Source organism: Dendrobates tinctorius, unplaced genomic scaffold (genome assembly GCF_039654945.1).
Source record: "Dendrobates tinctorius isolate UK_male_01 unplaced genomic scaffold, ASM3965494v1 ptg000073l, whole genome shotgun sequence".
Lineage (NCBI taxonomy): Eukaryota > Metazoa > Chordata > Amphibia > Anura > Dendrobatidae > Dendrobates > Dendrobates tinctorius.
In genome coordinates this window covers 34107566-34395923 of record NW_027361741.1, presented here as the reverse complement: position 1 = coordinate 34395923, position 288358 = coordinate 34107566, and the positions used below count along the sequence as shown (strand labels likewise).

General features: G+C 46.3%; 3 protein-coding genes across 4 annotated transcripts; all 3 read left to right on the top strand.

The window, feature by feature from the left end:
- The first annotated feature begins 45321 nt into the window (after positions 1-45321).
- Positions 45322-86789, top strand: PXN (paxillin). The gene is made up of 11 exons (XM_073582734.1): positions 45322-45558; positions 64062-64276; positions 64368-64444; positions 64524-64663; positions 68376-68571; positions 68945-69080; positions 77136-77312; positions 77391-77564; positions 77644-77725; positions 82623-82771; positions 85365-86789. Exons 1-11 carry the CDS (start codon positions 45546-45548, stop codon positions 85629-85631), a joined length of 1626 nt encoding a protein of 541 aa, XP_073438835.1. The 5' UTR covers positions 45322-45545; the 3' UTR covers positions 85632-86789.
- A 38556-nt stretch (positions 86790-125345) lies between these two features.
- On the top strand, positions 125346-134453 carry RPLP0 (ribosomal protein lateral stalk subunit P0). Of its 2 annotated transcripts, none has more exons than XM_073582733.1 (8): positions 125346-125461; positions 131271-131377; positions 132980-133155; positions 133230-133317; positions 133428-133574; positions 133675-133860; positions 133952-134092; positions 134253-134453. In XM_073582733.1, the coding sequence occupies exons 2-8, from the start codon at positions 131324-131326 to the stop codon at positions 134403-134405; spliced, it is 945 nt and encodes a 314-aa protein (XP_073438834.1). In that variant the 5' UTR covers positions 125346-125461; positions 131271-131323; the 3' UTR covers positions 134406-134453. The 2 variants fall into 2 exon arrangements, with proteins under 2 accessions (XP_073438834.1, XP_073438833.1); XM_073582732.1 differs by lacking the exon at positions 125346-125461 and adding an exon at positions 126601-126751.
- A 15444-nt stretch (positions 134454-149897) lies between these two features.
- Positions 149898-285000, top strand: GCN1 (GCN1 activator of EIF2AK4). The gene is made up of 58 exons (XM_073582731.1): positions 149898-150029; positions 156760-156862; positions 157154-157217; positions 157322-157453; positions 157538-157646; positions 158728-158826; positions 159318-159452; positions 159535-159603; positions 159683-159791; positions 159862-159936; positions 160388-160516; positions 160920-160970; positions 163664-163762; positions 165157-165330; positions 189722-189874; positions 191075-191167; positions 191669-191744; positions 191836-191995; positions 192647-192836; positions 192918-193042; positions 204420-204598; positions 204900-204993; positions 209628-209741; positions 219725-219923; positions 220008-220157; positions 226809-226987; positions 227065-227145; positions 232907-233050; positions 233167-233294; positions 233542-233731; positions 234200-234270; positions 240437-240602; positions 240827-241021; positions 241111-241357; positions 241439-241560; positions 241647-241761; positions 241939-242118; positions 242215-242435; positions 242649-242717; positions 242805-242943; positions 243416-243612; positions 243713-243855; positions 243946-244063; positions 244156-244371; positions 244453-244617; positions 244818-244979; positions 250005-250097; positions 250194-250337; positions 251177-251446; positions 251530-251643; positions 251731-251961; positions 258355-258548; positions 258710-258824; positions 264959-265055; positions 265353-265501; positions 265632-265739; positions 282607-282825; positions 284066-285000. Exons 1-58 carry the CDS (start codon positions 149967-149969, stop codon positions 284189-284191), a joined length of 8052 nt encoding a protein of 2683 aa, XP_073438832.1. The 5' UTR covers positions 149898-149966; the 3' UTR covers positions 284192-285000.
- Positions 285001-288358: the final 3358 nt, after the last annotated feature.

Genomic DNA, 288358 nt, shown 5'->3' with positions numbered 1-288358 from the left:
CTATGCCCATGGACGGGATAGTACGTCGGCGCGATCAGCGGCGCCCACCTGGTGAGCGCCGCTGATCGCGGCCGGGTGTCAGCTGATTATCACAGCTGACACCCGGCACAATGTGTCAGGGGCGGTCACGGACCGCCCCCGACACGTTAACCCCTTGCACACCGCGATCAAACATGATCGCGGTGTACCGGGGGTTAAAGGGAAGCATCGGCAGGGAGGGGGCTCCCTCCATGCTTCCCTGAGCCCCCCACGGCAGCGCAATGTGCAGCGCTGCTGCGGGGGGGCTACTTTCCTCCAGGCCCCCGAATCCAAGATGGCGACGGGGGCCTGAGGAAGCCTTGTGCACTGCCTGTGACAGATTGCTGTCCCACCTGGGACTATATAATAAAGTAAAAAAAAAGTGTTAAAATAATTTAAAAAAAAATCGCCAAATAAATTAGAAAAAAAAAAAAAAAATATCCCCCCAATAAATCCATTTTTTGGAAATAATAAAAAAGAAAAAAACAATAAAAGTACACATATTAGGTATCGCCGCGTCCGTAATGACCCGCCCTATAAAACTGTCCCATTAGTTAACCCCTTTAGCGAACCCCTTAAAAAATAAAAATAAAAAACGAAGCAAAAAATAATGATTTATTATCATACTGCCAAACAAAAAGTGTAATAACGCGCAATCAAAAAGACGCATATAAATATCCATGGTACCACTGAAAACGTCATCTTGTCCCGCAAAAACGAGCCGCCACACAGCATCATCAGCGAAAAAATAAAAAAGTTATAGCTCGCAGAATAAAGCAATGCAAAAATAATTATTTTTTATATAAAATAGTTTTCATTGCATAAAACCGACAAAAACATAAAAAAACGACCTAAATGAGGTATCGCTGTAACCGTACTGACCCGAAGAATAAAACCGCTTTATCAATTTTACCGCACGCGGAACGGTGTAAACGCACCCCCCCAAAAGAAATTCATGAAACGCTGGTTTTTGTTCATTCTGCGTCCCAAAAATAGGAATAAAAAGCGATCAAAAAATGTCACGTGCCCGAAAATGGTACCAATAAAAACGTCAACTCGTCCCTCAAAAAATAAGACCTCACATGACTCGGTGGGTCAAAATACGGAAAAATTATAGCTCTCAATATGTGGTGATGCAAAAACTATTTTTACAATAAAAAGCGTCTTTTAGCGTGCGACAGCTGCCAAATATAAAAACCGCCATAAATAGTAAATCAAACCCCCCGTTATCACCCCCTTAGTTAGGGAAAAATAATAAAATTAAAAAAAAAGTATTTATCTCCATTTTCCCGTTAGGGCTCAGATTAGGGTTAGGGGTGTGTTGGGGTTAGGGTTGGAGTTATAATTGGGGGGGTTTCCACTGTTTGGGCACATCAGGGGCTCTCCAAATGCAACATGGCGTCTGATCTCAATTCCAGCCAATTCTGAGTTGAAAAAGTCAAATGGTGCTCCTTCCCTTCCAAGCTCTGCCATGCTCCCAAACAGTGTTTTACCCCCACTTGTAGGGTATCAGCCTACTCAGGACAAATTGCAAAACAATTTTTGGGGTCCAATTTCTCCTGTTACCCTTAGGAAAATAAAAAATTGGGGGCAAAAATATCATTTTTGTGGAAAAAAATGATTTTTTTATTTTCACGTCCGAGTGTTATAAACTTCTGTGAAGCACTTGGGGGTTCAAAGTGCTCACCACACATCTAGATAAGTTCCGTGGGGGGTCTAGTGTCCAAAATGGGGTCACTTGTGGGGAGTTTCAATAGTTTAGGTACATCAGGGGCTCTCCAAACGCACATGACACCCGCTGACCATTCCATCAAAGTCTGCATTCCAAAACGTCACTGCTTCCCTTCCGAGCCCCGACGTGTGTCCATACAGTAGTTTTCTCCCACATATGGGGTGTCAGCGTACTCAGGCCAAATTGGACAACAACTTTTGGGGGTCCAATTTCTCCTGTTACCCTTGGGAAAATGAAAAAATTGGGGACTAATTGATCATGTTTCTGGAAAAAATACGATTTTTTTATTTTCATGCCCTGGCATTATAAACTTCTGTGAAGCCCTTGGGGGTTCAAAGTGCTCACCTCACATCTAGATAAGTTCCTTAGTGGGTCTAGTTTTCAAAATGGGGTCATTTGTGGGGGGTTTCCACTGTTTAGGTACATTAGGGGCTCTCCAAAGGCAACATGACACCCGCAGACCATTCCATCAAAGTCTGCATTCCAAAACGTCACTACTTCCCTTCCGAGCCCCGACGTGTGCCCATACAGTAGTTTTCTCCCACATATGGGGTATCAGCATACTCAGGACAAATTGGACAACAACTTTTGGGGTCCAATTTCTCCTGGTACCCTTGGGAAAATAAAAAAATGGTGACTAAAAGATCATGTTTGTGGAAAAAATACAAATTTTTTATTTTCACGCCCGGGCGTTATAAACTTCTGTGAAGCACTGGGGGGTTCAAAGTGCTCACCACACATCTAGATAAGTTCCTTGGGGGGTCTAGTTTATAAAATGGTGTCATTTGTGGGGGGTTTCCACTGTTTTGGTACATTAGGGGCTCTCCAAAGGCAACATGACACCCGCAGACCATTCCATCAAAGTCTGCATTCCAAAACGTCACTACTTCCCTTCCGAGCCCCGACGTGTGCCCATACAGTAGTTTTCTCCCACATATGGGGTATCAGCATACTCAGGACAAATTGGACAACAACTTTTGGGGTCCAATTTCTCCTGGTACCCTTGGGAAAATAAAAAAATGGTGACTAATTGATCATGTTTGTGGAAAAAATACGAATTTTTTATTTTCACGCCCGGGCGTTATAAACTTCTGTGAAGCACTGGGGGGTTCAAAGTGCTCACCACACATCTAGATAAGTTCCTTGGGGGGTCTAGTTTACAAAATGGTGTCATTTGTGGGGGGTTTCCACTGTTTTGGTACATTAGGGGCTCTCCAAAGGCAACATGACACCCGCAGACCATTCCATCAAAGTCTGCATTCCAAAACGTCACTACTTCCCTTCCGAGCCCCGACGTGTGCCCATACAGTAGTTTTCTCCCACATATGGGGTATCAGCATACTCAGGACAAATTGGACAACAACTTTTGGGGTCCAATTTCTCCTGGTACCCTTGGGAAAATAAAAAAATGGTGACTAAAAGATCATGTTTGTGGAAAAAATACAAATTTTTTATTTTCACGCCCGGGCGTTATAAACTTCTGTGAAGCACTGGGGGGTTCAAAGTGCTCACCACACATCTAGATAAGTTCCTTGGGGGGTCTAGTTTATAAAATGGTGTCATTTGTGGGGGGTTTCCACTGTTTTGGTACATTAGGGGCTCTCCAAAGGCAACATGACACCCGCAGACCATTCCATCAAAGTCTGCATTCCAAAACGTCACTACTTCCCTTCCGAGCCCCGACGTGTGCCCATACAGTAGTTTTCTCCCACATATGGGGTATCAGCATACTCAGGACAAATTGGACAACAACTTTTGGGGTCCAATTTCTCCTGGTACCCTTGGGAAAATAAAAAAATGGTGACTAAAAGATCATGTTTGTGGAAAAAATACGAATTTTTTATTTTCACGCCCGGGCATTATAAACTTCTGTGAAGCACTGGGGGGTCAAAGTGCTCACCACACATCTAGATAAGTTCCTTAGGGGGTCTAGTTTCCAAAATGGTGTCATTTGTGGGGGTTTCCACTGTTTTGGTACATCAGGAGTTTTCCAAACGCGACATGGTGTCCGATCTCAATTCCAGCCAAAAACGTCAAATGGCGCTGCTTCCCTTCCGAGCTGCCATGCGCCCAAATAGTGGTTTACCCCCACATGTGGGGTATCAGCGTACTCAGGACAAATCGCACAATAACTTTTATGGTCCTGTTACCCTTGGAAAAATAAGAATTGAGGGTGAAAAGATCATTTTTGTGGAAAAAATATGATTTTTTAATTGTATGGCTTTATGTTATAAACTTCTGTGAAGCCCATGGGGGTTCAAAGTTCTCACCACACATCTAGATAAGTTCCTTAGGGGGTCTAGTTTCCAAAATGGTGTCATTTGTGGGGGGTTTCCACTGTTTTGATACATCAGGGGTTTTCCAAACGCGACATGGTGTCCGATCTCAATTCCAGCCAAAAACGTCAAATGGCGCTGCTTCCCTTCCGAGCTCTGCCATGCGCCCAAATAGTGGTTTACCCCCACATGTGGGGTATCAGCGTACTCAGGACAAATTGCACAATAACTTTTACGGTCCTGTTACTTTTGGAAAAATAAGAATTGAGGGTGAAAAGATCATTTTTGTGGAAAAAATATGATTTTTTAATTGTATGGCTTTATGTTATAAACTTCTGTGAAGCCTATGGGGGTTCAAAGTTCTCACCACACATCTAGATAAGTTCCTTAGGGGGTCTAGTTTCCAAAATGGTGTCATTTGTGGGGGGTTTCCACTGTTTTGGTACATCAGGGGTTTTCCAAACGCGACATGGTGTCCGATCTCAATTCCAGCCAAAAACGTCAAATGGCGCTGCTTCCCTTCCGAGCTCTGCCATGCTCCCAAATAGTGGTTTACCCCCACATGTGGGGTATCAGCGTACTCAGGACAAATTGCACAATAACTTTTAGGGTTCTGTTACCCTTGGGAAAATACAAATTGGGGTGAAAAGATCATTTTTGTGGAAAAAATATGATTTTTTAATTGTACCGCTGTACGTTATAAACTTCTGTAAAGCCCTTGTGGGTTCAAAGTTCTCACCACATATCTAGATAAGTTCCTTGGGGGGTCTAGTTTCCAAAATGGGGTCACTTGTAGGGGGTTTCCACTGTTTAGGTACATCAGGGACTCTCCAAACGTGACATGGCGTCCAATCTGAATTCCAGCCAATTTTGCATTGAAAAAGTCAAACGGCGCTCCTTCCATTCTGAGCTCTGCCATGCACCGAAACAGTGGTTCCCCCCCACATATCAGGTATCTGCGTACTCAGGACAAATTGCACAATAACTTTTGCAGTCCAATTTCTCCTGTTACCCTTGGTAAAATAAAAAAAATTGAACCTGAAGTATTTTTTTTATGAAAAAAAGTTAGATGTTCATTTTTTTTTAAATATTCAAAAAAATTCCTGTGACGCACCTAAAGGGTTAATAAACTTCTTGAATGTGGTTTTGAGCACTTTAAGGGGTGCAGTTTTTAGAATGGTGTCACTTTTGGGTATTTTCTATCATATAGACCCCTCAAAGTGGCTTCAAATGTGATGTGGTCCTAAAAATAAAATGGTGTTGTAAAAATGAGAAATCGCTGGTCAACTTTTAACCCTTGTAACTTCCTAACAAAAAAAAATGTTGGTTCCAAAATTGTGCTGATGTAAAGTAAACGTGGGAAATGTTAGTTATCAAGTTTTTTGTGTGCCGTATCTCTGTGATTTAAGGGCATAAAAATTCAAAGTTGGAAAATTGTGAAATTTTCAAAATTTTCGCCAAATTTCCGTTTTTCTCACAAATAAACGCAAGTTATTTGAATGAAATTTTACCACTAACATGAAGTACAATATGTCACGAGAAAACAATGCCAGAATCACCGGGATCCATGGAAGCGTTCCAGAGTTATGACCTCATAAAGGTACAGTGGTCAGAATTGTAAAAATTGGCCCGGTCATGAACGTGCAAACCACCCTTGGGGGGGTGAAGGGGTTAAGGAGGCTAACCCGAGCACATGAGGCGCATGCCTGAATATATTTTTTAATGTCCCAAGCCCTGTGCGGCCACCAATAAGACCCTGCGAGGAGTTTTGTGGTCTGCATGTAGCCACAGTGACCACCCGCCCTTGACGCGTGTGCCCACGCGAGAACCTTCGGCCAAAGGTGAGGGGGACAAAGGTCTTGCCCGGCGGCACAGAGTTTGGCCATTGCGGGGCCCCGTTATCCTGGGGAACAGCGTGTTGACAATTGTAACCGCAAATGGAGTTTTGTGCCGGACGCGCCTCGAGAACGGCGCGAGACACCTCCATGGGCTCTGGGAGTGGAGTCTCTGGCTGGGGTGGTTCCAGAGGCTCAAAAAAGTTGGGAGTTGAGGTAGCCTTCCGTTTGGATTAAGCACGCTCCAGGCCGCGCTCCGAAAAACGGAGATCAATGCGGGTGGAAATAGCAATCAGCTCTTCCAAACTTGCAGGAACCTCTCTGGTAGAGAGAGCATCCTTAACATGCTCCGCCAAACCTCTCCAAAACACAGGGATGAGGGCTTTGTCAGACCACTCCAGCTCGGAAGCCAGTGTCCGAAAACGAACGGCATACTGACTAACCGAGAGGGATCCCTGAATCAAACCAAGTAGCTGAAGAGAGGCGTCGTGTGTGACCCGTGGTCCCAGGAAGACCTGCTTAATAGCTGTTAAAAGCTGAGCAGCTGTCCGAACCTCTGGGTCACCACGCTCCCATAGTGGCGTAGCCCACTCCAACGCCTTGCCCGATAGAAGGGAAACAATAAACCCCACCTTGGCCCATTCCGTAGGGAATCGCGCAGCCAGTAACTCCAGCTGGATAGAGCACTGGTTGACGAAACCCCTACAGAAGGCGCCATCGCCAGAAAATTTATCGGGCAACGGGAGGCGGTTAACTGTCGGCACGAGGGAGGATGTGGACATACGTGAAACCGCATCTGCGATTGCCTATACAGCAGCTTCAGTGGATTTCACAGCTGAGATAGCACTCTCAAGAGTAGCCAACCGGCCCTCCAGCTGCTGGATATACTGTAAGATTTGCTGCTGTTCTGCCATCACTAGCCAGACCCTGGCGCTTTTATAATGTTAGGAACGGCGGAACGCACTAAAAAATAAATAATAAAGTGCGTTCGTCGCTCGGGGTCCACCGTGCAGTAGATGTTACACCACTGCTAGGTAATGACAGACGAGCAATATGGCGGTATAATGCGTACGAGTTAGACTTCAACTGAAGTGCGCAAAGCGGGCTCTGTTCACACACAGAGGGGCCACAACATAAACATACAAAAACACTGAGCCTGTTAGTATCACAGGCCTCAGGTAGATGCACACACGGTATCAGGTCACAGGAGCAGGATCTAAGACAGGAGCTGCGTCCGTCTAGACCTACCGTGTGTGCGGCGTCGCTACTGCGAGCGCCAAGAAGGGCTGCAACTGCAGCGCGGCGCAGGACACTGCCGCTGGACGACAAAGCTAGGAAGCAGGTGCAATGTCGGATGCTAGCGCAGAGGTGCGGTGTGCACAGCAGCCTAAGGCTTGCCACTGACTGGCCCTGACTGCTGAACTAATTCCCTATCCACATGCGTAATATCAGAGGGAAGGGGTTTCTTAATAAGTCAGTCACCAGAATAATACATCCGTCACCATTCACACATAGCAATTATAGTCTATACTAGAGCATGGCTGAACGGTCATGCGCGCTTTTTATAGCCGTGCGGGACCTTCCAGATCTCCGAGATGGACCAATGTGATCTGGAGCAGGACCTGGGCACATGACTCCCAATCTCCAATGGGAGATCGCCTCGTGAGCATGCCCAGTAGGAGCACAGAGGGACTTAGTCTCTGGAGCGGTCTGCTGCAAAGTAATCTTCTCTGCAGTAGAAAGACAGCAGGAGACCGCAGAATGTGAGGCTCTGGATTCCTGCAGAGCAGACGCAGAAACCTGATGCCTAACATGGAGGATGTTCATTCAGTTGTTTTAATTTTGTAGTAAAAAAGCAGATCACACGCATGGCACAAAACTAAAGTCAATTCAAATGGCAACTTTCTGGCTTTAAGAAACACTAAAATCAAGAGCAAAAAATGTGGTAGCCAGTAATGCTTACTTTTTTAAACCAAGCATAGGGAAAAAATTATGGAATCAGTCAATTTTGAGGAAAAAAATATGGAATCATGAAAAACAAACCAACAAAAAAACACTCCAACACATCACTAGTATTTTGTTGCACCACCTCTGGCTTTTATAACAGCTTGCAGTGTCTGAGGCATTGACTTAATGAGTGTCCAGCAGTACTCTTCATCAATCTGGCTCCAACTTTCTCTGATTGCTGTTGCCAGATCAGCTTTGCAGGTTGAAGCCTTGTCATGGACCATTTTCTTCAACTTCCACCAAAGATTTTCAATTGGTTTGAGATCCGGACTATTTGCAGGCCATGACATTGACTTGATGTGTCTTTTTTCAAGGAATGTTTGTACAGTTTTTGCTCTAAGGCAGGATGCATTACCATCTTGAAAAATGATTTCATCATCCCCAAACATCCTTTCAATTGATGGGATAAGAAAAGTGTCAAAAATATCAACATAAACTTGTGCATTTATTGAAGCTGTAATGACAGCCATCTCCACAGTGCCTTTACCTGACATGCAGCCCCATATCATCAATGATTGTGGAAATTTGCATGTTCTCTTCAGGCAGTCATCATTATAAATCTCATTGGAGCGGCACCAAACAAAAGTTCCAGCATCATCACCTTGCCCAATGCAGATTCGCGATTCACCACTCAATATGACTTTCATCCAGTCATCCACAGTCCACGATTGCTTTTCCTTAGCCCATTGTAACCTTGTTTTTTTCTGTTTAGGTGTTAATGATGGCTTTCGTTTAGCTTTTCTGTATGTATATCCCATTTCCTTTAGGCACTTTCTTACAGTTCAGTCACAGACGTTGACTCCAGTTTCCTCCCTTTCGTTCCTCATTTGTTTTGTTGTGCATTTCCTCTTTTGGAGACATATTGCTTTAAGTTTCTGGTCTTGACGCTTTGAGGTCTTCCTTGGTCTGCCAGTATGTTTGCCTTTAACAACCTTCCCATGTTGTTTGTATTTGGTCTAGATTTTAGACACAGCTGACTGTTAACAACCAACATCTTTTGCAACATTGCGTGATGATTTACCCTCTTTTAAGAGTTTGATAATCCTCTCCTTTGTTTCAATTGACATCTCTCATGTTGGAGCCATGATTCATGTCAGTCCACTTGGTGCAACAGCTCTCCAAGGTGTGCTCACTCCATTTTAGATGCAGACTAACGAGCAGTTCTAATTTGATACAGGTATTAGTTTTGAGAATGAAAATTTACAGGGTGATTCAATAATTTTTTCCCTATGCTTGGCTTAAAAAAGTAACCATTACTGACCACCACATTTTTTGTCATTGATTTCTTTTAGTGTTTCTTAAAGCCAGAAAGTTGCCATTTGAATTGACTTTAGTTTTGTGCCATATCTGTGATCTGCTTTTTTTTCCAACAAAATTAAACAACTGAATGAACATCCTCCAAGGCCGGTGATTCCATAATTTTTGCCAGGGGTTGTAGGTTTATTGAAGACAGATTCAGGTGGATTTGAATTTGTAGGTTAATGGACATAACCTAGTAGAGACCTTTCTATACCTAAATAGTATCTACTCTGAAAAAAAAAACCTTTAAACAATCCAACCACAATTTGTAGATTCATGGACTTAGGCACAGGTGCCATTTATGACCGTTTTTTCATCTGCTGAGGATAAGATTTTCGGTCAGAAATAGCCCCCTGTGTGTGAGACCCTGTTGTGGGTGGGCACCTTCCTGATATCTAATCCACACCGAAACCACAATAAAAATAGACATGTGCTGTGCGGCTTATGTATGTTACTAGAGATAGGCGGCCTCCTCCGGGCTAAAAATACAGCAAACAACTGAAAGCTAACTTGGGATGTGCCGGCACAGACTCATCTTTCGTTGCCTCTGAATGTGCTCGCTCTCTTCTTCCCTCTTCTCTATAATTACTATGTCTGCTAGATTTCTAAAGAACGTGGTGTCTGCCTAATAAAATGATCAACTGGATAACAAGCAGTGAACAAGAGAGAGCTTTCTATAATGTTTACCATGTCTATATGATTTTATATGTGGGAAATACAAAATGTACTGGGGCACCTGGGGCGGACACTCTGTCACTCGCCAAGTAAGACGTTTCCTGAACCCACGTCTCCCTCACTCCTCCGTCCCTGAAGTTCAGCTGTATACTTGGCACGTTGTCTATCAGACCTTGCAAGCACAGCGTGTCCGAATCTTGTGCACTTCGTATAAACCCTCAATAGTGAACACGTATTTCCGCAGAGGAATACAGAAAAAACATATTCTTATTTCCGAATTATCACATAAAGTGGAGAAAATAAGTATTTGATACACTGCCGATTTTGCAAAGAATGAAGAGGTCTGTAATTTTTATCATAAGTACATTTCACCTGTAAGAGACAGAATCTAAAAATTAAAAATCAGAAAATCACATTGTATGATTTTTACATAATTTGCATTTTTTTGCATTAAATAAGTATTTGACACAATAGAAAAGCAGAGCTTAATATTTGGTACAGAAACCTTTGCAATTACAGAGATCAGACATTTCCTGTAGTTCTTGACCATGTTTGAACACACTTCAGTAGGAATTTGGGCCCACTCCTCCATACAGATTTTCTCCAGATCTTTCAGTTTTCGGGGATGTTGCTGGGTTAACATAGAGTTTCAGCTCCTTCCAAGGATTTTCTATTGCGTTCAGATCTGGAGACTGGCTAGGCCACTCCAGGAACTTGAAATGCTTCTTATGGAGCCACTCCTTAGTTGCCCTGGATGTGCGTTTCTGGTCATTGTCATGCTGGAAAACACAGCCACGACACATCTTCAATGCTCTTACTAAGGGAAGGAGGTTGTTAGCCAAAATCTTGCAATACATGATTCAATCCATAATCCCTTCAATATGGTGCAGTTGTTCTGTTCCCTTTGCAGAAAAGCATCCCCAAAGTATGATGTTCCCCCCCACCATGCTTCACGGTTGGTACGTTGTTCTTGGGGTTGTACTCATCCTTCTTCTTCCTCCAACCACGGTGAGTGGAGTTGATACCAAAAAAATTCCCTACTCTGCATCATCCAGATGGCCATTGTTGAACTTCAAACGGGCCTGGACATGTGCTGGCGTGAGCAGGAGGACCTTGTGTGCCCTACAGGATTTTAATCCATGACAGTATATTGTGTTACGGTAATGTTTGAGACTGTGGTTGCTCGCTCCTTTATGGGGTACTGTAGCTGTCACCCCTATAGGAGCACTATGGTTTGCTCAGTTAATAGTGACTAAATTAGTTACCTGTGAGAAATTTGCCGCAGCCTTCTTCACACAATCGATGCACTACAAATGACCGTCTTTCCTATTTTTGATTCTCACAATGCCGGTCGGTATGATAACTCAGATGTCTTCAGTTAAGGTGCACCTGCCATGACAGATGCACTTTACAGTTTCTCCAAAAGGAACATACTTTCATTATGAGAAGCAGTTGAACGAGGTTTTTAGAAATCTGCTATTAGAAAGATCATAAAGAATCGTGCACAGCAAGACCTCATCATACCAACCACGCTTCTACTGCATGGATTCGGAGGGATCGCTTTCCACCATAAACACTGATGCAATAAAATGTGGGAGGATTAGAGATGGTTCAATGTAAATCAGATTAGGGGACTGCTTTCACGGATATCCATCTTTATATACGTCTCCATATAACATTTATGCTACATTATTCTATTAACTATTGAATTCCCATGGCACATACACAATTATTAGTGCAGTAAAAATGCATTTGTACTAGGACATGTAGCAGGTGTGTTTCTAAATGGTCTCTCTGCTCCGTCTTTATATTATTTAAAATAGGAATGGAATTTATGGACTATTTTAACATATCTTCCTAATATCAATATAAATGAATTAATTATAATTTTTTACTTTTTCAAAAATAGTTGTAAAAGTGTTATGCAAAGTATCTCTCTCAAACAATGAAGAAAACCGCCTGGCTAGTGCTACCTACCCCATTAATTAATGTACTATCTTTCACAAGCCTCGCAACATGATTTGGATTATTAACCAGACAGTTGTAATACTTAGTTAAAGGGCCAGACACTGACTTATAGGACAGTTATGTCCAATAGGTGGCACTAGTGAGGTAGTTTTTCTCTTCTGGAAGAGAGCTAATTTTCATGCGCTTTATTTCCCATGGATCATTTGTAATAAGATTCCAAACATTACTGGTTTCACTAATGAGGGACAATCCCACCGTAAAAAAATCATCATGTACAGTGGCAGTCACTGACAGCGACAGACCCCTATGTATGACATGTCTGACACCCACCCTGTTATGCCCCAATCACTTATACACACGCTAATACATTACAAGTGTGGCGCCCCCAGGAGGATGGTCGCCACAGTGGCATTGCCTTCCTCCAGGGAGGGTGATGTCATGCTTGGAAGCAAGGAAGGGTCTCTCTAGCAGTTAATCATTTACATGCAACACAGTTCCCACTCCAGGCCAGCAGAGGGAGCTCTGAACCAGGATTGGGGGAGGAGCACGCTCTGGGGGCCGGGAGGGGAAATAGTGTGAGGAGGGCAACGAGTGTAGACGTGTGGAGAGAAGCTGGGGGTTGAGCTGAGGCGAGAGAGCGTATGATCTGGAGCCTGGTCTCCACGGTTGTATGGATACTGAAGGTCCTGCAACAGAAACCAGAGGAATAGGAAGCTGTAAATGCTCTATTCCCAACTAAGACTCGGAGGCACAACAGCGATGGGTGAGCCAAGAGAGATAGAGGGCTACAGCTGTCTGCCATACGAGGTAGTTCTAAGAGAAGATAAGGAGGAACTTCAGTGTAACATAGTACTGGATGTGCCTCAAGCCAGCGCTAGGAAGGAGACTACACAACCCATCTGATAGAGTGATTCCTGAGTTGTTTCCAGGCTAGCCTGCTCCTGTGCCATCTGTAGCCAGGACCCTGGACTGCGTTTGCCAAGTAAAGGTAAAGAAACTGCACCCTGTGGAGTCCTTGCCTCCTTCCTGCAACATCCTCAGCACTGCTACACCTCTGTGCCAAACACTGCTACACCTCTGTGCCAAACACTGCACCCTCTTCCTAAACACTCCGCTACACTGCCCTGGGACCAACAGCCATACCTGTGGAGGGCTACACCATCATTGCTGCACTACACCATCTGTCCCAGAGGATCTGCTTGCAGCGTCGGCTTAACACCTCCCTTGCCGAACACCACAGGTGGCGTCACGAATCACTTCTAAACTTTATTCCCAACTCAACCCCTTTTACATGGGCGCCCAGGGCCACGGACCGGGTCACCGCTGCTGTGACATTCCCATCTGAGAGACCGGCCCGGTACCGAGTACCCCACCTCCCTGGGAGGGCGACCCACAAGTGCATTTATACAATGTACACACAGGTGCGGGAACATATATAAAATATGCGCATACACATAACACTTGCATATAGGCATAACACAAGCATGTACATCCATTTTGTGTGATGCCCTTGTTCATAATGATAAATGGAGAAGGTTAGCACTCCTTGGAGAAAATGTATGTATCGTGCTCAGAAGGAATTTCCAAAATGCAAAGCATTCATCCTTGGCACAGAAGATAAGGGAATGAACGAATGAATGAATGTCTTAAATTTTATTGATTAATTTGTCAACCAAAAGGTAGTACAGATAAAATAATTCTTTCCAATGTTTCGGCCTATCAAGGATAACTGTAAATCATACAATAATTAGAATCATCTGATCACATTCTCAGAATGATAATAAAAATGTATTACATAAGAACAGAAAAGTGACAGTCACTGTCTACAATGAAGGCTGTTCATGTGTATGCATGTTCATCTACTGTAAACACATTTAGATGAACATGCATATCTTTTCTGCAAGACAAGCTGTAGGTTTTTTTAGGTGCAATTTTGCCACACATATATGAAAGTTTTGGATTTATTTTTTATTTTATTTTTTTTACTCACTTATATAGCGCCATTAATTCCACAGCGCTGTACAAACATTATTATATGCTTTTTTATGGTTGGAATGATATTTTTACTATATTATATGGATTGTTACAATTTCTGAATATGTTGTTTACCGATTAGTGACATTTCTTAATGTATTAAAAAATTGATTATTGTAATTATTTTTATGCCATTATTTTTTAGGTATTTTATGGAGGGGAAAAAAAAACCATCTCAGGCTTTTACGTTTCTGCTTTTCTTTATCTATAACGTGCTGGTATAAACAGAAGTATATACCAGCATATGTCATCCGCTGACATGTGCCCCCCAACCCCTAACATGCTTGCGCTGGAAGCGCATCACTAATCCCACCCATCATCGCACGAGTCACCGATGGGTTGGCATGACAACCTAGGGACTGCAGGAGACTCCTGTGGTTGTCATTGCCGATTAGCTTTGAGAACCGCACAGCTTTTGGTGCTCATAGCAAGTGAACATTTCTCAAATTGCCAGAAAAAAAACTATCGATATCCCAGGTGAAAAGACGGAATAATTTAATAATGCTGTTCGAAAAAATTGAAGCCACTAGACCTGACTCTCTTGAAACATTTCTAGACGTGTGGGACCCATGGATCCAGGCACAAACTGATGGCGACTTCTCCAGAGTGATGTCACTATCCATATAAGATTGGACAAAGACAGTACTATCTGACGGTCATGACCTCCGTTCTATGTCTTTTACTAACTCTCGTCAACTTCACTCTCAAGTATACCAGCTAAGGTTCTAAACCTTCCATCCCCTATTCCTCTCCCCCTTGTTTATTATCATACAGTTGAGTTGAAATTTCTGTATATTTGCTATTTGCAACCAAAATCCTCAAGTCAAGGATTAAGCATTGCCTACACTTTGCATTTTATGTATTTCCCCCGCGAGGGGAACCTTGTACTTAATTTTTCATGTTACTCATGTATTAAAACATTTTATGCAATAAAACTGTTAAAACTAAAAAATGCACATGAAATGAACAAAAATATACTAAAAAAGACACTGCAGATTTGCAAAACTCCAAAAAAAGGGAGTAACTGAGGCGTCCTCTACTTAAAGAATGGAAGTTTTTAATCACCAGTAAAAGACACAGTGTGAACATACCCTTAATGTTCTGTCTTCAGTTCTAGAAGTCCTAAGTTTCAGTAATGGGGAAAAAATCTGCTAAAAGAAAAGGAAAAAACATCTACTGAGCATCAAAAATGCCTGGTGGGCCCTCTGCTGAAAGTCTTGTGTTGTCATCGGAGAAATTACCAACACCAAACACACCGAACCCTCCTGTATAATAAGGAACACAGGATGGGTACTGTAATGGCTGTGAGCCAATACATTGTATATAATGAACACATCATAAGCATTGGCACAGATTAGTTTCCTCCGTGCCCTAAGAACGTCACCTAAGAACACTTATGCAGCTGTTACCTATTGGAAGTCTACTATTTCCTATTCTAAGAACTACAAGTTTCAGGATGCATCTTGCCCAAATATCCATCTGTTTAGCTCCTTTTATAGAATATGTCACAATTTTATATCTCTAATACTGGTTTTCTGCACAGCACTGTGCCCCCAAGATTTGCGTCACTGCATTTTTCTCATAGGCTGGAGTCACACTTGCAAGAAACTCGCACGAGTCTCGTGTCTCAATACCCGGCACTGCCGCCGGCACTCAGGACTGGAGTGTGCAGTTGCATGTATTTCTATTCATTAGGGTGAGTGCACACAGTGCAGATTCATCTGCCGATTTGTCAGCGTGGATTTGCAGGTAAAACCGCAGGTAAAGTGACCTGCGGTTTTCCTGCGGATTTGCCAGCGGTTTTCCCCTGCGGTTTGACACCTGGACAATGGAACAGGTGTCAAACCGCTGCGGAATCCGCATAAAGAATTGACATGCTGCGGATTTAAAACCGCAGCAAATCCGCAAAGAAAAATCCGCACCATGTGCACTGCGGTTTCTAAAACCCATTGAATAACATTACACTGTACATTGCTTGCGGATCTGCAGCGGATCCGCAGAGGCAAATCCACTGTGGATCCGCAGCAGAATCTGCAGCGTGTGCACATACCCTTTTAAGTCCCTGACAGCGTCTTCTCCCACTTTTCAATTCATTCTAAAGGGTCCTATGCACCTTAACACTTCCTCTACCAATCCCTAATAAATTTTAAGCCCCCCCGATAGCATCTCAATGAATTGTGAGATGGAGGAGAACGCTCTCAGGGGCTTAGCATGCTCCTCCACCACCCAATTCATTTTACATCCATAGCTAATGTCTTCCTTCACCTCCCCCTGTTCGTAAGTCCATTATAAGTACCCCTTCCTCCCATCCCAATCCCCCACATCCCTCTTTGTCCTCCTCCCTTCCGCATCCCATCATTGTCCTCTCCCCCATCCCCGTCATTGCCCTCTTCACCACCTCCATCATTGCCCTCTACACCACCCCAATCATTGCCCTTCCCCATCACCTCCATCATTGTGTAACAAGGTGGCCCAGGGTGGTAGTCCCAGCCGAGTCAACTAATCCACAGTCAGTATACACCCTGGCACCTTGTACAGAAATAAGCAGGACAGACACAATCCCAGGCACAACTTGCAATCCAACAGGGAGAACAACTTTAATAACAGAGATGAATAAGGAACAAACATTGGCTTTCTGCTCTCTACCTAGCTTTGTCCACGGCCGTACCCACAACAGCCATGGCGGCCAAAAGAGGCCGTAGTCCTTAAGCCGCAATCTGTATGCTTGAAGTCCCTTCAGCGGGGCTCTTATGGAGTCCTGGGACCCGTGTTGCTGTCCTTAAGTCTGGGGCAACAGATTCTGTCACCTCGTGGGGTATGGCAATGTCCCGGTCGTTGCTGAGACCTGCCCAGGGCAAATGTGATCGGGTGACTGACTGGAAGCAGAAGCTTCCTGCCGCCTTTTCTGGCTGCTAGACCAGCCCACATGTTAACCCTTCCTGTCTCTGCCTCTAACATGTACAGGGCAACACAATACAGTTCAACAGTGATACCTTACAGACTAAAAGAGACATCACACAATCCATTAACACACGGGAAACAATGCAAACACAGCATATTACAATACATGTTAATAACAGTGTATAAATGGTACATAACATACAGGTAAACCACACATGCACTGCATAAAGTATGCAGGACCAGCACATGGGAGAGAGGAGAAGCAATGAGGTTCTCCGCCACCTCCTTACAATTGCACTGTCTACTACCTCCATCATTGTTCTCCCCCTCCACCCCATCATTACCCTTTCCACCACCTCCATCATTGCCTTCTCCTCACCACCCCGTCATTGCCCTTTCCACCACCTCCCTCATTGCCATCTCCCCCACCCTCATCATTGCCCTTTCCATCAGTTCTATCATTGCATTCTCCCTCACCACCCCATCATTGCCCTTTCCACCACCTCTATCATTGCTTTTTTCCCACCACCCCATTATTGCCCATCATTTCCTCCTCCCCAACCACCCTCATCATTGTCCTTTCCATCACCACCTCATTGCCTTCTCCCCCAGCACCCCCATCATTGCCCTTTCCACCACCTCTATCATTGCCTTCTCCCCACCCCATCATTGCCCTTTCCACCACCTCCATCATTGCCTTCTCCCATACCACCCCCATCATTGCCCTTTCCATCACCTCTATCATTGATTTCTTCCCCACCACCCCCATCATTGCCCATTCTACCACCTCCAGCATTTCTTCCTCCCCCACCACCCCATCATTGCCCTTTCCACACCACCATCATTGCCTGCGCCCCCACCACCCCCATCATTACACTACCTCCACCGTTGCCTTCTCCCCATCAACCCATCACCCCCCTTATTGCCTTTTCCACCACCTCCATCATTGCTTTCTCCCTCCACACACACATATACAGCACCACTTACCTCTCTGCACGTTCCCTCACAGCCACACACAAACACAACACACACACACCACTTACCTCTCCGCATGTTCCCTGCAGTTGCAGAATCTTAATCGCCGGCAGCTTTCTCTCTGAAACAGGCGCGCGCTGAATGCTGACGTCATCCAGCCGCGCTGCTGTGTCAGATACGATGCACGGCCAGCAAGCAGAATGGATCCCTGCAGCTCCGCTGCCATTTTCTCCTGTAGGCAGTGGAGCTTCAGGGATCGCTCACTGCCACCACCTCTATCATTGCTTTCTCACCCACCACCCATATTATAGCCCATTCCACCACCTCCATCATTTCCTCCACCTACCACCCCATCATTGTCCTTTCCACCACCACCATCATTGCCTTCTCCCCTACCACCCATCATCATTGCCCTTTCCACCACCTCCATCATTGCTTTCTTTCTCCACACACACTCACACACACATTGTTAGGGACGGCGGAACGCACCAAATATTAATAATAGGAGGTGCACTCGCCGCCCAGGGTCCACCGTGCGGTAGATGACAAGACTGCTGCTGGACAATAGCAGACTTGCTAGAAGGTGGAGCACTGCACTTGGGTTAGCGTCACCCGAGGAGCTAGGAGCGGCTCTGTTAGGGACACAGAGATGCCCAGGAGTAAACTAAAGAATAAACGCTGGGCCTGTTCTCAACACAGGTCCAGCCGGCATATGGCGTCGCAGCCGCGAACACCAATAGATGCTGCTGGTGATAACTGTAGCCGCTAAGCGACGGTGCCGGATAGCCGGACACCGACGGACGCTAGTGTAGGTGCGGTAAGCACAGTGGCACGTAGCTTGCCACAACCTGGAGCTGACTAAACCAACACTCTGTCACCATTCGTAATATCAGAGGGAAGGGGTTTCAAATAAGTCAGTCACCAGACACATGCATCCATCACCTTTCACACATAGTAAATATTAGTCTACACTAGCTCATGGCCGAGCCGCCATGCAGGCTTTTTATAGCCATGCGCTTCCGGGACCTTCCAGTACCCTGGGAAGGACCAATCAGATCCGACACAGGACCTGAACATGTGACCCCTGCTCTCCAATGAGAGGTCACCTTGCGGGCATGCCCAGTAGCATGGCATGAGGACTTAGCCTCTGGAGCGGTTCCCTACAGAGCAGGTTGCGCTACCATTGCTGCACCAGGGGTGGCAACAACATCCAGGCTCACAGAACGAGTCTGAGCAAGACGCCTGGCTCGCCGTGATTGCTGAGCAGGTCACTGAGCGGTTGGAGCGGAATGGGAGACTGCTGTATGTCTGGCTCTGGATTCTAACTGTGCAGTGTCAGGAATCCGACGCCTAACATTACCCCCCTCCTAAGCCCCCCCTCGCTGTGCTCAAAGGCCGCAATCAGGAGTGGAGCATGGATATTCTCCACCTGCTCCCAGGTCCGAGCCTCTGGTCCATGACTCTTCCAATCCACTAAATAAATTTTTTTGCCACGAACAATCCTGCGCCCCACGATGGCGTTAACCTCAAACTCGTCAGACGACAAGTCTGACGACCCGGCAGAAGACTCAGAAAACCGGGCCATGTGAACTGGTTTGAGGAGGGACACATGGAACACGTCCGAAATGGCTAAATGTGGAGGAAGAGCCAGGCGGTAGACCACCGAACTAATTCGCTCGAGGACCTTGAAAGGTCCTATGTATCACAGCGCAAACTTGGGGGACTCGACCCGCAGTTTGATATTTCGGGTAGAGAGCCACACCATGTCGCCAGGGGAGAAGTTTGGAGCGGGTAGCAGATGCGTGTCGGCGGACGCCCTCATCCTTTCTTTAGAGGCAAGGATAGCATCCTGAGTGCGATCCCAAATATCACGGGCCTCCACTGCCCAGTCTGCCACCCTGGAGTCAGCGGAGGACACTGGCATTGGGACAGGGACGCGTGGATGTTGGCCGTAGTTTAGGAGAAAGAGCGTCTGACCAGTGGAATCAGCCACTGCATTGTTTAAGGCAAATTCAGCCCATGGTAGCAAGGATGCCCAGTCATCCTGCCTGGCAGAAACAAAATGCCGTAGGTACGTGACCAAGGTTTGATTGGCTCTTTCAACCAAACCGTTCGTCTTGGGATGGTAAACGGAGGACAGATTGAGCTCGATGCTGAGTAGACTGCAGAGCTCCCTCCAGAACCGAGACGCGAACTGGGGACCTCGATCACTAACAATTTTGTCCGGCATGCCATGTAGGCGGAATACGTGCTTTATGAACAGTGTGGCAAGACCACGAGCGGAAGGCAAGCGTGCGAGTGGCACCAAATGCACCATTTTAGAAAAATGGTCGGTGACCACCCAGATGACTGTACTGCCACCGGACTTAGGCAAGCCAACCACGAAGTCCATGCCAACCATCTCCCAAGGTCTATCCGCCACTGGCAGAGGATATAATAGCCCCGCCGGCCTCTGTCTAGAGGGTCTGTTCCGTGCACACGAGACGCATGCCTGCACGTATTCCTTGACATCTCGAGCCATATGCGGCCACCAGTATGACCTAGCCAGGAGCTCTGTGGTCCGCTTATTGCCAAAGTTACCACCCACTCTAGAGGCGTGTGCCCAGGCGAGAACCTCCGGCCGTAGCTGAGGTGGCACCAAGGTCTTGCCCGGTGGCACGGACTCGATAGCAACTGGAGCCACGGTAGTAAAACTCTCCGGCGGGAGAATTAGCCGAGGCTCAGCCTCCCCTTCTTCCGCAGAAACCACCGAGCGGGAGAGAGCATCCGCACGGACATTCTTCTCCCCTGAGAGACAATGCAGGGTGAAGCGGAAGCAGGAAAAGAAGAGCGACCACCTCGCCTGACGAGAGTTCAAGCGTTGGGCCGTCTGTAAGTAGACCAAATTTTTATGGTCTGTATATACCTGGAAGGGAAACCGGGCTCCCTCCAGGAGATGTCTTCATTCGGAAAAGGCCAACTTCATGGCTAGCAGCTCCCTGTCACCGATGGAGTAATTCTTCTCCGCCGGTGAGAAGGTCTTTGAGAAGAAGAAGCAGGGATGCTTCCCACCTTGAGCATCCTTCTGGAAAAGGACTGCTCCTGCACCGACGGAAGAGGCGTCTACCTCTAGGATAAACGGCTTATCCACATCGGGACGATGTAAGATGGGAGCGCCAGCAAAGTGGGATTTTACAGACGAGAAGGCCTTGGAGACCTGTTCGGTCCAAGCATTAGGGTTAGCTCCTTTCTTCGTGAGAACAACCAAAGGAGCAACCAGTGTGGAAAAGTGAGGTATAAACTGGCGGTAATAATTAACGAACCCTAAAAAGCGCTGCACCGCTTTGAGTGAATGGGGTTCTTGCCAGTCCATTACCACTTGCAGTTTGGCCGGATCCATAGCCAACCCCTGGGCCAAGATGATGTAGCCCAGGAACTGCAAGGACTCCTGCTCAAACTGGCACTTTTCCAGCTTGGCGAAAAGGGAGTTCGCCCGTAGACTGTCAAAGACCCTGCAGATGTCTCTCCGGTGGGTGGTCAAATCTGGCGAAAAGATGAGGATGTCATTCAGATAGACCACCACCGAGGTAGAAAGCATGTCGCAGAAGACGTCGTTGACAAAATCCTGGAAGACAGCAGGCGCATTACAAAGGCCGAAGGGCATGACCAGATATTCATAGTGGCCATCCCTGGTATTAAAGGCTGTCTTCCACTCGTCTCCTTCGCGAATGCGGATCAGGTTGTATGCCCCCCGGAGATCTAGTTTCGTAAAGATCCGGGCCCCTCGCAACTTGTCAAATAGCTCAGAGATCAACGGGAGAGGGTATTTGTTTTTGACTGTTATGGCATTGAGACCTCTGTAGTCAATGCAGGGACGTAACTCTCCGCTCTTCTTCTGTACGAAGAAGAACCCTGCGCCAGCCGGCGACACCGACTTTCTGATAAAACCCCTAGCCAGGTTTTCCCGGATATATTGAGACATAGCCTCTGTCTCAGGGAGTGATAGTGGGTACACACAGCCTCTAGGAGGTTCAGTGCCTGGCATAAGGTCTATCAGGCAATCGTATGGACGGTGCGGCGGGAGTGTCTCCGCAGACTTTTTAGAGAAGACGTCCGCGTACTGGTGGTACGGCTTAGGAAGCGCGGAGAGATCCGCAGGCACTTCAGCGGAAGCTACCTGATCACTGCCTCTCAGTCACCTTCCCTCACAGTCCTTGCTCCAACCCAGTATATTCCCCGAAGCCCAATCAATATGAGGGGAGTGGCAGCGAAGCCAGGGAACTCCGAGAAGAACCTGGTCGATGCCATCTGGCAAAATGAGCAGGGACAGAATCTCACGATGTGAGGGTGAGATAGAAAGACCGAGTGGAGCTGTCTGGTGGGTCACCTGAGACAGTAAAGGTGCCCCGTTTACCACCCTGATGGTCAGAGGTTGTGGCAGTAACACCAGAGGGATAGCGTGTTTCTGGGCGAAGGTCGAGGACATAAAGTTCCCCTCGGCCCCAGAATCCACGGTAACCTCTGCCTCCCAGGAGGAGGACCCACTATCTAATGTGCCCCGGAAAACCGGTTTGGGTGAAAAGGGTTCCATTTTGGACTGACCACCACCTACGGCCACTGGACGTGGTCTTTTTTTGACTGCTGAGGACATGTGCTAGCCGAGTGACCAAACTGTCGGCACTGGTAACAACGTGCGGAGCTTCACATCGGACATGGCTTGGGGCCGGTGCGAGACATCTCCATAGATTCGGAGGATGAGAGCTCCTGTGCAGGATATCTCAGCGGCTTGGTGAAGGTGGGAGCCAAGTTAACCCTTCATCTGGATTGTGCACGTTCCAGCCCGCGCTCCGTAAACCGGAGATCAATGCGGGTGGAGACGGCAGTCAGTTCCTCCAAACTTGTGGGAACTTCTCTGGTAGCTAGAGCGTCTTTGACGTGCTCAGCTAACCCACTCCAGAACACTGGGACTAATGCTTTGTCCGGCCACTCTAATTCGGAAGCCAATGTCCGAAACTGGACGGCATAATGGCTGACCGAGAGCGACCCCTGTGTTAGGGATAGTAATTGGAGTGAGGTATCGTGCGTGATCCGTGGTCCCAAAAAGACCTGCTTCAGGGCCGTGAGGAACTGCGCACCACCCTTAACCACGGGATCATCACGTTCCCACAATGGTGTAGCCCACTGTAATGCCCTGCCAGACAGTAATGAGACAATAAATCCCACCTTAGCCCGCTCTGTAGGGAACCGTGCGGCCAGCAACTCAAGCTGAATAGAGCACTGGGTCACGAATCCCCTACAAGTGGCGCTGTCACCCAAAAACTTGTCGGGGAGCGGGAGGCGAGAGATTGTCGGCGTGGGCAAAAGTGCGGGCACACGTGTGACAGCCTCTGCGACTGTCTGGGCAGCAGCTAGCGCAGCATTCGCAGCTGAGTTGGCGCTCTCAATAGCCGCCAACCTGCTCTCCAGCTGCCGAATGTAGCGCTGCAGCTGCTGCAGATCTGCCATTTCCAGCAAGACCCTGGCGCTAGTGTAATGTTAGGGACGGCGGAACGCACCAAATATTAATAATAGGAGGTGTGTTCGCCGCCCGGGGTCCACCGTGCGTGCGGTAGATGACAAGATCGCTGCTGGACAATAGCAGACTTGCTAGAAGGCGGAGCACTGCACTCGGGTTAGCGTCACCCGAGGAGCTAGGAGCGGCTCTGTTAGGGACACAGAGACGCCCTGGAGTAAACTAAAGAATAAACGCTGGGCCTGTTCACAACACAGGTCCAGCCGGCATATGGCGTCGCAGCCGGGAACACCAATAGATGCTGTTACAGCAGCGCGGCGATAATTGTAGCCAATAAGCGACGGTGCTGGAGAGCCGGACACCGATGGACGCTAGTGTAGGTGCGGTAAGCACAGTGGCGCGTAGCTTGCCACAACCTGGAGCTGACTAAACCAACACTCTGTCACCATTCGTAATATCAGAGGGAAGGGGTTTCAAATAAGTCAGTCACCAGACACATGCATCCATCACCTTTCACACACAGTAAATATTAGTCTACACTAGCGCATGGCCGAGCCGCCATGCAGGCTTTTTATAGCCATGCGCTTCCAGGACCTTCCAGTACCCTGGGAAGGACCAATCAGATCCGACACAGGACCTGAACATGTGACCCCTGCTCTCCACTGAGAGGTCACCTTGCGGGCATGCCCAGTAGCACGGCATGAGGACTTAGCCTCTGGAGCGGTTCCCTGCAGAGCAGGTTGCGCTACCATTGCTGCACCAGGGGTGGCAGCAACATCCAGGCTCACAGAACGAGTCTGAGAAGGACACCTGGCTCGCCGTGATTGCTGAACAGGTCCCTGAGCGATCGGAGCGGAATGGGAGACCGCTGGATGTCTGGCTCTGGATTCCTGCTGTGCAGTGTCAGGAATCTGATGCCTAACACACATACAGATTCACTTACCTCTCTGCACGTTCCCTCGCAGCCACACACACAAACACACAACACACGCACGCACCACTTACCTCTCCGCATGTTCCCTGCAGTTGCAGAATCTTTGTCGCCGGCAGCTTTCTCTCTGAAACAGGCGTGCGCTGAATGCTGACGTCATCCAGCCGCACTGCTGTGTCAGACAGGATGCACGGTCAGCAAGCAGGATGGATCCCTGCAGCTCCGCTGCCATTTTCTCCTGTAGGCAGTGGAGCTGCAGGGATCGCTCACTGCCACCACCACTATCATTGCTTTCTCACCCACCACCCATATCATTGCCCATCCACCACCTCCATCATTTCCTCCTCCTCCTACCAACTCATCATTGCCCTTTCCACCACCACCATCAATGCCTTTTCCCCCACCGCCCCCATCATTGCCCTCTCCGCCACCTCCATCATTGCTTCCCCCCCACACACACATATAGCACCACTCACCTCTCTGCACCTTCCCCCGCAGCCACACACACACACACAACACACACACGCCACGCACCTCTCCGCATGTTCTCTGCAGTTGCAGAATCTTCGTCATTGGCAGCTTTCTCTCTGAAACAGGCGCTCGCTGAATGCTGACGTCATCCAGCCGCGCTGCTGTGTCAGACAGGATGCACGGCCAGCAAGCAGGATGAATCCCTGGATTTTCTCCTGTAGGCAGTGGAGCTGCAGGGATCGCTCACTGTTCGTGGCACATAAGGGCAATCTGGCCAGGGAGCCTCGGGGCCGGATAAACTGGCCAGATAAGCAGGCCAGGTTGCCCTCAGTGTCAGCCGCCCTGCAGGGCCCCCCTCCACCTCCGGGCCCCGATGCAACCGCACCGACTGCACATGTGGTATGTTCGCCCCTGATAAGATGTCTGCATGGGCAAACACATGGGAGATGAATTTTAATGTTGATACTGTAAATCTGTAAATGTAGAGTAATGCATTGCAACAGGAGTAATTGTACTGCTGCATGTACATTAAATGGGATTATTCTCTGGACTGCAGAACAGGAGAAGGATTTGGGTATTCTGGTTACAAGTAAACTGAGCAACAGTACTCAATGTCAGGAAAAGGAACCAAGATTTTAGGGTGATAAAAAAAAAAAATAAAACCCTGAGATACTAACGTATTGTTAACTCCTTTATCACCTTAGATGTATAGTTACGTCTATGGTCTGATCCCCTTGTTTGCTGCAGGTTGCGGCGCTGATTTCATCCGCTGACATGTGCCCCCCAACCCCTAACATGCTTGCGCTGGAAGCGAATCACTAATCCCACCCATCATCGCCCGTGTCACATGACGGCGTGTCGCCGATGGGTTGGCATGACAACCTAGGGTCTGCAGGAGACCCCTGTGGTTGTCATTGCCGATTAGCTTTGAGAACCGCACAGCTTTTGGTGCTCATAGCAAGTGAACATTTCTCAAATTGCCAGAAAAAAAACCTGCCTCCTCCAAGATGGCGCCGCTGACGCTTGCATAGTAGCATCTATTGGATTGCCGATAGATGCTATTGTGCAGGTGCCAACTTAGTGGAGACATTTTTTTTTTTTCTAGCAAGATTGTGCCGACGGCTCCTGTGCAGCAGCAGGTATCGGATCACCGAAAGCTACTACTGCACAGGCGCAGCTGGCGCCATTTTCAGACTGGGATTTTTTTAACCCCTTTCTGCCATCTGACGTACTATCCAGTCCATGTGACCTGAGACTTAATTCCCATGGACGGGATAGTACGTCATAGCGATCAGCGGCGCTCCCTCCGTGCTTCCCTGGACCCTCGGAACAGCTCGATGTGATCACACTGTTCCGGCTTCCTCAGTGCCTGCTGAGAGCAGGCGCTGAGAAAGCCTCTGCAGCGCCTGTCAGATCGCTGATCTTACACAGTGCTGTACAAAGTGTCAGATCGGCGATCTGACACTCTTATATTGTTCCCCCTGGGACAATATAATAAAGTAAAAAAAAAATGTAAAAAAATAATTAATAAAAAATTCCTAAATAAATTTAAAAAAAAAATAGACCCAATAAATTCTTTGTTGTAAATTAAAAAAAACAATAAAAATACATATATTTAGTATCGCCGCATCCGTAATGACCCGCCCTATAAAACTGTCTCACTAGTTAACTCCTTTAGTGAACCCCTTAAAAAAAAGCAAAAAACAAAAAACAATGCTTTATCATAATACCGCCGAACAAAAAGTGCAATAACGTGCGATCAAAAAGACTGATATAAATAACCATGGCACCGCTGAAAAAATCATCTTCTCCCGCAAAAAACGAACCACCATACAGCATCATCAGCGAAAAAATAAAAAAGTTATATATAGCTCACAGAATAAAGCGATGCAAAAATAATTATTTTTATATAAACTTGTTTTTATTGTATAAAAGCGCCAAGACATAAAAAAATTATATAAATGAGCTCTTGCTGTAATCGTACTGACCCGAAGAATAAATTCGCTGTAACAATTTTACCACACACAGGAACAGTGTAAATGCCCCCCCAAAAGAAATTCATGAAGTGCTGGTTTTTGTTCATTCTGCGTCCCAAAAATCGTAATTAAAAGCGATAAAAAAGTCACATGCCCGAAAATGGTACCAATAAAAACGTCAACTCGTCCCGCAAAAAATAAGACCTCACATGACTCTGTGGGTTAAAATACGGAAAAATTATAGCTCTCAAAATGTAGTGATGCAAAAACTATTTTTAAAATAAAAAGCGTCTTTTAGCGTGTGACAGCTGCCAATCATAAAAACCGCCATATATAGTAAATCAGACCCCCCGTTATCACCCCCTTAGTTATGGAAAAATAATAAAATAAAAAAAAAGTATTTATTTCCATTTTCCCATTACGGTTAGGGCTAGGGTTAGGGGTGAGTTGGAGTTAGGGTTGGAGTCTGAATTGGGGGGTTTCCACTGTTTAGGCACATCAGGGGCTATCCAAACGCAACATGGCATCTGATCTCAATTCCAGCCAATTTTGTGTTGAAAAAGTCAAATGGTGCTCCTTCCCTTCCAAGCTCTGCCATGCGCCCAAACAGTGGTTTATCCCCTCATATGGGATATCAGCATACTCAGGACATATTACACAACATCTTTAGGGGTTCAATTTCTCCTGTTACCCTTGAGAAAATAAAAAATTGGGGGCAAAAATATCATTTTTGTGGAAAAAAATAGGATTTTTTTTATTTTTGTGGCTCTACGTTATAAACTTCTGTGAAGCACGTGGGGGTTCAAAGTGCTTACCACACATCTAGATAAGTTCCTTGGGGAGTCTAGTTTCCAAAATGGGGTCACTTTTGCGGGGGTTTCCACTGTTTAAGCACATCAGGGGCTCTCCAAACGCGACATGGCGTCCGATCTCAATTCCAGCCAAAAAAGTAAAATGGCGCTGCTTCCCTTCCGAGCTCTGCCATGCGCACAAATAGTGGTTTACCCCCACATACAGTTGTGGCCAAAAGTATTGACACCCCTGCAATTTTGTCAGATCATACTCAGTTTCTTCCTGAAAATGATTGCAAACACAAATTCTTTGGTATTATTATCTTCGTTTAATTTGTCTTAAATGAAAAAACCACAAAAGAGAATGAAGCAAAAAGCAAAACATTGATCATTTCACACAAAACTCCAAAAATGGGCCAGACAAAAGTATTGGCACCCTCAGCCTAATACTTGGTTGCACAACCTTTAGCCAAAATAGCTGCAACCAACCGCTTCCGGTAACCATCAATGAGTTTCTTACAATGCTCTGCTGGAATTTTAGACCATTCTTCTTTGGCAAACTGCTCCTGATATTAGAAGGGTGCCTTCTCCAAACTGCCATTTTTAGATCTCTCCACAGGTGTTCTATGGGATTCAGGTCTGGAGTCATTGCTGGCCACCTTAGAAGTCTCCAGTGCTTTCTCTCAAACCATTTTCTAGTGCTTTTTGAAGTGTGTTTTGGGTCATTATCCTGCTGGAAGACCCATGACCTCTGAGGGAGACCCAGCTTTCTCACACTGGGCCCTACATTATGCTGCAAAATTTGTTGGTAGTCTTCAGACTTCATAATGCCATGCACACGGTCAAGCAGTCCAGTGCCAGAGGCAGCAAAGCAACCCCAAAACATCAGGGAACCTCTGCCATGTTTGACTGTAGGGACCATGTTTTTTTCTTTGAATGCCTCTTTTTTCTCCTGTAAACTCTATGTTGATGCCTTTGCCCAAAAAGCTCTATTTTTGTCTCATCTGACCAGAGAACATTCTTCCAAAACGTTTTAGGCTTTTTCAGGTAAGTGTTGGCAAACTCCAGCCTGGCTTTTTTATGTCTCGGGGTAAGAAATGGGGTCTTCCTGGGTCTCCTATCATACAGTCCCTTTTCATTCAGACGCCGACGGATAGTACGGGTTGACATTGTTGTACCCTCGGACTGCAGGGCAACTTGAACTTGTTTGGATGTTAGTCGAGGTTCTTTATCCAACATCTGCACAATCTTGCGTTGAAATCTCTTGTCAATTTTTCTTTTCCATCCACATCTAGGGAGGTTAGCCACAGTGCCATGGGCTTTAAACTTCTTGATGACACTGCGCACAGTAGACACAGGAACGTTCAGGTCTTTGGAGATGGACTTGTAGCCTTGAGATTGCTCATGCTTTCTCACAATTTGGTTTCTCAAGTCCTCAGACAGTTCTTAGGTCTTCTTTCTTTTCTCCATGCTCAATGTGGTACACACAAGGACACAGGACAGAGGTTGAGTCAACTTTAATCCATGTCAACTGGCTGCAAGTGTGATTTAGTTATTGCCAACACCTGTTAGGTGCCACAGGTAGGTAAGTTACAGGTGCTGTTAATTACACAAATTAGAGAAGCATCACATGATTTTTCGAACAGTGCCAATAATTTTGTCCACCCTCTTTTTTATGTTTGGTGTGGAATTATATCCAATTTGGCTTTAGGACAATTCTTTTTGTGTTTTTTCATTTAAGACAAATTAAATGAAGATAATAATAACAAAGTATTTGTGTTTGCAATCATTTTCAGGAAGAAACTGAGTATTATCTGACAAAATTGCAGGGGTGTCAATACTTTTGGCCACAACTGTATGGGGTATCAGCTTACTCAGGGCAAATTGCACAATAACTTTTGTGGTCCTGTTACCCTTGGAAAAATAAACATTGGGGGTGAAAAGATCATTTTTATGGAAAAAATAAGATTTTTTAATTGTACGGCTGTACATTATAAACTTCTGTGAAGCCCATGGGGGTTCAAAGTTCTCACCACATATCTAGATAAGTTCCTTGGGGGTCTAATTTCCATAATGGGCTCACTTTTGGGGGGTTTCCACTGTTTAGGCAAATCAGGGACTCTCCAAACGTGACATGGCGTCCGATCTGAATTCCAGACAATTTTGCATTGAAAAAGTCAAACGGCGCTCCTTCCCTTCTGAGCTCTGCCATGCACCGAAACAGTGGTTCCCCCCACATATCAGGTATCATCGTACTCAGGACAAATCGCACAATAACTTTTGCAGTCCATTTTCTCCTGTTACCCTTGGTAAAATAAAAAAAATTGGACCTATAGTAATTTTTTTGTGATGAAAAGTTAAATGTTCATTTGTTTTTAAACATTAAAAAAATTCCTGTGAAGCATTGAAGGGTTAATAAACTTCTTGAATGTGGTTTTGAGCACCTTGAGGGCTGCAGTTTTTAGAATGGTGTCACTTTTGGGTATTTTCTATCATATAGACCCCTCAAAGTGATTTCAAATGTGATGTGTCCCTAAAAAAAATGGTTTTGTAAAAATGAGAAATCATTGGTCAACTTTTAACCCTTATAACTTCCTAAAAAGAAAATTTGGTTCCAAAATTGTGCGGATGTAAAGTAAACATGTGGGAAATGTTACTTACTAAGTTTTTTGTGTACCATATCTCTGTGATTTAAGGGCATAAAACTTCAAAGTTGGAAAATTTCCATTTTTTTTTCTTCACAAATAAACACAAGTTATATGAATGAAATTTTACCAGTAACATGAAGTACAATATGTCACGAGAAAACAATGTCAGAATCAGTGGGATCCATGGAAGCGTTCCAGAGTTATTACCTCATAAAGAAAGGGACAGTGGTCAGAATTGTAAAAATTGGCCCGGTCATTAACGTGCAAAACGTCCTTGGGGGGTAAAGGGGTTAAAATTTATGTATACCATCAAAAACAATAATTAAATACACATTATAGATGCGATCATGCTGCAGCGCATGTGTCGCCGCCTGCCTACAGAAGCACAACATGAAGACTCCCCACAGGCCCGCCCTGAAGCACGAGCATATAATTAACTAAAAACTGAAAATAAAGATTAAACAACAACCACAAGACGAATTTCATCAACCCAGGTATCATTTTAATCAGTATAACGGCGCTGACCTGACAGTGTGTGTAGCAAAATCCTCCTGACGGGTTCCCTTTAAATAAAAAAAGAACCTATACAGGTGCATCTCACAAAATTAGAATATCATCAAAAAGTTAATTTATTTCAATTCTTCAATACAAAAAGTGAAACTCACATATTATATAGAGTCATTAGAAACAGAGTGATCTGTTTCAAGTGTTTATTTCTGTTAATGTTGATGATTATGGCTTACAGCCAATGAAAACCCAAAAGTCATTATCACAGTAAATTAGAGTACTTTGTAACACCAGCTTGAAAAAAAAAGATTTTAAAATCAGAAATGTTGGCCTACTGAAATGTATGTTCAGTAACAGTAGCGTAGCTACGGGGGGGGGGGGGGGGCAGAGCGGGCGCTCTGAGGGGGCCCACCCGGAGCAACGCTACTGTAACTGTATGGGCATGCGCAGCACGCCCGTACAGTTACATTCTGCCCCCCTGCCCATCATTGAGGGTCAGCTATATCGACATCTAGCCAATACAGCTGACCGCATCACCGCATTGATGAGAGAAGGAGCGATCGCTCCTTCTCCCATCATCCCCCTCTCAGCATCTGACAGCGGGCGTGCTGACGTCACTGCCTGACGCCCGCTGTCAGGAGATCAGTGGGAGAGCAGGGAGCAGCGCTGGAGCCGGGAGGAAGAGAGGTGAGTATTTTTTTTTTTATGGTGCTGCCTTACTATCAGTCTACCTATGGGGAAGGGGGGCGTTCTGCCTTACTATCAGTCTGCCTATGGGGTGGGGAGGTACTGCCTTAATTATCAGTCTGCCTATGTGGTGGGGGGTGCTGCCTTACTATCAGTCTGCCTATGGGGTGGTGGGGTGCTGCCTTACTATCAGTCTGCCTATGGGGTGGGGGGGGTGCTGCCTTACTATCAGTCTGCCTATGGGGTGGGGGGGTGCTGCCTTTATATCAGTCTGCCTATGGGGGGTGCTGCCTTACTATCAGTCTGCCTATGCAGGGGGGTGCTGCCTTACCTATAAGTCTGCCTATGGGGGGGTGCTGCCTTACCTATAAGTCTGCCTATGAAGGGTGCTGCCTGACCTATAAGTCTGCCTATGGGGGTGCTGCCTTACCTATCAGTCTACCTATATGGGGGGTGCTGCCTTACCTTACAGTCTGCCTATATGGGAGGTGCTGCCTTACCTTACAGTCTGCCTATATGGGAGGTGCTGCCTTACCTATCAGTCTGCCTATATGGGGGGGTGCTGCCTTACCTATCAGTCTGCCTATGGGGGGTGCTGCCTTACCTTACAGTCTGCCTATGGGGAGGTGCTGCCTTACCTTACTGTCTACCTATGGGGGGTGCTGCCTTACCTTACAGTCTGCCTATGGGGGTGCTGCCTTACCTTACAGTCTGCCTATGGGGGTGCTGCCTTACTATCAGTCTGCCTATGGGGTGGGGGGTACTGCCTTAATTATCAGTCTGCCTATGGGGTGGGAGGAGGCGTGCTGCCTTACTATCAGTCTGCCTATGAAGTGGGGGGGTGCTGCCTTACTTTCAGTCTGTCTATGGGGTGGGGGGGCGCTGCCTTACTATCAGTCTGCCTATCGAGTGAAGGGGTGCTGCCTTACTATCAGTCTGCCTATGGGGTGGGGGGTGCTGCGTTGCTATCAGTCTGCCTATGTGGTGGGGGGTGCTGCCTTACTATCAGTCTGCCTATGGGGTGGTGGGGTGCTGCCTTACTATCAGTCTGCCTATGTGGTGGGGGGTGCTGCCTTACTATCAGTCTGCCTATGGGGTGGTGGGGTGCTGCCTTACTATCAGTCTGCCTATGGGGTGGGGGGGTGCTGCCTTACCTATAAGTCTGCCTATGGGGGGGTGCTGCCTTACCTATAAGTCTGCCTATGGAGGGTGCTGCCTGACCTATAAGTCTGCCTATGGGGGGGTGCTGCCTTACCTTACAGTCTGCCTATATGGGAGGTGCTGCCTTACCTTACAGTCTGCCTATATGGGAGGTGCTGCCTTACCTATCAGTCTGCCTATATGGGGGGGGTGCTGCCTTACCTATCAGTCTGCCTATGGGGGGTGCTGCCTTACCTTACAGTCTGCCTATGGGGAGGTGCTGCCTTACCTTACTGTCTACCTATGGGGGGTGCTGCCTTACCTTACAGTCTGCCTATGGGGGTGCTGCCTTACTATCAGTCTGCCTATGGGGTGGGGGGTACTGCCTTAATTATCAGTCTGCCTATGGGGTGGGAGGAGGCGTGCTGCCTTACTATCAGTCTGCCTATGGGGTGGGGGGTACTGCCTTAATTATCAGTCTGCCTATGGGGTGGGAGGAGGCGTGCTGCCTTACTATCAGTCTGCCTATGAAGTGGGGGGGTGCTGCCTTACTTTCAGTCTGTCTATGGGGTGGGGGGTGCTGCCTTACTTTCAGTCTGCCTATGGGGTGGGGGGGCGCTGCCTTACTTTCAGTCTGCCTATGGGGTGGGGGGGCGCTGCCTTACTATCAGTCTGCCTATCGAGTGAAGGGGTGCTGCCTTACTATCAGTCTACCTATGGGGTGGGGGGTGCTGCCTTACTTTCAGTCTGCCTATGTGGTGGAGGGGGTGCTGCCTTACTATCAGTCTGCCTATGGGGTGGGGGGGTGCTGCCTTACTATCATTCTGCCTATGGGTGAGGGGGTGCTGCCTTACTATCAGTCTGCCTATGGGGTGGGGGGGTGCTGCCTTTATATCAGTCTGCCTATGGGGGGGTGCTGCCTTACTATCAGTCTGCCTATGCAGGGGGGTGCTGCCTTACCTATAAGTCTGCCTATGGGGGGGTGCTGCCTTACCTATAAGTCTGCCTATGAAGGGTGCTGCCTGACCTATAAGTCTGCCTATGGGGGGTGCTGCCTTACCTATCAGTCTACCTATATGGGGGGTGCTGCCTTACCTTACAGTCTGCCTATATGGGAGGTGCTGCCTTACCTTACAGTCTGCCTATATGGGAGGTGCTGCCTTACCTATCAGTCTGCCTATGGGGGGTGCTGCCTTACCTTACAGTCTGCCTATGGGGAGGTGCTGCCTTACCTTACTGTCTACCTATGGGGGGTGCTGCCTTACCTTACAGTCTGCCTATGGGGGTGCTGCCTTACCTTACAGTCTGCCTATGGGGGTGCTGCCTTACTATCAGTCTGCCTATGGGGTGGGGGGTACTGCCTTAATTATCAGTCTGCCTATGGGGTGGGAGGAGGCGTGCTGCCTTACTATCAGTCTGCCTATGAAGTGGGGGGGTGCTGCCTTACTTTCAGTCTGTCTATGGGGTGGGGGGGTGCTGCCTTACTTTCAGTCTGCCTATGGGGTGGGGGGGCGCTGCCTTACTATCAGTCTGCCTATCGAGTGAAGGGGTGCTGCCTTACTATCAGTCTGCCTATGGGGTGGGGGGTGCTGCGTTGCTATCAGTCTGCCTATGTGGTGGGGGGTGCTGCCTTACTATCAGTCTGCCTATGGGGTGGTGGGGTGCTGCCTTACTATCAGTCTGCCTATGTGGTGGGGGGGTGCTGCCTTACTATCAGTCTGCCTATGGGGTGGTGGGGTGCTGCCTTACTATCAGTCTGCCTATGGGGTGGGGGGTGCTGCCTTACCTATAAGTCTGCCTATGGGGGGGTGCTGCCTTACCTATAAGTCTGCCTATGGAGGGTGCTGCCTGACCTATAAGTCTGCCTATGGGGGGGTGCTGCCTTACCTATCAGTCTACCTATATGGGGGGTGCTGCCTTACCTTACAGTCTGCCTATATGGGAGGTGCTGCCTTACCTTACAGTCTGCCTATATGGGAGGTGCTGCCTTACCTATCAGTCTGCCTATATGGGGGGGTGCTGCTTTACCTATCAGTCTGCCTATGGGGGGTGCTGCCTTACCTTACAGTCTGCCTATGGGGAGGTGCTGCCTTACCTTACTGTCTACCTATGGGGGGTGCTGCCTTACCTTACAGTCTGCCTATGGGGGTGCTGCCTTACCTTACAGTCTGCCTATGGGGGTGCTGCCTTACTATCAGTCTGCCTATGGGGTGGGGGGTACTGCCTTAATTATCAGTCTGCCTATGGGGTGGGAGGAGGCGTGCTGCCTTACTATCAGTCTGCCTATGAAGTGGGGGGGTGCTGCCTTACTTTCAGTCTGTCTATGGGGTGGGGGGGTGCTGCCTTACTTTCAGTCTGCCTATGGGGTGGGGGGGCGCTGCCTTACTATCAGTCTGCCTATCGAGTGAAGGGGTGCTGCCTTACTATCAGTCTGCCTATGGGGTGGGGGGTGCTGCGTTGCTATCAGTCTGCCTATGTGGTGGGGGGTGCTGCCTTACTATCAGTCTGCCTATGGGGTGGTGGGGTGCTGCCTTACTATCAGTCTGCCTATGTGGTGGGGGGGTGCTGCCTTACTATCAGTCTGCCTATGGGGTGGTGGGGTGCTGCCTTACTATCAGTCTGCCTATGGGGTGGGGGGTGCTGCCTTACCTATAAGTCTGCCTATGGGGGGGTGCTGCCTTACCTATAAGTCTGCCTATGGAGGGTGCTGCCTGACCTATAAGTCTGCCTATGGGGGGGTGCTGCCTTACCTATCAGTCTACCTATATGGGGGGTGCTGCCTTACCTTACAGTCTGCCTATATGGGAGGTGCTGCCTTACCTTACAGTCTGCCTATATGGGAGGTGCTGCCTTACCTATCAGTCTGCCTATATGGGGGGGTGCTGCTTTACCTATCAGTCTGCCTATGGGGGGTGCTGCCTTACCTTACAGTCTGCCTATGGGGAGGTGCTGCCTTACCTTACTGTCTACCTATGGGGGGTGCTGCCTTACCTTACAGTCTGCCTATGGGGGTGCTGCCTTACCTTACAGTCTGCCTATGGGGGTGCTGCCTTACTATCAGTCTGCCTATGGGGTGGGGGGTACTGCCTTAATTATCAGTCTGCCTATGGGGTGGGAGGAGGCGTGCTGCCTTACTATCAGTCTGCCTATGAAGTGGGGGGGTGCTGCCTTACTTTCAGTCTGTCTATGGGGTGGGGGGTGCTGCCTTACTTTCAGTCTGCCTATGGGGTGGGGGGGCGCTGCCTTACTTTCAGTCTGCCTATGGGGTGGGGGGGCGCTGCCTTACTATCAGTCTGCCTATCGAGTGAAGGGGTGCTGCCTTACTATCAGTCTACCTATGGGGTGGGGGGTGCTGCCTTACTTTCAGTCTGCCTATGTGGTGGAGGGGGTGCTGCCTTACTATCAGTCTGCCTATGGGGTGGGGGGGTGCTGCCTTACTATCATTCTGCCTATGGGTGAGGGGGTGCTACCTTACTTTCAGTCTGCCTATGGAGTGGGGGGGTGCTGCCTTACTATCAGTCTGCCTATGGGGTGGGGGGTGCTGCGTTGCTATCAGTCTGCCTATGTGGTGGGGGGTGCTGCCTTACTATCAGTCTGCCTATGGGGTGGTGGGGTGCTGCCTTACTATCAGTCTGCCTATGGGGTGGGGGGGTGCTGCCTTACTATCAGTCTGCCTATGGGGTGGGGGGGTGCTGCCTTTATATCATTCATTCCTATGGGGGGGTGCTGCCTTACTATCAGTCTGCCTATGCAGGGGGGTGCTGCCTTACCTATAAGTCTGCCTATGGGGGGGTGCTGCCTTACCTATAAGTCTGCCTATGGAGGGTGCTGCCTGACCTATAAGTCTGCCTATGGGGGGGTGCTGCCTTACCTATCAGTCTACCTATATGGGGGGTGCTGCCTTACCTTACAGTCTGCCTATATGGGAGGTGCTGCCTCACCTTACAGTCTGCCTATATGGGAGGTGCTGCCTTACCTATCAGTCTGCCTATATGGGGGGGTGCTGCCTTACCTATCAGTCTGCCTATGGGGGGTGCTGCCTTACCTTACAGTCTGCCTATGGGGAGGTGCTGCCTTACCTTACTGTCTACCTATGGGGGGTGCTGCCTTACCTTACAGTCTGCCTATGGGGGTGCTGCCTTACCTTACAGTCTGCCTATGGGGGTGCTGCCTTACATTACAGTCTGCCTATTGGGGTGCTGCCTTATATTACAGTCTGCCTATGGGATGTTACTGCCTTACAGTACAATCTGCTTATGGGGGGCTGCATTATACTATAGAGTCTGCCTATGGAGTCTGCCTATGGGGGGGCTGCATTATACTATATTGAGGACTATCTGGTGTATTATGCTATATTGAGGCTATCCCGAGGGCCATCATACAGTGTGGAGATTACAGTGAGTGGCCATCATACAGTGTTGGAGCCATCAAAAAGTTTGGGGGATATTAAGGGGTCAGTATATATGCAGTGAGGGGGCATTACACTGTGTATAAGAGAGCATCATACTTTGTATAAGGGAGCTGTACAGGGGGGACTCTGGACATTATTAAATGTAAAGTGAGCACTTGTTGTTACAGGGGAACTCGGGTAACTGTGACTGTCAAAGGGGCACACACAGGGCATTATTACTTTCTAGGGGGCAAAATGTGGGCACTGTTTTCTAGGGCACTTGCACCCAGCAATCACTATATTGTAGAGAGTTGCTTTAAAATTTAGAGGGCACATAGTACCACACAGCAGGTGCAGTAATAAGGACACCTACTGGAGCAGTGGCTCAGCATTGGGGTATCAGTAGGATGAGGGGTTTGTGCAGGCTGGGGATACATGGTGATGGAGCTGGAATATGAGAAGTGAAACATGTCTTTCTTGTATTCTCTGTAGCCGAGTCCTGGCTGGAGAATTATCATTGTTGGTCTGGGCCAGATGGAGAAGACGTGAAAAGTGAACGATTCCATCAGAAAGAACGTCGGCGGTAAGTCACTATCTGTAACTCTGCTGTAATCACTTATATGTTCTGTAGGACTGGTACCTACCATTGACCATATGGCGTTAATATCAATATTAGTCATTATGTATAGATTATTTTCAGTAACATTGCAGTCATCTGCTGAGGTTCTCCTCTACTATTAGGGTGCGTCACTGAGTTGTAATCAAAGTTACCTGGTTGGGGGCCCACTCAGAAGTTTCGCCCCCCTGAACCAAAACCCTAGCTACGCTTCTGCACTCAATACTTGGTCAGGGCTCCTTTTGCATCAATGCGGCGTGGCATGAAGGCGATCAGTCTTTGGCACTGCTGAGGCGTTATGGAAGCCCAGGTTGCCACTTCTGGATTATTTGCATGGAAGTTGTACTTATTGAATTGAGGATTTATTATTTTTGTTAGCCTATTTATATACACTCTATTGGGAGTTTGTGCATGTTTATATGTTTTTAGGGATGTTTTTAAATGTTTTTATGTTTTTTACACTTTGTGTTCTCAGTAAAGCCTTTTTTCACTTGTTATATGTGTTATGTTCACTTTTATTTGCACTGTCTTTTCCTTTTTGTTCATTATATGTTTTCATGCACAACAGTTGCAGCCCTTACTATTATTTTGTGACTATTATGAGCGGTGCCCGCTAATTTGTCTTTTTCATACTCATGCTCAAACTCTGCTGTAAGTGTAAGCTGAGTGGCATTTTAATGTGATCCAATTCTCTTGCATGCAAGAATTGGATCACAGGTGCAGAAAAGATGAAGAACTTACCGTATTTTTCGGACTATAAGACGCACTTTTTCCCAAAAAAATTGTGACGAAAATAGGGGGTGCGTCTTATAGTCCGAATGCAGGCTTACTGGGAGGTTGCAGCAGTGGTGTAACAGCATAACCGGCAGCGGAAGAGGTGTGGCGATGCTGAGGCTCGGTGTTGGCAGTGCGGAGTGCACCTGAGCAGGGTCCCTTCCTAAGGATGCCGGCAGCAGAAATGTGGCAATGCTGCTGCCCGGTTTCCCTGCGGCCATCTTCCTAAAGCCGTGGGCCGCCGGAGGCAGAGTGTGTGCAGACTGAGATCTCTGCGGCCCTTGGCTTCAGGAAAATTGCCGCCAGAGGCCACGCGTGCGCAGATTGAGATCTCAGTGGCCATTTTCCTGAAGCCGAGGGCTGCCGAGATCTCAATCTGCGCACGTGTGGTCTCAGGAGGATGGCCGCCCAGTAACCGGTGATGCACTCGGCTCTGCTCGCCGTGGACACTGGGACACTGCTCCATGCTCTGCCTCACCGTCAACACCAGACCCACAGCGTTACGTCCTGAGACTGCAGCATTACCCCACTTCTGCCGCCGGCTTCCTGAGGGAGGGACCATGCCTCCTGTGACCCCGCTCTATCACCACCAGCCCTCAGGTTAAATACCTTAAATTTGGACAATAAGATGGACCCCATCTTATAAAAATCTTTTTTCTGCTATTTGGGGTGCGTCTTATGGTCCGGTGCGTCTTACAGTCCAAAAAATATGGTGTTTTTTCCATTGTGTCATTTGGCGTATATTGGACTGAACTGGAATGATATTTCAGTGCAGTATGAAATTTTGCAAGCACCCATAGACCTGTATGAGTGCGCGCGGTCCGATATACGCTGCCAATCACAGCGTGCAGTGATTTTTTTTCTAATGCCAACTCGGCATGAGAAAATAAGTGCTAGTCGGCACTGCTCCATAGCTACATAGTATAACATTGGAGCAAGTAGTATCTGATGAAACATCGGATAACACTAGTTCAAGATTGTTAAGAAAAGGCCATTCAAAAATTTGGGGGAGATTCACAAGGAGTCGAATGCTGTTGGCTTTAAGAGTCACCACACACACAGACGTATCCAGGACATGGGCTACAAGTGTTGCATTCCTTGTGTCTAGCCACTCATGACTAATAGACAACGCCAGAAGTGTCTTACCTGGACCAAGGAGAAAAAGAACTGGACTGTTGCTCAGTGGTCCAATGTGTTGTATTCAGATGAAAGTAAATTTTGCATTTTGTTTGGAAATCAAGGTCCCAGAGTCTGGAGGAGGAGTGGAGAGATAGCGCACAATCCAAGCTGCTTGAGGTCTAGTGTGAAGTTTCCACAATCAGTGATGGTTTGGGGATCCATGTCATCTGCTCGTGTAGGTCCACTGTGTTTTATCAAGACCAGCACAGCCGTCTACCAGGAAATTTTAGAGCGCTTCATGCTTCCCTCTACTGACAAGCTTTTTGGAGATGGAAATTTCACTCTCCAGCAGGACTTGGCACCTGTCCGCACTGCCAAAAGTACCAATACCTGGATTAAAACAACAGTATCACTGTGCTTGATTGGCCAGCAAACGCACTTGACCTTAACTCCATAGAGAATCTATGGGGTATTGTCCAGAGGAAGATGAGAGACACCAGACCCCACAATGCAGAAAAGCTGAAGGCTGCTATCAAAGCAACCTGGGCTTCCAAAACACATCAGCAGTGCCAAAGGCTGATCGCCTCCATGCCACGCTGCATTGATGCAGTAATTCATGCAAAAGGAGCCCTGACCAAGTATTGTGCATTTACTGAACATACATTTCATTAGGCCAACATTTCGGATTTTAAAATCATTTTTCAAGCTGGTGTTATAAAGTATTCTAATTTAGTGAGATAATGACTTTTGGGTTTTCATTGGCTGTAAGCCATAATCATCAACATCAACAAAAATAAACACTTGAGACAGATCACTCTGTTTCTAATGACTCTATATAATATGTGAGTTTCACTTTTTGTACTGAAGAACTGAAATAAATTAACTTTTTGAAGATTTTCTAATTTTGCGAGAAGAACCTGGCTGTGAGTCAGGTAACGGACTGGGGCTGAAATTCAGCCCTGGCATTTGAAATCATTCAGGCCCATGTTGTCCCTGTTCCCAAGCTCCAGATGGGGATATATTACTAATATTACCCTGGATGGAGGAAAGGAAGATTTACTACAAGACCAATATTTGAAATGATACCTGTGGCCTGCTGGGGTAAGTGATGGAGTCAGCAACTTTGTGTTCTGTCACAACTCTTAACAGTATGGGTGTCTTGCGAACACTGATTCTGCTAACAAAGGCAGCCCACGACCAGACAGGCCCTTCTGGAATTTGCCAGAATTACCAGAGGGCCAGTCCGGCCCTGCTGTTAGTGAACCCTTTTGGTGAGTTTTTGCTTTTGAAGATTTTCTGCACCCATTAAGATAGGTTACTTGCATTTTTTCCAAAAATAAGTAGTGTTACAAACTTGCCAAAAATGTATTGTGGGAATGTAGCATCAAGTGGAAAAAGCTCTAAAAACACTGAACATGTGAACAGCAAAGTGGTTTTACAATAGAAATGAACATGAGTCTTTCAAGCATTTTTTAAGCGATTTTCGACATTGGTCAAAGCTGACCTGCTCAAAAAAACTTCTTTAAAAGTCCATATGCACATAGTCTTACACATAACAACACTTACCAAGGCACATTGTAAGTATCCCATGTACTGGTGCCGTTTTACCATCTTCAATTTGGGAGGGTATCTTGTTATTTCATGCTCCAAATAAGCCTCGTTCAGCCCACTGTTTTTCTGTGCATATTCCATCAGTACTTTTCATGGATAAAAAATATACCGGTTATAGTCTGCGAGCATACAGAGGTCACTCTTGTATCCTTCAAGTGCTGGCTATTATTTTTTCTGTTTTATGACCAGGAGATGCACGGAATTTTTTTTTTTGGCATTTGAGAAAAACAAATGTAATACTGATAGTAACAACAGACACACGGACCAAAGGTAGGTGACAATTGTATTCAGCACACTGATGAAAAATTATCTATTTTTTTCTTGTATGACAAAAAACCCAGATATGTGAATGAGGCCTGAGACTGGAGAGCGTACAGAAACAGTTTTTAATGAAGGATTGTATTCAAAATAAGACAAGTAGAATCTTTTGTATATACTTTCCCTTCGTGAATTTTTGCAGGTTTGTGTAATTTTTTTTCCCCCTGCATCTACCTCATTTCTCATATATTACATACAGATGCTGCACAATATAAAAAGAAGTGAGACACATAGTCCAGTGAGAGCTCTGCACATCTGCTCACCACATGTGTGTATTTGCAGACATTATCCGGTTTGAGCAATCTCCTAATTACTGTTATTGGAACTCTTCTGAAACCTGATGAATATATTTTTGCCTACTTCGAGGTATACTGAAATGACATAATCAGAAATGAATTTGGACATCATAAAGATATTAACATGGATGTCTTCCTAAAGAGAGCTTTTCGCATGTATGTGTGGAGGAAGGTGGTGGGCATGTGTCAGCAGTTAAGGAGGTGTCCTCAAATTTGAAAGTTGTCCCCTATCCTATAAAGGATAGCTTTTTGATCACTGAGGTGCTTTTCGAGTGCTTTTCCAGAGCACAAAGGCTCTGGAAAAGTGCTATAGCTCCTCACCCCCAAAAGAAATCCAGCAAATTCTGCACTCCCAAATCTAAATGCCCCCTCCCTTCTGAGCCCCACAGTGTGCCTAAAACACATTTAGCATCCCCATATTTGTCAATTCTGTAGTGATGAGAACCCGCCTAATTTACGAGGTCTATGTCACCAGTTACATGAGCTGAGCATAACGTACGGGCATTGCAACATACGGGCACTACAATGTATGGGCACTACAATAGCAGATTTGCAATTGTCAGTCAGGAACATCCACTGTTGCTTGTTTCTGCAAAACACCCATGGAGTCAAAATTGTTGCTACATCTGTAGATAAATTCCCAGAGGGGTGTAATTTCCAAAATGGTGTCACTTCAGGGGGGATTCTACTCTTCTGGCACTTAGGGGCTCTGTATATGGAGTCTACAAACTATTCTACTATAATTTGTTCTGCAAGAGTCAAATAGCGCTGCGTTCCTCCTGAGTCTCTCTTACTGTACAGTCATATATGGGGTATTGCCACATTTAGCAGAAATTGTGTGACAAATTTTAGAACCATTTTTACCCATGTCACAGTGCGACAATGTAAAATCTGGGGCTAAAACAAAATTATTTTGGTAACAATTATTTCTTCATTTACGATATGATGCACTTTATTGATTCCCAATGGTATAATATTCTGTGACCCACCTGTGGTATCAATATGATCACTGTATCCTTAGATTAATTCATTGAGAGGTGTAGTTTGCAAAATGGGGGGGTTAATTTCTGCTGTTCTGGCACCTCAGGGGCTCTTTCAGTGAGTCATGGCACCCGCAAACCATAGTACAATCTGCACTACATTATGGCGCTCCTTCCCTTCTGAGCTTTCCACTATGACTGAAAAGTAGCTACCAATTACAGGTAGGGTGTTGGCACACTCAGGAGAAATTGCACAACAAACTGTGAGGTCCAGTTTTTCCTATTAGCCCTTAAAAAATGAAAACCTTGGCGCTAAAGCAACATTTTAGTGGTAAAAATGTAATTATTCTTTCTTCATCGCCCAATAGTATAAAACTCTGTGACACACCTGTAGTGTTAATATGATCACTGCACCCCTAGATGAATTCATTGAGAGGGGTAGTTTGTAAAATGACATCACTTATGGGGGGTTTCTGCTGTTCTGGCACCTATGGTGCTCCGCCACTGTGACATGGCACCCTCAAACCGTTCCAGCAAAATCTGAACTTCAATATGGTGCGCCTTCACTTCTGAGCTTTGCAATGTGCTTCTAAAGTTCTTAACAGCCACTTATAGGGCATTGATGTACTCAGAAGAAAATTTGTAACAAATTGCAAAGTTCATTTTCTTCTATTATCCCTTTTGAAAATTGAAAACATAGGGCTAAAGCAAAATTTTGGTGGAAAAAATTGTAATTTTCTATTGACTCTGCCCAATGTTATACAATTTTGTGAATCGCCTGAGGGTTAAAAATGATCAGTACGCCCCTAAATGAATTCTTCCAGAGGTGTAATTACCAAAATGATGTGGTCACTAGTGTGGGTTTCTGCTGTTTTGGCATGTCAGGAGCTCTTCAAATATGACATGGCAGTAGTTTCCTCCACATATGAGATATTGGCGTACTGAGGAGAAATCGCACAACAATTGTAGGGTCCATTTTCTCCTGTTACCCTTGTGAAAATGAAAAATTTGGGGCTAAAGCAATATTTTTTTGCGGGTAAAAATGTATTTTATCATTTTCACGACCCAACAATATAATTTTCTTTGAAGCATCTGTGGGTTCAAGGTGCTCGACACACGTCTAGATAAATTCCTTGAGGTGTGTAGTTTTGTGTAGTTTTCAAAATGACATCACTTGTGGGGGAGTTTCCACTGTTTAGGCACATCAGGGGCTCTGCAAACGTAACATTGCATCCGCTAACAATTCCAGCGAATTTTGCACTCAAAACGTCAAATGGTACTCCTTCCCTTCTGAGCCATGCTGTGCACCCAAACAGTAGTTTTTCACCAAACATGAGGTATAGTTGTGCTCAGGAGATTGCACAACACATTTTGGAGTCCAAAAATTGGTTTGGTACATTTTGTTGGAGAGATAAGAAATTGCTGAACAACTTTTAACCCTTCTAACAAAAAAAAAGTTTTAAAAATAATGCAGATGTAAAGTAAACATAGAATTTATTTATTAACTATTTGGTGTGGTATAACAATCTGGTTTAAAGGGAACCTGTCACCAGGTTTGGCCAATTAGAAATAAGGCCACCACCTTTCAGGCCTGATCTTAGAATGCTGTATAAGCACCCAACCCGACCTGCATGACAAGAAAAAGACCTTTTATTATACTCACCTGTGGAGCAGTCTGGTCCGAGGAGGGGGGGGGGTCTGGTTTTGGTCCAGCACCTCCCTTCTTTTTGTGATGCCGTCCTCCTACGTCATCCACACAGTGTTCCCCGGCTTCGCGCTCCTGTGCAGACATACTTCTTTGCCCTCACTAGGGCAGAGTAAAGTACTGCACTGCACATGCGCCGGTGATCTTTGACCCTTCCCAGCGCCTGCGCACTGCAGTACTATCCTCTGCCCTCATCAGGGTAGAGAAGTACACCTGAGCAGGTGCGCAATGTCGGGGAGACTGTGTGGATGAGGTAGGGACTTGTCATCGACACAAAACAAGGAGAACAGAATCAAAAGAAGAAAGGAGGCGCCGGACCAAGACCAGCAACACCCCTGGGACCAGACTGCCCTGCAGATCAGTATAATAAAAAGGTCTTTTTCTTGTCTTGCTGGTCAGGTTGGGGTCTTATATACGGTAGTTTGTAATTCTGTATATCTGGCCTTATACGTGGTGGCCTTACCTCATATCGGTCAAACCTGGAGACAAGTTGGCTTTAAGGGCATCAACATTCAATGTTTGAAAATTGCTAAATTTTTATATCAAATTTTTCATATTTTCACAAATAAACGCAAATCATATATAAGAGATTTTACCACTATCATGAAATACAATATGTCACGAAAAAACAATCTCAGGATCCATTCAGGCTGGGGGTGAAGGGGTAAAGAAAAGAAAATGAGAGCGATGTAATTGCCGTGTTCCCCCAATTATCAGTTCACCACACGGAAAATCCTAATACTGACAAAAAAATAAGAACGCTACGTGTCACAGAAAAGGGCGGCACAGACCGCATTTTTTATTAACAAATCTTTTTTTTCGTGCCAGTCAATGTTGGTATTCATGTAATCACGTCAGCAGGTCATTGTCATGGTCTATGAAGGCCGTAGTAAAAATGATCTATAAATATATATAATAAAATGGCTGAATCATGATTTTCCACAATTTCACCCTGCGTGGATTTTTTTTCCCGCTTTGCAGTATGGTAAATGGAGTCGTGCCACAAAAATCAATGAATAAAAGTGATGTCTCTTATGACAAGGGGATGAAAAAATGAAAACGCGTCCTAGACAGAAGGGATTAAAAATCTACAGTCATGAGGGCTGGACCTGCGAGCTTATTGCTCCAGGCATAGGTTGCTTAGACTTGTAGTCCTACTCTAAGGTGACTCCCTAGTCACAGTAAGGCCGGGATACTGCACACACAGGAGCGCGCAGAGCACAGCCCGCCCATAGGCGAGGGGGCGCGCACAGCTCCGTGGGGTGTGGCTCGTCAGGTCTCGGAGACGCGCACGCAGGGGGCGGAGGCGCGTTCTTGCGTTGAAGTCAGAAAGTTGTGTCCGACTCCCGGAGACTGCTCCGGCTGAGCGGCAACATGGACGACCTGGGTGAGTGATGGCGGAGGGACGCGGGCACATGTGTATTGCGGGCACTGCCGTGTGTCGAGTGGTCGGGCTTCTGTCACTGGGCTCCATGCCGTGTGTCTCAGAGCTCTCCTGGGCTCCCAGCTGAGTGGGCATGCTAGCCCTGGTGGCATGGAGCATGTGTGGCCCCCCTCTATACACGGGGGGGGGGGGCACTATCTTGTAGTTCATTGGAACTTTATTGGTGTGATCCCTCAGTATAGATGTCAGTGGGTGACATTACTTCTGACTTCTATGGAGCGCAAACGAAAGTGGCCCAAACCCCACCAATGTCCCACCAGCCTGGTCATCATGCCAGAGAGATCCTGCAGCATTGCACACCAATACTAATAATAATCTTTATATAGCGCCAACATATTACGCAGTGCTTTACAATTCAGCAGTTCATATATAACAGTCATAAGCAACAAAGATAACGAATACAATAATCGAAGCAAAGACAGTGACGCCCCTGCTCGCAAGAGCTTACAATCTACATTCCATGGAAGCTGACCGCAGCCACCGCTGACTGTAAGGCTGTGTGCACACGCTGCGGATCCGCAGCAGTTTCTGCTGCGGTGTACAGTACCATTATTCCCTATGGGAATAAAAAACCGCTGTGCAGATGCTGCAGAATTTTCCGTACGGTTTTTGCTGCGGTTAAAAAACCGCAGAAAGAATTGACATGTCAATTCTTTCTGCGGATTCCGCTGCGGTTTGCCATCTCCTCCATTGTGGAGATGAAAAACCGCAGGGCAAAACCGCAGGCTAATCCGCAGCTAACCGCAGGCCTTTTCACCTGCAGATTTACCTGCGGACTTTACAAAATCCGCGCGGCCAAATCCGCAGAGCATTCCGTAGCGTGTTCACATACCCTTACAAGTTGCTTGGCACTGGCTCTGCCACCAGGTGTTGCTTGGCACTGGCTCTGCCACCAGGTGTTGCTTGGCACTGGCTCTGCCACCAGGTGTTGCTTGGCACTGGCTCTGCCACCAGGTGTTGCTTGGCACTGGCTCTGTACCCTTGCATAAGACTTTTAGACCAGTTATTGACTCTTATGTTGGGCATTTGATGCCAGGCGAGCCGTTCTCTGTGCACAATGGAGGATTATGTATAGTGTATAACTGGCCGGCTATTGAGTTTGGAAGTTGCTGATGACTAAGTCACATTCTTGGTGTATGTTGCTGCGTGAAAGGTCTCGGCACATCCTGTATGTGACAGATTTGTTGGCATCACAAGTCCGCTACTTGGATGCTTGCTAACATGAAACTTTGCCTCATTCAGGAGCACAATGTATAGTGCTTCATCAATTTTCATTGGAGTTTTTTTTAAATGTGTATTTCTAGGGTTCTCTAACCCTTGTTAGTCGCCTGTTTACTTCTGACCGGGTGTAACGCCAAGACCCAAATACCCAATGACACTGGCAGCTGTTCTAAGTTATTGCTGTAACGCTAATTTATAGAATTCTCAGCTTATTACGCAAAATGGATTTTTTGGGGTGTGAAGCTTGTGACCCTGAAGAGATGGACCACGTAATATATACTTGCCATTGATTTAAATGGACAGCGTTTAATGCTGCATTTCTCTGCAGGAGTCTTGGCAGTCAGCATCTTTGGCAGTCTCATTGGGGAAGCTATTTTAATAAAAGGGTTTAATTCTTGTGGAACAACCACTTTAAGGAGGGATATGTGTGTAGTTCTGATCAAGGGACCTCTCCACTAATACATTTGCCCTAATTGACTATATATTTAATTTTGATGTTCCGCGTGTCATTTCCCATGTATCCAATTACAATGATGTGCACTGGACAGTAGTAAAGGTTCAGGGTTTTAACCGGTGTCCTGGGCCACAGAGAGTGTCAGCTGTAACAGGAGAAAGGGCTCCGTGTTATTTCAGGGATGGCTTGTATATTTCTTGGCCTTCCTCTCAGTGTTTGTTTTAAGTAAAGCATAATGTAGGCTTTTAATCTTGGCAGGATACGGCGCTGCTTTTAACCATGTCTGGTAGTAGTGTACTGTGCCGTCCCGCCATGTCTAATGTCAGTACAGCTGGCTTATGCTGCACATTCTACTTGATTCATTAATTCTGCTTATTTATTATGCCTTATACAGTGCCATTAATTCTGCAGCGCTTTACAGACATCACTTTCTCCATATTGGGGCTCACAATCTTAATTCCCTATCATTATGTCTTTGGAGTGTGGGAGGAAACCCAGGGAGAACATACAAACTCTTTGCAGATGATGTCTTTGAAGGGACTCGGGTTGAGCGAATATGTTCGGGTTTCCTCTTATTCGGCAAGCTGTAGCGCTTACCGAATAAGCTGCAGAGGAAGCCCAACAAACAGGCTATCCATGCATGTGCTGTGACTGACACAGCTGTGACACATGCAGCTGTGGAGCTGATCAGCCGGCGCGCCCCAGGAAGCCGGGTTCCCTCTGCAGCTTATTCGGTAAGCGCTACAGCTTGCCGATTAAGAGAGAACCCGAACATATTCGCTAGACTCTACCCAGGACCCAAACAGTGCTAACCACTGAGCCACCGTACCACCCTATGTTCTTGTAATCACAAGAAATAAATGATTGTATTGCCTTAAGTAAATCCTAGCCCAATTCAGAAAGTAAAAATGCAGGGAAGACTCGCCATGTCCTCTTATGCCCGCCTGATCACTAGTCTAGGAAGCTAAAGCTGCCTATACACATGAGATGGTGGTCTTCTCTCCCAATTTACCCATAGACATGAGCGCTCTGATATCTTCCTTGACTACTGTCCCACAGAAAGTTGAGTTCTCAGAGCTGTTTTCAGTTGGAGAAATCTGCTGCCGGACACCTGGCATCTGCTTATCTCTCCAGAAATCAAAATGTGCGGAACGTTGAAATTCCATATGCCGTATCTTCCCACCCCCTGTTTTATCTGTTTGAGGTTAGTTATTCCCAATGAAATTGGCATTTTTAAACTTTAATCTACTATTTATGGTGGTGCTTTAATACCTGGGGTGCTCTTGCGTGGAGTCCATTCTGTTTTGTCTTTCTTTACCTGTAACATGGCATGAAACTTTGTTTAGGCCATAATTGGATTTACTGGAAAATACTGCAGCATGCTGTGCCAATTTTTTTTCCACTTAAATGTCGAACACCATAGTGGTACCAAACAAATCCTTAAAAATCAATGGGCTCCGCCAGCCACCAGATTTATGATGGATCAAGGTCTTCATCAGTTTGTTATTATGGTCAATACAGACGTGAACAGACCTTGAAATGTGTGGTCATCTGTGGTTCAGATCTCTTGACTACATAATAAAATCACTGCAATAGAGCAGAACAATCACCTATAAGTTGTTGTCATACTACAAGACTCGTTAAAGGGTTGATTGTGACTTGTAGGATCGCTACTACCAATAGGTGGCGCTGTAGAGTAAAAGTCCTCTTTCTTTCTGAAGAGGCAATTTGCATATTATTTTCCCAGAGGAGCATTGCATGGCGAATAAGTCTCCTTACCTTGACAAGCCACAGCTGGCATGTCACTCTCCGCAAGGAGAAACCTTACTTCTTAGACCCTAGTCCAGAGCCTCTCACCTAGCCAAATCAGATCTCATACTTTGCACTGATGAGAGCCAACAGCTCGAAACACCGTGTCTGCAAATTGAGATTCTGATTTGACTTGTATCCTAAGTCATAATACAAGACTCGTTAAAGGGTTGATTGTGACTTGTAGGATCGCTACTACCAATAGGTGGCGCTGTAGAGTAAAAGTCCTCTTTCTTTCTGAAGAGGCAATTTGCATACTATAAGTTGTTGCAAACCCAGGAAAGGTACTTGACGTGTTTTCTTCACTTATTGTATATGCAATTACTCAGCAGTAAGAGTGTATTCACATGTAGCCGATTTGTTGCACTAAATTCTTCGATTCATCCAGTTATCTGAATTAGGACAGTTTCACACATTGTTTTATGGACTGCGTCTATGGAATTTGTCGTTAAAACCTCAGCTAGAAATTGTGGTTTATACATGGGCCTTAAACCTGATGTATCGCTTGCCTAGATCAGTGTGCCTGCCACAAACATTCCCATTCCCTAGAATATAACTGAACCTTTACCTATCCTGATCATACGTATGGGGTTTGCCGACATGTATGCATTTCCTGCAAAAGTAATCCTATTCAGATGAATGGAATGATTTCTGAAATCTTCCGTGTGTCAACATGCCCTTCAATAGTTCTCCCATGTAAGGACTCCTCCAAACATCTGCTCATAGCTCAGCAACCAGGATGAAGGGAGAGCGGGTAGAAGGGTTTGTCTGGAATTACTCATCCAGGGTTTGGTGCATTTCTTTTCGACCACATTGGATTTTGCCCTGAATATAAGTGACAATTTACAGTACAAATACATGTTGGAGACTTGTAAACGTCATTCACACGAAACCGGAAAATCTATGCGGGTTTCAGGACATGGATTTTCTCACCTGCAGTTTTCCCATTTTGTTGCAGTTTTTCTGTTTGCAGCGTTAGGGCAAATGACTGCTGCTTGTAGACTCGCCCAAGGTATTTCCTTTTTCCCTTTCCTTCCTTGATGATCCACTTCTTTTTCCGTTAACATCTGTCAATCCTAATTTTTTTACAATGTGACCGGATTGTTTTTTGCAGTGTTTTTATTAATTTTATTCTGGTAATTTAATAAAGGCAGTACATACAGTTTTCTGTTTAGCGAGAACCACAGTGCTGAACATGTTACATGGTGAACTCTTATGGTGCCCAGTTGACCACACTGACCATAAAGGGGTCAATCTGGTTTTTGCCATTGTCTCTGACATTTCCCATAGTAGCTCTGTGTGCTGCTTTTCTTTATGGAATCTGAAATTGAGGATTCTCTGACACAGATGTGAATTAGCCGGAGACCGGTGCATGAGCTTTTTCATGCAGTACAGAAGCCTAAGAGAATAATTGTAAAGAGATCGGCTTCAGTTCTCCCAACCCGGGCAAGACAACTTCATATACTGTGAAAGCTCTGACCGGTCGGAGCATTGCTGTCCAATTTACACCGCCATCTGACTGTCCTTATTGTGACAAAATGAGTGTTTTATTTTCTGCAGATCTAGCAGTTCTCTTAATGCTGAGCACTGTATAACTCCGCCCACACCACTGATTGGCAGTTTCTTTGCCCATGAACAGTGTACAAAGAAGTGAGGGCAGACTTATGGCGAGCTTATTGCTGCGGGTTTACTAGTCATCTGGTGGTGCTCTCCTGCTGATAAAACAGTGATTGTTATAAAAATTACACTAAACAGCCCAGTAAGTGACACATTGCTGGAATCAGGGTCTGTCTCTACTTTATGTTGCTCTCAGAGCAGGTAGCAAGAACCTGGTGGCATTTTCTTATTAAAAAAAAAAAGCAAGACAAAAAAGTGCTGTGTGAATGACATTTTAGACATCACTTATTTTACTGCTACTGCAAAACGCTGCGGTTTTTCAACACAAAAAAGGCATTGAGAACAGAAATATGTATGAACGAGCCTTTGTTTCTGCAATCCTTTTAAAATGAAAGTGGCAGTCTGGCTGCCGTGGGGAACCACTTCCTCTTTGCACCAGATCTTATGCATGTACCTATATTCTGATGGCATTATGTGCATGTCCTTTCTAAGTAACCAAGTCTCGCTTGTGATTACCCTATGTTTGAAGTAGAATTGTGTGAAACAGAAGGTACAGTGAAGTAAAGTCGTGCTTTATCTCTATGGGGCAGGATGTGTTCTCTTTACATTTATGCATAATATCTGCTCAGTAGCAATGCTAGGTAAATATTTGCCGGAGCATGCGTTCTGCCTTCTTATACTGTAGAGCTCACAGCAGACGAACAAACAATATCAGAGTTTCTAGCAACATATATTTCTGATGTATTTAGCAGATTGCAGTATATAGCTTCAGCATGCACACTATAGTTACCATTTTCAGTCATTGCTTAGACTTTCTGCTCCTTACTTGTTGAAGTTTCTATGGCCTTGTTTGCAATCTTTGTGTATTTCCCTTTTTTCCAGAAGTACGCAGTAAGTAGGGGAACTGCTGAGCAGTGTGTTGTGTGCAAAAATGGGGTGATCACACCACTACCTTATACCATGTAATATAGGGGGATGTAGCCAGCTGTTTGGGAGAATGTTGTGGAATCAGAGGCGCTGTAGTCCTTTACAATACTAGGCCCATTTATGCCTGGCTGCATCAAAACAAAGGTCCTGAACTTAATTAAAGGGAATCTGTCACCACTTTTTTGCCCTGTCAGCTGCGGGCATTGCCATTAGGGGCTTATCTACAGTATTCTGTAATGCTGTAGATAAGCCCCTGATGTAAACTGAACGATAAGAAAAAAAGAGTTAGAATATACTCACCCCGGCATTCGGTCCGGTCCGATGGGTGTTGCTGTCCAGTCTGGCGCCTCCCATGTTCATACGATGACGTCCTCCTTACTTCCCCCTCGGCTCCTGCGCACGCGTACTTTATCTGCCCTGTTGAGGGCAGAGCAGAGTACTGCAGTGCGCAGGCATCGGACCTCTCTGACTTTCCCGATGCCTGCGCACTGCAGTACTTAACCCTCAACAGGGCAGATAAAGTGCGCCTGCTCAGGAGCCAAGGGAGAAGCAAGGAGGAGGACATCATCATATGAAGATGGGAGGCGCCGGACCGCGACACCCACCGCACCCGACTCCGCCCCCGGTGAGTATAATCTAACGTGTTTTTGTTATCTTTCAGGTTTCATTGGGGGCTTATCTACAGCATTACAGAATGTTGTAGATAAGGCCCTGATGGCGGTGGCCGCACCTTAGAGCATTAAAATGGGGTGACAGATTCCCTTTAGAATCTTTTTTTTTTTTTTTTCTCAGCTGTGCTGGCATTATCTGAGCACTCATGCACAATTGGGTACTTTTCTGTATATTTCTTAATTGTGGAAAAAAAAACAAACATATATTGGGTTATTGGTGACAGCTCTTTCATGAAAACATCTGCTCCTGTGGTCATTGGTTATTCTTGCATATCTCCGGAAACTAGTATACTGTACATGTGTACCAATAGCCGCATTCGCTCCACTTGTATTAGCCATAGACGTTGCATACGAAGGGATTCTCTCATGACCTCTTCTGATTGAGATATTGGGATCTCAAGTCCCATGTTTGATTGGAGCAGCCATTGAGCATGCACTCTGGCCCCACTATTCAAAGTCTACTGGACTGGTGAAGACAGGTGAGTGCCGTGCTTGGATTTCTCTGTACTCCCATAGACATTGACTGGAGCCGCAGTGCCCAAGTTGATCTGCTCTCCCTGGAGAATGGGCAGAATGGTGGCTCCATGGTTAGCACTGCAGCTTTGGGATCCTGGGTTCAAATCTCAACAAGGACGACATCTGTAAGGAATATGAATGTTCTCCCTGTGTTTGCTTGGGCTTCCTCCTGTTTCTAGATAGTGAGCCCCAATGAGGACAGTGATGATGTCTGTGGAAGCGCTGTGGAATTATGTGCTATATGTGACTAAAATAAATATATGAATAAACACTCTAAGTAGAGTTTTTAACATTAGACCCCCAGCGAGATCTGCAACTTACCACCTATCCTGTGCATTGATGACTTGTGATGGTGTGTCAGCTCTTTTAACAAACAAATGACTATGTAAGAATGCTGACGAAAGCTGCCTTACTGTTCCTATCTATGGGCTCTCACAAATGACCACATGTGAAGCACACAGAGGTACATTATAATTTCATTGCAAAATCTAGGGTAACCTAATAAGGATTTAGCCTGGATCAGTACCTCCTTGTGCATGAGCCCCTAGCCAGACATGGTGACTTCATCAGATCCTGAGCTCGTTCCGTTCCCCGTAGGCTTCAGGAATGTAGCTCTCTAGAGGCCATGTGCATAGCTTTGGCTGCCCTTTTGGCCAACACCCACTATGGAGTTCACCCACCAGATCAGATGACAAATTGGCCCCTGCATAATGTTTGTTTTCCGACTTCTGCTGTACTGTATAAATGGTAAAATGAGCTGCCTGACGCAGCTCCATGTAGTGCTGTATTGCAAGGTTGATCTGCCCTGTAAAACTTACAGGATAACATACAGCCTCTTACAAATCTGGTGGCCCTGTAAAGCGTTGGGTCACATGGAGCTGTAATACCGCCATGCACATGAGGCCATATTTATGCAAAATCCACACTTTACCTCCCCACCAGATATGCAACATGTGAAGTGTTCCTGTGCACTCCAGGCTTGCGCTCTTGCATTTGTGAAATAAGGTGTGTTGGAGCTGCCTGACATGGCTCGGAGGTGGAATTGTAGGGGGAAGGGATTTTGGCTGTGGCTAGATGGGTGTGGGAGGAAGGGCCCGCTTCCTTACTCTGCTTCATGTTGTTTCCTTTCATTTTCAAATATTTGCCCAGATGTTGAACCTCAAGAAGTTCCCATGTCATGGCTGCTACTCTTTATTTTGGTACATGCTGGTGTGTACATATAATATATTCCTAATCACAACCTCACCACATGCTCTGTGCATTCATTCTCTGAATGCCGGATGTCATGTCACTCATTTTCTGTGTAATTGCATGAGGATAAATGACTTCAATTAGAGCGCAGGCTCTGACCCCCAGCAGCCACACGTCAGCGCTGTCATATCCTCCTCCCCGCCAGGCACCCGCAAACACACACACCGTGTCTACCCTGCCAGCAATGCAAGCAAGAAAATGCTATTGTTGCTTTTACATTAGAGGGCTTTAATAAATAATGCACTGGGCCAATCAATTGGTTATTTGCTATAAGCCTGTCCTAAATTGTTTCATAGAGCAGGGTAGATTACATATTGATCTCTAAACTGGTGACACACAACTGTGACATTCAGATTGTTTTCGTATCTGGTATTAGAGATGAGAATCCTTGCAGCAGTACACGGCTCCCATGCTGTGTACAGTATTACTTATGTTCTGTGAGGGCTGCTTTACTACAGGTCATGTATTTACAAGTGGCCTCCTTGCTCATGTGTAGCTGTTCCTCAGCTAATGGGTTAATATCGGCAGTGCGTGTCCTTCCTGAGCACATTTTGAAATCTGGAGTGAATTGTCATTTCATCTGAGCCCCTCTTTATTATTCGCCATTCCTGTGCAGTTACTCACTGAGTGTATGAGGTTACATAGGATTGGATTACAGTAGAGCGGTGTGTGATGAGTCCTCTGGGTATGGAGACACTGGGGGCTCTGTCTCACTTTTCAGGACTGCCGAGCTCTGCTTCATGCTGCTGGACGTAGGTTTTAGGTCCCATTTAAAGAGCAGCTGATTAAGTTCTTCAGAACAGACATTGCTGTTCTCCAGGCTCTCTGTCACGATCAGTTTTGGAGCCTACGCTTGGGGCATATTCCAGCAAAAAAACATATCCATAGGGCTCAATTCGCTCAACAAAACCAAAGCATGTCCTTTATTTAGCCTCTTGTCTCCTGCTCTATTCCTTCACAGTATTATATATGATAGACCTGCTCCTCCAGGGTAGGTGATATGAAGACAGACACAATTGTCTGCAGTTTTATACATTTCAGATTGCCTTGGTTTATCTTAACAATGTGTTCAATTACACTAATGTCATATATTTTTTGAATGAATAAGTCTGACTTTATCGGTCGTTATCAGAGTGCTTGAACATGCATATGTATGTTTATGAATACACATAATTTATATATACATACACAGTCACTCCCTCACACTCGCGCGTGTGTGTGTGCGCGTGCGCTCCAACACTCTGGAAACTTCCAATAAAATCAAACTTGTTTAAAGGGAACCTGTCACCTTGTTTTCATCTATGAGCTGCGCCACTGCCTTTCGGGGCTTATCTACAGCATTCTAGAATACTGTAAATAAGCCCCCGATCTAACCTGAAAAAAACAGTTTTATTATACTCACCCAGGGGCGGTCTGGTCCGATGGGTGTTGCAGGTCCGGGGCCTCCCATCTTCATACAATGTTGTCATCTTACTTGCTCCGTGTTGTGGCTCCTACACAGGCGTACTGATCTGCCCTGCTGAGGGCAGAGCAGAGTACTGCAGTGCGCAGGCGCTGGGCCTCTCTGACCTCTCCTGACGCCTGCGCACTGCAGTACCCTGCTCTGCCCTCAGCAGGGCAGATCAGTACGCCTGTGTAGGAGCCATAACACGGAGCAAGTAAGATGACGACATTGTATGAAGATGGGAGGCCCCGAACCTGCAACACCCATCGGACCAGACCGCCCCTGGGTGAGTATAATAAAACTTGTTTTTCTTATTTTTCAGCTTAGATCGGGGGCTTATCTACAGCATTCTAGAATGCTGTAGATAAGCCTCGAAAGGCAGTGGCCGCAGCTCATAGCTGAAAAACGAGGTGACAGGTTCCCTTTAAAGACTAGAGTAAAAACCTACACCAGTGAAAGATACGATTAGAATGACACGATAGATAGGAGGATGGGAGCATTACACGTTTCAAACTTGATACTCCCCAGTTCTTAATCGAATGTGTCTCTACTATTGAAATGGTTCCCCTTTATAACAACCATCAATTTGAAAGAGGTGTGCGGATTAAGGTAAATCTCCAGCACCTGTCGATGGCAACATGAGTGAGCTGAATTTCCTTTATTTGCTATATGCGATAAAGTGGTGTGTCAGTCAGTGCGAATAGAACAGGACCGCAAAACAGATCACTTCTGCATTTATCTAATCCATTTCATTCTATTAAGAAGAACAAACATCTATCTCAAAATGTGCGTCCTAGTCACTGGCCTTATTATAAGCTTGCCTTTGGTTGAAGCCTTGATTGACAGCTGTTTTCCCTGACTGCATGTGTTTTGTTTGTCCCCTAGACAATGCTGGCAGCAGCTATTCTCTTAAGATCCTTTTATACAAGACGAAAATTGTCAAAAAAGGTTTCTAAGGACGTTCCTGATTCCCAGCCTGTGTAAACCTGCTGCCAGTGATCAAACTGTTAATGTTTATTTCTGTTGTTTGTTAATGGCAGAATCAGCAGCACATCACCCCATGTTACATCATAGCGTGGTATGGGGGCAAAACAATTGTATTATTTCCCTGTGCAGTTTTTGTCGGCTCCTGATCAGCTTTTATAAAGACTCATTGATGGGGCTTTCTAAATGGGTCCTTATCTGAATAAGTACACAGTGCGTGGTAAAACAGAAAATGCCTGATCCATGTTTCCCCCATTGTGTGCTATGGAAGTCATTGATGACTACGTGTACCAAAATTCTATTTTCCTACTTTATATTGTCCTGTGGTGTAACAGAGGTTGTAATTACCCACATTATGAGCCTCAATGGGGTGATCGACAAATCTAAATTCCATATTGCTTTTTCCGCATGTTTTTGGAGGTTCCTATTCTCATATCAGCATTTGTTTTGCTCGTCGTATGTAAATCTTAGTATAAGATGTGTAAGGTTTTCTTCCTGCCTGGCATTGCACGTTGATGTCTTTATACTGGTCATGGGCTCTTCCGTTGTTTTCTGAGCCGTGCTTGCGGAGGTGCAGCGAGTGCCAGCATGCAGGGAATGTCAGGATTCCTTCAGACTGTACTTGGCAAGCTTTACTATTTCTCCTGCGATAGGAACAGGCCCTAGGGGCAGAACTGCAAAAATCACTCAGGAATGTGATATTACTGTATCCTTTGTTTTTATGTTGAGCTCCTCCTGGTCTGTTAACATAACATTAATTTGCTTAACAGATGCCTTCAGATTTGGTATTGTCAATGGTAATAATATGGATGGATGACTACTTGAACTAGTAAAACTGTATCAAGGCTACGTACACACGTTACGTTTTTGCTGCATTGTTTTTTTCTGCAGGTGCAACCTGCAAAAAAAAAGCAGCTTTTGCTGCGTATTTGGTGCATTTTGTTGTCTCTTATGCATGCTGATTAAAGTTTACTGCCACCCCAAAAATCATCATACAACTAAAGGCTTTTGCACCAAAAACGCAGCAAAAACTGATACCTGCGTTTTTGCCCTTACCCATTGTTTCCTATGGGTGAAATAATGCAAATACGCAGAAAAAAAGCTGAAAGTGACATGCTCCACTTTTCAAAAACACAGCACTTTTCCAAATCAGTCAGGAAAATAAACCCAATGTGTGTGCCTGACATTTCTCAAATCTCCTCGACTGCTGGTACTGTAAAGCACAGCTTAAGGCTGAGTTCACACGTCAAGGTGTTTTCGCGGCGGTTTTTAATGCGCGTTAATGCCTCGAAAACGCAAAAAAAAAAATCACATGCATTCCTATGGGATTCCGCAATGCTGTGCTAATGTTGCGGATTTTCCCGCGGCAGAATCGCATCGCGGAAAAATACGCTGCATGCTCATTAATTTTGTGGAATCGCGGGGATTCCGCCCACATAGGAATGCATTGTTCTGCTTACTTTCCGCATGTGGCTGTGGCCACCATGCGAAAAGTAAGCAGAACATTTGCAGATGGTACCCACGGTACGGAGGAGAGGAGACTGTCCTCCGGGCTCTGGGTACCATATCCCTGTAAAAAAAATAGGAAAAAAAAATTAAATGGTGGTCCATCAGTTTCTTCCTGAAAATGATTGCAAACACAAATTCTTTGGTATTATCTTCATTTAATTTGTCTTAAGTGAAAAAAACACAAAGAATTGTCCTAAAGCCAAATTGGATATAATTCCACACCAAACATAAAAAAAGAGGGTGGACAAAAGTATTGGCACTGTTCGAAAAATCATGTGATGCTTCTCTAATTTGTGTAATTAACAGCACCTGTAACGTACTTATGGCACCTAACAGGTGTTGGCAATAACTAAATCACACTTGCAGCCAGTTGACATGGATTAAAGTTGACTCAACCTCTGTCCTGTGTCCTTGTGTGTACCACTTTGAGCATGGAGATAAGAAAGAAGACCAAAGAACTGTCTGAGGACTCAAGAAACCAAATTGTGAGGAAGCATGAGCAATCTCAAGGCTACAAGTCCATCTCCAAAGACCTGAATGTTCCTGTGTCTACCATGCGCAGTGTCATCAAGAAGTTTAAAAGCCCATGGCACTGTGGCTAACCTCCCTAGATGTGGATGGAAAAGAAAAATTGACAAGAGGTTTCAACGCAAGATTGTGCGGATGTTGGATAAAGAACCTCGACTAACATCCAAACAAGTTCAAGCTGCCCTGCAGTCCGAGGGTACAACAGTGTCAACCCGTACTATCCGTCGGCGTCTGAATGAAAAGGGACTGTATGGTAGGAGACCCAGGAAGACCCCACTTCTTACCCGGAGACACACAAAAGCAAGGCTGGTGTTTGCCAAAACTTACCTGAAAAAGCTTAAAACGTTTTGGAAGGTTTCCATACATCATAGATAACTGCGGGCCTAAAACTTGGTTAGCCGATGGCGGTCTCCCAACTTTACTGTAAACATGCACACTTTGCTCACCCTAGCAGGTTTGTGTCTTCAGTGGGGAGAGTGGAGTAAGCCACTACTAGAAACCACTGGCATTTTATCTCCCACAAGAAGGAAAAAAAAAATATCAGCATATTTAAATTCTAAGTTGCCTATCTTCTCCTTCAATATAATTTGTTGACAGTGAGTCGGGACGTCCGCTATGTGGTCATCTGATCCTGCGGAAAACAGCCAATGCAGTCCACGTTTGTCGCTATATGGGACCTTATAAAAGTTAATCCTATCTGATAAAGTAGGATATGTGATTACTTGTTGTGCACCCCTGGACCCCCAATGATCGTGAGAATGAACTGGGAGCTTCCTTTTGATTTTCCTTCTACGTTTTCCTAGCACACAGGCATTCTCCTCCAGCCTTTCGGTGCTGCAGTTCCTGTGCAGCTGATGGGCGGTTTTGCTGTTCAGGAAAAAAAAAATCTGTGACTGGCATGCAGCGCTTAATCAGCTGCTTCATGTTCAGTGGGGGTCCAAATGATCACATGCCACCTATCATAAAGTGATGGCATAGCCATGAGATGCCATCACTTTACTGGAGAGGAATACTCTTACGAAGCCAACTGTACTCAGAATAACGTCACAGGCTCCATCAGTAAGAGGGTGTCTCACAGCTCTCCGACTACCACCTATATCTTCTGATGATGACTCTGTATGACATGTCAAAAGACAAGATAGATATGCAGTCTCCAAGCCCAACCTGGTCCGCATATCCTCTTACATACGTGATCAAGACTTGCTTTACGCTAAATCACAGTGCATAGGGTGAAAAATAAATGATGTAGCCCTCTATTGAATAATTGTATAAAAAGCTTATTTTAGGCAAAGTCATATGTCTCCAGTCACATACGTAGGGGCCTCTGTAACATTATCCATCAGAGACTTGTCTACTGGAGTTCTCGGTAATCTGCATGACTCAGAAGGGTCTATTTCCGAGGATCTCTTGCAACACCGTAACCAGGCAGAAATAGCCGGAGGACATGTACTTCTGTCAGTACGTGCTCTAGGAAGTCCTGCTAACTTGTGCAAGGAAATGAGGAGGAACATACTTCAAGCACACGCTTAGCTGGCGCTGCTCGGCACCTGGTATATAGGCTTGTGGTTTTTGTCAATGTCTCTTACTATGTTTGTTGCTGTAGTTATTAATGTGCAGTAGGTCCAGCGCACACCTGCAATTTTTTTTTTTTTTTTGCACACCAACCTTTTTTATTTTTATTGGCAACGGTAGCACAAATCTTCAGAATTTTTGCCATGAAAGGAAAAAAAACCAAACACAAAGGAGCAGATTAAAGAAGAACGATTTACACGTCCTATAAGTAGAATTCGATTTGAGCCAAAATTTTCTAATTTTTTTGGCATTCATTTTTAATAAAAGTGCCACACACCCCTCCTTAAACATCACACAACTTTCATCTTTTGCCAAGCATTGCCCAAAAACAAAAATTTTCTTTTACAACTTTTGGCACTCCGTTACGACAAAAACTGGGTTACCTGCTGCTAAATACATTCAGGTCTCCGAGTTAGCAAACCTAAGGCTACGCTCCCATGATAACAAAGTAGCAGCGCTTTGGTTGCAACGTGTTTTAGCTGCGTTCTAATCACGCAGGTAAATCTGCATGTGTGTTCACTGAACAATGTGGATTTATCGCATCCAGTACTTTTCTATTGTGGAAACTTCTGTTGTGTAGACTAGCGTCTTCGCAACAGAAATTGACAAGCTGCGGCTCGTAAACTCTCACCACGGGTGAGTTTACGCTGTCAAATGGAAGCACAGTGGCCATGGGGGTTCTATAAATCCGATCCATTGTGCTTGTACTGTGCAGCGCAAGTGCATTGCGTCCAAAACGCTGCTATTCCTGATCCTGAGCATGTACTGTTATTCTCTTTGCTTCCAGAGGCGATAAGCTGCCAGAGGTGTCTGACGGTAGCATATTCTCCTCTACCCGTTCAAAACCTATGCATGACCGTCAAAGCCAAGTGTGCATGTGTATGGATGATGGTGAGGAGTGGACTGTATAAATGGCGGCTAACTATGAGAAAGGTGTATGGACAGTTCTAGACTTGACTGTGAAGCTGTCAGAGGAATATGTTGACCAAAAATATTTTTCAAAGAGGAAGTGAGATTTTCACATTCTAGGACTTCTCTTTTTGTGTGTTCCCCAACCTTGAATGTAAAAACATTGCCCATTCATTATCAATAATGTATAACCATCTTTTATGGTAAATGTCTGCGATGATGGATAGTAAAACCTAAGGCAACAGATAACTAATGCTGTGCTTACGTTGGCTTCTTTCCGTTCTTCACATTAACATTTAGGCTACGTGCACACGCTGCGGATTGCAGTGCGGATTTGGCCGCGCAGATTTTGTAAAATCCGCAGGTAAATCTGCAGGTCAAAAGACCTGCGGATTGCTCTGCGGTTTTGCCCTGCGGTTTTTCATCTCCACAATGGAGGAGATGGCAAACCGCAGCGGAATCCGCAGAAAGAATTGACATGTCAATTCTTTCTGCGGTTTAGAAGCCGCAGAAAAACCGCGCGGAAAAATCTGCACCGTCTGCACTGCGGTTTTGTATTCCCATAGGGAATAATGGACAAATCCGCTGTGGAACCGCAGCAGAATCCGCAGCGTGTGCACACAGCCTAAAGGCCCTTTTCCATTTAGCGATGCACCAGCGATACGAACCGGTCAGGATCGCTGGTGCATCGCTAAATGATCGCTAGTGAGCTTCCACACAGGAAGATCTCACAGCGATGCAGCAGCGACGCAGCGGACGATACTCACCTTTCACACACAGCGAACCAGATGTCCTCCCGCCCGCGTCCAGCGTCGCTCGTCTCGCACAGCAGGAAGCAGACAACGAGAAATGGAGCCGCCCGATCTCGCGCGATCAGCGACGGACAGCGGGGCAGCCGGTCGGAGGTAAGTATCACACATAGTGATATCACTAGCAATATTGCTATAACGTCACAAAATCAGTGACGTTTTAGCGATATGGCTAGCGATATCGCTATGTGTGAAACCCCCTTAAGGCTTCCGTTGGGCTATACTCTGCTTTTATCCTGAGGATCAGCCTTCAAAACATTATGACCCTGGAGAAACCATTTTATTGTCGACTCAGAAATGTTTACATCCACAGATCACATTGCTTTCCAACTGTAGCTGTGACAGACGCATTCTTTAGCTTTGACTCTGATGGCAGTAACTCACTCGTCATAGAACTTTGTGTCGCCCCGGGCTGTAAAACGTCTGCGCACAGATTTACACAAAGACGTCATTTTTGCCTTTTATGTCTATCCTTGGACCTTCCTGGTTGTGTCCTGTTGCTGAGGATTTGTCTTCTTCCCTATGTTTCATGTGACTTGTGAGTATGTTGCCCAGATGATGCTGATGATCAGGAAGTCTGCAATGAGTAACTGAGAAATGCGTGAGTCATGTAGAGCTGCTGCCTCTGTCCTCTGCGTCTGATCAGCAACCGTTCTCGGATAAAGTATTGCATGAGTTGCGCTGTCGACCAGCCATGATACTTGTAGGCGGCGGGGACAAACATATTATTCCAGCTTGCCGAAGACACTGGGATAACACCTTATCAGAGCACGGTCGCTCATCACTACTCTTTACCCTTCACGTATGTGATTTGCAGGGCTTGAATCATTCAGTGTCAACACATCGCTTCTGTTTTTTCTTTTATTGGATACAGGTTATTTCATGAACTCGCAACATTTGCAAACTTTTAACAATATTTTCCCTGGTTGTGATAGTTAGTGGCTAGTGGTCTTAACAATCAATACCTAAGCTACTGCAATACCCTACACATGGGGCAAGTGACACAGCGAATCAGAAGAACTATACTACATTTCTAATTGAATAATTGAAACTGCAAGGAAATAAAGCGCAATAGGGTCTTATCTGAGAAAAACAAGATATCAAATAGTAATTTATACTCACCATATGTAGGAGAGTAACAAGCATAAAGAAATGCGGTCAGCTTGCTGCACATCCAAATGACCACGCTGTGGCCATAAATCTTCAGATTCACTAGTAGGACTTTTATGGATTAAAACGTGCGCTGCCAGACCATCAATCCTCACAAGTGTTGTATTTAATATATTTATTTCCCAACGCGTTTCGAGGTCATAAAACCTCTTCCTCAGGGGATGACATGTACAGGCAGGTAAAGACATTGCCGGTTTTATACATACATGGTTCAAATATTGGCGCCAAGAGTCACATGTTGGGGAAGGGATAAAGGTCAGAGATCATCAGTGTAAAAGTTTAAAAACTTAGTAAATCCATTGGATGTACTAAGTTTTTAAACTTTTACACTGATGATCTCTGACCTTTATCCCTTCCCCAACATGTGACTCTTGGCGCCAATATTTGAACCATGTATGTATAAAACCGGCAATGTCTTTACCTGCCTGTACATGTCATCCCCTGAGGAAGAGGTTTTATGACCTCGAAATGCGTTGGGAAATAAATATATTAAATACAACACTTGTGAGGATTGATGGTCTGGCAGCGCACATTTCTAATTGAAGGCATTTGCTAATATTACACCTACTACATCTTGGGGTAGGATCTTGGAGATGGAAATGCCCATTTAAGCTGTGCAATGCCCATCAGAATTCTCCATGCAGGCCTCGATCACAATGTACTGGCTAGCACGTGCCCATATTCTGCTGACAGCACCTGTAAGTAGCGGCGGGATACTCTGTGTTCTTATTGGATGGTTTCTGCTTGAAAGAGAACAATTCAAACAACCTGCCAGAAATTTTCTCCTAATACAAAGTTTCTTTAAGTCAGAGCTGCAATTTTTTTTTTTTTTTTTTTTTTTTTTAGTTCTATTTCTTTATGAAAATGTTCCACGGATGGTAATGTGTTCATAAGTGTTTCTATCATTTGTGTAGAATAAAGTTACTGCACTCTCTTCGTCTTGGTGGGGAGTCTCTAGTACATTTACTTCTACAGGATAGTGTTCTATGAATTTAGTGGATACATTGGCTGTAAATGTCTCTTCTCTGCTCATTATTTGCTCTTTCTTTCTGCAGATGCATTGCTCGCTGACTTGGAGTCCACCACATCTCATATATCCAAGCGACCTGTGTTTTTATCTGAGGAGACTCCATATTCCTATCCCAGTGGTTGTCATACTTATCAAGAAATTTCTATTCCACCTGCACATGCTAGCGAGTCTCTAAATGGCACAGTTACTGACCCTCTAGATTCCTGGACCACCAGCTCCAATACAGTTTCCCCGCAGCAGGTAGAGAATGAGAACTACCACAATGCTGTTTGTATTGCACATGTAAGATCTATAACTTAAGAAAAACGGGTTTATGACTCTTCTTTTACAGAATTCTATGTACAGTAGTTCTCTTGTGAAGGAGAGTGTGGGATCCCCTTCTGCTGGAGAAGAGGAGCATGTATACAGGTAGGTGCACTCACTTTTTCCTGACATTACTTGCTTTTTTGACATTTCCAAGTCACAGCAGTTGTATTCTTTTATACAGTTTTCCTAACAAGCAGCGGTCTGCTGAGCCATCTCCGACTGTCTTGGGCTCATCTCTTGGCAGCAACTTGTCAGAGTTGGACCGGCTTCTCTTAGAGCTAAATGCTGTGCAGCAAGCCCCATCAAGTAGCCTTTCTGCAGGTGAGGTGCAACGTCTGGTAGTTCCATATGTGTACTCTCCTAAATTAGTTTAAGTGCATCTAGATAGATTTAGTGCAAGCTCAATGTTCTTGCATGCAGATATTTTTGCATGTTAAAAGCTAGTGGAAATATATACATAATCATGGCTCAATTATATCAAGTATTGTGGCAGTAAACTAGAGCTTTACTTTTACTTTGCCCCCAGTCACACTGTCTTACCATGTATAGTTGGCAGCAAGTGGAATTTGCCAATAAAAATGTAACTTTTAATACTCCTATTAAAAGAGCCATGCTCGGAACGACACACAGATGGATAAAAATTTCACAAAATGCAGCAATCACAATATAAACATAAAGGTGCACACGATGACTACTGTGCAAGGGTAAAAAAAAAGCTTGCCAATATCCTGTGACCGGCCAATGGAATAGAGCTGGAGACGGGAGAAGGCATTTGTTGTTCACCAAAGAATCCCTGTCATGCCCCTTGGAAAATCTCCTCCAGCTTTGACAAGGGCAGTACGGAGTTTAAACCTTAAATGACAGCCAATGTTTCAGCCTTGATATAGAGGCCTCATCCAGGAATGCAAAAATGGGGTGGGATTCGAACACAGGGTTCAAAAAACAGGTCCTTGAAAAAGATATTGTAGTGGCACTAAGCTTTTATAGAGGTGTTGTCACAGGTTTACCACGATATAGAGGGAGCCTGAAGACTGTAGCGTCTGATGTCTCCTATTCCTGCACTGATTTGAAGCACTTCACCTCCATATTAAACTGTGTAAATTTGTTTTATTCAGTGCAGGGGTTAATCTACTCAGTTGAGAGTTCCTGGAAACTTTCCTGGAAGGCTCCCAGCTGTGCACTGTTAGCCACTCCCATCTCCTATATAATCTGGGCCCTGGCTAGTACTCAATGTCAGAGAGCTTATATGCTGCTTGGCTGGAGGTTGTTATTGGAGAAGGTGTTTGGGTTTTGTGTGTGTGTGATTTCCTTTCTTCTATCCCTGTTGGTATTACCTTGTTAGTCTGGTTGGTGTATTATGATGGTGCACTACTACTCTGCTCTTCCTGGATGGGGGGGGGAGGGTACAGACTGAGGGCGGATTTAGGAGCTAAGGTAAGGTACGTCTCCATCAGAAGTAATCTGTGGAATTGGGTGAGCTAGGGCGCCCCTAGCGTTAGGTACAGGGAAGGAGCCCCTGGTCTTGGTGACACCCAACAGCAGAGTCGTGACAGGCATATTGTTATTGACTAATCCTCTATTAAAGCCTAGTGTCACTGCACAGCTTTTTCAAGGACCTGCTTTTTGAACACTACGTTTGAACCTTCACCCCACTCCAACACCCCCTTTTTTTTGCATTGTCCTGATGAGGCGTCTATATAAAGGCCAAAACGCTTAGGGAGTACATTGGGGGTCATTTATTTTGGGTCTAAACTTGGGTACTACTCTGATTAGGGCAGGAACAGTGGCATGTGGTACGACTGGTTCTTATGTGGAACGACTGGTTCTTATGTGGACAGCAAATCCCTTCTCTGCTTCCTCCAGCTCTATTTTATAGGCCGTCTCAGGATATTGGGGTTATCCTCCCATTCTTTTTACTTGCACAGCTGTCATTTTGGGCACCTTTATGTTTATATTTTGGTTGTTGAATTGTGCGCAATTATTTTTTTTATTCATCTGTGTGTTTTTCGAGCATGGCTCTTTTAATAATTGAGTATTAAAAGTTCATTTTTATTGGCACTCTCATTGCCCCCCGAGGAAGCCCAGCAGGGCGAAACGCGTCGGGCAGTAGAGCGGCTCTCTAGGACCCTTCATGGGTAAGGTGATGTACATTTTGCACTATCAATAGCACTTTAGCGGTTCCCTGACTAGGGATGGTGGGTGAGGTGTTTGTCATAATGGGAGCATAGGTATAAGACTATTACTTCTTTTCACCTTTCTGTGTGTGTGAACAACCTTGGGCTATGATTTTGCCCTTATATATATATTTTTTTGAATTTATTGGTGACTATGGCATGTGCTGTTCCCACACCAGTGAAGGTGGTTCATATAAAAATGTTTACATAAAGAAAAAAAAAAAAAAAAATTTTTTTGCTCCCATTTCACCCTCCCCTATGTCCCAATTAGGGTGTTACAATGTTTTCCCCTTCTTGTTTGAGGGGTTCAATATTGATAGGTGTTTCCACCTGGTACCTTATTTGTCTCTCTATCATGTCTCCACTTTGATACTGACTCATTTTGTTTAAATTTATATTTTTGTAAGAAATGTGCACTAATAAAAATGAATGTTTTACTGATGTGATTTTGAAAAGTGGTTATTGTTGGGTTCATTGACTCCGATTTTCTATGAAGGTTTCCATGTTTATGGGGAGTTACCCATTAATTTTGATGTTCTGAACAACATCACTTCTAGCAGGTATGAGCATAATTGTGTCACTCTCATTGCTGTTGTAAAGCAGCAGTGTCCACGCTGTGCAGTGATTAGGCAGTGACCCAAGACAGTTCAACAACAAAAAGGTGTTTAATGTCCAAAAAAAACCTCACACAGTGCACAACACGCTGTATCCTCCGGATCGCAGCCGGGAAGCAACAAAACAGTCCTTGGCCAGTTGCTGTGAGTGACCACGCTGCCCGGGTATTCAAGGGGTGCCAGACCTTTTGACTCGGCTTGGCCCTGTGTTGCCTCACACAGGGAACGCTCTGCAGACTACTGCTCTGTGTCTGTGCAAGCCAGAACTGACACGCCCAAAACTTTCTGCAGGGTATTTTTTTTCCTTCCTCCATTTTGTGGCCAATAAGCCACTTATAAGACCTGGGCTGGAGGAGACGGATCGGACCCCACCACCTTCCTACAGTCCATTTCAAAAATAAAAGCCCATACTGGGTTTTCCTGAACAAACTCCTTGGTCCAAATAACTTGAAAAGGCTCAAACTTAATTTTATTCTGCCCTGTGACTGCGGAATAAAATTCCTGCTGTGACCACAAGGCACTCCAGCGGATCTAATACGCTTCTGAGCGAATCCTGGGGGACACAGTGACCCTCACATATGACTGTGGTTGCTTCTTCACATTGTATACATATACCATACCAGAGATTTTGTGGTGAGCACTACCATCGGTGGCTCTTTTGGCCGACTTCCTACTTTTTAATGACATTGAATTGCTAAAAAGATGATCTAATGTAAGCCAGGAGCTGCTGTAAACCAAACATATGGGTGAACATTACCAAAATTCTGAGAGATTCTGGTTTACGCACATTATCACAATGGTATAGGTTGTAATTGTAAGAACTCTGATTGCTAGTGTCCCATGTTATTTCTAGGCTGTAAGACCGGGGCCTGAGTTTGAGTGGCTGGTTGCACATGCACCCTGCCACTACATTCAGACATTCAGAGTTCTCAATTCAACTTCTGCTGATCGTTGTCTTGTTGCCAGAGAATAGGTCACAAAAGTCCCACATTCAGCTATTCTTGAGGTTCAAATGGTGAGAACCACACTTTTCCAACAGATATCTGTTGATGGGTGATTATTTACATGGATGCTGTTCACTTACTGGATTTTTTTATTGTATATAACCTCTCATTCTTAAAGAAGGCAAATTGTGGTTCCTTTATATTTTCTATAACTTTAGGCTTTCGGATTTGTCTATCGGTAATCGGCAATAGTTGCAAGATAAGGTCTATAGACTGTTTTCATGTTGATTTTTACTTGCAGATGATTTGACTCGAAGCATCTCACAGCCTGTGGCAGTCCCAGTTTCTGTAGCCAATGTTTCTGACACCTCAGGAATAAATATTGGTCAATCCTCAAAGGAAAAACCTAAGCGAAATGGTGCACGGGGCATAGATGATGTCCGTCCAAGTGTAGAGAGTCTTCTCGATGAACTTGAAAGCTCTGTACCCACGCCAGTGTAAGTGGTGTATATCATGAAGATTTTCCAAGACTGATATTGTCCAGAACGACATTGGCTGTTGGCAAAGCTGTCAGAAGGGCACAGTGTGTGAAGCGGGAAAACCACATCACCTTATGCTATGCAGTGGCCATTCCTGGTTACTGTAGCCCAGCTACCACTTGAGTTAGTGGAGCTGACCTCCAGTACCCAAGTCCTGCTGTAATGCACTTTGGTGTTCTGACTTTTTACACGACTTACTTCTGGCAGCCGTGGAGCAGCTGATTATTGTGGGTGCCTGGTGTCTGACTCCCTCCCTTCTGATATTCATATTTAATATTTTCTATCACATGGATCTCATTCTTTAATACTAAGCAACATTACTCCATTGCAGCCCTTCAGTCACTGTGTCTCAAGGAGAAATGAGCAGCTCTCAAAGAGTCACTCCCAGCCAGCAGCAGACAAGAATCTCAGCCTCCTCTGCCACACGTGAACTGGATGAACTTATGGCTTCTCTCTCTGATTTCAAGGTAGCTAATTCTTACCTACACTTAACTGGGGCATGAACTGCACTTTCTGCTACTGATACATGACGGACTTCACCCACCTATGTGCTGGCCTTTTCTCCAAGCAAATGTCAATAATTGTGAGCTTATGCTTAAAGGCCTTTCACTAGCTTTCACATGGAACGTGACACCCAATGTGATAGTGGTTTCAGAGCAAAAAAAAAACCTTTTTTTTTTTTTTTACCTTTTTGTTAGAGATATTGGCAATCAAAGTATTTGACACCTAATGAGTGATTTTTTTTTTTTTTTTTTTTTTTAAAGTCCAAGTTGACATCACAGTTTTCACTGTGTACTTATTCCTCCTGTGTAATGTGACTAATTATAAGCAGGTAGCAACACTCAGGAGAAAGGACACTTCCACATCATAGGTTAGCACAAGTTTTTCACTTTGAGGCATGTAATGACAGACAGCCTGACATTTGTGAGCTTTCATCTCCTGGCAGTCCGTGTGGTACGAGTGGCAGTACAGCAGAGGCGGCAGCAGTATAAAAGGAGAGTTGACAGAAGGGTTTTTAATGTGATAAATCTAAGCTCTGCTGTACTGCCCCTTCCCTCATACGGTCTGCCAGGAGATGAAAGCTCAAAGGTGTCGGTAATGACAATGTGGTTTGCTGTTCACTTCAACGTTTAATAACTATGAAGTAAGGTCAGGGTTGTCAGTCATAATATGCCTCACAGTGACATTCCTGCTGTAAGCTATTATTTGAGCGTGTTCTTTTCTCCTGAATGTGTTGAGGGAGGGCTAAATTACTGTACTTCACAAATGTAGCAGCCTGCTTGTGATTGGTTATCCTCATACAGGGGGAAGAAGTACAGTAAAAACTTCCTGGTAACACCCACTTGGACTTAAAATTGAACTCAATAGGCACCATATACTTTGCAACGGAGAGGCAACATAAAAAAAAGCCTAAAGTTTTATTTTATTCTGCCAATATTACATCGTATGTCCAATTAAACATGAATTGGTGACCGATCCTCTTTAAGGGTATGTGCACACACTGCAGATTCACCTGCGGGTTTTTTCCCGTGGAACCGCAGATAAAACCGCAGGTAAAATGACCTGCGGTTTTGCTGCGGTTTGGTGTGAAACCGCAGCAGAATCCGCAGAAACAATTGACATGCTGCGGAAAAAACCCCGCAGCTTTTCCGCAGGTAAAAAACCGCAGCGTGAGCACAGCGGTTTTGAAAACCCATAGGCTAACATGGTAAAGTACCATGTCTGCGGAACTGCTGCAGTTCTGCAGGGCCAAAACCGCAGCAAAACCGCAGCGTGTCCACATGGCCTAATACTTTGGATTCATGTTTCCTACACCCTTTTATAATTATACATTATTTATTTTACTTAGTTTCAAGAAAAATCAGCCAGTTGTCTCCTGTGGTTTATGAAATTCTTGTGATGTTTGTTAATCATTAACGAGGTGACTATTGCTCCTGGTGCTGGACTTACCTCCCTCCTCCATTGGTATTTATGCTTTATTCCTTTTATTGTGCAGGGTGCGGTTGTTAGCTATAGTCATCTGAGGAATGCAGCAGCGGTGTGTTCAGAGCACAGAGGTCTTAACTCTTATTTTGGTTGAGACCAGACATTTAACAAAGATACTGATTTGTGCCTCAAACATTTTATGAAGCTTTATCTTTTAGTGAAGATTATATTGGAAGCTGAAGATGCTTGTGTAACCTACATACCTTTCTGTGTAAATTACTTCCGTTTCAGTGGGAAGGACTCTGGCTTTATGGTCGTGCTTGTTAGAGATTTTTTCTTTTTACCACATATCTAGGTTCTGTAGAAATGTAAACTATACTATAAATGAGCGTATCCCTTAAAGGGGTTGTCCGGGCTTGGGACAGATTGCCGGATGTGGTTACTAACACAAAGAAGAAAGGTGCTAAATATTATTTAAAATCGCATAATCTTTTATTTTGTTTTCTTTAAAATATTATGATTGTTAGAGAGATTTGTCACCTTTCTTTGTTTTTATAGTCATTGGGACAAAAGTCTGAAGTCATTGTATGTGACTGCTAAATCGTGACAAAGGGCTGTGCGCGCACTGTCAATATTTCCTAGTATTGCCGGAGCGAGCGTGACTACACATATGTGATTTGCGTACTTGCAGTCACATGCCACCTAGACTCTTTTGGCTACTCTTAATAGAAGTGAATTGAGAGAAGTTGGATGAGCCAAGGTGGCACGTGACCACAAGTTTGCGAATCACATAAGGTTATGAGCGCTCGCTAGCACCAGCAATACAGAGAAATTGTGACAGCATAAATCAGAGCTTGGTATGGTTCTCTTTAAAACGTTGCAGCAGATTAGAGAAATTATACTTTAAAGATCTGGCTGGAGACCAGTGCTGCCTCTGGCCGACTCTTTCCAGCGCTGCTGTAGGTGACTGAAATCTCTATCTTGTGTGTACATGCTGAGAGACCTGTCAATCAACTGCAGCAGTGCTGAATGGAGCTGGCTGTGGGCCATAGCCGGAGACTAGACTGATTCGCTGATCTATTAAACCATATTATCGCTGCCATGCCAGGGTTTTACCCAGGGCTGTGGAGTCGGAGTCGGTGCTCATTTTGGTGGAGTTGGAGTCGGTATAAAATGGACCGACTCCGACTCCTAAAATATATAATAAATTGGGTACAGTAATTCAATGCAGGATGTGCTGAATATTTTTTCATAGGAGTTTGGGAAAGTTATGAAATGTCCTATAAATGGCTGTTATATTCCTGATCTAAGGCTACATTCACACACAGCGTTTTTCCTGTGTTTTTTGAGGATACGTTTTTCAGCTGCAAAAGTTGATCATCTTTTTAAAAAACTGCATCACCTGAAAGGTTTTTGAGCTCATAGATAATGTTACTCAATAGCAAAAGCAGACTAGAAATCTGCTCTATCTATCCATTTATCCATATCTGTCTATCCATATCGTATCTGTACCAAAAAGAATGAAAACCGGGTAGTACACCAATATATATTCTGTTCTATCTAAATATCTTGATTATTGGATCATAAAAATGATTAAATGTCTGAGGTTCACATTGTACTACAATACATTTTTCACTTAAATATAAGCAATATGTGTGGGAGTCGGAGTTGGAGTCGGAGTCGGTGTAAGGGAAATTGAGGAGTCGGAGTCGCAGGTTTGGCTTACCGACTCCACAGCCCTGGTTTTACCTGACTGCAGTTGTCATGCTAGGCTCTGATTCATGCCTCCCGCAGTTGTGACAGCATGGATCAGATGACAGGTTCTCTTTACCTGCAGTAGCTCAGAACCAGTGCAACATGAAATAAAGATGCCCTATATGGAGTTATCCTGACTACCCATTGTTAGAGTGAAAAAAGGATCGTGTTGAGCTTGATTAGTTCTTTTCTCCCCTGTGAATAAAACAGTCAGAAATTTCTGCTTTTCACATGAACACTCGACTGAAAAGAGCATGTGTATGTATGGAGTAGTTCAGAGTAATAGCTGTCCTCCAAATTGGCATATTTTTTTGGAGACTATATATAATCTATGTAATGGAGTCTAAATGTGGAGCAATGGTTTGCTTTGGTCCTCAGTGCTTCTGTTTATTTGTATTCCTATTTGGATGAACGATAATTACCGTATATACTCAAGTATAAGCCGAGGCACCTAATTTTGCCGCGGAAAACTGGGTAAGCTTATTGACTGGAGTATAAACCGGGTATGCATTATCCCCTCATCTCTGTCCTGCTATGTGTGCCCCCCCTAGTCCTGTCCTGCTATGTGTGGCCTCCCCCCCCTCCCCCCATCCTGTCCTGCTATATGTGGCTCCCCCCCCCCCCCCGACCCTGTCCTGCTATGTGTGGCTCCCCCCCCCCGATCCTGTCCTGCTATGTGTGGCTCCCCCCCCCCCCGATCCTGTCCTGCTATGCGTGGCTCCCCCCCCCGATCCTGTCCTGCTATGTGTGGCTCCCCCCCCCCCATCCTGTCCTGCTATGTGTGGCTCCCCCCCCCCATCCTGTCCTGCTATGTGTGGCTCCCCCTGTTGTATGCATGGCTTGACTCCCCCTGTCCCATTTTGTATGCATGGCTTGACTCCCCCTGTCCTGCTCTGTATGGCTCCCCCTGTTGTATGCTTGGCTACCCCCGTCCCATCTTGTATGCATGGCTGGGCTCCCCCATCCTATCCTTGTATGCATGGCTCTCCGCCGCACGCCCGTGCATCTCCGTTGTCCCGGCGAGGCAGGTCTTCCTGTGCTCAGCGGTCACATGGTACGGCTCATAAAGGTAATGAATATGCTCTCCACGCCTATGGGAGTGGAGACGCGTGCATATTCATTACCTTAATGAGCGGTAAAACAAGACCGCTCAGCACAGGGGAAGAAATGCCAGATCGGGACAATGGAGATGCAGGGACGTTCAGTGATGGCGCGAGGAGGGTGAATATGTTGTCACAGCTGCCGCTGCTCCCCTCCTCCGGCTTTCTGGACAATGACTCGTGTATAAGCCGAGGGGGGGCGTTTTCAGCACAAAAAATGTGCTGAAAATCTCGGCTTATACATAAGTATATACTGTATTTTGTCTAGATAAGGCTCAGTTTACATATTAAGAGCCTGGGTTGCGATGATGTTGTAATAAGCCTACATTGTGGGTTCACCTGTAGGCTCAAAATAGTGTAAAAAAAACACCAAAAAACTTACTGTTTGGTTTCCTTTATTTTTACCAATATGTTCAGCAACAAAGGCAGAAGCTTTTTCACATGTGTATGTACTCAGTGTAGACAGTAAACTTAATGTACATGTAGCCTAAATTTAATAAGCGTTGGTAAACTCTGGGTCACATGTTTTAGAGTCACTAATATATTTTTCTTTACACATTGTTTCCTGGATTTTTTCCTACTTCTAATAGACTTGTCATACTTGCGCGGAGACTATTTCAAAACCGTTCAAGAGTAACCCTACAACACCCCCAAGCTCTGCTTGCAGCACCCATCTATATGCAAGACCGGAGAGTGGGTTTGGTACTGTCACACCCTGTAGTCCTGCCGTTTACCTACATATTGATGAGGATGAAAATCCTGCCTCATTAGCTCCTCTTAGAAAAGGCATTGTTCTTCCTAGTCTTGGCTTGCAGATGGATTTAGCCCCTAAAGAGGAGCCAGTGATCACCCCATTCAATGCTTACAGTCAAAGAACGGACATTTATCTTCCAAGTTTTTACAAGAAATCTCAGACAAAGCTGAAGGAATTTGATGTCCATCCTGTAGAATTCTCACAGTTGCCCCATGTTGCCCAGTCTGACGATTTAATTAATGGTCAGTGGACGCAAGAAGAAAACAGTTCTATGTTGAAACCTTGTGATAATGTAGAGCAGATGGAAGAAAAGCTCTTAACTGCGATATCCAAGCCTCAGTGTTCATCCATTGAAAACTTAGAAATTGCTGTAACGAGCGCTGAAAGGAAGCATCTGACTGATAACAAATCTGCAGAATTTCCTGTTGAACTAGTAGACAGCACTGCTTCAAATGGACACTTGGAGCAAGATTCAACATTTCGATTTCATCCTGACCCCAATAAATCTGACAGTTCTTGGACGGAGGACAACCTTATATATCAAGAGGTTCCACGGATTTCTGCCTCACGTCAGGCAAGCATGTGATGTGTGGATATTGTCCTGTGCATGGACCAAGTGCATGTCCGACGTTTCCCTTACTGGAGTTGCATGCAAAATATATATGCATCGTTTATTGCTCATCTGGTAGATAGTTTTTAGAAGAGGTTAAATCTAACATGTTCTGCTGTGTTTTCGAATAACTAGTTTTGCCCTTGAACTTATGAACCGACGTGTGGTGGTGGTATTGGAGTGTAAAGCAGCGACCATATAGTGTAGTTTGACAAGTAACAGTCTGTTGTTTGTTCAGATGAAGTCAGTGATTAAAAGAACTAAAGAATCCCCTAACATTCATCCAATGTCTCGGGACCTCTCTCCTCGGCGGAAATTTGGACCAGCTATATACAACAAGAGTGCATCCCAAGACCGCCTCATTGAAGAGTTGCATGGGCGGTTTGGCATTGACAAGCCGGACATTAGCAAGATTCCAGAGGATAACTGGCTTACAGAGGGTGTGATCATTACATCTCAGCCGGCTAAAAATTTACGGACGTCTGAGCAGAGAATAGAGAAGGTAGTGTTAGTCTGCCCAATGAATGACCATTATGGATTCCTTCGTTAATGGGAGCGTTTGTGAATGACGTCTATTCATTGATCATTTAATACTTGTAAAACATAATTTAGTTAATATCTGGGTGGTTGAACACTTTTAAAATAACGTACACAATTTATGTACATATACAAGGTATGTAAGCTGTGATCACATGAAGACGCTCTCTGAGCATAGATATCTACTTTCCATCGTAATTTGCTTTATAGTTAATGGCCTTTGTGGTGTGCTATGCCTATTTGATGTATCGTCTATTTCCATGTGTTAGGCCTATCATCTAATGTTTATGGAGGCTTTTGGCTGTTTCTGAATGGCATGTGGGATATATGGATCAGGCCATTGGATTTTACCAACTCAACCCTTCTATTCTCGGGTAGCTAAGCCACTTTTTGAGGTTTCAGGCAGTTACTTCATTCACTCTTCCTATTGAGAATACATGTACGCTCAGCTTAGCCAAGCATACATGTGTATGGGCAGGACGGGAGAGATGGCTGTTGACTGACCGCTTTCTGTTGACAGCTATCTAATGTGTATCTTTTCCATGAGTTTTTCTCTTTGTATTATTCTCTTATCCTTTATCTACATACTAATACACTTCTTTTCCATCTTAAACTGATATGTATTTTTCTTTTCCTTTTCATCTTATTTAGATAATTATTCCTCCAGATTCCCCACAGCTCATGAGAAAAACATTATCAATTACCACTTCTCCTTCTGGTACATTGCAGCCAACAAGACTTGTGTCTAAATCTACATCCCCGGCACTTCCACCTCCAATTACGTCGACTTCTGCTGCCATCTCATCGTTACTCCCCCCTCCAGCCCCTCCATTGCCCCCAATCCCACCTCCTTTGCACAACACGCCTACATCAAGTACACTTCCTCCTCAGCCACCTTCTTCGTGGAAACGATATAGTGATGATTACCAGGACTTATCTAGAGCTGTTTTACCTCAAGAAGAATTTAGGAACCTTTATCAGAATGAGCCCATTCTGCCAGTGATGGGGACGCCTGCTCCATTGAGAACACTGCCTTCTCCAAAATCTTATGTATCTGTAGGTTGTCAGACAGAAGATAATCCACTATTTCCACCTATTCAGGCAGGGAATGAAAATGTTTCCACGGTTAGTTTGAATGCAAGACGTCTTTTGGTTGTCGGCGTGATTTGGGTCTCGTGAGTCCATGTCCTTGTTGTGTTTTGGATCTTTTTGGAATTGCGCATTAATTTTTTACTTGTACTAGAAGAGCAACTATAATCTTCTTGCAGATGATCTGTCCTGCTGCTTATTCTAGTGGCAAAGCGCTTACTGCACGCCCTCCTCTGAGCCGATCCTTCTCTGATAAGGCAGGTTTATTTGTGTGCTCGGTGTTGTCAATGTTTTCAGTACTACAGAATTGAATAAGTTTGGTTTCTGTCTTTTTTTTTTTTTTTTTTTTTTTATAGATTGGTAATATTTAAAAAAAAGTTTTGTCACCATTTGGGGACAGATGGTGCATGAAAGACACAGTGGTTTTTGTTAGTTTTTGCATGCCGAGTCAGCATGTTGTGCCATGAGGTAGTTGTCAGTCTTTTAAGTTTCCACTCTTTGTATTGGTCTCCAGTCACTGGTTCCTATTCCTCCAATGTCTTCTGTGTGGCCTCCGCAAGAGGAGCATTTCATGCCTGACTGTGACTACCGCAATGTCAACTCTAGGTTCCTGACTTCCACAAATGAAACCCCCTTGGTATCTGAATTAGTCTGATATGATTAACAATGTATCCTGTTGATTGGGATGTTGCATTGGAGTCAGGGAACGTAGTATTTAACATGTATTGCCTCTTCCTTTTGTTTTTGATAGTTTATGGCACAAGGCCAAGGAAAAGCCGTGAACAGTTCCCCTCCTTCCAGTGCTCCGAAGCCTGGCAGTCAGCTAGACAATATGCTGGGAAGTCTGCAGTCCGACCTAAATAAGTTGGGTGTGGCAACAGTGGCTAAGGGGGTGTGTGGCGCTTGCAAGAAACCGATTGCCGGCCAGGTAAATGTCTCATTCTGGTGATGGGGTAAAACATTTGGTTTAATTGTAGTGTGTAATGATGACATTTGCTCTTGTCAGGTTGTTACGGCCATGGGAAAGACTTGGCACCCAGAACACTTTGTGTGCACACATTGCCAAGAGGAAATTGGATCACGCAACTTCTTTGAACGAGATGGGCAGCCATACTGTGAAAAAGATTATCACAATCTTTTCTCCCCTCGATGTTTTTACTGTAACGGACCCATACTGGATGTAAGTGTTCTGTACTGTCTGTGGCATAGCATGTTATAGTTTTTTTTACATTAGCTAATCTGTCTTATTTTATTTTCAGAAAGTTGTGACTGCTTTGGACAGAACATGGCATCCAGAGCATTTCTTCTGTGCGCAATGCGGGGCATTCTTTGGACCTGAAGGTAATGCAGTTAGCATACTCAGTCAAGGGGTTCGAGAGGCCTGGATGCCTTCCTGGAGCGTAACAATATCTTACAGTTATTAGGTTCTTTAGAAGGACGTAGATCTGGGGATTTATTCTGATGGAATATAGGCTGAACTGGAAGGACAAATGTCTTGCTATGTTACTCTGCGTTGGAAAAAAAATGTGATTTGTAACCAAACAAGACTGTTGCCTAGAAAGTACACATATATGCATCTCATATGTGCACTTTTTAATTGCCAAACTTAAGGTGGCTGTCCACTACTAGACAATCACTTATCAATTGCTCCAGGTTGCTGCACAAATGAAAAAAATCTATTCTTGCCTCCTGATCTGGTGCCGCTCTTGTGCTCTGACCCCTATGTCACCCAATGGTCTCCTGACATAAACAATTCCATGTGGCCGCTGATTAGCTGCAGTAGTCAAGTGACATTGTCAGGAGACTAAGGGTACGTGCACACGCTGCGGATTGGGGTGCGGATTTGGCCGCGCGGATTTTGTAAAATCCGCAGGTAAATCCGCAGGTCAAAAGACCTGCGGTTTTACCTGCGGATTGGCCTGCAGTTCTGCCCTGCGGTTTTTCATCTCCACAATGGAGGAGATGGCAAACCGCAGCGGAATCCGCTGAAAGAATTGACATGTCAATTCTTTCTGCAGTTTGAAAACCGCGCGGAAAAATCCGCACCGTCTGCACAGCGGTTTTATTCCCATAGGGAATAATGGTGCTGTACACCGCAGCAAAAACTGCTTCGGACTCGCAGCGGCCAAAACCGCTGCGGAACCGCAGAAGAATCCGCAGCGTGTGCAAACACCCTAAAGGTGAGGCTGAGTGGGGAGGAGGAGCAGCCCTGGTCCGGGAAGCACGTATAACAATTTTTTTTTTTTTTTTCTTAATGTATACTTTTGCACTGTTGAATTTAATAAGGGGTTGTTTCAGCGGTCTCATTGTGCAGAATGTCTGATATGTGAACAACATGGTATAAAAATTGAGAAGATGAGAAAAAATAGGTTTGATGGAAAATATTCAATATGATTTGTATTTTATATATTGAAATTTCAGGTGTTTTTGTTTACATATGAATCCAATGGGTGGTCCTACTAATGATTGAGAGTTTTCTGCATGCACAGTAATTCAGGGAAGTCTGTCAATCACTGAGCAGAACCACTGACTGGACTCGTGTATACTTAACACCAGGGATTTCAATGAATAAAACGCAAATTTTGCTGAAACTTTTCCAACAAAAATGTGTTTCAATCTGATCAACTTCTGCACTATAACATCCTACCTGTAGAACAGATACTTACAGTGACTGCAACCATGCAGCGTTGGTGAAAATATCCTGGTTGACTTTTTCCATTCCCCTATTAATTGATAAAATGTTGGCAAAATGCACTGGCAAAGATCTAGAGATTGTCAGCTTTAAAGAGGACCTGTCACCATGTGAAACGTGACCATTTTTTTCTTTTATGCCTGCTGTTCCCTTGAGTATTTTTTTTTTTTTTTTTTTTTTTTTTTTAATTTTCTAGAGATATAGACCTTTTATATATTGCTAATTTGTATGATTTTTAAAAGGGGGCTGTGGCTCACAATAATTACAATAACTGGTCACCAAAGAATTCTGTAAGAAATGCACCCTCTAAAGACCATGTAGTTGAGCTCTAAATAAATAAAAAGCCCACATCTCTGGAGCCGTATAGCAGATTTTTTTTTTTTTTAGATATAGATAAAAATGAATTTTCAAGGTAGCAGAGGGGAATAAAAGAAAAGAAAAAATCTATCCACTTTTGACTAAGTGACAGGTCTTTTTTAACTTAATAAATATTGGCTAACTGGTGATTTAAGTGTCAGTTGAATTGCATCTATTGAAAGTTGATTTTTTTTGTTTGCCAGTTAATCTTTCATTTAGTTTGATGTCTTATAAATTAGTAAGTTTCTCCAATATAAAGTTTGATTTGTCAAATTATATAGCAGCATAAGGACAAATGAAACATACGTACAGTTGCATAGGAGGTTCAGCATGATTAGAGATGACTTTATCCCTTTTTTGGATTGGTGGAGGAGGTTATTGATTTTTCAGTGACATGTAATTTATTTTAAAAGTGAAAATGAGATGAAAGCCTTAGGCTGAGGCTACAAGGTGACATGTCACGCAACTGCAATTTTCCGAAAAGTCACACAGCAAAATATTTGCACTAGATCTACGACTTGTTTAGAGCTGTGACTTGTTTAGAGCTGTGATTTTAATTAAGACAGCCAAGTTGCAAATAAGTTGCATGTGCTTTCCTTGGAAGTACAGTTGTGCTCAAAAGTTTGCATGCATACCCCAGCAAAATTTTTGTTTTCTTGGCCTTTTTTCAGATAATATGAATAATAACACCAAACCTTTTTTCTCCACTCATGGATAGTAGTTGGGTGAAGCCATTTATTGTCAAACTAGTGTGTTTTCTCTTTTTAAATAATGACAACGCAAAACATACAAATGACCCTGAAAAAAGTTCACATACCCCATTTCTTACTACTGTGTATTGCCCCCTCTAACATCAACGACAGCTTGAAGTCTTTTGTGGTGATTGTGGATGAGGTTCTTTTCCCAGATGGTAAATCTGCCCACTTTTGTTGGTAAAAAGCTTCAATTTCCTGTAAATTCCTTGGCTGTCTAGCATGAACTGTGCGCTTGAGATCTCCCCAGAGTGGCTCAATGATATTGAGGTCAGGAGACTGAGATGGCCACTCTAGAACCTTCACTTTGTTCTGCTGTAGCCTATGACAGGTCGACTTGGCCTTGTGTTTTGGAACTTTGTCATGTTGGAACTTCCAAGTATGTCCCATGCGCAGCTTACGGGCTGATGATTGCAACCTCCAATATTTGCTGATAACGTGCTGCATTCATCTTTCTTTCAACTTTGACCAAGTTTCCTGTGCCTTTGTAGCTCACACATCCCCAAAACATCAGCGATCCACCTTTACAGTAGGAATGGTGGTCCTTTCATCATAGGCCTTGTTGACCTCTCTCCAAACCTAACGTTTATGGGTGTGGCCAAAAAGTTCAATTTTGGTCTCATCACTCCAAATTACCTTGATCCAGAAATTTTGAGGCTTGTCTCTGTGCTGTTTTGTTATTTGTTATTGTAGGCGAGATACTTTGTGGCATTTGTGCAGTAATGGCTTTCTTCAGGCTACTCGACCATGCAGCACATTTTTCTTCAAGTGTCTCCTTAGGCTTCTTTTACACTTACCGTGTTATTGTGACCACGTTTTTGCGGCCCCAATGCATTTCTATGGGACCGCAAAACTGGGCCGCAAAAATTCTACTGAGGGCCGTGTTCCGTATGGCCGTGAGGGCCGTATATACGGCCGTGAAAAAATATCGAGCTTGCTCGATATTTTTCACGGCTTACTTACACTGCTCCCATAGAAAATTAATGACTTCCACAAAACCGGAAGTTACGGTTTTGCAGAACGCCGTTTTCTTCTTTCCAATACTTTTCTATAGTATTGGAAACGGCGATCCACAAGTTTTTTGCGTTCCGTTATTGCGGCAGACCTTGCACAATAACGGGCCACAAAAAACCTGGTAAGTGTAAAAGAAGCATCTTGAAACAGCCACACTGCTAGTTTTCAGAGACTCCAGTATTTCAGCTGGTTATTTGCGGGTTTTTATTTGCATCCCAAGCAATTTTTCTGGCAGTTGTGGACAAATTTTTTGTTGGTCGACCTGACGTGGTTTTGTTTTTAACAGAGCCCCTGATTTTCCATTTGTTAATCACAGTTTGAATGCTGCTGACTGGCATTATCAATTGCTTCGATATCGTTTTGTATCCCTTTACTATTTTTATACAGTCCAACTACCTTTTCCCAAAGATCCGTTGAGAATTTTCTTGCTTTCCCCATGACTCACAATCAGAAACGTCAGTGGCTGGATGAAAGATGCAAGAGTCTGTCTGGATCACAGAAACTCTCAGCTTTTATGCACACACTCTGATTGCAAGCAAACAGGTCACTGGTGAGGATGTTACCTTTAGTAGCCAGTCAAACCCATTTGCGTCAACTTCTGTTCATGTTATCAGGCCAAAATCACCAGGGTATGTGAACTTTCGATCAGGGTCATTTGGATGTTTTGGGTTGTCGTCATAATTTAAAAAGAGAAAATACAGTAGTTTGACAATAAATGGCTTCACCCAACCACTAACAATGAGTGGAGAAAAAGTTTTGGTGTTATCATTCATATTCTCTGAAAAAGGCCAAGAAAACCAAAATTCTGCCGGGGTATGTAAACTTATGAGCACAACTGTATATGGCAAGTGTGTTGTGTGCGAATTGCTGTCAATGATAGAAAAGCCAACACACATTTGTAAGCATTTGCGACTCTAGTGCTGTATGTTGCAGGTCGCAACACGACACCATAGGAAATCATTTAAGGGAATCTGTCAGACGGTTTTTGCTATGTGATCTGAGGATGGCATGAGGTATGGGTTAAAGCGCTTAGTTCAAAAATGTGCCACTTATCTAGCTGTGTGCTGTTTACTTACATGGAAAGTTTTCTCTAGGAGATTATCATTGCCAGGTCTGATGTGCACCTGACCTAATCTGGCTCCGCCCCCTCCTGTAATAAGCAGCTCACTGTCTATAGACAATGTACATAGGGCCTGGTGTGGGCACAGTTATCTTTCTCAGCTCTGCTCAATTGCTATATCTAAAAGCTCTGTGTCAGAACTGCTGTGCCTAGTAAACTAAGTGATACATTGGATTCAGGGTCTCTTCCTACCTTACGCTGCACTCAGATGAGCTAACAAAACCTTGCTGACAGGTTCCCTTTAAATCCAATGTGTTTCTGCGCTTGTATATTTAATCAGTCTTATTTGGCTTTGATTTACAGGTTTCCATGAAAGGGATGGGAAGGCTTATTGCCGTAAGGATTATTTTGACATGTTTGCTCCCAAGTGTGGTGGCTGCACCCATGCGATCCTTGAGAATTATATCTCTGCGCTTAACACACTGTGGCATCCAGAGTGCTTTGTCTGTAGGGTAAGCATACATTTGTCAAAAATAAGCAAAAGGACACTGTTTGTCCATATTTTTTACTTTAACACCAACATGGAAAATTTGAGACTATAAAAGGGCATGTAATTAGCTATGCATTCTCATCCATGTAGTTTAAGAATATGTTCATGCAGAGGGTTTTTTTTTTTTTTAACGTGAAGTTTTGGAACCTATTTCTAGAAAAAGAAAATCTATCTATAACCATCAGCCACCTCCTCTACATGGATGACATCAAGTTGTATGGGGAAAACTAACGAGACATCAATTCACTGACAAGGATCTACAGTGAAGACATCGGGATGTCCTTTGGACTAGAGAAGTGTGGCTGGTTGGTAATAAAGAGAGGCAAGGTATTCAAGATTGATGGCGTGGAATCACCAGCTGGGCACATAGCATATGTACAGACATGCTACAAGTACCTCGGCATCCCACAGGGCTACGGTAACCATGCTGAGGAGGCAAGGAAAGCAGAAGCATCCAAATGCCATCAAAGGGTAAGACAGGTCCTGAAGAACCAGCCCAATGGGAAGAATAAAATCCACACCATCAATACATATGCCTTGCCAGTTTTCAGATACCCTGCTGGCATTGTGTGCTGGCCAAAAAGAAGAGATGGAAGCTGCAGATGTGAAGACATGAAATTCCTCACAATGCATGGAGGTTTCCACCCTAAGTCTAGCAGCCAAAGATTGTATACCAACAGAAAGGAGGGTGGTCGAGGCTTGATAAGCATCCAAGCCACCATCACGGATGAAACAAGGAGTATCCAGGAATACATCAGAAAAATAGCACCAAAAGATGAGATACTGAGAGAAACCCTAAGGCAGCAACAACAGATCTGTAAGGAAGAACAGGAACATGACGCGCCATGGCAAGACAAGCCGCTGCATGGGATGTACCATCGGCAGATAATGGAGGTAGCTGACATGGAGAAATTCTACCTATGGCTGGAGAAAGCTGGACTCCGAGACAGCACAGAGGTACTAATCATAGCAGCACAAAAGCAAGCACTAAGTACCAGATCCATAGAAGCAGGAATCTACCACACAAGACAAGACCTAAGGTGCAGACTATGCAAAGAAACCTCAGAAACCATCCAACACAGTGTCAGGATGCAAAATGCAAGCAGGAACAGCGTATACTGAACGCCACAACCAAGTAGCGGGAATTGTATACAGGAATATCTGCACAGCATATGGGCTACTTCCTCCTAAGTCCAGGTGGGAGACCCCAGAAAAAGTGGTGGAGAATGAAAGGCAATGATAATAGATGTGGCAGTGCCAAGTGACAGCAACATCAGAAGGAATATGAGAAGCTGGAGAAATACCAGGGCCTCAAAGGAGAACTGGATAAGATGAGATGTGGAAGGTGAAGGCAACAGTGATTCCAGTGGTGATAGGAGCACTTGCAGCAGTGACCTCTTAAGTTGGAAGAATGGCTACAACAGATCCCAGGAGCAACATCTGAACTCTGTCCAGAGAAGCGCAATGCTGGGAACAACTAAGATCCTGCGCAGAACCCTCAATCTCCCAGGCCTCTTGTGATTTGTCATCACAGCCCCTGTTCCCTTCAGTCAATAGATTTTCCCTGAGTCAGATTCGCATTTGCACTCTCTACAGCCATTTAATTTATAGATATGTTTTTGGAGTTGGAGAGGTAATCAAAAAATCTGAGGAAAAGGGAAAAGCCTACAAATAATGCACCTGGTCGAATTTGATCCCAGGATGCCAGTGCAGTATGACAATGCAAACACCTATCGAATATCTTAATTACTAAAGAGTAATTCAAAAAATTCACTTTTCTTCTCCCGCCAGGACTGATCTTTCATTCTCAAAATTCTCAGGGAAAATCTGACTTCAATGACTACAGGTTTCCCCATTACTAAGATAAAAGATGACCTTTGCTATTGATAAAGTTCTGTGGAGAACTGTAACTATTCTTTCAGGAGAAATTACAGCAGAATGTCTGTGCCTGCCTCCAGCTCCTCACCCCAATCACCCAGAGAATTTTACTGCCATCTCCTTTCTCATTAAAAGGGAAAATCTGTATTCACTGAAGACAGATTTCACCCATGAATTGAGTGGATGGCCCATCTAGGAGGGGAGAGGAGCAATTTCTCAGATAAGATATATTGCAAGCTTGTTTTATTTTTGTGTGTACGATTGATTTATTAAATAAATTAAAACGGTGATTACTTTTTAAAGGGGTTGTCCAGGTTTGGGATGAAAGTCTATATGACTGCAGACTTTTGAATCCTCAGTGTGTTCACACGGTCTGAATTCTCTGGTGCTGGTGGCAAGAGTGAATGGTCATTTGACCGCAAATGTTCAATCTGTATATATGAGGTCACATGTATTGAGTGTGGCTGTGCACTTCTAGTCGGAATGTGGCTGGAATTCTACAGATTGAATACTTGCTGTCACGTGACCGCCCACTCCCAAAACTGGACAACTCCTTTAAATTCACTTGGTTATAACTGATGAAAAAAATACTTGCTTATAAAGGCACCAAAAATGGCAAGGCTGTTTCAAGAACATAGATTTTATGTTAATCATTCCAAAATACTTTTTGTTCCCAGGAATGTTTTACCCCATTTGTGAATGGAAGCTTCTTTGAGCATGATGGTCAACCATACTGTGAGGTGCATTACCACGAGCGTCGTGGTTCACTCTGCTCAGGCTGCCAGAAGCCAATCACCGGCCGCTGTATCACCGCTATGGGGAAGAAATTCCATCCAGAGCATTTTGTTTGTGCCTTCTGCCTTAAGCAGCTCAACAAAGGAACCTTCAAGGAGCAGAACGACAAGCCATATTGCCAGAACTGCTTTGTCAAGCTCTTCTGTTAGAGCACTGCACTGTACCTAAACCTTTCAGCTATGAGGGTGTGAGCGGCTCTTGTGCGCAGCCAGGGTGGTTGATAAACATATGGACTTTGGGAGAGACGGAAGTATGGAGGCTGGGGATCCTTACTCATTTCATCTGTTTTTCGCATTTCTTTGTAAGGTGCTGATCTGATTGTTGACCTCCTAAACTGTTCCCTTTAGGAAGGCCCTTTATCATTTCAGAGTTGGCATTCCAAGGCTGACTTTGACTAGATCCTGTGAACTCCATGTCTTTTAAATACATTGTTGACTACATGGCGTGTTCACATTGTGCTGTGGGCTGTGCGGCACTTTAAAAGGAGACAATCTTGTATGCAGCAGTTGTATGCGTGTGTATTCGTATGGCTTCCACGGTTTAGGAAGGAGACGTCTGCTTATTAGGAAGTGAGAGGGTAGAATGACTCGCATCCTTACTAGAATGAGACTGGCAGCTTTCATTATATGGGTTAAGCTGTGTTCTAATAGGCCTGATTTGGGAATTACAGCAATAACATTTTCTAATGACGGTTACTGGTAACTTGTCACCTGAATGCAGAATAACTGATCTTCAGGTGTTGTATTTTTTTTTTTTTTTTTTTAACAGAAATCCTCTTTCCTCATTTCTAAGAGTGTGGTTTCTATGGTTAAATTTTAATGACAAAAATAAAATCTGCTTTTTTAAAAAAAAAATAAATGAAAATATACACATATATAAATATATTTACTCTGAAAGTAAATCCAGTGCCACTGGATTTTTTTTGTGCTTTAACTAAACCTGGCTAATAACATTTTCAGTATTTTTAGTGTGGAATTACTTTATTAACAACCTTGGACTTATATTAAGTGAAAAGCAGTATTTGCAAATGAATCTATTTCAATCAGATGGGAAATGCCAAATTTTTTTTTTATGTAAATCATGTACTTTACCTGAAAAAATATGAACTTTAGAAAGAGGCCTGCCACTATATCCTCATTTTGCTGTAAGGGGTATTGCACAAGAGCTTAGTGGCAGATTTTTATATTTTGCTAAGAACTTTAAGCGGATCTGTTATCTTAAAGGGATTTTCCTTCAGGCGAAAGATAAGTTTCACAGGGTTTAAAATGTGATTTAATAGCATTAAAGTGAATCTGACATCACCAAAAACACTAATCTGTTTAATGTCCTGTTAAGTCACTGCTCGGTATACTTGCAGCTTGGCTATAATCTTGTCTCAGCATTTTAAGTAATGGCTCAACAGTTGCGCGCGCACTCACTTCAGCAATAAAAGTATATGATAACCATTGATACAAAGGGGAGGTATAAACCAGTATTATCCAAATAATTCATATAATGACTACATATTTTAAAATAAACTATACCCCTGATCAATGAACAGGACCCAATGTGGACAGATTGTAATTTTGCCCCCCCCCCCACCATTATACAAATATAACAATCATGGAATCCATTTATAAATGCAAATTATCTTTATTGATCAAACATGGACAAGATGGAGTAGACAGTTAAAAGGCGGTTAAACATACAACCATGCAGTGCGGAGGGCAGGTAAGACCAACCGTTATTATATATCAGTTTAATATATGGTTATAATTACCATCATAGGGAAGATCCTCTACCGATATATAATCTGCACAGATATATCCAAGTCATAATGCAGAGCATATATATATATATATATATATATATATATATATATATATATATATATATATATATATATTAAATTAATACAGTACAATACATATCAATCAAAAATTCCACAGTATATCGAATATGCTCAAAATCATTGATTACCTGGCAGTGGTGGCATGCCCCCTGAGGAAGGAACAATCCGAAACGTGCGTAGTGGTGGGCGGGTCGACCACAGGGGATTCCACTGCTAGGTAATCAATGATTTATGGCATATACAATATACTGTTACATTTTGGATTGAAATGTATTGTACTGTAATTTAATATATATCTATATGCTCTAAATTATGACTTGGATATATCTGTGCAGATTATATATCGGTAGAAGATCTTCCCTATGATGGTAATTATAACCATATCGTTTGGTCTTACCTGCCCTCCGCACTGCATGGTTGTATGTTTATCCTCCTTTTAACTCTGTCTACTCCATCTTGTCCATGTTTGATCAATAAAGATAATTTGCATTTAATGCAAAGATTGTAATTTTGCTCTTCATTTTCAGTGTGTAGTAGCATGTCAGGTCAGCGGGCGGGTGTTTCACGCTTTAGATGTGCAGATTTACCCTTTATCTGCAGGTATATAACATGTCTGGTGACTTTAGATATCCCTTTAAAAAAAAAAAAAAAGCCAGTGACTAGTTTGTACTTTTATTCTATTCCTTATGCTCCCCTGAGTATTTTATGTGGTTGCATTTTAATCCACTGTACAATATCAGACATATGGCCCTTTTTATTTAGTACGCCCATTATGCTACTTTTGTGTTTGCCAAGGAGGCAGCTTTCACAGGGTTCTCTCCGTGGGCAGGTGTCTTCAAGCAGCTCTGCATAATTACCCAGGGCCCATGGCTCCGTGGTAAATACCATAAAATATAGCATATTGGGTGCACTAAATAGACATACATATTTTGGAATTGTATGGCAAATTTAAAAACAAAGCTGATTAGTCTGAGAGCAATCATATTAAAATAAGAGTAAAAATTGCCCACTTTTGGCCTGGTAACTGGTCATCTTTTAAAAGGTCGTTCACTTTCCGGGACAATATGTATATTTTTTATGCAAAATGTATACTGAGATTTAAAGGAAAATAATTTTTGCAAGTGGGAGTCATTAAAAATGTTACACCATTTGCCTCTATAGCCGCTGTGACTGTTACTGGCTGTAGAACGAGTTATCTGAGAATCAGTCACTGAGCTTGTTCTAATGTTCTGAGTGTAGAGGTCGTAAAAGTCCTTTTACAGGGACTGACCAATGGCATGATATGACTGCTGATCAGTAAACTTTAATTGATTAGCGGCCTATTTTCACAGGCATACCAAAGCAAACCCTGCAGACTGAGCAAACTACGCCACATCACTCTGCACATAGGCTGCCATGGTTCTCAGCAGCGCGAGTCCTGTTTACACAAGATGATGCTTTGGTGAGATCGAAGATCTTTTGCACTCCGCAAAAGATAATTTCACCCAATGAACAAGCGTTTTGCTCGTCCATCAGGTTTTGGCAGCCTGTTTACACGGCAAGATAATCGCGTAGCGAGTGTTTTTAACAATGCTCGTTAACGATAATCTTGCAGTCCAAATACAGTTTTGCTCCTTAATGTGTTTTTTTTTTTTTTTTTTTGCATAAATCTTGGCAGATTTGTGATCCCCTGGTACCTTCAAAGTTGATTATGCAGGAAAACAATGAGCTTTTAAAGTCAATCTGCTACATTTTTAATGCAACCCAAATGAAATTTTTTTTTTAGCACAAATTACAAGTACTTAAGAAAAAAAAAATTGTCCCTAAAGGGTAGGCAACTCTTTGTAGCTTATATACTTTACTTTTCAAAAATACTTGGATATCCTACTGTCATTACCAATCCGTAGTCCTGACGCCTCTGCTTTCTCTTTGGACTAAACACAGAAGAGTAGGCTAGTGACGTCTAATAAGGAGGCAGCTAACTGGCCCATTCAAGGCAAATTTGATTAATAAAGTACATTAGTATGTTGGGTTTGCAATTCCGGTTTTATATATGACCTTTTATTTCCTTCTATCACCCCTGTTGCCATCATAGTTTGATGATTGTCCTGGGGCTACGAAGAACCATGCAATACATGCTGTACAGATGGATTGTACAAGGTATTAGAGACTCAGTTCTGTTTCTTCTATATTCTCTCTTGTACAGGATGTTGGTGATGAAGAGGGTTGAGTATACTTCATTTCATTTAAAATGTACAGTAAAAAATATCTGGCAAAATATTAGTAGATGCAATTAAATCGCATGACAAACAAAATGAAACATACTATGATGTCCTATATAAAGGCAGCATATTAAAGCTATAGATCCTTACTCCTAGTAGCCAATATGGTATAGAAAAATGTTGTGCAGCTTAGCTAGTAAGAACACAGAGAATACAGTGGACCCAGTTTGAGTAGGGTGTAATCATGAGATCAGTTCAGCCGCCAGTGCTCTGGGTGGTGGTAGGCAGGCTACAGAGTATGTACATATATACAGTAACCTGTCAGTCACCTCCACATTGAACAGACCCTACTTCTAAATTGTCAAGGGTATATTTCTAGATGTTCTATTAGCCAGTAGGCACAATTTTTATCATTTAGAACAGATGGCATAATATTCTGCCTTTACATAGTGCAGCATAAAAAGATGATAGATCCCGCTTTAAAGATATTCTCCGAGAGCGCCAAATTTTTATTGTGCTCCGATGCCACCAATCTACTCCTGTTTCACAGCCCTGGTTCACCCTATTTGCTCCCGGAGACTGATCTGCAATAAGTTCCTTAGAGTTAGGGTAATTAATGGGAAAATAATTGCAATTTGAATCTTCTCCATTCAATCATCAGCATGCAGTGTTCATATGAAACTATGATTGTGTGAAATGCCAAAGATAATACTGATTTGATTACTGTGGCCGAGATGCCTTTTTATGTAACAATGTCATAAAGCGTCTATATTTTTGTTAGTCATAAACAAATATATTGACTGAGTGTGTGATGTATCTAATGTCCTGTGCATATATATGTTCATTATTGAAACCCACTTAAAGGGAAGCTGTCACCCCTTTTTTGAGAGATCATATAATGATATTCAATTGTGTGTCACATAAGGATTCTCTTAGTACTTTTGCTTCCCCCTGACCCAGCACCTTTCATGCATAAATACCTTTTTAATATTGGTTCAGATGTATGTAAACTGGCGCTGTCCGGTCCGCTGGGCGGGGCTTATTCAACTGCTCTCCCCCCGTCCCCCTCCTTGTCTTGCTCTACACAAGAAGAAATGCGTAGAGCAAGACGGGGGGGGGAGCAGGTGAATAAGCCCCGCCCAGCGGACTGGACAGCGGCAGTTTACATACATCTGAACTGATATTAAAAAGGTATTTATGCATGAAAGGTGCGGGGTCAGGGGGAAGCAAAAGTACTAAGAGAATCCTTATGTGACACACAATTGAATGATATCATTATATATCTCAAAAAAGGGGTGACAGATTCCTTTTAAAGAGAATCTATCATCGGTATTTTAGACCTCAAACGAATGGCATGTATGTAAAGGTGCTTTAATGCCGATTATATATTTACATTGTTTGTAGAAATCCGTTTAATGGTTTTAGAGAAATATTGTATGGTAATGAGTTGTAAGTGCAGTGGGTGGACATTACACTTATAGTTCTCCTACCTCTCTAACTATTCCTCTGCCTCCGCTGCCTGTCTCTGACAAGTCACTGAAACATGAGTCACATCTCATTCAGAAAGAGAAGGCAGGAGATCTTTAAGGGCAATGTCCACTCAAACGCTTCATACAATTTCAACCATGGACTTATGAAAAACGGCAAAACGGATTACAAGAAAGTTAAGGATTTACTCAGTATTAAAGTACCTACATATACATGCCATAAGTTTAAAGTGAACCTGTCAGCAGGATTTTGCTACGTAAACTATAGGCACTGGCAGTTTGTTGCTGTTACACTGATTAAAATGAGACCTGGGGTGAAGAAATCCATCTTCAGTAGTCAGTGTTAGAAGTTTTCAGTTATTGATATGCCCGTGCTCTGGGGCGAGACTGTAGGAAAAGTCTTATCTTTCTGCTCTAAGCCAGAGAAACCAAAGAAAGACCTGCCCACAGGCTGCCCTGAAGCATAAACATGTTCCTCATCATAGAGACAGACTCTGTGCTTCGGGGCTGCCTGTGGGGCAGGTCTTTCCTTGGTTTCTCTGACTTAGAGCAGGAAAATAAGACTTTGCCTACAGTCCCGCCCCGGAGAACGGGCATATCATTAACTGAAAACTTCTAACACTGATTACACAAGAAACACAAGTCTGATTTCCTCACCCCAAGTATCATGTTAATCAGTATAACGGCATCAACCTGACAGTGTCTGTAGTTTACTTAGCAAAAATCCTGCTGACGGGATCGTTTCAAAATAGAAAATCCTGATTAAGAAATTAACATATTTACTTCCAATTTAAATGCCATCTTGGTAAAACAAAAGTTACTGATGGGATGTTATACAGAATGATTTAGTTGTTCCAAATTGCCGTAGAATTTTCTGCTATTTTAATATAGTTTTGCACATGGGTGCCGGCCAAATTATGTTAGTGGAGATTGCATGAGTTAGGAAAAAAGGTGTTCTTCCTCCCATACCAAAAAGGCACCACTCTCTTCCTTTGTCTGGTATTGCCCCTCCGTTCAATGCACTTGAATGGGACAGTGCTCAAATGGTTGATCAATACTGTTTCCAACCTCGTAAAACTACGTTAATATTCCCAAAGTAATTGGTGCACAGTACTAAAAACTGACCTCATGAATTGCTTGAAAAAATGTCACCCATTCTATAGAGCAAGCTCACATTTAAGTCAAATTCATTTAATCGTGTCTTATCCACCAATCTAAGACTGGGGTCACACAGATAATCAGAAATGCAGAAAATCCGTGCAGATTGCACTGCAATAAGGAACATGTATGACCAAATCGGCTGCAAAATCCACAGGTAACACTTTAATTTCTAGGCAGGTTCATCTGGATAATGTGAGATGTGTGAACAAGGCCTTAAACGGGATGTCCATTACTTAGTCAACCCTTTCTTAAATGTTTCAGTCTCACATGTGAAATCTTTCTGTATTTATATAGAGATATAGAAATTAGAACAATTATGCTTGCGTGACATTCACGTGATCGCCTAATCAGCCCAGTGGCCACTGATGGGCTGCAGCCCTCACACTTCCCTATGACAGAACTCGGGTGTCCAATTAAAGTGTCACCGCTGCCGTCCATCGGTGGCTGCGCTAGTAGGCTGCAGCGCTCATGTAGCATAACGCTTGTCATGAGACCCGGTGAGGCGGGTGAATAAAAGATATTTATTTTACATGAATGATTTTAGCATTTATAAATTGTTTGCCCAAATAGTGGACAACCTCCTTCAATCTTTTTAAGGAAGTGATTTTAATTTTTTATTCTTCCCGCTCTGTGCAGTCTGCATTTAAAGAGACGTGAACCCAAATTATCTTCTGTATTATCGCCTGTAATTCTGTTGCCTTTTGGTGTTGGAAAAATTGCGGTCACACTTTGCCTTAAAATGATCAGACTAAAGTGCTTGTCTAGATGCTGCAGAAACACGCACTGTACTACCCCTTACCATTACGGTTTATGTGCCCAGCCACTTTGGAGTACAAGTGCGACCACCCATCTGCAATGGTTTGTAATGACACATCAGCTCAGCTGTCTTGTTCCTGCACGTTTCTTTTTGTAACTTTTTTTTTTTTTTTTTTCTTTTCTGCTTCTGTGAAAAATGCCAATAAACATTTCATTAATTTTGTTTTGTGGTTTCCTGTTTTGCGTTGACATGGTAAAGGTGTTTTCGGGCTGCTAGCCCATATGCAGCAATAAACCTAACTTTAAAAAAAATAACGTACTTAGCAGCAATTAGATAAGTACATCCAGTGTTTAACCCTTTAATGACCACTGATATGCCTTTTAACAGCTGCCATTAAGGGGCCCTAATCCTTTCCTCAGTGCTGGAAGAGGATTAAGAGAGTTAAGGCCCCTTTACATTTAGCGATGCACCAGCGATATGACCCAGTCAGGATCGCTGGTGCATCGCTAAATGGTTGCTAGTGAGCTGCCAAACAGGAAGATCTCACTAGCGATGTAGCGACGCAGCAGTGGTCATTACTTACCTTTCACACGCAGCGATCCTAACGTCTTCCCGTCCGCGTCCACACGTCGCTCGTCGGCACCAGCAGGAAGCGCCCGATGAGAAATGGACCCGGCCGATCTCGCGCGATCAGCGACACAGCGGGGGGAGCCGGTCGGAGGTAAGTATCACACATAGTGATATCGCTAGCAATATCGCTGCTGCGTCACAAAATCGGTGACGCTTTAGTGTTATTGCTAGCAATATCGCTATGTGTAAAAGCCCCCTTAACTCCCCATGCAAGGTATAAAATGCCACTGGGGTCCGCTGTATAAGGCACATAGTGGGTCCAAGGTCCGATTAACCCCTTAAGCCCCCGTCACACATAGCGATCTCGCTAGCGAGATCGCTGCTGAGTCACAAGTTTTGTGACGCAACAGCGATCTCGCCAGCGAGATCACTGTGTGTGACACTAACCATCGACCGGCCCCCCTGCCGGTTATCGCTGATAGTCCTGGAATAGCCAGGACATTTTTTTGATCGCTGGTCTCCCGCTGGCCAGCACGCATCACTGCGTGTTACAGGTGGGAGACCAGCGATCAGCGCACTGGTAACTAAGATAAACAGAGGGTTTCTAAGCACCGGGCGGTGCTTAGAAACCCTCTGTGTGCCTTAGTTACCAGCGCGCTGATGCAGGGAGCTGGTAACTAAGGTACACACTGACGCACGCCCCTTAGAAACCCGATGTGTACCTTAGTTACCAGCTCCCTGCATCAGCGCGCTGGTAACTAAAGTACACAGCGACGCTGCAAAAATACTCTGCAGTAAAATATGACAGTAATCAGCAAGTGCTGGATAACAAATACAGGGTATTTAGTCGATACGTTTTTTTGCAAAAAAATGTATACTAAGCTGCTTCACCGCGTCAAGGTAACCCGTATTGAAGCAGTCCCTATCTAATGTATTTAAAACCTGAACATCTGAACAGTGTCTAAAATGAACAGGATTCGGACAGGCGCTTCTTAGTATGGGCTTGTGGTGCAAGACAGCTCTTTTGTGCATGCCACACGAGAGGGGTGGGGTCTCTTCTAAGCATTGCAGTGTGTTCAAACAGCAGTTTTCCATAACATTTGGGTATTCTCGCATTTGGGAGAAATTGTGCAACAAATTGTGGGGCCCATTTTTGTGCATATGAAAACTTTGTACCTAATTTACTTTTTTACTGCCAATATATTATACAGTATTTTCACAGCACAATATTATAACATTCAGTGAGGTACCTGTGGAATATAGCCCTAGAAGATTTCAATTCTTTGAGCAGTTTGAGGTTGTCCACTACTTTTACATTGATGGCCAAGCCTTAGAATAGGTCTTCAATGTCTGATCTTCCTGGGTCCCACACTCCTGACGATCACCTGTTATCAGTGGTTGCCCACCGGATTTACTCACTTGCTGAGCTGCTGCAGGATACTGCACATCCTCCTCCTATTGATCTGAACAGGAGGTGAATGTGCAGTACCCTGCGGCAGCCACTGCAAGTAGACGGAACAGCTCGGCAAGCAAGTACTTGTGGCCGCCAACACGGATAACTGCCGATTGACATTGATGTACTATCTTAAGAATAGGCCATCAATGTAAAAACTCTTTAGGCTTCTATAATGGGGTCACTTGTTGCTATTTTGGTGTTCTACACCAGTGTTCCCCCAACTCCAGTCCTCAAGGCCCACCAACAGGTTGGTTTCAGGATTTCCTTTGTATTGCACAGGTGATGCAATTATCACCTTGGCAATACTAAGGAAATCCTGAAAACATGACCTGTTGGTGGGCCTTGAGGACTGGAGTTGGGGGAACACTGTTCTACACTACAGGGGCTCAACTAATCACACCCAGAATCTAGTCAAATAAAATTTGTATTCCAAAAGCCAAATAGCTCTCCTTCCCATCCGATCCCCACCGTGTAGTGTACAACCACATATTTGGCATTGCCACATTTAGAGCAAATTGCATTAAAAAAATGTGCTGTCCACTTTTCCACTTTCTCCTATTACCACTTGCGTGAATTAAAACTTTGAGGTTAAAGTAACTTTTATAAAGAATCCAAGAAAAAATAGGAAAAGGAGCGAATCAAATTAAAATTTTTATTTCAAACCAAGATGGATCCACTTAGAGTCGCACCTTGTCAAACCATTTTCATTACTGGGCCTGATGTGGTCCATGGAGAAAATTCCAAAAGGTATAATTTTAATGGCTCCCTTTACAGCCCATTCCCTTATTCTTTGGAGGAAAGCTGTATTCAAATATAAGCTACAGTCTGAACCATCCCCTTTGACCTCCATCGTGTGCAACACAATGTTCCTACCGGGCCTCAACTCAAATATGTTCGCATGGTGGATCTTACGAGGGATCACTACATTAAAGCATTTGTGCTCTCCATTTAATATTCCACTAGACAGACCAGAATTTATTCGAAAATACAAACCACGAGTTGGAGAGACCATGTGTATAAACCAGGTCCTCCACTTTGCCAATAGTCTTCTCCCAAAAAAAACCCTCTGTGTGACTAGTTTTGAGCAAAAGTGCATTAATTATCCAATGGAAAAAGGAACCATATCCTTAAGGGGGTTTTACACATAGCGATATCGCTATAACGTCACCGATTTTGTGACGTTTTAGCGATATCGCTATGTGTGATACTTACCTCCGACAGGCTCCAACGCTGATTGCGCGAGAATGTCCGGCTCCATTTCTCGTCGTCAGCTTCCTGCTGTGACGACGAGCGACGCGTGGAGGTGGGCGGGAGGACGCCAAGATCGCTGTGTGTGAAAGATGAGTATCGTGTGCTGCGTCGCTGCTGCATCACTGTGAGGTCTGCCTGTGTGACAGCTCACTAGCGATCATTTAGCGATGCACCAGCGATCCTGACCGGGTCGGATCGCTGGTGCATCGCTAAATGTAAAAGGGCCTTTAGTATACTCAATTCTTAACCCACCCCATGATAAGAAAAAATTGAAATTTATGATCCAATGGGAAGAGGAGATGGGATTTGGTCTGCCACTAGAGGATTGGAGATCCTGTTGTGATACATTGTCCAAGGGAAGCCATCAATCATCCCTTTTGGAGACCTCAGACAGTTCTCCACAGGACATATCTTGTTCCAACCAAACTTCACAGTATATACCCAAGTGTATCAGCACTGTGCTATTGGGGCTGTGACCTTCCGGGAGATATGAAACACATTTGGTGGACTTGTCCGGTGGTCTCGGACCTCTGACAGTGAAACATATTGTGGATCAATTGTCGGGCAGGAAAATTCCTTTAGAACCTCAGATTTTTCTTCTAGGGGCGAAGCACCCATCTCTTCCCAAAGGTCTCCATAAATTGGAAAACTTCCTCTTCATGGCCACCGAAATTAATATAGCGGCAAAATGGAAATCCCCAACACCGTCATTCTTGCTTGTTAAAGAAAAAATGAACAATATTATGCTCTGTGAACGCATTGACGCTACTAGAAACGATGTGTGGGATCAGTTTTTTAAGATTTGGGGGCCATGGATGAATGATTCTAAATTCAAACATGCAAATGGATCAAATTTTGCGCATATCACCATAATATTCCCAGACAGTGGAGGTGGGGAATTGAATTTAGACTTAAAACCAAAGTATATAATCACCATATGTCTGTCCTGGGTTCATGGTGCAGATAAGGACGGAATGAAATGCCCATTGCAACTAGACTATTGAAAGTACTAAAGTTACTTTAATGTACACTGTGGATTTAACGCCCCCCTCCCTACTGTTTTACCCTCTTGTTGTAGTTGTCTTGTCTCTACCCCTATAGATTATATGTAAGTCATGTTAAGTTAAAAATTCTCCTGCGAGGGAATATGTTTCTAAGCATTTTGTTCTTTAAAGTTATAAATTTCAATAAAACCATTTTGAAACTAAAAATTTGTATTTCAAGATGTAAATAGAAACAATATCCAGAACAATAAAAACCAAAAAGGAGGTAGTGACACCCACGGCACAATAATAAGGCAGGGGACCGTATGTGAAAGACTGTAACCAGGCAAAAACGACTGCTTGACCTCATAAAATAAATCTAGTCACAAGTGCAGCATGATTCCTCCGACAAACGCAGAAAGATCACAATCTGCACACCGCATTATCCTACAGAAGAATGAATGCATCATGTAAAAGGATATATGTAGAGAGAGTGTGAGAGATCCTAATGCATCATTATAATGGTACTATATGCAACCTCAACCCCCATGATCCAAGTATAGAGAGGAAACCTTGACTGGTTGTGGAACAGTCTATAGAAGAGTATATGACACATTGATCTCACATTCCCATAAAGTATATCGCCCAGTATATGACCTGAATGTAGTGTGGAGAAACGGCTCCAACGTATTTCGCATTCTGGCTTCTTCGGGGAATGTTAAAACCATAGGATTTCAAAGGTGCAGCGGCTACAACATAAAAATGATTTATCTGGACTGGTTTTGCAACTTGCAGTCAGCTAACGGGAGCTTGTCTAAGCTCTGCAAAATCTCTTAGCTCATATGTATGCACTGCATCAGACTCGTGCTGTTTCCCCACCAGCTCCTGAACACCTGACACCGCTTTATATTCACTTGTGACATTCTGCTTGGGAAATCTAGACTTTTGACCACTCCAGCATGTTTTAGTGGGAATTCTAAGGCTAGTCAAGGTTTTGTGAACCAATGCACTATATTTTATGTCCTTGGCAATCTTTTTTTCTGACTAGTGCAGAATATTTTATGGAGCTGGGTGGGGTGATGCTATAATTCATTCTCTACCATTGTGCCTGACTGCCTTATGCTATGTTTTGATGAACCAGACAAATGATTGACAGGGAAACTATGCCATCCAGTTCCATATCCTATCTGCTGAATTAGTTTGGAACAATGATGCTCTCCTGGCTGTCTTCTACGTTTCCCTCTCGAGATGGGTCAAAGATAAACTTGCAGGTAGAGATTTACCTTCCTCACTTAATGAATTAAATTAGCTTCCCTCGGTATTGCTGTGCTTTCTTTCCAAAAGCATCTTCAAAATGCCGCCCTAGTGTATCCACATCAGAATCTATGCAAATCAGTCAGAAGAGATTATCAGTCGAAAGTCTCGTCGCCTTACAGAAGGGACTCTTTATATTTTGGTGTACATAAACTGTTCGAAACTGAAAGCCAAACAGTTTTTAGACCCTACGCAAAGGAGGAGGATCGCTTTAGCATTTCGTCTATCCTCCAGTAAAGGCAAATTACTCATGCCTTTGTCGGTGTTGATGGGACAAGCAATTTTTTTTTTTTTTTAATGGAGTCCTCTGGCCAGAAAGCTGAAAATTCCTTTTTCCTTATGGACACCTCTAAAGCGAATTCTTGTTGGTCGTATCTAACGACACCCACAGACTGACTTTTCAGATTTAGCTACTACACATTGAGGAAATTTCCTTTTTAATTTTGCAACTTTTTGATGCATTGGTACTTTTGAGAGTTTTGTGGTTATGGCTACCAGCTCCAACTGTTGACCGGTCATCTAGATCACACATTTTGTTTTTGTAATTGCCCCAAGCTCTACCCCAATCGCTTCCCCTGAAACACTGTTCTACCTGAACTGCTTCCAATTTGCCTGCTTCTTATCAGATGTTCTCTCCAAGCAGGTGGCCGAGACACTACACTTTCATCTGTAGAACTACAGCATTCCTTTTCTTCCAGGTACAGAACCACAGAGGGAGAGTTTATCTTCAATCTCTTTGAGAATGAGGCCATGTCCACCACCATGAAAGAGCACCTGGAAAAGAACATACTATTGAGGTCTGAATAAAATCACTCTGAAAGACCATTATCCATTGCCCCTCATCTGAGTTATTTATGGTAGATAGATCCTTTGGCACAACCCTAAAAAGTGGTGCCCAAGTAGGATCCCACTCCGTGAACTTCAGCATATGAACTTGACACACACAAGTGGATTCCAATGCAAAAAGGTGTTTTTAGTGAAGTACAGTACATACATTAAGATGTTTCGGTCAGTATGACCTTCATCAATGTACTGGAAGTCAAAAATAAAAATTACATAAGTACAGAACAAAAGTATTTACATATAATATATCTATATAGACATTGGGTACGAGATAAAGTATACAGTATACACAATGTCAAGAGACATGATTAGCATTATAGCGCAGTGCATATGGTGAGGCCGAAGAGTCCAAACAATTCAGATCAAGATTTAAAAAATAAAGAGAGAGGCACATACCCCTATGTTGTACTGTGAGCTCGTGGAGTTTGAATATAAATCAGGCCTAAAGGAGAAAATGGGCCCAATATATTAAGGAGGCCGTGATCAGTGCTTGGTGTTAAACCTGTTTATAGAAGGACTACATACCAGTGATAAATGAGGAGGCACCTGCAGCCGTCTCTCTGTAGGGAATAATAGTATCATGTAGCTATATATGATGGCGCCATAAGTTACATAGTGCCAGTACAAGAAAGGAGAGTGCCCGCTCTGTCTTACCATGAGATTGTGAGTGTCCTGTATGTCAGCTGGGACGCGGTATCCGCCACGAATCCTGTGCGCTGCAATATGTGAGGACAATGTGTATACATATATATAGATAGATATATTATATGTAAATACTTTTGTTCTGTACTTATGATGTAATTTTTATTTTTGACTTCCAGTACATTGATGAAGGTCATACTGACCGAAACGTCTTAATGTATGTACTGTACTTCACTAAAAACACCTTTTTGCATTGGAATCCACTTGTGTGTGCCAAGTTCTTATGCTGAGTTATTTGACAGGATTAAAGGTTTTACCGACTTCAAACTAGACCTGTATATGACTTAATCGGCATCAAAGAGGGACATAATAGAAGACAGTGTTCAACACCGGCGATGATCACTATGAATATCTCAAAATCAAAAAAGAAAAAAGGACCCTTTACACAAATATATGAATAATTAACTTTATTTAACGATTAATATATAAAGCTCAATGTGGGTATGTATGTGTGTATGTTCGGGATTGGCATCTGCACCGTCGTAGCTACAGCCTGCACAGTCACACGTCGGGAACCCAAGAGCGTCATAGGCTATGTTGTGAGGCGAAATTTTAACCCTGCGTGTTCCAATTCACCAAACAATTTTGCCCCTATCACATAATGGGGAAAAAGTGAAAGGAAAAGTGTTGGAGGCAAATTGACAGCTGCCAGATGTGAACAAGGGGGACTTAAAGAATGAGAGCAATGGCGCCAAAGAGTATATACCATACAATTGCTAAGGTGGGGCCCTGACATGGGATACTCACCAAACACGGGGATATGAACACACACAAAATGCGTCACACCCTACCACGTGCTTCAACACATATACCACCCTCAGCACACATTTCACCACACATACACCAACCTCGCCACATAAAAGTCAAAACACAAAAGTCGCCACGCTGTCCCAGAGCTGTTTAAAAGATGAAAAATGAGCTGTGATTCGTTGCTATCAGCAACAGTTTTCTTTGTAGACAGTTGTGGTAACTGAGGGCTATTATTCTTATCATTTCTATGGTGTTGTCGTCCTTCTGTAAAGCTGGAAATAACACAATTTAATACCGTGCCAACACAGACCACCCTCTGACACAGACTGCAGGGGGAGCCCAGTATCACACAGGATAGGATTAGATACACGGCTCAGCAGTCAGTATCACACAGGATAGGATTAGATACATGGCTCAGCACACAGTATCACACACAATAGTATTAGATACACGCCTCAGCAGACAGTATCACACAGAATAGGATTAGATACACGGCTCAGCAGTCAGTAACACACGATAGGATTAGGTACACGGCTCAGCAGTCAGTATCACAGGATAGGGTTAGATACACGGCTCAGCAGACGGTATCACACAGGATAGGATTAGATACACGGCTCAGCAGTCAGTATCACAGGAGAGGATTAGACACATGGCTCAGCAGTCAGTATCACACAGGATAGGATTAGATACACAGCTCAGCAGTCAGTATCACACAGGATAGGAATAGATACATGGCTCAGCACACAGTATCACACACAATAGTATTAGATACACGCCTCAGCACACAGTATCACAGAATAGTATTAGATACACGGCTCAGCAGACCAGACAGTATCACACAGAATAGGATTAGATACACAGCTCAGCAGTCAGTATCACACAGGCTAGGATTAGATACACGGCTGAGCAGTTGGTATCACACAGGATGGGATTAGAAACATGGCTCAGCAGTCAGTATCACACAGGATAGGATTAGATACATGGCTGAGCAGTCAGTAAAACACGATAGGATTAGATACACAGCTCAGCAGACATCACACAGGTTAGGGTTAGATACACAGATACACATGTTGTTTATCAAAAGGATCTTGAATGAGTTGAAAATAAAATACTATCAATACTTGGGTAATCGTTTGGTTAATTTGTGTTGCAAATCTGTAGTGTTGAATATATGATGTGAACTGTTTTTATGTGCAATATAATCATTATAATTTGTTTTAAGTAACCACAGTTGGTTACTATGCCCAGGCAACGCCGGGCTCTTCAGCTAGTTTACTATAAAACTAATAAAGTGGAGAAAATGTAAATGCAAAGGACAAAAAATAGAAAACTGACGAATGTTCACCCAGGGTTATAACAATATCCTACCATCAGGAGAGTTCACTGATGGTGCCTACAGCCTGTGAACAGGCAAATAGTGCTAAATGTACAAAGCATCTTTTGAATGTAATGAGGTGGGTGTTATATTTTAGGTTTATTATCTCTTATAAAGTGGTACATGAAAGTCTTATACCAAACAGACACCTCAAATGCTATGTATTGAATGCCACAAGAGATAAATACAATATCTAATAAACCGCATTATGGAAGCCCTCCCTCGAATCTAAATACAGGGGGGTCTCATGGGAACACGAAACCAAATTTTTATTTTATTCATTCATGTGTTTGGAACATATCTTTTTGGTTTTTCAAGATGGCATCCTGTTCTATCTTTGAGGTCAAAGGTCTTCTTGTCAAGCTGTGTGTTCAAGAGCTGGTTAATTCCATTTTTTTTCCAACTGTTTTGGCACTCCTTTTATGAACATTTATTGGTCAGTTTGGAAAAGACCAGGAAGAATTTCTCTATAAATAACCCAGGTTTTGCCAGTTATACACATTAATTGCAAGAAGATAGAACATCCCACCCTCTCTTCCTAATTTTTAAATCCATTCTGTCATGGTGTTCTATTCGAGGGAAAAATCACCCAGCTATTTGGGTGGATTGGTTTGGTTATGGGTAAGGCCGGTTTCACATTTGCGTTAAAGGCCGCCGCTAAGCCCCGCCCCCTGCCGCGCCTCCGCCGGTAGCTCCGCCTCCGGGCGCATGACGCTGCATGCGTCATGCATCCCCTATCTTTATCACTCAGGACGCAGGCCGTGCGCAGTATGCGTTTTGGCAGCGCCTGCGTCCTTTTGACGGTGCGCCGACCAGCGCCAAACACCTTGGGGCTACTGAATGAAAAAAGCCAAAATATTGCTAATGTCATTAACCCACTGAATATATTGAGGTGATTGTCTTAAGAGGTTATATCCTAATGTAAAGTGCTTAGTGCAGCGTTAACCATACCCAAAAAGAGCAAGCACATTTATTATAGCGGCCAAGCATTGCATCAAAATCCACAACCTATTGCAATGCTGTGAACACAGATTTGTATATTGAAATAAAGAAATGCTGAATACACATTGAGGTTAGTACTTTAGGGACAGTCTATAAGGTGCTAAGCCCTGACACCACAAGTACCACCGCAGTTTGTAGCAACATTATTGCTGGCCTGTAAAGTTTAACACAATGACACATGAAAATCCACAAATCCGGAAAATGTATGTTACCCTGGATACAGACCAAGTCAGTGTACCCCCTGACGTATGTTTTGTAAAAGCTTCTTCAGAAGGGGTGTATAGGGAACAGAGAGTTTGGGTAACTTATTTAAAGAGTGCACAGATCAGGAAGAAATATGTTCCTGAGAAGAGATGCTAGCTACCTAAAAAGGACAACAATTCTCCAATCTTGCTCAAGTGATTTCATGCGAAGCATCCTCTTTTTTTCTATTACTGACTAATCTGGGAGGGACCCTAAGAGGGGAACACGCCTGTGGACGCAACCGGTTGTGTGCTATGTGAGGCTTTGCAAGTTGCCTGGCGTGACTCTTTGACAACTTCAACCTAGGTCTCTTATAGCTGAGACACACACCTCTAGAGTATTTGATGTGCCCTACTATCTATGAATATTATGTTTCAACTTCCAAACCCTCTGTGATTCTGCATGCTTTTAGTCCTCCAAGCTCAAGTTAACCCCCGTTTTGCCATCTCCTGAATTAACCCACCAGGTGCAGTAAACAAATGAATACTGGATTCTACATATTGCATCCATCTGAGGTCTGTGTGCCCACCCAGACCTGAGACTCTGTGGATCCACGTGTCACCATTTGTACCTTAAAAAAAAATTAAAAAAAAATAACAAAATGGGAATCTGACTTTAGGATAAGTATGAAATGGGCCTGGGCTTGGTCCCATATTTCAAATTGTTCAATCACCTCTAACTATAGAATCAGCATATAAAGTCCTCATGAGTTGGTATATGGTACCAACCCGAATTGCAAAGGCCTTTCCAGGTTTTCCCCCCATTGTTTTTGACGGTATGGTCCCCAAAGAGACATGTTGCATATTTTGCGATCATGCCTAACTCAAGTCGTCTAGTCTAGGCTAGGCTCTAATTGATCTAGTATGATCTAATTCTCTCTCTCTCCTATATTAACCAATTTAAAGATCCCTGAGAAGCCATTTCACCTTTTAAAGCAACCAGAGTTACAACCTGACTGCCATCTGTGATGCGAATTATAAGACCCACCAATGGGTCAAATTATTTTCAATCTTTTCCAGTGGCACCATCATTTTTTTCCAGGCCATTTTCAATAGTTTGTTGTTTTTTTTTTCTGTTGAAGCATAATTCAAAAGCAATGTCTGATTTTCATTAGTTGATATTCAGTACATTTGAATTGAAATATACTTTTGGCCATTTAAAGTTATTTCAGTGACCATTGTGGGGTTTTCTTGCTTTAACACAAGGGTACTAGCAGTTTTGTCTGTGTAAACACTCATCCACAACTTACAACAGAGGCCTTGGTTCTATAAGGGTATACCACAGGCCGGCTCCATTTCTTATTCTCGAACTGCCCCGCTCTTCCTTTCTTCCCCTTTTTTCTTTTTTATTGCATTCTCTTTCTTGCTTTATATTTCTGCAATTGCATATCACATGTCAGTCTCATTGTGCCTTGATAGAAAATTATGTACTGTATTGTTTCTATGCAATTCTTGTATCGTGACTATATGGTTTTATTTTATGTTCAAAACCAATAACATCTTTGTTAAAGATAATCAGAGCACTCACTTCTGCTAATTTAATTGATGCAGAGATACAGAATTTGGACAGATAGTGGCCATTTCACCTGATTTCACACCTGACATACTGATGGAAATCTAGTGTTTGAGATCCTCCAGTAGCCGTGCACTACCTTGTGTTAGGGTCTTCATGCCTTTGCACCAGGTGCTTAAAAAAGGGCTTGGCATACCTATGACAGTGATGTGTTATCACAAAATACAGGGGAAACAGTTTTTCATTCAGTCAGCCAATATCTTTCACATACATACATGTGTTTTTTTTTTGTATTTTTGAGTGGAGCCCATGTTTCAGCTGTTGTGCTGCCCTACTGGCAACTTATCTTTTGGAGAACAAAAGGGTCAGGTGTTTAAGTTCAAACTGCTCGACCTGTTATCAGTTGATGTTGAGGTAGAAGTCCCCCATAAACCGTATATGACCAGCCAATAACAGTAGGATCGTCCAATTTCAATCTAATGTGGGTGGCACTAGGCACAACAGAGTTCAGCTCATTGTGGGTGACAATATCTTGCATAAGTTATGAATTTACATAGTCGCAGACAGTAAGTGCTTTATTTCTTTTTTAAAAGCTCTCTTCCAATTCATTCATTACCCACTTTGTTCAATAAACTCAACATATTTCAATAAATGATGCTACTGATATTTCACATTTTTAAACAAATGCTAGTTGTAGATTACGGCAGCAGAATCACCAAGCTGTTTTATGTATTTTACAATGGAAACTGGCTGTCCCTAGTAATGTAGGGAGGATCACTCATGTTATTGCTTCACCATTGTTGGTCAACCATGGCTCATTGCTGTGTAGTAAGATAGTCTGAAGGTTGATAAATCATCTTACAGGAAATGTGTTCTGCTCTTTTTACAATATGCCAGAGACTTTAGGCACTTCAAGTAATGACATTTACTTAAGCACTTAAAAGTACAAAGAGTGTGGTGTCCTTATATCCAAGACATTGCTTATGTTGAACACCATGAACCTTGTTTGTAATTGCGCTGAACGGAAGCACAAAACATGGACCACCAATCGGCAATTGTTTAGTTGCCTCTTATGACAAAATTGTACAAGAGGATGTGCTGATGAGAATTACTTTTAACCCCTTTCCATTTTTTAAAAACATTTTTCGGCATTTTATCTTTATTTCTTTCTGTTTCTCTTTTTTCCAAAAATAGGACCGATTTTAAACCTTCCTTGATCTCTTTTATCCCTGGGAGTGTTTTAGCTAGCCAGTGTTGCAGAATTAGACGTTTTGTCACCATTGCAATGGTGTGAAACAAGTCATGTAGCCGTCCCCCTCTTGTTTTACCCGTCGTAAAGTGAACCAACCAACACAATGGATCTACTTCTACCCATATCCCACATATCTTCAGATACATATCATGGACTTCTAACCAGAGTTCTTGTGTCCTGGGACATGGCCACAATCCATGTTCTGTGTCTGTTTTGGGCATTGTACATTTTGGGCAGCTTGTCTGCCTATCAGGATTCTGCGTAGTCGGAGGTATATTGAAGCTACATTGTTTTATGCATTATTCTGAACTGACTATCTCTCCATTGTTCATTGATGATATGCTTTCTTACCAATTCCCAGCCCCGCAGAATCTTATGCTCAAGTTCTTCATCATGTATATGTTTTTCCCATTTGTGAAATATTTTGCCCTGCCCTGAAGGGCATAATAAGTCCCTCAGCATCCCATATATTGAGGTGATAGATATTTCTCCAATGTCTTTGGTAACCAAGTCCTCCCATATTTCTGAACCGATTTCCTTCCTCACATCCTGAAGGAGGTCTAATACATAATGCTTTAATTGACTATATAACATCAAATTAAATCCCGGTAGCTCAAATTTGTCTATCACTTCCAATCCCGTCAACCAGCGGCCTTCTTGTAGATGTAGTAAGTCCCCTAACGTCTGTATACCTTTCCCCAACCACTCTGTGTATAATTTATTTTCTCTTCCTAATCTAAAGGCAGGAAATGCCCAAGGATTCAGGTGTTTCGACACTCTCCACGATATTTTTAGTTTTTTCTTACTGCCTTCCATGTGGCAATGGTATCTTTACATATACATACCGAATATTTAATGTTTGGCGGTATGTGTGACAGCGGCGTATGTAGCAGCGCCGTCAGGTCCCACAAACCACAAAATTCCGTTTCCAAGTTGTAGTCAGTATATCGCCCCATTTTTTTAATCCAGTCTATTACATTCCTCATTAAACACGATAAATTATATCCCCTAATATTTGGCAATCCCACTCCCCCTCCCTCCTTTGTGTGCATTAGAGTTCTTATAGCCAATCTCGCTCTTTTACCCCTCCAGATGAATTTAGAAAAGGCCCTCTTTAATCTGACAACATCTGCGTGACGAATTAACACTGGGATAGTTTGCATTGGGTACAGTAATCTCAAAGCTTGTCATCTTGATTAGGTGGCAGCGACCCAGCAGCGAGAGGGGTAGATTTCCCCACCTCTCCAAATCCTCTATTTTGTCTATGATAGGCTTATAATTGAGATCATAAATCTATTTTGGCGTTCTCCCCAAACAAATTCCCAAGTTCTTTTTTAGATGTTGTCGCTTTCGGGATACCCATTATATTACTCTCCTGGCCACGTTTTACCTCACTCCTCATGAACAGAATCTGTTTATATCTTTGGGATTTTTCAGTCGTTGTCCTTTTTTATCTCTAATTGCCATTATAGCTGTACCCACATATCTTCCCCTAGCCAAATTAGCCAGTATTCTCCCTGCTTTGTCACCATACCTATTTAATTCTACCTCCCAGTGATTTCTATATAATTGCTCTCTTTTTTCCGCCCATTATTCAAAATTTTTTTTGGCCCACATCCATTTATCTTTATCCTCATCCAGTAGTGAGTTCTTATATTTTGTATAGGTGCTCCTAACTTCGCTGCTTGCTGCTAAGTCCTGCTCTTTTATTCGTTTTTGTATTCTCTGCGTGTAAGCCATGATGTTTCCCCTTATCACCACCTTTGCTGTTTCCCAATATAATCTAGGGTCAGGTTTGTGCTCCTCACTATACATTGCAAACTCTGTCCACCATTCCCCCATCCGTTTCACAAAATCTTGCTCTTTTGTCATGTTTCCTGGACATTGCCATAAATAGTACGTCCCTTTCTGATGTGCGTCAGCTAAGTCTAGAGATTTAGGACTATGATCAGATATCACCATGTCCTCAATATTGACATCGCACATTTTGTGTAGTGTCTTATCTGATACAAAGAACATGTCTATTCTCGACCATGTCTTGTGTGCATGAGAGTAATGTGAAAATTCCCGATCCATAGGGTGTGACGTTCTCCACGCATCTTTCAGCTGCCAATTCGATATCATATCTTCCAAATAACCTTTTTTCCCCCCTCTATCTCTTCCCTTCTCCTGGATTTTATCTCATTAAGCTCCCTTTCCTGTCCTCTTCCTCCTTAAGCACCTCATTACAATCTCCTCCTATGATTATGTTGTTACCACTATCAGCCAGTATTTTGTTCTGTAAGGACATAAAAAATTTCTTTTGATTTATGTTTGGGGCATATATATTGTACAGGGTAATACTTTCATTATTTATCTCTAATTTCAAACGGATTAACCTACCCTCCTGGTCCATTTCTACAGATGAAACTTTGTGTGCCAATGCTTTATGTGTAAGTATTAGGACTCCTGCTTTTCTGTCTACCGAGCTAGAACCATAAACTTCTCCCACCCATAATTTCTTCATTCTAAAAAAGTCTTCTTTACCCAAGTGTGTCTCCTGAAGCAAGGCTATATCTGCTTTCAATCTTTTCAGGTGACGAAGTATCATCATCCTTTTATGTGGGGAGCGCAACCCTTTTACATTCCATGTTATTAATATAACCATTTTTAATTGCAAAATGGTTTCTTCTGTGAGGACGTGTGAAGCTTCTCCCTCTCAGGTATGGACTGCCAGTCAATGTCATCTCAGTCAGTAATAAATTAATTAGTACAATAGCAGTGGGCTCATGAACTTTAACTTCCCTCCCTCCCTTCCCCCTCCCTTCTCATCTCACCCTCTCTCCATATAACAACCTCTTTGTTGACTCCTCTTTTTTACGCCATTATCCAAACCAAAAGAGAAACAATTTCCTGCCCGCCTATTATCCCATATTTATCATGTTGTACCTATTTTATATCCATTCTCTATCTAAGCCCTGACCCTCATGTAACCTTGAAACTCTGAAATCTTAGATCAACATCTATTTCCCTTAATTTATCATATCAATTTCCTAACATCTTAATATTCACAACCATATTATCTTAAAGTCCTTCTCCATCTCTCCTTTTTGATGTCAGAGAGGTATAAAAATACTTTACTCCCACCCCCTTCATCCTCCCAAGCAATATATCCCATTGTGAACCTAGCATTTGTATGATACTTTCCCCCTGAAAGACATCTTAATTTAACACAGAATACTCCCATCAACATTCAATGAAGATCTTGTCTTCTACCTAGTACATATATCACATCTGGTCATCATTATCCCAACTTTATATATGTCTTTTTGTTGTGAAAACCTGACAATGTCCATAAACCTGGAAGTCACAAATTCGCCGACAGCCAGTATGATCAGCTTGCAGACCAATTAAATCAGCACCCCAAATTCTCCATTCGGTCCAACAGAAGGGGGGGGGGAATCTCTCCACCAGCTGTCCTGTAGTCTTCCTTGAACATACATAGTTCTGTCTGATATTGACCCGGTCAGGTGAATATACCTGTAAATTTTAGGTTTTGTACACCACCATGTGGTTCACAGATGATAACCCTTATTACTGTACGTCTTCCTATTTTAGGTGATTGGGAGTGTATGTAGTCTTTCTGTAGCTCAACCTGGACCACAAAATTTCTCCCTTTCATCTTCATATTATCATGTGAGGTATTCCAGTCATACTTTTCACTTATGCTGACCCCAGGATATATCTTGACACAATATCATAAGCATTAGATCATTTAGTATTCTGTCTTGTTTGGCTCTTCCTGAACGCCCTTGTCATTGGGGTTCTTTGCTCCTTAGCCATTGTCTCTCTTTCATTATCTCCTTCCAAATGCAAATCCGACCTCAGGCTATACGGATAAGGTCTCCCCTTCTTGTCCTCAGCATTTCCCCCTGTCTCCTCTCTCGGCGGGCTGGTATTTACAGGTGATTGTTGGCCAGATGAAGGTTGCTGCTGGGACATAATTTTCATGGCCTCCTTGGGATCTGTAAATGACCTCATCACACCATCTCTTGTCCTAAAACGCAGCGTTGCTGGATAGTTTAGCTGGAATCTGATGTTGCATGTAAACAGCAGAGTGCATGCTTCCCTGAATGCCCTTCTTCTCCGTGTCACCTCTGCTGAATAGTCTCCAAATAAAAGAACTTTATGTCCCTGAATAATCAGTGGTCGCCTTCTTCCTTTATAAGCCCTGAGTATTTCTTCCTTATCTTTAAAGTTCAAGTACTTTGCCACTGCCTGGCGTGGTCTCTGAGCTTCCTTGTTATTCTGTTTATTCCTGCCCCTCTCAGTCTCAGAGGCCTCTCTGGGGCGGCCTATCCTGTGTGCACGCTCCACTCTGCAGTTATGGGACAGTCCCAGTGCTTTTGGCAATTCCACCTCATAGATATCATTTAGCTGCTGTGTGTTTATTGTCTCTGGGAGGCCTATCATTTTCAGATTGCTTCTGCGGGACCTGTTCTCCAGATCCTCTAGTTTATCTACAGTGTAGGAGGCTTGTTTCTTTAAGTCACTGACTTGTTTTTCTAGCTGAATAACTTTGTCCTCCGCCTCAGAAATTCTCTGCTCGGCTTCCTGCAGTTTCTGCTCCTGATGAGTCATCTTGCTTTGCAGCTCTTTAGTGGTAGATTGGATCATGTCAGCTACTGCCTGCTTAAAGTCTTCAGCAAGGTATGAAGCCATTTCTTTTGATAGCTGTTTAATGAGCATGTAGCTGCGTTTCCAATGTGCCTCTTGCCTCCACTGTCTCCCAATTTTCCGTTATTATAATAAACGCAAGTTATATCGAAGAAATTTTACCACCAACATGAAGTACAATATGTCACGAAAAAACAGTCTCAGAATCAGTGGGATCCGTTGAAGAGTTCCAGAGCTATAACCTCAAAGTGACAGTAGTTAGAACTGTAAAAATTGGCTTGGTCATTTAAGTACCAAATTGGCTTTCACTAAGGGGTTAAAAATAATTTCTCCTGATGAACAATTGATTTACTCACTCATCCGGTGATTGGAAGCCTGTTTACACTGGCTGATTATCGGGAAAGGAGTGGCCCTACGAACAGTCAGTGCCGACTATCGGACAGCGTAGATGCAACCAAGTGCAGAACCTCTTGGGATGCTTAGGGTTATAAATCACATTTTGTCCTGCTAGGAGATAGGCTGCCGCCGGCTAAGGGTGCATTTATACAAGCAGATTATTAAGATTTGAATGTTTAGGACTCCTCTTTGACAATTTTTAAATCTTGCATGGGTTGAGCATTTGAATGATATGTCCAAATCCCCTGTTTCATCATGCATGAAATAATTTAATTGATCGCTCCTCGTTCAGTGATTAAAAGGAGATTGCTCGCTTGTTCAACAATCTGATTTTAGAATAGGAGCTTGGCAATGCAAACAATCCGTAGTCATGTGGCTTTCTGAGGTTGGGTGACCGGGCATGGCTTGCAATTTGAAGAATGTGCTTGTTCCGGAAGTCTGTAATTTGCAGTAGGAACAAGTGTGCGTTGGACAGATCGAAAATTTCATTGTGTGCAAAAAAAAAAGGAAAATTTCAATTTCTGTGATTTGTGGGAATGAGGTGCTCATTTCTGTGACAATACAGGCGCTGTGATTATATATACGGTATGTGAGAACTTGTACATACCCGCTAGTTGATTTGAATCAAAATATGGAGGTTAATGTAGGCACTGTGTTCAGATACGAAGCAAAAAATGTGCACTAAGTTTACCATTGAAGCCAATATATATCGAATATTAGGTTAGTTTTGGCCATTGAGCAGAAATTATATAAGGAAATTAAGAGGTTTGAAAAAATGGAGATTTAAACGTCATAAAAACTAGGGAAGAAACTAAAGAATGTAGATATAAATACTGATTACGGGTGGTGTTAAATGTACACTGTTTTCTACACTTTGCAACCTCAGATCTCTTGCTGCAAACATTTTTACCATTTCCTGTAGTTTATACATGGTACTTTTGAGCTCTCATATCCTATACTTAAAGTCTGTGTCGTTACCATTTGCATACACCTGATTATTTCAGCTTGCATCCAAAGCAATGGTTTCTTGCTCTTTCCTAAATGAATACAGGTTTAAATGTATCTTTCTTAATGAGGTGTAATAATTGTAAATGTATGTTATTGCTTAATTTGTGTAGAAATCGGGATAGCCATAGAGTGGCTCCTGACATTCCAACCTCATACAAAAACAAGTCATCAGCATTTTGATTTCCATGCATCTGCCCATATATAAAAGATCAAATATAGATCACTTCTGACAATGGAAATGACATCGTGCAGGAAATGATTGGTAATTTAATATATGCCTGCTCATTAGGGGTTGGTGGAGTAGAGAACGGTGCAGAACAACAAATATTTTGCCAATTGATATGCCCTGTGCACACGCTGAGGACTCTGCTGCGGTTCCGCAGCGTTTTTGGCCCTGCGGAACTGCAGCAGTTCCGCAGACATGGTACAGTACCATGTTACCCTATGGGTTTTAAAAACCTCTGTGCTCACGCTGCGGTTTTTTCCGCGCGGTTTTGCTGCAGTTTATAAACCGCAGCATGTCAATTGTGTCTGCGGATTCCACTGCGGTTTCACACCTTTAACATAGTAGAGGTGTGAAACTGCAGGCCAAACCGCAGGTCACGTTACCTGCGGTTCCGAGTGGAAAAACCCGCAGGTGAATCCGCAGCGTGTGCACATAGCCTTAATGTTTTATTCTTGTGCTTCATTTGGGAACACAGGGAACCATAGGTGTACACTGCTGCCACCAGGAGGTGGTCACAAAGAATTACAACCTTAAAGAATAAAAGTTGACTTTTCCTCAGGTGGCTACACCTGCCTATTGACAATACCTTGTTCAATTTTTCTTAGTGTCACTTAGGAGGCAAGTCTTCAGACCGGTTACTGCCAATGGTGATTTTTATTCTAATATTCTTCTCTTGTTTCCTCTAGATAGGGAAACAGAAGGTGATGGGCCCTCTATAGTCCTAACTCGGAAGAAAAAGAGCACAGTCTGCGAGGGGCCAAGCTGTATCCTCTCGTCTGGATGGCAGGACCTTTTCTTCCCTTAGCGCAGTCGGCGTTTAGATGCTGGTGTGGATGGTCCTTGTCCTTAGTCAACTGCCTGCTTTGCCCCTCCGAGACTGACATGTTGCATGGAGTGACGTTTACATCCTGTAATTACAGGTCTTTTATGCTTTCATATCTTCATCTGTCATCTATCATTTCCAGGGCTGCTCTTTGCTCCGCCATCTCGTCAGTTCTTCCCGCATCTTCTGCTGCATCTCACATTTAGCACCTGACTTATATTGCGGCTTCACCGGGCTCTGCATGGCATGCTCCTTCTTCTCTCAGCCAATCAGGTTCTCAATCGGGCTTTGTTTACACTCTGTAGTGTCCACACTCCTTCCTGAAAATTGCTATTTCTTCACTCTGCAGCGTCCCCTAGCCATGCAATTCCATAAGGGTTTCACGACTCTTGTCATCAGCACCATTATTCCAGCCTTTCTCAAACCGGGACTCGTAGATTGCCTGCCCTTGTTTACAGACACTGCAGCTGCCAGCAAGGCTTTTATCATCCTGGCATCTATTAACCCTTTTCTTCCTGTCACTCCATTTCTTATTCAATCTTACTATTTCTGGCCTCTCAGAAAATTGTGCACATCACTCTTTGCAGCTCCCAGTGATTATACAGTTTGCTTGCACAACCTATAAGCAGAAACTCCCCTTGGGCTAACCTGTAGCAACTTTCACTGAATTCAGCCTGACAGCTCCGCCTAAGGCCCAGGGGCCCTCTACGGCCTGCGATGAGAACGTGCCATCTTCTATCTCGGGCCGTTAACCTCTCCTCTGTCTGTTGCAGATTTGACCATGGTATCACAGGTTCCTTGTCACTATCATGGAGCGGCTACCTTTGTCTACCACTGCACTTCTTACTATAACCACTGTCCAGAGAGATTTAGACCCACCAATCTGCACCAGCCTGGCCAATTGCGTTAGTTGTCCAAAAAAGCCTAGAGTAATTCCTTCAACCCGGTCTCTTTCTCTCTCTATGACTACGAGACCACACTCCTCATCACACCCTTACTCCACAGAGTCACATCAGTTTCTGGATCGCATTTCTGGTTCAGATCTGGATTCTGATCAGGCTGTAAAACTGAGAGACATGGTTGACAGTCTTGTCTGTGTTGTGAACCAATTCCTCAACGTGAAAGAAGTGGATCCCTCACCTTTTGCAGACTGTGCCTTTTTAGGAGGGTCAGATGTACCACCAAATGATTTTCAAACCACTCTGAGTTTAGTGGTGCAACCAAAAAAAAGTTTCCATAAATGACAACATATGGAGGTTTTTTTTTCCTTTTCCAGTATATCTCATTACCACATGGATCTCCTCACAATTGGAGGACCCGTCAGTGTCTAGGTTATAAAGGACCAAGATCCTACTTCTCGATGACCTTGCCTCCCTAAAGGACCCCATGGACTGAAGAGTAGAATCCTTGGTCAAGTTTGTGTTTAACGTCCCACTCCAGAGACAGCTTGTGTCTGGCCTTTGCAGCTACCTGATTTGCTAAGGCAGGTACTGGGTAGGCAAAACACCTGCGCCAAGGCATCATTTCCAGCTCTCCAACATCCAAGCTAGCAGACCTTGCAGATAAGCTTGCTCTCACCGTTACCTTTGTTCCACCTTTCTTGAAGCAGCCAGCTGTTCTGCTCAAGCTTCAAACACTATTGTAGAGATCCGTTGTATCCTATGGTTCAAGTAGCAGAATGCAGACAATAAATCCAAGGAATCCCTCCCAGACCTTCCATTCTGGGGATCTTGCCTTTTGGGTGAAAATCTTGACACGGTTATTTTGGATGCCACAAGTGGAAAGTGCAGCCTGCTTCCACAACCGGGATCTACTCGATCTTCGTCCAACCGAAAACTACATCAGTTTCGTTTTGCTCCTTTCATCTAACCACCAAGAGAGACCTACCATTGCTCAAAAAAAAAAAAGAGATCATCCTTCAAGCTGACTAATTTCAGGTTTCCATGCATCCAGCCTTCCAAGTCTTCATGGACCAGATGCAGTCAGGGAAAATAACTCCTCCAGATAACAAAAACAACAAAAAAAACAGAATGCTCCATTCCCCTGCAAGATTTTTTTTTAACTCATTCCACCACAGACACTATTCCTGACAGCTGTTTTTTTTTTTTTTTTTCAAAAATATTGCTCCCTGCTCCAGTCGGGCATTGTTGTTCTTGGTTCCATCTCAAGAATGATTTAAAGTGTTTTTTACCAAATATTTTTGTTGTCACCAAGAAGGACTATTTTGTATGCCCCATTAAAAACTTAAAATTGCTGAACAAGCTTATCCAGCTTTGTCGCTTCAGGATGGACTCTTTGCTCTGGATGCCCCCACATTCAGGATGCCTCTACATTCCCATTATTTCCAGCACACCAGAAGCTTCTCTGTTTGGCTGTGAATCCCATTTTCAGTTTGTTTTTCCCTTCCCGCTGGCTACAGCCCACAGGGTGTCCAAAAAGGTCATGGCTGCCTTCATGGCCTTTTTGGGTGTCAGAGGGATAGTGGTCATTCCCTACTTTTGAAGACATCCTTGTCAGGACTACTTTTTGTATAAATAAAGTTTGCGGTATTTGTACACGTCAATCATTATTAACAGAGAAAAGAACATACCGCTTCTACTATCACAGACAAAAAAAGAATTATAACAACTGACAGTTTTGCCCTAGAAAGTCATACACATGAAACAAATTATAAATGAGCGCCTGAAGTGCTTGTTCATGTAGGCAATTAAAATCAGTACAACTTTGTCTATAGTTGATTTAAATTTTAAATAAGAAGGTACCTAGACTTAGATTCTAGGTCTGTGAAAGAATAGGATAGAGAAGAAAAAGGGAAAGAAGAAAGGATAGAAAAAAAAGGGGGGGTTTCAAGAAGTAGGGTAGAAGATGTGATCCCATCCTGTAGACAGATTCATATGACCCACCGTCTATAGATCCAACCACCAAGAATACAATTCCGGCGATTCTCTAAATATAACCCAGGAGGCTCAAGTGTTATATACTTTCCCAGTGTTACCATTCAATTGCCCAATCAATTGTTCCATCCTATATACAGTATGTTGTTGAGTTCCATCACTAAATCGCTCTGATTTAGTGATGGAACTCAACAACATATTGTATATAGGATGGAACAATTGATTGGGCAAGGGAACCTTTTCCTGTTTCCAAAGTCTAGGAATCGCGTTCCTAGTAGCAGTGAGTATATGTCTAAGAAGACCTTTCTTAAATCCAGAAATCGAGGAGCTACACAGGGACAGCAAAGCCACCTCCATTGTCAGGACTTTTTATTCCGTGAACCACAAGAGTTGGTAGATAACACTGCACACGCTGTACCGCTTCAGATGGATCATCAACCATTCAAAGTAGTCTTTGATCCCTGCTCAGAGCATCCTCTTCCTAGGAATGCTTTTCAACATTGTCCAAGCTAAAAGTTTCCCTTCAACAGGACTAAATGTCAGCTTTACAAATCGGGATTTAAACTCTGAGCCAACCATATCTCCTTCCTCTCCATTTTTGCATAAGCGTTCTAGACAAGATGTGGTGGCCTCTGTGGTGATCCAATTTGCTCAGTTTCACACTTCTCTTCAGCTATCCCTGCTTTCCCATCGAGACTGGTGTGTTCTCTCCCTCATTCGCCTGATTCTTCTTCCCCATTCAGGTCAGTCAGTGTCTGATCTGGTGGCAGAACTCTCCCATTAATCTTCTCAGCCGTACCTTTCCCCCAATTCACTGACTGCCTGAATGGCTTGCACTATAAATAATGAATTTGTATCAATTGTGCATGCATCCTCAAAGAGGGTTTGTGCCTCATGCAGATGAACAGGTGAAAAGAGCTATGCTAGTTCACATAATGGTAAAATACCCATTATTTATAGTGCAAGCTATTCATTAGCTAGTTCTTAGTCCTTTTTTCATATTCTTAAGAAGTAAGAGACATCTAATAAATCACATATAGAAATTTAATATACATTTATTGTTATTCATTATCCATTGAGAGAAAAAGAGCATTGCTGCAAATTTATGCTATTTGAATATTTCTGATTTCTATATCATGTATACTTTGTATGTATATGTATTCTCACATCCACTTGCCCACACTGTTTTCATTGGTGTTTTTTAACTGTTTTTATTATGCACTTGGTTTTCTTGGCATTGTATGAACAATAAAAGTATTTGTGCATATTGATATTCAGCTGAGAGTGCGCTTCATCCTGTGCTTCTTTTTCTTGTTTCTTTCTTGGCATTCCAAAAAATTGGTGCAGCAAGTGAAAAGTCTTGGAGACGGGAGTGGGAGGTTCTGATTATTGAGGATGTTAATCTTAGGTTATTCGCAGAACGGAGGGCATGGGTAGGGTGGTAGACTGAGACGGACGAGATGTAGGGTGGTGCTGAGCCATGGAGTGCTTTGTGGGTGAGGGTAATAAGCTTATACTGGATTCTGGAGTGGATGGGTAACCAGTGTAATGACTGGCACAAGGTAGAGGCATCGGTGTAACGATTGGTGAGGAATCCTCTCTGCAGCATTCAAGACAGATTGGAGGGGGGAGAGTTTGGTAAGAGGGAGACCGATTAGTAGAGAGTTACAATAGTCCAGACGAGAATGAATAAGAGAAACAGTAAGAATTTTTGCAGAGTCGAAAGTAAGAAAGAGTCGAATTCTAGAAATGTTTTTGAGGTGCTGATAACAAGAGAGAGCCAGAGATCGGATGTGGGGGTGAATGAAAGCTCGGAATCAAGTATGGCCCCAAGACAGCGGGCATGTTGCTGGGGAGTAATCATGGAACAACACACGGAAATGGCAATGTTGGACATAGGTAGGTTAGTAGAGGGAGGAAACACAAGGAGTTCAGTTTTTGACATGTTCAGTTTCAGATAGAGGAAGGACATGATGTTAGAGACAATGGTAATACAATTACTGGTGTTTTCTAAAAAGGCAGGCGTGATGTCAGTAGGAGATGGTTTATATTTGGGTGTCATTAGCATAGAGATGGTACTGGAAACCAAACCTACTGATTGTTTGTCCAATAGGGGCAGTATACAAAGAGAAGAGAATTGGGCATAGGACTGATCCTTGAGGAACCCAAACAGTAAGGAGAAGATGAGAAGAGGAGGAACCAGCAAAAGATACAGTGAAGGAGCGGTCAGAGATAGGAGGAGAACAGGAGAGAACGGAGGCTGATGGAGCGGAGCATAGTGAGGAGGAGCTGATGATCCACATTGTTGAATACTGCAGAGAGATCCAGGAGAATTGGCATGGAGTAGTGACCATTAGATTTAGCTGTTAGTAGATCATTAGAGACTTTAGTGAGGGCAGTTTCAGTAGAGTGTAAAGAGCGGAAACTAGATTGTAGAGGGTCGAGAAGAGAGTTATCTGAGAGATAGCGAATAAAACGGGAGTAGACTAGGCGTTCCAGGAGTTTAGAGATTAAGGGAAGATTAGAGATAAGTCTATAGTTAGCAGCACAGTTTTGGTCCAGGGATGGTTTTTTTAAGTAATGGATGTCTGATGGCATGCATAAATGAGGAGGGAAAGATATGGGAAGAGAGAGAGAGGTTGAATATTTTTGTTAGGTGAGTGGTAACAGAAGGGGAAAGGGACTGGAGGAGATGTGACGGAATGGGGTCACTGGTGCAAGTAGTAGGGCGAGAAGATGCTTCTTCTGTGACTGGTTCAAAATCAGAGAGTGAGCTAGATGCAGTGCGGGAGGGAGGACAGTGCATGGTATGAGGGGATTGGGAGAAAATGTCCTGTTGGATATGATCAATTTTTTCTTTGAAGTCAGTGGCCAGATCATCAGCGTGGAGATCCGTGGTTGGGGCCTGCACTCTTGGGTGGAGTAGGGAATGAAAAGTGTTAAAGAGACGTTTCGGGTTATTGAATAGTGAAATGATGAGGGTATTGAAATAGGTTTGTTTGGAGAGGTGAAGGGCAGTGTTATATGTTTTAAGCGTAAACTTATATTAGATGAAATCTTCGGGTAGATTGGATTTTTTCCACAGATGTTCGGCACTCCTGGAACACCGCTGTAGGAAACATGTTTGCAGCGTGTGCCAGGGTTGTCGCCACCTGTGCCAAGTTATTCTATGTATAGGAGGTGCAGTTTCATCCAGGGCACTTTGCAGTGTTTCATTGTAATGTTTCAGTGCAGAATCAGGACATGAGAGTGAGGAGATAGGGGCCAATGATGACTGCAAGTTCTTCAAAAGTTTCTGGGTGTTAATGGCCTGTGCAGTTCTATAAGTCTATAAGTGTGGAAAGTGGGGGTGACCTGAGCGGGATGGCAGTTCTTGATAACTAACTAAGCCCCGGAAGTATTTTGCTGTGTTCCGGGGCTTAGTTAACCGGCGCATGCGCAGTCCGGCTTTTCGGCTTTGCCTGCAGTTGGGCAAAGCATACTGCGCATGCGCTAGCTATGAATGCTTAGCGCACGCGCAAAAAATGGCGTACACCTACTCCAATTCAGCGATAACCTGCGGACGGCGGGCAAGGATGGGGAGGCGGCACACATCGGGAACACCGCCCATCGGACCGACCTCGTTTTCATCACCCGCCAAAGGGTAGGTGACAGATTCCCTTTAAAGGGCAACCGGAACAGATTGTAGGCTCTTTAGGAGGGACATAGGTGCTGGCAGCAGTTTGATAATGGGAACCCTGCTGAGAGGTTCTGTTTAAAAGTTCATACAAATGGCATAGCTTTACACGAGGAATTTGGATGAGTGCAGTTGAGACCTAAAGGGAACCTGTCTTGTCCTTCTTGTGTTTTAAACTGCCCCAGTGCGTTGTTAGTGAAGCAATGTGCATCATTAACATTATTTTCTCAAAAAAAAGCTCCCAGTATTATGTGTAAAAACACTTTATATCATTAGTAGATTGCTTTACATACCTTTTGGTTGCAGTCGGGGCTTTTTACCGCTTCAGTCACAGTCATTCATGGTCCTCCTGTTCAAAATTATTCACGCGCATTGCATTGTGCTTGATTGCCGTTCCATTACGGCATTGGCCTTGGAAATCCTGAGCTTGCATACTGCCCATCAGCTCCCCAACATGCGCACTGTCTCTGGGTGTACAGCCCCAGCTTGTTTTCACATGTCTACGGCGCTCATGGCATGCGCGGTCCTAAACTATTATGGTGGCACTGACTCGAGGTGGCTCCGGAGCATGCGCACATGTGATAAGAAGCATAGATTCAGTGCTCATGCCCGGGGAGCTGATGGGGGCAGTACACAGGTGCTGGATTTCTGAGGCGTTCGTCAGGCCAGTCACGGCAATCAATCACAATTTATGGTCATTACCTCAGAACTGAGGTGTTAGCAGAGAAAGAAGTGGATTTCTCTGAGGAGACATATGACAAAGTTGCTTATTTTCATGTGCACTATTGATTTATGAAATAAAACTATGGTTACACTTTAACTCTAGCAGCAAATGGACTAATTGTCTAACTTTCTAGTTCTGTTATTAGTTTTTGTTGAAAATGTGGATGCTTGAACTAGGGAGAAAAGACTTATTTTAAAGTTTCATATCTTGGTTGCTGTAAGCAGCGGATGGAAGATTACATAAATGTTCGTCCTTAGCAAGACTTTAAGCAATAAAATTGTGTCGAACTCTGAAGACATAGTTTAAAAAAATAATAATCCACACATACACCAAGAAGTGTAAGTCCTCTTGTCCACAGTGAAGATCCACAGTCCACTGCAGTTCACATAGCATGGCGCAGGAGAAGGAACAAGTAGATTGCTTACTCTATGAAGTCACACGGAAGAGAACATCGTGGACCTGTATTTTACAGACTTAAAGGGAATCTGTCACCTATTTTTTTGACAGCTGCCGGCACTGCCATCATAGAATCATAGAGTTGGAAGGGACCTCCTGGGCCATCTGGTCCAACCCCCTGCTCAAAGCAGGATTTGCTAAATCATCCCAGTAAGATGTCTTTCCAGCCTCTGTTTGAAGACTTCCATTGAAGGTGAACTCACCACTTCTCGTGGCAGCCTGTTCCACTCATTGATCACTCTGTCAAAAAGTTTTTTCTAATATCTAATCTGTGTCTCCTCCCATTCAGTTTCATCCCATTGCTTCTAGTCTTTCCTTGTGCAAATGAGAATAAAGTTGATCCTTCTACAATGTGACAGCCCTTTAGATATTTGTAGACAGCTATTAAGTCTCCTCTCAGTCTTCTCTTTTGCAAACTAAACATTCCCAAATCCTGCAACCTTTCCTCATAAGACAGGGTTTGCAGACCGGCCACCATTCTGGTCGCTCTTTTCTGAACTTGCTCCAGTTTGTTGATGTCTTTTTTAAAATGTGGTGCCCAAAACTGGACACAATATTCCAGATGAGGTCTGACCAAAGAGGAGTAGAGGGAAATAATGACTTCACGTGATCTAGACTGTATGCTTCTGTTAATACATCCTAGAATTGCATTTGCCTTTTTTGCTGCTGCATCACACTGTTGACTCATATTCAGTCTGTGATCTATTAGTATACCCAAGTCTTTTTCATATATGCTGTCACTAAGCACCCTATTCCTCCCATTCTGTATATGCTTTTTTCATTTTTATTGCCCAGATGTAGTACTTTGCATTTCTCCCTGTTAAAAACCATTCTGTTAGTTGCTGCCCACTTCTCCAGTTTATTTAAATCTTTTTGAATCCTCCCTCTCTCTTCTCTAGTATTAGCTATCCCTCCTAGCTTTGTGTCATCAGCAAATGTAATCAGTTTACCCTCAATTCCTTCATCTAAATCGTTGATAAAGATGTTGAACAATACAGGGCCCAGGACAGAGCCCTGTGGTACCCCACTTTAGACATTCTTCCAACTGGATGTGCAGCCATTTACGACCACTCTTTGGGTCCGATCACTAAGCCAGTTAAGAATCCACCTAACAGTTGCCTTGTCCATTCCATACTTAGTCATTTTTTCAATAAGGATTGTATGAGAGACTTTGTCAAATGCTTTGCTGAAGTCAAGATATAGTATATCTACAGCATTTCCTTGATCCACCCAATCAGTGATACCGTCATAGAAGGAAATAACAAACCCATGCTGACTCTGTTTAATCACTTCATTCTTATCCAGGTATTGACATACATGTTGTTTAATAATTTATTTCTTTCCTGGTATAGAAGTCAGACTCACCGGCCTATAGTTGCCTGGGTCCACCTTCTTCCCCTTTTTGAAGATAGGAACAACATTTGCTCTTCTCCAGTCTTCTGGCACTTCTCCTGTTCTCCAAGAATTTTCAAAGATTATGGAGAGGGGTTCAAAAATTTCTTCTGCTATCTCCTTCAGTACTCTGGGGTGTAATTCATCTGGACCTGGAGACTTGAATTCATTTAGGTTAGCTAAGTGTTTCCTCACTATCTTTCTGTTTATAGATATCCTGGATTCTTCTATTCCCTTAATAGGACAGTGAATAACAGTTGATGTTACATTTCCTTTCTGAGAGAAAACAGATGCAAAATAGGAATTTAAAAGTTCAGCCTTCTCAACATCCTGTCTTACCATTTCATCATTTTCATCCTGTAAAAATCCTATAGCATCTTTGACTTTTCTTTTACTTTTGACATATCCCCAAAATCCTTTATTATTGCTTTTGACATCTCTTGCAAGCCTCAATTCATTTTCAGCTTTAGATAATCTGATTTGTGCCCTGCACGTTCTGCAGACAGCATTATATTCTTCTTTAGATATGCCTCCCTCTTTCCATTTTATAAACATTTTTTTTCTTCCTTTTTAGCATGTGCTTAAGTTCTGTGTTCATCCATCCTGGTTTCCTTAAATGCTTCCTATTCTTCCCTCTTTTCAGAATTGTTAACAACTGTGCTTTGAGAATTTCATTTTTCAAGATTTCCCATCCTTCCTGGACATTTTTGTCTTTAAGGATATCCAGCCATTGGATCCCTCCAATTCTCTTTCTGAATCCCTTAAAATCTGCCTTTCTGAAATCTAACCTTGACGTCTGAGTCTTCACAGGTCTTCTGCCTCTAGTTATCCAAAATTCCAAAATAGCATGGTCGCTACCTCCTAGGGTCCCAGCCACTTTTACCTCCTCAACCATTTCCTCCCTGTTTATAAGGATTAGATCCAAGGTAGCAGTTCCCCTTGTTTTCTCCCCTACCTTTTGGAAGATAAAGTTGTCAGCAAGAGAGGATAAGAATTTCAGGGGCTTATCTATAAGCCCCCGATGTAACCGGAAAGAGAAGAAAAACGAGTTATATTATACTCACCCAGGGGTGGTCCGAGTCCGGTTTTGGTTCGATGGGTGTTGCGGTCCGGTCCGGCGCCTCCCATCTTCTAACGAAGACGTCCTCTTCTTTGCTTCCCATCACGGCTCCTGCGCAGACGCACTGCTCTGCCCTGTTGAGGGCCGGTGGTAGCCCCGGGTGTTGATGCGAGAGACTCTTGTTTCTTGCATCACACACGGTAGTGTGATCCCAGCCTAATAATGATGTGTTATGAGGCTCTTTAACATGTGTCTAACTGCAGCTTTGATGGAAAGTGATGATCACTACTACAGTGCACATCACATGCACTTATGTTGCAGAACAGAATGTCAATCAAGGAATGGGGGGGGTATGATTAGACTGTTTGCAGCCCCCCTACTGCCTGATGAATGGGAGCGAGCAGCTGCAACATAACTTCATTTTTGGAGACATCGGAGTATATTTATGCGGTAGTGCCTGCAGATTACCACTATGGCTGCAGAGCAATTTCATTTTTTTTTTCCCTGCAGGTTCCTCTGAAAGCCATTTTCACACATCTGTGCATAACGTTCTGTGTACAAACCATGATATCAGGACTGGCTGCAGGCGTCCTGACCTGAACCCCACATTATTGTCTGATCAGAGCTCATACATGGCAATGCCAGCGCTATTCAACGCAGAGATAATTGTCAACCGGTGGTATCGATTTCTGGTAAATAAACTCTTTCCTGTTGAGAATTATCTCTGCGTTGAATAGCGCTGGCATTGCCATGTATGAGCTCCGATCGGACAATACCCGATTGTGAAGCAACATTCATATTCATATATTGACTTTAGGTGACCGCTATGCCTGCAGTACAGCAGTTACCCCACTAAGGGGAGATGGATTTAGGATTTGGTTATATGCATTACCGGCTTAAAGGGAACCTGTCACCAGAAAAAAATGCTTGTGTACTGCAGATATGGGATTATTCTGCGGGTCAGTAGTGTTATTGCCTACCCGGCGCCCACATGTAGCAGAATGCTGGGAGGAGAAAATGAACTTTATTCCCCTGCAGTATTCTGGTTTCAGACACGGGAGGCTGCGCCGGAGTGTGGTCAGTCATCGCTCTGAGTATACAGAGCGGCGTATATATTTGTGTCGCTGACACTGGCTCTGCATTGGGGTCAGCTGTCAGTGTGGGGACGTGGTTACAGCCGTCGCTCTGTTTTCTCAGAGCAGTGACTGAAACCGAATGTTGCCGGTGGGAATAAAGTTAATTTTCTGTCGGCTACGTGCAGGCACTGGGCAGGTTAAGAACACTATTAACCTGTAGATAACCCCTATAGCTGCAGGTTAATAGCCTTTTTGTTGATGACAGGTTCCCTTTAAGGGCAGGTGCAGATGAGAGAATTGGGCTGACCATGCTAATCACACTCTGTGTTAGTGTAAGGGTATGTGCACACGGTGCGGATTCTGCTACGGATCCGGCCTGTACAGTACAATGCTAACCAATGGGTTTTCAAAACCGCAGTGCACATCCTGTGGATTTTTCCGCAGTTTTAAATCCGCAGGATGTCAATTCTTTCTGCGGATTCCGCAGCGGTTTGACACCTATTCCATTGTCCGGGTGTCAAACCGAAGGGTAAAACCGTAGGTCACTTTACCTGCAGTTTTACCTGCAAATCAGCACGGAAAAATCTGCACTGTGTGCACTCATCCTAAGGAGAAGGACTGGGCCGTGGATACCTGTTCTGGGCCGGGTCTGGAACTGTTGGGGCTGTCTCCCTTGTTGTCTGGGGGAAAGAATAGGAGCTCGGACAAACCTTTGCATCAGGAAGAAGGGGGCGTGGCTAAGCTGCACCAACCACAGCGCGAGCGGAAGCAGTCAGTCTTGGCGGGAACAGGCAGCGCGAAGCAGGGAGAGAGGAGCGCTCCGGCTGTCGAGCACCGGCCTGCGTCTGTTGCCTCCCGCCACCATCAGCGGAGACTTGAGAGCGAGAAGTACAGTGTGCCCGGTGAGTACCAGAGAGCAAGGTACAGCGCGAATGCCACCTAAGAGAAACCGGGTACGGGACAGACGTCTGTGCCCTGAGTTGCCAGTTGATACTTGCCGATCTACATTAGACCCAGACAGTGCTGTGGCCTTCACTGTCTCAGCTGCATCCAACTATGGACTAGGGGCTCAGCGGACGGTACTGGACACGACCGCTGCCGCCAGAAGACGGAGCATTGCCACCTGCAGGACCTCGCTGAACCAGCCGTTGTTGGCGTCATTGATTTTCCTGCAGCTTGAGACACTACTGACCTAAGTTACCTCAAAGGACTGCCCTTACCAAGTTCATTGTTCCTTAACCCTGCATACCCTTTACAATTGAACTGTTTATTCCCCCATTTAACTACTTGTCTCCCTGCGAGGAGTATCCCATTGTTAAATTAACGTTGTTAACCCTTGGTCTGCCTTTTGTGCCTCACTGCATCTTGCAACCTGCTCAAACTAGCATAGTGTGATCTGATTCTCTTGGATGAGGACAAGATGGAGATAAAAACGTCTGTCTTCTCCCTGTATCGGTGCATGGAAATCAGACTGCACTCAGATATCATCCGAGTGCAGCCTGGTGTTTTTCACGCACTCATTGACTTGCACGACTGACTGCGATCCAACGATCAGGGCAAACTCTGCATACTGTGATATTTTCTCCTTGGACCGGCTTGGTCTGAGGAAAATTCTACCATTTGCCTGGCCGCATAGATTAACAGTGGTCCCTGGGTGAGGTCTGATGTGTCAGATGGCACTCGGCCCGGAAATACAGCCATGTGTATGAGCCGTTATCCGTAGCTGTTGGATGCGGCCGGGAGCCTCACTCTTCTAAGGGTATGTGTCCACCCTGCGGCCCTGCATGCATAGTGGAGACGGGATTTCATAAAATCCCCTCCACTATGCTGTAACATCTGGCCGCTGCAGCTGTACACAGTGGAAACACCCTATTACTTGTATACCTTCCTCTCACTAAGTCCATTGTTAAGCATTATGATATGATGTATGTCGTTTGACTTCCATTCCACTAGAGGGCACCAGTTTATTCGCTTACACTTACAGACCAATTTTTTTCCCGACAGCCTGTTCTTTCAGGAGTACTGTTTGATTGATTTCTTATGAGTCCAATAGGACGCGCAGCAAGAAAACGTCATATCCAATCAGCATCGTAGTTGCGGATTTCTCGCTTGTTGATTGGTCGGTGTGACTTAATATAAAATCACAGTTCTCGGCGCAGGCTCCCTCTTACTTCCCGAAGCCCTCGTGTGAGGTATGTGCGGCCTACATGTATCGGCCGGGCGGCTGTCCGGAGCTATACGTCCTCCGCTCAGTACCCTGCGAGCTGTATAGGGAGCACACACAGAAGCTGTGGCCCTGAGCGGACAGTACCGCAGCTGCTGTCCCTGGGGCTCTGGTTATAGATAAAACGCGCGTACCACGTGTCCTGTGCCCATAGCTTGCGTTACCAGCCCGTTTATGCGGCTGTACAGGGGTTGTCCACCTTTCGGGGGATTTTCTCCTAAACCGGTAAATAAATGCAAGTAATTGGGGCTAAAATTAACTCTTTATCACTGGGTTTCACTAAACTGTTGCTGTCTTCTGTAGTCTGCTGCAGAATCCGATAACGGGGTGGGCCACATACTAGGCAGCCCCTTTTAATATAATAACAATCACATCTCCGGCGCTGTGCTAGTGATGCTGGCCCCAGGGCTGGCGTGGCATTATGCCTAGTGAGTGATGAAGCCAATCAGCGGCTATAGCACTGCTGAGCTTTTGCTTGTCCAGAGGACGTGAGCGCGCAGCAGTGGTCACCGGTTGGCTGCAATGTTCACGAAGCGTAGCAATGGCCTAGATGCCATCATCACTGGGACGCTGCAGGAGGCGAGGATCTCGTGTCTGTACACTTGCAAAGGGGTTGTTCAGGTAGTGAATTACTCCCTTCAACTGGCTATCCCATCAGTTTGCCCACCATGAGGCTCTGACAGCGGAGTTTGATAGTTTTAGATGAGTTATGACCACATCAAATTAAAATGTGCAAGGAAAGAAAGAGCCAAACAGTGCTACATTTTTAATGAAACCCAATTGCATGCAAAGTGACAATTTTTTTTTTTTTATCCCCAAGTGCATGCGGTTTAATAAAAAGTAAAAATGTCCCCATTACCGCTGCAGCCAGTGTTTGCTCCTTCCTACAGGATCAGGCGTTATCGTGCCTGATGTAATACAGTACAACACATGGTCAGTATGTGAACACATCTCCCTGTCGTCCTGTAGATGATGCATGTGTCCTTATTGGGAAGTGTTCACACTGGCGACTTAATACTGCTTCGCGCGACCTGTTTTTTTTGCTCTAAATGGCTAAGAATTATGACTGCAGGAACAGGTCTGGATCATGTATTTTCTTTGTCAAAAGTGGCAGTTCCTGTTTGTTAGGCCCTGTCCATTTACACGTTCTGTTGTGCTTTAGCAACAGACAAATGGAAGCAGAGGGGGCCACTGATCATATGGGGTCTGTCTTGGTTGCTTTGTATCCGTTTTAAGAGCGGAAGAAAAAGTGCATCATGCAGGGCTTTTTACCATTTTAAAGGGAATCTGTCACCCCTTTTTTTGACTATGAGCTGCCGGCACAGCCATCGGGCTTATCTACAACATTCTGTAATGCTGTAGATAAGCCCCCCCCCCCCCCCCGATGTAACCTGAATGCTAAGAAAAAAGAGTTATATTATATTCACCGGTCCGATGGGTGTCTTAGTCCGGACCAGTGCCTCCCATCTTCATACGATGCTGTCCTTTCTTTCCCGTCGTGGCTCCTGCGCAGGCGCACTGCTCTGCCCTGTTGAGGGCAGAGCAGAGTCCTGCAGTGTACCGGAGCCACGACGGGAAGGGAAGAAGAGGACTGCATCATATGAAGATGGGAGGCGCCGGACACCCACTCCAGTGAGTATAATCTAATATGTTTTTCTTATCGTTCAGGTTACATGGGGGGGCTTATCTACAGCATTACAGAATACTGTAGATAAGCCCCTGATGTCGGTGCCAGCAGCTCATACTTGAAAAAAGGGTGACAGATTCCCTTTAAAAGAAAACTGATCCCGTAAGTCAACAGAGTCCATCTCTTGTCTGTACAAGGGATCACGTATGATCTGTTCCTATGCCAAATGGAATGAGTCATTAGAAGATCCCCAAGACCCACCAATGTTGGAGATGTGCAAAATGCATTCTGCGCTGTCTTCTGTTCCATGACGTCAGTGTACATCATGGGATGGAAGAGGGGGAATTATGTTACAGAGGATTATTAGGATATGGCAATTCGTGATGATGGAAGATAGAGAGGGGGGTGTACTCTCTTAACTTCCTCTGGATGTAATATATTGAGTATATATTGAGTGTGGGGGGAGAGAAGCTGCAGGGATCATGTGAAGTAACAATGTCCCGAGCCCCAGGAGAGCCTATGTGGACAACATTGGGATGGCACCGAATGTAAATATGCTCTCATCTTACTGGGGGCAAACCTACGGATTGAGAAGGGGTTGTGCACTAATCAACCTATGATGCAGTGCCATTATAAAGAGCTACCACTGCATCATGGTTTTCATTTATGATGGTCACCACTTTGCAGGTGTGAACAGAGCTCCCCATGAAGTCTTGGGGTTTGTGCAGACTATCAGTAAATGCTGCACGATGGCCAAATATTACAGCACAGTAGATTGGATTTCAAGAAATTCCATGTCCACTATGTGTCCACCAGGGCTGTGGAGTCGGTAAGCCAAACCTGTGACTCCCGACTCCTCAATTTCCCTTCCTCCGACTCCAACATATATTGCTTATATTTAAGTAAAAAATTTATTGTAGTACAATGTGAACATCAGACATTTAATCATTTTTATGATACAATAATCAAGACATTTAGATAGAACATAATATATTTATTGGAATACAACTTTAGAACACAAAAAACTAATAAATTGTAAATATCTAATACACTATGTAATATCGATCACATATATAACACTGTGTAATAAACTATGTAAGTGGCAAAAAAACGTTTTCAACAAAAACATACTAAATAACATTTGTGCAGTCTATGAATTTGTTCTAAGAAATAGAATTGCCTCCATCAGACCCTCCCTCATTAGATGACCTAAAATCTGACCTAATAATTTTAAGGCCAGAGAACAACCTCTCTACACTAACTTGGGTTGGAGGCAAAGCCGTAACCACATGGGCAACATCTCTAACAATTTTCAAGTGTAAAGGAATTGCCTCATGCACAGTCAGTTTTGATGAACAGTTGAATTTTTCTTTGAGAGCAAGTGAAACATTTTGCTGAAATATGGTCAATCTGCTTGCTATAGGAGACGGAGTGAAATCTTTTTCCTTGCAGCAACGCTTGGCCTGCTCCATATCATCCAAATACTTGTCAAAGTCAAACTCCTCATCTGATGAGGATGAAGATATGGCAGCAGTAGCACTGTCAGGACCTGAGTCCTCTTGCGCCTGGCAGTCCTCCTGTAGGCCACTCTTCCTAACTGCTACCTCAGTCAGAGCTCTTTTTCCTTTAGTAAGCTGTTGATCATCAAGCAATATACGATGACTTGAGTCCACATAAACAGCTGCCAGAAAAATTTTATTTTCAAATAGCTGTGTCTCTCCTTTTCATTGAAGCAGAAATGCCATCTGCGATTAAATCTCCTCTTTGGGACAGGCAAAATAGCAAGTTCTTCCACTCCCTTATGAAAATGCCAGGAGTTAAATCCTCAGCTTGTAATTTTTTTAGTCACGGTAAATAGGTGATTAAGCAGTTCCTTCAATTCAGCCACCTGTGTCCATTGACCTTCATTTAGGGTTACCTGAGGGTTCGCCATATCTATTAGAAAAACGGTTTTAGCTAGGATCAAAACTGGGGGGACAGAACCTCATACTGTTCCGCAGAATCGCATACTGCACACCTCAGCTGCTGCAGAACCTTATACTGCACACCCCTACACTTGAAAATAAAGCCTGCACCTTAAGATGTGGTGAATGCAGTCTATTTATTCCAACTATCAATTGATGTTGATGTGTTACTGAAGACGAGCAATGCCTGTCTTGGGCGTCCTTTTGGGCAGCTATGAGGTGTACCTGACTGGTGCTAAAAAAAGGAGTGTTAGTCTGTGTGCTACCCGGCTTTCATTCTTTTTGGTACAAATAAGATATGGATAGACAGATATGGATAAATGGATAGAGCAGATTTCTAATCTGCTTTTGCTATTGAAAACATTATCTATGAGCTCAAAAACCTTTCAGGTGATGCGGTTTTTTAAAAAGCTGATCTGCTTTTGCAGCTGAAAAACGTATCCTCAAAAAACGCAGCAAAAATGCTGTGTGTGTGAATGTAGCCTTAGATCAGGAATAGAACAGCCATTTATAGGACATTTCTTAACTTTCCCAAATTCCTATGAAAAAATATTCAGCACATCCTGCATTGAACTACTGTACCCTATTTATTATATATTTTAGGAGTCGGACCATTTTATACCGGCTCCGACTCCACAGCCCTGGTGTCCACAGACGTCCGCTGCTTACCTGCTGAGACGAACATGCGGCATATCTTTCCAGACCACAGAATGTCACTTTATTTTGCGGAGGCGCTGTTCGCAGACGCTTTGCCATTTTCAGTCTTTCATACAGTCACTGTATGGAAATGTATAGTTTACAGAAGATTGCAGGAGTGTCCACTGTTTGGTTAAAGTTCTACCAAGCACTCACATTCTAGCTAAATCTAGCTAAACTATCCTTTCTTGCTTTCACAGGAACATCAGGTCTTTAAACCCTTTTTGTGGCAATCCTTGGAAGCACTGACAAGATGCCCAGGGAAGACAGGTCTACGTGGAAGTCCAACTATTTTTTGAAAATCATCGTAAGTGTTTTTTTTTTTTTTGTAAGAAATGTATATTCTTTGCTTCTGGTTCAGGTTGTTGTTGATGATCAGCTGTAATATAGTTGCTAAAAGGGGACTTGTCATCTGATTCATGCTCCCCGAACCACTTGGTGCATAAATTGGACACCAGCTCAGTTAATGTAGACATGTACGGCGTGTAGTTTACATAAAATGTTGGCGAGAACATATTTATTTTACTCTTATATAGCACCATTAATTCCACAGCGCTTTACAGACATCATTATACTTTTAAATGGATTGTCCATAAAAATATATATACCGTATATACTTGTGTATAAGCCGAGATTTTCAGCCCACTTTTTTGGGCTGAAAGTCCCCCTCTCGGCTTATACACGAGTCATATACGGGGGGTCGTGGGGGGTGTCAGAGACCATACTCCCAACCCCCCCCCCCCCTTCCTGGCATAGTCTCTGCAGCCCCCCTGCTTCCCCCATGATCTGTGTCCCAGCTGTTCCTGCATTCAGTGGTCACGTGGTACTGCTCATTAAACTCATGAATATACGCATATTTAATGAGCGTTACCACGTGACCGCTGAATGCAGGAACAGCCTGGGATGCCGACATCATGCTGGAAGCAGGGGCTCTGGGCTGAAGAGACCGGGCGCCAGGGGGGCTGCTGAGTATGACGGGAGAGCAGAGCAATACTTACCGCTCCCCGTTCCATCGCTGTCTCCGGGTCCTCTGGCTGTGACTTAGCGGAGGGCACGATGACGTAGTCAGTGCGCACCCAATGCTAACGTCACTGCACAGGACCCGGGAAACAGCGATGGAATGGGTAACGGTAAATATAGCCAGTGCCGGGGGCCTGAGCCAGCGACGGAGAGGTGAGTATGGTTTTTTTTTTTTTCTATTCGTGGATAATCTGTTTAAAAGTCCAGCTGTGAAATGTGACAAGGATGACTATCCCAAGAGGTGGCTTTCCAACCCTACTGTAGGTCTTTTACTATATACATGTAGAGAGAGACCTCTCAGTCTAGGGGAGTATTGCATAGAGAAGCCTCTAGGGACCTTCCTCTTAGACTAGTCATCAGTACAATTTTATATATACCTGTGTTTGGTCACTATAAGCTCTAAAGGGGTTGTCCAAGCTAATGATTTTGATGATATATCCTTAAGATGGGTAATTAATATCATATCAGTGTGTGTACATCACTCCGCACCCCCCCCCCCCCCCCCAGTTAGCTGGCTTCTGTGCTGATCAGGTTTAAGCAGTGATCAGATCAGCAACTGTTAAAGAGAATTGTGTGTTGTACTCCCGCTGTTCTTATACTGATGACCTATTTCAAGGATAGCTCATCAATATAATTAGCTTTGACAACCCCCTTAATGTTGAAGGGGTCATCTCATAAGCTCCTTGATAACCCCTTTTTAAGTTCCATTCAGTGGAAGTTCGGTTGACTGCTGATAGAGAAATGCTCTATCCACCTTGTATTATTCAGTGATGGCACCAAGCAGGGATCTCTGATCTGCCATTGTGACTTGTATGAATACTTTGAATTGAATCTACTCACCTCACGTTTTCCAGATTTTTTTATGGATGTATTTCTATTCTTCTTGCAGCAACTGCTAGATGACTATCCAAAATGCTTTATTGTGATGGCAGACAATGTTGGTTCAAAGCAAATGCAACAGATCCGTATGTCTTTGCGAGGAAAAGCTGTTGTTCTGATGGGAAAGAACACCATGATGCGCAAGGCTATCCGTGGCCACTTGGAGAATAACTCTGCCCTGGAGAAGTGAGTTGTTTTTACTTTTTACGGAATATATTATTGTCTCCTTCAAACAATTAATTTTGTAATATGTTTTTCAGGCTTCTGCCTCACATCAAGGGAAATGTAGGTTTTGTTTTCACCAAGGAAGATCTCACAGAAGTGCGGGATATGTTACTCGCCAACAAGGTAAAGAAAACTCCGAAAGCACAGATGGGCCACGTGCACAAATAGAATATAGCTTTACAGACTATCTATATTTGAGTGTTATACTATACACTAATGCTGAACTTTTGTAGGTTCCCGCTTCTGCTCGTGCTGGAGCTATTGCACCTTGCGATGTCACAGTGCCTGCCCAGAATACTGGTTTGGGCCCTGAGAAGACATCCTTCTTCCAGGCTTTGGGAATCACTACTAAAATCTCAAGAGGAACTATTGAAATTCTGGTAATTCTCTTGTGGCCAAACTTCCATGAAGGCTCTGACTAGTTTATGCTGTAGGTTATAGTGGAGTATCCTTCCTAATTGCAGTAACCTTTCTCTGCAGAGTGATGTACAGCTGATCAAGACTGGAGATAAAGTAGGTGCCAGCGAAGCCACCTTGCTGAACATGTTGAACATTTCTCCATTCTCCTTTGGTTTGATCATCCAACAAGTCTATGACAATGGAAGCATCTACAGCCCAGAAGTCTTGGATATCACAGAAGATACCCTAAGAACTCGCTTCTTGGAGGTATGTGACTGATGCGGGTAACATGGACCACTTGTGTTTACCACCTACCTGCATGTCGGTTTAAAGAGCAACCAAACTGTCCTTTCTTTAGGGTGTCCGCAATGTGGCCAGCGTTTGCCTGCAGATTGGGTATCCCACTATTGCCTCTGTACCTCATTCCGTTATCAATGGATACAAGCGAGTTTTGGCTGTTGCAGTGGAGACCGACTACAGCTTCCCATTGGCAGATAAGGTAATCTAATGATTATGGGGTGGCTTTCATAGTACCGGAGGAGATAGTCGTGGCTGTTGGGAATAGATTTGCCTGATGTCCTTCGATTAGGAACCACTAATCTTTGTCTGCTTCATAGTATCATATGATGTTGGTTTTTACTGGATGTTCTCTCTTACAGGTCAAGGCTTTCTTGGCAGATCCTTCTGCGTTTGCAGTTGCTGCTCCTGTTGTGGAGGCGTCTTCAACTCCTGCTGCTGCGCCTGCTAAGGAGGAGGCTAAAGAAGAGTCTGAGGAGTCTGATGAAGATATGGGATTTGGACTCTTTGACTAAGAGATATTTCATCAGTCAAATTACATCAGTACAATTCCATTCAACTGATACTTGGTGTCTTGTGATTTTTTTTTTTTCCTTTTTATGGAAGTTGTGCATTATGCTAACAAACTAGAGTGGACTGATCCAAACTGATTAGATGGCCCTACCAATCTCCCATCATGCAAACAATACCCTCAGCGACATACCAAATGCCATTTGGTAGCACTAAATAGTGGCCCACCCTAAGAAAGAGAATGCACCAGCTCCAAGAAGAACATGCATGCGAGGAGAAAAAAGAGCACTCGGGTGAATGAAGTAAAAAATCAGTTTATTGAAAAGTACATTAAAAAGACATCGAAATTCCAAGTGTAACATGATGCAATAGCAGGATAACAGAGATTCCAGGGTCATGCATTCCTCCTACCACCATGTATAAATCCCAGAAATACATAAAGTGCAATGATAAGTAGGTGGGCAATGGTAAGTACCCCAAAACTGATTACATCGAAAGTAAAAGGGAGTATTAGGCTATGTGCACACGCTGCGGATTCACCCGCGGATTTGTATCTGCGGAGCCGCAGGTAAAATGACCTGCGGATTGGCCTGCGGTTTGCTACTTGGACAATGGAATAGGCGGCAAACCGCAGCGGAATCCGCAGAAAGAATTGACATGTCAATTCTTTCTGCGGATTCAAAACAGCAGCTTTTCCGCATTTGAAAATCCGCATGTGCACAGCAGAAGGTAAATCACATAGACTTACATGCTACTGTACATTGTCTGAAGATCTGCAGCGGCCAAAACCGCAGCATGTGCACATAGCCTCAATACTCCCCTTGAGAAAGCGGTGCATCAGTCACACGAAACATGCATCGGGGTTAATTCACCTGGCCTAGGGTCCCTTCCACCTTGTAATTGGCAAGCTTTACCCCTTTTTTGTGGTTATTTTTGATCCTTTTACTTTCCTTTTGGTGTAATCTGTTTTGGGGTACTTACCATTGCCCACCTACTTAATCATTGCACTTTATGTATTTCTGGGATTTATACATGGTGGTAGGAAGAATGCATGACCCTGCAATCACTGCTGTTATCCTGCTATTGCATCATATTACACTTGGAATTTTGATGTCTTTTTAATGTACTATTCAATAAACTGTTTTTTGTTTTTTTTTGTGTTTGTTTTTTTTTAACTTCACCTGAGTGTTCCTTTTTCTCCTCACATGCATGCAACTTCCTATCATGTTTACATGGCACAGTATGGGGGTGGTATATAAAACTACATATTATTTAGTCCTGCCCATACAATAGGATATAAAAGGTTGGGGGAAAGACAAGGAATGCATAGTAATATGCAAGATAAAGTTCCCATGGATAAGACTTGTCTGTAACATTAATTCCTGTCTCCTCTTTAGTTACCAGGTGGGGGTGCCCCTTCATTCCAGGCAACAAAGCCGCACGCCTGTTTACACTTAAAAGTCCTGTCTTTTGATCGTTCTGCAATTACTCTGACTGCAGACATCTAAAGCCCGGCAGTGTTTGGTGTGCACGCTGTCAGAATTCGCCGGTATTGCCAATGAGAATGATTAGTCGTGCTACAGTATGTGAATTTCAGGGTCACATTCTGACTATGTGACTGTCTTCTTTCAATACAAGTGAATTGAGAAAAGCCAGGCACATGTAGTCAGCACATGATCACATATTTGCTCTCACTGGCAATACCACAGAATCCTGAAAGCTGGCATACCAGAATCCACCTGAAAAAACACCCCATCAGATGAACATAATGCACAGCAATGACAAAATAACATTATTGATCATATTTATCACTTTTTAAACTGGTTTTGGAAACCGTGAAGCATTTTAAAGAAGTGACATTCTCGTTCTTCAGGCATCTTCTGATTGGAAGCCACCACTCTTCTGAGTGTAGTAAAAAAAAAAGTAGTGGGTTAGTCACAAGCTACAGCAAAGGTACTGCAAAAACGTGACTGTGGTGGAGTCGCCTGGGAAAACTTGGCGGCTGCACCAGCATATAGCCCAATGGTGCACAAGGATCCTACAGGAGACCAAGAGAACCTGGACTGAGCAATGTCCTGCACAGGAGCAGTCTTAATACCAGTGCATTAGCACAATGGCTTCATGCAGCAAGGGGAGGGGCTATTTACGAATTTCACAACATGTGACGTGAGAGATCAATAAAAAACGTGCCTGCTGTCTCCAGTATAGGGGTCCTGTCTGCACTGCATTAATTATGGGGTTCACTCCACTCATCATTTAGGTCAGTTACTGCCTGACCTGGGAGGAAGAATCGAGGCTCAGGACTGTAGTGATGGGTCCCAGTGTGCAAACATTTAACCCTTCACCTATGAAGTGTGCAGTTATCAGGATATATATAAGGCCAGATTATAGTGAAGTAATTGGTAAGGTAGAGGATGATCTGTTGTAGGCAATCCTATCCTCCCCCTAATGGAACAATCTACATTGTCCTACTGAACATACACCCCATATCTGCTGCCACACACTGATATCAAGGCCCCGCAGAGATGGCCGGCGGCCTCCTACGGCGCCGGGGCGGAGATGGCCGGCAGCCTCCTACGGCGACGGGGCGGAGAGGGCCGGCGGCTTCCTACGGCGACGGGGCGGAGAGGGCCGGCGGCTTACTACGGCGACGGGGCAGAGAGGGCCGGCGGCCTCCTACGGCGACGGGGCAGAGAGGGCCGGCGGCCTCCTACGACGACGGGGCAGAGATGGCCGGCGGCCTTCTACGGTGATGGGGCAGATGGCTGGCAGCCTCCTACGGTGATGGGGCCATCTCTGCCCGGCCGGCGGCCTCCTACGGCGACGGGGCAGAGATGGCCGGCGGCCTCCTACGGCGACGGGGCAGAGATGGCCGGCGGCCTCCTACGGCGACGGGGCAGAGATGGCCGGCGGCCTCCTACGGCGACGGGGCAGAGAGGGCCGGCGGCCGCCTACGGCGACGGGGCAGAGAGGGCCGGCGGCCGCCTACGGCGACGGGGCAGAGAGGGCCGGCGGCCTCCTACGGCGACGGGGCAGAGAGGGCCGGCGGCCTCCTACGGCGACGGGGCAGAGATGGTCGGCGGCCTTCTACGGCGATGGGGCAGATGGCTGGCAGCCTCCTACGGTGATGGGGCCATCTCTGTCCGGCCGGCGGCTTCCTACGGCGACGGGGCAGAGATGGCCAGCGGCCTTCTACGGTGATGGGGCCATCTCTGCCCGGCCGGCAGCTTCCTACGGCGACGGGGCAGAGATGGCTGGCGACCTACGGTGATCAGGCAGAAATGGCCGGTGACCACCTACAGTGATGGGGTAGAGATGGCTGCCAGCCTCCTAGTGATGGGGCCATCTCTGCCCCATCGCCGTAGGAGGCCGCCGGCCATCTCTGCCCCGTCGCCCATTTCTGCCCAATCACCGTAGGTCGCCGGCCATCTCTGCCCCGTCGCTGTAGGAGGTCGCCGGCCATCTCTGCCCCGTCACTGTAGGAGGTCGCCGGCCATCTCTGCCCCGTCACTGTAGGAGGTCGCCGGCCATCTCTGCCCCATCACTGTAGGAGGTCGCCGGCCATCTCTGCCCCATCACTGTAGAAGGTCGCCGGCCATCTCTGCCCCATCACTGTAGAAGGTCACTGGCCATCTCTGCCCCATCACTGTAGGAAGCCGCCGGCCATCTCTGCCCCATCACTGTAGGAGGCCGCCGGCCATCTCTGCCCCATCACTGTAGGAGGCCGCCGGCCATCTCTGCCCCATCACTGTAGGAGGCCGCCTGCCATCTCTGCCCCATCACTGTAGGAGGCCGCTGGCCATCTCTGCCCGCGGCCTCCTACAGTGATGGGGCAGAGATGGCCGGCGGCCTCCTACGGCGACGGGGCAGAGATGGCTGGCGGCCTCCTACGGCGACGGGGCAGAGATGGCCGGCGGCCTCCTACAGTGATGGGGCCATCTCTGCCCGGCCGGCGGCTTCCTACGGCGACGGGGCAGAAATGGCCGGTGGCCACCTACAGTGATGGGGCAGAGATGGCCGCCAGCCTCCTACAGTGATGGGGCCATCTCTGCCCCGTCGCCCATTTCTGCCCGATCACCGTAGAAGGTCGCCGGCCATCTCTGCCCTGTCGCCGTAGGAAGCCGCCGGCCATCTCTGCCCCGTCACTGTAGGAGGTCGCCGGCCATCTCTGCCCCGTCACTGTAGGTCGGCCGCCATCTCTGCCCCATCACTGTAGGAAACCGCCGGTCATCTCTGCCCGATCACTGTAGAAGGGCGCCGGCCATCTCTTCCCCGTCACTGTAGGAGGCCGCGGGCAGAGATGGCCGGCGGCCTCCTACAGTGATGGGGAAGAGATGGCTGGCGGCCTCCTACAGTGATGGGGAAGAGATGGCTGGCGGCCTCCTACAGTGATGGGGCAGAGATGGCTGGCGGCCTCCTCCAGTGATGGGGCAGAGATGGCTGGCGGCCTCCTCCAGTGATGGGGCAGAGATGGCTGGCGGCCTCCTACAGTGATGGGGCAGAGATGGCTGGCGACCTACGGTGACGGGGCAGAGATGGCCGGCGGCCTCCTACGGTGACGGGGCAGAGATGGCCGGCGGCCTCCTACTGTGACGGGGCAGAGATGGCCGGCGGCCTACAGTGACGGGGCAGAGATGGCCGGCGTCCTACAGTGACGGGGCAGAGATGGCCGGCGGCCTCCTACGGTGACGGGGCAGAGATCGAGATGGCCGGCGGCCTCCTAGTGATCGGGCAGAGATGGCCGGCGGCCTCCTATAGTGAACGGGCAGAGATGGCCGGCGGCCTCCTACAGTGACGGGGCAGAGATGGCCGGCGGCTTCCTACAGTGACGGAGCAGAGATGGCCGGCGGCCTCCTACAGTGATGGGGCAGAGATGGCCGGCGACCTCCTACAGTGATGGGGCAGAGATGGCCGGCGACCTTCTACAGTGATGGGGCAGAGATGGCCGGCGGCCTCCTACAGTGATCGGGCAGAGATGGCCGGCGGCCTACTACAGTGACGGGGCAGAGATGGCCGGCGGCTTCCTACAGTGATGGAGCCATCTCTTCCTGGCCGGCAGTTTCCTACGGCGACGGGGCAGAGATGGCCGGCGGCCTCCTACGGCGACGGGGCAGAGATGGCTGGCGGCCTCCTACGGCGACGGGGCCATCTCTGCCCGGCCGGCGGCTTCCTACGGCGACGGGGCAGAGATGGCCGCCAGCCTCCTACAGTGATGGGGCATCTCTGCCCCGTCGCCCATTTCTGCCCGATCACCGTAGAAGGTCGCCGGCCATCTCTGCCCTGTCGCCATAGGAAGCCGCCGGCCATCTCTGCCCCGTCACTGTAGGTTGTTGCCGGCCATCTCTGCCCCGTCACTGTAGGAGGTCGCCGGCCATCTCTGCCCCGTCACTGTAGGAGGTCGCTGGCCATCTCTGCCCCGTCACTGTAGGAGGTCGCCGGCCATCTCTGCCCCATCACTGTAGGAGGCTGCCGGCCATCTCTGCCCGATCACTGTAGGAGGTCGCCGGCCATCTCTGCCCCATCACTGTAGGAAGCTGCCGGCCATCTCTGCCCGATCACTGTAGAAGGTCGCCGGCCATCTCTTCCCCGTCACTGTAGGAGGCCGCGGGCAGAGATTGCCGGCGGCCTCCTACAGTGATGGGGCAGAGATGGCTGGCGGCCTCCTACAGTGATGGGGCAGAGATGGCCGGCGGCCTCCTACAGTGGTCGGGCAGAGATGGCCGGCGGCCTCCTACAGTGATCGGGCAGAGATGGCCGGCGGCCTCCTACAGTGATCGGGCAGAAATGGCCGGCGACCTCCTACAGTGATCGGGCAGAGATGGCCGGCGGCCTCCTACAGTGATCGGGCAGAGATGGCCGGCGACCTCCTACAGTGATCGGGCAGAGATGGCCGGCGACCTCCTACAGTGACGGGGCAGAGATGGCCGGCGGCCTCCTACGGCGACGGGGCAGAGATGGCCGGCGGCCTACGGTGATGGGGCAGATGGCCGGCAGCCTCCTACAGTGATGGGGCCATCTCTGCCCGGCCGGCAGCTTCCTACGGCGACGGGGCAGAGATGGCCGGCGACCTACGGTGATCAGGCAGAAATGGCCGGTGGCCACCTACAGTGATGGGGCAGAGATGGCTGCCAGCCTCCTAGTGATGGGGCCATCTCTGCCCCATCGCCGTAGGAGGCCGCCGGCCATCTCTGCCCCGTCACCCATTTCTGCCCGATCACCGTAGGTCGCCGGCCATCTCTGCCCCGTCGCTGTAGGAGGTCGCCGGCCATCTCTGCCCCGTCACTGTAGGTCGCCGGCCATCTCTGCCCCATCACTGTAGGAGGTCGCCGGCCATCTCTGCCCCATCACTGTAGAAGGTCGCCGGCCATCTCTGCCCCATCACTGTAGGAAGCCGCCGGCCATCTCTGCCCGATCACTGTAGGAGGCCGCCAGCCATCTCTGCCCGATCACTGTAGGAGGCCGCCGGCCATCTCTGCCCGCGGCCTCCTACAGTGATGGGGCAGAGATGGCCGGCGGCCTCCTACAGTGATGGGGCAGAGATGGCCGGCGGCCTCCTACGGCGACGGGGCAGAGATGGCTGGCGGCCTCCTACGGCGACGGGGCAGAGATGGCTGGCGGCCTCCTACGGCGACGGGGCAGAGATGGCTGGCGGCCTCCTACGGCGACGGGGCAGAGATGGCTGGCGGCCTCCTACGGCGACGGGGCAGAGATGGCCGGCGGCCTCCTACAGTGATGGGGCCATCTCTGCCCGGCCGGCGGCTTCCTACGGCGACGGGGCAGAAATGGCCGGCGGCCACCTACAGTGATGGGGCAGAGATGGCCGCCAGTCTCCTACAGTGATGGGGCCATCTCTGCCCCGTCGCCCATTTCTGCCCGATCACCGTAGAAGGTCGCCGGCCATCTCTGCCCTGTCGCCGTAGGAAGCCGCCGGCCATCTCTGCCCTGTCGCCGTAGGAAGTCGCCGGCCATCTCTGCCCCGTCACTGTAGGAGGCCGCCGGCCATCTCTGCCCGATCACTGTAGGAGGTCGCCGGCCATCTCTGCCCCATCACTGTAGGAAGCTGCCGGCCATCTCTGCCCGATCACTGTAGAAGGTCGCCGGCCATCTCTTCCCCGTCACTGTAGGAGGCCGCGGGCAGAGATGGCCGGCGGCCTCCTACAGTGACGGGGCAGAGATGGCCGGCGGCCTCCTACAGTGACGGGGCAGAGATGGCCGGCGACCTTCTACAGTGACGGGGCAGAGATGGCCGGCGGCCTCCTACAGTGATCGGGCAGAGATGGCCGGCGGCCTCCTACAGTGATCGGGCAGAGATGGCCGGCGACCTCCTACAGTGATGGGGCAGAGATGGCCGGCGACCTTCTACAGTGACGGGGCAGAGATGGCCGGCGGCCTCCTACAGTGATCGGGCAGAGATGGCCGGCGGCCTACTACAGTGACGGGGCAGAGATGGCCGGTGGCTTCCTACAGTGATGGAGCCATCTCTTCCCGGCCGGCAGTTTCCTACGGCGACGGGGCAGAGATGGCCGGCGGCCTCCTACGGCGACGGGGCAGAGATGGCCGCCAGCCTCCTACAGTGATGGGGCAGAGATGGCCGGCGGCTTCCTACGGCGACGGGGCAGAAATGGCCGGCGGCCACCTACAGTGATGGGGCAGAGATGGCCGCCAGCCTCCTACAGTGATGGGGCAGAGATGGCCGCCAGCCTCCTACAGTGATCGGGCAGAGATGGCCAGCGGCCTCCTACAGTGACGGGGCAGAGATGGCCAGCGGCCTCCTACAGTGACGGGGCAGAGATGGCCGGCGACCTCCTACAGTGACGGGGCAGAGATGGCCGGCGACCTCCTACAGTGACGGGGCAGAGATGGCCGGCGGCTTCCTACAGTGACGGGGCAGAGATGGCCGGCGACCTCCTACAGTGACGGGGCAGAGATGGCCGGCGACCTCCTACAGTGACGGGGCAGAGATGGCCGGCGGCTTCCTACAGTGACGGGGCAGAGATGGCCGGCGGCCTCCTACAGTGATCGGGCAGAGATGGCCGGCGGCCTCCTACAGTGACGGGGCAGAGATGGCCGGCGGCTTCCTACAGTGACGGGGCAGAGATGGCCGGCGACCTCCTACAGTGACGGGGCAGAGATGGCCGGCGGCCTCCTACAGTGACGGGGCAGAGATGGCCGGCGGCTTCCTACAGTGACGGGGCAGAGATGGCCGGCGACCTCCTACAGTGACGGGGCAGAGATGGCCGGCGGCCTCCTACAGTGATCGGGCAGAGATGGCCGGCGACCTCCTACAGTGACGGGGCAGAGATGGCCGGCGACCTCCTACAGTGACGGGGCAGAGATGGCCAGCGACCTCCTACAGTGACGGGGCAGAGATGGCCGGCGGCCTCCTACAGTGATCGGGCAGAGATGGCCGGCGACCTCCTACAGTGACGGGGCAGAGATGGCCGGCGGCTTCCTACAGTGACGGGGCAGAGATGGCCGGCGACCTCCTACAGTGACGGGGCAGAGATGGCCGGCGACCTCCTACAGTGACGGGGCAGAGATGGCCGGCGGCTTCCTACAGTGACGGGGCAGAGATGGCCGGCGGCCTCCTACAGTGACGGGGCAGAGATGGCCGGCGGCCTCCTACAGTGACGGGGCAGAGATGGCCGGCGGCTTCCTACAGTGATCGGGCAGAGATGGCCGGCGACCTCCTACAGTGATCGGGCAGAGATGGCCAGCGGCCTCCTACAGTGACGGGGCAGAGATGGCCGGCGGCCTCCTACAGTGATCGGGCAGAGATGGCCGGCGGCCTCCTACAGTGACGGGGCAGAGATGGCCGGCGGCTTCCTACAGTGACGGGGCAGAGATGGCCGGCGACCTCCTACAGTGACGGGGCAGAGATGGCCGGCGGCTTCCTACAGTGACGGGGCAGAGATGGCCGGCGGCCTCCTACAGTGATGGGGCCATCTCTGCCCGGCCGGCGGCTTCCTACGGCGACGGGGCAGAAATGGCCGGCGGCCACCTACAGTGATGGGGCAGAGATGGCCGCCAGTCTCCTACAGTGATGGGGCCATCTCTGCCCCGTCGCCCATTTCTGCCCGATCACCGTAGAAGGTCGCCGGCCATCTCTGCCCTGTCGCCGTAGGAAGCCGCCGGCCATCTCTGCCCTGTCGCCGTAGGAAGTCGCCGGCCATCTCTGCCCCGTCACTGTAGGAGGCCGCCGGCCATCTCTGCCCGATCACTGTAGGAGGTCGCCGGCCATCTCTGCCCCATCACTGTAGGAAGCTGCCGGCCATCTCTGCCCGATCACTGTAGAAGGTCGCCGGCCATCTCTTCCCCGTCACTGTAGGAGGCCGCGGGCAGAGATGGCCGGCGGCCTCCTACAGTGACGGGGCAGAGATGGCCGGCGGCCTCCTACAGTGACGGGGCAGAGATGGCCGGCGACCTTCTACAGTGACGGGGCAGAGATGGCCGGCGGCCTCCTACAGTGATCGGGCAGAGATGGCCGGCGGCCTCCTACAGTGATCGGGCAGAGATGGCCGGCGACCTCCTACAGTGATGGGGCAGAGATGGCCGGCGACCTTCTACAGTGACGGGGCAGAGATGGCCGGCGGCCTCCTACAGTGATCGGGCAGAGATGGCCGGCGGCCTACTACAGTGACGGGGCAGAGATGGCCGGTGGCTTCCTACAGTGATGGAGCCATCTCTTCCCGGCCGGCAGTTTCCTACGGCGACGGGGCAGAGATGGCCGGCGGCCTCCTACGGCGACGGGGCAGAGATGGCCGCCAGCCTCCTACAGTGATGGGGCAGAGATGGCCGGCGGCTTCCTACGGCGACGGGGCAGAAATGGCCGGCGGCCACCTACAGTGATGGGGCAGAGATGGCCGCCAGCCTCCTACAGTGATGGGGCAGAGATGGCCGCCAGCCTCCTACAGTGATCGGGCAGAGATGGCCAGCGGCCTCCTACAGTGACGGGGCAGAGATGGCCAGCGGCCTCCTACAGTGACGGGGCAGAGATGGCCGGCGACCTCCTACAGTGACGGGGCAGAGATGGCCGGCGACCTCCTACAGTGACGGGGCAGAGATGGCCGGCGGCTTCCTACAGTGACGGGGCAGAGATGGCCGGCGACCTCCTACAGTGACGGGGCAGAGATGGCCGGCGACCTCCTACAGTGACGGGGCAGAGATGGCCGGCGGCTTCCTACAGTGACGGGGCAGAGATGGCCGGCGGCCTCCTACAGTGATCGGGCAGAGATGGCCGGCGGCCTCCTACAGTGACGGGGCAGAGATGGCCGGCGGCTTCCTACAGTGACGGGGCAGAGATGGCCGGCGACCTCCTACAGTGACGGGGCAGAGATGGCCGGCGGCCTCCTACAGTGACGGGGCAGAGATGGCCGGCGGCTTCCTACAGTGACGGGGCAGAGATGGCCGGCGACCTCCTACAGTGACGGGGCAGAGATGGCCGGCGGCCTCCTACAGTGATCGGGCAGAGATGGCCGGCGACCTCCTACGGCGACGGGGCAGAGATGGCCGCCAGCCTCCTACAGTGATGGGGCAGAGATGGCCGGCGGCTTCCTACGGCGACGGGGCAGAAATGGCCGGCGGCCACCTACAGTGATGGGGCAGAGATGGCCGCCAGCCTCCTACAGTGATGGGGCAGAGATGGCCGCCAGCCTCCTACAGTGATCGGGCAGAGATGGCCAGCGGCCTCCTACAGTGACGGGGCAGAGATGGCCAGCGGCCTCCTACAGTGACGGGGCAGAGATGGCCGGCGACCTCCTACAGTGACGGGGCAGAGATGGCCGGCGACCTCCTACAGTGACGGGGCAGAGATGGCCGGCGGCTTCCTACAGTGACGGGGCAGAGATGGCCGGCGACCTCCTACAGTGACGGGGCAGAGATGGCCGGCGACCTCCTACAGTGACGGGGCAGAGATGGCCGGCGGCTTCCTACAGTGACGGGGCAGAGATGGCCGGCGGCCTCCTACAGTGATCGGGCAGAGATGGCCGGCGGCCTCCTACAGTGACGGGGCAGAGATGGCCGGCGGCTTCCTACAGTGACGGGGCAGAGATGGCCGGCGACCTCCTACAGTGACGGGGCAGAGATGGCCGGCGGCCTCCTACAGTGACGGGGCAGAGATGGCCGGCGGCTTCCTACAGTGACGGGGCAGAGATGGCCGGCGACCTCCTACAGTGACGGGGCAGAGATGGCCGGCGGCCTCCTACAGTGATCGGGCAGAGATGGCCGGCGACCTCCTACAGTGACGGGGCAGAGATGGCCGGCGACCTCCTACAGTGACGGGGCAGAGATGGCCAGCGACCTCCTACAGTGACGGGGCAGAGATGGCCGGCGGCCTCCTACAGTGATCGGGCAGAGATGGCCGGCGACCTCCTACAGTGACGGGGCAGAGATGGCCGGCGGCTTCCTACAGTAACGGGGCAGAGATGGCCGGCGACCTCCTACAGTGACGGGGCAGAGATGGCCGGCGACCTCCTACAGTGACGGGGCAGAGATGGCCGGCGGCTTCCTACAGTGACGGGGCAGAGATGGCCGGCGGCCTCCTACAGTGACGGGGCAGAGATGGCCGGCGGCCTCCTACAGTGACGGGGCAGAGATGGCCGGCGGCTTCCTACAGTGATCGGGCAGAGATGGCCGGCGACCTCCTACAGTGATCGGGCAGAGATGGCCAGCGGCCTCCTACAGTGACGGGGCAGAGATGGCCGGCGGCCTCCTACAGTGATCGGGCAGAGATGGCCGGCGGCCTCCTACAGTGACGGGGCAGAGATGGCCGGCGGCTTCCTACAGTGACGGGGCAGAGATGGCCGGCGACCTCCTACAGTGACGGGGCAGAGATGGCCGGCGGCTTCCTACAGTGACGGGGCAGAGATGGCCGGCGGCCTCCTACAGTGATGGGGCCATCTCTGCCCGGCCGGCGGCTTCCTACGGCGACGGGGCAGAAATGGCCGGCGGCCACCTACAGTGATGGGGCAGAGATGGCCGCCAGTCTCCTACAGTGATGGGGCCATCTCTGCCCCGTCGCCCATTTCTGCCCGATCACCGTAGAAGGTCGCCGGCCATCTCTGCCCTGTCGCCGTAGGAAGCCGCCGGCCATCTCTGCCCTGTCGCCGTAGGAAGTCGCCGGCCATCTCTGCCCCGTCACTGTAGGAGGCCGCCGGCCATCTCTGCCCGATCACTGTAGGAGGTCGCCGGCCATCTCTGCCCCATCACTGTAGGAAGCTGCCGGCCATCTCTGCCCGATCACTGTAGAAGGTCGCCGGCCATCTCTTCCCCGTCACTGTAGGAGGCCGCGGGCAGAGATGGCCGGCGGCCTCCTACAGTGACGGGGCAGAGATGGCCGGCGGCCTCCTACAGTGACGGGGCAGAGATGGCCGGCGACCTTCTACAGTGACGGGGCAGAGATGGCCGGCGGCCTCCTACAGTGATCGGGCAGAGATGGCCGGCGGCCTCCTACAGTGATCGGGCAGAGATGGCCGGCGACCTCCTACAGTGATGGGGCAGAGATGGCCGGCGACCTTCTACAGTGACGGGGCAGAGATGGCCGGCGGCCTCCTACAGTGATCGGGCAGAGATGGCCGGCGGCCTACTACAGTGACGGGGCAGAGATGGCCGGTGGCTTCCTACAGTGATGGAGCCATCTCTTCCCGGCCGGCAGTTTCCTACGGCGACGGGGCAGAGATGGCCGGCGGCCTCCTACGGCGACGGGGCAGAGATGGCCGCCAGCCTCCTACAGTGATGGGGCAGAGATGGCCGGCGGCTTCCTACGGCGACGGGGCAGAAATGGCCGGCGGCCACCTACAGTGATGGGGCAGAGATGGCCGCCAGCCTCCTACAGTGATGGGGCAGAGATGGCCGCCAGCCTCCTACAGTGATCGGGCAGAGATGGCCGGCGACCTCCTACAGTGACGGGGCAGAGATGGCCGGCGACCTCCTACAGTGACGGGGCAGAGATGGCCGGCGGCTTCCTACAGTGACGGGGCAGAGATGGCCGGCGGCCTCCTACAGTGACGGGGCAGAGATGGCCGGCGGCCTCCTACAGTGACGGGGCAGAGATGGCCGGCGGCCTCCTACAGTGACGGGGCAGAGATGGCCGGCGGCTTCCTACAGTGATCGGGCAGAGATGGCCGGCGACCTCCTACAGTGATCGGGCAGAGATGGCCAGCGGCCTCCTACAGTGACGGGGCAGAGATGGCCGGCGGCCTCCTACAGTGATCGGGCAGAGATGGCCGGCGGCCTCCTACAGTGACGGGGCAGAGATGGCCGCCAGCCTCCTACAGTGACGGGGCAGAGATGGCCGGCGGCTTCCTACAGTGATCGGGCAGAGATGGCCGGCGACCTCCTACAGTGATCGGGCAGAGATGGCCAGCGGCCTCCTACAGTGACGGGGCAGAGATGGCCGGCGGCCTCCTACAGTGATCGGGCAGAGATGGCCGGCGGCCTCCTACAGTGACGGGGCAGAGATGGCCGGCGGCTTCCTACAGTGACGGGGCAGAGATGGCCGGCGACCTCCTACAGTGACGGGGCAGAGATGGCCGGCGGCTTCCTACAGTGACGGGGCAGAGATGGCCGGCGGCCTCCTACAGTGATCGGGCAGAGATGGCCGGCGGCCTCCTACAGTGACGGGGCAGAGATGGCCAGCGGCCTCCTACAGTGACGGGGCAGAGATGGCCGGCGGCTTCCTACAGTGACGGGGCAGAGATGGCCGGCGGCTTCCTACAGTGACGGGGCAGAGATGGCCGGCGACCTCCTACAGTGACGGGGCAGAGATGGCCAGCGGCCTCCTACAGTGACGGGGCAGAGATGGCCGGCGACCTCCTACAGTGACGGGGCAGAGATGGCCGGCGACCTCCTACAGTGACGGGGCAGAGATGGCCGGCGACCTCCTACAGTGACGGGGCAGAGATGGCCAGCGACCTCCTACAGTGACGGGGCAGAGATGGCCGGCGACCTCCTACAGTGACGGGGCAGAGATGGCCGGCGACCTCCTACAGTGACGGGGCAGAGATGGCCGGCGACCTCCTACAGTGACGGGGCAGAGATGGCCGGCGACCTCCTACAGTGACGGGGCAGAGATGGCCGGCGGCTTCCTACAGTGACGGGGCAGAGATGGCCAGCGACCTCCTACAGTGACGGGGCAGAGATGGCCGGCGACCTCCTACAGTGACGGGGCAGAGATGGCCGGCGACCTCCTACAGTGACGGGGCAGAGATGGCCGGCGACCTCCTACAGTGACGGGGCAGAGATGGCCGGCGACCTCCTACAGTGACGGGGCAGAGATGGCCAGCGACCTCCTACAGTGACGGGGCAGAGATGGCCGGCGACCTCCTACAGTGACGGGGCAGAGATGGCCAGCGACCTCCTACAGTGACGGGGCAGAGATGGCCGGCGACCTCCTACAGTGACGGGGCAGAGATGGCCGGCGACCTCCTACAGTGACGGGGCAGAGATGGCCGGCGGCCTCCTACAGTGACGGGGCAGAGATGGCCGGCGACCTCCTACAGTGACGGGGCAGAGATGGCCGGCGGCTTCCTACAGTGACGGGGCAGAGATGGCCGGCGGCTTCCTACAGTGACGGGGCAGAGATGGCCGGCGACCTCCTACAGTGACGGGGCAGAGATGGCCAGCGGCCTCCTACAGTGACGGGGCAGAGATGGCCGGCGACCTCCTACAGTGACGGGGCAGAGATGGCCGGCGGCTTCCTACAGTGACGGGGCAGAGATGGCCGGCGACCTCCTACAGTGACGGGGCAGAGATGGCCGGCGGCCTCCTACAGTGACGGGGCAGAGATGGCCGGCGGCTTCCTACAGTGATCGGGCAGAGATGGCCGGCGGCCTCCTACAGTGACGGGGCAGAGATGGCCGGCGGCTTCCTACAGTGACGGGGCAGAGATGGCCGGCGGCCTCCTACAGTGATCGGGCAGAGATGGCCGGCGGCCTCCTACAGTGACGGGGCAGAGATGGCCGGCGACCTCCTACAGTGACGGGGCAGAGATGGCCGGCGGCTTCCTACAGTGACGGGGCAGAGATGGCCGGCGGCTTCCTACAGTGACGGGGCAGAGATGGCCGGCGACCTCCTACAGTGACGGGGCAGAGATGGCCGGCGGCCTCCTACAGTGACGGGGCAGAGATGGCCGGCGACCTCCTACAGTGACGGGGCAGAGATGGCCGGCGGCTTCCTACAGTGACGGGGCAGAGATGGCCGGCGACCTCCTACAGTGACGGGGCAGAGATGGCCGGCGGCCTCCTACAGTGACGGGGCAGAGATGGCCGGCGGCTTCCTACAGTGATCGGGCAGAGATGGCCGGCGGCCTCCTACAGTGACGGGGCAGAGATGGCCGGCGGCTTCCTACAGTGACGGGGCAGAGATGGCCGGCGGCCTCCTACAGTGATCGGGCAGAGATGGCCGGCGGCCTCCTACAGTGACGGGGCAGAGATGGCCGGCGGCCTCCTACAGTGATCGGGCAGAGATGGCCGGCGGCCTCCTACAGTGATCAGTCCCTGACGGTGCAGAGTCCGGCTGTACCGGAACTGACGTAACCGGCGGGGCAAAGCGGTTCCTGCTGGCACTACATGGCGGAAGTGTGTGAAAGGACTTCCTGGGTCGGGGCCGGTAAGATGGCGGCGGACACGCAGGTTGGTGTGGCACTGTGATGACTGATGTGTGGATTTCTGCGCGGCTCTCGCCGGTTCCGCCGTGTGATCGCGGATGTGTCGGCTGCAGTGCGCGGGGACGCTCGCCCCTCCGTGATGTAGAGTCGCACGTGCAGCCCTCGTGTGTGCCATGCCGCTGCACCATATGCGTAGTGTCTGCCGTACCCCAGCAGGCGAGACCCGGGTGCCTGTGCCCGGCCGGTGGGCGCTCGCCAATTCCGTCACTGACCGGACACAATCACCTGCAGATGGCGCTGCCGGTCCGGCCCCGCTGCAGCTCCATGGAGTTAATATACTGGATACCTGCTGAGATCTATGCAAATCAGGGGGAGAGTGCACTGGAGGCGTGGCTTCATCCGAGTGCAGTGACACGCCCCCCTGACCTGTGACTGCACATCGGATTGGGGACGGTCCCTACAGAGCCCCCTCTGCGTCCGTGTGTGTAAATGTGCTGACAGGGCACCTTAAAAGGAACCTGGCCCCGGGTTTTCCCAATAGAAGCCCACCACTGCCTTTTCTGGTCCCCTTCCCACAGCAGTTGGGCTTGTATTTGGGCTGCGCCTGTTCACACCTGACAGACACTGCTCTATGTGGTCTGTTACTGTTTGGAGAGGTTTTCTTGCTCCTATCACCGGATCCTGTGGCACACAGCCGTAATGTAAGTGTGAACGAGCCCTAACACGCTTTATACACTCACTGGCCACTTTATTAGGTACACCATGCTAGTAAGGGGTTGGACCCCCTTTTGCCTTCAGAACTGCCTCAATTCTTCGTGGCAGAGATTCCACAAGGTGCTGGAAGCATTCCTCAGAGATTTTGGACCATATTGACATGATGGCATCACACAGTTGGCGCAGATTTGTCGGCTGCACATCCCTGATGCGAATCTCCCGTTCCACCTCATCCCAAAGATGCTCTATTGGATTGAGATCTGGTGACTGAGGAGGCCATTTGAGTACAGTGAACTCATTGTCATGTTCAAGAAACCAATCTGAGATGATTCGAGCTTTATGACATGGCGCATTATCCTGCTGAAAGTAGCCATCAGATGTTGGGTACATTGTGGTCATAAAGGGATGGACATGGTCAGCAACAATACTCAGGTAGGCTGTGGCGTTGCAACGATGCTCAATTGGTACCAAGGGGCCCAAAGAGTGCCCAGAAAAAATTCCCCACACCATGACACCACCACCACCAGCCTGAACCGTTGATACAAGGCAGGATGGATCCATGCTTTCATGTTGTTTACGCCAAATTCTGACCCTACCATCCGAATGTCGCAGCAGAAATCGAGACTCATCAGACCAGGCAACGTTTTTCCAATCTTCTACTGTCCAATTTCGATGAGCTTGTGCAAATTGTAGCCTCAGTTTCCTGTTCTTAGCTGAGAGGAGTGGTACCCTGTGTGGTCTTCTGCTGCTGTAGCCCATCTGCCTCAAAGTTCGACGCACTGTGCGTTCAGAGATGCTCTTCTGCCTACCTTGGTTGTAACGGGTGGCAATTTGAGTCACTGTTGCCTTTCTATCAGCTCGAACCAGTCTGCCCATTCTCCTCTGACCTCTGGCATCAACAAGGCATTTCCGGCCACAGAACTGCCGCTCACTGGATTTTTTTTCTTTTTCGGACCATTCTCTGTAAACCCTAGAGATGGTTGTGCGTGAAAATCCCAGTAGATCAGCAGTTTCTGAAATACTCAGACCAGCCCTTCTGGCACCAACAATCATGCCACGTTCAAAGGCACTCAAATCACCTTTCTTCCCCATACTGATGCTCGGTTTGAACTGCAGGAGATTGTCTTGACCATGTCTACATGCCTAAATGCACTGAGTTGCCGCCATGTGATTGGCTGATTAGAAATTAAGTCTTAACACACAGTTGGACAGGTGTACCTAATAAAGTGGCCAGTGAGTGTATATCGTTATTTTGTTCTGTGACCTAACAATAAACTCTGGGGGCTACAGTAGTGTCCCCCACTGTGTTCAGAAAGCATCTCTCCACGGCCGCCACCCCCTGAGCTGCCTGCAGATTGGGGCATTTCCAGCCCTTTCCCTCAGTCAGCTGCTGGGCGTTTTCATATAAAGTCCAGGTTTATCATGAGAATGTGCAGCCGCTCTATGTGACTGCAGACTTGTCAGTCCTCACATTGCGCACACTGCGTGCTGTGCCGATTGTCCGGGAGCGGATGGTCATGTGACCGCAGGTATGCGCCATGCTTTCCTTTGTATTGATGGAGGCCGCGCAGGCGTAGTTGGGAGTATGCATGGTGCATCCTTAGGGTTACATGGCCGCAGGACCCAGAGAATCCTCACAGCTTATGCTGCGCGTGATGTGAGGATTCACATGTCTGCAGTAATGATAAACCTGGACAACCCCTTTAAAGGAGGAAAGGAAAGACAATGTCTGTGGTTACAATACAGATAGCTCCTGGGGTCGTCGCATCTTCTAGCCTCAGAGGCACCACTTCTCTACCTTCTGGATTCCTCCTTGCCCATAGGTGGTGCTCTCCTGAAGATTGGCAGCTCCGACCACCGGAATGGTCGAGCCTCGGGTCTCCCATGCTGCAGACAGATGCAGCCTCCGAGGAGCCCAGGGCCCTGAGACCACCCTGATCAGAGCTATGGTGCACGCTCCTGGCATAGACTGCCAGGTGGCCACCAACCTAAGAAAAATTAAAAATTAATCATTTTTGAGAATGGAGATAATTAATAATAAGAGATAAATTGAGAAGTTGATGCATTTTGTAATTTTACTCATTTAAAGAGAACCTGTCACCATGAAAGTGCCATCCAAGCTGCAGGCCCCATGTTATACAGCAGAGGGAACAGAGTGGGGATTTCTGGGCTTTTCAGTCCTGTGGTCGGGCCTATCAGTGACTGACAGGTATCTATGCATATTTATACAATGAAAGCTGTCAGTCACTGATAGGCCTGACCACAGGACTGAAAAGCCCAGAAATCCCCACTCTGTTCCCTCTGCTGTATAACATGGGGCCTGCAGCTTGGATGGCACTTTCATGGTGACCAGTTCTCTTTAAAATGTTGCGAAATCCCATTTTAGGTAATAATATAGTACCGTACTATTCCAACATTATGTTTAGGATCTGTCTGTCACGATTAGATGACGGGTCTCCATCAGAGGGGCTTACATGTGTACTGCCCATAGAGGGAGCAAAAGTGGCTGCATCTCTCTCTGTAATTACAGGTTGTTAGAGACATTACTCGCCTTATAATGGATGACCAAAGCCTCCTCCATAGGGGAAGGAGCTAATGTGATCACAATCTCCCCTTTATTAGGGCAGCAAAGTGCTGGAGCTGACGGGGGCCGCCGAGCTTCAGTCACAGGGTCACCCATATAGTACATGGTGTCTGCAGCCACTTACAACTATAAAACTGCATACGTTCAATCCATAAATGGTTAAGCCTGGAGAGTGGCATAAGGTGTACAGGGGTATCCGAGCTTGGCCCACTGTAAATTGCCGCCATCAATCTCGGATCGGCGTGTCCAACGTGCCACACAGCACATTGCTCTAACCGCTTATCGGCCCCACCGCTCAGCAGTGTAATTGCAGCTTCCCAATGCCATGGCAGTCGGGTCTGCTAAAGGTACCCTCGCTTGCCAAGGCAGTCAGGGGTCTGATGAAGGTCCCCCGTGCTTGCTTTGGCAGTCGGGTCTGCTAAAGGTACCCTCGCTTGCCAAGGCAGTCAGGGGTCTGATGAAGGTCCCCGTGCTTGCTTTGGCATTCAGGGGTCTGCTGAAGGTACCCTCGCTTGCCATGGCAGTCAGGGGTCTGCTGAAGGTCCCCGTGCTTGCTTTGGCAGTCGGGTCTGCTAAAGGTACCCTCGCTTGCCAAGGCAGTCAGGGGTCTGATGAAGGTCCCCGTGCTTGCTTTGGCATTCAGGGGTCTGCTGAAGGTACCTGCGCTTGCCAAGGCAGTCAGGGGGTCTGATGAAGGTCCCCGTGCTTGCTTTGGCAGTCAGGGGTCTGCTGAAGGTACCCTCGCTTGCCATGGCAGTCAGGGGTCTGCTGAAGGTACCCGCGCTTGCCATGGCAGTCAGGGGTCTGCTGAAGGTACCCGCGCTTGCCATGGCAGTCAGGGGTCTGCTGAAGGTACCCGCGCTTGCCATGGCAGTCAGGGGTCTGCTGAAGGTACCCGCGCTTGCCATGGCAGTCAGGGGTCTGCTGAAGGTACCCGCGCTTGCCATGGCAGTCAGGGGTCTGCTGAAGGTACCCGCGCTTGCCATGGCAGTCAGGGGTCTGCTGAAGGTACCCGCGCTTGCCATGGCAGTCAGGGGTCTGCTGAAGGTACCCGCGCTTGCCATGGCAGTCAGGGGTCTGCTGAAGGTACCCGCGCTTGCCATGGCAGTCAGGGGTCTGCTGAAGGTACCCGCGCTTGCCATGGCAGTCAGGGGTCTGCTGAAGGTACCCGCGCTTGCCATGGCAGTCAGGGGTCTGCTGAAGGTACCCGCGCTTGCCATGGCAGTCAGGGGTCTGCTGAAGGTACCCTCGCTTGCCATGGCAGTCAGGGGTCTGCTGAAGGTACCCTCGCTTGCCATGGCAGTCAGGGGTCTGCTGAAGGTACCCTCGCTTGCCATGGCAGTCAGGGGTCTGCTGAAGGTACCCTCCCTTGCCATGGCAGTCAGGGGTCTGATGAAGGTCCCCGTGTTTGCCATGACCATGCTCCTATAAAGGTCAGCTGGTAGCTCCACTACATAGGAGACTAATTTGTACTACGTGCATTAATATTGTTGTATTGCTGTATAAAGTGCAGGCGATCAGATGATTGCAGGTTCAAGTCCCCTAAGACAGAAAAAAACTTAAAAAAAAAAAAAATATGAGAAAACATAGAAATGTAAATTGCTCGTTTTTCTTTTATTGAAAAAATATAAATAAATATACATACAAACACCCACCTATTTGGTTTCAATGCAGCCTATACAATAGCCTTATTGCAAGACTCTGAAATGGTGGCACATGGGATTTGGAACCATATTACAGATTTTGTTGGATTTATATTGCAAGGGAACACTCAAATAACATATCCTAGATTATTATTATTTATTGTTAGATCTGAATGAATTAAATATTCTCATTGAATACTTTGTTCTGTACAAAGTTGAATGTGCTGACAACAAAATCACACAAAAATCATCAATGGAAATCAAATTTATTAACCAATGGAGGCCTGGATTTGGAGTCACACGCGAAATTAAAGTGGAATGTAATGTCCTTAAAACAAGTAAAAATGAGGCTCAGTATTGTGTGTGGCTTCCACGTGCCTGTGTGACTTCCCTGCAATGTCTGGGCATGCTCCTGCTGAGGCGGCGGATGGTCTCCTGAGGGATCTCCTCCCAGACCTGGACTAAAGCATCCGCCAACTCCTGAACAGTCTGTGGTGTAACGTGACGTTGGTGGATGGAGCGAGACATGATGTCCCAGATGTGCTCAATCGGATTCAGGTCTGGGGAACGGGTGGGCCAGTCCATAGCTTCAATGCCTTCATCTTGCAAGAACTGCTGACACACTCCAGCCACATGAGGTCTGGCATTGTCCTGTATTAGGAGGAACCCAGGGCCAACCGCACCTGCATATGGTCTCACAAGGGGTCTGAGGATCTCATCTCGGTACCTAATGGCAGTCAGGCTACCTCTGGCGAGCACATGGAGGGCTGTGCGGCCCTCCAAAGAAATGCCACGCCACACCATTACTGACCCACTGCCAAACCAGTCATGCTGAAGGTTGTTGCAGGCAGCAGATCACTCTCCACGGCGTCTCCAGACTCTGTCACATGTGCTCAGTGTGAACCTGCTTTCATCTGTGAAGAGCACAGGGCGCCAGTGGCAAATTTACCAATCCTGGTGTTCTGTGGCAAATGCCAAGTGTCCTACACTGTGTTGGGCTGTGAGCACATCCCCCATCTGTGGACGTCGGGCCCTCAGACCATCCTCAAGGAGTCAGTTTCTAACTGTTTGTGCAGACACATGCCCATTTGTGGCCTGCTGGGAGGTCATTTTGCAGGGCTCTGGCAGTGCTCCTCCTATTCCTCCTTGCACAAAGGCAGAGGTAGCGGTCCTTCTGCTGGGTTGTTGCCCTCCTACGGCCCCCTCCATGTCTCCTGGTGTACTGGTCTGTCTCCTGGTGGCGCCTCTGGACACTACACTGACAGACACAGCAAACCTTCTTGCCACAGCTCGCATTGATGTGCCATCCTGGATGAGCTGCACTACCTGAGCCACTTGTGTGGGTTGTAGAGTCCGTCTCATACTACCACGAGTGTGAAAGCACAACCAATATTCAAAAGTGACCAAAACATCAGCCAGAAAGCATTGGTACTGCGATGTGGTCTGTGGTCCCCACCTGCAGAACCACTCCTTTATTGAGTGTGTCTTGATAATTGCCAATAATTTCCTTCTGTTGTCTATTCCATTTACACAACAGCATGTGAAATTGATTGTCAATCAGTGTTGCTTCCTAAGTGGACAGTTTGATTTCACAGAAGTTTGATTTACTTGGAGTAATATTCTGTTGTTTAATTGTTCACTTTATTTTTTGAGCAGTGTATCTTGTTTATGAGCACTATACTTTGGTGATTATATTGTCGTCTGGACGTTCATTTTACTAATGTATGGAATCTACTGTATATCTGTAGGTTCATATGGGACATGAATGTAATCCTTGCTTCTCCAATATCTGAGCTCTCTCCTGTGTGCTCCAGGTACAGGATACTCTGAAGAAGTTTGCAGCAAAAGTCACAACATCAAGTGTGAAGGAGCGGAAAGAGATTTTGAATGAACTGAAATTATGTATTTCTTCTAAAGGTTAGTAGAAGCTATATTCGCCGTCTTCTGCGGTTTAATTTTTTTCTTTACGCAAGATACAAAAAACACCCTTTTTACCTTATAGTCCATAATGGAGGAGATGTAAGTCCCATGATCATGTATTACTGTATATAGTGGCATACGCTCGGAATACTTATTATGGCCTGGCCCAGTATGTCGCTATAGCCAGAGAATTGCTGTATTTTATTCTGATATCCTCTGCTATGCTTTACTTGTATAGGGTTTGCTTTCCTTGCTTACAATATATTAACTCATATTTTCATGTCCCAGACCTGCCGGAGGCTGCCGTTAAAGGTCTCTCCAAACTTTTCTGCCTAACGTTGCATCGATACCGGTGAGTTTTTCATAACTGCTTTAGCCGAGCTTTATGTGCGTATTTTTGTCTTAGATAAATCTAAGGTATTTCCTGATTATTATGCTATTTTTGTTGTTTCGCAGCGATGCGGGGTCCCGTCATGCACTTCAGTCTGTTATTCAACAACTGGTGGAGTCACAGCCGGATGCTACTGCTAAGAATATTCTGCAGTCTCTGCAGACATCTGGAGTAGGGTACAAGAATGCAGAACCCAGGTAATTTTGGATTTCCGTTGCTTTACTATTAGTATTATGTAAGAGTTGGTCATAGACATTATCTTGTTTTTTTATGTTTTACAGCAAAAGTAGTGGCTCAGCAGCAGCCTTGGCCTTGTCATGGACCTGTGTCATTGCCAGGGTGGTGTTCTCCATCCCTGACAAGCAGGAAGGAGAGACGTGGAAAAAACTGGTGTGTATTTCTATTGGGTGTTTGGTGTGTTTCAAGCCCAACTCCAGTGTTCGTTTTTCCTATTTTCCCATCAGTTCTCTAGCCGTACATATGTCTGTTGTATTCAGTAAAATACTTTACCAATCGCTGTCTTCTGCCGTTTCCAGCGCTGCTTCGGTCCTCTCCTTTTTCATGTGACCAGCTGGCTCACACGGCATCTGTTTTGTGACTCTAAGTCACTGTCTAAGGCCGGTTTCACATCTGCATTTCAGGGCGCAGCGACGACCTGCGCACGGCCGCCGCTAAGCCCCACCCCCTGCCGCGCCTCCGCCGGTAGCTCCGCCTCCGGGCGCATGACGCGTGAATCATGCGTCCCCTATCTTTATCACTGAGGACGCAGGCCGTGCGCAGTATGCGTTTGGCGGCGCCTGCGTCCTTTTGACGGTGCGCCAAGCGCAGCCAAATTGCAATAGGTTGCGTTTGGCGCAGGTCGGTGCACCGTCAAAAGGACGCAGGCGCCGCAAAAACGCATACTGCGCACGGCCTGCATCCTCAGTGATAAAGATAGGGGATGAATGACGCATGCAGCGTCATGCGCCCGGAGGTGGAGCTACCGGCGGAGGCGGGGCTTAGCGGCGGCCGTGCGCAGGCCGTCGCTGCGCCCTGAAGCGCAAATGTGAAACCGGCCTTAGTCTATGAGATTCAGAACAAGGCTCTCATAGACTTATATTTTAATGGAAGTAACAGTCATGCGTTGTGAGCCGGCAAGAGAGAGCTGAAGTCATATGATGCAGGAGAGGACCGGTGCAGCGCTGGAAACGGCAGAAGACAACGACCAATAAGTATTTTAATGCATACACTCGCTATACATTACTAATAGCTGGAAGATATGGATAATAAAATCGCTAGAGAAGTGCTTTAATGGAAATTTGCTTTTTTTTTTTTTTTTTTTTACTAAATGACTTGTTTTTGATTTTCGTTAGACTTTTCTAGTAATGAATTAAACTTGAAAATAAATGATTTATATATAGCTTGTTTTTGGCACTACATGCTGATATTTATACATGTTTTCATATTTTTTTCCATCTCCCTGCCACATTAGGTTGAATGCCAGTCTTTTCTATTGATGGATGTACTCGGAGGCTCACACAGGCATGCAGTGCTAGGTTCATCAAAGAAGATGAACACATTATGGAAGGAGGTATGGGATGTAGTTACAACACTGGTGTATTCCACAGCACTCAAAGGGAACCTGTCACCATCAAAATGCAGTGCAGTCTGCATAGATCGTGTTATAGAGAAGGGGAAGCCAAGTAGACTGATATATAAGTTTGTGAGGAAAGATCCAGTATAACCTGCAATGTCATAATTTAAAGCTGTGCACTTTCTGGGATTTGAGGTCCTATCAGTGACTGACAGCCTTCCATGTATAAGTGTGCATACGGAGGTAACTGTCAGTCACTGATAGGACTGGACCCAAAATCCCAGAAAGAGGAGAGATTTCAATGATGACATCTCCGGTTTCCTACAAATCTATGTATCCACCTAATCAGCTGTCCCTGCTCTATACCACTATAACATGGTGCCTGCAGATTAGACGCATTTCCAGGTTGCCTTTAATAATACATAACAGGTTACATAGTTCATAGTCCAATATTTTTCAGTCTTGATGTATATTCCCTCCCTTCTCAGAACCCTGGCCTTGTGTCCAAATATCTGGAGGCACTTTTCAGCCTGGAACCCAACCAGAAATATGTGGGCATCCTGGCCCTTGCTGTACAGTTCTGTACAAAGCATAATGAGGTGGCCATTCTAAATAAGTACAGGGTAAGTACAAGGAGCGTGAAGGCGCTGTGTAGAGTGAACAGTTGTAGTGCTTTCAGTTGCTCATTATCGTCTCTCCCCGCAGAGTAATCTTCTAGATTTCTATGTCAAAATGGTTCTCCTGAGTAAAGCGAAGCCTCAGAACTATATACTGGTAAGGACTTGTGTATATGGTTGCTGCACCCCGGTGTCAATGACGGTCATGTATTTATTTACATGTGCTCTGATTTTAGGAGAGTTGCACCCCACTCCTGCAGCGTCTGTCACATGATGAGTTTAAAGAACAAGTCTTACCCATGCTCCAGAAGTCTCTCCTGCGAAGTCCTGAAAATGTGATTGAAAGTACGTGTACCTGTAATTATTTCACCTCCATTTCATGAATGGTTTTTAATCTATTTTTTTTCCCCTTCAGCCATTTCCTCACTCTGTGCTTCTGTGACCATTGATCTAAGCCAGTACGCCCTTGACATTGGAAAAGGCTTAGCAGGTGTGTAGTATGAATATCTTCACAGTCACATGCATTTGGAAAACTTGTCAATTTGGGCTGTAGATTAAGTAAATAGTCACGATTCAAACGTGTTTTCCAAGGCTAACTTACTGATGACGTTATCTGTATGAGATCACGGGAGTCCGACACCCTGCACCTCCTCCCATCAGCTGAGATCTGCTCTGGCAGCTGCCGGATGTAATGCCACAGATGATTGAGGGGCTGCCACGTGCCAGACTCTCCCCAATCTCTTACTGGTGACCCATCCTATATACAGGATACACAGGGCGTGTGGTTATTGTATACTTCCATACTATTTAGATTGTAAACCCCCTTCCCCAACCTTGTGTAATTGAGAAACTATAGAGGGTTCATCAAACTTATTCAAATGCAGGATGTCTTATAATAAATGTGTAATCTCATTACAACTATTTGTTTTTTTATTATTAAGGGCAATTGAAGTCAAACAACCCGCAACTCATGGATGAGGCAGTGGTGGCTTTGCAGAACCTGGCCCATCAGTGCAGTGACCCATCTGCTGTTGAGGCATTGTCAAGGCATTTGTTTGCGATCTTGGGAGGTAAGAAACAAGTATATGCAAATTAATATAAAAAATGGATATTGTAACATATGCGTAAACGGTTTTCCAACAATAGTGATTTTTTTTTTTAAGGCTCTGATAGTTTTAAAATATTAAATTGGCTGTCAAAATAGCGGTGTCTGTTCTGTTCATAAGTCACAGATATCCTGTGACTGGCTGCAGCGGTTAGATGACTGGTAGTGTGTGTTATCAGATGTGTCTCTGATGATGCTCTCTCCTAGTCCCCTGACTGTTCCAATGGCAGCGCTGACCTAAGCGTCCTGCGTTGGATCCACAGGGGCGTAGGAAGGGGAATATGCCTTCGTTTCTTATTTTACAACGATCCATGACTGTAACCATTTTCACATCTCTATGTATTCTGTAACTATGTTATATATTTCAGGATCAGAAGGAAAGCTTACAGCTGTGGCTCAGAAGATGAGTGTACTTTCAGGTAAATATTCCTATTTCTTTGTACTGCACATGTTAAAGGGAAGTTGCCATCAAAACAAAAGTCCAGCAATTGAAAAAATGTAAAAATGTAATGTTTTAAATTAAAAAGAAAATATATATATAATATAATCATGTGTTTATAGTGACGTAAAATATGAAAAATAATTTAAAAAGGTTTGATATTTCCACTTTAAAACACTAGGGGGTGCAACTGCTGATATTTTCCATGAAAGCCTAGTGTACAACTGACTCGCATTACGACTGCTGTAAATGTAGGCGGGGTCTGCTCACGCGTGTGGCGTCTCCTCTCCTCCCCTTCTGGGTGTTGGCATAAAGATAAGAGAGGATGAAGTTTAGGATCACAATGCGGAGCCACTTTGTTGGTGACTGCCTTTGATACAAGTAGACGGTGTCACTAAGGACCACTGGCAATGCTGATTCTGTTGGTGCTGCTCCCTGTACCACAAGCTGGCATTAGATATGTGGCGTGTATCACTGCACAATTAGATACGCTTATAGGAATACACGATGGGATTAGATACAGGGCTCAGTGTAGTTTATCACATAATGGAATTAAATATTGAGCTCAATGGAGTGTATCACAGAGGATGCGAGTAGAGAAACAGTATCTAGTCTACTCCCATAGAAATAGACAGCTCGGGGTCATGCATTACACCACTGCACCCATATAAGTGGACGGAGCAGGGTTACACATTACACAACTGATCCCACAAGTGACACGAGCGGGGTCATGCATTGCACCACTGCTCCCATACAAATGAACGGAGCGGGGGTCACACATTACACAACTGAGCCCATAGAAGTGGACGGAGCTGGGGGTCCTGCATTACACCACTGCTCCCATAGAAGTGGACAGAGTGTAGTGTAATGTGTGACCCCCTCTGAATATTATTTTTTTTTTTTGGGGGGGTGGGGGGGGCTGTGGCAATTGTGTGGCCCTCTTCATTCACTTCTATCAGAGCAGTGGAGTAATGCCTGACCCCCGCTCCATCCACTTCTATGAAAACAGTGGTGAAATTTGTGACTCCTGCTCCTTCCACTTCTATGGAAGCAGTGGTGTAATGTGTGACCCTGCTCCATCCATTACATTACTACTCCCATGGAAGTAGACTGAGTAGGGTCACACAATACACCACTGCTTCCACAGAAGTGGACAGAGCGCGGGGTCATACATCTATTGACACACATGCCAAAAAATATATTCAGCGGGGTCACAGAAGAGCATACCTCATAACTTTGCAGCCCTTACAAAGTAATTTTCGTTTTATTAAATCCCCTAGATTCCCATGTAGTCCTCCATATAGTACCATGGGCCTCATATAGTGCACCGTACAGTATGAGCGGCATATAGTGCTCAATACAGAATAAAGACTAGAATCATAGTGCAGAGCCATTTCTTTGGTGACTGCGATGTGATCTACACATGCCACTGGGCTGGAGGAGCAGCGTGGACCATTGGTGAGTATCATGGATGAGGCGGTGTGAGTATCAGGGCCAAGTATGGTGCTTTTCAGCAGAGTCAGAAATATGAGGGGAGGCGAGACATGAAATATTAGAATATATCTCTCCCTCACATCACTTTCCATGTCTCTCTCCCCACAGCGCTTTCCATGTCTCTCTCCCCACAGCGCTTTCCATGTCTCTCTCCCCACAGCGCTTTCCATGTCTCTCTCCCCACAGCGCTTTTCATGTCTCTCTCCCCACAGCGCTTTCCATGTCTCTCTCCCCACAGCGCTTTCCATGTCTCTCTCCCCACAGCGCTTTCCATGTCTCTCTCCCCACAGCGCTTTCCATGTCTCTCTCCCCACAGCCCTTTCCATGTCTCTCTCCCCACAGCCCTTTCCATGTCTCTCTCCCCACAGCCCTTTCCATGTCTCTCTCCCCACAGCCCTTTCCATGTCTCTCTCCCCACAGCCCTTTCCATGTCTCTCTCCCCACAGCCCTTTCCATGTCTCTCTCCCCACAGCCCTTTCCATGTCTCTCTCCCCACAGCCCTTTCCATGTCTCTCTCCCCACAGCCCTTTCCATGTCTCTCTCCCCACAGCCCTTTCCATGTCTCTCTCCCCACAGCCCTTTCCATGTCTCTCTCCCCACAGCCCTTTCCATGTCTCTCTCCCCACAGCCCTTTCCATGTCTCTCTCCCCACAGCCCTTTCCATGTCTCCCCCACCTTCATATTTTTGCCTCTTCACCGCTGCAGCCCTGATAGTCGCCAATGGAGGAAGTCGTCGCTGCTCCTATGGTCCACAATCTTTACAGGTGTCTGCTGCACCTCTGGTCTCCTCACCACTCAGGACCTGTTATGCAGGAAGTGAACAGTACAGCTTCCTGTTACAGGTCCTGGCGATAGAGGGTAAGCGGAGCACAGCAGATAGTGCTGGGCTACAATAAAATGGCGCCTCGCCACACCTACAGCTGTGAATTTGGCAGCCCACAGAGGTGTACCCAGTTCACTGCTGATGCGACTACAGTGTAAGAGATGGGGCCGGTGTCTGACTGCTGTTTCTTATGCCCAGTGGCTGCTGTATTTGCCGACTGTGTCAGTGCGATGGCAGCTCCCAAGGGCTGCATTAAACATTTATAAAAAAAACCAAAAATCAAGTTAATGGTAATTGGTAATTGTAGTAGTTTTTGGTAAACCGCTTTTTAAGCAGTACTTAATTTTTTTTTTCAGGGATCGGTGCTCTGAGTCATCATGCGGTTTCTGGCGCCTCAAGCCAGGAGCTGAGTGGGACAGTTTCAGAATTGTTTATTCCTTTTCTTCAGCAAGAAGGTAATTTTTTGGAGGTGAAGGGGACTTTTTTATGAAGTTTTCAAACTAAATAAGTGTTAAATGGATTGTCCATGTCCAGAAATTTTTTTCTTTGTAAGCGCCTTTAATGGTAAATAACATGTACATTTAGCTTTACTCGCCCACCCCGGGTTCGGTTCTGAGTCCACACTGTTGCCCCGGTGTCTCTTGTGCTGTCTGCAGTGCTCTCGATGTGACATCTGCTCTGCAGCCAACAGCAGGGAGTGGGACCAGTAGTGGATACTGAACCCTACACCCAGCGGGTGAGTAATATTGAACTCTGCACCCAATGGGTGAGTAAAGGATAATTTAGCTGATTTTTGGGTTTTTTTTGCTTTTAACTGAGCTAATGGGAGAAATGTTCTGAAATGAGGCAACTCCTTTAAATTTCATTTACGGTATATTATTTTAAATGAGTATGTATATTTTGTTACTATGTTTATTTGCTGTCATTGACCTCTTAGGGTATGTGCACACTTTGCGGTTTCTGCTGCGTTTCCGCAGCGTTTTTGGCTCTGCAGAAACGCAGCAGATTCTGCTGCGTTGTACAGTACCTTTATTTCCTATGGAAATAAAAAAAAAAAGCTGTGCACATGCTGCGTTTTTTTCCGCGCGGTTTTCAAAACGCAGTATGTCAATTGTTTGGTGCAGAAACAATTACCTGCGGTTTTCACTACAAAATCTGCAGAGACAAAAAACTATGTGTGCACATACCCTTATCCAAAGTGTGACTATAAAACGTACTTTTTTTTTAAAATGTGAGGTGTAGTTCAATAGATATTCTTTCATCAGGCCTTTAAATAAAGTGGTTGTCCATTAGCGATTGATTAATTATCCTTAGGATCATCAATAACGGTCCGGCAGGGGTCAGACATCCAGCGTCCCACCTGATCAGTTGTTTGCAAGGCCTGCGACTGTCAGGGGTCAAAAGTATACAGAACGCTGTGCTTTCAGCTTCCTGTCACTTCTTAACTGCAGTACCCATGACTGGCCACTACGGAGTAAGCAGCGCTGTGGTGTTCTGGATATGTACACTGTGCAGCTCTGGCGGTGCTTGTATTAGACCCCCACTAAATTAATATTAATGACCCAAGTCCTTGACAACCCCCTTTATATTTAGGTGCTTAGTCTAGAAGCCAGAGTAAACATGAATGCATAAAGTATAATAAGAGTAAACCCTATTTAGTGTTTTTTGGCTTTTTTTTCTGCATCGCTATTTTTTTTTCTACATTTTATAACATCCCCCCCCCCCCCATCTAAAGTCACATTGGATTTTGCAAAAGCTTAGAGATCCAAGCCCAGGGTACAGTTTCAGTGGAGGACGAGTGCACAACTGGTCTATATAAAGCCACAACGCCATTTTTCTTTTTTTGCAGTACATGAAGGAACTCTTATTCATGCTGTTTCGGTGCTGACTCAGTGGTGTCAGAAATTCACGACCGAAGTTCCCAAGAAACTGATCGAATGGTTTCAGAAAGCTGCTTCTCTGAAGACCAGCACGTCTGGAGTGAGACATTCATATTGCCAGTGCATGTCGGTCTCATTCAAGGGTAAGTTCGGCTTTGTATAGAACAGATCTGGAAGGCACTGTCCGCATAGGCGCACACAGGTTCGGTGTCCTACACTGAAGATTGTTCATTGGCCCATGCTACATTTGTACTTTAGTTTTCTTGATTTACCCCTAATTTCTGACCAGGCACATATTCTACTTCTCATACATGCCATTTAACCCCTTTACCCCCAAGGGTGGTTTGAACATTAATAACCAGGATAATTTTTACAATTCTGACCATTGTCCCTTTGAGATAATAACTCATAAAATTTCTTTGATATAACTTGCTTTTATTTGTGAAAAAAATGGAAATTTGGCGAAAATTTTGAAAATTTTGCATGTTTCCAACTTTGAATTTTTATGCCCTTAAATCACAGAGATACGGCACGCAAAAAACTTAATAAATAACATTTCCCACATGTCTTCTTTACATCAGCACATTTTGGAAACAACTTTTTTTTTTTTGTTAGGAAGTTATAAGGGTTAAAAGTTGACCAGCGATTTCTCATTTTTACAACACCATTTTTTTTTTTAATGGACCAAATACCCAAAAGTGACACCATTCTAAAAACTGCACCCCTCAAGGTGCTTAAAACCATATTCAAGAAGTTTATTAACCCTTCAGGTGCCTCACAGGAATTTATTGAATGTTTAAAAAAAAAAAAAAATGAACATATAAAGGGAATCTGTCACCCCATTTTTCGACTATCAGCTGCCAGCACCGCCATCAGGGGCTTATCTACAGTATTCTGTAATACTGTAGATAAGCCCCCGATGTAACCTGAAAAATAGTTATATTATACTCACCCAGGGGCGGTCTGGTTTTGGTCCGATGGGTGTCGCGGTCCGGTCCGGCGCCTCCCATCTAATGGGGACATCCTCTTCTTTGCTTCCCGTCATGGCTCCTGCGCAGGTGCACTCTGCTCAACCCTGTTGAGGGCAGGTAAAGTACGCCTGCGCTGGAGCCACGACGGGAAGCAAAGAAAAGGACGTTACCGCTACAAGATGGGAGGCGCCGGACCGCGACACCCATCGGACCAAGACTGGACCACCCCCACGGTGAGTATAATATAACTCGTTTTTCTTATCTTTCAGGTTACATCAGGGGCTGAATGCTGTAGATAAACCCCTGATGGCGGTGCCGGCATCTGATAGTCCAAAAATGGGGTGACAAATTCTCTTTAACTTTTTTTTTTCACAAAAAAATTACTTCAGGTCCATTTTTTTCATTTTACCAATGGTAACAGGAGAAATTGGACTGCAAAAGTTATTATGCAATTTGTCCAGAGTACGCTGATACCTGATATGTGGGAGGGAACCACTGTTTCGGCGCATGGCAGAGCTTGGAAGGCAAGGAGCACTGTTTGACTTTTTCAGCGCAAAATTGGCTGGAATTGAGATCAGACGCCATGTCGCATTTGGCGAGGCCCTGATGTGCCTAAACAATGGAAACCCTCACAAATGACACCATTTTGGAAACTAGATCCACCCAAGGAACTTCTCTAGATGTGTGGTGAGAGCTTTGAACCCCCAAGGGTTTCACATAAGTTTATAACGTACAGCCATAAAATTTAAAAAAAATCATATTTTTTCCACAAAAGTGATCTTTCGCCTCATTGGGGGACACAGACAGTGGGTGTTATGCTGCTTGCCGCTAGAAGGACACTAAGTAAACACAGAAAAAAGTTAACTCCTCCCCTGCAGTATACACCCTCTCGCTGGCTGGGAATTCCACAGTTCTTGCTTAGTGTCTGTAGGAGGCACTTGGGTCTGGCTTCAGACCCCACCATTTTTATTTTATTTTTGAATTTTCTTTAAATTTTTATTTTTTAATTAACGGAGTGAAGGGGGTGACGGTTCCTTTCTACGGCCCGCTCTCCCTCGAACCAACAACAGGCAAGCACGCGGAGTATACCTCCCCGTACACTTTCCTGCAACGACTGGGGCTGATTCTTCTGATGATGGTTTACGGTCCCGGTATCCCTCACGGATACGAGGGCGAGGGCATTGAGCGCATAGAGAAGATTTGACCAGCGCTTTCGGATGCCTTGAATCAGCCCCATAGTTCTCCTCCCCCCTGCCCATAGGGTGGATCGATTGAGCAATACCCCTGTAACAACCTCTCCGGCTCTGCTACATCGCCCGTGAGCTTCTTCACCTCAGGATCTGAGATGAGATGAAACCTGCAGGCTCCTAGACAGCGCAGATGGAACGAACATCGGATTGGAGGTATGGGGTCAGGTCCTGGTCCCTGGCAGAAGCGCTGACCGAGTCTCAGCAGCGGCATACCAGCGCCCCATCGTGGCTCCCCCCCCCCCCCCCCCCCCCGGCGCTCGACGCTCGACGCGGGTAGGCCCAAAAATTTAGTCCCCGGCTTTTCGGCCATTTACTTAGCGCCGCCACCCACGTCTTTGGCGCCTCTCGCTCTGTACTAGAGACTCCCTGCTAGTCTCGGGGGCCATGTCCTTAACCCCTTCTCTGCTCCTCGGGCTCTGTGACGGCTTTGGGGGTGCGCGCACGGATGGACAACACCTGGTGATGCTACACGGCCACCGATATTCCTCCCAGGGACACAGCATCAGGACTGCGGGTAAGCTGCATCTGCTCTGAGAAAAGCTTAACCCCTTCGCTGCACATTCGCTGCAGCCCAGGCTCTGCTTGTAACCCTTTCACGGGCACTATGTCTCAGTCTAAGGAAGCAAAAAAGGGGGCTAATAAGAAGCGCACTGCATTCTTTACCGCTGGTACCTATTGCAAGACTGCCTTGCCCATTACCCAGACTAATCCGCTATGCACGGATTGTGACCTAGCTTGTGCTAAAGCGCCATCCGCCGCCGCTGCAAGGTGCTCCCTGCGTGTAGTCCCCCTTAGTGGGCTGCGTCCTTGTCACGGTCTGTGGAGTCACTGACCAAGGCTATAGACTCCTCCAGCAATCCTCTTTAAGTCAGAACGCGTCTTTACCACCCAAGGAGGACTTTGGCGACGGCCGGGAACCTTTCAAGGGATCCTCAGGTCTCTAGAAAGCGGACCTATGATGCGTCCCCTAGTCATGCTCGCGATTCAGCGAGTTCTGTCTCGCTCCCTCCCTTTCCTAATGTTCGCAGAGAACATGTCTCTGAATTCAAGTCTGACATGTCAATCCCTCAGAATTCCCCAAATGTCCATGAATCGCTTGATTCACTGACAGTCAGTCAACAAGTTTCTGACGTTGGACGAGGAGAATATTCCCGCTCCGGAACACGTTATCTCCTTTAAGAAGACTAAACGTGTACGCTGGGTATTTGCCAGCCATCCGGAGTTGAAGGACATTGTCTAGAAAGTTAGGAACCGACCACATAAGCGGTTCACAGGGCAGAAGCCTATCGAGGCTAAATACCCCTTTGCTTCAGATCTAATGAAGGATTGGTTACAGTCCCCTTCGGTGGATCCTCCTGTATTGTGCCTTGCTCCTAAAATGCTTCGATCCGTTTCTGAGGGCTCTTCAGCATAAACCCCTCCGATTGTCAAATTGGCTACCTCGCCAGTTCAGTTTTTGGAGCTTCAGGAGCGGCTTTTTTCCCATCTTTCGCGGCGACGTGAGTGGCTAAGGCAATGGCCACTTGGGTAGAAGTCTTAATTACTGCCTTCCAAGGTAGCAATCCTCCTCCGGAGACAACCAGTGTTGCCAAGCAGATAATTCACGCAGGGGATTTTGCAGTAGACGCCTCTTTAGATGCTGCTAATTGCGCTGCTAAGGCAACTGCTAATGCAGTCTCCATCAGAAGAGCCCTATGGCTACGCGACTGGCGGGCAGATTCCACCTCCAGAGACTTCTCTGCCGTATCAAACTGGTCGCCTGTTTGGACAAGAAACAAGACCAGCTCATTTCTGACACTTCCGGAGGGAAGAGTAGGTTTCTTCCCCAACAAGGGGCGGCCCGGCCGTTTTCGGAATCAACAGCCGACTCGGTTTTCGACCTTATTCGCAACAGCTCCAGCTGGTCCTCCACAACCTTCTCTTCTGGATCAGGTTGGTCCCCGCTTGGAGACAGAAGTTCCCAGGTCTCTCACAGGCCTAACCTCTCTTGGATCTAAGGAAGTAGATTCTATAGATCCTCTACTCGATGACTTGTATCCAGCAGACACCGACAAAGTAGGCGGCCGTCTGCTTTCATTCAGTCACAGCCTTCCTTCGCGCCGTTCATGCGCCGCAAAGGGACGGAGTCATCCTTCCGGTCCCTCAAGACGAATGGTTCACCGGTTTTTTTTTTTATTCAAACCTTTCTTTGTGGTTCCAAAGAACGAAGGAACGATGCGGTCCATACTGGACCTCAAGCTGTTAAATCAGTTTGTCAAAGTACGGCGATTCCAAATGGAATTCCTCCGATCAGTGTCGCCTCCATGCAAAAGGGAGAGTCCCTATCATCCAGCAGTTCCTGCGTTTTGCAATTCGAGAAGAACACTTCTAGTTCGTTTCCTTGCTCTTCGGTCTCGCCACCGCCCCCAGGGTCTATACCAAGGCCATGGCGGCTGCCATGGCCATTCTCCATGCTCGGGGAGTGGTGGTACTGCTGTATCTGGACAACCTGCTGATCAAGGGTCCGTCCATGCCTCCAGCCTGCGAGAAATCCGTGGATATCAAAGTAAATACATTTTCTCGCCTGGGTCGGAAGATAAACTTCGAAAAGTCTTCCCCAACACCGGTCCAGCAGATTTCCTTTTTGGAATTGATCTTGGACTCATTTTCACTTCAGAAAAGACCCGAGCCTTACAACAGGCAGCGTGGACTCTTTCCCGACCGGTTTCTCACTCCATACGTTTTCAGCATGATAGCTCTCGGAAACATGGTGGCAGCGATGAGAGTGGTCCCATTCGCACAGTTCCATTTCCGCCCCTTTACAACATGCGTTGCTATTATCTTGGGACAAGAACCCGTTCTCCCTGGACCGCCGGTTCCTTCTGTCCCTCCTGGTCAGACGAGCCCCCAAGCGGGGGACACTGAAATCCTCCCTGAGTTAAGGGAAGTTCTTTTTCCCAGTACGATGGTCGGTGGTGACCATCGACGCCAGTTTCCTAGGCTGGTGTGCGCTTTTTTTTTCTTCGTCACCACTCGGCACAGGGTCGTTGGTTAATTCGAGAGTCACGTCTCCCCATCAACATCTTGGACATACGAGCGATCAAATTAGCACTGCTGAGTTTCCACCATCTCCTCGCAGGTCACCTCATCAGGATCCAATCCGACAACGCCACGGCTTCATTGCGGGACACAGCACCCACACTGTTTGGCCTACTGGCTCACTGTAGCATTTTTAGGTTTTGACAGAGTTATGATTGTCATTCATTTAATGCTCCTACTGCTTTTTTCACCGAACTGGGGAATTCCCAGCCAGCGAGAGGGTCTATACTGCAGGGGAGGAGTTAACTTTTTCTGTGTTTACTTAGTGTCCTCCTAGTGGCAAGCAGCATAACACCCACTGTCTGTGTCCCCCAATGATTGGCCTGGAGAAAAGGATTTTACGATGAGTACACAAAAATCCCTATTTTTATCCCCAATTTTTATATTCCCAAGAGAAATCGAACCACAAAAGTTATTGTGCAATTTGTCCTGAGTACGCTGATACCCCATATGTGGGGTAAACCACTGTTTGGGCGCACAGCAGAGCTCGGAAGAGAAGAAGCACCGTTTGACTTTTTTAACGCTAAATTGGCTAGAATTGAGATCGGGCACCATGTTGCATTTGGAGAGCCTCTGATGTGCCTATACAGTGGAAACCCCCCACAAGTGACCCTATTTTGGAAGTTAGACCCCCCCCCCCCAAGGAACTTATCTAGTTGTGTGGTGAGCACTTTGAACCCCCAAGTGCTTCACATAAGTTTATAACGCATGGGCGTGATAATGTCGGGGTCGTAAACGACAATAAATCCTCATTCACCAGTCATTCCAAATCATTGTGCGAGCGCAAAACATCTGGTACCAATTAAGAATGACTCAGACACGCAGCTGATTCAGTCTTAGCTAATGTCCCGCATCCACACCTGTCAGGAGCAGTACAACAACTGGCTTTATTTACAAATACACAATACTATATTGAGTGTTAGGGGAAGGCGTGCATTAGGCGGGGTTTATGCAGTATACATCTAGTGTCCAGTCTCTCTCTGATTCGTCAAAACGTCTCCCGATGGTTACTTCTTCTTCACATTCCTGAGTTATCTTTTTTAGGAGAAATGAAACTTAACTTAACTCTTTAGACACTGAATTTAAGTGAAAGTGAACACTGGCAGCCATCTTTAATACAGTTACATTTGCATTAGCAAGCAATTAGGAAAAACTTATTGTTTCACAGTATAAAAGTATAAAAGTTATATAAGAAAATATATTTTCACCTTGACAATCCCCCCTAAACACTAAGTTTTTCCCTTAATGAAAGATCCTTCGAGACTGTCCATGCGATGGGAAAAGGGGAGGTGGATTTCTTCATCCAGACACCTCAGAAGCTCTCCCCTAGCGAGAGGCCTCCAGGCAGCTGAACCCTTCACTAACCTCACATGGAGTTCTCCCGCTGTCCCTAAACTAAGTCTCTTAACATCATCTGAGAATGGGGGGTTTTGTCTACTCTCTTGAGGGGAATATACTTAGGGATCTCCCCTAGATCAGTACCATCGTACTCTGGTGGGTCTACTTCTTGATTGAGGAAGGTGCCAATCGGAGTTGCTTTGGCAATAACCTTTTTATACAAGGGAATAACACAACAAAGAGTTATCGATCCAATTACAAGGAGGGCAATCAGTACTATACAAGCTTGTTGAAGGAATCCCTTGAGTCCACCCAACCAGCCGGAAAAGAAAGATGTGTCTACTCCAGCATTAGTTTTCAATTCTGCTGCTAACCCAGTTATCTTTTTAAGGGCTATCATGGTTTTTCCATTCACTCCAGAGTTCTGAGGGATATAGGTACAACACTCCTCTCCCACCATCCCACAAACTCCTCCTTTCTCAGCTAATATCATATCAAGGGCTAGTCGATTTTGGAGTGTCATTCTAGTGTTAGGGCCCAATTCTTCAACTATACCTTGGAAGGCATCTTGGCTGAAATTGACAAACCTTTGTTCACTGTAATATATGTAATTGATCCATTCAACATTTTTATTAATCTGCACCTGTGGGATTATAGAAGCAAAGCCAGCATAGATCTGGTTCTGGGCTTTAAATTGGTCAGGCATCCCCCTTGGCACTCCAATAGCATCGATATATACTAGTGGATCTTCTTCATAACTCATATGGAGCTGATCGAGGCTTCTCCTTTTCCTGGTAGGTTCATCAGGTATCTTTGGATCCCAGGGTAGAATCTTGAACTGCATAGCTAGTTTAACAAGGGTGCATTGGCCTGTCCAGGCATTTGGCAACCTAGGACGGAGCTTACCATCTCCACATAACCAATAAATGTCATACATATATTGTGTATGTTTGATTAACAAGTCAGTATCTAGAGAACTATTCTCTTTGCAGAAACCTGTCTCGAAGATCCCTACTGGTGTACCTGTGGTGTCGTGGGAATTATAGCAGGTGTAATTGTCAGCTAATACAGTTACTTCTCCTGGGACCTTTAGTTTGGGTTCCTTATGAATTAGTGGGACGTAATCTGGGCAATCAGTGGGCTTCAAACCTTTCTACAAATTCATGACACAGGCAGTGGTGTTGTCATCAGGGAAAAGCAATGCATGTGTGTATAGGTGTGTATTCGCAGCAGCACAAGCAATACATCCTACAGAGATATTCTGGACTTTTACATTGTACCTCACCCATTCTAACCACAAATTTTTCCTTGGGGCTGTTTGTGTTTCTATAGAGAAAACCTCTTGCCAACTGAGACCTGGAATGGGGATCACTTCATTAACTACATTTTGCAAACGCTCACCTGGGCCTATTTTAGGTGTACTGGTAACGGGGGCCTTGGTTGGTCTGAAGCTAATATCCTGAAGCCGTATATGGCCTAAATACGCATAAGGTCCAGCACTAAATACATAATTATAATGCCTTCCTAGTACGAACGTCTGCAGATCAGCAGATTGAGGGCTTTCAAGATTTAGGAGAAGGGGGTGACAGCTTCTACCCCATTTACAGCCCCTAAATGGTTGCAGAAGGGCTGTTAGATGCATTCTCTCACGAAGACTCCTACCCGTCCCATCCTTGGGGAACATGGCTTCGCTAGGTTTATATCCCCAATCATTCCCCGTACTCCAGGCAGCATCTGTCCAATAATGACAATTATTGTTGTCTTGTCTGGTAACACACATATAGAACTGGATGATCCCCTCTACCACCCGTTCAGTCTCAAGGCACTTGACTACATCACAGAAATCAAATCGCCAGATATTCACCGGGGCTGTCAGGTTTACCCAGAGAATAAAGGGGCCAGAATTCTTATTTACAATAGGGGCCGAAGAGGTAGGGGCGAGGATGGCCCCCAGTCCCAAGGTCAAAAACAACAGCAACATTTCCCTTCAGTCACTACTGTGACTAAACACTGGTTCGGTCTCTTTTACAGTGTGAAGCATGAATCCAGGTGCTCTTTCCTTCAAGTTTTACTGCAGTGGGGGTGACCAGGATCACCGTGTGGGTTCCTTCAAATCTCGGCTGGAGACAATCTCTGCGCACAAACTTTTTCACATACACCAGGTCTCCTGGCACAAAGTCATGGACCACGTCACCTGTGGATTCTGGAAGAGAAGCAGAAACTGTAGAGTGGGTGTTAGACAGTTCCTTAGACAATGCAATCACAAATTGTACAACTTTATCATTTGTCTCAGACAACTCTTGTGGCCTAATGTCTCCTATTTTAGGTGGAGCACCAAAAAGAATCTCAAAGGGAGTCGGGCCGTGTTTTCCCTGTGGGGTGTGTCTGATATGGTATAGGACCACGGGGAGCAAATCTGGCCATGGGAGTGGGTGGTCCTGGCTCATTTTAAGCAACTGGGTCTTAATTGTGGAGTTCATTCTCTCAACTTTGGCTGAACTGGAGGGGTGATAGGGGGTGTGCAGACCCAAATCTGTCCCTAACATGTGCCACAATTCCTCCTAGACATTGGCAGTGAAGGCTGGGCCTTGATCTGATTCAACAACTTCGGGAATTCCAAATCTGCACGAAATTTCAGTGATGAGCTTCTTAGCTGTAGTTTTGGCAGTCATGTTGGTCACTGAGTAGGCTTCGGGCCATCCTGAGAACATATCCACAGCCACTAGGACATACTCATACTTTCCTGACTTGGGCATCTGAATATGATCAACCTGGATTCTCTGCCAAGGGTAGTCTGGTTTGGCAAGATGCTGAAGTGGAACCTTGGCGGTGGCTGTTGGGTTACAGATGGCACAGACTGGGCAGGCTCTTGAGTAGGCTGTGACAGTGGTAGAGATTCCTGGGGCCCAGTAGAGCTTCTTGATACAGGCCAGAGCTTGGTTCTTTCCTCGATGAGTTGATCCATGAGCCCATGCTGCAATGGCTGGATACATTCTTTTGGGTAGACAGGGTTTCCCATCCACCTTATAGAGTCTAGGAAATTGGTATTGTCCGGCAGAACTACGATTCCCATGAATGGCTCCTGCAGCTTCCCACTGCTTCTTTTCTTCTTTAGAGGTCAACTTTTGTTCTTCCCACAATCTCTCTTCAGGTGGTCGGGCTGGCTTCCAGACAGATCCGGTGGCAGGGTATTCCATTTCCATGTCTTCTATCAACTCCCTCTTCTTTCTTCGGGCTTCGGACTTCTCAAAGTCTCGTTCTCCTTCGGCTTGGGTAGCTTCTTTGGTTGCCTGTTCTCTTGTTTGTGCTCTGGTAAGCACAGGCATCACAGGTGTATCAGTGCCTTCCCAACAGGGTTTTTCTGGTGCTGTTTCGTCTTCTTCCCACTTTGCTGAGACATTCTTTATGGCAGCAGCTTTGGCAGCTTGATCTGCTAAATGGTTTCCTCTAGTCTCCTTCGAATTGACTTTCCCGTGAGCTTTGACCTTGATCACCGCAATTTGTACAGGTAGCTCCAATGCCTTCATCAGGGCTTTAATCCTTAGTGCATGTTTAACGGGTTCCTGTAGCCGTAATGAACCCTCGGGACTTCCACAGGAATCCAAAATCGTGACAGATTCCATAGCCGTATCTTGAGTCAGTGTAGACATTGGCCGTCTTCCCTTCTGCTAGATAACATGCTTGTTGTAGGGCCACAAGTTCGGCTTCTTGAGCCGAAAGGTGAGGTGGCAAGGCTTCAGCCAGAAGGACTTCTGTTTCAGTGGTGACCGCATATCCAGTGTGGAACTTGCCATAAGAGTCTGCAAATCGAGATCCATCAGTCCATAGTTGCAAATCAGGGTTGAGAAGTTCTTGAGTTACCACATTTTGTGGTGCAGAGGCTTCTTGTTCCAGTGCTTTTACACAGTCATGCGGGTCATCAGGTGACCTCCCGTCTGGTAAGTCCTTATACCCGTCAGGGAACTCCCCCCTAGAATGTGGAAGCAAAGTGGCTGGGTTGATGGTAGTACATTTCTGGAAGGTGATGTTGGAGGGCAGAAGTAGAGAGCACTGAAGTCTGAGATGTCTTTGGCTCGTTAGATGCTTAGGAGATGTTTGTTGGAGGACAGCAGAGAGATCATGTCCAGCTTGAATGACCAAGTCATGACCAAGTGCTATGTCAGCAGACTTATCCAGAAGAACATGGGCTGCATGCACAGCCTTGAGGCAGGAAGGAGCAGTTCTGGCAACAGGGTCTAGCCTGGCTGAGTAGTAGGCCAGAGGACGGAAACGATCAGCATGTTTCTGTGCCAGCACACCAGAGGCATGTCCTTCAGATTCTGAAACAAAGAGATGAAACGGCTGAGTGTAGTCAGGGAGACCCAGAGCAGGGGCGCTGACAACAGCTTCCTTGAGAACCAGGAAACAGTCCTTTTGCTGAGCATAGATATACGGATTTTCAGCATGATCCCAGTCCGGTCCTCCAGTCTTGAGGCAATCATACAAAGGTTGCATGAGTCTTGAAGCATCCGGAATCCACTGTCTGCAGTAGGTAATGAGTCCTAAGAAAGACTGCATAGCAGAGTATGTCTTTGGATAAGGGATATCCTCGATTGCATGTTTTCTGTCCTCGGTGAGGTGTCTCGAGCCTTGAGAGATGCAGTGTCCGAGGAAGACTACTTTCTCTTTGCACCACTGGACCTTGGCCTTTGAGACTTTGCAGTTGGCAGAATGAAGAAAAAGGAGCAAGGACTCAGAAGCAGCAAACAGATTCTCTTCAGTTCCACAGAGGAGTAGGTCATCAACATACTGGAGAAGCGTGACATGAAGATTCTGTAACACCCACGGATCCAGGGTCATCTTCATAGCATGAGTGAACTGGTTAGGGGAGTTCTGGGCACCCTGTGGTGTCCTGGTCCAGGTCAGCTGAGATCCTTGAAACGTGAAGGCAAATAAAAACTGTGAGTCTTCATGAAGCGGGACACTGAAGAAAGCATTAGCCAGGTCAATAACGGTGAAGAGTGTTGCTGAAGTAGGCACTTGAGAAAGCAAGGTGTTTGGGTTGGGTACCACAGGAGTTTCCAAGATGGTGGCTGAATTGACTGCTCTGAGGTCCTGTACAAGTCTGTACTTCGGAGGGTCTCCAGGAGCTGTCTTCTTCTTCACTGGAAACAGGGGTGTGTTACAGGGTGAAACACATCTGATTAGCACTCCAGAATGTAAGAGGGAGGTAATCTGAACTCCAAGGCTCCGCTCTTGGGCAGCCTTAAGCGGATACTGAGGTAGTCTGGGGTATGGGTGCCCAGGTTTGAGGTGGACTTTTACTGGAGGCACTTTGAGCAGACACACATCCTCAGGTCCAGTTGACCACAGAGTGGTAGGTAGATTGGGCAAATCCGGGGAAGGTGTCGTTTGCAGAGTCATCATCATCAGAGGGAAAGCCTTAAGGACACAACGATCTTCAGTGCCTTGTTGTGAGGCAGGATCTTGTAATTGCAATTCCATCCCTTGATCACCGAAGATGATGGTAGCGTGAAGCCTTTGAAGGAGGTCAGCTCCTCGAAGGTTGACGGGGCAGGTTTCAGACACCAGAAATTTGGCAAAGACACCAGAGAATGGGCCAGCTGGGACGGGAACAGTGAGTGGTGATGAGGTTTGTTGACCTTCAACTCCAATACATGTGAGGAAATCTGAAGACAGGGAGATTGTAGGAGGCAGCTGAGATGAAGAGATAACAGAGGTGGCCGCCCCAGTGTCCACTAAGAACTTGAGAGGTTGATTGTCCACTTCCAGGGTCACTGTACCACAAGACGAGGAAGTACAGGTGGCGGGAAAAGTGGGCACCGGTTGGCCTGAACTTCATGAGTGTGGAGGAGGAAGAGGTCTCTGAGGGTGCCCCCTGCGAGGACAACTTCTTCTCATATGACCAGGGCTGGCACACTCCCAACACAGAGGTCTCCCTTGGTCATCACGAACTGGTCTGTCCCTGTAGTTTTGGCCCTGGGACCCTCTCGGCCTCAAGCGTGGTGATCCATACCGATCCTGAGCCTGATACACCATAACAGGTACTTCTGAGGCTTCTGCCATATACATGGCTGGTTTCTTCTTGCCTTTGTCCTTCTGTGCTTCCTTCTCTGCTTCCTTTTCTGCTTCTTTTTCTTCCCTTTGAAGCATTTTCTGATAACTCTTCACAACAGTGAGGGCCTGTTTTAGGGGACCATCAGGTAATTCGGGACGAAGCTTCAAGACCTTATCCTTCAGTGGATCTTCCAGACCATCAATAAAAGCACGGACCAACAAGGCTGCCTGCGTCTTCACATGAGTTGAATAACCCAAGTCTTCAAACTGCATAGTTAGTCTGGCAGCGTATTTCTCCACAGCTTCACCAGATTCTTGTTGTATATCCTGTATTGATCCTGCTTCGTCACAGAGACGATCCTGGGCCCACTTTGTGAGTTGAGCGATAAACTCCTTTCCAGACTTGAACTTGTTGAGAGGTCCTGCTTTAGTGGGGTCCAATTCCTTCATGATGGTGGGGAGAAAATATTCGGAGGCTTTGATTGAGGTGATGCCTGATAGATCAGACCATGTAGCCCCGTAGATGCTCCTAGTCTGTTCCAGTTTCCTTACATACTGCATGGGAAATTTGTCCGGGTCAGGTAACTTGTTAACAATAGCATCAATTTGTACCGGAGTGAAGGGTTTGTATTTCAGCTTCAGCCCTTCTTCTTCTTCGTCATGTGTCACTGCCTCATCCTTCGGGGCAGTTGGGGGTGCTGTGGGTATTACCTCATCCAGGGGCTTTATACCTGTGTGCATCAGTGGTATCATGTATTCAGCTACCAAGGGCATGATGCCCTCTAATCCGGATTCATGGTAACAGACGATCCTAACTTCTTGTAAATCGAGATCTGGGGTTGATTGGAGACAATTCTTGATGACTTCAACGTGTTCCTTCATACAGGGGCCCAGTGGGTATCCAAAGAGTCCTGAAGATATCAATGGTATAGCCAAAGTTCTACGAGGAAGTGTATCTCTCCCTAGCCGTCCTGCAAAGATAAGCACTGTCTGTAAGGCGGTCTGCAATATTGTACGGCAATGCTCGGGTGTCCTGTAATCATATATAGGGCCTGCAGTGTGTAACACTATATCACAGGGCAAATTCCCTCCCTGGGTGGACATAGCGTCTCCTGGATGCAAGGGGCCATAATTGGTAAGGTAGGCCTGACACTCTTGGGTTATGGCTGGGCCTCCCTTTTTAGCTATCTGTTGGGCCAAACCACCTCTATGCGACAGGGTAGAGTTAGCTGGGTTCACTATGGCTCCTACCTGGTGGGTAACTATGTCCCCATACCCCACTGAGAAAAGAACCTGGGAGCCCTGAGGTGTGATGTAATAGCGTGAATGACAGGGGAACCAGATTTCAGGGTCATGGGGCAACCTAGAGGATTTATTGAGAGGGGTAGGTAGTGGGCTCCTTCCGGGCCGGGGGGATTCGAACGGACCTAATAGCAGTGGCGGGGCAGGGGGAATTGTAGCAACCTGATTGTCAGAATCTTCTGATCCCTCATCATCTCCGATAGCTTGGCGCCTCATACGCATTACGGACCGGAAAGCCGTACTGCCGGTCAGGGCATCAAGAGTGAAGGGACCTTGACCAGGTGTATTTACAAATATCACAGTGGGTTGCACCGGGAGACTAGGCCCAGAGGCCGGAACAGAAACAGGAACATTAGAGGTGGGAACAGCATCGGTCGGTGCCGGAGGTTTCTCAGGACGTGGTGGTCCCTGATAGTACTCGCCGGAAAGTGTTACCAGCGGACATAGTGGCTGGGGAGGAATTCCGGGTGCACCAAGATGGCTGCCGGTGGAGGCGTGGCATGCCCCACTTCCGTCCATGGTCTGGGCAGAACCCCAAGGACGGCCCGCCCCACACACACGGCAGGTTTCCACCCAGGTTGGATTCTGCACGCCACAAACAGGACACACCCACGCTTCTGGAGAGCTCGTCTTGTCGCCATTATAGGGCGGTGGTTGGGACTGCATTTTCATCATCAGTGGCACGGCGGCCATTTTACAATCTATAAGATCACAGTTCAAAGGCATTTTATAACCAAACACAGGTTCCGCATTGTCTGATCCTCCTTCCCCATCAATCTCTTTCCATCCTTCATTCTTCAAGCCTCGCGCAACTCGCAGATGAGCTTGTGCTTGTTCTAACAATCCTTTATCTTTCAACATGCCTCGTTTGTTCTCTATGAGATTATGCCACATAGCCGGCTGTAATCTCCCTGACGAGGGCAATCCTACATGCTTATACAATCTCTCAACATTCTTGACTGCCTTCTTGCCTTCCCGTGACGCTACTATTGCCTTGACCTCCACAGCATCCTCATCTAACTTGTGGGGCACAGACTTCTTCTGCTTTAAGATACGCAGCATGACTCTTACAGAATACTATGGTTCTCTGCAGAAAAACCACTGGTAGCGATATCAACACTGATGTTCCACAGTACGGAGCCTCACGTTCGACGTACTAGGAAAAGAGCCTCGCGCTCAATATTTCCTTTCCCTAACCTTGAACAGCAGTGATTAACAGATTATCCTGCCACGATATTCCAACAGTCGGGAGGCGGTCTCCTAGTGAGAGCCCTCCACAGAAATACAGGTGGTCCCTTCTCGGGACGTCTTAATTACCTAGCTGGTACAATATCACAGAGGCTGCGTCTCCTATCCCTTCCTCTAAGTTGCCCCACAATCTGCAACTAGCTCAATTTATCACTCCACTTCACTACTAGACAATAGTCACGGGTAGGGTGGTTGAATGGAGTACAATGACCGGTGGAGGAGGTGTGGTGTACACGAGGATGCGCAAAATGCGACGTCTCTCAGTTGCTGGTTCAGAGCGTGGCACAGGATCGCACTCAGTCTCACCACTCGACCGGTCACCCCTCAGACCCAAGGAGACCACAGACAAACCAATAACGGCTGAGACACTAGCAAGTGTGACACAGTGTATATGATCTCACTTACCGTGTTTTGGAGGGTGATCAGTCCTCGAGGTCAGCCACTACAGGTATCATCCACAGACATCCAGGCATGGGTCCAGAGGAGCGCAAAACATCTGGTACCAATTAAGAATGACTCAGACACGCAGCTGATTCAGTCTTAGCTAATGTCCCGCATCCACACCTGTCAGGAGCAGTACAACAACTGGCTTTATTTACAAATACACAATACTATATTGAGTGTTAGGGGAAGGCGTGCATTAGGCGGGGTTTATGCAGTATACATCTAGTGTCCAGTCTCTCTCTGATTCGTCAAAACGTCTCCCGATGGTTACTTCTTCTTCACATTCCTGAGTTATCTTTTTTAGGAGAAATGAAACTTAACTTAACTCTTTAGACACTGAATTTAAGTGAAAGTGAACACTGGCAGCCATCTTTAATACAGTTACATTTGCATTAGCAAGCAATTAGGAAAAACTTATTGTTTCACAGTATAAAAGTATAAAAGTTATATAAGAAAATATATTTTCACCTTGACAATAATAAAAAAATCATATTTTTTCCACAAATATGATCTTTTAGTCACCAATATTTTGTTTTCCCAAGGGTAACAGGAGAAATTGGACCCCAAAAGTTGTTGTCCAATTTGTCCTGAGTATGCTGATACCCATTATGTGGGAGAAAACTACTGTATTGGCACATGTTGGGGCTCAGAAGGGAAGTAGTGACGTTTTGGAATGCAGACTTTGATGCAATGGTCTGCGGGTGTCATGTCGTGTTTGGAGGGCCCCTGATGTGCCTAAACAGTGGAAACCCCCAACAAATGACCCCATTTTGGAAGCTAGACCCCCCCCAAGGAATTTATTTAGATGTGTGGTGAGCACTTTGAACTCCCAAGTGCTTCACAGAAGTTTATAACGCCCGGGCGTGAAAATAAAACAATCATATTTTTTCCACAAACATGATCTTTTAGTCCCCAATTTTTTTATTTTCCCAAGAGTAACAGGAGAAATTGGACCCCAAAAGTTGTGCAAATTGTCCTGAGTACACTGATACCCTGTATGTGGGGGTAAACCACTGTTTGGGCGCATGGCAGAGCTTGGAAGGAGCACCATTTTTTTTTTTCAACACAGAACTGGCTGGAATTGATATCCCTCCCGGCACGATTCTTCCCTATGCCCCCTTTACACTGCGATCATGTTTGATCGCAGTGTGCCAGGGGTTAATGTGCCGGGAGCGGTCTGAGACAACTCCGGGCACATAGTGCCAGGTGTCAACTGTGATAATCAGGTGACACCCGGCCACGATCAGCTGCGCTCCCCGCATGAGCGCAGCTGATCGCTATGACGTACTATCCCGTCCATTGGCATACGGGCTCAGGGCACCTGGACGGGATAGTACGTTAGATGTCAGGGGTTAGAGAGTTGTAAAATGTATTTACTCTGTCGCCTCATTGGGGGACACAGAACCATGGGTGTTATGCTGTTGTCCACTAGGAGGCGACACTATGCATAATCTGAAAAAGATTAACTATGGCTCCTCCTCTGCAGTATACACCCCTGGACGGCGTTAGCCTTCTCCAGTTTTTGCTTAGTGTCGCATAGAAGGCACACCTAAAAAAAAAAAAAAAAAATTTTCCCGTTTTTTTCCGACGGGATTACAGATGAAGAAAAGTGGGTCTCTTGTGAGACTCACGGCATGGCTCCTTCCTCGGTCCCCTATTACGGGGTGCCCAGTTGAAGTCGAGATGGCTATTCCCCATGTCGCTCCTTCCCCAGTCCTTCGGGTGCTGGTTCGAAGTCGAGACCCCCCTCCTTCCCCAATTCCTTTTGGTTTCCGGGTTGAGGTTGAGGCGAGGATAATACCCCCTGATGATGACAACAGCACCCTCCCTAATCCCCCTCTGGGGGCATTAGGTTGAGACACCTCAGGTAGGGTCTGTACAGGCAGCACTCTGCATCTCCCAGCAGCATAGGCCAGCACACTGCGGCTACATCCAGGGACCCCAGCCCAGCTGCGGGCTCCTGTCGGGGCCGGGGGGGAGTGCTGGCAGGCATGGCATAATAGACACACAGGGCTCCCTGCGCCCCTGTCTCTGCGGCAGCACCAGCTTTATCGTGCCTCAGAGGGATCCCTCACAGGGCCCCCCTTCCGCTCATATCCCCACCGCTATTCTGCCTTTAAATCCGGGGGAGTCCGATTCAGATCCGACCCCCTCCCGGACTTTCGCGCCAGCCTGGAGCCTTTCTGGGCATCAGGCATCTAATTTAGGTCGCGGCTTCGGCCTAGCTGAAGCCGCCGCCTCCTCTCCGCCCCCGGCTCGGCCCCCCGGATGACAAATATGACACTCTACAGTGTCATAGAGGGGGCGGATCGAGACAGAAAAGGCGTGTTTTTTCACAGCTCTGCCGCGCTTTTTCAGCTCTCCACCCCCTTCTTCCCCTTCCTCTTCTTCTCGGCAGCTATTTCTGCTGCAGGACATCAGCAGGGCCAGGCCAGCCAGTCTCCTTGGGCACAGGACTGCGGATCTTCGGCGCTGGACCTAGGGGCTCACTGGTGGGCTAAGATCACAGCTGAGTTTTTGTTTTTTTTTTACTCAGCTGTGAATCCATATTCCCTATAAGGCTCCCCTATAGCTTCCTCTGCATAGCCACCCCTGTAGGTCATCTGCATAGCCAGCACTTCTGCACGCTGTGCACTCTGCCGGGCTCAAGGTCCAAGAGAACCAGGTAGGACTGCTTTTATGCATTCTGCACAGCCTGCAAAACCACTCTCCCCAGTGGCATCACGTACCCGCACTGCCGGGACTGTATCACTGGGTCAGAACCCCAAGAAGCCCCTACCAATGCTTTGGTGTCTGCTACAACTCCAGAATGGGCTACTCAGATGTCGCAATCTATGACGCAGTCTATAGATAACCTAACCTCCACATTGCTTCAGGCTCTGCAGGGTCATGCCTCGGCTATGAACATTACCCAGCAAAGGGAGAGCTCGACTCAGGGACATGACGTCCCGGCCACATCCAGACGTAAGCGGACCCACAGGTCGCGTTCATCTGCGTCATCCCATAGCACACGGTCATTCCCTCTCTATGGAGAGACACCATAGTTCCAGGTCGCCTAGACCGTCCCCTACCAGAGATAGACAACGCAGATCTCCACAGCGATCCCCGACCACAGAAAACCTCCTCCCCAGTTCACCCACCAGGTCTTCTCTAATCACTCAGAATTTAAGGCGATCCTTAACAAGCAGTTCTCACAGCCTGAGAAGAAATTCTCCAATCGCAAATATTTGGAGGCAATGTACCCCTTCCTGCAGAAGGACACCAAGGAATGGACAGATCACCCAAAGTGGACCCCCCAGTCTCTAGACTAGCAGCACAGACCCTCCTCTCACTGCCAGATATCTCAACCCTCAGGGACGCAGCAGACCGGCAGGTAGAACGCATGAATCGTTCAATTTTTGAGGCTGCAGGGGCCTCCCTGGCTCCCGCATTTGCTTCAGTTTGGGCTGCCAAAGCCATTCTGGCATGGGCCAAAAAATTACAAGATGGCCTCCAAGCACCAACCCCTGAGCTGTCAGACCAAGCGGTTCAAATAGCAGTTGCAGATTACATGCTTCATGCAGCTCTGGATTCAGCAAGGGGTGTAGCGGGGATAGCATCAAGCGCATTTACGGTTCGGCGTATCCTCTGGCTGCGGGAATGGAAAGCGGACGCGGCCTCAAAGAAGTCCCTCACGCACCTCCCGTAACTCAGTGGGTGGCTTTTCGGTGAAAAGTTGGACACAATGATATCAAACGCCACCGGGGGTAAGAGTACCTCTCTCCCTCAACTAAAACCTAAACGCACTTACAAAAAGTGTAACCAAACACGATTCCGATCCTTTCGGAATTCTTCGGGCTGGTCCGTCTCGTGCCCAGCACAAAATCGCAACAGTTCCCCACGCAGGGACAACTCACGGTCGACGCAAAGGCCGGACAAGACCTGGTAGCCATAAGCAGGCCAGTCAAAGCCCAAAGGAGGAAAACCTCAGACTTTCTCCTCCTCATGACTCACGAACTCCGTAAGACACCCCACCCGTAGGCGGACGACTTTTGCTCTTTCAGCAAGTCTGGCTGCCTATTACGGACAGGTGGGTCAGGGAAGTAGTGTCTTCCGGTTACAAGATAGAGTTCACTTCCAACCCACCGAACCGGTTCTTCCTCTCTGTTCCCCCAAAACTGCCAGCCAAGGCTCGTGCCTTCCACCAAGCGGTTTCCTCCCTTCTTCAAGCAGGAGTCATAGTACCTGTTCCCGCGACCGAGCGCTTCCGAGGGTTCTACTTCAATCTATTTGTAGTCCCCAAGAAAGGAGGCAGCGTACGGCCCATATTGGACTTAAAACAACTCAACAAATATGTACGGGTTCGTCATTTTCGCATGGAGTCCCCTTCGGTCCATCATTGCGTCCATGGAGCAGGGAGAATTGATTGCCTCCATAGACATACAAGACGCATACCTGCATATAGCGATTGCTCCCGCCCATCAGAGATTTCTCAGGTTCGCAATCAGCCAGGACCACTACCAGCTCGTGCCTCTCCCGTTCAGACTCGCCCCGGCTCCCAGAACGTTTACCAAGATCATGACAGCCACCATGGACGTTCTACACTCCAGAGGCATAGTAGTCGTTCCATACCTGGACGATCTCCTCATCAAGGCTTCCTCCATCAATGACTGCGAGCTCAGCGTCTCAATCACAATCGACACTCAGTCGCCTGGGCTGGTTAGTCAATCTACAAAAGTCATCGACTACTCCGAGTCAGTCTCTGTCCTTCTTGGGGATGCTATTCGACACCTTCAGGGGCCTGGTGCGCCTTCCCAAGGACATGGCACTGACTCTCCGTCTAGGAGTCTGCATCCTCCTTCGCAGCCCTCCCCCAATCTCTACGGTTTGCCATGAGAGTCCTCGGCAGGATGCTGGCAGCAATGGAAGCCGTCCCATTTGCCCAGTTTCACCTCAGGCCTCTTCAACTAGCCATTCTCAAGTCCTGGGACAGGAATCCTTTTTCCCTCGACAGGGAGTTCCAGCTAACATCGTCAACCAGGAGGTCCCTGCTCTGGTGGCTCAAGCCAACCTCACTCGCGAAGGGGAAATCCTTTCTCACAGGTCAATGGAAGGTCCTGACCACCGACGCGAGTCTGACGGGTTGGGGTGCGGTGCACTTAAATTACAGGGCAAGTGGTCACCAGTGGAGGCGAACATGCCCATCAACATCCTGGAAATTCGTGCCATCCTCCTGGCGTTGAGAGCCTTTCGTCACTTACTGGCAGCCTCTCATATCAGAGTACAGTCGGACAATGCCACAGCTGTGGCATATGTGAACCACCAAGGCGGGACACGCAGTACCCAGGCGATGAGAGAAGTGACACACATCCTCCACTGAGCGGAAGACACGGAGTCGGTACCCTCTGCGGTCCACATTCCGGGTGTGGACAACTGGGAAGCCGACTTCCTCAGCAGACAAGGAGTGGACTCGGAAGAGTGGTCTCTCCATCCCGAAATTTTTCGCCAGATCTGCCATCGCTGGGGGACCCCGGACGTGGACCTAATGGCATCCCATTTCAATGCCAAGGTCTCCAACTTCATGGCCAGAACACACGATCCGCGGTCACTCTGAGCGGATGCCCTGGTTTAGGACTGGACCCAGTTCCAGCTTCTGTACATTTTTCCACCTCTCCCCTTGATATCCAGAGTGGTGAGGAAGATCAAACAAGAAGGAGTTCCAACCATCCTAATCGCGCCAGACTGGCCCAGACGTACATGGTACAACGACATGGTACAACTTACAGCAGACGCCCCCTGGCGGTCTCCCTGACTGTTCCGATCTTCTATCACAAGGCCCATTCTTCCACCAGAATTCAGGGGCTCTCAATTTGATGGCGTGGCCCTTGAGACCTGGGTTCTAACCCAGGCAGGGCTCTCACCGGACGTCATTGGAACCATGATCAGGGCACAGAAGCCAGCCTCCGCCAAGATTTATTACCGTACCTGGAGAGCATTCTTTACCTGGTGCGAATCTCGCGACCTGATCCCACTCCCTTATTCTCTCCCCAAAGTGCTTGGTTTTCTCCAATCGGGTCCGGAGGCCAGACTGTCCCTGGGCTCGCTTAAGAGCCAAGTGTCAGCGCGCTCAGTTCTTCTTCAAAGACGCATTGCTAACATGCCACAAGTAAGGACTTTTCTTCAGGGGGTTTCCCGATTGGTTCCCCGCTACAGACGGCCACTAGAAACGTAGGACCTCAACCTGGTCCTGACAGTATTGCAGGGACCTCCCTTCGAACCCCTTAGGGAAGTCCCACTTCGCCTTCTATCCCAGAAGGTGGTCTTTCTGGTGGCAATCACCTCGCTACGCAGGGTGTCTGAACTGTCGGCACTCTCCTGCAGACGGCCCTTCCTGGCTTTTCACCAGGACAAGGTAGTTTTCCGTACGGTTCCATCCTTCCTTCTGAAGGTTGTGTCCAACTTCCACCTCAATGAGGAAATTTCACTGCCATCCCTTTGCCCGATTCCGGTTCATAGAGTGGAGAAGGCTCTGCATACGCTTGACCTCGTCAGAGCATTGCGTATATACGTGTCTAGGACTGCCCCCTTCCGGAAGTCTGATTCCCTTTTCCTTCTTCCGGAAGGCGTCCACCAGGGTCTGCCAGGTTCCAACGCTACTCTCCCCAGGTGGATCAAATCCACCATACAAGAGGCTTACCGCCTTAAAAATTCTCTTCCGGCTGGTATTACAGCACATTCTACACAGGCGGTAGGGGCCTCCTGGGCCATTCGGCACCAGGCTTCGGCTCAACAAGTGTGTAAGGCGGCCACTTGGACTAGCCTATACACATTTACCAAACACTACAGAGTTCATACCCAGTCCTGTTGTGAGCACATTTTCTGGTTCACATTTGGTGTCCGATGAACTCCGTCTGCTGGTGAAAGGAGGTGGTGAAGCTGATTTGGATGGGAGAGACCTGCCACCAGCCGGGGCTGGCTGAACACAAAACTAAGTAAATCAGACAAAATCTCATGGAACAATAGCAGAGCAAAACTTAGCTTTAGAAGACAGGAACTGAACTGGAGGCCAGACCTCAGAGCAGGAGAAAATCACCAGCAACCCTACAGGGCGTCTGCTGCCTTATATCCACTCAGAGATTCCTGATGTCCAGTCGCAATCCACCTGTTCAGGTGGCAGGTCTCTCCCATCCAAATCAGCTTCACCACCTCCTTTCACCAGCAGAGGGAGTTTATCGGACACCAAAGGTGAACCAGAAAATGAGCTCACAACACAGTCCTCAGCAGACGCGAGCCTGGGTAGACAGGTACTGCAGGTGGCGGTGCCCCAAGTTTAGGGTCCTGTCTGCAGAATATTCATCCATTGCTTCCCACCCAGTGACTGCTTTGGGACGTCCCATGGTTCTGTGTCCCCCAATGAGGCGACAGAGTAAAGGGGATTTTTGTGTACTCACCGTAAAATTTCTTTCTCTTAGCCTCTAATTGGGGGACACAGCTCCCACCCTGTTGCCTTAAGGGCAGTTGTTACGGTTGAGTTCTCATATTGTCATTTGAGCTCGTACATAGTGGCCTTCTTACAGGCATGGTTATGTTTTTTGTTATATTCCTCCTAATGCTTTTGCACAAAACTGGAGAATGCTAACGCCGTCCAGGGGTGTATACTGCAGAGGAGGAGCCATAGTTAATCTTTTTCAGATTATGCATAGTGTCGCCTCCTAGTGGACAGCAGCATAACACCCATGGTTCTGTGTCCCCCAATTAGAGGCTAAGAGAAAGAGATTTTACGGTGAGTACACAAAAATCTCCTTTTCGTTTGGATATTCAAGTATTTTTGCATGTTTTATTTGTGATATTTGACGCTTCATTTTATTGTCACTGATATTTAAGGCAATATTGGTGTGAAACAATGAAAATACATGTCTTTTTTCACCCTATGTTTTTGTATATTTTTTTGGGCCTCTAAAATACATCTAAAAATGTGTTCTCCTTTCTGTAATAGTTATTTCTACATGTTGGATAATATATATACAGGGCTGGCAATTTGGATTGACAGTGGCATTTTTGTTTTGATTATTTTTTACCTGCTGCTTTTTATTAGTGTTCTTTAGGGGCAATTTCATTACATAATATTTGTATTTTAATCCTAATATTTGTATTTTCCTCCTTTTTCCCATGTAAATAAGGCTGGTATATTAGCCCCAGTTACAGGGAAGATGTAGCCTCCTGGCTGTAAAGTAGAGTGGTCGGGGTTCCCTATAGCCCAGCAGGTCCTGCCCCTCACTATACACAGTGATCACATAACCACGGTATAAGGAGGAGAACTAGTGCCGCCAGCTCTTCCTATAGTTAGGTCCATATATGTTTGGACAGAGACAACATTTTTCTAATTTTGTTTATAGACATTACCACAATGAATTTTAAACAATACAATTCAGATGTAGGTGAAGTTCAGACTTTCAGCTTTCATTTGAGGGTATCCACCTTCAAATTGGATGAACGGTTTAGGAGTTTCAGCTCCTTAACATGTGCCACCCTGTTTTTAAAGGGACCAAAAGTAATTGGACTGATTAAATAATTGTAAATAAAATGTTCATTTCTAGTATTTGGTTGAAAACCCTTTGTTGGCAATGACTGCCTGAAGTCTTGAACTCATGGACATCACCAGATGCTCTGTTTCCTCCTTTTTGATGCTCTGCCAGGCCTTCACTGCGGTGGTTTTCAGTTGCATCTGAATTGTTTTGTTTAAAATTCATTGTGGTGTTGTCTAGAACCAAAAGTAGAAAAATGTTGTCTGTCCAAATATATATGGACCTAACTGTATACAGCAATGGAAAAGACACGAATGTTAATGGACATGTTTTGTTTTGCAGGGGATACTCTAGGGCAAGCGCTGGGACTTTTACCCCTTTTGCTTCAAACGGTGGAGAAGGCCGCAGCCCATAGTGCCCAGATATCACTGCTGACGGAAGCCCTGGCTGCCTCTGTGCTTGTGTGCAGAATATCCGTCACTGAAAGCCACGTTGGTAGGATTGCATATACATCATATATATCCTCCTGTTGTGTCCTTTTCCAAATATCTAAAGACTTCAGGGTTAAGCTGTTAAAATTAACTCTTTAAGTACATTAAAAAGAGATTGGGTCCTTCAATGCAATGTCGTCTTATTGCATACACCACTGGCTGCTGACTGCAGGCAAAACTTAGTTTTATCCTGTATTATAGTCTAGACCTGCATTCACATTCCTCCAGGCTTTAGAGCTGCAATCTCCCAAGTTTTAGTGGCAGACGGCAAACTTGTGAGTGCAGCCGCTGACTATAATCCCAGATATACAAGTGCATCTATCAAAGCAATTTATTTTATGGAGATATGTAACTTTTTAAGTGAATTCTATATACAATCTGTAAAATGGTGCTTAAAGGGTGGACATACTACAACCAGCATACTTAGCTGTTATATACTCCTGTGCACACATGGCCGGGAAAATAAGTCATTGGAGATAATACAGCTATATTGTAGACATGTGTTGGAATAAAGTTACCCTTTGAGGATTTAAAACGAGACATTCATGTAAACTTTCTCCTGTCGCCCTGATTTATATTGCTTTGTAGAGGAGGCACAGATTAGATATTAGAGAAAACTTTTTGACAGTGAGGGTGATCAATGAGTGGAACAGGCTGCCACGAGAGTTGGTGAGTTCTCCTTCAATGGAAGTCTTCAAACAGAGTCTGGACAGACATCTGTCTGGGATGATTTAGTGAATACTGCTTTGAGCAGGGGGTTGGACCAGATAACCCAGGCAGTCCCTTCCATCTCTACCATTTAATGGTTTAACCACTATGAGGAATGGCCAAGTAGCTCTGTGCGATTAGTGCTATTCATTCTAGGTCCAGCACCTAGAATTTAGTGAGGTAGAGGGTGACAGGTCAGAAGTTTTTTGACATGACAGTAACCCTTTTATATGAGACAACAAGCATTAACCATTTCCTGAGATTTTTGTGTGTGTATATGTGTGTGTATATATATATATATATATATATATATATATATATATATATGTGTGTGTGTGTATATATATGTATGTGTATGTATGTATGTATGTGTGTGTGTGTGTGTGTGTGTGTGTATATATATATATATATATATATATATATATATATATACATAATAATATATATATTATAATTTTTTTTTTGTTTTGTTTTTGTATTTTATTTTTCTTCACAGAAAACAAGCTGAACAACTTTTGGCAATTGCTGTCTGATGATAAGAAACAGATTTTCACTTCTGATAAGTTTCTTTCTTCGGCCACTGAGGAATGTAAGTAGAGGTCAGACTTCACTTTTAATAGGCTACGTTTCTTTGTCTGGTCTGGTCTCCTGGCCACATGTGGTGATATAGTCGCAACTGAAGCTTGTGATTGACTGCAGTGGTCACATGAGACATCATTCAGGAGGCTGGGCTGTACAAAGACCACCAGGGGACCAGCAGAAATGCCACAGCAGGTTATGATAGTGTGTTTTCTAGTTTAATGTTTGTGGAAACTGTTTTTTTTTTTAAACTTTGTATTGATCTCATCCAATTTGTTGCTATTTTTTTCTGTGGATTTTTTGCTCAAGAATTTGGGTAGGAAAATCTACAGTATTTCTATTATTAGTGACCATGGCCATAATCTGCTAATGTTACGCCTTGTATGTGAACAAAAAGGGCTGCTTTAGTGTTTTTTCTACAAATTTCTATGAATTTAGTAATAAGCTTATGTATTCCTAATAATAATAAAAAATTCTGACGAACTGCTTCCTGTTGTTCTGCCTTTCTTAGGTCATTGCACACTTCTGCAGCTCTGTGAGAGGCTTTTACTGGACCACATCCACAGGCTTCCCGACAACCGCGCTCAGTAAGTTCAGGCGTTATGGTGGCTTTATCATTTTTTCCTTATAATGTATACTTTTATATGGTTTATCCTCCCTTTTGATTATCTTGTTTAGACCATATTATCATGCCCTGATTACTATCCTGCTGACTCGCTCCTGGAAAGTACGTAAGCAGTGTCAGCAAACCATCAAGAAGCTGCTGTCCTCTCTCGGGGGCACCAAACTGTTACGTGGCCTGTTGTCTGAGCTGAAGTTTGTTCAAAATTCAAACAAGGTAAAGGGAAGTCCATTCCTCTATGGAGCCTGGAGACTAAGTACTACTTTAAACCAACAAAAAACGGACTTACATCATATAGTTGCCGATGAAGAGATCCAGAAAGATAATTTAAAATATATTTTTTTATTAATAAATTTTTTAAAAATTTAAAAAAAAACCAAAATAACCCAGTAGAAGGACATGACACGCTTATTGAAAATATATATTATTGTATAAAGTATTTATAACATGAAAATACTGGTCCCAAAATAACACAATGTGACTAATTTCCACATAAGGGTAAAAACAGATAATTCTCAATTATTGGAATAATCCAAAGGTATATATAACTTCACAATAAAATTATAAATCAGCCTTACAAAGGTTAGTATCAATTACTCCTAAAACAACTGTGTGCAAATATATCTATGTAAACAAAGACTGCAACATTTACCGGGGTGATCACCATGCATATAAGGGTTAATACCACCAGTGTGCAAATATAGCAAAATTACCTGAATCTCTTTATCGGGAACTATATGATGTAAGTCTGTTTTTTGTTGGTTTATGCTATTGAAGTGCCAGTTTATAATAATTGTTTATGGACTAAATTGTGTATAGAAAGTAGTACTTTACTAGATTTGCTTGCAATGTTTCTCTTTGTCACAGTTGGTACCGGTTGATAGTTTAACAATGGATTTAGAGGACATTCCAGAGTCTGGGAAGTTTTATGTATCTCCACGGATCCTCCAGGAAGCAATCCATGTTCTTACTTGTGTGCCAGGGTTGGAATCTGATTCTTCAGAAGCAGAAAATCTGGCTCAGGAGCTTCTGGTGTTGGCAAACCATCCATTAGTTGGTGAGAAAGAGACAAATGTATACACAAATATAAGGTGAACTTATTTCTTGTCTAATGTAACTATCCTTTTTCTGAATACAGCCTCCTCATACAGGGACCTGTGGGTAGATGTAATGTACAAGCTGAAGATCGATCCTGCTGAATTCATAAATACGCAATTTGACAAATTTCTACATGTAATTACTTCTAATGCTACCAGTGATCAGGTCAGTGTGCATTATACTTAAATGACAGTCAGTGCCAGACATAGTCCATTGTTCGTCACTGTGGTGCCATTTTAAAGGAATCTGTCACCAGGTTTTTGCTACCCCGCCTGAGAGCAGCATAATTTAAGGCAGGGGTGGGGAGCGTCCGGCCCGCGGCCCGCATGCAGCCCCCAGTGACTTTTCATGCGGCCAGCGGGCAGGTCCTCAGAGTCCCCAATGCTCGGGCGGCAGCCGTATCCTGTCAGCTGCCGGCCCTTTAACTCCCAAGTGCAAGGCACGCAGCGTTCATAACAGAATGCTGTCTGCCCTGCACATGAATGATGACATCGTTTGGGTGGGCAGGGTTAGCGTCAGGGTGGGCGAGGTTAGCGCCCAATTCTCTCCCTTCGTCCTGTCCCGGAAGAGGAGCTGCTGCGTGCCGGCAGCTCTGCACCTCCCCAGGGATCTCTGTGCTTTTCTACTGGTGATCTGTGCCCCTCAGCTATGTGCCCCCCTGTGAGCTATGTGCCCCCTCCAGCTATGCAGCTATGTGACCCCTGTGATCGCTGTTCCCCCAGCTTTGTTCCCCATTTGATCTGTGCCCCCCAGCTTTGTTTCCCCATTTGATCTGTGCCACCCCCAGCTATATTCCCCCTGTGATTTGTGCCCTCCAGCTATTTGCCCCCCTGTGATCTATGACGCCCCAGCTATTTGCCCCCCTGTGATCTCTGTGCCCTCCAGTTATTTGCACCCTGTGATTTATGTGGCCCCCAACTGTTTCCCCATGTGATATCTATGCTCCCTGTGATCTGTGCCATCCAGCTATATGCCCCCGTGATCTGTGCCCTCCGTGTGATCTGTACCCTCAGCTATGTGCACCCCTGTGATATCTGTGGCTCCCAGCTTTGTGTCTCTTGTGATCTATGTGCCCTCCTGTTATCCCTGTGTCCCCCTGCTATGTACCACCTGTGATTTTTGTGCTCCCATGTGCCCCCTGTGATCTCTGTCCCCTCCATCTATGTGCCCCCCAGCTATGTGCACCCCTGTGATCTCTGTGCCCCACCCCTGTGATCTTCATGTCACTCCTCTGTGATCTGTGTCTCCCCGGGGATCTTTGAGCCCCCTGTTGTGAGTTCATTCTCTGGTTCACCAGTTGAGAGTTCTCCTTCCAGACACCCTCTGGTGGTAACAGGAGGTAGAGAGGCTGATTTGATCGGTGGAGATCTGCCACCTGAGAATGAGGATGACGATTGGATCTCAGGAGTCTCATATTGGATATAAGACAGCCGACGCCCTATTCAGTTGCTGGTGATTCCTTCTGGCTTGTCAGCTCTTGGTTTTCAGCTCTGTTCCAGTCATCTAAAGCTAAGTTTTTCTGCTAATGTTCACACTTGATTTTGTTGGTCTATTCAGTTTTTTGGTGTGGTCAGCCAGCCCCTGCTGGGGGCTGTGCTGAATTTCCACTCCTATTTATCAGTATTTTGCCAATTGGCTTTTTGTCCCTTACTAGTTCGGTCTCTCTTTGCTCTGTCTCAGAATATTTCAGAGTGCTGATATAGTGGGAGAAGTCTAGTGATTTCAGGGTTAATTTTGATATCAGATGTGTTGGACATGATTTTTGTAGGGTTTTTTGCAGGTTGCAGACAGTATCTTTCCTGTCTAGTTTTTTTGGGCCCCATCATTTGCTCAGCCTATTTTCCTGCCTGTGTTTGTGCCTTCATCTTGTTTCACCGTCCAAACATGTGTGGGGGCTATCTATTCCTTTGGGGTCTGCTCTGGGGCAGTTAGTTTCCCTTTTCTTGCTGTAGGCTTATTTAGTCCTCCGGCCGTGACGAGGCGTCTAGGAACATCGTAGGCACGCTCCACGGCTACTGCTACTTGTGTGGTAAGATCAGGGATCTGCAGTCTGCATAGTTACCAACCTCTCAGGTTTTCTGTGACTTAGCTTGTTTTGCTTTTTTCTCCTCGGTGACCCATTCATAACAGCCCCTCACCCCGGTGATCTATATGCCTCCCTGTTTCTCCCCCCCACAGCTGTATGTGTATATTCCCCAGTGCTGCATTTACCCCAAAAGTGCTGTATATCCCTCCGAGTACTGTATATCCCACCACCTGTACATAGCCCCCAGTGATGTATGTGACCCCACCAGTGATGTTTATCACCCCCCAGGGACATATATACTCCCAGTGCTGTCTGTGCTTCCTAGTTATGTATATAGCCCCTCAGTGATGTCTATTCCCCCAGCCTCCCCGGTGATGAATATGGCCCAGCATCTCCTGTGATGTCTATGATCCCCAGCCCCTCCTGTAATTTATATGACCCCTGAGTCTCCTGTGATGCATATATAGCAGTCTCAATGTTTCCTGTTATGTGTGTACAGCAGTCCCTGTGTCTCCTTTGTGATGTATGTACAGCAGTCACAGCGTGTCCTGTGTGATGTATATACAGCAGTCCCAGTGTTTCCTGTGTGATGTATATACAGCAGTCCCAGGGTCTCCTGTGTGATGTATATACAGCAGTTCCAGTGTCTCCTATGTGATGTATAATCCAGCAGTCCCATCGTCTCCTGTGTGATGTATAATACAGCAGTCCCATCGTCTCCTGTGTGATGTATATACAGCAGTCCCTGTGTCTCCTGTGTGATGTATATACTGCAGTCCCTGTGTCTCCTGTGTGATGTATATACAGCAGTCCCTGTGTCTCCTGTGTGATATATATACAGCAGTCCCTGTGTCTCCTGTGTGATGTATATACAGCAGTCCCTGTGTCTCCTGTGTGATGTATATACAGCAGTCCCTGTGTCTCCTGTGTGATGTATATACAGCAGTCCCAGCGTCTCCGGTGTGGTGTATATACAGCAGTCCCAGCGTCTTCGGTGTGGTGTATATACAGCAGTTCCAGTGTCTCCGGTGTGGTGTATATACAGCTGTCCCAGCATCTCGTATGTGTTGTGTATATACAGTAGTCCCAGCGTCTCCTATGTGATGAATATGATTCACAGAACTTACTAGATGTGTATTTCCTGAAGGAAGTACAGATAGTGCTTTGAAATGGTGCCCGGGCTGCCCCCTTTAAGAGAGACTTGCCTGCTGCTCCTGCAAAACTTTCAACTCTGGATCCGTTTTAACTGTGGGTGCCTCTCAGGGGACACCTTGGCGTGTTGGGCCTCTCAGGGCCTGATTTGGTGGGCGGGGCCCCTCTGGGTCTGGTGGGAGGGGCCCCTCTGGGTCCGATTTGGTGGGCGGGGCCACTCTGGGTCCGATTTGGAGACGAGGGTCGATCAGCCTCCGATTTGTAGGCCAGGGGGCGTCATGTAAAGTTCGTAGGCGTTGGCATAGTAACTGGGTGTGCCTGCGCATATCAATGAGCTTAACTGCCATTTGAATCAGGGCATGTTTTCTCTGTGGCAAAATTTTCCCATTGAAATACATTCCAATGACGGGAAAATGTTTTTTCAAACGCAAATTGCGCAAAAACTACAACTCCGATCGACACGAAAAATACTTGGCACACCACTCGTGGACGCTGGCTTCGAAACGACACCTCAACGGAGTCTGTGCATGTAGCGGTTCAGGCCGCATTAATCAACTGAATAATAAGAACTAGATGTGAATTTCCTGAAGGAAGTACAGATAGTGCTTTGAAATGGTGCCCGGGCTGACCCTTTAAGAGAGACTTGCCTGCTGCCCCTGCAAGACTTTCAACTCAGGATCCGTTTTAACTGTGGGTGCCTCTCAGGGGCCACTGGGTCTGATTTGGTGGGTGGGGCCCCTCAGCATCCGATTAGGTGGCCTGGGCTCCTCAGGGCTTGAATTAGTGGCCAGGATCCCTCAGGGTCTGATTTTGTGGATGTGGCCCCTCAGGGTCCGATTTTGTGGGTGGAGACCCTCAGGGTCCGATTTTGTGGGTGGGGCCCCTCGGGGTCCGATTTGGTGGCCGGGGCCCCTCGGGGTCCGATTTGGTGGCCGGGGCCCCTCGGGGTCCGATTTGGTGGCCGGGGCCCCTCGGGGTCCGATTTGGTGGCCGGGGCCCCTCTGGGTCTGATTTGAAGGCCAGGGTGGCTCAGCCTCCGATTTGTAGGTCAGGGTCCATCAGCCTCCAATTTGGAGGCCTGGGTGGCTTAGGGCCCCGTCACACATAGCGACTCACCAGCGATCCCAACAACGATATCAACGTGTCAGGATCGCTGGTGAGTCGCTATGTGATCGCTGGTGAGCGATTACAATATAGTGGTTTTTTTCAAACCACTATAATTATGACAAAAAGTTGACTGCTCTCCTGGCCGACACAAACCTGGAAAAGGAGAGAAGCAACATGATCAGTATCACCTAACATCACAGCTACACCAAAGAGAAGCAGCTCCATTCGTCACATTAAAGGTGAGTTACCGTAATTAATTGTTTGACCGGGGTAATTTTCAAGGTGATCGTTTTTGTGTGGCCCCGAATGATGGTAGAAATTTCCAAATGGCCCCTGGCTGGAAAGAGGTTCCCCACCCCTGATTTAAGGGCAGAGATTCCATCACTTGCTCGGCTGCTTGCTGTCGATTTGAAAAATCCCTGTTTTATCTGCAGAAGATTTATCAGTTCTCTGAATGGTGAGCTCTGTATAACCTTACCCACAGCAGTGGTTGGCAGTTTTCTATGTACACTGTGCATAGGCAGTAAGCTGTTAGTCAGTGGTTGGGGCGTGGTTATTCAGAGCTCATGAATTTGGTGGGCTACATGACGTTGGGTTCATTAGTCCTATAGTCATAATCTCCTGCTGATAATGATTTTATCAAAACAAGCTGCCCAGTAAGTGACACATTGCTGGAATCAGGGTCTCCATTTCTACATCATGCTGCTCTCAGATTAGGTGGCAAAAACCTGTTGACATATTCCATTTAATGCCTTTACGTCATATGCTGTGTCTCTGACTTTGATGCTGGCTCACACGCCAAACCCATATCGTTCCCGGCAGATGATGGCAGATTTAATCAGCCATCATGTGCCTCTAACAGCCGCAGCTGTTAACTTCTTAAATGCAGCTGTCTATCGCTGACTCACACCAGCAGGGGGGCTTGTCATTCCACGCGCCATTGGCACTCCCGTAACATGATCGCAGGGCACTGATGGGTTGCCATGACAGCCAGGGGTCTGCTGAATACCTCCATGCTTGTCATGCCTGTAGCTTGAATTCGGATACTGTGATTTTTCACTATGCATAGCTGTGCTGATGCATTGCTATGCATAGGACCCTAAGGATACTCTTAAATACAGTGAATAGTTAAAAAAAAAAAAAAAAAAAAAAGTCTTTAAAATAATAATAGTTCAAGTCAACCATTAATTATTTTTTTTAAAATACCCATTTTTGCTATCGCAGCATTTGTAAAAACTCCATTCTATCTAAATAAATTTGATAAAAATCGATACTCCAGACTAACTTTTTTGGCCACTGCAACATTGTGATAAAATGCAATAAGAGGTGAGCAAATATCGTAACTACCCCAAAATGGTATCAATAAAAACAGCTCGGCGGGAAAAAAATGAGTTGTTACCCAGCCCCAGATCCCAAAAGTGAAAAAAGCGTTACTGGTCTCGGAAAATGGCAACAAAGACAATTTATTTTTCTCTTTCGCTTCATTGGGGGGCACAGGAACCATGGGGTGTGAGCTGCTGCCACTAGGAGGCTGACACTATGCACAAAAAAGTTAGCTCCTCCTCCTCCGCAGTGTACACCCCACCGACCAGCCCTAGGATATTCAGTTTAGCTTAGTGTCAGTAGGAGGTGGACATAGGTCTTTCATTAGACCCTTATCTACCTCAGTGTGTGTCGTTCCTTTTCAGGTACCCGGAGGGATACAGTGAATAGTCACAACTGTACTCCCACAAAGAGACTATGAGCACGTCGTGTACTGCCACCCCATATCCTCATAGGTCTAGTCGGCAGGACCTCAACCCCTAACACAGAAGCGTATTTAGGTGATCCGGTCCTGGTCCCCGTCTCCCACCACTCGCACATCAGAGCCTGTCGGTGTTAGCAGGCGTGGATGTCCCGCAACGCAGCAAGTTCGGACGTCTTACATTCCTGGATGGAGAAGTACATTTCTTTCCCTCTCTCCCCCAGGTTCTCCAGGTGGCAAAGAAAACAGGGATCGAAGAATTAAAAAATAAGTTTTTTCCTCATTTAATTGTGTGGATTGGAGTGTTAGGGCACTTTTAGACGATAGAAGCCTTTTTCCCCTAGTTTCCAGGTGAAATGGGGCACTAGGCTACCTTTTTGCAGTTCTTTTATGGCCTCCGCGCCGCTCCCCCCTGCTCCGGCGGTCAGGATAATTAATCTAGGTACCGGCTTCTCTCGGGCTTAGTGTCTTCTCTGTATTCGGGTGGGCCTTTCCCCCGCCCGCCTCTTCTTTCCTACTCCGACCCCCATCAGTTAGCTCCGCCCCCGTCGATTAGTTCCACCCAGTCTGTTAGCCCCACCCCCTGTTGGTTAGCCCCCACCACTCCCGGCCCCAGCTAAAACTACTATATCGCCGCCATCTTTCTCCCAGACCTTGCGGCTGACTCCGCCTCTTCCTCCAGCCCCAGAGAGCAGGCTTCTTTATCCAGAGTGCGCTCTACTCCCTGCTGCGCACGCTTTTCACCCTGTGCCCACAGTGCAGTCGCCATCTTTTTTCTTTTTTGGAGACTCTGGGTGCTGTTTAGTTCCTGCAGGACCCACATCGGCTTTACTCTTGGAAGCAGACTACAGGACACCGGCATAGTACTGTGAGTAGCTGCTCTGCAGACTGACACACTCCTCTTCATCTTCCTATCCCCTAACCTTCTGGCATCTGTTAGTGAGTAGGTTTCATCATGCCTAATACTAAAGGAGAGTGTTCTCACCCTCCTACCTCTTCCTCTGTTCTTGTCAGACATTAATACTAAAGGAGAGTGTTCTCACCCTCCTACCTCTTCCTCTGTTCTTGTCAGACATTTTGTGTGCTCTTCGCGTAAGTGCAAGCTTCCATCAGGTCATTCCTCTCCCCTCTGTCAGGACTGCAACAACCCCATCATGCCCACCGCCCAGGAGTCCCATTCTGCCCCAGGTGAGAGCGAGGCCCTATTCCAGTGTGGGTTTCCTCTCTGTCATAGTCCGTGGCGGAACTCAACAAGGTTTCTCAGATCCTGGTGTCCGTGCTTGACAGGTTGCCCCTTCCAACGTCCGTAGTTGTTAGTGGGTCACAGGAATCACCGTCTGGGCCTTCTACCCCAGGCCGCAAGAGATCCAGACAGGAGCGCCGTTCTAGGTCCTCTTCCTGCTCCAGCTCACCCGCTGGGCTGCCTCTTCCCGATCCTCCTCTCTCGAGTCAGGCGAGGCATTCTCGGATGCACCATCAGAGAATGATTCGGACCTGGATTCGGACCAAACCTCCAACATGAGAGACATGGTCCAGAGCCTTATTGTAGCGATCAATCAGACTTTTAGCATTAAGCATTAAGGATACCTCTACGGAATCCGCAGACCATGCGATTTCGTTTAGACGGTCAAAACCAACTTCCAAGGTCTTCGCTCCTCATACAGAATTTGAGGAGGTACTTGCCAGGCAAAGGGAGAACCCGACCAGATGCTTTCAAAGAGGGAAGCGCCTCGGCATCCTATATCCTTTTTCTCCGGAGCTCACCGCCAACAAAACCTCTTCTCCGACCGTGGAGCCGCCAGTTTCCAGACTGTCCACCAACACCGTTCTCCTGCTTGTTAGTGAAGCATCCCTCAAGGATTCCAATGACAAGATTATAGAATCCTTTGCAAAGTCAACCTTCGAAGTGGCCGCTTCTACATTTTGTCCAGCTTTTGCTTCTACTTGGGTTTCGAAGTCCATATCCAAATGGGCCACACAGCTGTGTCAGGGCATTCTTGCTGGAACTCGACCGGAGCAGCTGGCGGATCTCGACAACCAGATTTCTCATGCAAGGGGAAATACTTGGTATCTGCCTCCCTGGATGCCACGTCTTGCGCAGCTCAGGCGTCCAGCAATATTGTGGCTATTCGGCCAACGATTTGGCTTAAGGCCTGGCAGGCGGGCTTGTCAAAAAAGTCCCTTACCAGCCTGCCTTTCCAGGGATCATGTCTGTTCGGCTCCATGTTGGACCAGATTATTAAGGACGCCACCGGGGGCACGACTTCCCATTTCCCCCAGTCCAAACCTCGCCAGCCTCCACTGAAGCCGCAGTTTCGGTCCTTTCACCCTTTTCGTCGTTTCGTGGCAGCAGGATTTTTCCCACCAGCAGAGGCTGCAGGCTCGCCAGGATAGGAAGAAGGTTTCCTTTAAACCTACACCTTCCTGGCGCTCCCGTAACGCCCAAGGCTGATCCGCCAGGCCTATACCTGGCATATTTTTATCATACCGAGACCCCAGCGTATCTCCCATTCTGGACGGTCGTCTCCTTTTTTTCAGAGACGTTTGGCTCGCCTCGGTGGAGGATGCATGGGGTCAGGGAGGTTGTATCCTCAGCATACAAAATAGATTTCGTTACGCGGCCCCGAGTTCGAATCTTCGAATCCTGTCCTCCTTAAGATCCTTCTCCGGTCCCGGGTTTCTCTGCATCCATCGCCTCCCTTCTCAGTTTGGGGGTAATCGTTCCCATCCCAAACCGGGAACATTTTACAGGTTTCTATTCATACCTCCTTGTGGTGCTGAAGAAAGATGGAGCGGTTCGCCCCATCCTGGATCTCAAATTACTGAACAAAAGGGTCTGCCTGTGACATTTCAGGATGGAATCCCTTCATCAGTAATTGCTTCCATGGAGGCACAGGAATTCCTGTGCTCCATAGACATTCAAGACTCCTATCTCCATGTCCCTATTTTTACAGGGCATCAGAGATTTCTGCGTTTTGTGGTACAACAGGGTCATTTCCAGTTTGTTTCCCTGCCGTTCGGTCTTGCAACCGCTCCCAGGGTTTTAAAAAGAGGATCAGAGGACTAGTGCTCATCCCGTACCTCAACGACATCCTCATCAAGGCTCCGTCCTTTTCTCAGGCCGAGGAAAGCCTGGCCATCGCTCTCGTCACCCTGTCCCGTTTCAGGTGGCTTGTCAACAGGAAGAAGTCCTGCTTCTTTTTTCTAGGCGTGCTGTTTGACACCCGTCAGATGAGGGTTTTTCTCCCTGAAGAGAAGAGAGCATTACCCCAGCAGGGAGTTCGCTCTCTACAAGGCACTCGGCTTCCTTCCTCCTGTGCAGCCATGAAGGTCCTAGGGAGGATGGTGGCAGCGTTGGAGCTATCCCCTTTGCCCATTTCCATTCATGACCACTTCAGCAGGCCATCCTTTCGCAGTGGGACAAGTCAGTTCTCTCACTGGATCGTCCGATTTGGCTCTGTTTTCGAGTCAAATGGTCTCTCAATTGGTGGCTGGCATCCCCCCACATCTTCCAGGGCCGGTCCCTCCTGCCCGTCCACTGGCAGGTGGTGACAACGGATGCCAGCCTTCTCAGCTGGGGTGGGGTACTTCGTCATCTGACTGTCCGGGGACGTTGGTCGGCACAGGAATCTTCTCTGCCGATCAAAGTCCTTCTGTCCCTCCTTCACTGGGAAACGCCTCTCATGGGTCTGCCAGTCCGGGTTCAGATGGACAATGCCACTGCGGTAGCATATCTCAATCACTAGGGAGGGACTAGGAGTCCCTTGGCGATGGCCTGAGACATCCAAAATTCTCCTCTGGGTAGAGGTGTCGGTTCCGGTGATATCCGCAGTGCATAGCCCTGGCGTGGACAACTGGGCCACCGACTTTCTCAGCTGCGAGGGTCTCGCGGCAGGAGAGGGGTCGCTTCATCAGGAGATTTTCCTTCGATGGTGGACTCCAGATATGGACCTCATGGCGTCCCGGAAGAACAGGAAGGTTTCACGGTTCGTCATCTGTTTTCTCCCCTTCCCCTTCTTCCCAGGCTGCTGAAGAAGATAAAGGCGGAGGGGGTGCCAGTCATACTGATCACACCAGATTGGACCTGCAGGTCCTAGTTCGCAGAGATTGTCAATCTTCTCGCGGAGGCTCTCAGGTTAAAACCATTCTTCAAGGGGTAGCGCATGCGGCTCCTCCGTATCCGACCCCTGGGACCTCAATTTAGTCCTGTAGGCCCTGAATGAGGTTCTCCCTGTGATCCTCTCCGAGAGGTTTCCCTGTCCTGGAAGGTGGTATTTCTCGTGGCCATCACCTCCATCAGGCGCGTCTCAAGTTGGTGACCCTTTCTTGTCGCTCTCCTTACTTGGTCCTTCACCAGGATAAATTGGTTTTATGGCCCCCGCCTTCCTTCCTGCCCAAGGTGGTGTCCGCTTTTCACCTAAATGAGGACATTGTTCTCCCTTCTTTTTGTTCTGCTCCCACTCCTTCTCTGGAGCGTTCATTGAACAAGCTAGACTTGGTCAGGGTGGTGAGGGTCTATCTGACTAGGACCGCTCCCCTTAGGAAGACGGACTCTCTTTTCGTCATTCCAGATGTTGCGCGAAGAGGCCTGCCGGCCTCCAAGGTTACGATTGCTCGCTGGATCAAAACTAATTTTGGAGGCTTACCGGGTTAAGAACACAGTGTCTCCCCCTGGGATTAAGGCTCACTCTACCCGGACAGTGGGCGCCTAATGGGTGGCACACCATAGGGCATCCGCCCTACAGCTTTTCAAAGCAGCAACCTGGTGTTCCATCCACACGTTTGCCAAATTTTATAAGATCCATACCTACACTTCAGCGGACGCCAGCCTAGGCAGAAGGATCTTGCAGTCGGCAGTGGTGAGTTCTCCGACCTGAACGAAGTGTCTGCCGTTCCCTCCCCAGGGACTGCTTTGGGGCGTCACATGGTTCCTGTCCCCCCCAATGAAGTGATATAGAAAACAGGATTTTTGTTTGCTTACCGTAAAATCTGTTTCTCGGAGCCTTCATTGGGGACACAGCACCCTGCCATGTGTATCAGATCCTTTGTTTCTGTGTTCTATTGTTGTAGTTGAGTTGTCTGTTTGGTTTTCTTTCCATCTTGTTGCTTCTCCTGCTTTCTCACTAACTGATTATCATAGTGCCAGTCGGTGGGGTGTATACTGCAGAGGAGGAGCATAGTTAGTGTCAGCCTCCTAGGGGCAGCAGCATACACCCATGGTTCCTGTGTCCCCCAATGAAGGCTCCGAGAAACAGATTTTACGGTAAGCAACCAAAAATCCTGTTGGTTTTTTTTGCTGTGTGTAGCAAAATTAACGATCTCGGAGGTAGCACTATTTTTTTCGGGAAAAAAATACAAACCATATGAAAAGCTATGTTATATAACATATAATATTACTTTATAATACAATTTTTCGTCTCCTTTAGTATTTGTAGAGCTGATTGACTATTCATCATCGAAAATTTGATAAAATGCTGATAACTACTAGTGAACAAGAAAATTTTTAATTTCAGGCTGTCCTCAATGCAGCTGGGACGCTGTCTCGCATTTCTCCAGACCAAGTTCTTCCTAGGCTGATAGGTGTTATAACTGACTCGATGCAGAATCCAGCCCTGTGTCAAGTTACCAGGGAAGAGTATGCGATCATGCTGACCCCGGAAGGAGAGCTGTATGACAAATCTATTTTACATAGGTAATTATTTCTTGGTGGAAGAATAGTGGTTTAACCCTCTAGTCAAGCCCAGATAATAAAGTCCTGTGGAGGTGGATAGTCTGGATGGATCACTTTAAATATGCTTCCATTTTTGTTAGCATTATTGTATAAAGACGGCTGTCAGACATATGGAATATTTTGTTCTGACAAAATTGGAGAATTTGTCCTGTAGGCACAGCCTTCTGTAACATAAAATTGAGTGTGAAATGCTGTGGTTTTGCTAGTTTGATATGTAACTTTTATTTTTCTAACGGGTTTTTTTTATTATTTTTTTTATTAGTGCTCAACAGGATAGTCTTAAAAAGGCAAATATGAAGAGAGAGAATAAAGCGTATTCTTTCAAGGAGCAAATAATTGAGCTGGAGCTGAAGGAGGTATATACTTTGTCAATTTTTTTATGCTGTGAATTTTTCTTCTGGAAAATACACATTGTTACAGTATGAGCAAAATAAGCGAAAGTTACAAAATCTCATCCATATTCTTCAGCATAAAAATTTAATCAGCAAATTTTCCACCACGGCTTTCACTCTTACCAAGGCATAGGGTGAAACCTGCAGTAAATTTGCATTACATTTTTTCAAGTGGGGTACCATGAGGGTCTGTCCTGGCCCCAGTGTTCAACAGCTTTATAAATGATCTAGATAAGGGAACTGAAGGTAAACTAATCAGATTTGCTGATGATGCAAAGCTAGGAGGGATAGCTAATGGTGATAAGCGAACGTGCTGGGATAAGTTGTTATCTGAGCACGCTCGGGTGCTAACCAGGTGACTTCAGCATGCTCGAAAAATTCGTTTGAGTCCCTGTGCATGCATGTCTCGCAGCTGTTCGACAGCCGCAACACACACCGTGATTCCCTAACATCCGAGCATTCTTGAATAACATCCGAGCACGTTGAGCTTGAGCAATGAGCAGCGACTTATAGAATTGTATTTAACAGGGAGATATGCAAGATTTTACATGTGGTCATTAAAAACTAAAATAAATAATGGGAGGAATAGAACTAAGCAACAGCACATGTGAAAAAGACTTGGGTATACTAATAGATCACAGACTGTGCATGAGTCAACAGTGTGATGCAGCAGCAAAAAAAGGCAACCACAATGCTGGGATGTATTAAGAGAAGCAGAGAAGAGTAGATCACGTGAAGTAATTATCCCCATCTGCTCCTCCTTGGTCTGGAATACTGTGTCCAGTTCTGGGCACCACATTTTAAAAAGGGCATAGAAAAACTGGGGCAAGTTCAGAGAAGAGCTACCGGGATGGTGCGCAAACTGCAAACCATGTCCTACAAGGAACGGTTCAAGGATCTGGGAATGTTTAGCTTGCAAAAAAAGAAGGCTAAGAGGAAATGGGATATCACAGTGTAGAGGGATCATCATTCTCATTTGTACATGGAAATGCAAGAAGCAATGGAATGAAATTGAAAGGAAGAAGATACAGGTTAGATATTAAAAAAAAACTTTTGATAGTGAGGGTGATCAATGAGTAGAACAGGCTGCCATGAGAGGTGGTGATTTAAAATGAGACGTTCCGTTTAAACTTTCTCCTGTCGCCCTGATTTATATTTCTTTGTAGAGGAGACCAGGGCTGTGGAGTCGGAGTCGGTGCTCATTTTGGTGGAGTCGGAGTTGGAGTCGGTATAAAATGGACCGACTCCGACTCCTAAAATATATAATAAATTGAGTACAGTAGTTCAATGCAGGATGTGCTGAATATTTTTTCATAGGAGTTTGGGAAAGTTATGAAATGTCCTATAAATGGCTGTTATATTCCTGATCTAAGGCTACATTCACACACAGCATTTTTCCTGTGTTTTTTGAGGATACGTTTTTCAGCTGCAAAAGCTGATCATCTTTTTAAAAAAACTGCATCACCTGAAAGGTTTTTGAGCTCATAGATAATGTTTTCAATAGCAAAAGCAGATTAGAAATCTGCTCTATCCATTTATCCATATCTGTCTATCCATATCGTATCTGTACCAAAAAGAATGAAAACCGGGTAGTACACCAATATATATTCTGTTCTATCTAAATATCTTGATTATTGGATCATAAAAATGATTAAATGTCTGAGGTTCACATTGTACTACAATAAATTTTTCACTTAAATATAAGCAATATGTGTGGGAGTCGGAGTCGTGGAGTCGGAGTTGGAGTCGGAGTCGGTGTAAGGGAAATTGAGGAGTCGGAGTCGCAGGTTTGGCTTACCGACTCCATAGCCCTGGAGGAGACACAGATTAGATATTAGAATAAAAACTTTTTGACAGTAAGGGTGATCAATGAGTGGAACAGGCTGCCATGAGAGGTGGTGAGTTTTCCTTCAATGGAAGTCTTCAAACAGAGGCTGGACAGATATCTGTCTAGGATGATTTAGAGAATCCTGCATTGAGCAGGGGGTTGGACCAGATGACCTAGGAGGTCCCTTCCAACTAACATTCTATGATATCTGCAGAACATGCAAATTTAGGTGCAAATTCTGCAGCCTTCCAGGCTGTGTGGTATGTTTCTTGAGACATACAGTTTGTGTTCTTTCAATACTCCATCACTTCTCAACCTCTGCCCCATGATCTGTGCACAGGTAGAATAGGGGCATAATAAAAATGTCAGAATAAAGTGTGTGTACTATAGGGTCATCAAATATCAAAATCATGAAAAACCTTAAAAATTATTAATATTATTAGATATACTTAGATATACTTAAAAATGGAAATTAATCTAAGACAAATGCACAAATAAATATATATAGTTGATGATTATCCACCCTAAAGATGCCCTAGGTAGCCCCATCTTCTGGGTCTACCTTGCTGTGGAGGTTGACACCCTAAATGATATGACAAATGGCACCCACGCTACTCGACGGCTTTCCCTATGTATCCCTATGGGCAGGGTCATACTTGCAAGATACTTGCATGAGTCTCAATACCCGGCACTGCCGCCGGCACTTGGACCCGGAGCGCTCACCTGCATAGAAATGCATGCAGCCACACGCTCCGGTCCCTAGTGTCGGCGGCAGTGCTGGGTATTGAGACACAAGACTTGTGCGAGTTTCTTGCAAGTGTGACCCCAGAGCAGGATTTATTAACAGATGCATAAATCTAACAAACCAAAAAGTTATGTTGCTCAGTTAAATTTTAATAAATTTTAAACATAAAAGTGTGGGTCAATTATTATTCAACCCCTAGGTTTAATATTTTGTGGAATAACCCTTGTTTGCAATTACAGCTAATAATCGTCTTTTATAAGACCTGATCAGGCCGGCACAGGTCTCTGGAGTTATCTTGGCCCACTCCTCCATGCAGATCTTCTCCAAGTTATCTAGGTTCTTTGGGTGTCTCATGTGGACTTTAATCTTGAGCTCCTTCCACAAGTTTTCAATTGGGTTAAGGTCAGGAGACTGACTAGGCCACTCCAACACCTTGATTTTTTGCCTCTTGAACCAGGCCTTGGTTTTCTTGGCTGTGTGCTTTGGGTCGTTGTCTTGTTGGAAGATGAAATGACGACCCATCTTAAGATCCTTGATGGAGGAGCGGAGGTTCTTGGCCAAAATCTCCAGGTAGGCTGTGCTATCCATCTTCCCATGGATGCGGACCAGATGGCCAGGCCCCTTGGCTGAGAAACAGCCCCACAGCATGATGCTGCCACCACCATGCTTGACTGTAGGGATGGTATTCTTGGGGTCGTATGCAGTGCCATCCAGTCTCCAAACGTCACGTGTGTGGTTGGCACCAAAGATCTCGATCTTGGTCTCATCAGACCAGAGAACCTTGAACCAGTCTGTCTCAGAGTCCTCCAAGTGATCATGAGCAAACTGTAGACGAGCCTTGACATGACGCTTTGAAAGTAAAGGTACCTTACGGGCTCGTCTGGAACGGAGACCATTGCGGTGGAGTACGTTACTTATGGTATTGACTGAAACCCATGTCCCCACTGCCATGAGATCTTCCCGGAGCTCCTTCCTTGTTGTCCTTGGGTTAGCCTTGACACGGGAGGAAACTTTCATAGGCTGTCCAGGCCGTGGAAGGCTAACAGTAGTTCCATAAGCCTTCCACTTACGGATGATGCTCCCAACAGTGGAGACAGGTAGGCCCAACTCCTTGGAAAGGGTTTTGTACCCCTTGCCAGCCTTGTGACCCTCCACGATCTTGTCTCTGATGGCCTTAGAATGCTCCTTTGTCTTTCCCATGTTGACCATGTATGAGTGCTGTTCACAAGTTTGGGGAGGGTCTTAAATAGTCAGAAAAGGCTGGAAAAAGAGATAATTAATCCAAACATGTGAAGCTCATTGTTCTTTGTGCCTGAAATACTTCTTAATACTTTAGGGGAACCAAACAGAATTCTGGTGGTTTGAGGGGTTGAATAATAAATGACCCTCTGAATAAACTTTTCACAATTTAAAAAAAAAATTAAACAAGAAATAACATTCTTTTTTGCTGCAGTGCATTTCACACTTCCAGGCTGATCTACAGTCCAAATATCACAATGCCAAGTTAATTCCGAATGTGTAAACCTGCTAAATCTGCAGGGGGTTGAATACTACTTGTAGGCACTGTGTATATGTATATATATATATGTGTGTGTGTGTATATATATATATATATATATATATGTATATGTGTGTGTGTACATGGGTGTCACGCTGCCAGTGCTGTAGTTGAACCAAAATATCAGAGTCTGCGATTAAGAGGATAGAGCTACCTAGGGCATCTTTAGGATGGATAATCATCAACTATATATATTTATTTGTGTTTGTTTGTCTTGGATTAATTTCCATTTTTAAGTATCTCTAATTAAATTGATAATTTTTAAGGTTTTTGACAAATGTCTATAACAGGAATATAAATCAAATGTTTCCAGGTTTTTTTTCTGACGTTTCCTTTTATCTTTTTGTCTAGTCTGCTGATTATTGATTGTGGATTGCATTATTCGGCCAATCTTCTTGTACTGCTAGGTCTCTTTTACGTGATCTTAAGTGCAAATTTATTATATAAAAAATTGTGATTCTTTGCAGGAGATAAAAAAGAAGAAGGGCATCAAGGAAGAGCTGCAGCTAACAAGTAAGCAAAAGGAAATGCTGCAGGCACAAATGGAAAAAGAGAGTCAGATCCGGAAGAGACTGAAGGAGGTGAGAACATCTTCTAATCTAAACTTATGTTCTTCTACAAGGCCACTGCTGGGTTTTGAAGCTGATGAGACAAGTGAAAGTTGATAGTTTAAGCCATATAATGGACCTAAAACAAGGGGGGGCAATAGTTTTTGTGCATTCCATGTCTTTATGATAATATATGGGCACCCTGCCTGGTACTAATGTATATGTGTTAGGTTGAACAATAAGAAATGTTCACTAGTTGCCTGCTCCTGGCCCAATGGATATTGATCAGTGCGCACTAAAGAAATCACACCAGAGACAGTCGGATGTAACCTCTCTTTGATCAATCTATGGCACAGCTCCAAGAGGAATAGATCGAGTGTTATTAATCCAAATATAGGTTTATATATCCCCTGTAAGGGGGCTCGGCTAACACTAAAAGTGGAGTGATCAGATGTATTCCATTGGTTAGTGGGTTGGGCAGTGAGCTAGTCTTTGGGCGGATCCATGAGGTCATCAGGCTGGGTTGGTCCATGAGGTCAGAGTGGGCGTCGTCGTGGGCGGATCCATGAGGTAATCAGGGTATGCGTCATCGTGGGCGGATCCATGGAGCACATGGTGTGTGGTGAAACAGGAAATGGCAGCCATCTTTAGTGTCACACTTTGATCTGAAAAAGCTCATGTAAAGTGAAATACACTTTTTGGATAGTTCCTCTCAATCTCAAAGAGGCTAAGTATTTGATCTTAAGGCTCTCCTCAACATATGGGCACTATGGACGTTATATAAACAGGTAGATCCTGGTACAGCTGGTACCATTCAGAACACTGGTATAGATATGTATAAGTGACAGGTCAGTGTATGATGCCAGTTTGCATAGGAGTCTGTCCCCTCACTGTCTCTATATATACAGAGCAAGAACCGATATAGGAAATAGTATGGGCAAATGGCGAGCACTGTCATTTCTGGCTCCAGTCCATAGTTAGTAGTGGGGTCCACTAAGTGCAAAAGTGGAGGTGAAGCTTCTCTTTGAAGGAGTAGTAGTCGTAGAAGTATCTCATGGCTTAAGTTGGTTGAGATGACGTCTATCTAAGGGTGCTGTCACACTTAGCGATGCACCAGCGATCCCGACCAGCGATATGACGCAGTCAGGATCGCTGGTGCATCACTAAGTGGTCGTTAGTGAGCTGCCACACAGGCAGATCTCACCAGCGACATCGCTGGGGACGGGGGTCGTTACTTACCTGTCAGACGAGGCGATCCTGACGTCCTCCCGCCCGCGTCCACGCGTCACTCATCGGCGCCACAGGTAGCCCAGCAGGAAGCTGATGACGAGAAACGGTCCAGGACGTTCTCAAGCGATCAGCGATAACCAGCGGGGAGCCGGTCGGAGGTAAGTATCAGACATAGCGATATCGCTAGCAATATCGCTATAACGTCACAAAACCAGTGACGTTACAGCGATATTGCTAGCGATATCGCTTAGTGTGACAGGCCCTTAATGTGTACGATCAGCTTTAGTTTTGGTTCTGGATTGTACACACTATATTTGTTATGAGTAGGTGATCTCAGAAAGATGAAGTGCCCAGAGTTCACAAGATAGGGATGGGTGTCATAATCTGAAGTAAGATTTCATTTTGTAATAACGCTTTTTCTTTATCGCCTTATTGGGGGACACAGATTACCATGGGTGTATGCTGCTGCTGCTAGGAGGCTGACACTATGCAAAACAAGAAAATTAGCTCCTCCCCGGCAGTATACACCCACCGACAGGCACCAAGCACCTCAGTTTGTGCTTAGTGTCTGTAGGAGGCGGACCGGGATCTCCCCAGATCCGCAGTTTTTAATCCAATTTTTCTTTCAGGTTTAGCTTGAACTTTTTAATCTTTTCCTTCTTTTATCTTTTAGGTTTTTTCCAGTGGGAAACAGGGTATAGTTATCACCCTGATTTCCTATATCATGCGGCTGAGCGAGCAGTGTGGTGTCACCCACATCGCAACTCTCAGTACCGCAGGCAGGACTTTTCCCTATCACCTTCCGGTGATAAGGGTTGTGGACAGGTGGCTGGTCCTTGCCGAATCCCCCTCCTCACCCCTTTCTCGGGACAGGGCTGAGAGGAAGACGGCGATCGCAGGTATTTCAAGCCGTCTTCTGCAGGATGCGGGTACAGAGGACTCCTTCCCCTCCCAGCGGCCTGCCGTTTCCCCGTGGGCCCCTGTGGTCATCCTCTTCTGGGACGTCAGGTAAGTGCCTGTACGTTCCCTCCGGCCCCGCATAAGCTTCAGTGCATGGGAGAAGAAAAAAGGACCTTGGGAGGCCCACAGCATTTGAATCTCCCGAACTTTCTGCCTGCCGCGCGCTCACACAGCCGCTTGCGGTCCTCCCCTTCCCCTGCTCTAGTCAGGGAGACTCTGGGGTTCCCCTCACTCACCGCAGCGTCGCAAGCAGCAGGACCGCGATCAGATGGCCACTTCCTTAGCGCGGTATGTCGGGGTCGGCATGGGGCTTCGGCGCCGTCACTTTCGCTTTCACTTTCCCCTCAGCGCGGGGAATTCTTCTGCTCCCTCCTCCCTTCCTAGCGCGCTCCTTTCAGCGCGCCTTTTCTAGCCCATCACAGGGCTTCTTTCTCTTTGAGATGCCAGCCTCCCCCTTCTGCCATGCCCTCTCCGTTGCTATTAACCACTCACGGCGCAGCCGCTAAGCTCCGCCCCCATCTTCCAGCACAAGGATCTCCTGTTCCTAATCACTCCTTCCTGCGCTGCTCGGCGGACACTTTGGCGTTTCTTCTGCTGCTCGCACAGAATCTCGGTAGGCTCTGCTCTGAGGCAAGGATTAGCTCTCCTTGGCAGTTATTCCCTAATTCCTGCGGCCATTCAGTGCAGTTTACTTATGCCCAACCCTTCAGGGGATCTCTGCTTCAGGCCCACCGCTACGTATTACGCCTGTGCGCGCTGTAAAAAGAAGTGGGCATCGGGTCGGTCGTCCCCATTCTGCCCCCCCTGCAGTCCTTCAAATATGTCAGCATCTCCGGAACGCACAGAGTCCCGGCCTGAGGGCGCTCTTCCCTCCTCTCTCCCCCCGGAGTGGGCCGTTACAATGTCACAGTCTGTTTCTGATTTGACAAAAGTATCACAGTCGCTGGTCCACGTCTTAGAACGATTACCTCAGCTATCCTCAGCCACCTCTGTCCCAACCGCCTCTCAGGGTGAGTCGTCCGCACCTGACCGCGACCTTCAGAGAGACAGACAGGGTAGGACTTCTAGGAAGCGGGCTCTGTCCACTTCGTCCTCGAGCTCGCAGGGCCCTTCCGCTCCCAGGCCTCCTTCTCCTTCCTCGGATGACAACCTTCAGTCAGGCGATGATTCTCAATCGGAAGCTAGTTCTGAGGGGAACAGCGTTTCTAAAACGCGGGTCATGGTCGATAGTCTTATTGCAGCTATCTTCCAAACACTAAAAATTAAACAGGATGAGGCTCCACCTCAGGAATGCTCGGTTCTCCTTAAACGAGCAAGACCTCCGTCTCGAACCTTTCCCAATCACAACGATTTCGATACTACCTTATCCAAACACTGGGAGCGCCCTGAGCAACGTTTCTCAGGCCGCAAGTACTTGGATGTTCTGTACCCCTTTGACGCAGAACTGCTCTCAAAGTGGTCCAAGGCTCCCGAGGTGGATCCTCCAGTTTCCCGGATAGCCTCAAAAACGGTGCTCTCTCTACCAGATGGGGCATCGCTCAAAGATCCTTCTGACAGGCAGATTGAATCTCTAGCTAAATCTATCTTTGAGGCATCTGGCGCCTCTCTCTGCCCTATTTTCGCATCCGCCTGGGTGGCGAAAGTCATTTCCGCTTGGGCAAAAATTCTTCGCAGAGGCATCTTAGCGTCAGCTCCTCAAGACGAGTTGGCGGATCTTGCAGATCAGATTAACCATGCGGGTAAATACCTTTTGGCCGCCTCCTTGGACGCGGCCGGCTGCGTTGCAAGGGCTAACAGCAACATAGTAGCTGTACGCCGAGTCCTCTTGCTAAAGTCATGGAATGCTGACACTACTTCAAAAAAGTCGCTTACAATTCTGCCATTCCATGGCTCTAGACTCTTTGGAGCAAAGCTGGATCAGATAATTTCCGATGCCACTGGAGGTAAAAGTACTTCGCTTCCCAATGTCGACCAAAACGTTTTTTGAACAGAAAGGGTTTTCGACCATTCAGGCCCTTTCGTCCCTTCTCTGCCACGGAGAGAGCCACTCAACAGGATCGGCCGCCCGCAACCAGGGAGCGGGATCAGAGGAAACCTTCCTACAAACCCGCTCCTCGCTGGAGATCTAGAGGTCAATATTCCAGATCTGCAGGTGCCAATTCCGGCAGATTTTCGTCAAAGTGACGGGTCACCCCCACCTGGAATTTCTTCCAGAGTGGGAGGCAGACTTTCCTCTTTCGTGGATGCTTGGCTGTCCGTTGTCGACGACGCTTGGGTCAGAGAACTCGTCGCATCCGGATACAAGATCGAATTTGCTTCACTCCTGAACAGACGGTTTTTCCGGTCTCGGCCTCCGCGACAGCGGGTCCAGATTCCGGGTTTTCTGCAGGCCATTTCCTCCCTTCTTTCCGCCGGAGTCATTGTTCCCGTTCCCTCAAACGAACGGTTTTCCGGGTTCTACTCCAATCTCTTTGTAGTCACGAAGAAAGACTGCTCTCTTCGTCCTATTCTGGACCTCAAATTGCTCAATCGCCACGTGAAGATTCTTCATTTCAAAATGGAGTCTCTTCGGTCGGTGATTGCTTCCATGGAACCCGGGGAATTTCTCTGCTCGGTGGACATTCGGGATGCCTATCTGCACATTGCAATTTGTGCGCAGCATCAGAAGTATCTTCGATTTGCGTTTCAGGGAGACCACTTTCAGTTCACAGCTCTTCCTTTCGGCCTAGCTTCAGCGCCCCGTGTTTTCACGAAGGTGATGGCGACCGTCATGGCCATCCTTCGCTCCAGAGGGATCCTCATCATCCCTTATCTGGACGATCTTTTGATCAAGGGTTCGTCTCGCCAGGACTGTCTCCAGAGCCTTCAGATAACTCTGGACACTCTCAGCTGCCTAGGTTGGCTAGTCAACAAGGAGAAGTCCATTCTGATCCCCACCCAGCGTCTGACCTTTCTGGGCATGGAATTCGATATGAAGCTAGCCCGTGTTTTTCTTCCAAGGGAAAAATTTACAACTCTTTCCAAGGGCATCAGGACTCTCAAGAGGCCTGCTCCCATTCTGTTCTGCATGAAGGTCCTGGGGAAGATGGTGGCTTCCATGGAAGCAGTACCCTTTGCGCAGTTTCATCTTCGCCCCCTCCAGCTGTCTCTGCTTTCAGCCTGGGACAAGACCACGATGTCCTTGGACCGTCCTATTCGGCTTCCTCTGAGTGAGGCAGTCTCTCACTTGGTGGCTACGGCCAGCGTCAGTTCTCCAAGGGAGGTCCTTCCTTCCGCCTCAGTGGCAAGTCATCACCACCGATGCGAGCCTTCTAGGATGGGGGGCCGTGTTCCATCAGAAAGCGGCCCAAGGACGCTGGAAGCCACAGGAGTCTCTCCTCCCAATCAATCTTCTGGAGATCAGAGCAATCTTCCTGGCCCTTCTTCATTGGCAGCCCCTCCTGTCCGGCAAGCCGGTCCGTATTCAGTCGGACAACGCCACGGCCGTGGCGTACATAAACCATCAGGGGGGCACGCGCAGCAAGCAAGTAATGTCAGAAGTGGCCAAGATATTCCGCTGGGCAGAACGTTATGTTCCGACAATCTCCGCCGTCCATATTCCAGGGGTGGAAAATTGGGCAGCCGACTTTGAGTCGCCAGGGCCTAGCGTCCGGCGAATGGTCCCTGCACCCCGCAGTCTTCTCTCAGATATGCGACCGTTGGGGCACCCCGGATGTCGATCTCATGGCATCTCGGATGAACCACAAGGTGCCGCAGTTCGTAGCCAGGTCCAGGGACCCTCTAGCCGTCGCATGCGACGCACTGGTGACTCCGTGGTCCCAGTTTCAACTTCCTTATCTGTTCCCGCCTCTGGCCTTGATCCCTCGAGTGGTCAAAAAGATAAAATCGGAAGGCGTACCAGTGATTCTAGTCGCTCCAGATTGGCCAAGACGGCCTTGGTACGCGGAACTGGTCAACATGCTCGCGGACGTCCCCTGGAGGCTTCCAGACCGTCCAGACCTTCTCTCGCAAGGCCCCCTTTACCACGAGAATTCTCAGTCTCTGAGTTTGACGGCATGGCCGTTGAGACCGCAATTCTGAAGGAATCAGGTCTGTCCAGTCAGGTTATTCAAACTATGATCAGAGCCAGGAAACCAGCCTCTTCCCGCATTTACTATAGGTACTGGAAGGCTTTTTTCCGTTGGTGCGATGATAAAAGAGTCTTCCCAATGTCCTTTTCTATCCCATCTATCCTTGGGTTTCTTCAGTCTGGGTTAGACGCGGGTCTGTCCCTCAGTACGCTCAAGGGCCAGGTTTCCGCTCTCTCTATCCTCTTCCAAAGAAGAGGTTTTGACCTGTGGTAGAGAAGCTTTCTGCAAGGGGTTTCCCACGTGGCTCCTCCTCATCATTCGCCAATAGACCCGTGGGATCTCAACCTCGTTCTTGGCGCTCTCCAGAAGGCGCCGTTCGAGCCTCTCCAGGACATCCCTTTGTCCCTTCTCTCTTGGAAGGTCACCTTTTTGATCGCCATTTCATCCATCAGAAGAGTTTCTGAATTGGCGGCCTTGTCTTGTTGTTCCCCTTACCTGATTCTCCATCAGGACAAAGCCATTCTCAGGCCCGTTCCTTCTTTTCTTCCAAAGGTGGTTTCCGCTTTCCATATCAATGAGGATATCGTCCTTCCTTCTTTTTGTCCGGCTCCATCTCATCCTCTTGAGAAGTCTCTCCACAAACTGGACGTAGTTAGAGCCCTGCGTGTCTATCTCGCCATGACTTCTTCCTTTCGTCGGTCCGATTCCTTGCTGATCATCTCTGAAGGTCGCCAGAAGGGCCTTCCGGCTTCCAAATCTACAATCGCTCGCTGGATTCGTTCTACAATTCTGGAGGCGTATCGTCTTCAGGAAAAGCGACCCCCTCCGGGAGTAAGAGCTCATTCCACCCGGGCTGTGGCGGCTTCGTGGGCTGCTCGTCACCAGGCCTCGGCCATGCAAATTTGCAAGGCCGCAACCTGGTCATCTTTGCACACTTTCACGAGGTTCTACAGGGTTCATACCCAGGCCTCGTCTGATGCTGTTGTTGGTAGGAAGGTTCTGCAGGCGGCGGTGGCTCACCGGCCGACCTAAGCCTTTCCGTTACTTTCGTTCCTTATTGCTGTTCCCACCCTTGGGACTGCTTTGGAACGTCCCATGGTAATCTGTGTCCCCCAATAAGGCGATAAAGAAAGATGGATTTTTGGTTCTTACCGTAAAATCTCTTTCTTGGAGCCTTCATTGGGGGACACAGCACCCTCCCTGTTTAAGTTGTACCGTGTTGGGTCTTAGAGTCCCTTGTTGGGTTGGTACATATGTTTAGAGTTTTCTCGTTGCTTCTCCTACTGCTTTTTCACCAACTGAGGTGCTTGGTGCCTGTCGGTGGGTGTATACTGCCGGGGAGGAGCTAATTTTCTTGTTTTGCATAGTGTCAGCCTCCTAGCAGCAGCAGCATACACCCATGGTAATCTGTGTCCCCCAATGAAGGCTCCAAGAAAGAGATTTTACGGTAAGAACCAAAAATCCATCTTTTTTGTGAATCGCTGGATGATTTTATTTGCGATTTACTTTTTATTGAAAGATTCCACAGGTTAATACAACAAGCATATGACGTTGCAGTATAGAATACGGATCATCATATCATTATCATTCAAAGTGGATATAGAACCATACCTTCAATAGTAGAGTGAACAAGCATTACAAAGTATAACATTCCTTCAAAGCATTGCATCAGCAAAACAACAGGTTCTTTATCAAAGTTTGAGTCTGTATTTATTCAGGCTGTAATTGATATTTATTCTTAATATCATTCTGAACATCACTTCCATGCACTGAAGAAGGTATGTTTTAGGGGTTATACCGCGAGATTGATGAGGTTATAACATCAGGGGCCAGATGTGTCAAGGGTGAGTCGCACCATTTTTCCCAAATCCTGGGAAATTTTTTGGGGCACCCTCTTTGTCTATATAATATATTTTCGTATGGAATCACATCGTTCACTAACTTTTTCCACTGCCGAATTGAAGGAGATTTCCCTCCCATCCATCTCAATGCTATCGCCTTCCTGGCCATAAAGAGAACTTCCCAGAGAACTATTCTATCATAATGAGTCCATCTTTCCTCATCCACTACACCCAGAATACAGAGCTCTGGGTGACATTCAATCGGTATTCCAATTATCCGTTCCAAAGGAACTAACAGAAAATGTGCAATCTGCATTTAAACAAAATTTGACCGGTGCAAAAGTATGGGCACCCTTATTATTTTCTTGATTTGAACACTCCTAACTACTTTTTACTGACTTCCTGAAGCACTAAATTGGTTTTGTAACCTCATTGAGCTTTGAACTTCATAGCCAGATGTATCAAATCATGAGAAATGGTATTTAAGGTGGCCACTTGCAAGTAGTTCTCCTATTTGATTCTCCTATGAAGAGTGGATCATGGGCTCCTCAAAACAACTCTCAAATGATCTGAAAACAAAGATTATTCAACATAGCTTTTCAGGGGAAGGATACAAAAAGTTGTCTCAGAGATTTAACCTGTCAGTTTCCACTGTGAGGAACATAGTAAGGAAATGGAAGAACACAGGTACAGTTCTTGTTAAGCCCAGAAGTGGCAGGCCAAGAAAAATATCAGAAAGGCAGAGAAGAATGGTGAGAACAGTCAAGGACAATCCACAGACCACCTCCAAAGACCTGCAGCATCATCTTGCTGCAGATGGTGTCACTGTGCATCAGTCAACAATACAGCGCACTTTGCACAAGGAGAAGCTGTATGGGAGAGTGATGCGAAAGAAGCCGTTTCTGCAAGCACGCCACAACCAGAGTTGCCTGAGATATGCAAAAGCACATTTGGACAAGCCAGTTTCATTTTGGAAGAAGGTCCTGTGGACTGATGAAACAAAGATTGAGTTGTTTGGTCATGCAAAAAGGCGTTATGCATGGAGGCTAAAAAACACAGCATTCCAAGAAAAACACTTGCTACCCACAGTAAAATTTGGTGGAGGTTCCATCATGCTTTGGGGCTGTGTGGCCAATGCCGGCACCGGGAATCTTGTTAAAGTTGAGGGTCGCATGGATTCAACTCAGTATCTGCAGATTCTTGACAATAATGTGCAAGAATCAGTGACGAAGTTGACGTTACGCAGGGGATGGATAATTCAGCAAGACAATGATCCAAAACACCGCTCCAAATCTACTCAGGCATTTATGCAGAGGAACAATTACAATGTTCTGGAATGGCCATCCCAGTCCCCAGACCTGAATATCATTGAACATCTGTGGGATGATTTGAAGCGGGCTGTCCATGCTCAGCGACCATCAAACTTAACTGAACTGGAATTGTTTTGTAAACAGGAATGGTCACAAATACCTTCATCCAGGATCCAGGAACTCATTAATAGCTACAGGAAGCGACTAGAGGCTGTTAATTTTGCAAAAGGAGGATCTACGAAATATTAATGTCACTTTTATGTTGAGGTGCCCATACTTTTGCACCGGTCAAATTTTGTTAAAATGCAGATTGCACATTTTCTGTTAGTACAATAAACCTCATTTGAATCCAGAAATATAACTGAGTCCATAAGTTATTAGATATATGAAACTGAAATAGCTGTTGCAAAAGCCAAAATTGTTATAAAGAAAAAAGGTTAACATTAATAGGGGTGCCCAAACTTTAACATATGACTGTACCTGGGTGAGATCATACAGCCAGTGCATGATGCATGCTGCTCATGGATGGGCCAGCACGTGTCAGATGTCAGGATCCCTTTAAATACTCCTTGATGGCAGGACATATAACTTGTTTTTTCTCTTAGTTGGACATGGAGCTGGAAAACACTATTAGACTTGTGGACTGTATCATACAGCAGAGCTCTCCTGGCCTTTCTCAGCATATCCCTGCACTGACCAGCAGCTTATTGCCTTTACTCAAGTCCCCACTCTCTGCCTCTCGGATCCATGCTCTCTTTGTCCAGTTGGCCGGCAGCGTCATGCCAGCACACTTAAGAACATTTGGTAAATATCTTCATGTTTCATGTCATGAGGTTTTCCTTTACATCTCCGAGAATTGGCAGTGATATCTGGCTTCTTTGTGCGTAGGAAAATTGCTTGCCCACATTACTCTACGCTTGTTGAAACCAGAATGTGATCTGGATCCTGCCTGGTGCCAGGAAGATTTGCCAGTAGCCGTGAAGAGAGCAGTAAACCTCCTGCACACTTACACCGTACCCAAGCGAAAGGATGACCCAGGTGACTAAAGCTTTGTTTTTAATTCCTGTACCTTAAAAATGCTCCAGTGTGCACAGTGGCCTGGGCTACTTTTTGTTTTGGAGATTCCCCTCCACTGGCTGCTATATGTCCGCATCGTCTCTGGATCAGTGCACGTTGCAGATGTATGGCCAAGTAGAAAGGACCTTACTGTGCGGATGAGGATTACGCTTGATGCATCATTAGACAGAGTGGTGAGGTGGTTAACAATGGCAAGGATCAGCGTGATATTTTTTGTTACATGTGGATTTAAAGAAACCTAGCATAGAAAACTACATTGGGCTAAATCAGACTTTTCATCATAAGGGACCAAACAAATCATTGCAGTAAAAGTGAAAAGAGCAAAAAAAACAAAAAGGAACCATTTCTAGTAAGGGTCTCCAGAACCACTTTTGCATGCTTTAAATGTTTTATGGCTATTAGAATTGAGCAAAAAAGATTTGCATGGCCCTGTCTTTTATTTATTTTACGCATTTATCTAGCGCCATTAATTCCTCAGCTCTTTACAGACATTATCATCACTGTCCCCATTGGAGCTCACAATCTAGATTCCCTATCAGTATGTCTTTGGAGTGTGGGAGGAAAATGGAGAATCTGGAGGAAACCCACGCAAACACGGGGAGAACATACAAACTCTTACTTAGCAGCAACATTGGTTGTACATGTCTGCCGGAACAGAGCCATTCTCTTACCCCCCCCCCCCCCCCCCATTATCTCCAGCATCTCCTCCTACTAATAAGGTTACCATTACACTTAAAGATGCACCAGCGGTCCCGACAACGATATGACCTTGTCAGGATCGCTGGTGCATCGCTTCATGATCACTGGTGAGCTGCCAAACAGGCAGCTTCACCAGCGATCAGCACCAGCGAGGATGCTAGTATCTAAGATAAATATCGGGTTAGTAAGCGGCGCGCGTCACTTAGTTACCCGATGTGTACCTTAGAAACCTGCGTGCTCGCGCCGGGAGCTGCCAGCATGCATGTTTCTAAGGTACACATCGGGTAACTAAGTGACGCACGCAACTTAATAACCCGATATTTACCTTAGATACTAGCTCCCAGCGCCTGCTTAGAGCGCTGAGAGCTCGCTGATCATTGGCTCCCGCTGCCACACGCAGCGATGCGTGCTGGCCAGTGGGAGAGCAACGATCAAAAAATGGCCCAGGACGATCCTGCACGATCAGCGATACCCAGCAGGGGCCCGGTCACAGATGTGTCACCACACACAGCGATGTCGCTGGCAAGATCGCTGTGGCGTCACAAAATCCGCTATCTCGCTAGCGATCTTGCTGTGTGTGACGGGGCCTTAAGCCTGGATCCTCATTCATTAGCACTGGCGTGATGCATGCATGACAACTTGCCAGGTCTACTAGTCAGAGATGCTGGGAATTTGCAGTTCCTTGTTCTAGCCACAGACTGCTGACTAGGATGCTGGACGTGGGTTCTGCACATTTTTTTTTGCTCCTCGCTTATGTCTGTATTTTCTCTTTTGAATCCATTGTGGGAAAATCCAGCTGCAGAACAGCGACAAATACAGCGTACTGGGATTAAAAAATAAATACTTACCAAATCCTTTTGGAAGGAGTGATAACACATAGTGATATTCACATAGAATGTCACCAGTCTATGCTATTATTTCTAAACCCTGTTTTTCGGTGATTACTTTGTATCTCTGTTCATACTCCACCCACACATACAAATGATACACCATTTGAAAGGTAACCTTGCCCCCTTCAGCAAGAAAATAGCCAAACAAACCACACATCCACAATTTGATCACAAAATACAGTTTAAACACTAATTTTCATAAACCTGCAGTAAGGAAAAATGACCTGCAGGTGGCACCACAGTACCCCCAAAGCACAGTACCACACCACAAGCTGCTTACAGACATCACAAATTCAAAAATTTGCCTTGGGATCTTTCCAGCTTGCTCAAGTGCTTGCCTAGCCTATATCAGGCACATTGGAGGATTGCACATTTCACTGCAGGTGAGTCACATATGTAAACACATTTGTAAACATGCACTGCTTTTTCGGGGATTACTTTGCCCCACACACATGGTACACCATTTGAAAGGTAAACTTGCTCCCTTCAGCAAGAAAACAGCCAAACAAACCACACATTCATGATTTTATCACTATATACAGTTTAAACATTCATTTTCATAAACCTGCAGAAAGACACCATGACCTGCAGATGACACCTCAACCAGAAGACATTTTTTTTTGCTACTTATCAAACCAATTCATTGTATTACCAATCTACAAATATAAATACCTGTCTGTGTTCATCAGCTCATGAAATACATTTACATTTGACCAGCTTGCTTTTTCTGAAATTGCCTGCTCCCCCAACGACCAATGTGCGAAAATTTTGCACGGGCCTACAGGTACATAAATAATCTGTCTTATTCTGGAAGTAGAGTGATATTTCCATCATGCACACTTATTAGACCTTCTCCTTTATGGACTAATATATTTCTGTCGATTCTTCTGTTTTCAGAAAGTTTTCAGTGCTGTTAGAAAATGTTAAACTTTTTTTTTTAAGTTCTTGGTGGATTTTTTTTTGTAATTGTTCGTAGTTGTCATATGCAGAAATACAACGAATGGTAACACGGAATCTTTTATTACACAAGAGGTGATTTCACAGTAGTCACAGCTCCCCTTCCCTGCGAAGGTCACACAGCATGCCTAGAAGTCTCCCACTGCTGTCAATAAACCTCTCCAAACTATTGTTTTCTGTGTCTTTGTGACTGCTGTAAAGCATATCTCTTTTTTTTGCAGCTCAGACAAGATATCTGCCCCATAAGCACATTCAAAAAATAAAATAGTCCGAAAATATAATGGTTTAGAAAAAAGATCACTTTCTGATTTTGATATGTAATAAAAATATATAGGTGACTTGTGTGTGTGTGTGTGTGTATATATATATGTGTGTGTGTGTGTGTGTGTGTGTATATATATATATATATATATATATATATATATATTTATTATACATACACACACACACCAAAGACGGAGTGAATCTACTTGTTATATCCACAGGACAACTACTATGGATCTTTGATCATACGGACACACACTGAACTTACATAACACATATAGTGAGGGCAATTAAAGGGAACCTGTCAGGTCCCCCATGCCCTCCAACTCAGCAGCGTTCACCGATGTATGAGCCTTACCAGCCCTGTATAACGTAATTCAAATAAATAGATGCTTTAAATAACATGGGGGACCTGACAGGTTCCCTTTAACTTCCTGTCTCTCACTTTAGTTTAATAGTTATAGTTTGTTCTGTTTAGCAGCCTTAATTTTATTATTTAATCTGTGATAGAGCCATTATTTTCCTACTAGGTGCTTTTTAAATTTTTAGGTATTTGTAACAATGTAGTCAAATTGCTGCTTTTCAGCAGTTGTCTTTGGTGTATGGCATTGCCTCTTGAGCAGTTGTCTTTCTTATACTAAGGCTGTGTGCCCACGTTGTGTTTTTTGGGCTGTGTGCACACGTTGCGATTTTTAAGCGTTTTTGCCGCAATTTTCGTCGCGAAAACGCTTAAAAAAACACATACAGAAAGCACTCCATGCATTCCTATGGGACTCCTGTGCTAATGCTGCGATTTTTTTCCACGGCGGAATCGCATCGCGGAATAAAACTAAGCATGCTCATTCTTTTTGCGGAATCGCGGCAATTCCGCACCCATAGGAATGCATGAGATCCGCTTACTTCCCGCATGTGGCTATGCCCACCATGCACAAAGTGAGCAGCTCATGTGCGGATGGTACCCACGGTGTGGAGGAGAGGAGACTGTCCTCCAGGCCCTTGGTACCATACTCCTGTAAAAAAAAAATAAAAAAATCGGGTTATATTCACCTTCCGGTGTCCCGCACAGTCTTCCCGGGCCTTAGCGATGCTCCCATTCCCAGTAATGCTTTGCGAGACCTTTGATGACGTCACAGTCTCGAGATTACTGTAGCGGTCCCTATTCCTCGCGAGATCGCTACAGTATCGCAAGACTTTACGTCATCAAAGGTCTCGCAAAGCATTACTGGGAACGGAAGCGTCGCTGAGGCCCGGGAAGGCTGCGCGGGACGCCGGAAGGTGAATGTAACCCGATTTTTTTTTTATTTTTTTTTTATTTTTAACATTAGATCTTTTACTACTGATGCCGCATAGGCGGCCTCAATAGTAAAAAGTTGGTCACACTTGTCAAACACTATGTTTGACGAGTGTGACCAACCTGTCAATCACATTCCAAGCGATGCTTCAAATCACTTGGAAAGTGCTTGAATTTCGCACGGGAAAAATGCGAAAAAAAGTGCAAAAATCACGCAAAAACGCATAAAAAGACGCCAAGAAAAACCAGCACGTTTTTCCTGGGAAGAAGTGCGTTTTTTTTCTGCATACGTGGGTACATAGCCTTAAGCGTTTTTACCGCAGCGGAAACGCTTAAAAAATGCAAATAAACTGCACCCCCATGCAATCATATGGGATTCCACAGTTGCTGTGCCCATGCTGTGGATTTTTCCGCTGCGGAATCGCATAGTGGTAAAATCCGCAGCATGTTCATTATTTCCGCAGAATCGCAGCGATTCCAACGCCATAGGATTGCATTGAAACGCTCACTTTATTCACCATTGCCCACCATGTGTAAAGTGAGCTCTTCATATGCGGATGGTACCCAGGGTCTGGAGGAGAGGAGACTTAAAATAAAAAATAGGGATATATATACTCACCTTCTGGCGGCCCCCGTAGTCCTTCCCACCTCTCAGCCACGCTGCCAGCATCTTCCGTTCCCAGGGATGCTTTGCGGGAACCGTGACCGCTACGTCATCTGAGGTGATTCTTGCAATACATCCCTGGGAACGGAAGATGCTGGCAGAGTGGCTGAGAGGTGGGAGGATTCTGGGGGCCGCCAGAAGGTGAGTATATATCCCTATTTTTTTTTTTTATATTTTTAACATTCTATCTTTTACTATTGATGCTTCATAGGCATCCTGGTATGTATGGTCCCCTCATAATTTTCCTGGTTTGCATGGCCCCTTCATCCCTATCCTGGTATGCATGGCCCCCATCCCCATCCTGGTATGTATGGTCCCCTCATCCCTATCCTGGTATGCATGGTCCCCTAATCACTATTCTGGTATGCATGGCCTGGTCCCCTCATCCCCATCCTGGTATGCATGGCCGCCTCTTCCCTTTCCTGGTATATATGGTCCCCTCATCCCTGTCCTGGTATGCATGTCCCCCTCATCCCTATCCTGGTATGCATGGTCCCCTCATCCCCATCCTGGTATGCATGGCCCCCATCTCCATCCTGGTATGTATGGTCCCCTCATCACTATCCTGGTATGCATGGCCTGGTGTCAAGGGAGCGATTTAGGGAGGGCTAAATTAACCCTTCACGGTTGATCCAGTGATTTCCAAATTAATTCACAGGGCGTTGCTAGCAACTGGGAATGACCACACGGAGATGGGGGTCTCTGTACGGGAGGATCAAGGCAGATCACTAAGCCCCTGTATTTTAGTCACTTTAACCCTTCACAGGTGTCCAAAGAATTAAATTAGAAAAGCTTCAACACTTTTAAGGGTGGGCTTTGGACGGGCTACAGGACTCTAGTGTGTTATGCTGTTGAGACATTTGGAGGATAGGCGGGATAATGTATTGGAAATGTTGGAGCCACATAGGTTTATTCCCTCTTTCTAAAATTTTCTCAGCATCTGGTCCCTCCTATTAATCTGTCTCCACATCCTCCATGCACTCGGTAACTGCACTGAGATACCGGCTGATGACCGGGATCATGTAGCTTATTTGAAGTGCCCTATTTATTATAATGATGGCAGAACCATACCTGACAAGCACTTTATACCTACGGTCTCCCCATATTACCTTATAGATTGTAAGCTTGCGAGCAGGGCCCTCACTGCTCCTGTAAGTGTTGAACTTTGTGTTAATTTGTATTGTCTTTATTGTCTGTACATGTCCAGGCTTAATTGAAAAGTGCTGCGGAATATGTTGGCGCTATATAGGTAAAATTATTTTTCTTATAAAATGCAGGCTAGGCAGAAACCCATATGCCTACTAATTCATAAACAATAAACATGGTGGTTCTGCAAAAATTGGCTAAATGTGTCAGGGTGTACAAAATATGTCTATTTGGGATAACCCGTACCTTTTGGAATTTCGTCAGAAATTTAGGCTATCGATATCAGATCGGTGGCAGATCGACACACGGTACCCCCATTAATCAGCTGTTTCTGGTACCAACGGCAGCCGGATCTTATCAGTTGTGGAAATGAACAGCACTTGCCACAGCAGGGAGCTGCAGATCCACCACTATTCATTCAAATAGCGGCAGATGTGTAGTTTTGGCCGCGGCCACTGTGCAGATGACGGAGCTGTGCCATGAAGCTCCACAACTGACCACATCCTGCCGGTACTGGGAACTGCTGGTCACACCCACACTCATCAGATGTTGATAACCTAATCTAAGGATCAATGTAAATGTAGTGGACAACCACTTTAAAACAGATAACACAAGAGGGTGTTGACGTATGGCTTATCTCATAGGTCTTGAGTATTTTTAGTTAGGTCATAAGATGATTTTATACTTTTTCTTTACCCCAGGGTCCTCTCCTCTGTCTGCTCCTGCATTTTCTTTTGTTTTCCCCTTTCTGAAAATGGTTCTGATGGAGACCAGCAATAATAGCGAAGAGAATGAGGAACTACTAGTGGAAACGATGCATATAATCACCGTTCATTGCCAGCTACGGTCTTCCCAGAGTCAGGCTAAAGTTATTGATGAGGTGCGAAAATCTATTTACTGTGACTTGCGTGATTCCCATTGCATTTGGGCAGATTTACGTATGTGTTTTGTTTTTAGAACGGCCCGGAGTTGCTGCCTCGCACAGATATGTTCCTGCTACTAACTAGGGTGATAGGTACAGCTGCCCCAAGATTACAGGTGAGTGTGAACAGTACACTGATAAGTTGTCTAGTGGTTAACTCTCGCTAAAAGCAGTTTACTCTGTCGCCTCATTGGGGGACACAGAACCATGGGTGTTATGCTGCTGTCCACTAGGAGGCGACACTATGCATAATCTGAAAAAGATTAACTATGGCTCCTCCTCTGCAGTATACACCCCTGGACGGCGTTACCCTTCTCCAGTTTTTGCTTAGTGTCGCATAGAAGGCACACCTAAAAAATTTTTCTATTCTTTTTTTTCACTCCGTTTTTTTCCGACGGGATTACAGATGAAGAAAAGTGGGTCTTTTGTGAGACTCCCGGCATGCTCCTTCCTCGGTCCCCTATTACAGGGTGCCCAGTTGAGGCCGAGATGGCTTTTCCCCATGTCGCTCCTTTCCCAGTCCTTCGGGTGCTGGTTCGAAGTCGAGACCCCCCTCCTTCCCAAATTCTTTTTGGTTTCTGGGTTGAGGTCGAGGCGAGGATAAAGCCCCCTGATGGTGACAGCAGCACCCTCCCTAATCGCCCTCTGGGGGCATTAGTTTGAGACGCCTCAGGTAGGGTCTGTACAGGCAGCACTCTGCAGCTCTCAGCAGCATAGGCCAGCACAGCGGCTACATCCAGTGACCCCAGCCCAGCTGCGGGCTCCTTTCGGGGCCGGGGGGAGTGCAGGCAGGCATGGCACAATAGAGACACAGGGCTCCCTGCACCCCTCTCTGCGGCAGCACCAGCTCTGTCGTGCCTTAGAGGGGCCCCCCTTCCGCTTATAGCCCCACCGCTATCCTGCCTTTAGATCCGGGGGAGTCCGGTTCAGATCCGTCCCCCTCCTGGACTTTCGCGCCGGCCTGGAGTCTTTCTGGGCATCAGGCATCTAAAGGCATCTAATTTAGGCCGCGGCTTCGGCCTAGCTGAAGCTGCCGCCTCCTCTCCGCCCCCCGGATGACAAATATGACACTCTACAGTGTCATAGAGGGGGCGGATTGAAACAGTGCGCATTTTTTTCACAGCTCTGCCGCACTTTTTCAGCTCTCCACCCCCTTCTTCCCCTTCCTCTTCTTCTCAGCAGCCATTTCTGCTGCAGGACATCAGCAGGACCAGGCCAGCCAGTCTCCGGGGGGCACAGGACTGCGGATCTTTGGCGTTGGACCTAGGGGCACACTGGTGGGGTAAGATCACAGCTGGGGTTTTTTTACTTGGCTGTGAATCCATATTCCCTATTAGGCTCCCCTATAGGTTCCTCTGCATAGCCACCCCTGTTGGTCCTCTGCATAGCCAGCCCTTCTGCACTCTGTGCACTATGCCGGGCTCAAGGTCCAAGAAAACCAGGCAGGACTGCTTTTATGCATTCTGCACAGCCTGCAAAACCACTCTCCCCAGTGGCAGCACGTACCCGCACTGCCGGGACTGTCTCACTGGGTCAGAACCCCAAGAAGCCCCTACCAATGCTTCGGTGTCTGCTACCACGCCGGAATGGGCTACTCAGATGTCGCAATCTATGACGCAGTCTATAGATAACCTAACCTCCACATTGCTTTAGGCTCTGCAGGGTCATGCCTCGGCTATGAACATTACCCAGCAAAGGGAGAGCTTGACTCATGGACATGATGTCCCAGCCACATCCAGACGTAAGCAGACCCACAGGTCACGTTCATCTGCGTGATCCCATAGCACACGGTCATCCCCCTCTAGGGAGAGACACCGTAGTTCCAGGTCACCTAGACCTTCCCCTTCCAGAGACAGACAACGCAGATCTCCACAGCGATCCCCGACCACAGAAAACCTCCGCCCCAGTTCACCCACCAGGGGACGCCTCAGCGATAAACAAGATTCGGAAGGCATCTGTGACTCCGCCTGAGACGACGAAACGGAGGGATCCCAATTCCCCCTAGCAATACAGCGGTAGTTGAAGACGTAATCTCTTCCATCCATTGGGTGCTGGATATTTCTGATCCGCCCCCAGAGGCTCCAGAGCACAAGATTTCGTTTGAAGGTGTTCTAAAACCGCCTAAGGTCTTCTCTAATCACCCAGAATTTAAGGCGATCCTTAACAAGCAGTTCTCACAGCCTGAGAAGAAATTCTCCGCAAATATTTGGAGGCAAGATACCCCTTCTTGCAGAAGGACACCAAGGAATGGACAGATCCACCCGAAGTGGACCCCCCAGTCTCTAGACTAGCAGCACAGACCCTCCTCTCACTGCCAGATAGCTCAACCCTCAGGGACGCAGCAGGTAGAACGCATGGCTCGTTCAATTTTTGAGGCTGCAGGGGCCTCCCTGGCTCCCGCGTTTGCTTCAGTTTGGGCTGCCAAAGCCATTCTGGCTTGGGCCAAAAAATTACAAGATGGCCTCCAAGCACCAACCCCTGAGCTGTCGGACCAAGCGGTTCAAATAGCAGTTGTAGCAGATTACATGCTTTATGCAGCTATGGATTCAGCAAGGAGTGTAGCGGGGATAGCATCAAGCGCCATTACAATTCGGCGTATCCTCTGCGGGAATGGAAAGCGGACGCGGCTTCGAAGAAGTCCCTCACGCCCCTCCCGTACCTCAGTGGGCGGCTTTTCGGTGAAAAGTTGGACACAATGATATCAAACGCCACCGGGGTAAGAGTACCTCTCTCCCTCAACTAAAACCTAAACGCACTTACAAAAAGCGTAACCAAACACGAGTCCGATCCTTTCGGAATTCTTCGGGCTGTTCTGTCTCGCGCCCAGCACAAAATCGTAACCGTTGCCCACGCAGGGACAACTCACGGTCGACGCAAAGGCCGGACAAGACCTGGCAGCCAAAAGCAGGCCAGTCAAAGCCCAAAGGAGGAAAACCTCAGACTTTCTCCTCCTCATGACTCACAAACTCCGGAAGACACCCCACCTGTAGGCGGACAACTTTTGCTCTTTCAGCAAGTCTGGCTGCCTATTACAGAAGACAGGTGGGTCAGGGAATTAGTGTCTTCCGGATACAAGATAGAGTTCACTTCCAACCCACCGAACCGGTTCTTCCTCTCTGTTCCCCCCAAAACCGCCAGCCAAGGCTCGTGCCTTCCACCAAGCAGTTTCCTCCCTCCTTCAAGCAGGAGTCGTAGTACCGATTCCCGCGGCCGTGCGCTTCCGAGGGTTCTACTCCAATCTATTCGTAGTCCCCACGAAAGGAGGCAGCGTACAGCCCATATTGGATCTAAAACAACTCAACAAATATGTACGGGATCGTCATTTTCGCATGGAGTCCCTTTGGTCCATCATTGCGTCCATGGAGCAGGGAGAATATCTCGCCTCCATAGACATACAAGACGCATACCTGCATATACCGATTGCTCCCGCCCATCAGAGATTTCTCAGGTTCGCTATCAACCAGGCAGGACCACTACCAGTTCGTGGCTCTCCCGTTCGGACTCGCCACGGCTCCCAGAACGTTTACCAAGACCATGGCAGCCACCATGGACGTTCTACACTCCAGAGACATAGTAGTCGTTCCATACCTGGACGATCTCCTCATCAAGGCTTCCACCTTCAAGGACTGCGAGCTCAGCGTCTCAATCACAATCGACACTGAGTCTCTTGGGCTGGTTAGTCAACCTACAGAAGTCATCGACTACCCCGAGCCAGTCTCTGTCCTTCCTGGGGATGCTATTCGACACCTCCAGGGGCCTGGTGCTCCTTCCCAAGGACAAGGCACTGGCTCTCCGTCTAGGAGTCCGCATCCTCCTTCGCAGCCCCCCCCCCCCCCCCCCGATCTCTCCGGTTTGCCATGAGAGTCCTCGGCAGGATGGCAGCAACAATGGAAGCAGTCCCATTTGCCCAGTTTCACCTCAGGCCTCTTCAACTAGCCATTCTCAAGTCTTGGGACAGGAATCCTTTTTCCCTCGACGGGGAGTTCCAGCTAGTATCGTCAACCAGGAGGTCCCTGCTCTGGTGGCTCAAGCCAGCCTCACTCGCGAAGGGGAAATCCTTTCTCACAGGTCAATGGAAGGTCCTGACCACCAACGCGAGTCTGACAGGTTGGGGTGCGGTGCACTTACATCACAGGGCACAGGGCAAGTGGTCACCAGTGGAGTCGAACATGCCCATCAACATCCTGGAAATTCGTGCCATCCTCCTGGCGTTGAGAGCCTTTCGTCACTTACTGGCAGCCTCTCATATCAGAGTACAGTCTGACAATCCCACAACTGTGGCATATGTGAACCACCAAGGCGGGACACGCAGTACCCAGGCGATGAGAGAAGTGACACACATCCTCCACTGGGCGGAAGACACGGGGTAAGTACTCTCTGCGGTCCACATTCCGGGTGTGGACAACTGGGAAGCCGACTTCCTCAGCAGACAAGGAGTGGACTCGGGAGAGTGGTCTCTCCATCCCGAAATTTTTCGCCAGATCTGCCATCGCTGGGGGACCCCGGACGTGGACCTAATGGTATCCCATTTCAATGCCAAGGTCTCCAACTTCATGGCCAGAACACACGATCCGCGGTCGCTCGGAGCAGATGCCCTGGTTCAGGACTGGACCCAGTTCCAGCTTCTGTACATTTTTCCACCTCTCCCCCTGATATCCAAAGTGGTGAGGAAGATCAAACATGGAGTTCCAACCATCCTAATCGCGCCAGACTGGCCCAGACGTACATGGTACGCCAACATCGTACAACTTACAGCAGACGCCCCCTGGCGTCTCCCCGACCGTTCCGATCTTCTATCACAAGGCCCATTCTTCCACCAGAATTCAGGGGCTCTCAATTTGATGGCATGGCCCTTGAGACCTGGGTTCTAACTCAGGCAGGGCTCTCACCGGACGTCATTGGAACCATGATCAGGGCACGGAAGCCAGCCTCTGCCAAGATTTATTACCGTACCTGGAGAGCATTCTTTACCTGGTGCAAATCTCGCGACCAGATCCCACTCCCTTATTCTCTCCCCAAAGTGCTTGGTTTTCTCCTATCGGGTCTGGAGTCCAGACTGTCCCTGGGCTTGCTTAAGAGCCAGGTGTCAGCGCTCTCAGTTCTTTTTCAAAGATGCATTGCTAACAAGCCGCAAGTAAGGACTTTTCTTCAGGGGGTTTCCCGATTGGTTCCCCCCTACAGACGGCCACTAGAAACATGGGACCTCAACCTGGTCCTGACAGCATTGCAGGGACCTCCCTTCGAACCCATTAGGGGAGTCCCACTCCGCCTTCTATTCCAGAAGGTGGTCTTTCTGGTGGCAATCACCTCGCTACGCAGGGTGTCTGAACTGTCGGCACTCTCCTGCACACGGCCCTTCCTGGCTTTTCACCAGGACAAGGTAGTCCCCCAATGAGGCGACAGAGTAAAGAAGATTTTTGTATACTCACCGTAAAATCTCTTTCTCTTAGCCTCTAATTGGGGGACACAGCTCCCACCCTGTTGCCCTTATGGGCAGTTGTTACGGTTGAGTTCTCATATTGTCCTTTGAGCTCGTACATTGTGGCCTTCTTACAGGCATGGTTATGTTTTCTGTTATATTCCTCCTAATGCTTTTGCACAAAACTGGAGAAGGCTAACGCCGTCCAGGGGTGTATACTGCAGAGGAGGAGCCATAGTTAATCTTTTTCAGATTATGCATAGTGTCGCCTCCTAGTGGACAGCAGCATAACACCCATGGTTCTGTGTCCCCCAATTAGAGGCTAAGAGAAAGAGATTTTACAGTGAGTACACAAAAATCTCCTTGTTGTCTTCAGCTATTAACAAGGTTTATAAAGGCTCAAGGGAATTGGAATCCATATTGGTAAAAGACATTGCTTGTGTAACACTTGGTTGCAGGTCCTGGCTTCCAATGCCCTGACATCGCTATGCACTAGCAGTGGTGGAGGAATAGGCTGCACGTATGCCGAGCAGGAGGAGATTGATGTGTTACTTACGGCGCTACAGTCCTCCTGCTCCAGCGTACGAGATGCCGCTCTGCGGGTGAGTTGCTCCCACAGGAATATGCGTTTCTCTTTACTTTACACCCGTTGTTAGACCAGTGTTCATGATTGATTCTCGCATGTAATTTGTTCCCTGACTATATTATTCTGATGTAGGGATTAATGGAACTGGAGATGGTGTTACCAACACCGGATACTGATGACGTGAATGGACTTGCCTTGTTGCATCGGCTTTGGGTAATGAGATTTGATGTTGAAGCAGAAATAAAAGCACAAGCTGAAAGGTGAGACACTTTCTCCAGCGACTGTTTATTCATCCAGGGATGGCATAAAGCTGGATACTCCGAAACGCTGCCCCAGTGTTATTTCATGGGCAGTACTAGTATTTCCTAAAGCCGACATGTCAGGAGAGCTGACAAACCCTCTTACATTGCAGGGCAGCGCACAGTGAGGTCTTAGCAGTGTGAATACTAGTGGATTTTTTTGTCTCACAGATGTTGTTTGGACTTATATTTTGTTATTATTCTTTAGATTTTGGGAAACACTGGACTTGAATTTACGCCCTGACCTGTGTTCCTTACTAATTAAAGACATAATTCATCATGAAGATGCAATAAGACAGTCAGGAGCTGAGGCGCTTTCTCATGCAGTCGCCACGTATCGGCACCAGGCCTCTGAGGTCATGACGAAATTAATCCTGCTGTATCATGAGAAGCTTTATGTAAGTTTATGTTGGTGAAAACGAACAGCTTATTCCAGAAGAACAGAGCAGTAGAACGTGTAGGTATTCTAGGGCCATTCTGTGGAAAACAGGATATTCTTACTGAACCTTGGTGGGCTGAGAGGTTGCAGGCCTCAGAACGTGCGTGTATACATGTATGTCTACTTGACACGCCGCAGAAAAATGTGGCTAATCCACCCGCCACTAGGTTAAAGCCAGAAATTAGAAAATAAGACTATATTTGCGCTAATAGAAACATATTTTTATTGAGTCTTCCCAGTTTTCAGCCTTGTCACTCTTTTTGTCCACATGACCTGCAAATAGACTAAGCAACTCAACTCACACTCATGTGAACCCCCAACAACACTGGAAACCACAAAAGATAGCGATCATCAAGTAGTAAGCAATTAGGACATTTTATGGGGAAAAAAATTGTGGCGACTTCTTTAATTTTGTACTCTGTTATAGAGACCACCTCCTATACTTGATGCTTTGGGAAGAGTGATTTCAGAATCCCCTCCTGACCAATTTGAAGCAAGGTACTTGGATGTCTTTATATTTCCAGATACTTCTAAATATGTGACCAGAAAGTTATATTGTGTGTGTGTGTGTATATGTATGTGTGTATGTATATATATATATATTTCTCTATCGCTTCATTGGGGGACACAGAGACCATGGGTGTACGCTGCTGCCACTAGGAGGCTGACACTATGCACAAAAAAGGTTAGCTCCTCCGCAGTGTACACCCCACCGACCGGCAGGGAATTCCTCAGTTTAGCTTAGTGTCAGTAGGAGGTGGACACGGGTCTTTCATTAGACCCATATCTACCTCGATGTGCGTCGTTTCTTTTCAGGTTTTTCCGGAGGGATACAGTGTGAAGTCACAACTGTAGTCCCACAAAGAGACTATGAGTACGGTGTGTACTGCCACCCCGTATCCTCATAGCTCTCAGTGGCGGGACCACAGCTTAGCACGGGTGCATGCCAGCGATCCGGAGAGTCCTCGCCCCCCGCCTTCCACCCACTCGCCTACCAGAGCCTGTCGGTCGGGTGAGGCGCGGATACCACAAAAGACGCAGACAGCATGGGATACATCAGGTACCTTTATTGCAGACGGATCACAGGGTGAGTATGCAGTCCAAGTCGTGGCCCTCTGGCGGTTTCAGGAATCTTGGGAGTGGTCGCCAGGGGAGCACTGTAGGGTCTCTGCGCCGCCCGCGCCTCCCAACGGCCGCCGCATCCGTACAGGCCCCGGCTGTTGCACGGGCCTTGTTCTGCGCTTCCCCAACTCCTTCTTTCTTCGGCGTTCGGCGGGGGTAGCGCAGGAATCTAGCGGTGATAAGTAGGGAGGTGGCCGCGGCGATGCGAGACCTCCGCGCCGACCCGCGCTGACAGGCGACCACAGCCATTAATTTAGTCCCCGGCTTCATTTCGGGCCTTCTCTGACGTTGCGGCCACGCCCCCCGCTCTCATAGGCGGGCTTCTCTCCCGCCCGTTCTAGGACCGCCTCTCAGCCTGTGGTGGGCAGCGGGCGGTACCTTCCTTGGCTCAGCAGCTAGCTCCGCCCATCCTCGTGTGAAGGCACGCGTTTATCCACAGGCTGCCGCCATTTTCTCAGCCTGTCAGCCGGACACAGGGATCCCACGTTCTACTCTGCTGAGGCCTTGCTCCTTCAGACGAGCTGTGTATCAGCACTTTTGGGGACACCAGATCGTGAGTATCTCTGCAACTGCAGACTGACACCCTCCTCTGCCTTCTGTCCCCCAACCTTCCGGCATTTCTTCAGGGTCCTTCCTTTCTTCCTTCATTATGCCTAACTCTAAAGCTGAGCGTGGCCGCCCACCGGCCCACACGGGTTCTCTAGTCCAGTTCTTCGCTTGCGTCTGCGTGGACTGCAGCAATCCCATTCGGCATGACACGGTCCAGGAGCCATCTAATGCGCCACGTGAAAGCGAACCCCCCCCCCCCCATTCCTGGTTGGGACTCATCTTTCTCAATCTGTGGCAGACCTCACCAGGGTGTCTCAGTCCCTAGTAGCCGTCCTTGATAAGTTGCCTCCGGACCCTTCTGCAGGGTCCAGCAGGTCACATGAAGCTCCATCTGAGCCAGGCAGCAGAAGCCGCAAAAGACCCAGACAGGATCTCCGGCCGGGATCCCCTCCTGACCTCACATCCCCACATAGTCCTTCCCAGCAGTCGCCCTCCCGTGCCTCCTCACCCGAGTCAGGTGAAGCGTTCTCGGATGTGTCATCCGAAGAGATCTTAGAGCTGGATTCGGACCAGGACGCGGACATGAAGGTTACGGTACAGAACCTCATTGCTGCGATTAACCACACCTTCAAAATCTCAGACTTCCCTGCGAAATCCTCAGAACAGGAGGTTTTCGTTCAGACGGGCAGAAACACCTGCCAGGGTCTTCGCCTCCCACTCTAAGTTTGGCAAGATCCTTACCAGGGATAGAGAAAATCCGACCAGGCGATTTCAAAGAGGGAAGCGCCTCGGCGTGCTGTACCCGTCTGCCAAAGAGCTCACCGACAACTGGTCCGCTTCCCCCTCGGTAGACGCACCCGTGTCCAGACTGTCTAACAACACGGTCCTCCCGATTTCAGGTGTGGCGTCACTAAAGGATTCTAATGATAGAATTATAGAATCTTTAGCAAAGCCAACATTCAAAGCGGCTGCAGCGGTGCTAAGCCCAGCCTTCGCTTCATCTTGGGTAGCGAAGGCCATAGCCACTTGAGCAGAGGATCTCCGCCAGGGCATCCTAGATAAGGCCCAACCAGAGCAATTGGCTGAACTAGCCAACCAGATCTCCCATGCAGGGGATTATCTGCTCTCGGCCTCCTTGGATGCCGCGTCTTGCGCAGTCCAGGCGTATAGCAACCTTGTGGCAATCCGACGTACAATTTGGCTCAAGGCTTGGCAGGCGGATTTGTCTTCGAAAAAGTCCCTTACCAATCTGCCTTTTCAGGGAGCGCGTCTCTTCGGGTCCCAGCTGGACCAGATTATTAAAGACGCCACTGGAGGCACGAGTTCCCTCCTCCCTCAGTCTAAACCTCGCAGACCTCCGCTAAGACGTCAGTTTCGGCCCTTTCGGTCTTTCCGCCGTTTCAATACAGCAGACAATTCCTCTAACCAACAGAGAGCGCAGGCACGCCTTCAGACCCACTCCCTCCCGGCGATCTCACTCCTCCCAGGGCAGATCCTCCAGATCTGGACGGTCCACATCAGCATGACTATCAACGAACTCCCGAGGGTCCCTCCCAATTGGGAGGTCAACTCCTCTTCTTCAGAGACTCCTGGCTTGCTTCAGTAGAGGACGCTTGGGTCAGGGAAGTTGTATCATCAGGATACAAGATAGAGTTCGTTTGTCGTCCCCGGGATCGTTTCTTCGAGTCCCGACCTCCAAAAGATCCTGCCTTAGTTCCAGGGTTCTTTGCGTCCATCGCCTCTCTCCTCAGTTCCGGAGTGATTGTGCCCGTTCCCGAATCAGAACCTTTCACAGGGTTTTATTCAAACCTGTTTGTGGTGCCGAAAAAAGGCAGTACAGTTCGCCCCATCTTGGACCTCAAGTTACTCAACAAGAGAGTCCGACTGCGTCATTTTCGAATGGAGTCTCTTCGGTCGGTAATCGCTTCCATGGAGACGCAGGAGTGCATGCGTTCAATAGACATTCAAGATGCCTATCTACATGTTCCCATATTCTCCGGCCATCAGAAATTCCTGCGTTTTGCGATTCGCCAGGAGCATTACCAGTTTGTTGCACTGCCGTTCGGTCTCGCCACCGCACCCAGAGTATTTACAAAGATCATGGCGGCGTTGATGGCCTTGTTAAGAATCAGAGGTCTCGTTCTTTTTCCGTACCTCGACGACATTCTGATCAAAGCTCCATCCTTTCATCAAGCTCACCACAGTCTTACCATCGTCCTCGACACCTTGTCCAATATCGGGTGGCTCATCAACAAAAAGAAGTCCTGCCTTGTTCCGACACAACGCCTTGTGTTTCTGGGTCTATTGTTCGACACTCGTCGATCGAGGGTTTTTCTCCCACGAGAAAAGATTTGCTCCCTGCAGCAGGATGTACGATCGCTGCAGATCATACGACTTCCGTCTCTCCGGACAACCATGAAAGTCCTGGGAAAGATGGTGGCGGCGACAGAGGCGGTTCCCTTTGCCCAATTTCACTCCAGACCCCTCTCCAACACGCCATCCTGTCTCAGTGGAACAGGTCTGTTCTTTCCCTGGACCTCCCATTTCGTCTTTCATACCGGGTCAAGCAGTCCCTCAATTGGTGGCTGACGTCTCCTCTCATCTCCCTAGGACGGTCATTCCTTCCCATCCACTGGCAGATTGTGACAACGGATGCCAGCCTCCTCGGCTGGGGGGCAGTGTTCCGTAATCACACTGTTCAGGGTCGATGGTCGACTCAGGAGTCAGCTCTGCCGATCAACGTCCTCGAGATACGAGCGATTTATCGGTCTCTCATTCACTGGGAAAGTCTTCTCAGGGGCCTGCCTATCCGGATTCAGACAGACAATGCCACAGCGGTGGCATATGTCAACCGCCAGGGGGGGACACGGAGTGTCTCAGCCCTGGCAGAAGTGTCCAAGATTCTTCATTGGGCAGAGCTTTCAGTCCCGGCAATATCCGCGGTGCACATCACCGGCGTGGACAACTGAGCCGCCGATTTTCTCAGCCGCAAGGGTCTCGCAGCGGGAGAGTGGTCCCTACATCCGGAGGTATTTCTTCAGCTTTGCCGTCATTGGGGAACCCCGGACGTAGACCTACTAGCTTCTCGCCTCAACAGGAAAGTTCCACAGTTTGTATCCAGAGCTCAAGATCCTCTCGCAGTGGGCGCTGACGCTCTGGCCATTCCTTGGTCGCAGTTCGAGCTACCCTACCTATTCCCTCCCCTGCCTCTTCCCAGACTGTTGAAGAAAATCAAGGCCGAAGGAATTCCAGTCATTCTCATCGTCCCGAATTGGCCCAGAAGGTCTTGGTTCGCGGACATCGTCAACCTTCTCGCGGACGCCCCCTGGAAGCTTCCAGACAGGGCAGATCTGCTGTCTCAAGGTCCGATTTGCCACCCCAATTCTCGGCCGCTCAATTTAACGGCGTGGCTGTTGAAACCGAGGTTTTGAAGCGATCAGGCTTTTCGGATCGAGTTATTCATGCTATGATCCGGGCCAGAAAGCCATCGTCTTCCAAAATTTATTACCGTACCTGGAAGGCCTATTTCACTTGGTGCGAGTCCAACGACATTCCGCCCATTTTTCGCTCCCTTCTGTCCTGGCGTTTCTTCAGGCAGGGCTTGATGCAGACCTTGCCCTCAGCTCTTTAAAAGGTCAAGTTTCGGCGCTGTCCATTTTATTTCAGAAGACGTCAAGACCTTCCTTCAAGGAGTGGCTCATACGGCTCCTCCGTACCGAGCGCCCATAGATCCTTGGGATCTTAATCTGGTTCTTGAGGCTCTGCAAGGTCCTCCCTTTGAACCTCTCAGGGAAGTTTCCCTAGCCCTCCTTTCATGGAAAGTAGCCTTCCTAGTAGCCGTCACCTCCATCAGGAGCGTGTGTCGGAATTGGCGGCCCTCTCTTGCCGCTCTCCTTTCTTGGTACTCCACCAGGACAAGGTAGTTCTGCGGCCTCCGCCCTCTTTCCTTCCTAAAGTGGTGTCCACTTTCCAACTGAATGAGGATATTGTTCTCCCGTCCTTTTGTCCGGGTCCAACTCATCCTCGGGAGCGCTCCTTGAACAAGCTGGACTTGGTCAGGGCGATGAAGGTCTACCTAGCTAGGACGACTTCTTTGCGGAAGACAGACTCTCTCTTCATCATTCCAGATGGAGCGCGGAAAGGTCAGCCGTCCTCTAAGGCTACCATTGCTCGCTGGATCACATGGGCAATTTTGGAGGCCTACCGGGTCAAACATCGATTGGCCCCTCCGGGAATTGGAGCTCACTCTACCCGGGCAGTGAGTGCCTCCTGGGCGGTGCGCCACAGAGCCTCCGCGCTGCAGCTTTGCAAAGCTGCAACCTGGTCATCGGTTCACACATTTGTGAAATTCTACAAGGTCCACACCTACGCTTCGGCGGATGCCAGCCAAGGTAGAAGGATCCTGCAGGCAGCGGTGGTGAGTCCGCAGGCCTGATGGAAGTTTGTTTTCCCGCCCCAGGGACTGCTTTGGGACGTCCCATGGTCTCTGTGTCCCCCAATGAAGCGATAGAGAAAACAGGATTTTTGGGTTGCTTACCGTAAAATCTGTTTCTCGGAGCCTTCATTGGGGGACACAGCACCCTCCCATTTTCTACAACTCCTGTTCTTATGTTGTTTGTTAGTTACAGTTGAGTTGTCTGTTCTGTTTTTCAATTTATTCTGTTACTTCTCCTACTGCTTTCTCACTAACTGAGGAATTCCCTGCCGGTCGGTGGGGTGTACACTGCGGAGGAGCTAACCTTTTTTGTGCATAGTGTCAGCCTCCTAGTGGCAGCAGCGTACACCCATGGTCTCTGTGTCCCCCAATGAAGGCTCCGAGAAACAGATTTTACGGTAAGCAACCCAAAAATCCTGTTATGTGTGTGTGTATATAATAAATAAATATATATATATATATATATTTATGTACACACAAAAGAATGCACAATATATGTCTGTCTTTATATTTATATATGTTTTTATTTTGTTCCAATGCTTTCTTTCCCCATGTTAGGTGTGGAGTAGCTCTGGCATTGAACCAGCTTGCTCAGTATTTAGACAGTTCCGAAGTTAAGCCTCTTTTCCAGTTCTTTGTCCCTGATGCACTTAATGATCGTCACCCTGATGTAAGAAAATGCATGCTGGATGCTGCCATGTCTGCACTAAACACACATGGAAAGGTGAGGTTGTGGACTAAATGTCTGGATTTTGTACTGTTGCTGGTAGTATTTGGGTGTGTATTTAGCAGACTGTGTTAATAATCCCTTTCATTTTGTTAAGTCCTGCGTGACATATTTGGTTGTATGTTATGGGTTTTTTTTGTATTTTCAAAATTGATTAGCAAAAACAAGTTAAACGTAATCCCATTCATTAAATTTGTGGTAAAATATGCCATTTTTTTCAGGATAGTGTTGGCTCTTTATTGCCAGTGTTTGAAGAATTTTTGAAAAATGCTCCAAATGATGCCAGCTATGATGCGGTTCGACAAAGCGTTGTCATTCTTATGGGGTCCCTGGCAAAGCACTTGGACAAAAGTGATCCTAAAGTTAAACCAATTGTGGCCAAACTCATTGCTGCGCTCTCTACTCCATCACAGCAGGTCTTCTTTTCTTACCAGTCTTTGTATTGTGCACTTTTCTGTCTGTACAGTCTTCATTGATATCTCGACTTGGTCGTATTCCTGCGCAGGTTCAGGAATCTGTAGCCAGCTGTCTGCCACCCTTAGTGCCAGCTATCAAGGAGGATGCTGGTAGTATGATCCAGAAGCTTATGACCCTTCTTCTAGAGTCTGATAAATATGCCGAACGTAAAGGTGCAGCTTATGGACTTGCAGGGCTAGTAAAGGGATTGGGAATTCTTTCCCTGAAGCAGCAAGAAATGATGACCACCTTAACAGAGGCTATTCAAGATAAAAAGAATTTCCGGCGCCGGGAGGGTAAGAAGGATTTTTCTTTAAATTTTTTCCAAGACTCAATGTATCAAGGTTTTTAATACTGTTGTTTTTCTCCTTTCCCAGGGGCTTTGTTTGCCTTTGAGATGCTCTGCAATATGCTTGGGAAGTTATTTGAGCCATATGTGGTTCATGTGTTACCCCATCTCCTCCTGTGCTTTGGTGATGGAAACCAATATGTGCGAGAGGTAGCTGGTGACCAGACAGGAATGTGTAAAATATTGTTAATTCTATTACTTGTTAAATAAATATATTATATTTGTTCTTGTTTTAGGCTGCAGACGAATGTGCTAAGGCAGTAATGAGTAATCTGAGTGCCCACGGTGTGAAGCTTGTATTGCCGTCACTTTTGGTGGCGCTAGAAGAAGAATCCTGGAGAACCAAAGCTGGTAATTTTCTACATGTCATTTTTAGCTAGTTATGACGGAGCCAAGATCTGTGGGATTTCCACAGCCATCTGCCACTCTATTTGCTGTGTTATTTTTCTATGTCGGGTGTGTGAATCATTGAGAGCTGACTAGTTCAGTCCTGATGGTGATTTTTCTGTTTCGGTTGCTTGCTTTAAGGATCTGTGGAGTTATTAGGCGCCATGGCGTACTGTGCTCCAAAGCAGCTGTCATCTTGTCTGCCAAACATCGTGCCCAAACTCACTGAAGTGCTTACCGACTCTCACGTTAAGGTGCAGAAAGCCGGTCAGCAAGCCTTGCGCCAGATCGGCTCAGTAATTCGAAATCCAGAAATTCTTGGTGAGTGGAGTGTTATTATGCAAATTTTATTCATTCAAAGTAAGCTTGTCCGTTTTTTTCAACCAGTCATATTTTTTTTTTTTTTCTTTTTTTAAGCGATCTGTCCGGTATTGCTGGATGCTCTTACAGATCCCTCAAGGATGACACAGAAGTGCCTACAAACCTTGCTCGATACAAAGTTTGTACATTTCATTGATGCACCCTCTTTAGCCTTGATTATGCCCATAGTACAGCGGGCATTCCAGGATCGCTCCACAGATACTAGGAAAATGGCGGCCCAGATTATCGGAAACATGTACTCTCTTACTGACCAGAAGGTAGTCGCTTTATTTCAGGTTATTCTAAACAATGGTGGGCAGAAATAGTGCAATGTATCAGAAAGTGTTATACTTTTTGTGTGTCCTTTTATATTGTGACATGAGTTGTAAATTTTTCACTGTTTTACCAAGCGCTGAAGATGACTGTGTGTATGAACTGAAATGAGTTTATATACATTTGCATACACGACTGATGTCATTTTTTGTGTTCAGGATCTGGCGCCATACCTCCCAAGTGTCATACCTGGACTTAAGGCATCTTTGATAGACCCTGTTCCTGAAGTAAGTTTTCTGGGATATTTGGTATTGATACCCTTATATAATAATCTGATCTAAACACTATACTGATACTGTGTTATCACTGGTCAGGTTCGCACTGTGGCTGCTAAGGCATTGGGTGCAATGGTGAAGGGAACAGGGGAGTCGTGCTTCCAGGATTTGCTGCCTTGGCTGATGGACACCTTAGCGTCCGACTACAGTTCAGTGGATCGTTCGGGTGCAGCTCAAGGTAAGCATTGTAGCTAGTGATGAGCGCAAGTGCTCGTTACTCGAGTTTGCCAAGGGTGCTCGGGTATGCACTGAATATCGCGGGTGCTTGAGTGACATGTTCGTGTCCCTGCACCTTCATGTTTTGCAGGCAATCCTGCATGTTTTGTGGCTGTCTAACGGCCGCAAAACGTGGGCGCTGGGATGCGAACATGTTGCTCGATATTCGGTGCATACCTGAGCACCCTCGGCAAGCTCGAGTAACAAATACTTGTACTAATCACTGATTGTAGCATATCATGATGTACGCCATGTATAGAATGTTGTAAAATAAATTTTATGTTAGTAAAACATTGAAATTACTGGAATGCTAGTGGCGTTTACAGTTTTAGTGAATAAGGTATTAGATTATATAGGATGTGATAATTATGTGATTCTATGACTTAATTTGATGTAAGAAAATAACATCAATTTATGCTTGTCATGTCTTTCAGGTCTCTCTGAAGTGATGGCGGGATTAGGTGTTGAGAAGCTTGAAAAACTGATGCCAGAAATAGTATCAACAGCCAGCAAAGTAGATATTGCTCCCAACGTCCGTGATGGTTATATAATGATGTTCATTTACCTGCCAATTACTTTTGGAGACAAATTCACACCTTACGTTGGGCCAATCATACCCTGTATTCTAAAGGTAGGGTCCCTTCTATGTCGTAAATGAGATGGGGCTTTTTTTTTTTTTTGAGGGGGGGGGTGACTGTTTACTTTTTCTAAGTTAAAAATTCTCATTGCAGGCTCTGGCTGATGAAAATGAGTTTGTGCGTGACACAGCCTTGCGTGCTGGTCAAAGAATAATCACCATGTACGCCGAGACAGCTATTGCTCTTCTCCTGCCACAGTTGGAGCAGGGCCTGTTTGATGACCTATGGAGAATTCGGTAAATTTAGTGTGAATTCCTAACTGACCACAAGTGGCATGTATAATATGTTGTCACATAAACCATCCCGTATGTTCTTTTCACTATCAGATTCAGCTCTGTCCAGCTTCTTGGTGACCTTCTATTTCATATATCTGGAGTGACTGGTAAAATGACAACAGAAACGGCTTCCGAAGATGACAACTTTGGGACGGCTCAGTCCACAAGGGTAAAGTACAGTTGCCTTGACACGTCTGATTTCCACACGTGTTTCCTAAAAGATGTTCAATGTAACATTTTTACTTACTACCATTTTTTTAGGCCATCATTTCTGCCCTTGGAGCTGAAAGAAGAAACCGTGTTCTTGCTGGATTGTACATGGGACGCTCAGACACCCAGCTAGTAGTTCGGCAGGCTTCTCTTCACGTTTGGAAGATAGTGGTTTCAAACACACCACGCACCCTTAGAGAAATCCTGCCTACTCTCTTTGCATTACTGCTGGGATTCCTAGCCAGTACTTGTGCAGACAAGAGAACGGTGAGCGCCTTTGAAAGTCTGTGTCCTTAATGATAAAATATATAATGTATGATGTGCTGAATAAAGCTTTTGTTGCCTTAGATTGCTGCAAGAACGCTTGGAGACCTTGTCCGAAAACTTGGGGAAAAAATACTTCCAGAGATCATTCCAATTTTGGAAGATGGTCTTCGGTCTGATAAGAGTGACGAAAGGCAGGGTGTGTGTATAGGCTTGAGTGAGATTATGAAATCAACGAGCAGAGATGCCGTAAGTTTATCTTCTGTACCTTCTTTACTATTAATATTTCAAATTTCCTCTGGGATGGCAATAATGGGCACAGTAAAGAGAAAAAAAAAAAAGTTACCAGCATCTGTCCATTTTTTTTTTATTTGCATGGACACACTTGGCTATCAGCAGTAAACTTGAAGTTTCTGTCCAGTTACTATTTATTCTTTTACTACTTACAGGTTCTCTTTTTCTCTGAGTCCCTTGTTCCGACTGTGAGAAAAGCATTATGCGATCCCCTTGAAGAAGTTCGAGAGGCTGCAGCCAAGACCTTTGAGCAGTTGCACTCTACTGTTGGTCACCAAGCCCTGGAGGACATATTGCCATATTTACTAGACCAGTTGGTAAGCAAAATTCAAATGAGTTACTGACCTTAAAGGGGTCGTCCAGCCTAAACGGACAAGTCTGCAGTCACTCTCAGTGATTGCAGACTTTTGAATCTCTTCAGCGCATGCACAGTTCACCGCGAGGATTCGCCGGTTTCTGAGCCTGGAATGTCGGTGATGTGTTTGCTATGCATGCTCCCGGGCAGAAGCCATCTAGTGGACGCAGCCTCGCTCCACACAGAGTGGCTGCAGACTTTTAGTTTTAGACTGAACAACCCCTTTACAAGCAGTCCAGCTTTTTAAAATCCAAAGCTATTATTATTATAATACATTTATATAGCGCCATTTATTCCATGGCGCTTTAAATGTAAAAAGGGGAAATATAGACAGGTACAATAAACATGTGTAAAACAAGGGACACACAAGTACAGAAGGAGAGAGGACCCTGCCCGCAAGGGCTCACAGTCTACAGGGATGGGTGAGGATACACTAGAGGGTAGAGCTGGTTGTGCGGTGGTTCAGTAGACAGGATCATTGCAGGCTGTAGACTTGTCGGAACAGGTGGGTCTTCAAGTTCTTCTTGAAGGCTTCCGTTGTTAGTGAGTCTGATGTGTTGGGGTAGAGAGTTCGAGTATGGGGGAAGCGCGGGAGAAGTCTTGTATGCGGTATGTAAAAACATACTAATGGCATTAAAGAAAAAATTCTAAAGTACTGAACATCCTAATGAGCACTGTTGGGGCCTTAATCTAGAAGTGGAAAGAACGTCATTTCATCATAAGCCAGCCATGACCTGGTGCTCCCAGTAAGATTTAGACAGCAAAGTAAAAAGAACTATCAGAAGAATGGTCCAAGAGCCAAGGACCACTAGTGGAGAGCTACAGAAAGACCTAGAATCAGCAGTTACAATTTATTCAAAGAAAACAATAGATAATGCACTCAAGCTGCAACATTTGTGCCCAGCGCCCCCACATGATTCCCCTCCTCCCTCCATGCGGGGACGCCGACATACTCGCCGCTGGGCCGCAGCAGCTTCCTTGTGATCCTCCTTCCTGTGCATGCCGCACTGTGAACCAGGGGCACTACTAGTGCATGCACCCCTGCATTTAAAGGGGCAGCGCACACGTGATAAAATGCCCCCAGCTAACTACTGAGAGGCATTTAGTTAAAATTAACACATGCAAGATGTCTCACAGCCAATAGCTTGGAGGCATCTTGTATAAAAGGCACCCTCTCTAGTAGGTAGGTGCCTGGGCAACCCCTATAGTTTAGTCTTAGTGGTGGTTGTGTGCAGCTCTATGTTGCCAGGTCCCCTGCCCTTAGTCTTAGTTATTCCTGTATCTTGTATTCCCATCAGTCTAGTATAATTTGTCCACGTACCTGTGACCGCTTCAGCGGTATCCTAATTCTGAACCCGCGTTGGCGATACCTATTCCTGAATACTTGGTCCCTTGGCGTCCAGTCCTGTGTCTGTAGTCCCTGGTCCCTAGTGCAGGCAGCTCCAGTACCGGTTCCTGATATTTGCGTGTGAGAACACGTACCTATATTCAAGGTTTAAGTTGTCTATACAGTCCGTCTATCTCCGTATCCTGGAAGTCAGTGAATCCGGCCACATCTTCCCGTGTCAGCGAACCCAACCCCTGGGATAGGCAGCTGCAGTACCGGAGACTGCCTAGGAGTGGTACCTGGCGACTACCTGCAGCCTAGTCTTGTCTCCACTATCGGGAACTCCAGCGAACACCTGGTAGCTGCTTAGCTACTCCCCTTCCTAGGCAGGCCCGACCCTGTGGCACAGTGGGTCCACAAACCACGTGCGCCACTTGCGAACGTGACACAACCTGTGGGTGTTTGTATATATGTATGAATATATATTTATGTATGTTGGCACCATTGAAATTGTTCCAGAAAATGTATTTCTCCCAGAAAATTATTGCAATTATAAGTGTTTTGTTATACACATGTTTTTCATTTGTGTGTATTGGAATAACACAAAAAAAGAAAGAGGAAAGCCAGATTGGGCATAACTTCACACAAATAAAAACAAAATGAGCCAGACAAAATGCTTGTGGCAAGTAACCCTGTAGACTGTGAGCCCTCGCGGGCAGGGTCCTCTCTCCTTCTGTACTTGTGTGTCCCTTGTCTTACACATGTTTATTGTACTTGTCTATATTTCCCTTTTCACATGTAAAGCACCATGGAATAAATGGCGCTATATAAATGTATAATAATAATGTATGAATGAATTGTATGAATGGGACCACAGAGTGAAGGCAAAGCTGTCAACAAATGCTCGGCACATCAGGGAAATTTTGGAAAACAATTTCAAGTGTCAGCTTCATGAAGCTGCTTGAGAAAATGCCATGGATGTGTAATGCTGTCATCAAAATAAAAGAGGAGTACTTTGAAGAATCTAAGGTTTAACACATATTCTTGTTTGTTTCTCTATCGCTTCATTGGGGGACACAGAGATCATGGGTGTATGCTGCTGCCACTAGGAGACTGACACTATGCAAATAAGAAAGTTAGCTCCTCCACAGTATACCCCTCACCAACAGGAAGTAAGATATCCAGTTTAGCTTAGTGTCAGTAGGAGGTGGACACGGGTCTTTCATTAGACCAATATCTACCTCGAAGTGCGTCGTTTCTTTTCAGGTTTTCCGGAGGGATACAGAGTGAACAGTCACATCTGTAGTCCCACAAAGAGACTGTGAGTACGGAGTGTAATGCCACCCCGTATCCTCACAGCTCGATACGTGTCAGCGATTCAGATGGTCCTTGTCGTCCCTCTCCCACCCACTCGCCTACCAGAGCCTGTCGGTTGGATGAGGCGCGGACATACTTCAATCCAGGACAAGCCTTTATTCAGCAGGTTACATTTGGGTCCGGGACAGGGCTAAGTATTGGGCCCCATTCGCCTCAGACGGCACGGCCGCAGCTTCAGCATTTTCTTTGGAGCGGGGCTGCGGTAGCCCTGCGGCCGCCGACGTAGATCTGCTGGCATCTTGCCTAAACAGCAAAGTCCCACAGTTCGTATCCAGGGCCCGAGATGCTCTTGAAGTGGGCGCCGATGCTCTGACCATTCCCTGGTCTCAGTTCAAGCTCCCCTACCTTTTCCCGCCCCTTCCTCTTCTTCCCAAGTTGTTGAAGAAAATCAAGGAGGTAGGGGTTCCAGTCATCATCGCTCCGGGTTGGCCCAGAAGATCTTGGTTCGCGGACGTCGTCAACCTGCTCACGGACGCCCCCTGGAAGCTTCCAGACAGAGCAGATCTGCTGTTTCAGGGTCCGATTTGCCACCGTAATTCTCAGCCGCTCTATTTAACGGTGTGGCTGTTGAGACCGCGGTTCTGAAACGGGTCAGGTTTTTCGGATCGGGTTATTCACACCATGATCCGGGCTAGAAAGCCTTCGTCTTCCAAAATGTATTATCGTACGTGGAAGGCCTATTTCACTTTTTGCGAGGCCAATAACATTCCGCCCATGTCCTTTTTCATTCCCTTCTGTCCTGGCGTTCCTCCAGACAGGCCTTGATGCGGGCCTTGCCCTCAGCTCTTTAAAAGGTCAAGTCTCGGCGCTTTCCATTCTGTTCCAGAATACGTTGGCCTCCCATCCGCAGGTCAAGACCTTTCTTCAGGGGTGGCTCATGCGGCACCTCCGTACCGCGCGCCTGTGGATCCATGGGATCTTAATCTGGTTCTCGAGGTTCTGCAAGGTCCACCCTTCCCACCTCTCAGGGAAGTTTCCCTATCCCTTCTCTCCTGGAAAGTAGCCTTCCTGATGGCCATCACCTCCATCCGGCGCATGTCGTAATTGGCGGCCCTTTCTTGTCGCTCCCCTTTCTTGGTACCCCACCAGGTTAAGGTGGTCCTGCGGCCTCCGCCCTCTTTCCTTCCTAAGGTGGTGTCCACTTTCCACCTGTATGAGGATATTGTTCTCCCGTCCTTTTGTCCGGGTCCAACTCATCCTTGAACAAGCTAGACCTGGTCAGGGCGATGAAACTCTACCTCTCTAGGACGACTTCCTTGCGGAAGGCAATCTCTCTCTTCGTCATTCCAGATGATGCGCGGAAAGGTCAGCTGGCCTTCAAGGCTACTATTGCTCGCTGGATCAGATCAGCAATTCTGGAAGCCTACCGGGTCATCGAGTGGTCCCTCCTGGAATTAGAGCTCACTCTACCCGGGCAGTGAGTGCCTCCTAGGCGGTGCACCACACAGCTTCTGCTCTGCAGCTTTACAAAGCTGCAACCTGGTCATCTGTTCACACGTTTTTGAAATTCTGCAGGGTCCACACCTACGCTTCGGCGGATGCCAGCCTAGGAAGAAGGATCCTGCAGGCAACGGTGGTGAGTCCGCTGGCCTGATGGAAGTTTAATTTCCCTCCCCAGGGACTGCTTTGGGACGTCCCATGGTCTCTGTGTCCCCCAATGAAGCGATAGAGAAAACAGGATTTTTGGGTTGCTTACCGTAAAATCTGTTTCTCCGAGCCTTCATTGGGGGACACAGCACCCTCCCATGTTTTACAACTCCTGTTATTTGCTATGTGTCTTATGGTTACAGTTGAGTTGTCTGTTTGTTCTCTATTCTGTTGTTTCTCCTATGCTTTCTCACTAACTGGATATCTTACTTCCTGTCGGTGAGGTGTATACTGCGGAGGAGGAGCTAACTTTTTATTTGCATAGTGTCAGCCTCCTAGTGGCAGCAGCATACACCCATGGTCTCTGTGTCCCCCAATGAAGGCTCTGAGAAACAGATTTTACGGTAAGCAACCCAAAAATCCTGTTTTTGCTCGTGTTTCTTTATTCTTTGTTTTCATATGTGTACCCCTGTGGTTTTGCTGCCTTCAGTCGGAATCTACAATGTGCACAATCCAATAAGGACAAGGAAAAACACTGCATGAATAGTTGTGTCCAAACCAGTTACTGATATTCAAAAGAAAAAAAAACAACAATCCAAAATTATATATCATATTATAGTTTCATGTACTTTAGGAAAATCCTGTGATATAAATAATTTTTAGGATTTTCATAACATTACATTTTTTCCTATTTAGAATAATGAAGAAATGTCAGAGTCGGCTTTGGACGGACTCAAGCAGGTCATGGCAGTGAAGAGTCGTGTTGTACTCCCATACCTTGTTCCTAAGGTGTGTTGCACTTGGAATAAGCTACAGATAACAGCCTTATGTTACTTTGTTAGCTCCAATGACTTATTATTTATATTTTTTTTTATCTTTTCATAGCTAACGAGTCCCCCAGTGAACACTCGTGTGTTGGCGTTCCTTTCATCAGTGGCGGGTGATGCCTTGACTAGGCATCTGAATGTTATCCTTCCTGCTGTCATGTCAGCACTAAAAGCACAATTGGGAACAGAGAATGAGCAAGTGGTCAGTAGTCTTGCTAGTTTATAAGTGGCTGTTGACTGTACATTCATCTCATGCTTGCTTTTCCCCATGACATGAAGATCTGAATTACTTGTAGAGTGCTTTCAATAATGGTGTAAAACACTGTATTGACTTATAGATTTTTTTTTAAAGATTTATGGGGTTATTGTTTTATTAAATGGATAAAATTGACTTCATATTAAAAAATATCTGTGTTCTCAAATACTGTGGGATTTTTAATGATATTGTTTGCTGCTCATTGCCTAGGTTACCAGTGGTGGCTGGTTTCCTCGGCAAGGAGGGGGGCTGCACTTACAAGCTCTATTGGAAAGAGCTTGTAAGTGCTGCTCTGAAGATTGCTCCACTGTTCTCCGACAATGCCGCAGAGGCCAATCTACTACCCTTTTCAGCATTGAAGGGCACACAGTTAAGGCCAGTGGGTGCAACGATAGTCTGAACTGTCAGTCAGAAGCCCACTACTCCCTGGCAAGTAGGAAGCTGGGGAGGAGAGAACTTCTAAAAACAAATGATGAGACATCCTCTTTAAAACGCTTAGTGTGAAAATGAAACATATTCAGAATTGAGAGTCCTCAGTGGTTGATACCTTTTAATGGCTAACTGAAAAGATGGTAACAAATTGCAAGCTTTCGAGACTACTCAGGTCTTTTCATCAGGCATAGACTAATATGAAATCTGAATAATCACATATTTAGTGTGAAAATGGCCATGTGATTAGGAAAATGGCCAAAAAATCAATTTTCTTCTACAAACAAGATATCATCTTGATTTGGTAATTATTTTGAATCTCCTCTTTCAATCATTGTATTATGTTCATGTTATAGGAACTGGCAAACTGTCAAGCCGTTATCTTATCTGTTGAAGATGATGTTGGTCAGAGGATTGTTATTGAAGATTTACTGGAAGCCACTCGCAGTTCTGATGTTGGAATGCGTCAAGCAGCAGTTATTATTCTGCATATCTACTGTGCAAAAACAAAAGCCGACTACTCGACTCATCTCAGGAGCTTGATTTCTGGACTTATACGGTTGTTTAATGACACGAATAGTGTGGTTCTGAATGAAAGCTGGGACGCTCTAAATGCTATAACTAAGGCGAGTATAAAAGCCACATTATATGCAGGGCTAGAGCAGTGACTTTTTAATCATAATCTTACTATCCCTTCTCTTGTCTGTAGAAATTGGATGCTGGAAGCCAGCTGTCTCTGATTGATGATCTTCATAGAGATATACGCATGGTGGGAAATGATGCCAAAGGAGAGAATGTGCCTGGATTCTGTATCCCAAAAAAGGTACAAGAATGACAGTCTGGCGGTAATAAATTACCTGTACCGAAGATGTCTTGAAATATGGCCTTAATCATTTCTGTATGTTTTTAGGGAGTCACATCAATTTTACCAGTGCTGAGGGAAGGTGTTCTTACTGGGAACCCAGATCAGAAAGAAGAGGCCACCAAGGCATTGGGCTTGGTCATTAAACTAACATCTGCACAAGCTTTACAGCCTTCCGTCATAGGCATCACTGGGCCTTTAATCCGCATACTGGGAGATCGGTTTAACTGGAGTGTGAAAGTAGCTCTTTTGGAAACACTGAGTCTTCTTCTGGCCAAGGTAAGAAGGACATTCTAACATTTACACGCTTGCCACAGTATACATTTGGTCTAATCCGTTGATATCCTGGTTTAAGGAGAAGCTGAGCAAAATTATATTTTGATTGGATGGAAAAAGATTCTCTATATAACTTGTATTTCTCTAATCCCCTCCACAACAGCACACAGGAATTTGCCTCCCTATCCTAATTAGGGACAGGAAACAAGAGGTTAAATAGCCCTTCCGTTCCTCTAATCCCCATTGTTTTCCTGTCCCTAATAGGGATGAAGAGGTTCTGTGTGCTCCGGGGATGGGGCCGGCGAGATCCCGGAGTTTTCTTACCTGTGAGCCGGGCAGCCGGGGTCAATCGTACCGGACCTTCCTCCCCGGACGCTGCTCCTGCCGCTGGTGGGACCCACACCATCCTACGGCGCTCCGGCAATGCTGGATGGTGAGTCGGGCTGGGGGCCTCCCGTAGCTCCCCAGCCCAGGATCCGCTCCCCCCGCGCGCCGCATGCTCGTCTCTAACTGAGCGGCATGCACTGGAAGTGACATTCACCGCCGGGTCCGAAGGCGCGACGTCACTTCTGCCTTGCGTTCCACAGTGGAACGCACCACCATCTTGGCGGGAAATTTAAAAAAAAAAAGAACAGGTGGCGCCAGAATAGGGGGAGCGACCTCATCCGATTGGATGAGGTAAGGAAACGCTGGATCTCTGTTCCTATTTAAGGACCCTGATGGAAGACTCCATAGGGTAGGACTAACGTCTGCATGATGGATACGTCTTCCCTCAAAGCTGCTTCTGCACAGTCCAGTACAAACCCTGGCCCATTGAGTACACTTGGAAAAGGGTATACACCTTTTTGTTTAGGAACCATCCTTAGGGGGCCCCCCTCCTTTTCTCTCTTTCATGGAGACAAGGATCCTACACCAAAAACTCAAGAAAAACCTACAAGCCGCAAATGCGCCATCTGTAGGAAAAAACTCCACTCCGATTATAAAAAGACCTTGTGCCTGCAGTGCACGGAAAAAATCATCCGGGAGGAACAACCATCCCTGATACAGGAAGTAAGAGGAATGATGCGACAGGAAATCCTGTCCTCCTTGGCTACCTTCTCCCAGTCATTCGAGGGGGGGCCCTCCACCTCAAGGAAGAGGAAATATGCCCGAGGACATCTCAGATTCCGAACCCGAGTCATCGGTTTCAGCCGATAGGAGGGAAGAGGGTGAATTAACCCCAACCCAGACAGAGGATGATAAGAAATGGTTCTTTTCCTCAGACGATATGGAGGAACTACTCTCAGCAGTCAGGAACACAATGGGAGTAGAATATAGACCACCCCGCTCAGTGCAGGATGATCTATTTGGCGGCCTGAAGTCCAGGAAGAAAATGGTTTTCCCTATCCATGATAACATGAAAATGTGGAGTGGAGATATCCTATCAAAATCAACATTATGCTCTATTCCATTAACGGGCAAATACGTACTTGGTCCAGCACTGGACAAACTATTAGAGAAGGTGATGACAAGAAGAAAAATCTTTCCGAGCCGACACAAGAAAAAGCCCTCTCACCCACCCCAAGCTCAAACCCGTCAATACAGGGGTAAAGGAAAAACAGGGAGATGGAGCTACCAAAAGGCGGAAGAGGCAGGAATATTTTTCATGACTCCCGCTCAGACAGAGATAAGAAATGATGCCAAGTAGGTAGGGGGCAGAATCGCAGACTACTTCCCGAGTTAGCAGAAGATAACCACCGATCGAAGAATCCTGGACTCGGTCAGATGGGGAGTAAAAATAGAATTCTCCTCCAGCCCTCCTCAAAACCTGGAAGTAACACATCTTCCTTCGGCAAGACTTCAAAAAGTTCTGCATACAGAACTCCAAAAGATGCTGTCATCGGCGGTGATCTCACCAGTTCCAGAATCGGAGCAGGGTCAAGGCCACTACTCCCGGCTGTTCTTAGTAAAAAAAGCCAAGTGGGAAATACCGGGTCATCATCAACCTAAAGAAGCTGAACCAACATGTCCGGTACCAACGCTTCAAGATGGAATCGATAAAGACCACGATACCATTGATCGGAGAAGACTTTGCCATGGCCACCATAGATCTCCAAGAGGCCAATTACCACGTACCCATCCATCCATCTCATTGGCAATATCTAAGGTTTGCGGTCACTCTAGACGAAGAAGTGCACCACTTCCAGTTCAGAGTCCTGCCCTTCGGCATATCTTCGGCACCCCGAACATTTACAAAAATAATGGCAGGAGTGGTAGAGGAAAAGACATATGTCTGGACGACCTCCTGGTCATGGCTCCCTCCAACACCACTCTAAAACAACATTGCAATCAGTCCTGCAGACCCTGGCATCCCTAGGCTGTATAGTTAACTGGGAAAAATCATATGTGAATCCCTCAACCAGGAAGGTCTTTCTAGGGATCCTCCTATATTCCCAGAACCAAATATCCTTTCTTCCATCCACCAAGCAGGTGGGCGTGAGATCAAAAGTTTGGACTCTAAAAAGTCAGAAAACAGTGACCATAAGGTTTGCCATGTCAACATTAGGGTCAATGACTTCTTGCATCCAAGCGGCCTCTGGGCCCAGGCCCACTCAAGGATACTTCAGAGATATATCCTATCCCGCTGGAACAAAGACCCGGTGACCCTCAATACGAGAATCTTCCTACCCCAGCACGTAAGGCTGTCTCTCAACTGGTGGCTCAACCAGGGAAACCTAGCAAAAGGGACACCCTGGATACAATATCCCATGACCTAAATCACAACAGACGCCAGCAAGTGCGGTTGGGGAGCAATATCGCCTTAGGGAGTCTTCCAGGGACTCTGGCCCAAAGACATAGTAAAACAATCTTCCAATTACAGAGAACTGAGAGTGATAGAAGAAGCCCTAAAGGCATCAGAAACATCAGTCCAGGGAACCCATGTCCGGATTTACTCCGACAATATGACCACAGTGGCCCATCTATGTCATCAGGGCAGCACAAAATACAGAAGTCTGCAAAACGTTTCAGCACGGATATTCAGCTGGGCAGAACGCCATCTCCAGTCCCTTTCAGCTCTCCACCTGAAAGGATCCGACAACATTGAGGCAGACTTCCTAAGCAGGACAGACTTAGATCCAGGAGGATGGAGCCTCAATGTAAGAGTATTCCATACCATAACCAAAAAATGGGGTCTCCCAGAGGTAGACCTATTTGCGAACCGGGAGAACGCCAAAACAAAGCATTACTTCTCCATAGGTCCAAATGAGAATCACTCAAGGGTGGACACCTTTGCTCACCCGTGGAACTTCGGACTGGCTTACGCCCTCTCTGGCCAAAAAGTAGCTGGTTCGGAGCCCTAAAACTTATGAACTCAGAGGGTCCCCTGATCCTACCTTTGGACCGCGACCTTCTACATCAAGGTCCCATCGTTCACCCGGCTCCCCACAGCTTAAGCTTAGCAGCCTGGCTTCTGAAACCACAATCCTGAAAGCCAGAGGCCTCTCAGATGCGGTGATATCCACCTTACAAAAAAGTAGGAAACCAATCATGAACGCAATATATTCCAAAATATAGAAGACTTTCTCAACATGGTACGGATCCACTCCCATAGATCCCTTCCACCCAGACTTAACAAAGATCCTAGATTTCCTACAAGACGGCTTATCCAAGGGTCTAAAAACCAAGTACCTTGAGGGTCCAAGTACCAGCCCTGAGTTCTTACTTCGACCAAAAACCTAGCAGAGCATCGATGGATCAAGAGATTTATGTCAGCAGCTTCCAGAATCCGTCCAAATAAATCCAGTATGGTCCCAGCATGGGACCTGAATATAGTACTAAAGGGTCTAAGGAACCCTTCATTTGAACCTATCGACCAAACCCAGATAGATAAACTATCCTGGAAAACAGCACTACTCGAAGTCCTTACAACGGCAAGAAAATTGGGCGAAATTCAGGCTCTGTCCATCAGAGAGCCCTATCTAAGAATTCTGGACAATAGAATAATTTTCCGGCTAGACCCTTCTTTTGTGCCAAAAGTGTCTTCGGATTTCCACAGGTCCCAGGAAATAATACTGCCCTTCTTGTGCGATAACCCGAACGATGAGAGAGAAGTGGGATTCCATTCTCTGGAAGTCCGGCAAGCAGTCCTGGACTATTTGGAAGAGACAAAACTCTGGAGGAAAGATCAAAATCTTTTTGTTCAGTATGGCGGACTGAACAAAGGTAAAAAAGCGTCCAAAAGCTCCCTAGCTAACTGGATCAAGAAAGCAATCACGGACGCTTATAAAAATCAGGATCTACCTCCTCCGGTATTCCTGAAAGCCCACTCCACTAGAGCTGTCTCCGTCTCCTGGGCAGAAAAAGCTAATGCATCCATTGAGCAGATCTGCAAGGCTGCAACCTGGTCTTCAGTGCATACCTTCACTAGGCATTATAGATTAGATCTTATGTCAGTACGAGATCTAGCCTTTGGCAGGAAAGTCCTGCAAGCCGTAGTCCCTCCCTAAATCATTATTCTTTGGTATACCTCCTGTGTGCTGTCGTGGAGGGGACTAGAGAAAATAGAACTACACTTACCGGTAGTTGGGTTTCTAAGACCCTCCACAACAGCATGGGTAATTTCCCCCCCTAACAAATTTTGTTCATGTGACTTATATGAATAAATAATATTTCAAGCATTCACTCTATGTGGTCCTTGGAAAACACTGGGGATTAGAGGAAGGGGAGCGCTATTTAACCTCTTGTTTCCTGTTCCTAATTAGGATGGGGAGGCAACCTCCTGTGTGCTGTCGTGGACGGTCTTAGAAACCCAACTACCGGTTAGTGTAGTTCTATTTTTATTCATTTAAATTTTTGGTGTTTGCATGAATAAGCACCCAGTAGGCCAGGGGTGGAGAACGTCAGGCGAGCGGGACATTCACGGCCCTCAATGGAATTTTATCTGGCCCTAGGCATATTTCCAGGACCGCAGTGCTTGTGCCGGCAGCTGTATTTCTCCTTCTCCTCATTGGGGGACACAGGACTGTGGGTGTATGCTACTGCCACCAGGAGGCTTGACACTAAGTGAACACAAAAAATGGTTAGCTCCTCTTCCGCAGTATACACCATCACACTGGCTATAAGCGAACCAGTTCATGCTTAGTGTCCTTAGGAGGCACGCATGTCTGGTTTTTCCAGACATTTTTCTTTTTTTTTTTTTTTTTTTTTTTTTACCATGAAGATGAGACGGGAGACGGACCCTATTGAAAGGGTACGATCTCCCCAAACCAACAACAGGCGATTACATGAAGTGTTGCCTCCACGTATCCTCTCCTGTGACGTGGGACATGATGCCGGACACAGCCCTGACCACCCTAAGGTATAGAAACCCTAGGCTGTACAGAGGCATAGGTACAGTCCGCACAGCCCCCACTGCATCACCAATGCTAAGACTGCGGTGATGGAAGGAGGTGGACGGTCCCTCTCTTCATCCCTCGTAGGGAAAGATGGAGTCAAGGTGCCTGCACCATCCTTTATACAGGCCCCCCCCCCCTTCTAACCTGGCGAAGCTAGTAGCTGAAGCACTCCATGCAGGGTCAGTGCAGGGAGCACAGAAAGGAGGGTGGGCTGGGAGTGCTCCTGCAGCAGCGTTTCCCCTTGGCGACGGCCTGTACGAGGGCCCGGCGTCCTCTCCCTCAGTGCTGGGCAGCCTTCACAAGCGCTGAGGCGCATGCAATGAAACAATACGCCTGACACCAGTGCCAGCGTCCGGGTGTATTTTGTGGGCAGAGTTAATGTGCGATTGGTACGTTCCCTCATGGATGGTATAAATATGCAAATGGCCCCTAGCAGAAAAAAGGTTCCCCACCCCTGCAGTAGGACGTCATACTTGCTGACAACTATTGCTTCATTAACAATCATATAGGGAAGACTGTTAATCACAGAATAGGACCGCTCACTGGACTCATCTGCATATAAGTATCAAAGATTTCAGGGAATAAAATGTTATAGTTACAAAAATAAATATTGAAGACAAGAAATAGAGCAGCGCAAAAATACAAAAGAGAGTCCAGGTGCAAAGCTCCCAAAGGCATGTACCAAACCTTTATGATGCAAAAAAAATCCAGAAAGCAGGAACAGCACACCGGTTTTTCAGGGTTAAATGAGAGCTGTTTATTTAGGCCATAAGTGCAATGTTTCGGTTCAAGTGGCGATTGGCGAACCTTTTTCAAGCAGTGAAAAATAAATAGCTCTCGTTTAACCCTGAAAAACCGGTGTGCTGTTCCTGCTTTCTGGATATTTTGCAAAAATTAATATCAATCTGATCAGCTTCTCCTGCTATATTACATTTTCATGTAGATCAGATTTTCATCATGACAGATTGCCTTTAACGCTTGTTGTAATGTATATATAATGTATTCACCTCTCTTAATCCAGGTTGGCATTGCATTAAAACCATTTTTGCCACAACTGCAAACCACTTTTACTAAAGCTCTACAAGATACAAATCGCGCTGTACGTCTCAAGGCTGCAGATGCCCTGGGCAAACTCATAGTTATCCATACAAAGGTGGATCCGCTGTTCACAGAGCTGCTGAATATCATTCGATTGTGTGAAGACTCTGGTGTAAGGTAATATATTATTTCATATCTGGTGTTCATCTGATGCATGTTAGGTTTCGTATTTGGATCTTGCTATCTGTATAGTAAGATACATAAAATGCCCGGTGGGAGTTGGGGGGCGCTCCTCAATAGGTTTTTCAAATGTCCTAACTTATTTGTATTGTTTGCAGGGAAACCATGCTTCAGGCTGTACGTTTCATCATCCAAGGAGGTGGAGGAAAGATGGATGCAGCAATACGGAAAAATTATGTGACCATGTTGATAGGGATGCTGGGACATGATGAGGTAGATAGAGAGACATATATATATATATATATATATATATATATATATATATATATATATACAGTGTGTATATATATGTATATATAATATTGATGATTGTTCTTTCTTTATCGCTTCAGTGGGGAACACAGATAACCATGGGTGTGTGCTGCTGTCGCCAGGAGGCTGACACTAGGCAAAGAAGGAAAATAGCACCTCCTTAACAGTATACACCCACCTACAGGCGCTAAGCTCTTCAGTTTAAGCTTAGTGTCTGTAGGAGGCGGACCTGGATCTGCTACCAGATCCACATTTTCCTTTTCAGGTTTCCTGTTTGTGTTTATTAACCTTTTCGCTTTGTTGTTTAGGTTCTTCTGAGGGTAACAGGGTGTAATTTCTCTCCCTTCTTTCCCGCACTTATGCGACTGAGAGCAGTGTGGTGTCACCCACATCGCCCACTCTCAGGCCAGCAGGCAGAACCTAATTCCCTGTCACCTTTATGGGTGTTTCAGGGTGATTCCAGGTGGCTGGTCCTTTGCCTTTTCCCCACCCCACCCCTCTCCTCGGAGAGTGTTCGGAGGAAGATGACGGTCACCAGCGGTGGCCTCCCCCCTTCTTGTAAGGGGTTGATACAGTCTTCTGCACCTTCTGGAGATGGTGCAGGAAGGAGGATTCCAGCGACCCTCTCCCACCCGAGTGCTGCTGATGTGATCCTCATCGCTGCAGAGGGTCCAGGACTCACAACAGATATGCTCCTCCTCCCCCTCTGCAACAGCAGGCATCATCCGGGGTTACACTGTCCCTTCAGGGACAGGACAGAGTTAGTGATTTATATCACCCTGCAGCCGTGGTTATTTTTTCCAATGGCCGGGCTCAGCATTTGCGAACACTCCCCCTCCCTTGCTGAACGCACCCATTCTTGTCTTTCTGCAGCCGGTCACCGTCGCGCTTTTAAAAAGCGCGCCCTTTTTGTCCCAATAGGAGGCTTCTTCCTCGTCGTCTTTGAATCTGGCCACTCCCCCACACAGCGCGTGTTTTTTCGGTGTGCTCTCTCCGTTCCTTTCACGGAGCTTCTCCTTCCTGGCTATCTATGCCCCCCGACATGTCAGCAAATCGGAGGGGGACCTTTGTTTTTATTGGCCGGCAGATCATTCTGGCTGTTCCCACCCTGGTGTGTCAGCCAATAGAACGCTTGCTTTCTCTTTTGCCGGTCAGAAGACTGCAGCGCTGTGGGACGAGCCAAGGAGACGCTGCAATCCTGCGCTCTCTGCAGACCTGCGGACACTCTGCACAAAGGGGAACACAGCTTCCACAGTCCTTTCTGCAGGTCGTCACCGGCATCATGTAGGCTCTGTGCTTTTTTGTCTAGCTCCTCCATAGCAGTATCCCCAAAGCTCAACTTATGCTTAACCCTAGAGAGGTTTTTTTCTTGCCCATCTAAGCCCACTGTGATTCACTACATCTGTGCCCTTTCTAAAAGAAAGTGGTCTTCAGGCCAGTCCTCCTCTTTCTGCCTGTCCTGCAGCTCCTCCACCAAGTCTGCCCCGCAGGAGCCCTCTTAACACCCGGGATGAGAGCACTCCACTCCCTCCGTAGTGGGCTGTGGCCATGTCACAATCAATCTCCGACCTGACAAAAGTTTCACAGTCGCTGGTCCAGGTACTGGAATGACTTCCACTTTTGTCCAATTCCACCAGTGCTCCGAACGCCTCTCATGGTGATTTGCGCGCTCCTGACTGCGACCTTCATAGGGATAAATTGGGCACAAGGCATAGGAAGCAAGCTCATTACGGCTCTTCCAGTTCTTCGGGTCCCTCTGCATCCTTCTGGATGCATTCCTCCCCCCATGCCCCCTCCTCCTCGGAGGCTTTTGGATCAGATGGGGATTCCCAGTCCGAGTCTGATACGGACCAGACTTCAGAGATGCAGGATATAGTCAATAGCATAATCCTGGCTATTACCCAAACTCTGAACATAAAGGAGGACGAGGCACCTGCTCAGGAGAACTCAATCTCCTTCAAACGGGTAAAATGTTCTTCCCGAAATTTCCCTAATCACAGGGAATTTGAAGCGATTATGTCCAAACACTGGGAACACCCTGACAAGCGCTTCCCAGGAAAGAAGCTGCTCGATATTGTCTATTCCTATAGCCCAGACCTCATTGGTAGATGGGTAGAATCCCCTAATGTGGATCTGCCGGTTTCTGACCTGTCTTCTAAGATAGTCCTGTCTCTGCCGGATGGTGCATCCCTGAGGGATTCTACAGCTTTTGAAGCAGCTGGCGCCTCTCTGTCCCATTTTTGCCTCCACATGGGTGGCAAAGTCCATGTCTGCCTGGGCAAGAATGCTTCGCCAGGGCATCCTAGCGCCAGATCCTCTGGATGAGTTGGCAGACCAGATTGCCCATGCCGGCAAATATCATTTGACCGCTTCTTTGGAAGCGGCCAGTTGCTCTGCCAGGGCTACCAGCAATATCGTTGCTATTCCCCGCATTCTCTGGTTGAAAGCGTGGAATGCACAGTCAAAAAAGTGCCTCACTGGCCATGACTGCCAAGGCTCTAGACTTATCGGGTCCAAACTGGATCAAATAATTTCCGAAGAAACCGGCAGGAAAAGCACTTTGCTTCCCCCAGTCCAGGCCTAAACGTCTTTTTAATAAGAGGAGGTCGCTTCAATTTCGGCCCTTTTCTGCCTCAGGAACTTCTGCCCAAAGGGAAAGGAAGAGGCCGTCCTTCAAGCCAGCCTCTCACACCAACGATCAATTGGTCGCTCTTCCAACTCTTCAGAGTCCCGCGCCAACAGGTTTTCCTCGGCGGGTATCTCTCCAGGGTGGGAGGCTGGCTTTTTCTCTTCCGGGGGCGCCTGGTTGTCGGTGGTTGACATGCATGGGTCAGAGAGATAGTCACGTCCGGTTACAAAATCGACTTTTCTTCTCCCCCAGGAAGACATTTCTTTCTGTCTCAACCACCAAAACATCCGTCTCGGGCCCCAGGGGTTCTTCAGGCCGTCTCTTCCCTACTATGCACAGGAGTAATCGTACCCGTACCCTGGAACGGAAGGTTTTCTGGGTTCTGCTCCATTCTTTTCATACTCCTGAAGAAAGACTATTCGCTGTGTCTGATTTTGGACCTCAAGCAATTGAACTCTCACGTTCAGATTCGCCATTTCATGAAGGAGTCCCTACGTTCGGTAATCGCCTCCATGGAACTGGGACAATTTGTTTTGTAGACATTCAGGATTCTTATCTTCACATTCCTGCTTGTGTTCAGCATAAGACATTCCTACAGTTTGCGATCCAGGAGGATCACTCAGTTCACTGCCCTTCCATTCGGCTTGGCCTCTGCTCCCAGAGTATTCACAAAGATCATAGCAGCGGTCATGGTTATCCTTCACTCCAAGGGGATTCTCATAATTCCTTACTTGGACGATCTTGTGATCAAGAGGCCGTCCCGTTGAGAATGTGACCAAAGTCTAAAGATCACTCTGGACACTCTGTTCCATCTCAGCTGGATAGTCAAGAAGGAGAAATCTTCTCTGACCCCAGCACAGCACCTAGTGTTTCTGGGCATGAGGTTTGACATGACCCAAGCCCACGTTTTCTTTCCAAAGGAGAAGTTTCTCTCCCTCTACCAGACGAACTGCACTTTAAAGCATCCAGCTCCTCTACCCCTGCATGAGAGTTCTGGGGAAGATGATTGGCGCCATGGAAGAAGCTGTGCCTTTTGCCCAATTCCATACCCATCCTCTTCAGCTGGGCCTCTTGTCGGCCTGGGACAAGAGAACCGCCTCCCTGGACCGACCCATGCTTCTGCCTCTGTGTGAGGATTCCCGTAATTCTGTTGGCTCTAGACTGGCCAAGACGTACCTGGTACACGGAGCTGGTGAATATATTCAAGGATGTTCCCTGGAGACTTCCAGTCCGTCTGGATCTTCTTTCACAAGGTCCTCTTTTCCACCAGAGTTCAGTCTCTGAGATTAATGGCATGGCCGTTGAGGCCGTAGTCCTGACGGAGGCCGGTTTTTCCCATCATGTCATTCAGACCATGATTAGGGTGAGAAAACCAGCATCCTCGTGTATCTACCACAGATACTGGAAGGCCTTCTTACGGTGGTGTGAGGACAACAATTTGGTTCCTATGTCCTTTTCTCTTCCTTCCATCCTTGGTTTTCTACAAGCGGGTCTTGACTCTTGTCTATCACTCTGTACTTTTAAGGGCCAAGTTTCCGCTCTGGCAATCCTTTTCCAACGAGATCTGGCGTCTCGTTCCCAGGTAAAGACTTTTCTTCAAGTTGTCGCCAACCTGGCACCTCCTTATCATTCCCCGATAGATCCATGGGATCTTAACCTTGTCCTTGGTGCACTCCAGCGTGCTCCTTTTGAGCCCATTCAGTACATTCTGTTTTCTCCTGTCTTGGAAAGTTGCCTTCTTAGTTGCCATTACATCCATCAGGAGAGTATCTGAGCTAGCGGCATTATCCTGCCATTCTCCGCTCCCGACTCTACATCAGGACAAGTTAGTTCTCAGACCTATTCCTTCCTTCCTACCTAAGGTGGTCTCTTCATTTCACATTAGTGAAGACATTGTCCTTCCTTCAATATGTACCTCTCAATTCCATCCCCTGGAAAAGTCCCTCCACAAATTTGGATTTGGTCAGAGCTATCCGAGTCTACCTGTCAAGGACTGCTTCCTTTCGCCACTCAGATGCCTTGTTTGTTGTCTCTGAGGGTCGTCGTAAGGGGCTCCCAGCCTCTGAGTTTACCATTACCCGTTGGATTCGTTCGGCAATATTGGAGACATACCACATTCAGGACAAACAGCCTTCTCCAGGGGTGAAGCTCACTCCACTCGGGCGGTGGGGGCTTCCTGGGCGTTTCGTCAGCGGGCCTCAGCTTTACAGATTTGTAAGGCTGCAACCTGGTCATCTTTGCACACCATTTCGGGGTTTTACAAGGTTCCTATCCATAATCTAACAACCAAAAGAATCACAAAGGAGTTTACAGTCCATAATTGTATAAAAATATATAAATTTATTGAACATGTATTAAATAAGTAACAATACACATATACAGACAAAGGATCAGATACTGATGGCTAAGGTCACTTATTTGCGCCCAAATATCAACTGGCATTTGACCGCATCTTGAAAAAGAGCAGCGAAACGCTCGTTGGTGGTGGAGGGCTTTGGTCCAGCTTGTACTTATTATGGGTAAGCACTATGCGTATATTATGTGAATTATTTGATACATGCCGGTTGATATTTGGGCGCACGTGAATGAGATTGCGCTGGTATGGTATCCATTACTTTATCCCTATAATTATGTATATAATCTTGGCACTTTAGCACTTTATACAATTTTGATGAGTGACCTTAGCCATCAGTATCTGATCCTTTGTCTGTATATGTGTATTGATACGTATTTAATATATGGTCAATAAATTTATATATTTTTATACAATTATGGACTGTAAACTCTTTTGTGATTCTTTTGGTTGTTAGATTATACTCTGGAGTGTCTTATAGGGAGCATGTGTATGACCTAATATGGCTGCTGGTCGAATTGGCATCCCTTACATTGTTTTGCCTTTGTTGGTCTGTATTTATTTATTTAAAGGTTCATACCCATGCCTAGTCTGATGCAGATCTTGAAAAGGAAGGTGCTGCAGGCGGCGGTTATGCACTGGCCGACCGAAGTTTTTCTTTGCATTCTTTCTGTTCCCACCCTTGGGACTGCTTTGGGACATCCCATGGTTACCTGTGTCCAACAGTGAAGTGATAAAGAGGAATTTTTGGTACTCACTGTAAAATCTTTCTTGGAGCCTTCATTGGGGGACAAAGCACCCTCCCTGTTTGTACCTCTTTGGGCCTATGTGCCTTTGTTGTTGGGTTGGTACATATGTTGAGTTTTGGTTGCTTCTCCTACTGCTTTAACACTAACTGAAGGGCTTTGTGTCTGTCTGTGGGTGTATACTGCTGAGGAGGAGCTATTTTCCTTTTTTGCCTAGTGTCAGCCTCCTAGCGACAGCAGCATACACCCATAGTTTCCTGTGTCCCCCAATGAAGGCTCTATGAAAGATTTTACAATGAGTACCAAAAATCCCTCTTATGTGGCTTGATGGATGCAACATTTTCCCATCGTTTTCTTCTTTTTCCAGGATGCTACACGCATGGCATCTGCCGGCTGTCTTGGAGAAATTTGTGCCTATCTTCCAGAAGATGAACTTTCTGTAGTTTTGCAGCAGCATCTCCTAGGTTTGTAGAGCCACCTAACGATTTTTCATGTACACGGTTACACGGTTATAATAGTCACATTTTGAGCCATGGCAGTATAATGTAAACCCCGGTATAATACACATACAATAATGTGAGATTTGACATTGCTTCTTGCTAAAGCCATTTCTTTTACAAAGGAGGCATAGGTCTTGAAGTTCCTACCCTCAATATATCGGCTTCTATATGGAGACCAGTTAGTAGGAGCATGTCACTAAACTCAAGTAGATTATTCTGAGACAACTAATTGTTTAATTTTTATACATTTTTTTTATACAGCTGATTTTACTGGAATTGACTGGATGGTTAGGCATGGGAGAAGCATGGCTCTTTCTGTGGCCATAAATGTTTCAGCAAGCAAACTATGCACAGCCAAGTACTGCAGTAATGTCGAGTCTATGGTGCACAGCAATTCGACAGCAGATAGGGTAAGAAAAATACGGCTTCTAGAAAGCAATTTAACTACAAGCACTTGCATCTAATTAATTTATTTTATAATGTAAGAAGTTGAGCACATTTTTGGTGTTGTGAAGCTTGTGGGTTCTTGTTTTTTTGTAGATTCCTATTGCTGTCAGTGGAATCAGAGGAATTGGTTACCTTATAAAACATTACATTGATGCCGAAAATGGAAACCTTCCAACTAAACTGGTAACCCTATTAGTAAAGGTAGGCTCGAAAAGAAAATGTTCAAATGTATCACACCAAATGTTTTTATCTCTTAAAATGTGCAAGGTCTTTGTTCTGTATATGATATTTTATCTGTATTTTTTATTAAAAAGTATCTGGGAGGGGGCGTGGCTTCGGCCTCAGAGCGGGTGAGACATGCTTTCAGAGAGCTCCTGAGACAACAGCCAAAATCTAATAATTATCATCACGATTTCGACCCATCCTACCTCGAATACCTGGGAACCTACCCTTGTCTTGCTCAAAGATCAGTTTGGGATACAAAATTTGGAAATTTGCAGCAGTCTCGGACGTTTGAAGATGGCTGGAGATCTGAGGCCTACTGGGGCCTACTGTCTGCTGCCATGCTTTGCCGCTACCGCTAAGAGGACTCACTCGGCGCTGGCTTTCCCTCTGCTGAGGAGGCTGGGGAAGATAGCGGCTGGTGACTCCCGCGGACCCGGTGGCTGTGGAGACCGACTAGGAGGTGATGCGGCTGGGCTCTGAGACACCACTCCCGCTGACTCGCTTGGCGGCCTGCCGTGTGCGTTCCCCAGACGAGGACGCTTGCTGCCGACAGCGAGGAGGACGGAGTGGGCTCTTCGGGCATCGGAGCCCTGGATCTTTGCCCGGAGCGCTGTGCGCTTTTATATTGGGCGCGATCCGCCGTCTGATTGGAGTTACCCCCGTGGAAAGGGGGACGCAGCTGCGCTGCGGCCCCGGGACTCTGGTGGAGGACCTCGGAGACGAGGAGGCTGCTGTGTATAGCAGTGGAAAGGAGGTAAGCTCACCGGTATCTCAGGTATGCTGGACATCTGGCGGCAGCCACGGCCGCCGCAGAGGTGGACGGGCCCTATTTAACCCTATCCGGGCATCTGCTGCTGATTTTCAAAGGAGGATGGGTGGGGGGCATTCCCTGTTGAGGCATACCACCATCGGGCATCCACCATCTGGTGCCCACGCACAGCCCTCTGTCCCTGGGGTGAGTGGTGCTCCTGCGCCGGCCCGGTCCAGGCTACTGGCGCGGTCGGTGTTGGGGCATGCTCCCCTGTGTCACATAGAAAACGTTATCAGCACTCACTGGGCCGGTCCCGTCCCCTGCTTACCTCTTATGACAAAAGAAGATACCTAAAGAGGACCTAGTAAAGCCACTTGAAAAACAGCGGTCTTATAAAACTGCCACATCACTAAGCTCCCCTTTGTGTGTGCCGTCTGATGATAGTGGATCAAGCAGATAACAGCTCACGTTTTAAAAAAGCAATCTAGCAAACACTGTGCTTAATAAGATATCTTTATAGCACCTACTTGAACAGTAGTTTTGGAATCTATATACTAACAACAGTCTTGCATGTGGGAGATGGTCTGGAGAGGAGTGGATTGAGAGACTTTGCTGCCACCTACTGTCTTCTTAAGGCATAACATAGGGAATCCACATTCAATGTAAACTACCTCTAATTGTATATTAATCCATGAACAATCTCTAAAATGACTTGATTTTGCCATACTTCCTGATTGAGTTATATTTAAACCGGATTCAAAAAATGGGTAAATCTATCAAAGCACAAGCAGAAGAGGCTACCAAAACCACTAAAACCCCTAAAAAGGGTCAAGAAGAGAAGGAGAAATCTAGGAAGCAACTTCCTCTGGATACCCACTTCAGTAAATGAAATTCTGCGCATAAACAAAGCTCTTCTTCTCTTACGCAATGGTTTGATAGTGAGGAGGATGAGGATACTACATTCGAAGATACAAACCTTAAAGATTACATTAAAACCCTTCCTACTACAGAATGCATAAGAAACCTCTTTAAAGAATTTACCCAAACCATTAAAGAAGAAATAGCGGATCTTAAAAAGGATGTCAGACAGGTATACACAAGAGTGCAGACTCTAGAAGATACTTATGACCAGCTAACCACACACTCTGAACTGGTCGCCGAAATTCTAATTGATAATCAAAAGGAGAGCTTCTTACAAAAAATTCACATAGATGACTTAGAGAATAGGTCAAGAAGGAACAACTTGAGAATTAGAAGGCTCCCAGAAAAAATTTTGGATAAGGACATCACTTTAACCCTCATTAACATATTCAATGATCTGTTGAGCAATGATGACTCTAACACTATATGCATTGAAAGGGCTCATAGAGTTTATAGACCCAAAAATATAAGCCCAGACAAACCTAGGGATGTACTCTGCTGTATACAAAGCTTTAAAATAAAAGAAGAAATCTACCACAAATCAAGGCAAGCAGTTAAAATTGAATATGAGGATAATGAGATCCAAATTTTTCAAGATCTTTCAAAACTCACTTTAGACCTCAGAAGACAACTTCAGCCCTTAACCAGGACCCTCAGAGACAGAAATATAGTCTATAGATGGATTTTTCCATTTGGGCTCGCTATCTCTCTGGATAACAAAACCTTGATTATAAGAACACCTGAGGATCTACCTCATGTCCTGAACAAGTTGGATCTCTCTCAGCTCCAGATACCAGATTGGACAACAGCAGAAGAATTTCTCAAATTTCCGCCATTACCAATACATGAAAAATGGTCTAAAATTACACCAAATAAGCCCAAGAAAATCAGAAGGCTGAATGCGGATGTCAACAAAATGCCTTATAGAAACAATAAGGAGGGTGAAGGCTGAAACTCCAAATCCAAAAGAAATGGTCTAGTTCCATGTTTGTTAACATAAGCTAGTTAACGGAACAAGTTTAATAATTAATATATTTTGGTTTCATTCTTCTTGGAATTAAGACTCAACCGGGATTGGCAATCACATCTTTTTCTTTCCTTTCTCTACTATATTCTTCCTTTGTCTTTTATCTTGTTCTCTTCATTTCTCTCTTTTCTCTTTCTCTCTGGGCTGTCTCTTCCAACAGACCTCTGATCGACAGGTCCACACCCACATAGATCTGACGATCTTTATTTGCTATCTTTTCTGGTTGGATACCACCTGGTACCTCCCCAACCAGTAGCAAACTGTGAACTTAAGTCGGGTCGGTAACCCGCCCTGGTTTTTTTTTTTTTGGGTTAACATGTTCTTTTCAAGCAGGTTAAGTACTGCTACCCCCAGTTGTAAGTTTTCACTCCTAGGTCCTGTTGGTAGCCTCCTATACAAAGTCTTCAAGTATAAACTATATATATGGCCAATTTAAACATAGCAACCTTCAATGTTAAAGGCATAAATGTTCAACAGAAAAGATCACAGATATTGAAGTATTTAGAGAAGAACAAAATTGATGTAATTTTTCTCCAGGAATCCCATTTCAGGAAAACGTATACCCCTATAACCAAAAGTAGGACATTCACTAAATGGTATAATTCTACCTCTCCAAGCAAGAAAAATAAAGGGGTTTCCATTGTAATTAACAAGAATCTCCCCTTTGTATTTAAACATGTTTTACTTGATGGGGACGGGAGATACCTCTTTCTGAAATGTTTGATCTATAATAAGATATACACGCTAATTAATATATATGCCCCGAATACGAACCACCTCCCCTTTTTAAAAAAAAAAGTATTCAAGCTCCTGAATCAATTCGTCGAGGGTATACCAATTGTGGGAGGCGATTTCAATATTCCCCTACACCCACCTCTTGACACCTCTAATGGGAAATCATCCATACCGCATAAAACAACTAGATATCTGAAAAAATCACTGATGGATCTCCTCCTGATAGACACATGGAAAATAATGCATCCTTCAATGAAGGATTATTCATTCTTTTCATCAGTACATAAAAAATACTCAAGAATTGATTACCTATTAATTCCACATCACCTAATAAATACAGTTAAAAAGACATCTTATGATAATATATTGTACTCGGTCATGCTCCATTGTTCGTCAACATAACCCCAAGCAACACAAAAAAAGCGCCTTTACTTGGAAACTTAATAATAATTTAATATACGATCCTGAGTCCCAAGAATCCATAAGGAAGAATATTAAACAATTTTTCCTGGAAAACAATAGTAATGACATTTCTGACTGTAATGTTTGGGAAGCACACAAAGCGGTGCTCAGGGGCCTCCTTCTGGAACTGGGATCCAGGAAAAAAAAGAAAAGGAGAAACTCACAACTTCATTACTATCCCAAATTAAGGTTTTAGAAGGAAAACATAAAATCTCCCAAGAAGCCCCTTTAGAAAGAGACCTTTTTAGACTTAAGGGGGTTTCACACATAGCGAGATCGCTAGCGATATCGCTCGAACGTCACCGATATTGTGACGCAACAGCGATATCGCTAGTGATCTCGCTAAGTGTGAAATGTAGCGGTGACCGGACACCCCGCTGGCTATCGCTGATCGAGCTAGAATGAGCAGGTCCATTTTTCCATCGTTGGTGTCCCGCTGGCCAGCACTCATCGCTGTGTTTGAAGCTTAAAAACGACGAGCGACGTCGTTAGCGACGCAGAGCTCAGCGATACAGGTCTGAATCGGTTTCAATTAAGTTGTGTGAAACGTACTCAACGACCAACGAGGTTGATCTGTCTTACGTCGTTGATGAGATTGGACTGTTTGAAAGCTATCTTGCGATCATGTAACGACGCACCAGCGATCTTTGCCAGGTCGGATCGTTATCGCTGGTGCATCGCTATGTGTGAAGGGGCCTTTAGAGCAGAACTCAGAGAATTGTTGAGACAAGAATCTGAAAAATATTTGCATTACTCAAGATTTAAAATATACACCCAGGCGAATAAGTGTGGTAAAAATTTGGCGAATGTGGTTAAAAAGAAAATTAATTCAGCTTATATACAAAAAATTAAAGATTCGCGAGACCAAATACATTACAAAACAGAAGAAATAGCAGATATTTTTAGCTTATTTTATTCAGATCTTTATAATTTAAAAACAAAAGACTCTACAGCTCCAGAAAGGAAATCTGAGCTCATTAATAATTACCTACAAACAATAGATCTACCTAAATTTACACTCCAGCAAGTACAAACTCTAGATAAACCAATTACAATGGATGAACTTGAATCTGCCATTAAAACAAGCCCCAAAAGGAAAAGCCCAGGCCCAGATAGATACAGTACGGAGTATTACAAAATTTTTAGAGAAGAGCTCTCCCCATACCTACTGAAATATTTTAATATAAATAGAACAAATACATTTAAAACAGAAGCACTCTCCACCCATATTGCTCTTATCCCGAAAGAGGGTAAAGACCCAACTCTTTGTGGTAGTTATCGGCCGATCGCGTTGATTAACAACGATATCAAGTTGTATGCAAGGATTTTGGCTGGAAGGGTACAGAACCTCTTATCAGATTTGATCAACCTCGACCAAGTGGGCTTTGTGGGGGGCAGGGAAGCTAAAGATAATATCATTAAAACCCTGAATATAATCCACTACACAAAATGTAAAAATATCTAAACCGCTCTTTTATCAACTGATACCGAAAAGGCCTTTGATCGAATTGATTGGGAGTATATGGAAAAAACATTGATGAAGTTTAGTTTTCCTGAGTCCTTCATAGGGAAAATTCTTGCTCTATATTCCCATCCAACAGTTCGATTAAAAATTAATAATGACCTTTCTCCTAGCTTTACGATAAGGAACGGGACAAGACAGGGGTGTCCTCTTTCCCCACTTTTATTTGTACTTGTCATGGAAACCTTTCTACAAAAAATTAGACAAAACCCCAAAATCCAAGGTGTAAGTTGTGGCGACAAAGAACATAAAATAGCCGCATTCGCGGACGACGTTGTCTTCTACTTAAAAGACCCCTGGCAATCTATCAAACCACTAACTGAAGAAATATACGAATTCGGCCTATTATCAAACTTCAAGATAAACTTTTCTAAATCAGAAATGCTAAACATTAATGTCGACCAAGAAAATTGGATTCAATTATCAAAAAAGTCTCCATTTAGAAATAATTGCTCTCATATCACATACCTGGGAACCAAGATGGACAACTCTATTTCTTCTCTATACAATCTTAATTTTATACCTTTAATCCATAACTTGGAACGTGTTATTTCCTCATGGAGGGAGTTACCGATTTCCTGGTGTGGCAGAATTAATATCGTAAAAATGATTACCCAAAATACTTTATTTCCTTCAAGTATTACCTATTCATATATTGATATACCACAATTTTTTTTTCAGAAAATTAAAACCCTAATCTTCAAATTTATTTGGCAAAATAAAAGTAGTAGGTTCAAACATTCAACGCTAATAAAAAGGAAATGCAAAGGAGGGCTGGGTTTGCCTGACTTTGAGAAATATAGACTCGCATCACACATGGCCAGAATAAGAGAAGTACGATTTTCTCCCCCTAGGAAACTATGGGTTGACATTGAACTTAATCTCTTAATTAAAAATATTAACCATTATCTTTGGTCAACACCATACAATAAACTTAAATACTGTGAGATTGAAAACCGTCTAACCAAATTATCAATATCTATCTGGAACAGAACTAATAAAAAATATGACCTTGTCCCTGATATTTGTAGTTATACGCCATTATTACACTTGATCCCAAATAGATATAGAGCCATAAAAAATAAAATCAAAAACCTAGGGACTCTTTCTTATATACATATTGGCCATTTCATTCATAAAAATGATGTCTCCGCAGATGGGCTTAAGGACATATTTAGAGGTGCTAAATTGTCAGAGACAGAGTTTAGAATTATTAAAGAATCAATTAGAATTCAGATATCTAATATCTCCAATATTCTCACTGATAAATACACTCAAGAGATTCTTCTTGAATCTAAAACAAATAAAGAAATTATATCTAAAATTTATAAGATACTTTGTGATTCGGGAGAGCCTCCTAATTTCATTAGCAAATGGGAGAAAGAATTAAATATATCATTGTCACCAGAGGAAATCTCTAGGCTCTGGAGAGAGATTCATTCCATCTCTCCTTCAACAAGATACAAAGAATTAAACTATAAGATTATCTCTCGTTGGTATAAAACCCGAGATACTCTTTGTGGATTTGATAAATCTTATTCTTCTCATTGTTGGAGATGCAACCTCTTGCCAGGCACGCCTACTCTTATTTGGTATGAATGCACCAAAATTATACCCTTCTGGGAAATGATATATAGCCACATAAAGAAAATCTTTTGAACATTACACCCTTTGACACCCAAACAAATTCTTCTGAATGTCCGTCCTCGACTCAGCAGTGTAGGTGATTATTTGGTAAGCTCTCATTTACTTAATGCAGCTAAAATCCTCATCGCTAGACATTGAAAGGACACCGATCCTCCTTCCTTATCAGAATGGGTAAACGAAGCCAACAATATATACTCTTGAAAAAATTTGTTTGGCCCACCATAAAACAGGATAGTTTACAAAAAAGATGGCACCAATGGTTTATATATCAAAATAATATTAAGCTTTAACGAAAGGAACTTTATTATAGTATACTATTTATGCTTTATATGATTATATATACTTCATTCTCAATAATTGTGAGTAAAAAGACAGAGGCTATCATCTGATGGACTACCATCCCTACCCCTTCCCTTTTTCTTTCCCATTTTCTGACTCCATGTTCTTCCCCTCCCTACCCCCTTTCCTAACTTTCCCCTTGAATCCTCTTAATCAATAAAATTGAATGTTAATTATATCGATATGTATTCTGATAATCCTGCAATAACATTCTTAAATAAAGAATTTACAAAAAAAAAAAAAAGTATCTGGGAACATGTAACGTTACTTATGTTTAATTTTGACTAGATGAAACAGGAAAGATATATATATATATATATATATATATATCTATATATATATCTATATAGCTATATATATATATATATATATATATATATATATATCTTTGTACCGTGTTAGCCAGTAGATAGAAAAATATTGCCATTTGAGAGTCCTCAGTGGTTGATACCTTTTAATGACTAACTGAAAAGATGGTAACACATTGCAAGCTTTCGAGACTACTCAGGTCTCTTCATCAGGCTAGACTAATACACCATCTGAAGAATCACATATTTATACACAAAACAGCACAGAAATAACGCAATAGATAAGACAAGTGACATGAAGCAGAATTGTCATTATGGGAGAGGGATAAACATAAATATTGGAACAGTTCATAGATTAGGAGTGTGAAAGTTTTATTGCCCTCTGATTGGGGTCAGAGGGCAATAAAACTTTCACACTCCTTATCTATGAACTGTTCCAATATTTATGTCTATCCCTCTCCCATAATGACAATTCTGCTTCATGTCTCTTGTCTTGACTAGATGAAATGCATCCATCGTGAAAAAGACACTTGAACTATAGATATCTAAAAGATGTCTGAAGGGTTAAAGCAGTGGTCACCCCCAAACACTTAAATGCTTGGCATAGCTGAGCATCTCTCTTTGGGGAGAGTGAAGTAAACCTGTGGCAGACACCACTGGCAGCGTCTAATTCTCTCGTGAGGACAAAAACATAATCTATCAGGAGGCCTCAGACACATTAGGTGGTCATCTAGTCCTGTCAAAGCAGGGTGCCAACCATATTTTTGGGAAGGGTACATACTGCTTCTGTCTAGCCACTGGATGTGACTCATGAGCAGAATTGTGTGGGGGGGAACCTTACATTAGAATCACTGTGAGACTTTTCAGCATAGCTGATCTCCTCAGTAACAATTAAAAATATTACAATTTGATAGTCCTCAGTGGTTGATGCCTTTTAATGGCTAAATGAAAAGTTGGTAATAAATCACAGCTCTCCCAACTACTCAGGTCTCTTCATCAGGCGAAGTATAACATAAAATCTGAAGAGTCACGTATTTATACACAACAGGGCACAAGAATAATACAGTAGATTAGACAAGTGACATGAAGCAGAACTATCAGTATGGGAAGGGGAGAGACAGTCATGGCGGTAATTATTGGAGGAGTTCATAAAGAGAAATAGAAGATTGTGGGAATACAAACATATAATGACCACAGGAATGACTGTGTCGCATGGATTTATATCACTTAAAGAATGTGCCCCTCAGACCTGTGGCACCACCTGCGGTATCACAACCCAGGACCAAACCCAGACCTCAATAAGATGACAATAAAACTTTCACCCTCCTAATCTATGAGCTCTTCCAATATTTACAGCCACAACTGTTTTCTCTGTCTCCCCCATATTTATTATATTTATAATTCTACTTCACGTCTCGTCTTATCTATTTCATTATTCCTGTGCCTTGTTGTGTATAAATATGTGACTATTCAGTTTTTGTGTGCCGGATGATGTACAATAAAAAATTATACAATGTCAGCCAGAAATATTGATGTAAATAATTTTATGCCCAAAAATGACAAAAGTATTCTCGGAGTGATACCTTCATTGGCTAACCGGAAAAAATATATTTCTTTATCGCTTCATTGGGGGACACGGATAACCATGGGGTGTATGCTGCTGTCGCTAGGAGGCGCTGACACTAGGCAAAAAGGAAAAAATAGCACCTCCCCAGCAGTATGCACCCACCGACAGGCACTAAGCAACTCAGTTTAAGCTTAGTGTCTGTAGGAGGCAGACCAGGATCTGATACCAGATCCGCAGTTTTTCCTTTTCCGGTATCCTGTTGTGTTTTATCAATCTTTTTCATTTGTCTTTCAGGTTCTCCATCTTCAGGGTAATGGGGTGTAAAGTCTCACCCTGTTTTCCCACACTTATGCGACTGTGAGAGCAGTGTGGTGTCATCTACATCGCCCACTCTCAGGCCCGCAGGCAGGACCTTATCCCCTGCCACCTTCACGGGTGCTTCAGGGCGATTCCCGGTGAACAGTCCTTTGCCTACTCCCCTCCTCACCCCTCTCCTCAGAGAGGGTGGAGAGGAAGACGGTGGTCTCCCCCCTTCCTGTAAGGGGTTGATGCCGTCTTCTGCACCGTCCGAAGATGGTGCGGGAAGGAGGATCCCAGTTTTCCAACGACTCTCTACCATCCGAGGGCTCCTGATGCGATCGGACCCTGGACATCCTTCCGTGGCTGGTATGCACTGTATGTCTCTCCCTCCCCAATCCCCCCCCCCCCCCCCCCAGCACCGCAGGCTATTCTATCAGGGGACACACTGGCTACGCAGCTCCAGCAGGACTTACTTTTGAATTTAGTGCCCTTTTTTCAGGCGCGCGCCATTTTCTTGTCTTCCTCCCGGTAACCGAGCTTCCCGCTGCGACACGCCTCCCTGATGGTCCTCCAATCAGAGAGGCACCTTCCTCCTGCTCGGCCGGCCTATCCCTCTGGCTTGATACGCCCCCGGCGCGTCAAGTCTTATCAGTTCTCTGCTTTCTCTCTTGTCGGCTGGCTTTTTCCCGGCCACATCCCCTGCTCTGTGCACGTTGTTTATCTGCCTATCGGATCCCCTGTCTTCCCGGCTGGAACACTCTATTGTTCGGGATGAGAGCATACCCCTCCCTCCCGAGTGGGCTGTTGCCATATCTCCGTCTCGGACCTGACAAAAATATCGCAGTTCCTCGTCCAGGCTCTGGAACGTCTTCCGAATTTATCTGCCGCCACCAGTGCTCCGAACGCCTCCCAGGATGATTTGCACGCACCTGACCATAACCTTTGCAGGGACAGATCGGGAAAAAAGTCTAGGAAGCGGACTCTCCCTAGCTTCTCATCCTGTTCCCCGGGCCCCTCTACACCTTCCAGGATGCCGTCTCATAATTCCCCCTCGGAGGAGGAGTAGTTTGGGTCAGAAGTGGATTCCCAGTCCAGGTCCGAATCTGATTCGGACCAGGCTTCCAACAGACAAGACATGGTTGATATCCTTATTTTGGCTATTACTCAAACCCTTAAACTAAAAGAGGACGAGGTTCACGCTCAAGAACACTCTCTTTCCTTTAAACGGATAAAACGTCCTCCCCAGACCTTTCCCAATCATAAAGAGTTTGAGGCGACCATGGCCAAATACTGGGAGCACCCCGAGAAGTGTTTCCCTGGAAGGAAACAGTTAGACATCTTGTATACCTTTAGCCCAGACGTTACTGGTAAATGGGCAGTCTCCCCCAAGTTTACCCCCCAGTCTCTCGCCTGGCCTCAAAGACAGTTCTCTCTCTCTCCCTGATAGTGCATCTCTCAAGGACACCACGGACAGGCAGATTGAGTCTTTGGCCAAATCGGCCTTTGAAGCGACCTGTGCCTCCCTCTGTCCCAGATTCGCTTCCACCGGGGAGGCAAAGTTTATTTCTGCCTGGGCTAAAATTCTCTGCCAGGGCATCGTAGCTGCAGCTCCTCCGGAAGAACTCGCACATTTGGCGGAACAGATTGCTAACGCCAACAAATTTCTTCTGGCCGCTTCTTTAGATGCGGCCAGCTGTTCCGCCAGGGCAAGCAGCAACATCATTGCCATACGCCAAATCCTCAAGTTGAAGGCATGGAATGCAGATCCTACCTCTAAAAAATCACCAGCCTGGTTTTTCAGGTGTCCAGGCTCTTTGGGTCCAAATTAGACCAAATGATTTTGGACACCACCAGGGGGGAACAGTACTTCTCTTCCTCAGTCTAAGCCTAAACGTCTCTTCAATAGGAAAGGGCCCACTCCTTTCGACCTTTCTCCTCTTCAGGGAATTTCTCCCAACAGGTCCCCTCGTCCACCCCAAGGGAGAGGAGGAAACCATCCTTCAAACCGGCATCTCACTGGAGGCCAAAGGGACGGTCCTCCAAGCCCTCTGGGTCCCACTCTCACAGGTTTTCCTCTAAATGACGGGTCACCCCCACACCGGAAATTTTTCCAAGGTGGGAGGCTGCCTTCTATTCAGGGACGCATGGTTGTCAGTGGTCAGCGACACCTGGGTCAAGGAGATAATCACATCCGGTTACAAGATCAACTTTTCTTCCACCCCAGGAAGACGTTTCTTTCTCTCTCACCCGTCAAAGCTTCCCTGTCAAGCGCCAGGAGTTCTTCAGGTGGTCTCTTCCCTTCTACACTCGGGCATAATCGTGCCCATTCCTCAGAACGAGCGGTTTTCGGGGGTTTTCGTAGTCCCGAAAAAAGACAGGTCCATCGGTCCGATCTTAGACCTCAAGCTGTAGAACCGCCACGTACGAACCCGCAACTTCAGGATGGAGTCCTTATGTTTGGTGATCGCCTCCATGGAACATGGAAAGGAGACTTTCTTTGTTCTGTAGACATACAGGACCCTTCCTTTCAGACTGGCGTCTGCCCCCAGGGTGTTTACGAAGGTCATGGCAGCAGTCATGGCCATCCTTCGCTCCGAGGGGATTCTCATAATCCCTTACCTGGACGATCTCCTGATCAAAGGACCATCCTGCCGGGACTGCGACCAGAGTCTTGAGATCACTCTGGCCCGTCTCGGCTGGATAGTCAACAAAAAGAAATCCTCCCTGATTCCAGCTCAGGGCCTGATATTTCTGGGTATGGAGTTCGATACAACCCAGGCCCGTGTCTTCCTTCCGGAAAGTTTGCGTCTCTCCGCCAGGGAATTCGCTCTGTAAGACAACCCCTTACAGTTTTGCATGAGGGTACTGGGGAAGATGGTTGCTGTTATAGAAGCCATGCCTTATGCCCAGTTCCATACCCGTCCTCTTCAGCTTGGCTCTCTTGTCTGCATGGGAAAAGAAAACTCTCTCCCTAGACCGATCTGTGCTTCTGCCTCTCAAATTGAGGCAATCTCTGATTTGGTGGACACTATCCGCTTCTGTCCTGTGCGGGAGGTCCTTTCTCCCTCTCCGGTGGCAGGTCATCACCACCGACGACAGTCTCCTCAGTTGGGGAGAGGTCTTCCTTCATCACAGCGCAAGGTCGCTGAAACGCTCAGGAAGCCCTTCTCCCCATCAAGCTCCTGGAGATCAGGGCAATCCTTCTTGCCCTTCTCCGTGGGAGCCTCTCCTCACAGGCAAGGCGGTCCGCATTCAGTCGGACAATGCCACCGCCGTGGCGTACATAAACCACCAAGGCGGGATTCGCAGCAAACAGGTCATGTCAGAAGTGACAAAGATTCTGCAATGGGCAGAACCTCACGTCCCTGCCATATCAGCCGTTCACATTCCGGGGGTGGAAAATTGGAAAGCCGATTTTCTGAGTCGTCAGGGCCTCGCATGAGGCGAGTGGTCTCTCAACCCTGCCGTCTTCAACCAAATAACTCATAGATGGGGCAGTCCGGACGTCGATTCAATGGCATCCCGGACGAACCACAAGGTTCCTCTGTTCATAGCCAGGTCCCGGGATCCGAGGGCCATAGACTGCGACGCCCTAGTGGTCCTGTGGTCCCAATTTCATCTGCCTTATCTTTTTCCGCCTCGCCCCTTGATTCCGAGAGTCGTAAAAAAAGATAAAGGCAGAAGGGGTTCCCGTTCTTCTGATTGCTCCAGACTGGCCGAGACAGGCCAGATATGCGGAGCTGGTGAACATGCTTACGGATGTTCCCTGGAACCTTCCAGACCGTCCAGATCTTCTCTTGCAAGGCCCCCCTCTTCCACCCAAATTCTCAGTCTCTGAGTTTAACGGCATTGCTGTTGAGGCCGCAGTCCTGAAGGAAGCAGGTTTCTCTACCAGGGTCATCCAGACCATGATTAAGGCGAGGAAACCAGCATCTACCACAGATGTTGGAAGGCCTTCTTCTGGTGGTGTGAGGAGAACAGTTTTTTTCCAATGTCCTTTTTCCCTTCTGTCCATCCTTGGCTTTCTTCAAGCAGGCCTTGACTCACATCTCTCGCTCAGTACCCTTAAGGGTCAGGTATCCGCTCTGTCAGTCTTCTTCCAGGGAGATTTGGCTTCCCTTTCTCATGTAAAGACTTTCAGGGGGTCGCCCACCTGGCGCCACCTTACCATCCTTCGGTAGATCCATGAGATCTCAATCTCGTTCTTCAGCATGCCCCCTTTGAGCCCATCCAGGATATTTCGTTTTCTCTCCTGTCTTGGAAAGTGTCCTTCCTAATCGCCATTACGTCTATCAGGAGGGTTTCCGAGCTTGCAGCACTGTCGTGTCGTTCCCCTTTCCTGATCCTGCACCAGGACAAGGTAGTCCTCCGACCTGTTCCTACCTTTCTGCCCAAGGTGGTTTCTGCCTTTCACATCAATGAAGACATCGTCCTTCCTTCTCTATGTCCTTCTCCAGTTCATCCCCTGGAAAAAGTCCCTCCACAAGCTGGATTTGTTCAGCGCTATTCAATTCTACCTTTCTAGGACTGCTTCTTTTCGTCATTTCGATTCCCTGCTTGTCATCTCTGAAGGTCGTCGAAAGGGGCTCCCAGCTTCTAAGTCCACGATTGCCTGTTGGATTCCTTCGGCGATATTTGAGGCATACCGCGTTCAGGGCAAACAGCTTCCTCTGGAAGTGAAGGCTCACTCCATCCGGGCTGTGGGAGCTTCCTGGGCTGTTCGTCACCAGGCTTCGGACTTGCAGATCTGCAAGGCTGCAACCTGGCCGGATTTACACACCTCTGCAAGGTTTTCCAAGGTTAATATCCAAGCCTCGGCTGATGCAGGCCTGGGTAGGAAGGAACTGCAGGCGGTGGTTTTCCCGCCGGCCGACATAGATTACTTTATCTTTACTTATATTTTACTTTTCCCACCCTTGGGACTGCTTTTGGACGTCCCATGGTTATCTGTGTCCCTCAATGAAGCAATAAAGAGGGATTTTTGGTACTTACCATAAAATCTCTTTCTTGGTGCCTTCATTGGGGGACACAGCACCCTCCCAAATATTTGTACCATTGTTGGCCTATTTGCCCTTGTTTTGGGTTGGTACATATGTTGGGTTTTTGGCCGCTTAGTGCCTGTCGGTGGGTGTATATTTCTGGGGAGGATCTATTTTTTTTCCTTTTTGCCTAGTGTCAGTGCCTTCTAGCGACAACAGTATTACACCCCGTGATTATCTGTGTCCCCTAATGAAGGCTCCAAGAAAGAGATTTTACGGTAAGTACCAAAAATCCCTCTTTTCAAGCTTTCAGAGCACAGAGGCTTGAAGGAGGAACTTCTGTGCCCTGAAAGCTTGCAAATATATATTATATCTGGTTAGCCAATAAAGGTATCACTCCGAGAATACTTTAGTCATTTTTCAGCATAAAAGTAATTACCTAGACGATGCCGGAATGCTAAGCCTCCAAGCAGTCATTCAGAATCCAATTTTTAGAATTGATTTTTTTTTTCCGGTTAGAGACAAGCAAATAAGACGTTTTTATATCTTGCCGAATTTGTCCTTGGGAGCTCAAATTTGGGTGCAAGACATCAAAATCTTTTTTTTTTAGTCTACAGATTGCTCCAAAATGTTGTCGCATTTAGCTTGATAAGTATCTCTTTGTATATTCCAGGCATTTAGTAAGTTTCCTTGTCTTTTTTTGAACATACAGGTGCTTCTCACAAAATTAGAATACCATCAAAAATGTTATTTATTTCAGTTCTTCAATGCAAAAAGCAAAACTTATATTTAATGTAGAGTTATTACAAACAGAGTAATGTATTTCAAGTGTTTTTCTGTTTATGTTGATGATTATGGCTTACAGCCAATGAAAACCCAAAAGTCATTATCTCAGTAAATTAGAATACTTTATAACACCAGCTTGAAAAATGATTTTAAAATGCAAAATGTTGGCCTACTGAAATGTATGTTCAGTAAATGCACTCAATACTTGGTCGGTCAATTACTGCATCAATGCTGCGTGGCATGGAGGCGATCAGCCTGTGGCACTGCTGAGTTGTTATGGAAGCCCAGGTTGCTTCAATAGCAGCCTTCAGCTCGTCTGCCTTATTGGGTCTGGTGTCTCTCATCTTACCCCATAGATTCTCTATAGGGCTAAGATCAGGTGAGTTTGCTGGCCAATCAAGCACAGTGATACTGTTGTTTCTAAACCAGATATTGGTACTTTGGCAGTGTGGACAGGTGCCAAGTCCTGCTGTAGAATGAATTTTCCATCTCCAAAAAGCTTGTCAGTAGAGCATGAAGTGCTCTAAAATTTCCTTCTAGACGGCTGTGCTGACTTTGGTCTTGATAAAACACCGTGAACCTACACCAGCAGATGACATGGCTCCCCAAACCGTCACTGATAGTGGAAACATCACACTAGACCTACATGGATTGTGTGTCTCTCCACTCTTCCTCCAGACTCTGGGACCTTGATTTCCAAATGAAATGCAAAATTTACTTTCATCTGAAAACACCACTTTGGACCACTGAGCAACAGTCCAGTTCTTTTTCTCCTTGGCCCAGGTAAGACGCTTCTGGTGTTTTCTATTGGTCGTGAGTGGCTGGACACAAGGAATGCGACACTTATAGCCCTGGATACATCTGTGTGTGGTGGCTCTTGAAGCAATGGCTCCAGCAGCAGTCTACTCCTTGTGAATCTCCCCCAAATTTTTGAATGGCATTTTCTTCACAATCCTTTCAATTCTGCAGTTATCCCGGTTGCTCGTGTACCTTTTTCTACCACACTTTTTCCTTCCATTCAACTTTCCATTAGTGTTTTTGGATACAGAACTCTGTGAGCAGCCAACTTCTTTAGCAATTACCTTTTGTAGCCTACCCTCCTTGTGGAGTGTGTCAATGACGGCCTTCTGGACATCTGTCAAGTCAGCTGTCTTCCCCATGATTGTGGAGCCTACAGAAACAGACTAAGGGACCTTTTTAAACACTTAGGAAGCCTTTGCAGGTTGTTTTTTGTTAATTCTAATTTACTGAGATAATGACTTTTGGGTTTTCATTGACTCTAAGCCATAATCCTCAACATTAACAGAAATAACCACTTGACATAGATCACTCTGTAATGACTTTAATATATGAGATTCACTTTTTGAATTGAAGAACTGAAATAAATAAATTTTTTGGTGATATTCTAATTTTGTGAGAAGCACTTTTATGTACCTGTAATATTCTTTGTTATTTGTTACCTAAAAGAACTGTATTATGATTTTGTATTTTTCCTACAGTGTCTCCAGAACCCATCAAGTGATATTAAGCTGATAGCAGAAAAGATGATCTGGTGGGCCAACAAAGACCACTTGCCTCCTCTAGACCCACAAACAATTAAGCCAATTCTCAAAGTGCTGCTAGACAACACGAAAGATAAAAACACAAGTGTGCGGGCATACAGTGACCAGGCCATAGTCAACCTTTTGAAACTAAGACTTGGCAACAACGTTTTCCAGGTACGTATCTACTTAAGAAGCTAAGCTTCATTCACATGGCAATAATCAGTTAAGTATTTGTAAGATAAAACCAGGACTGAAGCAAGCACACATTAAAAGTAAAACCGGGAGCTCTGTGCCTGGATGTAGATACAGTTAAAAGTACTGACGGAACAGGGAGCCATCTGTTTGGAGGGCTATGTGGAGGCCATTACGCTGTTTGGAGATCTATGTGGGAGGCCATTGTACTGTTTGGGGGGCTATGTGGAGGGCATTACGCTATTTGGAGAGCTATGTGAGAAGCTATTGTACTGTTTGGAGAGCTATATGGGAAGCCATTATACTGTTTGGAAAGCTATGTGGGAGGCCATTGTACTGTTTGGAGACCTACGTGGGAGGCCATTATATGGTTTGGTGGGCTATGTGGGAGGCCATTGTACTGTTTGAAGAGCTATGTGGGAGGCCATTATGCTATTTGGAGGGCTATGTGGAGGCCATTACGCTGTTTGGAAGAGTATATCTCTGGACGCTCCTCATACGGCATCACACTTAAAACAATAGTTGTAGGCGTAGCATTGGCCATTATTGCTCAGTCACATATTTCACAGTGATGATCACAGTAAAGGGAATCCGTATTACTTAGTATTCTCTGATAACAACTGAAATGTGTACACAAAGTTAATACTTCACAAGGAAACAAAAGAAAATAATTTTTCTAAAAAGTCCATTTTATAGCTCAGAGGCAGCTTTTTCTGATCAAGGAGAATGCTGACACAACATCCTTCCTAATCACTAAGAGAGCTATATAAAGATTATTAATATTTACAACTTCAGTATCTTGTTTTACCCTGATCCCAATTCATCAAAGTAATTTTGCCAGAACTATGGCGTAAATTGCTTTGAAAAGCCGCAACGTTTGGGCACAACTTGAAGTTGCACAAAAAATTGCAAATTTTGACTTTTTCACCCCAGTTTCTCCCAACATCTCCTCCAACATTGCTTTAACTGGGGCGTCGGACACCACAGCTTGAAAAATCTATGACGAGCTGTGGCGTTCCCTATGCCAGAAATGCATGTAAAGGCATATGCACCTCTTCTTCATTTGGGAGCATCTAACTCAACACGCCGCATCATCAAGTCCGATGAGAAATTTGAGGCCTAAATCTTTACCTAGGTATAAGAAGATTGAATGATTTAGTTTTCGTTGATATAAATAATATACTTTTAATTTCCTAAGTTTCTGTGTTTTTTTTTTTTATAGGATGTGACAAAGATTCTGGACACTGCCAGCTTAGACATGCTGAATGAATGCAACCGCAGATCCCTGAAGAAGCTTGCAGCGCAGCCTGACTCCAATGAACAGATAGATGAAACGATCCTAACGTGAACAGAAACTATTGGCTGCATCAGTGTTTCACCTCGGAAAATTTACTTTGATATTTTTGCTAATTGCACTTATTATATAGTGCACAGATACTATTGGCTCTCCAAACAAGAAACAAAATGAAGTACAAATTGCTGTAATCCCTTCCAAGAGTTGTTAAAAATACACTAGAAATCTATCATAAAACAATGTGGTAAAAGAAATTTGCTCCTGGCCGCAGCAAAAACATAGAAATTAACTTTTTGAATTGAGATAAATGGCATGCACTGGGCTGGTATAATACAGGACCATGTTCTGGAAGGAAACCCTTAACGGACCATCTGTAGGTAGATGCAGAGAACAGAGTTCAGAATCAAACCTAATGATATTAGCAGCATGAAGGTATACTGACTCTAACTTACAACTCTTTAGGAAAAAAATAAAAATGAAAGCAGCACTCCAGACACAACATAAACACTGGGTATGTCTAATGTCTAGTGCAGACCATACGTGAGAGGTGCATGGCAAACTTTGCAAGAATACCAAACACCCCAGCGACATGCATCAGTACAGGTTCTGCACAAGGCATAGTATTTGCTTGGAGTTTCCTGTTAGACCATTTGTCTCCAACTTGAGTCTACAGCTGTTGAAAAATTACCACTCCTAAGCTGGAGCTGCAGGGCATGTAGGGTGGTGGCTTTGCAAGAGCGTTAAGTATACGATTGTAGAGCATGGCACAATACTTCTACAACATTTATGTATTTGATCATTTGTTCAGACCAACATGTTAAAAAAAAAATTACTTTCAGAATAAAAAAAAAATCCATGCCCTATTTAACAAAGTTTTTTAAATTATTTCTCATGATAAATAGTTTGCTGGAATAATTTATTAATTTATATGTGATACTTATGGCTTCTGTTCATCGTTTTTATGCTTTTTTAAAAGCTTCTAAAACTGTCATAAATGTTTTTGGTGGTATTTTTTTTTATGTTTTAATTGGCCATTTTTTCTGCGCTGTAGAAAAATCTAACACTTCACCTTGGTTGCTAATCTAAACTTAATTTTTATTATTTTTTTATTTACATCTACACACCCTAAAAGTGTTTTCTTTTAGGACATGCCACATACCTCTATATAGACCATGTCCTCAAAGAGCACACAATTGAATGCTCATCAGTCACAAATATGATAGTGTATAGAAGTTTCTAGCAAAAGGTCGTTATGGTATCCATTTTATAATGTTAGTGTCACTAAAGTGTAACTGCTCAATGGTGCAATGTTGCAGGTATTAGCTAATTTACTGAAATCTGATGTCATGGTTGTTGTACCTCTGTTCTTCTCTTCAGCAAGTAGTCGTTTAGCTCTGTACAAATATCTTAATTTGTAAAATACTGTGGCACTACAAACTCCAACATAGCTGAAAGGAAACAGCCAGAATGAAACAAGCTTGGAAACTTGCAACTACAACCAAGTGTAACGATGAACAGGGCTGTGGAGTCGGAGTCGTGGAGTCGGAGCTCATTTTGGTGGAGTCGGAGTTGGAGTCGGTATAAAATGACCCGACTCCGACTCCTAAAATATATAATAAATTGGGTAAGCTGCAAAAGCTGATCATCTTTTTAAAAAAACTGCATCACCTGAAAGGTTTTTGAGCTCATAGATAATGTTTTCAATAGCAAAAGCAGATTAGAAATCTGCTCTATCCATTTATCCATATCTGTCTATCCATATCTTATTTGTACCAAAAAGAATGAAAACCGGGTAGTACACCAATATATATTCTGTTCTATCTAAATATCTTGATTATTGGATCATAAAAATGATTAAATGTCTGAGGTTCACATTGTACTACAATAAATTTTTCACTTAAATATAAGCAATATGTGTGGGAGTCGGAGTCATGGAGTCGGAGTCGGTGTAAGGGAAATTGAGGAGTCGGAGTCGCAGGTTTGGCTTACCGACTCCACAGCCCTGACGATGAAGAGAGTCTAACTTCCTGACAGATGAAGACAAATGGCCTTCAGAACATCAAGCTTTTGGAGAAATCTCTTCTTCGAAAAGGAGGTAGAGGGACATAACAAATGTCAGAAATTCTTTGTTATGGATTGATAAGACAAGAAGCTAAGAGCAAGTCCCACATCCAAACATAACTGGAGGAAATAAAGAATGGGGATTGAGTAGATCATGGGACTTGCTTGCCTGGCACCACCAAAAGTAGAACTTCAAAGTATGGTGATAAATATTTGAATATGTCAGCTCCCTAGATCATGATCTGAAAAATCATTAAAAAAAACTGTCACTGTAAGGGAGAAGGGACCCAGTGAGCAAATATGAAAGATATTGAAGACATTCGACCGTGCAATGAGATTGACCATGTCCACAAAGAAGCATCTGGGGCAGTCATAAAGACACACAGATTATTGAAACTTCATCCATGTTTGAGTGCTATTGGTGGAGAAAGATCGCGAAGGATGGTCATGCTCATGCCCTGTAGACTGACATACTTTTTCAGGAGCAACCACTGAACAGGGATAAAGGAGTCTCCCTGGCATATTACGAAAAAGTGAAAATACTATTAAAGAGCTTTATGTATCAGAAGACTGGGACAATCCAAGGTAATGGGGGGACTTGTCTCTTTTAGCTAAGGAACATAATCCATAGAACACAGAGTCTGAAATGGAATTGGGTAAAAGAGGATGCCTCCATTATGTCTTTCATCTTGCCTAGGATCTTCAGGCAAAAACATAACGGAAGGACTGTAGCGTCATGGTCTGGATTTGAGAGCCCTCCTATTGTTTTCTACCAACATATGGAATAGTATCTACAAGAAGAGAAGGCGCTGGGAAGAATAGTCTTGACTTTAGTTGTTGATGATCCAGGCGAAGCAAGTTTGCATCTTCATGTTTTTTCTTCACAGATGGAGCTTTGATGAGTATGCTATCCAGGTATTGGATTAGGCTAGGTTCATATTGCGTTAGGGGCATCCGTTTAACGGATGCGCTAACGCTGATGTTATTTTTGACATCTTTTGTGCCCCTGGCGCTCACGTATGCGCTAAAGCACGGTAGCATTTTGTTACCATGCGTTAGCCATACAGGTCTACGCACAGCGAACGCGTCTGTTCACTGTGTTAGTCCTAATGCACCCTCAAACACGGTAGACCGCGTTCGAGGGTGTGTCACAAAGTAAAGCATTATCGCTAACGCATGCCGAATTTGGCATGCGTTACTATGATGGCGGCCAATGGGTTTACATAGCATTAGTGCCGCTATGTAACAGATGCGTTAAACGCATCACCATAACGCGATGTGAGCCCAGCCTTACAACAACATCCACCACGGCCTTAGGGAGTACACAACGAGCCATGGTGAAGAACTCAGTGTCTATATTTTGAACCACAAAGTGGAAAAAACACTATTGAGAGAACATTTGGAGGTTCAGATAAGTGTTCCGAATGTCCATAGGGGACAGGAACTCATTGAGCTCCACGGAGGCTGTGACATAACTTGGAAGAAACTTGTGGTGAGAAAAGTGTTACTATCCTAGCCTAGACCAGTTCACTGTCTTATTTGATTAACTCATTCTGAAGTGTCCTATATATTTGTGATATACAGATACTGTCAATATTTTTTGATGCCCTATGACAAAAATAATAGCAAAAAATACTTTGACGTAAAACAAATGCCACAAATGGGGTCCATATTCTTTTAAAGGTGTTTTTGCTTCCATAAGGTCTGCTATAAATGTGTGCTCTGTTACGATCAAGGGTTAGTTTAATTAGGAAATACCCAGGAGATTATACCTAGAATAACCACAAGTCTGCATGTACCCCGTGTCACGTATCTGCTTCTCAGCACGTGACTCGGGGTTGCATCTGCAAGGGTTAATCTAACTCAGTCCAGCATTCAATCTCTGTCCTATGCTGCAATGGGAGCATAACTCGTACCCCGACACAGACCACACACCCCGCTTCATACATGCTGCCACCACTCACCGAACACACAGCGATGAGTCACGGAAATACTACTACTATATGCCAATCACCAGGAGCACACACTCTAAGGCTATCGATTCTTTAGAGCATACAAGGTTCAAACTTAGTTTTAAACTTTAATAGAAAAGGTACAGTGCTTCCAATAAAAGGATATAAAAAATATAGAAGTAAAAAGTGACAAACAAATATGCAAAAC

Excerpts from the sequence above, each read along its gene's own strand:
- PXN (XM_073582734.1), top strand. Across the intron at positions 69,081-77,135 it reads CTTCTCTCTCTGATTTCAAG|TTTATGGCACAAGGCCAAGG; the intron begins GTAGCTAATTCT and ends TGTTTTTGATAG. Across the intron at positions 77,313-77,390 it reads AGAAACCGATTGCCGGCCAG|GTTGTTACGGCCATGGGAAA; the intron begins GTAAATGTCTCA and ends TGCTCTTGTCAG.
- GCN1 (XM_073582731.1), top strand. The coding sequence starts at position 149,967 with ATGGCGGAAGTGTGTGAAAGGACTTCCTGGGTCGGGGCCGGTAAGATG. Across the intron at positions 159,453-159,534 it reads CCATTCTAAATAAGTACAGG|AGTAATCTTCTAGATTTCTA; the intron begins GTAAGTACAAGG and ends CTCTCCCCGCAG. Across the intron at positions 191,745-191,835 it reads CTTCCCGACAACCGCGCTCA|ACCATATTATCATGCCCTGA; the intron begins GTAAGTTCAGGC and ends TATCTTGTTTAG.
- RPLP0 (XM_073582733.1), top strand. The coding sequence starts at position 131,324 with ATGCCCAGGGAAGACAGGTCTACGTGGAAGTCCAACTATTTTTTGAAA. Across the intron at positions 133,861-133,951 it reads TAAGAACTCGCTTCTTGGAG|GGTGTCCGCAATGTGGCCAG; the intron begins GTATGTGACTGA and ends TCCTTTCTTTAG. Across the intron at positions 134,093-134,252 it reads GCTTCCCATTGGCAGATAAG|GTCAAGGCTTTCTTGGCAGA; the intron begins GTAATCTAATGA and ends TCTCTCTTACAG.